Source organism: Eschrichtius robustus, chromosome 11, assembly GCF_028021215.1.
Source record: "Eschrichtius robustus isolate mEscRob2 chromosome 11, mEscRob2.pri, whole genome shotgun sequence".
NCBI lineage: Eukaryota > Metazoa > Chordata > Mammalia > Artiodactyla > Eschrichtiidae > Eschrichtius > Eschrichtius robustus.
The window spans coordinates 43,219,070-43,507,427 of record NC_090834.1 but is presented as its reverse complement, the minus strand read 5'-3'; the positions used below and the strand labels follow the sequence as shown (position 1 = coordinate 43,507,427).

Below are 288,358 nucleotides of genomic sequence, written 5' to 3'. Positions count from 1 at the left end.
GTGTGACTGAGCACTTAACATGTATTCTATTAATCCTCTGAGATTTTGCCATTTTTTATTACCATGGCATAATCTAACTTATCCTGGTTGATAAAATCATCAACTCATTTCTGGGAAAAAATATGGCAATTTACTGGGAATATAAACATGGTAATAATCAAAACCAAAAGCATGAACAAAAAAAACTTATCTGAAAAATATACATTTGAGAGTCCAAACATAATACAAAGAATCTAGTTTACTTTACAAGGGTGTTAAACCTCTCTTGAGTCTCCTTCTCAAAATCTAGAGAAATTTCTCTTGTACTCGGCACTGAAGCAGGGACCAAATCCCGTACTTACATCACAGGGAAATTATATGCAACTAAAATATTTTTTGAAACAAGGCATTTGCCATAAATTGTTTTAAATAAATAAGCTTAGATTCTTCCACCAACATGATCACTGTAACATGTTCTGCTCACTGTACCCCTTACCTAACTGTGAATGGTAATGAGGATTGCCTCATGATTTTCCATTCCATGAGTGCAAAAGAGGAAAACACTGTTTTTATGAAATTAGTTATGTTTCATTTTTTGTTTTACTGTGAAATATATACATACACATACTTACACACACACGAAGTACATTAAACATATATTTACAGTTTAACCAAAAAAAACTATGAAGTGAAACTGATATAGCCACAACTCAGGTCAAGAATATAACATTGCCAGAACTCTAGAAGTTCGCCCCCATATGTTCCTCTAGATGGAGGAAATCACTGGCCTGGCTTTTGGGATAATCATTTTCTTCCTTTTCCCTGTAGTTTTACCACTGTGCTTATTTTTAAATTTGTTATATCATATGAATTGTGGCATAATTTATGGATAACAATGTACACCATATAAAGAATACAGTTTACTGAGTTATGCAAATGTGTATACCTATATTACCACCACCTCGATCAAGATACAGAATTTCCACCTAGAAACAAATGACAATGAAAACACGATGACCCAACACCTATGGGATGAAGCAAAAGCAATTCTAAGAAGAAAGTTTATAGCAATACAATCCTACCACAAGAAACAAGAAAAATCTCAAAAAACAACCTAAACTTACATCTACAGCAACTAGAGAAAGAAGAACAAACAAAACCCAAAGTTAGTATCAATAGAAGGAAAGAAATCATAAAGATCAGAGCAGAAATAAACAAAATAGAAACAAAGAAAATAGCAAAGATCAATAAAACTAAAAACTTGTTCTTTGAGAAGATAAACAAAATTGATAAACCTTTAGCCAGACTCATCAAGAAAGAAAGGGAGAGGACTCAAATAAAAAAAAAATTAGAAATGGAAAAGGAGAAGTTACAAATGACACCACAGAAATACAAAGGATCATAAGAGACTACTGTGAGCAACTATATGCCAATAAAATGGACAACCTCGAAGAAATGGACAAATTCTTAGAAAAGTACAAACTTCCAAAACTGAACCAGGAAGAAATAGAATATATGAAAAGACCAATCACAAGTAATGAAATTGAAACTGTGATTAAAAATCGTACAGCAAACAAAAGTCCAAGACCAGATGGCTTCACAGGTGAATTCTATCAAACATTTAGAGAAGAGCTAACACCTATCCTTCTCAAACGCTTTCAAAAAATTGCAGAGGGTGGAACACTCCCAAACTCACTCTACGAGGCCACCATCACCCTGATACCAAAACCAGACAAAGATACTACGAAAAAAGAAAATTACAGACCAATATCACTGATGAATATAGATGCAAAAATCCTGATCAAAATACTAGCAAACAGAATCCAACAGCATGTTAAAAGGATCATACACCATGATCAAGTGGGATTTAGCCCAGCGATGCAAGGATTCTTCAATATATGAAAATCAATCAATGAGATCCACCATATTAACAAATTGAATAAATAAAAACTATATGATCATCTCAATAGATGCAGAAAAAGCTTTTGACAAAATTCAACACTCATTTATGATAAAACTCTCCAGAAAGTGGGCATAGAGGGAACTTACCTCAATATATAAAGGCCATATATGACAAACCCACAGCAAACATTATTCTCAATAGTGAAAAACTGAAAGCATTTCCTCTAAGATCAGGAACAAGACAACATAGTTTTGGAAGTCCTAGCCATGGCAATCAGAGAAGAAAAAGAAATGAATCCAAATTGGAAAAGAATAAGTAAAACTGTCACTGTTTGCAGATGACATGCTACTATACAGAGAAAACCCTAAAGATGCCACCAGAAAACTACTAGAGCTAATCAGTGAATTTAGTAAAGTCACAGGATACAAAATTAATGCACAGAAATCTCTTGCATTCCTATACACTAACAACGAAAGATGAGAAAGAGAAACTAAGGAAACAATCCCATTTACCATTTTAACAAAAAGAATAAAATACCTAGGAATAAACCTGCCTAGGGAGGTAAAAGACCTGTACTCAGAAAACTATAAGACACTGATGAAAGAAATCAAAGATGACACAAACAGATGGAGAGACATACCATGTTCTTGGATTGGAAGAATCAATATTGTGAAAATGACTATACTACCCAAAGCAGTCTACAGATTCAGTGCAATCCCTATCAAATTACCAATGGCATTTTTTACAGAACTAGAAAAAAAAGTCTTAAAATTTGTATGGAGACACAAAAGACCCCAAATAGCCAAAGCAATCTTGAGGGAAAAAAACAGAGCTGGAGGAATCAGACTCTCTGACTTCAAAATATACTACAAAGCTACAGTAACCAAGACAGGGTGGTACTGCCACCAAAACAGAAATATAGATCAATGGAACAGGATAGAAAGCCCAGAGGTAAACCCACACACCTATGGTCACCTAATCTATGACAAAGGAGGCAAGAATACACAATGGAGAAAAGACAGTCTCTTCAATAAGTGGTGCTGGGAAAACTGGACAGCTACATGTAAAAGAATGAAATTAGAACACTCCCTAACACCATACACAAAAATAAACTCAAAATGGATTAAAGACCTAAATGTAAGGCCAGACACTATAAAACTCTTAGAGGAAAACATAGGAAGAACGCTCTATGACATAAATCACAGCAAGATCCTTTTTGACCCACCTCCTAGAGAAATGGAAATAAAAACAAAAATAAACAAATGGACCTAATGAAACTCCTCAGGTAGGAGACATGGAATCTGATCCCCATTGGAATGCAAGACTATCAGAACTGAGGCTCATTTATAAAGTTTTGTTTCTTCTGGACCAATAAAAGTAATCAGGGCAAAAGTGACTTGAAGTTCTCCCTGAGTTTTAAGTTTCCTTAGATTTTGACTTACTGAATATTTGTTATGTGTGATTGCTCTTTTATGCCTAAGAAGGTTATTTTTAACCCAGCATTTAAAATTCAAAATGGAATGAGATACAGTAGTCTTCCCTTAGCCACAATGGATACATTCCAAGAGCCCCTGTGGATGCCTGAAACTGCAGATAGTACCAAACCCCATATATACTATGTCTTTCCCTATACTTACATACCTATGATATAGTTTAATTTATAAATTAGGCACAGTAAGAGATTACCAATAATTAATAATAAATAGAACAATTATAATAGTATATTATAATAAAACTTATGTGAATGTGGTCTCCCTCTCTCTCTCTCTCAGTATCTTATTGTACAAATTTAATGACTTTTCCATTTCCATCTTAACTAAGCACTTATCACACGCTCTGGCCATAACTCTTGCAGTCTGAGTTGCAATAGAAAAACTAACATGAATTTCTTTTTTCCTTCTTCACAATTTCACAAATAGAAGATTTGTCTTTGCCGTAGATCCTAGCAACCTCAGCACGTAATTGTTTTTCTTTCCTTATTAAGTCAAGAACATTCACCTTTTCACTTAAAGAAAGCACTTTACAGCTTCTCTTTGGCATATCTGAATTGCCAGCATCACTACTCCTGTACTTCAGGGCCACTATTAAGTAATGAAATACCTTGACCATCGATCTGAAAACCAAGACAACTATTAAGTGACTAAGGGCAGGATACACTGGACAAAGAGGTGATTCACATCCCAGGTGGGACTGAGAAGGACAGCACAAGATTTCATCATGCTGTTCAGGACAGCGTGCAATTTAAAACTTATGAATTGTTTATTTCTGGAATTTTCCATTTAACATTTTCAGACCATGGTTGTTCGCAGGTAACTGAAACCTCAGAGGGTGAAACTGCACATAATGGGGGGACTGCTGTACCATTTCATACCCATTAGGATGTCTACTATCAAAAAAAGAAAATAACAAGTTGGTAAGTATATGAAGAAATTGGAACCCTTGAATACTGTTTGTAGGAATGTAAAATTGTGCAGCTATTGTGGAAGACACTATGGTGGTTCATCAAACAATTAAAAATAGAATTATCATATGATCCAGAATTCTACTTCTGGGTATATATCCAAAAGAATTGAAAGCATGGTCTTGAGGAGATATTTGCATTTCTTCATGTCTAGCAGCATTATTCATAATAGCCAAAAGGTAGAAGCAACCCAAGTGCTCATTGACACATGAATAGCTAAACAAAATGTGGTTTATACATAGAATGGAATATTGTTCAGTTCTAAAGAGGAATAAATGCTGACATATGCTGCAACATGGATGAATCTTGAAGACTTTGTGCCAAGTGAACTAAATCAATCAAAAAAGGACAAATACTGTGTGATTCCACTTATATGAAGCACTTAGAGTATTCAAATTCATAGAGACAGAAAGTAGAATGGTGGTTGCCAGGAGCTGGGGTGAGGACAGAATGGGGAGTTGTTTTTCAATGTGCACAGAATTCTAGTTTTGGCAGATGAAAAGACGGAAAGCCAACACCCCATCATGTGAAAACTCTCAGTAAACCAGGAATAGAGGGGAACCTTCTCAACTTGGTTAAGGCTATCTACAAAAACCCTGCAACTAACATCATGCTTAATGGTGAGAGACTTGAAGCTTTCCTATTAAGATCAGGTATAAGGTAAGGATATTGCCACTCATCACTCCTTTTCAACATCATGCTAGAAGTCCTCGCTAACTCAATAAGGCAAGAAAAGGAAATAAAAGGTATACAGATTGGGAAGGAGGATATAAAACCGTCCTCATTTGCAGATGACATGATTGTCTATATAGAAAGCCCAAAAGAATTAACAAAAAAACACCGTGGAACTAAGTGATTATAGTAAGGTTGCAGGGTGCAAGGTTATCATACAAAAGTCAATTGCTTTTCTATATACCAACAATGAACAAGTGGAATTTGAAATAAAAAATACAATACCATTTACATTACTACTCCTAAAAACGAAATACTTTGGTAAAACCTAATAAAATATATGTAAGATCTATATGAGGAAAATTACAAAACCCTGATGAAAAAATCAAAGAAGAACTAAATAAATGGAGAAATATTCCATGTTCATGGATAGGAATACTTAATATTGTAAGGGTGTCAGATCTTCCCAACTTGATTTTTGGATTCAATGTGATCCCAATGAAAATCCCAGCAAATTATTTTATGGATATTGACAGACTAATTCTAAAGTTTATGTGGAGAGGCAAAAGACCATGAATAGCTAATACATAATAAAGGAGAATAAAGTTGGAGGACTTACACTGCCCTTACTATAAAGCTACAGTAATCAAGACAGAGTGATATTGGTGAAAGGATAGACAAATGGATCAAAAGAACAGAATAGAGGGCTCAGAAATAGACCCTCATAAATATAGTCAACTTATCTTTGACAAAGGAGGAAAGGCAATACAATGGAGCCAAGATAGTCTCTTCAACAAATGGTGCTAGAACAATTGGACATCCACATGAAAAAAAATGAATCTAGACACAGACCTTATACCCTTCACAAAAATTAACTCAGAATGAATCATAGATAGACCTAAATGTAAAATGCAAAAATACAAAGCTCCTAGAAAATAATATAGGAGAAAACCTAGATGATCTTGTGTATGGTGATATCCTTTTAGATACAACACCAAAGACATGATCCAATGGAAGAAATAATTGATAAGCTGAACTTAGTTAAAATTAAAAACTTCTGCTCTGTGAAAGAATATCAAAAATGGAAGACAAGCCACAGTAGGAAGAAAACATTTGCAAAAGACACATCTGATAAAGGACCGTTATCCAAAATATACAAAGAACTCTTAAAACTCAGCAATAAGAAAACAAACGACCCAATTAAAAAATGGGCCAAACACCTCAACAGACACTTCACTGAAGAAGATATATAGATAACAAATAAGCATATGAAAAGATACTCCACATAAGTCATCAGGAAAATGCAAATTAAAACTAGATACCACCACACACCTACTAGAATGGCAGAAATCCAGAACACTGACAACTCCAGATGCTGTCAAAGATGTGAAGCAAAAGGAACTCTCATTCATTGCTGGTGGTACAGCCACTTTGGCAGATTGTTTGGAGGTTTCTTACAAAACTAAACATACTCTTACCATACAGTCCAGCGTTCATGCTCCTTGGTATTTACCTAAAGGAGTTGAAAACTTATGTCCACACAAAACCCTGGACATTGATATTTATAGACGCTTTATTCATAATTGCCAAAGCTGGGAAGCAAACAAGATGTCCTTCAGTAGATGAATGGGTAAACTATGGTGCCTCCAGACATTGGAATATTACTCAGTGCTAAAAAGAAATGAGTTACCAAGCCATAAAAAGACATGGAGAAATATTAAATGCACATTACTAAGTGAAAGAAGCCAATGCGAGAAGACTACGTACTGTGTTATTCCAACTATATGACATTCTGCAAAAGTCAGAACTATGGAGACAGTAAAAAGATCAGTGGTTGTGGGGGAGTGAGGGGAGGTGGGGAAAGAGAAGAGATGACTGGGCAGAGCACAGGGGTAGTGACAATACTCTGTATGATATAATGATGCATGTATGTAATTATACGTTTGTCCACACTCTAGAGTATACAACACAAGAGTGAACCCTAAGGTAAATTATGGACTTTGGATGATTGTGATATGTTAATGTACGTTCACCCTTTGTAAGAAATGTACCATTCTGGCGAGTGATGTTGAGAATGGATGAGGCTATGCATGTGTGGGAGCAGAGTTTACAAGGCATCTCTGCACCTTCCTTTCAATTTGATTATAAACCTAAAACTTCTCTAAAAAAATAAAATTTTAAAGTAAAAAAAATGAGGTTATGCAAATGGATGGTGGTGATGATTGCACAACATTGTGAAAATACTTAATACCACTAAACTGTATGTACACTTAAAAATGGTTAAGATGGTAAATTTTATATTATATGTATTTTACTACATTGTAAAACATTCTAGGAGGAGGATTGGCCCAAAGAAACGTGCTGATTATGACTGGAAATGGAAGTTGTGAGCTCACATTTATACTTAATATCTACTCTGTGCCAAGGATGATGTCATGCGTTTTACATTATTACTTCACATAATTAGTAATAATTTAAGTAAGAGCTACTTGTCTATTTGGCAAGCAGTCACTGAGCACTTATTATGTAGGCGTTGAGCTAGGTTTTGGAGATTCAACGGCAAACAGTACTAGCGCAGCCCATGGCTGGAAGGGCTAAGAGTCTCAGGTTCTAGTGCAGGATGCAGACCCCTTACAGCACAAGATGGGAAGAACAGAAGAGGAGCATCTACCCCTGGCTCCTATGTTCCAGGTCCTGCTATACATCTACATACATTATCTCATCTAATGCCCCAGCAGGTCTAAGAGTTAGGAATTATTATCCCCATTTTAAAAGGATGACCTTGGGCTTTCCTGGTGGCGCAGCGGTTGAGAATCCGCCTGCCAATGCAGGGGACACGGGTTCGAGCCCTGGTCTGGGAAGATCCCACATGCCGCGGAGCAACTGGGCCCGTGAGCCACAACGACTGAGCCTGCGCGTCTGGAGCCTGTGCTCCGCAGCAAGAGAGGCCGCGATAGTGAGAGGCCCGCGCACCGCGATGAAGAGTGGCCCTCGCTCGCCGCAACCAGAGAAAGCCCTCGCACAGAAACGAAGACCCAACACAGCCAAAAAATAAAAAAATAAATAAAAAGGATGACCTTGAATTTCAGATCTAACTTACCTAAGATTATACAACTGCTTAAGTAAGTGGTAGAGCTGAAATGCCAAGACCAAGTTTGTTATCCAAGGCCCGTGTCCTCTATACACATGGGTTCCCAAAATTGTTCTGTCGATCAAGCTGCCTCAGGGCAGAGTTTCTCCATAAATAAAGAAAAGAAAACAGTAAGGACAATACAGTGAATTTTCTATTAAAAAAAACCACTTTATTCCATTAATAGGCTATTCTATATACTGTAATTTGTCACCTTTTACATTTTAGAACTAAATGTTTTTTTCTCTTATGAACTGATAGGGATAATAAATGGTAGTTGTTACTGTTTTTTAGGATCCTGATGTCCAAACCCTATTCCTATACTTGGAAAATTCTGCACTTTATAAATCTTATTGGGAAGGCCTGCCTACCTCCAGCCCTGGAAGCTCAGTTTCCTATCTTCCTTGCAGTGAGGACACAAGCCCCCGAGCTACACTCCAGTAATGGTAAGTTCACACCAGTCTTTGAACCGAAAACGGCACTGTGAAGCAAGGACTGCCCAGCAGCCATTCTGGGGAGGGACGATGGCAGCAGCAGTGGCTATATCTACTTCCAAGGGCCATGTGTCAGTTCTCAGAGCCATCCAGTGGCAGCGTTGGTGATCTTAGCGATTAACCTATGGCGTCGACTGCTTAATGGCACTGGCAGTGGCTGTGTGGTCTTCATCACATCAAAGATTTGGACAGTGTTCTTGATAGCTTGGCCCTAAGTCTCCAGCCCTCCTGGTGATTCTGTGAGCCACACAAAACTCTCATCATAAATTCTTTCCTACTTAAATCTGACAGAATTTAGTTTCTGTTGTTTGCAGCTAAGAACCCTCGCTATGAGAGTAGTTATTTGATTGTTTGTTCTAATACCCATTCTTGACAACCTAAAGGGGGTCACATTAAGCAGTTCCCCCAGTTTTTGAAAAGAAAAGAATATTGGTTTACGGAATAAAAAATATTTAGGAACCACTGTTATATACTATAAAATCCTAAGTTGTGCATTCAAAGCTCTATCTAATGAACAACGAAAATGACCTAGACAGAACTGGTATTATCTTGGACTAGTACAGTGACTAAACAGAACTCTGGATAACCACATGGTCTATATTATTCAGTTGTTAATATAGCCAAAGTAACCAGACTGACTTAGCAAACAAACCAGATTGACTATATGTCTACATAATTGCTTTCTCAGCTGCTGTGAGAAGTTTGATCTAGTTAACAATATAGATCAGCTCCTCTTTTTAAAAGGTTAAAACAGCATGTAATTAACTAATTACTGTATTGATTTATTATATTTACTTACTGAGTAGAGCTATAGGTTTTCACCAAGCCAGATGCCTGGCATGCACGAAAGACATGAAGCTTATGATCTCAATTATCAAGCATTCTTTCCATCTCCCCTGCAACCACCATTAGTGGCTAACCACTGTGACTTTTCATCTGGGCTTTTGTAATTGCTCCCTAGCTAATTTCCTTTTTTTCTACTCTTGCTCTTCAGCAATCCATTTTCCATTGAGGACCCTAGGGTATTCTTTTAAAACATTAATTGGGTCATATTACTGCTCTGCTATAAATCCTTCAAAAAATTTTCCAGTATCCTTAGCTTTAAGTCCACAGTGCCTAACACAACCAGGAAGGACCCACATAATCAGGTTATATTTCTAAACTTATCTCACTGCTGCCACCTGCCCCTTGCCACAATGTCCCAAATGTACTGTCCTCTCAATTCCTAAAACGCTTTCATCTCTTCCTGACTCAAGGCCTTTAATGATTCCTTCTGCCTGACATGTTTTTGCTCCCCCTGTTCACCTGGCTAGCCCCTACTTAGACCTCCTGTTTTAGATTCCACTTCCTAAGGGACACCTTCTTTGACCACTCAAGACAGCCCACTGATTGACTCTCTCAACACATCTGAAAGTTTTCTTTCATAGCTCTGATTGCAATCTGTAATTCTACATTTATATGTTGTTTACTTGTTTAATGTCTGTTTCCTCTATAATAGTCTGTAGGCTTTAAGAAGACAGGGACCATGCCTTTACCACCTGACATTCAACAAAGCACCTTGTATGGGCTCCTTAAACATTTGTCGAATGAATGAATTAGCAGACGAATCCAAGGCTTATATAATCCCATGTCAAAATGTTGTTCTGGACAGGAAGTGCTGGAAATCACAGAAAAAGAGGGAACTCAGAGGAGCCTGGAAAGCCAAGGAAAGGCTCTTGGGGCAGGGGACCCTTCAGGGAGACCCCAAAGGGTGGGTAAGATGTGAACAGGCTCTGAAGAGACCTGTGGGGAGAAGCTTCATTGCTCAAGGAAAGGGAAGAGCCAGGAGAAAGGTGGCCAGTTAGCAGGAGAGAGTGAGGGGTCACACCTGGATGTCACCTGGATCTGGAGCTTGCTCTCGGATGCCAGTGAGTAGATGGCTTCCAAGTGTACAGGAAGACCATGAAGTAATTTCTTATTAATCCTGTCTCTTGAGTAGACACATTCATGCAGTGAAACTACTCAGGATATAGACCACCAGGTGTGTGGTGTGGGCATTGTGGCAGATACTGCAGGCTGGCTCCCTCCATCCCATGCCAGCCCCTGACAGGGGTGTGCTTGCTTCATGCTGGAGACTGCAAAGCTAAGATTACATGCCCAGACTCCCTTCAGCTTGATCTAGAGTCTATCAGGCAGATAGACCCGTGCCAGATTTGGGAGGAAGTGACATCATGCATAAGAGGCCGCGCTTCTGCTGCTTTTTGCAAGCACAGTTGTCAAAGCACTTGCTTTTTTGCGGCAGCTGTAGCAGAGGTCCGAGAGTCAGTCACTAGCTTCCTGGATATTGAAGGCAAGGCACAGAGTATCCCTTTTGCTCATGCAGATCATGGCCAAGGTAAAGTGATTCCAGGGTGAAAACTCTTGGAGAGCATATGATTTAGGGATCTCTCTTAACTAATACAAGGTTCGAAAGTCACTTTAGAATACAAAGACAGTGTCAATTCAATAATTTAAAATGCTCTCTAAACTTGATTTAAATTTAAAATCAACAAAACCAGGTCCTGCTATAGACTGGCCACCTGCAGGGCATTCTAGGGTATGGTCCTTCTTTCTTTCCTCGTTCTTTATCCAGCTTGTTTTCCAGCATATGATCCCTTGGGGAATGGATATCAGAGAGGTTGGAAGGGAAAGGAGAGTTTCTCATTTGACTGGTACTTTGTAATATGGCTTCACACTTTCTGGGTCTGGCAGACGTTTAAAGTTTACTCACTTTTAGAGGTTCTTTAGAGACCTTGATATCATAGTGGTCTTTCACCTGCAGTTTCTCTGATCTGGGCGAACACATGCTATTCCTGAAATTCCTTCCTCTACAAGCTCTAGGGAATGGGTGATCCACCTCAGTATCATTTCTGTTGAGGTCTCTTTGTTCCTCCAATGATCCTAATGGAAAGGATCAAAGATGGTTCTCCCACTGGCTCTCAAGTTCACGCATATAGCCCACATCCCAGCCACAGGACACATTCACACATTCCTTGCCCCCAAAAATCTGTGAGTGCAGGTCCATCATAGCATAGCAACAACCCTCCATCACTCTGCCACCAAAACAGCTTGCCAGCCCATCTGCAGCCTGTAGATTTTGAGGAGAGGAGTCAAGCCACATCCATGCTGATTCTGTAACTGCAGGGGAAACAGCAAGCTACCCAAATGATTCCCTTTTGGACCCTCTTACTCAGTTTGTGTTAGGTGTTGACTGAAAAAAAACCCCACACAACCTAAAAGTTGCAAGTTATGTTTTATCCTGAGACCTTACTGAAGACTATAGCCCGGAAGATAAGCTCTCAGATAGCTCTGAGGAACTGTTCTGAGGAGGTAAGGGAGAAACCAGGAAATACAAGAGTTTTTGCTCAGAAACAAAAACAAAAATAAAAACAAACATGTAGTTGACCATCAAAAGACTACTGCTAATCACAAAAAACAGACATATCAAGTTAATGATTTTACTGCTTTTCTAAGTGTGAGATGATTCAAGAGTCTGGGCTCATTGGAATTATCCTTTTGATATGCATCTTAACTATCTATGGCCAAAATATGTTTTTCTCCATTGGAATTCCCCCCAGGGCACACCATGGGCAGGGTGGGGGGGGGGCACGGCTGCAATGGCTGATGGCTTGATGGTGGGCGACATTCTTTGTTAACTGAAGTGCAGGCGACATACTTTGCCCCCATAGGAGTAGACACCCTTCCCCCTTAGGATGGGGGCTTGAGACTCATAGCACACCAGCATCTCTTTCTTTAAAAAATTTTCACACCAAATCCTCTCTCTCTACCCTCTACTGTTTTAAGTCCTTGATAGGATTGACTCATCTAATCAGTTCCCTGCCATCTCTTACACCTACTTTGACATTTCTGCAGAGTAATCTGTTTTGCAACTCACTGATCATATTGTTGCTACATGTATACACGTATTCTTAACATCTTTTTACATCATCTCTCCCCACCTCTAATTTCTGCCTTTCTAAGAGAACATTGCTTTGGGGGGATACTCATCCCATCTCTAGCCCCTAGCACGGATCCTGACTAGTATAATCCAATCATAGTACTTTTACCCCCTCTTACCAATGATTGAATCAGGAATTAAGGTTTAAGCTAATCAGGAAAGTATTCTTCTGGTCTGTTATTATCTCAGGTTGAGCTTACGTCCTAAATTAGCCCAGTTATATCAAAAGGCAAGAGGTTCCTTCTCTATTTCACCTGCTTGGTATAAGAAAGGAAGTGTGTTGTGATAGTTGCTACTGGCAGCCTTCTTGTGATCATGAGGAAAACCATCCTGAGGACAATACCAAACTATGGAGGAGAAAAAGCTGAGACCTGGAAAGCTTATTATGGTGTGGCTGGGATTGTTCTACTTTTAGACTTCTTGTTGTAAGAGGAAATAAAAGTCTTTATTATTTTAGCCAATCTGAGTCAGAGTTTTTGTTATTAACAAGCAAAAGCCAGTGATCTTCCATAGATTCCCTGTCAGATCATGAGTCCTGAACCATTCCCTGTGGAAATGGAAACATTCAGTGATGGAAAACAATAAGTAGTATAGCATAGGTCACTTGTTTCTTCCAAGTGACTTTCAAGAACCAAAGGACCGCCCCACATTTTGGGGAAGAGGAAGAGGTAAAAGAAATGCCAGAGAGGCAAACACCCCACTGAGACTAATAGGCAAAAGCTTTTTAAAGTAACTTCTGAAATAATTCTCTATTATGGCTACAGTTTTAATGTCCCAGTTGCCTGGGCCCTGTTAGCAGCACCTGGGCAATTAATGTTATTTGAGATAATTACTTCACATGCATTGTAGAAGCCCACTATGCTTGATTATTTCCTTCCGAATGAAATCTTTAACCTAAATTTTATTAATTTATGAGGCTAGTAGGTATTTTGAAAAATGCAACTGTATTTTATAGAAAGATACCCCACCAACACATGAACTTATGAACTTCATTTTCAATTAAATAAATGTCTTTATGGGAAATTGCTGTTTCCAGCCAACAAGGCTCTTTAGTTAACCATTTTGTTTTTATTCTATTAAGAGTATTTAATTCTATCAGTTTGGTAAATTACCTATGTACTCTGTGTATTTCTGGGAAGCTCAAGATCTCTTTGTGAGTATGTTGATGTGTTTGATGTGAAGAAATATAATCATGCTACAAGCAATGCCAGTTTGTCTGGCTACCTATAGCATCAATGATAAAAATAGACAGAATGAGACACTTAGGATGGCATCATCTGTATTACGGTTGGAGGAATGATCAATAACCTCTGAATGTTATTTGTATCTTCCCCCTCCACCACTTTAGTTCAGACTCTCATTATCTTGCTGGATTACTACAAAGCCACTGAAGTGGTATCTTTTTAATCTCCTGTCTTCCCCCTCTCTGGTCCAGTCTTCACACAGTTTCCAGATACATCTTACAGGCACACAGCTCCCATCACATCACTGTCTCACTCAAGAGCCTTTAGGGACCCTCTACTGCCAGCCAAAATCAATGGCATTCAGGGCCCTGGTATTTAAGGGCTTTCTAATGTGACCCAAACACACTTTTCAAACTTTTCTCCCGATCATTCCCTGCATGCACTCTATGATTTAAACCACTGGACTGTTTGCTGTTCCCCAAATATCTTTCCTGCTTGCACTTCTCTGAGCCTTGACTGTGATCTTTCTCCTATGATGATTGTTGTCTTATTCTGTTTGGGCTGCTGTAACAAAAAAATCATAGACTGGGTGCCTTAAACAACAAACATTTATTTCTCACAGTTCTGAAATCTGAGAAGTCCAAGATCAAGGCACTGGCAGATTTGGTGTCTGGTGAGGGTCCGCTTCCTGTTATAGACAGCTGTCTCCTCACTGTGTCCTCACGTGGGTAGCACTTGGATGAAGTTGTGTGAGAAGGGTAGTCCATCACTGCTGGAGAAAGTCCAGAAGTTACAATGTGGGGGCAACCATCTAGGAGGAAAAGAGCAAGAGACCTCACAGGAGAGGAGGATAGGAGAGGGTGATAAGTCTCTGGGTCAGAGAGCTCCAAAGGGCCATAGCAGCTTGGGATCTCATAACCATAGGGCTCTACCTTATCATGACATGACAGGTATCATGACAGCCTTGGAAAAGGTTTCACAGGGTATACAAAGCAGTTGGGCTCTAAATGGCTAAAAATCTGCTTATTGGGGCTATTTTTAAAAGAATTGGATGTGTAAAATTTTGAGCATGATGCCAGTAGACTTTTGAACTAATAGATCTCAACATGCAGTGAAGTGATAAACAACCCACGGGTCAATAGACCAAGATCATCTATAACTCATTTATATAATGTATTGGGTGATAACTAGCAGTTAGTGCCACAGCAACCATTTAAAAATTATTAAATATTCACATTTTAGGAAGTATCCAGCAAATGACAATACATATTTTTTACTTATTTATTTATTTTTTTAATTTATTTTTATTTATTTATTTCTGGCTGCATTGTGTCTTCGTTGCTGTGCGCGGGCTTTCTCTAGTTGCAGCGAGCAGGGGCTACTCTTTTGTTGCAGTGCGCTTCTCTTGTTGCGGAGCACGGGCTCTAGGCATGTGGGCTTCAGTAGTTGTGGCACGCAGGCTCAGTAGTTGTGGCTCGCAGGCTCTACAGCGCAGGCTCAGTAGTTGTGGCGCACGGGCTTAGTTGCTCCGCGGCATGTGGGATCTTCCTGGACCAGGGCTCGAACCCGTGTCCCCTGCATTGGCAGGTGGATTCTTAACCACTCTGCCACCAGGGAAGCCCAATATATAGTTTTTAGAATGATAAACTAGGAAAGAATGAAACCGATTTGATTAGTGATGGCAGTACTTGGGAATGGAGAATCGGGAGAATAAAGTGAGCCTGGATGTCCTACTGTATTTTTATTTAGAGGGAACTCATCACTCACTCTCCCCCTTTTCTCCCAAATAAACCCATGGGAACTCTAATCAGAGTTCAACCCAAGACACCCACGTTAAGGTGTTGTTCAGTATGATGGGGAACAGAGGTTCCCCAATGCTACGATCACACTAATGATGCCCCCTGATGGCTGCTGTGTAAGATGTTTTCACGAAAGGACTTCCCTTCCCAATGAAAGAGATGAAAATGTTGGATAAAATGTATTATTCTTCCATGGGGTGATGTACTGTTAGAATTGTCTATGTAATCACAATTTAAAATGTCCCACAATTTATATTATTCCCCTAAAGAGTAAATCTTTTTTGGGAGGGTTGTTTTAATACAGAAAGCTCCTACAGTTTGGACTTGTTTTCTACAGTTACGAGTAGACAAATACCTCAATTATTTGTTAGCATATAAGTCCAGAAGCACAAACAACGATTCCTTACAAAATGAGAGGTTAGCATATTAGAAATTCACAAGTCCCTTAAGAAGTTTCTGGGACATAAATCATAATATAATATTTTAATTATTGCTTAAAACTCCCTGGGATGTTTCCTAAGTTAGTTTGAAGAGATAGTTTTAATCGTGTGACCCTGGAATCCATTTTTTGTTCAACAAATATTTATTGAGTACTTGCTATGTGCCGGGCACTGGGCCAGAAAATGGGGACATGGCAGTGAACAAGTTCAATGTGATTGCTGCTCTAATTGTGTGGGGAATGATGCGGTGGTCATAAAGCTGCCCAGAACATTTGCCCCTGAAATTGAAGATTCTGACAAGGTAAGACAAAAATCAGTATTTTTACTGTTTTATTTTCTTCTGGTCTGGGCTCCCCTGAGGCTGGAACTGATTGACTCCAGTCGTAAATCCTGTTGGAGAGAAAGTGGGTGTTACTACCAAACGTAAAATAGATAGCTAGTGGGAAGCAGCCGCATAGCACAGGGAGATCAGCTCTGTGCTTTGTGACCACCTAGAGGGGTGGGATAGGGAGGGTGGGAGGGAGGAAGACGCAAGAGGGAAGAGGTATGGGGACATATGTATATGTATAACTGATTCACTTTGTTATAAAGCAGAAACTAACACACCATTGTAAAGGAATTATACTCCAATAAAGATGTTTAAAAAAATAATAATACAAACGAATGTATATGTCAAAACAGAAACAGACTCACAGATATAGAAAACAAACTGATGGTTACCAAAGGGGAGAGGGAAGGGGGGAGGGACAGATTAGGGGCATGGGATTAAGAGATGCAAACTACAATGTATAAAATAGATAAGCAACGACGATATATTGTATAGCACAGGGAATTATAGCCATTATCTTGTAATAAGCTATAATGGATTATAATCTGTAAAAATACTGAATCATTGTGCTGTACACCTGAAACTAATATAATATTTTAAATCGACTATACTTCAATAAAAAAGTGCCTAAAGTATTAAAAAAAAGGGGGGGGGAATTGATAGCTATGTTAAGCATATCAGTGGTTTGGGGACTTGAGGTGAAGCTCCAATTTGCTTCATCAAGGTTCCTGATCTGCCTCAAGGAGCCCACTTCACAGAATCCCACACTCTGACTTATCAAAATATTCATTTGACCTTGAAAACATTCTTGTGGATGTCATGCAGCTAGCAAACAATAAAGTATTTGAGCAAAATGTTTGCATCAGTGACTCCAAATTGACACAAACTGTAGATTGCCTAGGATGAGAAACCTCTCAAAGGCTCATTTTATTTAGTGCCTGCAGGGTTTTGTTATTCTCTGTGCTTAAGATGACAAGCAGCATGTTAATTAAAGAACAGACATCCTTCACTTTACTCTTTTTTCACTAGTTGCAATATTCCTCTTTCTCCCCCAGCTCCCATCCTCACTCCTGCCATTCCCAAAAAAAGTGCAAATGAAAGGTTTCACAGTCCTCATGTGAATAATTTGGGGGCGGATACAGTTCTCCTCATCAACCACTTTAAAGCAAAGTCAAATCGTGTGCCCTGTTATGTTAAATTTTGATCTTTTTAACACAGGAAAAAATCATTTTGATAAAGGTCAGTGCCTCCTTAATATTTATACACTTGAATCATATTGAAAATGCATTTTGAAATTCTGAAATCTTGAATTAATATGACAACGTGCAAAGACTGTGTGACACCATTTGTAATTCATTAGCACATACTTTACAATATATTAGCATCAAATGTGGAAGGCTCTGTCATGGTCCTGGGAAGCCTGGGAGTTTCATCCTGGTTTAGTCTCTAGCGCTTTAAGGTTTTGACATGGATGTCCAGAGACAATTCCAAATGATTCTTGCAGATCAGGAATAAATTAATTTATCCAGAAACCTGCTAGGTATAATATACGAGCCTGAGAAACATGCAGCCATCTAGCATATGTTTGTCTAGTTTCAAGCAGATTTTGAATACCAGACTGCCATAATGGGAATGAATTGTGACATGAACCTGGTAAATTGGGGACTGCATCTGCTGTCCTGCACCTGGCATGTGGCTTCCTCACATAGTGACTCTGCAAATGATTAAAGGTCCCTACAGCTCACATCATTCTGAAATAGTGCCTGGGTAACCTCACATGTATCGTCAACAGCTCCTGGAACAGATGGAAATCTCACAGTGTCATAGATTTCATAAGTTGTTCTTTGCTGATGCTAAAGCCCGCTGGACTATTTATTTTAATGACTTACTGTCCTGGGAATCTGAAAACCAGTCTCTGATTTACAGATACACACAGTGTCTAAAACAGTGATTTAATGACTACGCTTAGTTTGACTATTACCTAAAATATTTAAATTTTAGCTCTTAAAAATTCCCAAATCCCCCCAAATCCTTTGGCATCATAGAGTATCCAGAATTCCCCTGAACTTGAAAACTTTTGTAAGGAATACAGCCTAGGAGTTTATGTTTAAAAATATTTATAAGGCTGTTTCTGGTTTTACCATTATTAAAAAGAACGCTGAATCATCTGGATTTTGGAATTGACAGGGCTCCTTCATGTTTATTATTAATCTCTGTGACCAACCTACTTGGAACTGTAGTGCAACATTTTTGATCTGTTGTATAGTGTCTGCGTGTAAGTGTATGTGCAAGGGCATATATGCACACACGTGTATAAGTGTGCAGATCTTTATGGAGCAAAACAAATGCACTAGTGCATGCGTGAGTGTGGGCTTGTCCTTGTGATCATTGTTGCCTGAACAAGTCAACTTGTTCCTTTTTGTTTCTTTGTTTTTTTGTTTTGTTTTTTTTTTATAAGTCAATTTTTATTTTTATTTTTATTTTATTTTATTTTATTTTTTAACATCTTTATTAGACTATAATTGCTTTGCAATGGCGTGTCAGATTCTGCTTTGTAACAAAATGAATCAGTTATACATATACATATGTCCCCATAGCTCTTCCCTCTTGCGTCTCCCTCCCTCCCACCCTCCCTATCCCACCCCTCTAGGTGGTCACAAAGCACCAAGCTGATCTCCCTGTGCTATGCAGCTGCTTCCCACTAGCTATCTATTTTACATTTGGGAGTGTATATATGTCCATGCCCCTCTCTCACTTTGTCCCAGCTTACCCTTCCCCCTCTCTATATCCTCAAATCCTTTCTCTACTAGGTCTGCATCTTTATTCCCATCTTGCCCCTAGGTTCTTCTGACCATTTTCTTCTCTTTTTTTTCTTTTTAGATTCCATATATATGTGTTAGCATACGGTATTTGTTTTTCTCTTTCTGACTTACTTCACTCTGTATGACAGTCTCTAGGTCCATCCACCTCACTACAAATAATTCAGTTTCATTCCTTTTTATGGCTGAGTAATATTCCATTGTATATATGTGCCACATCTTCTTTATCCATTCATCTGTCGATGAACATTTAGATTGCTTCCAGGTCTTGGCTATTGTACATAGTACTGCTATGAACATTGGGGTGTATGTATCTTTTTGATTTAGAGTTTTTATCTTTTCTGGATATATGCCCAGTAGTGGGATTGCTGGGTAATATGGTAATTCTATTTTTAGTTTTTTAAGGAACCTCCATACTCTTCTCCATAGTGACTGTATCAATTTACATTCCTACCAACAGTGCAGGAGGGTTCCCTTTTCTCCACACCCTTTCCAGCATTTACTGTTTGTAGATTTTTTGATGATGGCCATTCTGACAGGTGTGAGATGATATCTCATTGTAGTTTTCATTTGCATTTCGCTAATGATTAATGATGTTGAGCATTCTTTCATGTGTTTGTTGGCGATCTGTATATCTTCTTAGGAGAAATGTCTGTTTAGGTCTTCTGCCCATTTTTGGATTGGGTTGTTTGTTTCTCTGATATTGAGCTGCATGAGTTGCTTGTATGTTTTGGAGATTAATCCTTTGTCAGTTGCTTCGTTTGCAAATATTTTCTCCCATTCTGAGGGTTGTCTTTTCGGCTTGTTTATGGTTTCCTTTGCTGTGCAAAAGCTTTTAAGTTTCATTAGGTCCCATTTGTTTATTTTTGTTTTTATTTCCATTTCTCTAGGAGGTGGGTCACAAAGGATCTTGCTGTGATTTATGTCACAGAGTGTTCTGCCTATGTTTTCCTCTAAGAGTTTTATAGTGTCTGGCCTTACATTTAGGTCTTTAATCCATTTTGAGTTTATTTTTGTGTATGGTGTTAGGGAGTGTTCTAATTTCATTCTTTTACATGTAGCTGTCCAGTTTTCCCAGCACCACTTATTGAAGAGGCTGTCTTTTCTCCACTGTATATTCTTGCCTCCTTTATCAAAGATAAGGTGACCATATGTGCATGGGTTTATGTGCTTTCTATCCTGTTCCATTGATCTATATTTCTGTTTTTGTGCCAGTACCATACTGTCTTGATTACTGTAGCTTTGAAGTATAGTCTGAAGTCAGGGAGCCTGATTTCTCCAGCTCCGTTTTTCTTTCTCAAGATTGCTTTGGCTATTCGGGGTCTTTTGTGTTTCCATACAAATTGTGAAATGTTTTGTTCTAGTTCTGTGAAAAATGCCAGTGGTAGTTTGATAGGGATTGCATTGAAACTGTAGATTGCTTTGGGTAGTAGACTCATTTTCACAATGTTGATTCTTCCAATCCAAGAACATGGTATATCTCTCCATCTGTTTGTAACATCTTTAATTTCTTTCAACAGTGTCTTATAATTTTTTGCATACAGGTCTTTTGTCTCCTTCAGTAGGTTTATTCCTAGGTATTATATTCTTTTTGTTACAGTGGTAAATGGGACTGTTTCCTTAATTTCTCTTTCAGATTTTTCATCATTAGTGTATAGGAATGCAAGAGATTTCTGTGCATTAATTTTGTATGCTGCTCCTTTACCAAATTCACTGATTAACTCTAGCAGTTTTCTAGTAGCATCTTTAGGATTCTCTATGTTTAGTATCATGTCATCTGCAAACAGTGACAGCTTTACTTCTTCTTTTCCGATTTGGATTCCTTTTCTTTCTTTTTCTTCTCTGATTGCTGTGGCTAACACTTCCAAAACTATGTTGAATAATAGTGGTGAGAGTGGGCCACCTGGTCTTGTTCCTGATCTTATGGAATTGGTTTCAGTTTTTCACCATTGAGGACGATGTTGGCTGTGGGTTTGTCATATATGGCCTTTATTATATTGAGGAAAGTTCCCTCTATGCCTACTTTCTGGAGGGTTTTTATCATAAATGGGTGTTGAATTTTGTCAAAAGCTTTCTCTGCATCTATTGAGATGACCATATGGTTTTTCTCCTTCAATTTGTTAATATGATGTATCATGTTGATTGATATCCTTATATTGAAGAATCCTTGCATTCCTGGGATAAACCCCACTTGATCCTAGTGTATGATCTTTTAATGTGCTGTTGGATTCTGTTTGCTAGTATTTTGTTGAGGATTTTTGCATCTATGTTCATCAGTGATATTGACCTGAAGTTTTCTCTCTTTGTGACATCTTTGTCTGGTTTTGGTATCAGAGTGATGGTGGCCTTGTAGAATGAGTTTGGGAGTGTTCCTCCCTCTGCTATATTTTGGAAGAGTTTGAGAAGGATAGGTGTTAGCTCTCCTCTAAATATTTGATAGAATTCTCCTGTGAAGCCATCTGGTCCTGGGCTTTTGTTTGTTGGAAGATTTTTAATCACAGTTTCAATTTCAGTGCTTGTGATTGGTCTGTTCATATTTTCTATTTCTTCCTGGTTCAGTCTCAGAAGGTTGTGCATTTCTGAGAATTTTTCCATTTCTTCCAGGTTGTCCATTTTATTGGCATATACTTGCTTGTAGTAATCTCTCATGATCGTTTGTATTTCTGCAGTGTCAGTTGTTACTTCTGCTTTTTCATTTCTAATTCTATTGATTTGAGTCTTCTCCCTTTTTTTCTTGATAAGTCTGGCTAATGGTTTATCAATTTTGTTTATATTCTCAAAGAACCAACTTTTGGTTTTATTGATCTTTGCTATCGTTTCCTTCATTTCTTTTTCATTTATTTCTGATCTGATCTTTCTGATTTCTTTCCTTCTGCTAACTTTGGGGTTTTTTTGTTCTTCTTTCTCTAATTGCTTTAGGTGAAGGTTAGGTTGTTTATTTGAGATGTTTCTTGTTTCTTAAGGTAGGCTTGCATAGCTATAAACTTCCCTCTTAGAACTGCTTTTGCTGCATCCCATAGGTTTTGGGTCATTGTGTTTTCATTGTCATTTGTTTCTAGGTATTTTTTGATTTCCTCTTTGATTTCTTCAGTGATCTCTTCGTTATTAAGTAGTGTGTTGTTTAGCCTCCATGCGTTTGTATTTCTTACAGATTTTTTCCTGTACTGATATCTAGTCTCATAGCGCTGTGGTCAGAAAAGATACTTGATACAATTTCAATTTTCTTAAATTTACCAAGGCTTGATTTGTGACCCAAGATATGATCTATCCTGGAGAATGTTCCATGAGCACTTGAGAAGAATGTGTATTCTGTTGTTTTTGGATGGAATGTCCTATAAATATCAATTAAACCCATCTTGTTTAATGTGTCATTTAAAGCTTGTGTTTCCTTATTTATTTTCATTTTGGATGATCTGTCCATTGGTGAAAGTGGGGTGTTAAAGTCCCCTACTATGATTGTGTTGCTGTCGATTTCCCCTTTTGTGGCTGTTAGTATTTGCCTTATATATTGAGGTGCTCCTATGTTGGGTGCATAAATATTTACAATTGTTATATCTTCTTGTTGGATTGATCTCTTGATCATTATGTAGTGTCCTTCTTTGTCTCTTGTAATAGTCTTTATTTTAAAGTCTATTTTGTCTGATATGAGAATTGCTACTCCAGCTTTCTTTTGATTTCCATTTGCATGGAATATCTTTTTCCATCCCCTCACTTTCAGTCTGTATGTGTCCCTAGGTCTGAAGTGGGTCTCTTGTAGACAGCATATATATGGGTCTTGTGTTTGTATCCATTCAGCCAGTCTGTGTCTTTTGGTTGGAGCATTTAATCCATTTACATGTAAGGTAATTATCAATATGTATGTTCCTATTACCATTTTCTTAATTGTTTTGGGTTTATTATTGTAGGTCTTTTCCTTCTCTTGTGTTTCCTGCCTAGGGAAGTTCCTTTAGCATTCGTTGTAAAGCTGGTTTGGTGGTGCTGAATTCTCTTAGCTTTGGCTTGTCTGTAAAGGTTTTAATTTCTCCATCAAATCTGAATGAGATCCTTGCTGGGTAGGGTAATCTTGGTTGTAGGTTCTTGTCTTTCCTCACTTTAAATACGTCCTGCCATTCCCTTCTGGCTTGCAGAGTTTCTGCTGAAAGATCAGCTGTTATCCTTTTCGGGATTCCATTATGTGTTACTTGTTGTTTTTCCCTTGCTGCTTTTAATATTTGTTCTTTGTATTTAATTTTTGATAGTTTGATTAATATGTGTCTTGGCGTGTTTCTCCTTGGATTTATCCTGTATGGGACTCTGTGTGCTTCCTGGACTTGATTAACTATTTCCTTTCCCATATTAGGGAAGTTTTCAACTATAATCTCTTCAAATATTTTCTCAGTCCCTTTCTTTTTTTTAAAACTTTTTTTTTTTGAAGGAATTCCTTTATTTTTGTTATTTATTTTTGGCTGTGTTGGGTCTTCGTTTCTGTGCGAGGGCTTTCTCTAGTTGTGGCAAGCGGGGGCCACTCCTCATCGCGGTGCGCAGCCCTCTCACTATCGCGGCCTCTCTTTTTGCGGAGCACAAGCTCCAGATGTGCAGGCTCAGTAGTTGTGGCTCATGGGCCTAGTTGCTCCGCGGCATGTGGGATCTTCCCAGACCAGGGCTCGAACCCGTGTCCCCTGCATTGGCAGGCAGATTCTCAACCACTGTGCCACCAGGGAAGCCCCAGTCCCTTTCTTTTTCTCTTCTTCTTCAGGGACCCCTATAATTCGAATGTTGGTGCGTTTAATGTTGTCCCAGAGGTCTCTGAGACTGTCCTCAATTCTTTTCATTCTTTCTTCTTTATTCTGCTCTATTCTGCAGTAGTTATTTCCACTATTTTATCTTCCAGGTCACTTATCCGTTCTTCTGCCTCAGTTATTCTGCTATTGATCCCTTCTAGAGAATTTTTAATTTCATTTATTGTGTTGTTCATCACTGTTTGTTTACTCTTTAGTTCTTCTAGGTCCTTGTTAAGCTCTTCATATATTTTCTCCATTCTATTTCCAAGCTTTTGGATCATCTTTACTATCATTATTCTGAATTCTTTTTCAGGTAGACTGCCTATTTCCTCTTCATTCGTTAGGTCTGGTGGGTTTCTGCCTTGCTCCTTCATCTGCTGTGTGTTTCTCTGTCTTCTCATTTTGCTTAACTTACTGTGTTTGGGGTCTCCTTTTCCCAGGCTGCAGGTTCGTAGTTTCTGTTGTGTTTGGTGTGTCCCCAGTGGCTAAGGTTGGTTCAGTGGGTTGTGTAGGCTTCCTGGTGGAGGGGACTAGTGCCTGTGTTCTGGTGGATGAGGCTGGATCTTGTCTTTCTCTTGGGCAGGTCCACGTCTGGTGGTGTGTTTTGGGGTGTCTGTGACCTTATTATGATTTTATGCAGCCTCTCTGCTAATGGATGGGGTTGTGTTCCTGTCTTGGTAGTTGTTTGGCATAGGGTGTCCTGCCCTGTAGCTTTCTGGTCGTTGAGTGGAGCTGGGTCTTGGTGTTGAGATGGAGATCTCTGGGAGATTTTTGCCGTTTTTGTATTACGTGGAGCTGGGAGGTCTCTTGTGGACCAGTGTCCTGAACTTGGCTCTCCCACCTCAGTGGCACAGCCCTGACGCCTGGCTGGAGCACCAAGAGCCTGTCCTCCACACGGCTCAGAATAAAAGGGAGAAAAAAGAAAGAAAGAAAAAAAAAGATAAAATAAAATAAAGTAAAATAAAAAATAAGTATTAAGAAAAAAAATTTTTTTAAGTAATGATCAAAAAAGAGAAAACTGACAGACAGAACCCTAGGACAAATGGTAAAAGGAAAGCTATATAGACAAAATCACACACAGAAGCATACACATACACACTCACAAAAGAGAAAAAGGGGGGGAAATATATATATTGTTGCTCCCAAAGTCCACCTCCTCACTTTGGGATGATTCGTTGTCTATTCAGGTACTCCACAGATGCAGGGTTCATCAAGTTGATTGTGGAGCTTTAATCCGCTGCTCCTGAGGCTGCTGGGAGAAATTTCCCTTTCTCTTCTTTGTTCGCACAGCTCCTGAGGTTCAGCTTTGGATTTGACCCCACCTCTGCGTGTAGGTCACCTGAGGGCATCTGTTCTTCGCTCAGACAGGACGGGGTTAAAGAAGCAGCTGATTCGGGGGCTCTGGCTCACTCAGGCTGGGGGGAGGGAGGGGTACGGATGCGGGGCGAGCCTGCGGCGGCAGAGGCCGGCGTGACATTGCAGCAGCCTGAGGCGCACCGTGCGTTCTCCCGGGGAAGTTGTCCCCGGATCACGGGACCCTGGCAGTGGCGGCTGCACAGGCTCCCGGGAGAGGAGGTGTGGAGAGTGACCTGTGCTCGCACACAGGCTTCTTGGTGGCGACAGCAGCAGCCTTAGCGTCTCATGCCCGTCTCTGGGGTCCGCGCTGATAGCCGCGGCTCGTGCCCGTCTCTGGAGCTCCTTTAAGCAGCGCTCTGAATCCCCTCTCCTTACGCACCAGGAAACAGAAGCAAGAAAAAGTCTCTTGCCTCTTCGGCAGTTCCAGACCTTTTCCCGGACTCCCTCCCGGCTAGCTGTGGCGCACTAACCCCTTCAGGCTGTGTTCACGCCGCCACCCCCAGTCCTCTCCCTGCGATCCGACCGAAGCCCGAGCCTCAGCTCCCAGCCCCCAGTCGCCCTGGCGGGTGAGCAGACAAGCCTCTCGGGCTGGTGAGTGCTGCTCGGCGCGCCGAGCCTCCGTGCGGGAATCTCTCCGCTTTGCCCTCCGCACCCCTGTGGCTGCGCTCTCCTCCGTGGCTCCGAAGCTTCCCCCCTCTGCCACCCGCAGTCTCCGCCCGCGAAGGGGCTTCCTAGTGTGTGGAAACCTTTCCTCCTTCACGGCTCCCTCGCACTGGTGCAGGTCCCGTCCCTATTCTTTGTCTCTGTTTTTTCTTTTGCCCTACCCATACGTGGGGAGTTTCTTGCTTTTTGGGAGGTCTGAGGTCTTCTGCCAGCGTTCAGTAGGTGTTCTGTAGGGGTTGTTCCACATGTAGATGTATTTCTGATGTATGTGTGGGGAGGAAGGTGACCTCCGCGTCTTACTCTTCCGCCATCTTGAAGCTCCTCCTCAGTCAACTTGTTCTTGCTTCCTCCCTTTAGCAGTGACGGAAAACTTTGCATTCAGCCTCATCCGTGTCATGCTGCTTCACCCCTCCGGTACGGTGGCAGGCCTGCTAATTGCTTCCTAAAATCCCTTTTTCCCCCTCTATAGGAATATCATGCTGGGTTTTAGCTGGATACACTGCTGCCCACTCAAATGTACAATTTCCAGTCTTCCTTGCAGCTAGGTGTGGACAAATGACCTCATTTTAGACAACAAGATATAAATGGAATTGTGTGGAGTGCATACTCTACCCTTCTTCGACCCCTTCCATCAACCTGCTGCCTGGAACATAACTTGATGACTCAAGCTCCAGCAGCATCATGTGAAAATATTGAGTGAGTTCCACACAGCGAGCTGAAAGGAGCCTTGTTCTCTGACACCTGGGGAAACTCACCAGTCCTTGGCTGCCTATCTTCGGATTATTTTGTGAAAGAGAGAAATAAACCTCTAATTCAAGGCATTGTTTGTCTGCAGTTGTGTGTGCAGGCAAACAGAATCCTAACAGATACATGTGTCCTGGGCATTTCTTTCATACCTGCCCTTGATGCTGCCTCTCTCCTGCTCTGAACCCGGCCATCCACGTTATCCATTGTGCTCCCAGGAGCCAGTCCTGCCTGTCTAACATCCTTGACTGGTCACATGAGGCCTGCCAAGATCTGATGACAGCCTCCCTGCCCAGCCTCACATCTGCCGTTCCTCCTAACCCCAGCTCCAGGCTTCAGCAATACGGCCACACTTCCTCCCACTACAGGTTTGGGTTTGTTCTGTCTAGGACATCCTCCCTGTGCTCAACAACATGGAAATATCAAGTCTCAGCTCAAATGCTCACCCCCCTCTTTGAAACCTTCAAGTTCCCCCAGACAGAGCAAACCCTTGTGTCCTTTCTCTTATATGCACTGCACGGGGTCAAATAATTGTATCACAATCCTTCATGTTAAACTATAAGCTTCTCAAAAGCAAGGAATCAGTTATTTCTTCCTTGTACATCTTGTAACAAACACATATAATCACCCAATGTATATTAACTGAATAAAAATAAAAAAGAATGAATGGGTCAACTAGGGACTCATTCCACTAGGAAGCACTCCCCCCACTTTAAATAACTTAGCTCCAACTCCTTAGTTGTCTAAGTGACAGAACCTCAATTATTTTTTAAAAAACCACATCAGCATTTTATACTATACTGTTTTAAATTTTTTATATTTTACCTTCTTTGCCTTGAACCTTCTTAGGGTAAAAAATGGCATAAAAGTATAAATAAGTACACGTTAGCTTTAATTACTTATCATAATGGCCACTGTCTGTTTAGCATCTTACTGTGGCAACTTGGCCCTGCCAAGCCCTGTGGTATGTGCTTTCCATGCTTTGTTCTATTTAATTTTTGCCATAACTCCATGAGATAAGTATTATGTTCAGACTCTTTTAGTTGTAAATGATAGGAACACAAGTCAAACTAGTTTAAGCAAAACGAATTTACTGGCTCAATTAGCCTAAGGATCTGGGGGTAGTGGTTCAGCTGGATCCAGGGCTCAAACAGTACTATCCCTATCCCTACCTCTAACCCTACCCTCCTCCCCGTCCCTACATCTAGCCCCACCCTTGTCCCCGTCCCTACCTCTAGCTCCACCCTCGTCCCTATCCCTACTTCCAACTCTATCTCTATGCCTATCTCTAACTGTATTCCTATTCCTATCCCTAACTCTACTCCTCTCCCCAGCTCTATCTCTATCCTCTCCTCTGTCTCGAGCTCCATCTATATCCCTATCCCTATCCCCATCTCTATCTCGCCAAAATCTCTCTTCCTATAGCAATCACGGTGGGCGTCAACAGACTCAAACTTATATTCTACCCCCTTAGTAACCCAAAGAAAAGGGAAGCATCTTCTCTACAGTTCTGGGAGTAAAATCCCAGAGAATTGTCTGATTGGTTCCCTTGGGTGTTCTGCCTCTCCCTGAAGTTGAGATTGATTAGGGAGGTGGGAATGTGGTTGACCAGGCCCCGGTCATTTCCAACCATGCGAATAGAACAGAGCTCAACCCCTACTGAGCTAAGCACGTGGAGTGAGTGTCCCTACTGGAAGGTAGAAAAATGCCTGGCAGACAAAAATGGAAGATTTCTGTTGCAGAAGATTTCTGTTCTCTCCTTACAGATGAGAAAACTGAGCTCAGAGAGATTACTTCATTTTCCCAAGGACACATGAGAGGTAAGTCATGGAGCTGGGATTCAATTCCAGTTCTGTTTGACTCTACAGTCTTTGTCCCCTAACACTCTGCTGAATTACCTTCCTTTATACAGTACTAAAAAGTAAACAGTAAACCTTCAAAGTTTAAGGGATGATGAACCAGAAATAAAGAAAAATAATTAATTTGCCCAAATTTGTGAGATAGGGCTAAGGCTGTGATCTGAATTGCCCCCACCCCCCATATCCTACCCAACCAAGTTAAGTCTCCTTACCAAAAAAATTTACTATTCCCTTTTATACATTGTTCAAAAACAAACAACTAAAAAAAAAATATGTGAGTCACTTTATGCCTTTAGGGAGTTTACTTTTCATTTTTCTTGAAGCTTTGTTCTTTACATAGATAGTTCCTATAAAGATATTTTATACTCAGCTTCTTAATACCTTTTTCTCACTAGACATAATCATGGCAACCTTAAACTACTCAGTTGGATTCCTACGTGAACTCTGCTTGTCTTGGCACTGCTTTAACACTGGTCATGTCTTTTACTTTCCCTTAGAGAATACAGGCTACCCTTCCTACATACTTTCTATGTTTAACACTCATCCATAGGAATCCTAAAAGATTAAGACATGCCACATCAATATTAAGGGATTTGGGTGCAGGGAAGGATCTTAGAGATGATTAAACCCAATCATCTCATTTCACAGATGAGAGAAATGAGATTCAGAAGTTAAGTGGCTTACCCAAAGTCGCTCCACTGCTTTGGCAGAATTTGGGAGCCTAGTTTTTCTGATGCTTTGTCTAATACTGTGTCATTACCCATATTGCCCCATATCTCATTTACCTTGCCCTGCTGGGTCTTCCTCTCCAGGACCTGAGATGCAACCTCCTCTGAGACTTTGTGGGCCAGAAAATTCAAGCTATAAACATGTGCCCTTGCACATTAGCCATGTGATTAAAATAAAGACGAGACAGACATGATCAAATTCCAAGGAATAGGAAAGTGTGACTGAAAAATGGCAGGGTAAAGGTGTGGAGGTGGTTCAAGATGGCAGAGTAGGAAGATCCTGAGCTCACCTCCTCCCATGGACACACCAAATTTACAACTACATATGGGGTAACTATCTCTGAGAACAGCCTGAAGACTAGCAAAAAAGATGTTCTACAACTAAAGATAAAGGGTAGGGACTTCCCTGGCAGTCCAGTGGTTAAGACTCCACGCTTCCACTGCAGGGGGCACAAGTTCCATCCCCAGTAGGGGAACTAAGATCCCACATTCCACGTGTCGGCCAAAAAATAAATAAATAAAAAGATAAAGGGTAAAAGCCACATTGAGATGAATAGGAGGGGTGGAGACATGGTCTGGCTGGGATCCACATCCCACAGGCAGAAGGGAAATCACAGCCTCAGAGGTTCCCCCTGAGGAGCAAGGGCTCCGAATCCCACATTAGGCTCCCCAGCCCAGGGCACCCACACAGGGAAGATGAGCCCCCATGACATCCGGCTTTGAAAACAAGTGGGACTTATATCCAAGTGGGCCAGAGGGCTGTAGGAAACTGAGAATCCACACTTAAGGGGCACGCACAAAAACTCCAAGGCCCAGCACAGAAGCAGCTGTATGAAAGGCACCTGGAGATTCATTGACTAATTTTAGGGTATGTGCCTGAGGGGCAGGGAGCTGATATAACTTTTTCTTATAAAGGAGCTGGTGGATGCCAGTTTTGTTGTTTGGTTGGTTGTGTTTTTTTCTTTCTAGCTCACCCTCTACCTAGCTGGCCCAATGCTGGCAGGTGCCATTACTGACTCTCTCCATGCAACCAATTAACCCTGGGTTCACCCATGAACCCAACAGCACGGCGCTCTTCCAATGCGGCCCCCACACTTCACCAGGCCTGGCAGGTGCCCTTGGCTGGCATTGGAGCCAGGCAACCGAAACAAAAGGAAAAATAAACAAATGGGACTATATCAAACTAAAAAAGCTTTTACACAGAGAAGAAAAATATCAACTAAATGCAAAGGCAGCCTACCAAATGGGAAAAATATTTGAAAATATGTCTGATGAGAAGTTAATATCCAAAATATATGAATAACTCATACAACTCAATATTTTTTTTAAAAAAACCAGCAATCCACTTAAAAAATGGGTGGATGTCCTGAATAGACATTTTTCCAAAGAAGACATACAGATGGCCAACAGGTACATGAAAAGATGCTCAACATCACGAATCATCAGGGAAATGCAAATCAAAACCACAGTGAGATACCACCTCACACCTGTTAAAATGGCAATTATCAAGTACACAATAAATAACAAGTGTTGGCAAGTATGCGGAGAAAGGGAACCCTTGTGCACTGCTGGTGAGAATGTGAATTGGTGCAGCCACTATGGAAAACACTGTGGAGGTTCTGCAAAACATTAAAAACAGAACTACCATATGATCCAGCAATTCCACTTCTGGGTATTTACCTTAAGAAAACAAAACACTAATTTGAAAAGATATATGCACCCTTATATTCACTGCAGCATTATTTACAAAAGCCAAGATATGGAAGCAACCTAAATGTTCATGGATAGATGAGTAGACAAAGAAGATGTAATATACATACACACACACACACACACACACACACACACACTGGAATATTACTCAGCCATAAAAAAGAATAAAATTTTGCCATTTGTGACAGCATGGATGCACCTAGAGGTATTATGCTAAGTGAAATGAGTCAGATAAAGACAAATATTGTATAATTTCACTTACATGTGGAATCTAAACAAAACAAATGAACAAAACAAAACAGAAATGGATTCTTTGATACAAAGAACAAACAGGCGAATGCTGGGGAGGAGGAGGGAGAGTTTGGCAAAATAGGTGAACGGGATTAAGAGGTACAAACTTCCAGTTATAAAATAAATGAGTCACAAGATGTAATAGACAACATAAGGAATATAGTCAATAATACTGTAATAATTTTGTATGTAACAAATGGTTACTAGAATTATTGTGGTGATCATTTTGTCATGTATTTGATTGTCAAATCACTATGTTGAACACTTGAATCTAATATAATATTTTACATCAACTATACTTCAACTTGAGAAAAAAAGTGAAAGAGCAGGAAGAATCAAAGACAGTGCAGATGTGTCCTGCTTGAGGAAACTCTGAGGGAACCCACTAGCTCCTGTTCTACACATCTCACATAAGGCTTTCACCTCATAGCTAACTTCTTTCTGTACCTTTACAATGAAGACAGTAGATTCAGAGAAAAATGTATTCCTTCTATTCAATTTCATGTGTACCCTAAAGCTGTTTAGAAAGTGATTTTTTGATATACCTCTCTCTACATAAAGCAATGGTCCAACCTGTAGAAATAGTAGAGAGGGTTATTAGATCTCTAATTAGTTCTCAATTGTTCTACATTTCATAAAAAGGTTGGAAATAAATCCAGTTAAACATTTTCTTTAATGCCAGGAGATTTTAACAGATGCCGTGCTTGATGGATTTAAGTATGCTTCTTGAATCTTGTACAGAAACTCATTTTCATTATAGAACAAATAATCCTACCACTGTGTCATAGAAATGAAAAAAGAAAGAAAGAACACCAAGATAAAAGAGTGACAATAAGTCCTTGCAAATGACTGTTAAAAATTGTCCAGATAATTCTGATATTCTATTTTTCTATCACAAAGCATTTCTGTTCTCTTCCTTTTAATAATTCCTTTTCCAAAGGTGTTCAAACCACAATAAATTGTCATGTTGTCATAGTAGCCTCATCTCCAGATGTGAATTAACTATATGTTGACTTGAGGGAACATGATTTTCTTATAAAATGCTATGCCAATACTGCTAGTGAAGAGATTAAGCTACTTTGAAAACTCTGAGGTAATAAAATTCTATTAATCATAGTGCTGTAAAGCTTCAAAGTATATCTTCATGTTAATGTTCAGAAACCTAAATGACTTCTTTCAACTGTAGCAATTTCACTGGAATAACAGAGTTCTATAGCACTGACGTACATCCTTTAATAAAGGTATTTCTCAGAATTAGGATATATGATCTAATTCTGTATACCGTGAAACATATTCTGGGCTTGCTTTCACTTAAGTTCAGAAATGCAAGGCCAGGCCTACACAAGACTGAGCATTTCCTCTTAGGCCAAGAATGGCAAAGAGTTTTCAACTGAAGACCAAACTCCAATATACCTAAAAATAAGTGTTGGGAAGGATTGTGAGTGAGATTCCAGCCTCTATTGGGAATGAGAGCTTTATCGGTTAGTGATGTCTCCCACAGACAAAAAAAGGAGAGGTAGCACTCTGTGATGCATTTATACTCTCCAAAAGATAGTTCTTATTGTCTCTTTGTTTTCTTTTGTTTCAGTTTTAATTTTTATCAAACTTACATATGTACATAGCTAGAAAGTCAAATAGTCATGGTTAGAAAGCCCAAGAGAAAGACAAAAAAACGGTAGTTTCCTGATCAACCTCTTCCTACCCTTGATTTTCACTCCCAGAGGTAACCATTTCAAGTTCTTTAGCTATTCTTTTCGTATTTGCCTCTGTAATTCTGAGGGTTGTTAGGTACTTGGAAACAACAGACTGACTCTAGGCATGGGGTAGCTCATGGAGATGCTAAGCTTCCAAGAACAGTGCTTAAACCATACATCAGACTCCCCTGAAAAAAGACACATTCTACCACCACATGTCCCACGGATGTCAGTTCTGCTCTGGAACTCAACCTTGTGGCCGCCCTCCGAAGCTAAACTGTTCTGCCACAGCCCTCACCAGCCAAATGCTTTCCATATGGGACCACCTTCCTCAGGTCGCTCACTTCTAGATCAGAATCTCATGGGAGTGAGTCTGCTGGTGGATCCCAGGTCACATGTGTCTGTGCTAGCTGAAAAGGACACTGGAACAGAATTTGGGAGTTTATTTTGGGGATACAGGATTCATATGGCAGTAAGTTCCCCAAATATAACAGTATGTTGTTCAAAAGGAGCTAGACAGCCTGCAAAGAAATGACAAATATCTACCACAGCTTTCTAAGGAGCAAGTTTATTCTACTATTTATTAATTTTGTATTTTAGAGATTTTCTAGGCTCTCCCCACTGTTGAAGATACATCATAACTCCCCTGGACACCACACAGACTCCTTCTTCATCTACCCACACATTTATCTATATCATATTTTTAAATAGATCAGTATTTGAGTTTGCATTATTTTGTCTATGTGAACATTATTTTTATCTTAGCCAAGTACTGTATTATATTCTTTTCTTATATAATGTTATGTTTTCCCTGGAATTAATAGTTAACTTTTTTTCATTTGATAACTTTCTATATACCTATCATTAATGCATTCTAAACTTTATTCCAGAATTGTAATTTCTTGTATCATATTTTTAAATTTCTAAGGTCTATTTGGTTTTCTAAATGTTCTTTTTATAACTTTTGTGTTCATGTGTCATGGATGTAATGCAGAGATGTAATCATCCCTGAAGATGGTTATAGTTTTTTTGTTTTTGTTTTTTCTGCTTCCTATATTGTTTCATCTGTGCTACCTTTTTCTATTTGTTTTGGTCTCTCTGATGTTAAAAGTTTCCCCCAATCTCTTGTTATTTTTATTTTGCTCATATTTAAGAAAGAGGACTTAAAATTGTGAGAAGAGAGAAGAGGGCTTATTAAAGACTTGGCTTCACTGAAGGATAATTGAGTAGAAAACAGCCAGTTCATTAGGGGTCTCCCAAGTGCAAGTACTTTATTTTGTTTTTCTCATTTTCCTCTTTGGCTGATTACTTTCCTCAGAGAGGAATCCTCTAATCTCCTGTCTTTAAATATGACTGCCAGCACTCTAAGAGCTGAGCCATGGAAGAGGTTGTTTAGAATAGAGGCTTTCATTCAGTTCTCCTGTTTTTGGTATGGTACTCCATCCTCCTCTCTGCTGAATGCCCTAAGTCCGGAGACCTCTGGTTTGACATCTCCAGAGAGTAAACCTCTAGTTTTCTGCCAGATTCAAGAAGAGGCAGTTATCCAGCTGGGGAATGGTATAGAGGGAAAGATCTGGGTACACCCTATGTAGATGTTCAATCAACACTGTTTTCTTCCCTACCTGTTCTCCAATATTTTGAAGTACTTGGTGGATTCAATTCCTGAGCTTTCTTTTTTGGAAATCCCTGGCATGAGTTGACATACTTCTTAGCTTCAGCTGTTGTAGGCTTAGATTTCAGCTTCCCCTGATCTAAGGAGTCAGTCACCACTCATCCATCAGCTTTCCAGCTGCCAAAATTACACCACTGTCTTCCTTCCTGTTCCCTTCCCTTTCTCTCTCCTCCTTCTCTCTCTCATTCTCTCTCTCTCTTACAATCTCTCTCTCTCTCCCTCTCTCTTTCTCTATCAATATCTACCTCCCTCTCCCCTCTTCTTCTCTCTCACTATTTGTGTGTGTGTGTGTGTGTGTGTGTGTGTGTGTGTGTGTGTGTCTATCTCATCTTTTATTGACATTGTAGTGGAATTTCAGGAGAGGAGAGTAGGGAAGGCATGTTTCAATCTGCTGTATTAGTCAGAAATCATTTGTTATATATTCTTTCTTAAAATCTTGTCAACACCCTGTGGTCCAACAGATAGAATTGAAATTATGTTTTTCACAATTTACAGGGCTGATTTTGTCCACTTTCAACAAATCAGATCTTCAGTACTAACAAACTGGTGTTCCTCTTGGGCTTTTGATCATTATGTTGAGATTTGGGTAAGGTCTCAGCTCCATTCTCTTCCAATCTCAATCCAATGTTTATAGCTAAAAGTTAAATCTCTCCCTGTTATGCACACTTGCTACCTTCTAATTATATAAGCAATACATGTTTATTTTAGCAAGTTTGGAATCACAGAAAAACACAAAGAAGGAGTAAAAAATTACTTGTAATTATTCCTCTTTTTCAATGTAATGTGTAAAACTCACTCCTCTGCAGTCCACTAGGTTCATTTCCAACCACCTACCATACCTCTGTAAGCACTATCAACATTTTCATCTGTAAGCTTCTAGAATCTTTTATGCTTACACCTACATATGTAAGATTTGGTCGATTTCTCCCAAAATAAAAAGCACGCTATATATATCATTGCTATACATATCATAAAACTTGCTCTGTTCTTTTTAAATAATGATATATCAACAATGCTTTTCTAAGTTAGTATTTTTTAACATACCTCATTATTTTTAATGGGTATCGATATGGTTTTAAAATACATTCACAAAGTAAAAGAAGTCCACTAATTCTTGATATTCCTTTCCAAAAGGTAGAGCCTAATTCCCCTCCCCTGAGTGTGGACTGAACTTAGTGACTCACTTCTAATGAATAGAATATGGTGGAAGTGACATTATGTGACTTCTGAGACTAGATCACAAAAGGCATTGCAGCTTCCCCTTTCCTCTTTCTCTCTCAGATCACTCATTCTGAGAGAAGCCAGTTCTTTGTCATGAGAACAGTCAAGAAGCCCTGAAGAAAGACGTATATGACCAGGAACTAAGGTCCCATGCCAACAGCCAGTGAGGAGCAGTGGCCCTCTGACAGTACACATTCAAGTGAACCATCTTGGCAGTGGATCCTCCAGCCCCTCTGAAGCCTTTAAATGAATGCCATGGGAGGGAGAGGAGGAGATAAATTAGGAGTTCGGGATTAACATATATACACTACTGTATATAAAATAGATAAACAGGAAGGACCCACTGTATAGCACAGGGAACTATACTCAGTATCTTGTAATACCTATAATGGCACTATAATGGAAAATAATATGAGAAAGATTATATATATATATATATATATATATAACTGAGTCACTTTGCTGTACACTTGAAACTAACACAACATTGTAAATTAACTATACTTCAATTTAAAAAAGTGAAAACAGCCCCACTGACATCTTGACTATAATCTCATGAGAGACCCTGAGCCAAAGCCACCCAGTTAAGTTGCTTCCTGATTCTTGACCCACAGCAATTGTGATATAATAAATGGTTGTTATAAGCTGCTATGTTTTGGAGTAATTTGTTACACAGCAGTAGATAATGATACTGATTTTGATACCTGGAATTTGGGTGCTATCCTAATAAGTACCTAAAAATGTGGAAGTGGCTTTGGAACTGGGTAGTGGGCAAAGACTGTAAAGGCTTTGAGGAGAGTGTCAGAAAGTGTTAATAGAGGCCTGATTGCCATAGGGAGGCTCTGGTGAGAGCTTACAAGAAAGTGAGGAACAGCTTTAGGGAAACTGGAGAAAAAGGGGATCCTTGTTACATAGTGGCAGAAAGTTTAGTAAGACTGTCCCCTGTGGTAATGTGGAAAGTAAAAAATGTACCTGATGTGCCAGGTGATCTAGCTAAGGACATTTCCAGGTAAAATGCTGAAGATGCCACCTGGTTTCTTCTTGCTGATTGTAATAAAATATGAGAGGAAAGAGAGAAACTGAAAGAAGGATTGTTAAACACAAAGAAGCCAGAACTGGATGGTTTTTAAAAATTCTGTCTTTCCAGATGGCAAACAAAACTAAAATGAAGAAATGGGTTTGCAGCAAAGATCAATTCCAGGCCACTGCCAAGAAAGCCTAGTTTAGAGATGAGGCTAAGAGTAGAGCTTTAAAATACTTTGCTTATGACCTCAGAAAGATCTAAGATGGTGCCTCAGAGAACTGTTCAAACAACAGAGCTTTGAAGAAGCTAAAGGATACTGTCCTTCCATAGTTCAGCAGAAGCTCAAGGTAGAGAAGAATTTACCTTGAAGAGATTTGTGGGTGTGGCTTTTGTCTAATGAAGTGAACCCTGATAAGATTCATGGGAGGCCCACAGAGTTTCTAAAAATAATTATAATTACAGAAATAACACCAGCTTAGACTGAAGGAGATAGTACACAATGAAAACAGGCATTTGGAACTCTAAAATTTTACTGAGAAAACTACACAGCTCCAAAATAGGCTAACTTTCAAGGAAAAGGAGGAATGAATCAGGAAAGTAGAAAATGTACCTGATGTGCCAGGTGACCTTCGGACGTTCTTGAAGCCAAGAGCCATGAACAATCATTCCTGGTCAGGAGTAGGAATGAGTTTGAATCAAGAACATCTAACATGTAGCTGAGTGGATTTCAGAATTGCTGTAGAACAGTGACTGCTTTGGACATCCCATTTTTTCTCTTTTTGAACAAGAATGTCCAGAGTGGTTATCCTGTGCCTGTCCCATATATACATACACATATATATACATACATATATATATATATGTATGTATATAGGACGAGTTATCCCCTCATGTATGTATTTATGTGTGTATATGGATGTATATATATATATGGATAACTTGTCTCTTTAGTTCACAGGGCTTGAGATCTAAGGAACCATACTCTAGGAGTTGCACTTAAGGAATGACACCTGACAAGCCTAAGCCTCACCTGGATCTGATTAAGTTGACATGTTTCTGGACTTTAAACTGATGCAATAAATGGTTGAAACGGGGTTGGTTGGGGGGTGTTGGAAGGGGATGAGTATATTCTCTATGTGAGAATAATTTTAATCTGTGGCCAGAGGACAAGTTAAATAGTTTTAAAATACATCCATAAATCATTCAACACCCTTCCCTCCAAAAATGGAACCTAATTCCCTTTCGCTTGAGCTTAGACTGGATTTGGTGACTTGGTGCTAATGAATAGAATATTATAGAAATGATAATATGTGATCTCCAAGACTAGTTCATAAAACGCATCGCAGCTTCCTTCTTGCTGTCTTTTAGATCATTTTTCCTGAGAGAAGCCAGCTGCCATGTCATGAGGATGCTCAAGAAGCTCCATGGAAAAGTTCACACGGTCCATGTAGAGAGGGACTGAGGTCCTCTGCCAACAGACATGAGTGGGCCATCTTGGAAGCAGATCCTCCAGTCCCAGTCAAGTCTTCAAAGACTCCAGTCCTGGTCAACATCTTGACTGTAATCTCATGAGAGACTCTGAGCCAGAACCACCCAGCTAAGCCAAAACAAAATTCATGACCCTTAAAGAAATAAGGTAATAGGTATTTGTTGTTTTCAACTGATAATTTTGGGGATAATTTGTTACACAGCAATACGTAGCTAATACAGGTGTACACTATTCTGTTGCTCTCCCCCTTCCTTTCTTGCTATTATAAACAATGCTGCAACAAAACCTCTTTGTATGTATATCTTTATGTCCTCAAGATATTATTTCTATAGGATAAATTCTTAAAATTGGAATTTCAGGCTTGCACATTTTAAATTTAGGTAGATATTGTTAAATTGCCTCCCCAGAATAATTGTAACAATTTATACTCTCCCAAACAGTAGATGAGAATGTCTCTCTCTCTTTGCCAATTTTAAATGTTATTAGTCTTTCTAATTTTTCTCGATTCTATTTGATATTTTTATTAATTTGTATTCTTTATTGGTGAGGATGAGCATTTTTTTGTATATTTATGATTTGAAAAAAGCACCTTGCTTATCAGATGAATTTCTCTTTGCATGCTCCTACCCCTTGATCTTTCCTCTCCCACAATGCCTAGCATATAGTTCACATTACATAAATGTGCTGTTTTTGAATGGATGAATAATGGAATAGTAAATGAAATTTCGACACACAGAAAGTCTTTATTTAACCCCATGGGATTGACTTTTAATTGGGAAAAATACCTTAGCAACCAATTAATTACCTTTCCCTTTCCCTTTATCAATAGTTAATTATCATTCAAGTGTTCTCTGACTAAGCTCTTTATTTTAACTTGTCCAGGCTATTTGCTTCTAAAAGTTTTTCTCTCTGAATATTTAAAACACAGCAGAATAGTTATATAACAAATAATAATATTACGATAGAAACAACCATGTAATGATGCTAATTCCAACTATTCTTAGGTACCTACTGAGTGACAAGCACATTAAATACATCACTGACCTAATTTAATATTTACTACAGCCCTGTAACTACTGTTATTTCCCACTATAGAAAGGAGGAAACTAATATTCAGTGAAATTAAATAAATTAGCCAGTCATATAGCTGTTAAATAACAGAGTTGGGATTCAAACTCTCGTCTGTCTAAAGTCAAAGCCCATCTTCTTTCTATAATGCTCAGCTGAATTTCTCAGAAATAAATCACTTGTATAGTAGCATTTTAATATTGTATGTTCAAAGGAAAAGTAGGGTTCGAGATAAGAATTCCACAATTTTAAATGATGAACATTGAAATTATATATTTTTTCCTGCTCGGAGGGCACTGCCTACTGCTATTGATTCTTTTTTCAGAAGAATGAATTTCCTTTCCTTCACTGTTAACAAACCTAATTCAGCCATCGACGGGTAAGTGACTGAGACCCAGTTAAAGTGAGAAATGCAATCGAAATATTTAACAATGAAGAGAGAAAAAAAAAGAAAATGTGGTTTCTTCTCACAATGATCATCAGTCTCTACCATCTAAGGATTTACGTCAAGCTGAGAAAATTCTCCCAGTCAGTTCAGATATAGGACTGCATAATGAATTTCAGCACAACCCCGTGATAATGAGATTGATGCCTTCTTTACAAAGCAATTTACAAACTTTCAGAGATAATTTGGGTTTCTGGATGTTGAGGTTACCATGAACTGAAGGCCAGTATACTTTTCAGGTGACACTCCACAATGTTCCATCAGAATTATGTAAATTTATTTTTTAGAGGTGATCCATCCCTAAGTTGTCAAAAGTTGTTTTCTAACAAGTTTTCTGTAGAATCAAGCACTGCAGAATGCAAGCAGGTGGGGAGTAAGCGGCTCTGTATGTAAGGGCACTGGGAGCTAGATTTCATGGTACATATTTCTCTGCTTCCTTTTCTGAGACATGTCTAAGAGGTTTCATCATTTTTGTCCAGGAAAAGGAGAAGAGAAAAATGTTTCCGTTTTCTTTTTTCCTATTGAATGTGGCAAACTCATGTTCCCTCAACACTGAACTCAGATGCCTCCTGGAATAACGTTTTATTATAGGCATAAAAACTCATATGAGGTAGCAACAGGGACAGTGCTAACATGCTTTATACCAGGAACAAAAAGAGGTATAATGGTGGCAACATGATGAGTAGTCTTGCAACACAAACCTAAGAAACAAGGGTACTAGGAGTCATTTTTCTTCAACCTTCATGTTGTTTCACATGCTCATTCAAGGGTGACACTAAAATGGATAAAACACTGGTATCTCTCTAAAACAGGAGCTGCAGTCTCTCATGGTGATGATAGAATGTTTATCCATTGAAATTTGTTTCTTCATGTATCTCTAACTCAGTTTTACTCAGCCACCTGCACATTAACCACTGTTTATAGGATAACTAGGAAACATGACACTCAGAGATACACAGAAAGTAATTCTCAGTTCATAGAAGTCATTTCAATAAAATTAAATAACAATAAAATAATGATAGTTAGATTTCCTAATACAAAATTCTGCGTTCTAAATATATTTTAAAGCCATATTCTCTTACTATACACATTGCTATATTCTGTTCTTTAATTTCTCACTAACAACACTATCTATAGCAGATGGCGGCTGATCTTGAAGCATTTATTTATTTAAATCATTCATAATTGTAACTGTTCCTGTTTCTAAAAATAAAGAGCTGAGGAAACTTACAGAACATTTATATATAATATGATATGAAAAAAATTTAAATAATGTAGAAAAGACTTCCATTTCTGGCAGCATGTTTGATTAGGTATACTTAACAGCCCTCCTTATCAAAACAAATAAAATATAAAATATAAATATATTGCCGAGTTGGAAAGAAAGAATGGAACCGATAGATTTATAAACCCAAGTAAAAGCAAGACCTCTAACAAGGGAGTGAATGCTAAAAGCAGCTTTGCCCTGAGTGTTTCTTCTTACACTGTGATGACTATGGGCAGAAGGTCAATGGATATAAAGCCCAGGACCAGCCCAGGTGAGGATTCCAATAGAAGACCCCTGCAAAAACCTGGGCTCCCCAAAGGCTACTCTCACTATAAAAGTAAATGAGAGACAAAGAGTAAACTTTAATGCATACAAATTTTTAAAAAATGATTTAGGGGGTTGAAGGATCCCAGGATGGAATGCAGAATGTGACATTCTAACTGTACTGTAAATGTATGAAAGAGGTAAGGGGAAAAGGTACTGATCTAAGTAACTTTGGGTATGAATAGAATCTGTAAAAAAGGCAAAATTAACTGTACATAAGTACTGTACTCTCCCTGATAAAGTTGTTTTTCAGAGGGTACAGGTTTACGCTTCCAATACTGCTATACCTGTATACTTATGCAGTTGAATAATTAAGTAAATAGATGGTGGATGGTGGGAGCCAGTTTTTTCCTGTTGGAGTAGGAGTTTACACATAAGCAAGGAGAGGAGGTTAGAATGATCCACATAATTGGTTAGTTGGAGATTACAATGGGAACTCATGTTTAGCCTAATAAAGAAACAAATGGTTACGTATAGAAGCATTTATAGATACTTGTAGATATAGATATGTATAGCTATAGATGAGCCTGGAACATCTTATAATGCCAGAAAGTCATGAAGTGCTTCAAAAAAACCCAAAACTAAACTAAACTAAAACCCACAATGATGAGGGTATGTCAAAGGGACATAGAAGTTAACTGAAAGAATTTCCAATGGCCAAAGCTGGAACAATTTAAGAAACAAAATAAATAAAAAAGCTTTGAATTATAATTCATGGTATACAATAAATATCCATGAGTCCATACAGATATAAATAAATGAGAGAGATGAGACAAAACTTCCATGCAGAAGAATTTCAAATAATTTATATAGATACCGTACCCTTAAGGAGGTGATGGAGCAAAACTCCTTACTCCTTAAGTGTGGGCTGTACATAATAACTTCCATCCAAAGAGCACAGAATGGAAAGGGAGGGGAGAGTAACTTTACAGTGGGGAAAGCTGACAAACACTATCTCAATCAGGTGACCAAGATCAACACCCACAATCATAAACCACGTTGACAGTAGGTACCCTTGATACAATGTGATGAAAATGGCAGTTTACTTCTGTGATCTTCTTCCCCCAAACCCATAATCCCAGTCTAATCATGAGAAAAACACAAGACAAATTCCAATTGAAGGACATTCTACAAAATACCTGACCAGCACTTCTCAAAACTGTCAAGATCATCGAAAACAAGGAAATTCTTAGAAACTGTCACAGCCAAGAGATGCCTAAGAAGACGTGATAACTAAAGGTAATGTGTTATCCTGGGTGGGATCTTGCAACAGAAAAAAGGATGTTAGGTAAAAACTAAGGAAATCTGAGTAAAGTACAAACTGTAGTTAATAATAATACATCAGCATTTGTTTATTAGTTGTAACAAATGGACCATACTAATAAAAGATGTCAATAATAAGGGCTATTGGATGTGGGGTATATGGGAACTCTCTGTATTATCTTCACAATTTTTCTGTAAATCTAAAACTATTCTAAAATAAAAGACACTTATTTTTTGTCACAAAAATGGAACAGCAGAACACATACCTATCTTAACTTTGACCCTAAGTGAAGGAAAATTCTTTCTCTGGAAAGTTGTATCATAAGTTGTCCCTACACTTATTTTTCATTCATTCATATTACCTGTGTTGTCTTAAAAATCTCCTGTCAAAAATTTAATATAAAATAATTTGGGGTTGGTTATGCCGTAAGGCAACTCTCAAAAGCAAATGCAAATCCTCTGGAAGAATTTAACCTCAGTTCTAGCCTCAAAGATGTCCCAGAAATAAATCCCCCCACCCAAATTATCTTATAGTCAAAACTCATAAAACATACAAGAAAATAAGATAACATGATAAGAAATAGCAGTAATAGATCCCAAAATTTCAGAGATTGGAATTATAAGACACAGAATAGAAAATGAATATGATTAATATGTTTAAAAATTAAAAGAGAAGCTGAACATTTTGACAAAGAAATGGAAGTTATAAAAAGTGACAAAGATGATTTGTGAAATAACCAAATTTCAAATTCAACAAATACTTCTTAAGTACCCACTAAATGCAAGGGCATGTACTAGATACTTTCATATATAGTATCTATTTTTATTTTCATAACAACAAATAATTCTATTAATAAGTACTAAAGTTGTAAACCTTCATCTTAAAATATTATCCAATATTTTGTCTTTTCCCTACAATCTGGAAAATTTCTTCTGATCTATTTTCCAGCTCACAAATTCTCTCTGTACCTCTATCAGATCTACTATTACACACATCTGCTGTGTTCTTAATTTTTCTTATTAGTAATTTTTTTAGTTTTAGAATTTCTCTTTGGTTCCTTTTCAAATACGCTAAGTTGCTTTTTGTATTTAGCACTCCTTATAGATTTTTCAATCTTATTTTTATTTCTTTAAACATATTATCCATATTTTTATAATCTTTGTCTGATTCCAATATATAAATCTTCTGTGGTTCTGTTTCTGTGGTCTGTACTTTCTACCAGTTTTCCCTGATGATATCTTGTTTCCTGGTCCTAGATTACATTTGTGTCTGTTCTGCTATTTGAGAAATTATTCTTAGGAAGAATTTGAGGCCTAGAATGATTTTAATCTTCACCAGAGAAAATTTTTGCTAACTTTCTCCAGGTGTTTTAATCTACCAGTCCAACACTGCCTTATCCATGCTCAGAGACTGAGATTGTCCTGAATTACTTAGGTGATCCAAAGCTGGGCTGCAAGTTAGTGAGAGGACTGATTTATTTCCACTTCACCATTTTCCTGAGGGCAAAGCTCTTTGGGATTACAGCTTAAAGGCAGAGGGTAGTTATTGACTCCTTATCTGGGGTGAGCCCAGGCTTTGTCTTTTGGCCCCTTTGCTTCCCAAGACTACCAGAACTGCTGCTCAGTTTTGTGGTTCTTCCTTCCAGAGCATCTAATGCCTTCTAGGCAAAAGCAGCAGTGAGCTCTGGGCTCACTTCTCTAGGTTCTTGCCTTTCTTCGATTTTGACCCAATAATTTCTCACTATCATATTAGCTCGAGACCTGAAAGGTTTTAACAGAGATGAGCTTTTGGAAAGAGTTGACCCCTGGCTCCAAATTCGTCTTCCCCATTGGGAACCTTTCACTTCAGCATTAACCCTGCCATGCCTGATTCCAGGAAATAAGCTATTCCATCCATGAAACTTTAGCTCAAGACTGTAAAAAATCTTTGGTTCCCTTTAATATCCAAGAGAGGGTTACATTTTCAAAACCACAAAGCAAAACACTAAGGACCTCTAAGAAGGAAAACTCTAGGAAAAAATCATGGTAGCCATTTTCCAAAAAATTTAGTTTTGTTTTCTGAACCTAAAATGAGATCCGGTGTTCCTAATTCCCATCAGGAGGACGTGCTTCTGTGGCACCTGGGCCCCTGGCCAGCCGACACAAAGAGGTAAGGCCCTCCCATCAAATCTGAATTGTCTGAATTCTCTTTGGAGAAGCAGCCCTGATGAGGAGAATTGACAGGACTGTGAGTCAAGATGCAGTGAAAGGCCTCACCCTGCCTGGCTAAGAGGCCTAGTTATGCTTTTCTCCAATCCCTCTCCCAATGCAGAGAAGGTTAATGAGGATTTTGAGGGAGGAGACTTTCATAGTCCCTCTCAAATCACACCCAAATTACTTAGAAACTCTCTCATTGTTTGACCCTTCACACTTAACAAAGGGCTTTAGTACACTGACCAGGCACCCATATTCCAGGGCTATGCTGTCCAGTATGGTAGCCACCAGTCATGTGTAGCTATTGAGCACTTGAATATGGCTCTAGGAGCTGATTGTGCTGGAAGTATAAACTACACACCAGATTTTGAAGACTAAGTATAGAAAAAAAGAATGTAAAATATCTCAATTTTTTATACTGACTATATGTTGAAAACATATTTTGGATATGTTGGGTTAAATAAATATACTATTCAAATTAACTTCACCTGTTTCTTTTTACTTTTTAAATTTGGCTACTAGAATATTTTAAATTACATGGGTGGATAGGTGGTATGCATTATATTTCTATGGGACAGTGCTGTCTCTAGGGTGGCCTTGGTTCTAAAGACCGAATCTCCTTTTCCTGAATGGCTATTTTCTCAACTAGAATATGCATTGAAGCATCTCCAGAAAACTCCCTCAACCTGCTTCCACTTACAGAAGTGGCAAGATACAATAAGAAAAAAACCTGGATTCTAATCTCTATTTTTGTCATTAACTAGAAATAAAACTAGTCAAATCATTTTAATTCTTTGGGTCTGAGTTTCTTTATATAAAATGAAGGGTTGGACTAGGTGCCCTTAATTAATTCTTCCAATTCTATGGTTATTTCATAATTATTATTATTAAAACTTTTTTCTAAAATATTTTCCATGCATAAGGTAGTCATAACTTTTTATTGTAATATATATAATTTTTTAGCCTTCTTTTGAAAATGATATAAAAATAAATATTCCCGTGTTGATAAAAAGACAGACATAAAGATAATTTATAGAACCTTCCATATATTAAAGTTGTATGTTTGTTTTCTGTACTACTGTTATAAATTTTGGCATGAAAACTGTTTTGTTAATGAAGGTTTTTCAATTCTTAAGGTTCAGTCTATAATGATTATCATTTATTCTACATAATTCATCCCTTAGCTTTTCTTCCAAAGACCATCCTCGATCCTCTCCTCATCCCTTTCAAAACAATTTCACCTGAAAAGATCTAATAATAGGTACATTTCAGGGTAAATTCAAGGCTTTGCAGTTCTTACTTGATGGCGGGGAGTCAAGGAGCAGTGAGGAGGGGGGGACGGTAGGTCTTTGCATTTTAAGTCTTAAGTCTCACCCTGAAATGAAACCTTTATTCCTATTAAATTGAATGGGGTATTTCTATTCTATATTGAAATTTTCTTTAAATCTGTCATAGTATGTGAACTCTCACATACCTATGCTTTGCAAGCCCTGCTCACATTCATTCTTTCTTGTGAAAATGTGGCTTTAAATACATCTACGGTTACCTGTGCAAGATTCTGACTGCTAAAGAAACCTACTCAACCTTAATTTTTGGACAGCGTTTGAAGAGCACTGGATTTGAAGTAAGATGATCTTGGTTCATATCTTAGCTGCACTTGAACTAGATGTATCCTCTTGGACAAATTTTTTTATTCTCTCTAAACCTTAGGTTCTTAATATGCTAAAAGGAGCTATAATAACACCTGTTACACTTGTGTTGCATGGTACATTTTGAGCATATAAGGACCTAATGAACATAAAAGTACTTACCAATGGTAAAGAGTTACACAGTGTGAGTGATATTGGGCATCCTGAAACTTCATTAAATTTCATTCCTAGTTCCATTTTCCCTTCCTGGGGTCAGAATAAATACATTGATCCATTCAGTTTAGACAAGAATAGAGAATATGACAAAGGTTTACAGAATAATGGAAGGTCTCAAGTTAAGATAAAACGATCACTTTCTTCATTCAATCATAATGAGAACTATGAAACATTTATTAGCACTAATGACCTGAGTTACTTTACACAATTCATCTATGAAACTCAATTTGTCAAGAAAACAGCAAATGGTTTTTTGAAATTCAGGTGGAATTTGGATGGAGGGATTGAGGTCAGTATTAAATTGATAGCCATATTAAAGTAGCAAATTAATGTTAATATTATGAAAGTGGAGTGCAAATAAAAGATTTTAAGAATTAGGAATTAATCGACTGAATGTATTGGCAAGGAATTCTGTCCCTAAAATAGATGCTAGAATATTTTCCAAACACAAAATCTAAGTGCTTAAAATATCACTCGTGGTATCAGTAGAAAAAAAAATGGGTATATATATATATATGTGTGTGTGTGTGTGTGTGTGTGTGTGTACGTACAAGTATTCATGCATATATTCTTTCCTATCATTTCTTTGAAATGAGAACCATGAGACAGAGCTTCTGTCATCAATTATTCTTGGAATTTGGTGAAAAAAAGAATTTGGAATCAATCACTCTGCGTTCCGTCCGTGTTCCCCCACTTAGGAGCTATTTCCTTCTCCCTAAGAGGGAAGCAACACTGCCCCGTCAGAGTTGTTCTAAGGACCCAATGCGCTGGACGGGAAAGACAGGTACAGTTGCTGCTGAAAGCTCTTCCTAGCTGGGGGACACTCTGGTGACTCGAAAGGCAGCTCTCTTTGCCGTAAGTCTATTTCTTTTTCGTATCATTTCAAATGTGGGTAAGAGGCGGGGAAGCCAGGGGGATTTAAGGAACCTGGATGCAGAACCCTCCCTCCCCACAGCTGTTTACACTTTGTTCCCTCGTTATTTCGTTCATTCATCCGACAAATATTTCTCGGATCCCCGTCGAGTGCCGGACACTCTGCTGAGCAGTGGGAGCCACAGAGTGGACAGCACCCAGAATGCGGTCTCGGGGAGCCCTCCGTCTGCTGAGCAGACACGAGACGCAGAACTGCAGGGCGGCGCGGTGCCGGGGAGCCCGGCAAGGCGAGCCAGCCGCGGCCTCCCGCGGGTCAGCCCGCCGCGCCGCCGAGCCCATCCCCCACCTCACCCCCGGCGGCAGCGAGTTCGGCCGCGTCCCCATGGCAGCCAGCGGCGGCTCTGCGGCGGCGGCGGCAGGCCGGGAGCCAGAGGCCGTAACGGCCTCGGAGGCCGCGCGGCGGGCGGGCCCGGGCGGCGGGGCCCCCTCGGGGCGGGCCGGGCTGGCGGTGGCCCCGGCGTTCCTACCCCCGGGGCTTCGGACCTCTCGGGAGAGCGCGGCGCAGCGCAGGTAACCCGCCTCGGACCCTCGACCTTCAGCCCAGCTTGCCCAAGCCGAGCGGGGGACCCCCAACAGACAGGCTGTTCCGCGGAGGCTGGCCTTGAACCCTCCCGGGGGTCGCGGGCTGCGGGGCGGGTGGAGAGAGGCTCGGGCTGACCCTGTAGAATTCAGAACAGAGATTCTCCCTAAACGGGAAGGTCTGTGTTCTAGTTGTGTGGCTTTGGGCAAGTCACTTGGCTCGTCTGTGCCTCAGTTTCCCTGATGTTAAAGTGAGGGATTTGAGAACCTACAAAATGAAATTATTCATCTGAACGTACTGGTCAGGTTTTCATTCCCCGTTCCTGCTCCTCGCCCCTCTGCTCCACTCGCAATTCCAGGGTCTCTCTTTAATCCCGTTGATTTGAGAGGGACATGAGCCCACCTCTCTTCCTCCTCTTTCTACCATCTTGAAAGCTGTTTAACTTTTATTCGGAGGAGTCAAAGTCCTTTTCAATATTTGTCCATTTATCCTCATAGACTTTTTCTTTTTAATTAAAACTACGTTGCTGGGAAAGACATTTTTTTTTACTTCAGGAAGTACTAACATCCCTATTTTGTCCAAAGGGTGAGCGGGTGCCCGCAGAGCCACTGAGGAATTGTAAGATTTCTATTTTTAGGCAATTTTAGGCTTTTTGTCCTAAATCTCATGGTATATTCATTCTAACTAAATCCAGACAGGACCAAAGAAAGAATCTACTCAAATAAAGGCAGACCTTTAGGGGAGCCACCAGGAAGGAAATCTTGAGTACCTTCAGCTGGGACCCGTCTGGAGTAGGAATTCTCTTTTACTTATCTCATGTGCTGGCACTTTGCAAAGTAGCTGGCACCAAGCTGTTGTTCAGTAGATAGTGAATGAATGTTCATTTCAGTCAGTAGCATCTATTTCAACTCATCACTAAGCCAATGTCATAAATGCACGGGGCACACACACGCATGCAAGTTTCTACATTTTGTGGAACCGAGAGCTACTACACTCAGAAAAACTCATATAACAACATGGTTTGCCAGTAGCAAAATTTTCTTGTTTTATAGGTTAATAAATGTAAGCATTTTAGGAATCTAGATCATTTTTTCCCCCTCACAGATTAAAAATCAAGAAATACAAACCAGATGCAGCAGTTTCTTGACATGGAGAACCAACCCCATAATACAATGGAGTAAGTGCTGAGACATTTCTTTTTAATTACGTTGGTACTTAATTATGCCAAAATCTCCCTGATGATATGTGAATTTTGAAATTTAGTATTAATAGAGGATGTACCAATTATTTTTGGTGAGGAGGTTGGGAGAAATTCAAGTGACTTTAATTAAGAATCTATAGTTTGAGTCTTTCCAGTTTTGACTATGGATCTGTAGTCAAAAATCACCATTTTCCAACTTTTAGTGAAATTTTCCAGTGTTCTAGGATGATGGATGCCCACATAGGCCTCATGTGCTCTTGGGTTTCCACAGTGCAGCAGCTCCTGGCCAGCTTGCTCCTTTTCTGCTGCATTGAGTGTCCAAGCATCCCTCCAGGCTTGCCCTTAAGGCTGAACTCAAAACATAAACATAGCCTCAAAACAGATTTAGCGCCTCAAAACTGCAACAAGAACTGGATATTTTACCAAACGTTTCAGGAAGAGATAAGGAATAGAGTTAGTATGGCATTTGCCATTGTAAAAAGTTAAATTCTTTTTGACAAATGTCTGTCCTTCCCTGCCACCAGCACCATAAAGGTTTCTCTTCCTACTGTTTCATTAGCCAACTGGCCACTGGCTGACCCTAGAGCTTAGGGAGTTGAGAGGGAGTAGAGAAAGTGGGAGAGGGATGGGGGGTAGGGGTGATACTATAGTTCCTGATCTTGACTGTGACTGACTTTGTCACTAGTCAAACACTCCAGATATATTACTTTCAGTTATTCTGCTCAGACTGGGACTTTGACATCAGGCTAAAGGAAAGCTGCACGAGTCTTAAACTTCTACTGCATACTCCTCCTTAGAACAGCCCTGCCAGGTATCATTCTCATTTTACAACTAACAAAATTGAGCATATTAGTTAGAGTATAGTCTAAGCTCTTGTGACAAAGAGACCCCCAAATACAGAGGTTTAAAAAAGATTGAAGTGTATTTCTCTTTCATCCACAAGACCAGAGATGAGCAGACCAGGGCTGGTAGGGCAGCTCCGCCATTCTCACTACATGATTTCCAGCTCTGGGCCTGAAGTGATTGCTTCATCTCCCACCATCATGACTGTGCTCCTGCCAGAGGGAAGGGGGAAGGGCAAGAGGAGAGAATAAGACCGTTCCTCTTAGGAGTATGACCTGGAAGTGACAAGCCTCGCTTCTGTTCACTCCGAATTGGCCAGAGCTTAGCCCCAGGGCAAGAGCTAGCTGCAAGGAAGGCTGAGAAATGCAGTCTCTAACTGGGCAGCCGTATGGCCAGTTAAAGCTTAGAGGTACTATAATAAAAGGAAAAAGAATGGATATTGGTGGACCACTAGCAGCCTGTGTCACATTGAGTTCAGAAAGGTAGAAAGAAAGAGAAATAAAGCAGGAACTTGGCCCAGAATACACAGCTGGTTTCTGGAGGAGGTAGGATTTGAATTCAGCAGATATGTCTGGCTCCAATCCCAGCACTTTGCTACACTAGAAATGGATGGCAAAAAGATGTGGGGAGTATCCTGCCTGGAATCCATAGCAGAGCCAGGATAGGGTTCTGGATTGAGCAGGTGGTAGGTCCCTGGTGTGAAGATGGCACTGAGGGCTAAGATGCAGATTGAAGGTCTTGAACCTAAGGTTGGGTACCAGATATCACTTCACTCCTGCAAATCTGCAGCCATGGAGACTGCTGTTTCTCTTCATTCATTCTTTTGGAAAAAAGTATGGAGGACTGAATGTATGCCAGGCACAACACTAAGCTCTCTGACTCATACAAAGACCATTAAGAAACAAACCTTAAAGAACTTAGTATTTAGTAGGGAGCCATAGAGCTCATTTGGGTACAATGTAATTACAAACCAGAAGTGAATGAGAATTACTGGAGGTTTCCATGAGAAAGCCACCACTTACCACAACAGGCATGGGACCAGACCTTGTTGACCTTGGTCTCCAAAGAATGGAGAGCCAGGTTGGCTTTGCCTCTGTCCCATGCACTATTGAGAAATATGTAAAAATTTAGATTATGAAGATAATAAAACCTCACTCATCAGGGATTTGTTATATGCTTATCAAACCATGTCACCTATATACACAGGAATGATTTGTGGAGCAGCCTTCATTTGACAAAGATTTCATTTATCTAAAGTCTACAATGAGCCATTCATTGGTCTAAGCACCAGGAAGACAGCAGTGAACACACTAGAGACAGCTCCTCCAAGGGATTTTTACATTAGTGGGAGAGACAGTGGGCGATATCAACATGTTTCATATGTGATATGAAGAAGAATAAAGCAGGCTGAGGATGAGAATGGGGTGGTCAAACAAAGATTCCTGGTAAGGCAGCATTTGAGCAGAGCTTATGTCTGAGAGAAGAAGGTTCCAGATACGAAGAACAGAAAACACAAAGGCCTGAGGTGGGAGCTTTTACACAGAACATTTATGATGTGGGTGAGTCATGATTCTCTGACATCTAGGTTATAACAGGGTTTGATTTTTATTTATCCAAGGTTTCTCCCAATTATAGGTGTTTGTGCCATAATTATCAACCTAAACTCCTTCTAAATGAACCATTTATTTATTTATTTTTGTCATGTTTGGTGGGTTTTTTTTGTTGTTGTTTTTTATACATCTTTATTGGAGTATAACTGCTTCACAATGCTGTGCTAGTTTCTGTTGTACAACAAAGTGAATCAGCCAAGTTTGTCCTTTTTGTTTTCAGAGTGTATGCCCAGAACATAAATAACTATAGAATGAATAAATAATCTACTTTTATTGGACTTTTTAAGAGAACCATGTCTACATTTTACTTTGTTTTTGTTTTATTCATGAATTTCTACTCTTTGTCCTTTTATGTTTTATTTTACTTATCCTGTTCTGATTTTTGAGTTGAAAAATATGATTCAGTTATTTTCATGATTTCTGAATTTCATGATTTCTTTAAATAATACAAACATTTAAAGCTAAAGTTCCTCTTGGGCTCAACTTTGCTGCAGGCTGTAGAATTAGTGTTCCCACTCTCATTTTCTAAATTGTCTATTATTTCAGCTTTGATTTCCTCTTTGACTCAAGAGATATTTGGGAGATGTAACTTCTGGGGATGGGGTTTATTTATCTTTTTATTATTACTTTCTAATCCCCCTATATCCATGGTCATAGAATATGACCTATATGATAGTTCAGTTTCATTAAGATTATTCTTATGATTTGTTACATGATCAACTTTTATAAATGTCCTTTAGGCATTGAAAACAAATGTATATTCTCTTTTGCTTAAGAAAAAAGGTTAAAAACGTTATACATATACAGCCAAACTGTTTAATTGTCATTATTATTATGTTTAAATTATGCTTTTCAAATCCATTATTATCTTTTTGTCTATTTGTCACATTTTAAGAAAGGTCTTTACTATAATTGTAATTTTTGTCCAATTCTTCTTTTATTTCAGGCAGTTTTTATTTTATATATCCAGTGTTCTGTTGCTCAATATATTGAGGTTCATGGATGTTATATCTTCGTGGTATATTATATGGTTTAGCTTTATAGAATATCTCACAAGTATAAGTGAGTGATTTTTATTTGAATTCTACTTTGCCTGATATTGATATTGCCATCTCTGCTTTCTTTTTAATTTGCATTAGTCTGTAATAGCCTTCTTCATCCCTTTAATAAAGGAAAAAATTCAGTCTTTTCCTTCCTTTGTAGGGAAAAACCCAGTTCTTCCCTACTATGTCTTTCTTCCCTGTGTGTCTCCTTTACCTTCACAGAGAACACTTCACTTCTGGTCACCAAATGTGTGGAGGTTTTTCCCCCCGCCAAGCAATTCTCTGGGACACCAGCTGGGTGTCCTGCAATTCAACTCAGTTCTGACACTGTCTACCCAGAGACAGCATCAGATCCCACAGGTTGAGGGCTTAGTCCCACAAGACTGCTCACGACCCTCTTCAGCTCCAGTTGCAAGCCCAGGTTGTCACCTGTGCTTCTGACCAACCAGTTACAGATCAGAGGTTCCAATAGCCCCTCCTTGGATCTGATTAATTTGCTAGAGTAGCTCACAGACTAGGGGAAACACTTACCTTTAAACTCTTACTTTCATCCAGCTTGTTAAAGGATACAGATGAGCATCCAGATGGAAAGGATGCATAGCGCAAGGTATATAGGAAGCAGCATGCCACTCTCCCAGCACCTCCACCTGGTCACCAACCCAGAAGCTCTCCAAACCCCGTACTTTGGGGATTTTTATGGAGGCTTCATAACGTAGGCATGATTGATCATTAACTCCATTTTCAGACCATCTCCCTACACAAGAGAATGGAGGGGGGAGAGGCAGGGCTGAAAATTCCAAGTTTCTAATCATGACTTGGTCTTTCCGGTGACCAGCCCTCATCCAGGAGTCATCTAGGAACCTGCCCAAAGTTGCCTCATTAGAACAAAAGACACTCCTATCACCCAGGAAATTACTAAGGTTTCAGGAACCAAGGTCTAAGACCAATATTAGAGCAAGAGATGCCCCTAGAGTTCTTATCACTTAGGAAATTACAAGGGTTTTAGGAACTTTGTGCCGGAAACCAGGGGCAGAGACCAATATATATTTTCTATTCTCTCATACCCTTGTTTTCAATATTTTTTAATATCATATTGTGTCTCTTATAAGTGGCATATGGTTAGATTAATGTATATATATACCTCAATTGGAATGTCTTTGCCACTAAAAAGAGGATTTTATGATCATTAATATATTAACATTTGACCCTTTTTGCTTTGCCAACATTTGCTAGTCTTATCTAGTTTTCTTTTTCTTCTTTTTTTCTTAGAAGTTCTACATCCTATTTTATAAGTTTTTAATTTACATTTTTTACAAACATTTTAAATTTGGATTTCTAGTTTGGCTTCCTGAATTTTTAGTGTAACTTTGACCTCCCTCAACCCTACGTAAGACTTCACCTTTAGTACTGTTTTTGCTTCCGCATTCCCTTACTTCACCTGCAAGAAATAATCTGGATTTCTAGTCCTGATTTCTGTTAATTTATATATAAATGATTATATATAGGATAATGTTAACTATTTTATTCCTCTTTTAAGAATCCTCTTTAACAGCTGTAAATTTGATTGCATCGCTTATTACTGTTATATAAAATTTTCCCTGTTCTTAATTTAAATTATTTAAAATTCATTTTTACTTTGACTGAAGTACTGCCTTAGTAATCTTTTCATAAAAATGAACATAGGTAGTATACTTCTTAACTTTTTTCATGTCCAAATGTCTTATTTTTACCCTTACACGGGAACTCTGTAACAGTCATTACTCCCATGGTCTTGAAGCGTGGACTGTTGCAGATGGAAAGTCCAATGTCAGTCTCATTCTCTCCTTCAGGTTTTGTTATCCCTTTCTTTTTTTTTTTTCATATCTGGAGGCTTATGGGATTTCTTTTTATCCTTGGAATTTACAAATTTACCAAGATAACTTTCTAGGTATAGATCCTTTCTCAATAATCCTTCACAGCATTTGGTGAACACTTTTATTACTGAAGATTCAAATCTCTTCAGCTCAGTGAAATTTTCTTCTATTCCTTTGATTAATAATTCTCCACCATCTTGTTTCAATCTACTAGGATGCCTACATCTTTTTCTTTTTTCTCATAATTTCCATCATTGTCTTTTTTGCTCTATGTTCTGGAGGAATTCCTTGCGTTTTCTAATTTTTATTTCAGCAATGATTACATTCTGGTTTTTCATTGCTTCTCTTGAGATCTTTAGTATTGACAACCATGTTTTTATTTCCAATACTTCTTTTTTGTATGTTTATTTCATTTGTTCCTTTTACATAGTAAATTGCTTTTCTTTATCAATGCAATACACCCTTTGACTCATTAAAAATATGAATAAGAAGTGTTTGAAATTATCTCTTGCTTCTTATATTAACTCCTTTACAGTGAGTCATTCTGTGGGTGTGGCTCTGGTATATTTCTCCGCATCCTTCAATTTGTGCCTCTTTCCAAACCCCAACAATTACTCCACGGCGCTGCCTTTTCCCAGCCTCTGCTACTCTAGAAGAGAAATCAATTAGGTTTTCCAGAGAAATCATTCCACCAACTACAGTGTAGCTACAGCTCCCTGAGGGCTCAGTATAACCACCATCCAATGTGCTATGCAGTCTAATATATTTAAGATTATTAAAGCTTATGTTTAATAAACTTACCTCTTCTAAAAAGGAATTCCACAAATGCATTGAGCAATGCTAAGGTCAATAAAACACAGAGAGTCCCAAAATTTCTGAATTCTAGGGTGATGTTTTGAAAAATGTCATTTTCCTTGTACAATATAAGTGGATGCACATATGATGGATTTTTTTTCTTTAAAATATCTTTTCTAACTGAAAAACAACATTTATCCAGATTTTCCTTTACTTAGTTACTCATGTATGTAATTTAAAAAGTCATTTGGTTCTTTGTCACTGTTACCAAAAAACAGCAATCTCCTATTCCTGCTCCAGTTTTCCACTCCCAAAAGGCAACCACTTTCATTTCTTTTGGCTGATCCTTTTGATATTTATCTCCATATCTCTAAAGAACATGCTTACATTGCTACTTCTTGATTTTTCAGTTTTGGTCACCTCATCATTCCTGCTATACACACACACACACACACACACGCGCGCACACACACACACACACACACACACCCCATTCCTCCATTCTCTCAATACACCATAATTTGGATCAATACTCTGTTTGCCTTGTTATGACTTTATAAATACCTCTACCTTTATAAATACTCTTCACCTCTGAGCCATATAGTATACTGTGATTACTTTTCCTTTCCTGCACGTTTTGTTTTTCCTGGAGCTAATACCTCTAGTATTTTAATTATAAATTTTTTGAAGTTTTCTTCTTTCTGCATAATTTTCTTCAAACAATGTCTTTCTGTTTGTATTTGACTTCGTTGTGTGAACTGCTTTACTCAGATGTCTGTGATCTCTGACTGCTTGCTCCTATTTAAGAGTAATGGCATCGGAAACTGATGGGAAGCTCCAGTGTACATGGGCAGGGCTTGTTGATAGCAGTCTTCACTGTCTGATTATCAGGGTAGTCTCTTTCCTTTGTCTCAGGCTGATCAGTTTCCAGAGAACGTGATTCAAAATTCTGCTTAGAGGGTATAAGTTGGGCAGCCAGCGTTCACCTCCTACTTCCAGAAATATCTAGTGGGTTGCTTCTTGGCTTTTTCCAATATCAGCTCCCATTTTTTTGTTCTGTAGGTTTAACCTTAGGTTAAAAATATTCCTTTGCCTTATTTTAGTAGGATTTGGGAAGGGAGCAAAATTTGTATGTTCATCCATCTTCAACCAAAAGTCTCATTTTCTCTACTGAATCATTTACTCTTTATTCTGTGACTTATATCTTAATTGTTGATCTCGTGCATAGAATCTTCCTAAAAATCTAGGTACTGCTACATGATCTACCAAAATTTTTTTATCTGCTGTGAAAATCATATTTTCAAAGACCAAGGCAGATGAATATTAAAGCACATTCTCACATCTGAATTCAGAAAAATCCTTCAAAGGAGTACTCTTCTATGTATACAACTTTTTTTTTTTTAACGTTTTTATTGGTGTATAATTGCTTTACAATGGTGTGTTAGTTTCTGCTTTATAACGAAGTGAATCAGTTATACATATACATATATCCCCACATCTCTTCCCTCTTGCATCTCCCTCCCTCCCACCCTCCCTATCCCACCTTTCTAGCTGGTCACAAAGCACCAAGCTGATCTCCCTATGCTATACGACTGCTTCCCACTAGCTATCTATTTTACATTTGATAGTGTATATATGTCCATATATACACTACCACTCTCTCACTTTGTCCCAGCTTACCCTTCCCCCTCCCCGTGTCCTCAAGTCCATTCTATAGTAGGTCTGCGTCTTTATTCCCATCTTGCCGCTAGGTTCTTCATGACCTTTTTTTTTTTTTTTTTTAGATTCCATATATATATATATGTTAGCATACGGTATTTGTTTTCCTCTTTCTGACTTACTTCACTCTATATGACAGACTCTAGGTCCATCCACCTCACTACAAATAACTCAATTTCGTTCCTTTTTATGGCTGAGTAATATTCCATTGTATATATTGCCACATCTTCTTTATCCATTCATCTGTTGATGGACACTTAGGTTGCTTCCATGTCATGGCTATTGTAAATAGAGCTGCAATGAACAATGTGGTACATGACACGTTTTGAATTATGGTTTTCTCTGGGTATATGCCAAGTAGTGGGATTGCTGGGTCATATGGTAGTTCTATTTTTAGTTTTTTAAGGAACCTCCATACTGTTCTCCATAGTGGCTGTATCAGTTTACATTCCCACCAACAGTGTATGAGGGTTCCCTTTTCTCCACACCCTCTCCAGCATTTACTGTTTGTAGATTTTTGATGATGGCTATTCTGAGTGGTGTGAGATGATATCTCATTGTAGTTTTCATTTGCATTTCTCTAATGATTAATGATGTTGAGCATCCTTTCATGTGTCTGTTGGCAATCTGTATATCTTCTTTGGAGAAATATCTATTTAGGTCTTCTGCCCATTTTTGGATTGGGTTATTTATTTTTTTGTTATTGAGCTGCATGAGCTGTTTGTAAATTTTGGAGATTAATCCTTTGTCAGTTGTTTCATTTGCAAATATTTTCTCCCATTCTGAGGGTTGTCTTTTCGTCTTGTTTATGGTTTCCTTTGCTGTGCAAAAGCTCTTAAGATTCATTAGGTCCCATTTGTTTATTTTTGTTTTTATTTCCATTTCTCTAGGAGGTGGGTCACAAAGGATCTTGCTGTGATTTATGTCATAGAGTGTTTGGCCTAAGTTTTCCTCTAAGAGTTTTATAGTGTCTGGCCTTACATTTAGGTCTTTAATCCATCTTGAGTTTATTTTTGTGCATGGTGTTAGGGAGTGTTCTAATTTCATTCTTTTACATGTAGCTGTCCAGTTTTCCCAGCACCACTTATTGAAGAGGCTGTCTTTTCTCCATTGTATATTCTTGCCTCCTTTATCAAAGATAAGGTGACCATATGTGTGTGGGTTTATCTCTGGGCTTTCTATCCTGTTCCATTGATCTATATTTCTGTTTTTGTGCCAGTACCATACTGTCTTGATTACTGTAGCTTTGTAGTATAGTCTGAAGTCCAGGAGCCTGATTCCTCCAGAATCCAACAGCACATTAAAAGGATCATACACCATGATCAAGTGGGGTTTATCCCAGGAATGCAAGGATTCTTCAATATACGCAAATCAATCAATGTGATACACCATATTAACAAATTGAAGAAGAAAAACCATATGATCATATCAATAGATGCAGACAAAGCTTTCAACAAAATTCAACACGCATTTACAACAAAAACCCTCCAGAAAGTAAGCGTAGAGGGAACTTACCTCAACATAATAAAGGCCATATATGACAAACCCACAGCCAACATCTTCCTCAGTGGTGAAAAACTGAAACCATTTCCACTAAGATCAGGAACAAGACAAGGTTGCCCACTCTCACCACTATTATTCAACATAGTTTTGGAAGTTTTAGTCACAGCAATCAGAGAAGAAAAAGAAATAAAAGGAATCCAAATTGGAAAAGAAGAAGTAAAGCTGTCACTGTTTGCAGATGACATGATACTATACATAGAGAATCCTAAAGATGCTACCTGAAAACTAGTAGAGCTATCAGTGAATTTGGTAAAGTAGCAGGATACAAAAGTAACGCACAGAAATCTCTGGCATTCCTCTACACTAATGATGAAAAATCTGAAAGAGAAATTAAGGAAACACTCCCATTTACCATTGCAACAAAAAGAATACAATACCTAGGAATAAACCTACCTAAGGAGATGAAAGACCTGTATGCAGAAAATTATAAGACACTGATGAAAGAAATTAAAGATGATACAAATAGATGGAGAGATATACCATGTTCTTGGATTGGAAGAATCAACACTGTGAAAATGACTATACTACCCGAAGCAATCTGCATATACAATGCAATCCCTATCAAACTACCACTGACATTTTTCACAGAACTAGAACAAAAAATCTCACAATTTGTATGGAAATACAAAAGACCCCGAATATACAGCTTTCTTAACCTTTAGAGTGTCCTTTCCCTCTGAGACATATTCATAATCACAACTTTATTTACCTGTTTCTTATGAGTTAAATACAGTTTTAATTATCGTTTGTAAAAAATTCTAATATAAGTCAATATATATTTGTAGTTTAATAAATTGTCATGTATTATTTTTGCACATTGAAAATTCTTTTTAATTTGATTGATTCTCGTGGTATCTGAGTGGCCCAGACTATACCCCATTATTCTCTCTCCATCATAATTTATCCCCCACAAAATACACATATTCCTCTCCAGAGTAATCAAATTTAACAAGTTCTAGTTTCTTGTTTCTCTGAAGAAGCAACGTGAAGTGGACCTAGGGTAGAATTCTGATATCTCAGACTTTGAAGTTAGACCCTGAAGTGTTAGCACAATGCTAAGTGATTGTAGGAATTCACTGAGTGACTTTGAAAGGAGGGAAAGACACTTAGGAAGAAAGGGGAGGGAGGGAGATAGAGGGCAGGAGGGCGTGAGCGAAGAAAGAAGGGAAGAGAAAGATTCCTTTGAAAGACTTGTTAAGCTGCTATTAAGTTAAGGCAAAGATTAAAAATTACCTCTGTGTAGGATAAATTTGCACGTAATTTTTACAGGACAATGTTTACAAAAGGTTGGTTGTATTAGTTACAAGTTACATTTTTTTAAAAATGAAAAAGAGGTAAGCCATGATATGTGTAAACCTAGGCATGTATATCAGGACCCAGGTACACTCACCCTGACCTGACATTCCAGGTGCTCAGTGGTCTGGCACCTTGGAACCGCTTGGAGCAGTTGCGAGCCTCTTGTCAGAGCATTGGTGAAACAGAGAGGTGCTAAAACATGAAAATGATAGAAACAGGAGGAGCTCGTTAGTTCTCTCCCCTGGGGGGCAAAAAGCAGTCTCACTGGACCGCAGTTCATGTAAAAGCTATGTACAAAAAGAGCATAACAGAGCCAGGTGCACTATAGAATCATGTGGTGAAATGGCTTCCAAATTTTCTCTAAAAAAGAGAAAAGCAGAAATGCAAATATCTTGTGCTAATCTTATTTTCAAGTTATGAAAATACTTTTAAAAAGTTCAAGAATAGGAAAAAATGGGTGGATCAGCAAAACAGCTGACTCATAAAGGACAGCTGGTCAGAGTACGGATGAAGTCTGTACCCATTCATATAAGAAACTGAAGTGGGATATGAGGCACATTTGGTGCTATGGCCCAGGGACCCCGGAATACCCAAATCTTGCCTCAGATCACAGACAATCTCAGGGAGAAACATACATACTTACAATGGCAAAGAAAAACAGACACTTTGAGTGGTGAATGATAACGAGGCCACCCACTTCCCACAGTGTCCATGGGGGCCATGAGGACACCCCTGCCCCTCTCAGCCGTGGTGGTATTGGCAAAGGACTAGTGGGGAGCCTGAACCCCTCCCCCTGCCACCCAGCAGTAATGAGGAGTCCCTTCTCCCAAGTACCAACAGATGCTTAGTCAAGAACGTGGATTCCACCATGGCCTGGCAGGAGTGAGATAGCACCCCATCTCTCTGATGGTGCATTCTCAGAAAAGACCTGTTGAACACAAATTTTAAAAAGGGTCCAGAGTCTCATAACACGATACCCAAACAGATTAGGGTTTTTATTTTTCTGGAGGTTGGCAGTTCAGAGCTGACACTGGCTCTACCGTACCATCAGGGATTCATGGAGCTTACGGTGCAGTGGGGGGACAGATTTTAACAGATAAATGAGGGTATATTCTGTCAGGGGGATGGTAGTGACTGCTTTGAAGAAAAATTACGCAGGTTATGGTAGTAGAGAGTTACAAAGTAAATCTGATAAGGTGATATCTGAAGAAAGACCTACAGAAAGTGAGGGTTCTCTTCATATGTATTCATATATATGAATATATATATGAAATAAATATATGAATATATATGAAAATATATAATTCATATATATATATTAATTATATATATATATGTATTCAATATGGCCTGGGGAATGGCATTCCAGGCAGAGGAGACAGCAAAAGCAAAGGTTCTGAGGCAGGAACATGCTTAGTATTTTCAAGGAAAAAAAAAAGGCCAGTGTGTTTAGAGAGGAGCAAGCCAGGAGGAAGGTGGTAGGTGGTGACCTCAGAGAGGCAAATAGAACCAAGTCCTGTAGGGCCTTGCAGACCTTGGTAAAGACTTTAGGTTTCACTGTGTAAAATGGGAAGTCACTGGAAGGCTTTGAGCAAAGCAGTGACATTTTCTGACCTAATGTTTTGAAAGGCTCATTCTGGTTGCTATGTGAAGACTAGACCATAGCAAAGCAAGGGTAGAAAAGACAGACAAGCCGAACTGTAATTCAGTGGGAGATGGCAGTGGTTTGGATCAGGTTGGTAGAAATAGTGACAAATGGGGATGTTGTGACAGAAAAGCTGATAATATTTAGAAATCATAGATTGAATGTGGAGTGTGCAGGAAGGAGATGGGATGGTGGGCTTTTGTCCCACCAATTGGAAAGATAAGATTGTCATTTATTAAAATAAAGAAGACTGGAGAAAATGCAAGCTTGGTTTGAGATGCCTGTTACCCATCCAAGTAAAGATCAAATAATTAGCTGTATATCCAAGTCTAGATGTATCTTTCTGCTTTATCACCCTCAGTGTGTGGCTTTATTGTTTGGCCCCAACAAATGATTGCAAGATGGCGGACCCACCTCCAGCATCACATCTGCCTTCCAGGAAGGGAGCAGAGGAAGGGCAACGGGTAAAAACAAAAGAGAGCATGCCAGCATTTTATTTGGGGTTCCTACAGAAGCCAAAGCCCTGAAAGAAGGCGAGTTTATTTGGGAGATCAAAGTATGGTGTATTAGTTTCCTGTGACTGCTGTATAACAAACTCAGTGGCTTAAAACAACTAAAATGCATTTACTCACAGTTCTGTGTTCCGGTAGCCCAAAATCAAGGTGTCAGCAGGGCTGCATTCCCTCCAGATGCTCTAGGGGAGAATCTGTTCCTTGCTTCTTCAGGCTTCTGGTGACTGCCAGCATTCCTTGGCTTGTGGCTACAGCACTCTGATCCTTAAGTCCAGCATCTTCTCATCTGTCTCTGATTCATCTTCATAGCCCCTTTTCTTGTGTGTGTCAAATTTCCCTCTGCCTCTTTCCTAGGGCCCACCCAGATAATGTAGGATAATCTCCCCATCTCAAGACACTTAATTTATACAAAGAACTTTCTTCCAAATGAAATAACATTTACAGGTTCTGGGGATTCAGACCTTATATCTTTGGTGGCCATTTTTCAGCCTATCACCTGTAGGGTTGGGGAAGTAAAACAAGGAAAGACAGGTTATCAAACCAAGTACCACTGAAGGTGACTGGAGCAAAATCCTGATGGGGAAACTCTGGAACCCAGTGTAAATCACACTCCTCAGAGTTCTTCCATCCAAGGAGCAAATGAATGTTTATACACCAGTAACCGACAGTTATTGGTTGAAGGTTGCTCCTGGGAGGGCTTCAATTCCCCGTCGCTGCTGGCCTATCACACAGGAGGCAAAGAGGACTCCAGTAGCAAGAGAAGACACTCAGGCAAGGAAATGCAGGTTCTGTCCACTGGAAATCAGACTGAGTGCCCTGAAGTGGTAAGTGTGAGAGATGTGTGGGACACCAACAGCAACTGCTGTGGCCTTCTTTTCAACAGCTTCACGGCAACTTCCGCTTACATTTCATAAGCCAGATTTTGTTACATGGCCATGCCTAGCTCCAGGGGAGACTGGGAAATGTAGTTGTTTTTCTCGCTGGACACATTTCCACACTGAATAACATCAGAGCTCTGTTGGTATGGAAGAAAGGAAAGCTGGATGTTGAGTAGGCAACTAGCCACATAGGAGATAAGGATGGAAGCAGACAAGCGATAAGGATGACTCAGACTAGGGTTTTATCACTGGATATGGTGAGAAGTAGTCAGAATTTAGTATACTGGAGGCAGTGCCAATAGGACTATGGTTCTGGGGTTTGAGGAAAACACAAATCTAGAATCATGAAGAGTTTTTTATCTTGAGTAACTGTAACTATGGTGCCAATTAAAGAAATGGAGTGGACTGGAGTGGGAGCAGGTTTGTGGCACAGGGAGTCTAGCACTCTGCTTTGAACTTGTGAAGATTGAGATGCCTATAGACGCCTATGGGAATGTCAATGTTGAATAGGTAGTTGGTTAGAGAAGTCAGGAGCTCAGCAGCTCAGGCTGCAGATACAGATTTGGAAGTTATTAGAACAAGCTGGCATTAGAAGTTTCATTAGAAATTTCTAACATTTAGGGAACAGTATATTTCTTAGTTTTCTAGCATTGGAAAAACAGATTTTATCAGTGTTTGCCTAATTCTTCACTGCTAACATCCAGTGAAATAGACGGCTGTAGTTTTAAATAGAAAAAGGGTAAAGTGACTGTCCTCACATGTACTAACACTGCAGTGTCTCATCAGATATAGCTTTTGGCAGGAGGGAATTTTAATTGTATTAAGAGATTGACTTATAGAATCCATGCTTATGGTTATTAGTGGAAGTCAATCATTAAATATTTAAATGTTTAAATAGTCAAAAAAAGTACAAAGGGTAATTTTAGATGTTGAAAATGGGATAGCAATATACGTCAGATACAAATTTGATTTTGGGTTCATACTTTTTCAGTGGCTTTATAATATGTCCAGATTTGCTTTAGTTTCAACCTTTCCCATAGGCTTAAAAAAAGAAATATGAAAAAACAAACAAAAAAATCTAAGCTAATGCATGTGTAAATATTTATTTACTATTAATTGTATCCTATGTTTGTATGTATTAATATGGAATAATTTTTCAGATAATTATTTATGCTTCTAGATGATTGTAGAAATCACCCTGAAGAAAGAGAGTTAGTGCTTGCTAACATTTCACTGTCTCCTTACCTCATTTGATCTGTGAACCAAGGTGTTACTCAGAATGTGAATAATTATCATAGAAAAGTTTCAAGAAAAAGTTGATCTGTAATGTAGATTTTTAAACAGAATTTCCATTCCCTTTAGAACATAAAAAAAAATGAGATTTTAAATTTGTATGTAACCTAGAATTCTTATAAAACACCGATAGAGACTTGAAAGCTATGACATTGCATTTTCTTTCTATAAACATCTTTTTTTGATGATTATAATGAAGGCTTTAGAATAAGGCCTTTATAAGTACAGTTAAGCATGCTTTATTGGAATAGTGGGAGTTACACCTCCTCCACATCCTAACATTAAGCTTATCACAAATGAGAGCAGAGAATGGACTGAATATGAGCCACCATCTCAAATATGCAGTAAAAATAGGCATTGCAATGCTAGTATGTCAGCAAACACTCACGGTGACAGTAAATAACATTTTTTGGACAACAAAAAAAAGTGCTTGAGAAAAAGCTACTTTTAACTATAATTCAATAATTAATTTTGAACAAGGGCAACCATGAAACTATGACCTAAAAATCATAAAGTGATAAATCTTTCATTTACTGTTTTAGGAGAGACAATTGACTAAAGAGCAGGCTGACACCACAGACATGTCTACAGAAGTGAGTTCTAGGAGTTCTGCTGGAGTCTCTCTCATTTGGTTCTAATTATGTTTCAGGTGTAGTACAGAATGTGACGTGCAAAAGGATTTGTGAGCCACCACAGAAATGTTAAATTCTATTTATTTATTATTATTTTTGAAACTGAAAAAAAAACAGTTTACCCATTTATCCTACCTCCACCTCTTGCCTCTGGCCACCACCAATCTGTTACCTGTATCTATGAGTTTGGTTTATATATATATATCTTAGACTCCACATATAAGAGAGTACATACGGTATTTGTCTTTCAGTGTCTGACTTATTTCACTTAGCATAATACCCTCAGGGTTCATCCATGTTGTTGCAAATGGCAAGATATCACTCTTTTATGTGGCTGAATAATATTCCATTGTATGTGTGTGTGTCTATACACACACACATATACATACATGTACCACATCTTCATCCATTTATCCATCAATGGACATTTACTTTGTTTCCATAACTTGGCTATTGTTAAATAATGCTGTAATGAACATGGGGATGCATATATCTTTTCAAGTTAGTGTTTTCATTTTCTTCAGATAAATGCCCAGAGGTGTAATTGCTAGATCATATGGTAGTTCTATTTTTAATTTTTTGAGGAACCTTCATACTGTTTTCCATAAAAACTGTACCAATTTACATTCCCACCAACAGTGTACAAGTGTCCTCTCTTCTCCACATCCTTGCCAACACTTTTTATTTCTAGTCATTTTGATAATAGCCATTCTGACAGGTGTGAGGTGATATCTCATTGTGGTTTTTTTTGCATTATGTTTAATGATTAGTGATGTAGATTAATGATAAAGAGCATTTTTCATGTGTCCTTTGGACATCTGTATGTCTTTTTTTGAAAAACATTTATTCAGATCTGCTCATTTTTTAATCATATTTTTTTGTATTGAGTTGTATTAGTTGTTTATATATTCTGGATATTTGCAAATATTTTCTCTATTTTCATTTTGTCAATGATTTCCTTTGCTATGCAGAAACTTTTTAGTTTGATGTAGTCCCACTTGTTTATTTTTGCTTTTGTTCCTTGTACTTTCGGTGTGAGAATCAAAAAATCATCGTCAAGGCATAATGTCAAAGAGCTTTACCGCCTGTTTTCTTCTAGGAATTTTATGATTTCGGGTGTTACACTCAAGTCTTTAATCCATTTTGAGTTAATATTTGTGTATGGTGTAAAAGTATTTGTCCAGTTTCAGTCTTCTGCATGTGGCTGTCTAATTTTCCCAAAACCATTTATAGGAAAGACTGTCCTTTCCCCATTGTGTATTCTTGGCTTCTTTGTCATCAATTATTTAACCATATATACTTGGGTTTATTTCTGGGCTCTTTATTTTGTTCCTTTGATCTGTGTGTCTGCTTTTCTGTGAATATCATACTGTTTAAATTACTATAGTTTGTAATGTAGTTTGAAATTAGAGAGTGTGATGCCTTCAGCTTTGTTCTTCTTTCTCAAGATTGCTTTGGCTATTTGGGGTCTTTTATGGTTTCATACAAATTTTAGGATTATTTGTTCTATTTCTGTGAAAAATTCCATTGGGATAGGGATTTTGTTAGGGATTGCATTGAATCTGTAGATTGATTTGGGTGGTATGGACATTTTAACAATATTAATTCTTCCAATCCATGAGTATGGAATATCTGTCTATTTATTTGTGTTGTTTTCAATTTCTTTAATGTTTTGTAGTTTTCAATATACAGGTCTTCCACCTCCTTGGTTAAATTTATTGCTAGGTATTTTATTCTTTTTTGATGCAATTGTAAATGGGATTGTTTGCTTAATTTCTCTTTCTGATAGTTCATTATTAGTTTATTTAAATACAACAGATTTTTCTATATTGATGTTGTATCCTGCAACTTTACTGAATTTGTTTATTAGTTTTTAAGTTTTTTGATGGAGTCTTTACGCCATATATATATATACGCCATATATATATATATATATATATATATATATATGGTGTCATCTTAATATAGTGACAGTTTTACTTCTTCCTTTCCAATTTGGATGCCTTTTATTTCTTTTTCTTGCCTAATTACTCTGGCTAGGACTTCCAATACTATATTTAATAAAAGTGGTAAGAGTAGGTATCCTTGTCTTGTTCCTGATCTTAGAGGAAAAACTTTCAGCTTTTCACCATTGAGTATGATGTAGGCTTGTCACGTATGGCCTTTATTATGTTGAAGTACTTTTGTATGTCCCCTCTGTACCCACTTTATTGAGGGGTTTTGTCATAATGGATGTTGAATTTTGTCAAATGCTTTTTCTGCATCTATTGAGATGATCATATGATTTTTATCCTTTATTTTGTCTATGTGACATATCACAGTGACTGATTTGTAGTTGTTGAACCATCCTTTCATCCCTAGAATAAATCCCACTTGATCGTAGTGTATGCCTGTTGAAGTTGGTTTGCTAATATTTTGTTGAGGATTTTGCATTTGTGTTCACCAGGTAATTTTCTTTTCTTGTGGCATTCTCATCTGGTTTCAGTATCAGGGTAATGCTGACCTCATAAAATGAGTTTGGAAGAGTTCCCTCCTCCTTTTTATTGGAAGAGTTTGAGAAGGATTGGTATTAATTCTTTGAATGTTTGGTAAAATTCACCAGTGAAGCCATCTGGTCCTGGACTTTTGTTTGTTGAGAGGTTTTTGATTACTGATTCAATCTCTTTACTAACAGTCAGTCTGTTTAGATTTTTTATTTCATTATGGTTCAGTCTTGGTAGATTGTATATTTCTAGGAATTTATCCATTTCTTCCAGGTTGTCCAATTTGTTAGTATATAATTTTTCATAGTAGTCTCTTATGATCTGTTTATTCCTGTGGTATCAGTTGTAATATCTCCTCTTTCATTTCTGATTTTGAGTCCTCTCTTTTTTTCTTGGTGAGTCTAGCTAGAGGTTTGTCAATTTTATTTATCTTTTTCAAAGAACCAGCTTAGTTTCACTGATCTTTTTTTATTGTCTTTTTAATCTCTGTTTCACTTAACTTCTGCTCTAATCTTTTTATTTCCTTCCTTCTACTAACTTTGGGTTCTGTTTGTTCTTCTTTTTCTAGTTCCTTGAGGTGTAAAGTTAGATTGTTTATTTGAGAATTTTTTTTTCTTGAGGTAGGTATTTATAGCTAAAACTTCCCTCTTAGGACTACTTTTGCTGCATTCCATAAATTTTGTATGTTACATACCCATTTTCATTTGTCTCAAGGTATTTTTTACTTTCTCTTTTTATTTTTTCTTTGAACCTTTGGTTATTCAGTAGCATGTTGTTTAATATCCACACATTTGTGAATTTTCCTGTTTTCTTGTGTAATAAATTTCTAGTTTCATAACATTGTGGTCAGAAAAGTTGCTTGATATGACTTCAGTCCTTTTAAATTTAGTAAGACTTGTTTTGTGACCTAACGTATGATCCAGCTTTGAAAATATTCCATGTGCACTTGAGAAGACTGTGTTTTTGTTACTTTTGGATAGAGTATTTTATAAATATCTATTAAGTCCATCTGGTCTAATGTGTTGTTTAAGGCTGATGTTTTTTAATTGATTATCTGTCTGGATGATCTATCCATTAATGTAAGTGGAGTATTATAGTGTCCTACTATTAGTGTTTTGCTGTCTATTTCTCCCTTTAGGTCTGTTAATATTTGCTTTATATATTTAGGTGCTCCTACGTTGGGTGTGTAAATATTTACAAATGTTATATCTTCTTGTTGGATTGACTTCTTTATCATTATACAATGCCCTTTTTTGTCTCTGTTACAGTCTTGTTTTAAAGTCTATTTTGTCTGATAAAAGTATAGCTACTCCAACTTTTTTTTCAGTTTCCATTTGTATGAGATATCTTTTTCCATCCCTTCACTTTCAGTCTATGTGTGTCCTTACATCCTAAATGAGTCTCTTGTAGGCAGCATATAGATGGGTCTTATTTTCTTATCTGTTCAGCCACTCTGTGTCTTTTGAATGGAGAATTTAGTCCATTTACATTTAAAGTAATTATTTTTTTTTAATTTTAAAAATTATTTTTATTTATTGTTTATTTATTCATTTTGCCTTTGCCAGGTCTCAGTTGTGGCATGTGGACTTCTTAGCTGTGGCATGCAGACTCTTAGTTGCAGCATGTGAACTCTTAGTTGTGGCGTGCATGCAGGATCTCGTTCCCTGGCCAGGGATGGAATCCAGGCCCCTGTGTTGGGAGTGTGGAGTCTTGCCCACTGGACCACCAGGAAAGTCCCTAAAGTAATTATTGATAGCTGTGCACTTAGTGCCATTTTGTTAATTATTTTCTAGCTGTTCTTATAGTTCCTCTCTGTTCCTTTCTTCTTCTCTTGCTCTCTTCCTTTGTGATTTGATGACTTTCTTTAGTGGTATGCTTACATTCCTTTATCTTTTGGGTATTTACTATAGGTTTTTGCTTTGTGGTTACCATGAGGTTTACATGTAACAATTGCTATCTATAACAGTTGATATAAAGTTGATAATAACTTAAGTTTGATACCATTGTAAAGCTCAACATTCTTACTCTTCCCCTTGCTGCATTTAATGTTTTTGATGTCACATTTTACATCTTTTCATCTTGTATATCCCTTAATTGTTGTAATCATAGTTATTTTTACTACCTGTTTTTGAATCTTCTTACTAGCTTTATAAGTGATTAACTCACTACCTTTACTATATATTTACCTTTCCAGTGAGATTTATTCTTTCATATGTGTTCTTGTTATTAATCAGTGCCCTTTCTTTTCAGCTTCAAGAAGTTCCTTTAACATTTCTTGTCAGGCCAATTTAGTGGTGATGAACTCCTTTAGCTTTTGCTTTTCTGGAAAACTCTTTATATCTTTTCTGAATGATAACTTTGCTGGTTAGAGTAGTCTTGGTTGAAAATTTTTTTCTTTCACCGCTTTGAATATATTGTGCCACTATACATTTAGTAGAACTAAATAATAGTAATATAACTAAGACGGATAGTATGTTAATACATTTTTAAAATGAGTTTTATTAGAATATTTTGAAAAAGGTAAGACCTGATAAGATTGCTCATCAGCCTTTTGGAAACTCATTTTCTTAGGCTTGTCCATGTTGCATGAAATAGTGTCCTTTTTATTTTTTCTCCCTGCTTCCCTTCCTCTCTCCCTGCCCTTTCTCCGTGATGACTTCTACATTTGTTTTTTAAGGCAAAGCCCCTCTTCTCTCTCCCAAGGTGAAGATCCATTTCTGTCAGACATCTCTCATGTCCTGAACTGAACTCACTCTTTTTTTTTTTTTGAATAGACCTGTTACCCACTTCTGTTTTCCAGACTGGTGATGGATAGACTGGCCCTACATTTCAGTTTGCCGAGAACAGCCACTGTTTATACCTGTTGTCCTGGAATAATTATTATTAGTGCCCCTTTCACTTTTAAAATTGTCCTGGGTTGGATAACAAATCATATGGTCACCATAGTTATCTGTCTGATGAAGATCTGCCTTTTAAGAATCAGCACCTAAGCCCATTGTTAAAGGACTTTGGAGTGACATGTATTCCATGTATCTTACCCTAGCCCCTTTTACTCTGAATGACTCTCTCCACATTCCATTCCACTGCCCTTTCCCAACACACTTGCCACTACTGCCTCCATTTACATCACCAGCTTTCTAGTTTGCTCTCTCTTCATCTCCAAATAATGATGTCCTGATATTTTAACTCTAGGATCCCCAGACTGGTATGTTACCCTGCAAGTCTCAGTGTGCCCCCTCCTTTCTTGCTTAATGCATTCAGACTGCTGTCCTGACCTCAGGATCTTTCTCTTGTGAATTGCTCCCAAGGATAAACCCAATAGTTAGGGCAGGGGTTTACATGTCTTAAGTGGTGTTATCAGGCATAATCCAACCAGTCTCCAATGCTGAAAGATTCAGAGAATTTTTTTTTTCTTTTTTAGCTCCTCAGTCAACTTTTCTAAACTTGGAATAATAAGGTCTACTTTATGGGATGTTATGAAGATTCATGACAGGAAGTACAGGAAAGTAATTAACATAGTGTTAGTCAGCATTTGACTAAAGGAAGAAATAAAAATATAAATAATGTACTGTCCAATTATGGAGGAGGCTAAACTAAGCCTTTTGTATTTTACTTTAAAGTTCACTAGATTTAGGAACAGATATTGATACTGAGACAGCTGAACTGCTATTAATTATCTCTGAGAAACTGAAGTAGGGAAAATATACTACAAGATTAGACAATTGACTTTCAAAAGGGAGTATTAAATATGACAAAAAGCTGAATTTGATGTAAAAGTGTGTTTGACTAAATCTTAGGTAAGACTCTGGAAAAGATTATCAGTGGTTTGTGAGCATCCAGAAGAGGAAGCAGTGGCCACCAGGACTCAGCATGGATGCATCCGGACCACTGCATGCTAGACCAGCCTTGCTTCAAAGTGCAAGTATGCTGGTGCATCAGAGAACATATAGACAGAGATGTACTTGGGCTTTGGCATATTTTATAGGGCTTTTCACCACATTTTTTGTGGGAAAAAAAAATAAGGTTAATTAAGTGGATTAACATCTGATTATAATAAAAGAAATAATCAACAGATCACTGTGACCCTGAAGGGCTTGATAATGGAAGGCCAGAGGGCTCTGTCCTCTCTCCTGTCCTTTATGACATTTAACAATCACTTGTATGAAAAAAAAATATATATGTAAAACAAGTAATGCTTATCAAATCTGCTGCTGACACAAAATTGGGAGGTATAGCGAATATATTCTCTGACAGTACCAGGGTCCCAAAATATAAGCTCAGATGTTACCTCTTTCAGGAAGGTTTCTGTGATAGTCCATGCTATCCAATACCCAAGGGGTATTCGGACCCCTCCTTTCTGTTCCCAAAAGAACTGTATGTATTCATCAATCTGTTACTGTACCTGCCTGCCTTGTAAGTCTTCCTATACACAGGCAGTTGGTCTTGTGTGTCTGTCTTCCTAGTTCATCTCACAGTGGGGAGAAGTCACCTGTGAATGTTTGCTTCCTTAAAGAATCAGTGATGACAATCTACATCGAGGCTGAAACTGTAACACTGAAATGTAATGAAAATAAATATAAATCCCTGCCCTTGGAGCATCCCTCAAAATGAAACAATCACAAGATAGTGAGTAGGTGGCTTTACTCGTAGCATGCATGAAAAGGAAAAAGCGTGTTTATCAAGAAAAAACTCGCCTTAAAAGTCATATGATATCACTGGCTTTACCCTTCCCCCTCCCAAATTCAAAGCTAAGGTGATCTTCATCTGCTTGAATGAAAGTATGTATCACCTAAAACAAAGGATGTGAGAGTCCCTCTCTGAGCTTATTAGACCATACCTTGGGTACCATGTTAAAGTTCTGAACAATACATTTCAAGGAGGAAATCGACAAACAGGAAGGAACTTGTTCAGAGGAGAGCCGCCAGGATTATGAAGGTTCTGAAAATCTTAAAATAGTCATTCATTTCTTCAACTAATACACAGTTCAACAACTGTATATTAAGCATGTAGTATTTTCTAGGCAGTATACTAGGTAGTGAATGGTAGAAAAAAAAAATCTCTGCAAGCAATTGAAGGAAATAAAGATAACTTGTGAAAATAAACAAAGACCACCCAATAAGAACAAATGAAGGCTATTTATTCAAAGATTTCTATAAAAAGGGAGTCAACTATCACTTGCATTTGGCAGACTCAAAGACAGGCAGGAGAGTGGGAAGGCTCAACAGTGAAAAACCAGAGGCTTCAGGTATGCCTCAGCCCTAGGCTGTCGACATGGGGAAGCTAGAGGCAGGATCGTTAGAAGCAGGGCCTCCTATGTGATTGGTTTGGGGAACATATTTGCCTTTCTCTGGCTGGTCCTGAGTTGGAAGTGGAGGCAAAATTGGGGAAGCTGTCAGTCATTGACCAAGTCTTGACCATTCTAGGACTGTTGCTGCAAAGGTTTTGGGTCAGAATCCATTACCGCATATTCTGGCATTGTCTGTTAGTATGTTCAGTCTCAAATATTGAACATTGAGAAGACTCGGGAAGAATCTGGAGGTACACTGATAACTGTGTTCAGCGTATTGATAACTGTATTCAAGTATTTTATAGTCCACAGTGTTGAAAAGGCATTTGTTCTCAGTGGTTACAATGGATCAAATTAGGACCAGTGGATGAAAAAGTTCTTCAGTATAAGAAAGAACTTTTAAAAACCCACTTCTGTCTAGATGCAATCTCAGACAGTGGTTACCTGCTAAAGGAAAGGTTCAGACCTAGGCTGGGTGACCTCTTGGCGGTGATATTACAAAATAGATCACAAACTTTGGCATGCACCAAGTGGCATGTACTTGATACCTTTGTTACCAATGCAGAATCTGGGCTCTGTCCTAGATTTGCTGAATCTGATCAGTGGGGTATGATAGATGATTCTCTCCAGAAACATTTGTGGAAGGTATGCAAACACTGAATGGTTAGTTGGACTAGATGACTTGTAAAAGTCCTTCCACCTTGAAGTCTAATATTCTGACTTTTGCATATCATAGTCATAACCAGGAAATAAACACTTTATTCACTTATTTAACAATACTGATTGAGTAGCTCATATTATGCCACACTCTACTTTAGGCCTATATTTTAATTCCATTAGCACGGTACATTCCTATATGCCAAGGAGATAGTAATGGAAAAAATTCGTTCATTGACTCTTCAGAGATTTATTGAGCATCTGCTATGTGCTGGAGCACTGTGCTAAGCCTTGGGGAGATGGTGATGAACAAGACTGATGTAGTCCTTTTTCTTTCAGAGTTTACACCAGCAGAAAAAAATAGACAAAATGTATTTACAGTAAAGGGTGATAACATGTTGTTATGAAATAAAAAAATGGTGTGAAAACCCTTCTTTTCGTTCTGTTGTTTTTCCCCACATCAGAACTCCAATCAAAATCCAATCAAGTTTTTTTATAGAGGAATTAGTACTTCCTTTCCTCAGACTTGTTTTAGGTTTTAAGTAAAAACTGAGAGCCTTTGGGCCTTAGCCCAGGAATGTTAGAAGACTTAAGAATGGCATTTTGTACTTACAACCTCTCTGGTGTCAAAACTGGTGAATCTGCTGTTGAATAAGCCAATCAAGGGGACATCCCTTGTTCAGGTTGACTCTGGGTATTTGAGAAAGGGATTCTGGAAATTCTGAGTTCTTTGAGTTCAAATACCTATTTCTAAACCTATTGCAACAGAGCTAATTTGTACTACATTTTCCAAGCAAGTTTGTATGCAAAACACCATGTCTTTTGCTGTGTGGTATACAGGAAGGAGCTTAATTAAGATGGGAAGCAGCCGTCTAGGATCTAGTTCTGGCTCTTCCATTAATTAATGTGTGACCTTGATGTCGCTGGGCTTCAGTTTTTTTAAAATGCTAAATGATCTTTAATTAGCCCTAAAATTCTGATTTGATGAAACTAAATGGAGGAAATGATGTCATTTTACACCTGCCTCTCCTGCCTTCCTCCCAGCTATGCAAATATATTGGAAGCCTTATCAGCACCATTGAATGGATACTGAAGTAACTTGCTTTTCTAATCTGGACATTTGTGTGTTCTTTAAGCTGAAGTCTGAGGCCTCAACATCTACCTGCTTATCCAGGCTGAATGACTGGATTTATACCAGGTCCTTGGGGAATGCTTCAGGTTCTGTGAAGGAGAACCCTGCCCTGGGAGCACTTAGCAATCTCTCCAACTCTCGGTCTCTATAATTCTAGTTATCACCAAGGGTCTTGTTTCAAACACAGTAGACCTTCCTAGACCCAAAATATTACCACTTTTTTGACTGATAGTATCCCCATTGTCTAAAATCTTACATTACTCTGCCCACACCTGCCCACTTAGATTCCTTCCAAAGAGACACCACCAGCCAGATCACACCAAGTTTCTCTCCCGAAGGAGCAGCAGTGTAGCCCAGATAGTACATTTGAATCTGGTCTTACCTAGCCTAGGCTTGTTCCTCTCTCCCTGGCAGGCACAAATGAAGCCCTAGCTGACCTGCCATCAAACCTCCTCAACTTATGATAAGCACATAGGTATATGTATATTTACATGTAAGAGCATGGAATCATTTTTCATAATTAGAATCTTCCTTCGAATTAGCCCACTCTAAAATTAATTAATTAATTAATTAATTTATTTATTATTTTTAAACTAACTTTCTTTATTGTGAGCTTACTTCTGACGTAATCCACACAATATTTTTTCATTTTAGGACTCCCTTGTCTAAGTCAAAACTTTTGGGCCAGGGAGATCCATGCGTTACCACCAGTATATAAGAGAAATGCAGGCAGTGACTTTATCAGTATATTGCATTATATTATGGCAGCAACTGTACTTTTTAAAATGCCTTTGAAAAGTATGTACACTGTTAGCTCTGAAATTAGCTTTTAGTTTTAATTTAAAATGTTAACCTCTGGTTTTTGGAATTCTTCCTATTTAAATAATTGAACAATTTGAGGAAATAATGATCAAGCTATTCAAAGCAAGATCATAATTTTTCTTGTTCTCACATTTCACTCCTTTTAAATGTATTTTACTTTTCTGCAATTTCCAGAGCTTCTCCTTGTGAGGCTGAGCTTCAGGAATTAATGGAACAAATTGACATCATGGTAAACAACAAAAAATTGGATTGGGAAAGGAAGATGCGGGCTCTGGAGACACGATTAGATCTTCGGGATCAAGAGTTGGCAAATGCACAAACTTGTTTAGAACAGAAAGGTCAAGAGGTACTGCATAGATGTGTTAATAAATTGTTAATTCCTCAGGCTGTTATAAATAGTATTTGTTCTGTCAGAATATATTTTTCATTACACATACTTTTTATCAGGCATCAGCAATAGCATTTATAGCTTGAAATTCTGTCACAGTGTGCTAAATGTGTTCTATCAAATAAGCGGCAAGCAGAGCTTAAACCGGTAGTAATTTGCCAATGCAGACAGAAATAGAGTCTAGTCAATGTTGTCTAGGAAAGTAAACAAACATTCAATATGTATGTGAAATAAATACTGTTTGCAAGCAAAGATGTCAGTGATTTTGCTGCTGTAGAAACAAAGTAGTCAACAAAGCTGTGCCTTTGGATGAGGCAGAGTTCAGGAGCATTTGCCTTTTCTCATCTGCTAGAAAAATCTTTCCTAAAAGAAGTAAAAGGTAAAGCCTTGATTGTAGAACAAGAGAGAAAACAGTTTGGTGAAAGGAGTGTGTGTATACCTGGGCGCCCACTTGGGAGGAATGCCCTGGGCCCCGGTGAAGGTGCTTGTGGCCAAGCTGGTGATGGTAGAAGGAGGTCTGAGTGCTCTTGGGCCTGCAGAGGAGTTCAGGAAAGGCATACGCTTCACCTGATGTGGACTTTCGTGTCTGTGAATTTTTCTTTGGGGTGAGGCATAAGAAATGTTTACTGATGACATGCTAATAACTAAAACATCAAGTCAACTTGTTCAGCGGCCATTTTTCTACCTCTAATGGCCTCTCGATGGAACTTAGTTTTTTGTCATGGTTACCTAAGTTATTGTTTGGCCTAGTTAGTTATCAATAGAGGCAGGTCATCAGACCTGGCGTATGGAGGGGACTATTTTCTCACTTTTGTACCTGTCACAATACAGATGTGCGAACAGGGGCCTTGCCTACTTTTTAAGCAAATTCTGTAAGCCAAATCCCTAAGAACTCCTCTCAGACATTTTTCTTTTTCTTTTTAATTTGTTAGTTCTTATAAAAATGTAACAATTATTCCACAACACCACTAAAACAGAGCTCCCATTAAAGGTAGTAGCACCTAAACTAAAGGCTGAAGTGTGTCTGCAGGGGTTCTGTCCCAGGAACGATGACATAAGCCTCCCAAAAAGATAATGCGAAGTAAATTTTAAATCCTGCTTTAAAATGTGCCGGTGAGAAGGATCTTTTGTCAAACATCCATACCATACTGTCTTAATGTGTACCCAGTGGAATAGTGCTAGCTACATTTGGTTTTTGTGAATTTAATTATTAACAACTATTCTAAGAACCACAGTACAAATATTTATTCTTGGTTTGGTACAGCAGTTTTATTTGAACTGTACTCCTCTTTTGTACATTTTCTGATTTTGTCAGGCAAAATTTAGAAAAATCAAAATTAAATTTTATTCTTAATTCAGGTGGGGTTACTTAGACAGAAGTTGGACAGTTTGGAAAAATGTAACTTAGCAATGACTCAGAATTACGAAGGACAACTACAAACCCTAAAAGCTCAAGTAAGGAAACTTATTACAATTTAATATCATATGTTTTGGTATATGTTTTGACCTATAAAATTGTGTTAATTTTGTTAAAATGAATTATTTTTAGTACAAACAAAAGTTCTAGTATTTCAACTACAGGTTATATGTTTGGCCCTGTCTTTCATTGTTTTATGTGTATTGATTTTGTCTCTTTTATTAGATTGTCAGCTCTGTATCCCTTTAACTCTTAGCACAGTGATAGACTAATGGCTTTCTATTTATCAAGTGAGTAGTAGATTAATTATATCATGATAATTAGCTTTGTGAACAACAACAACAAAGTATTATCTTTTGTAGTCACTACTTCCTAACAGGGGTGTCCTTTCTTCTATGGCAATTTAAAATATGGAGGTTTGCTATTACAAAATAGATACTTGAAAGAACAAAACTGGTCTTTATTGCTTTGTTACTGGTAGGGCTGTTTCATAAATGAGAGGGCTTCTGCATATATGATGAGAGGGATACTGATTTCTTTCTGATTTATCCCTATATTATACTCCCCACTGTGCTAGGAAGCAAAAAGTCTTCTCTTTCTTCCCACAGATGACACATAGGGCAATAAGCATCTGAGCATCTCAGGTCTCGTAGGTACTGTATCCTTGCTTCACTTAGTAAATTAATCAACGGGAAATATGGTTTGATTATGAATTTTACTTTACAACCAGCTTTTTTTGGAGTGCAGAGATTTCACAGATGATAATATAGTTAAAGGAGCCCAAAGAAGTTAAAGTTCCTCCTTATGTACCTTTTTAAGGAGGTGATCAGCCATTACAATAGGAATATGAAGCATTTGATTCCACTTAATGGGTATGATCTTACAAGGCTAGCTCTTAAGTCTACCTAGATATTTTGCCTGCAATTTAAATAGCTGCTGCTAGATGGTAGCTTGAATTATGAAACTTTATATGGGTTTTCCTAGTTAAGACTCTAAGCATTTAACACTTAAGTCAATCAACCTTGCTTTTTCTATAAAGATGAAGCTCTAACATAGCAACATAAATATTGAATCACTATAATTTTTCAGTATAAACAAAGAGATCACAACCTGGAATAAGTTTGAAAAAATACAGAAATCTAGATACAGGTTAAGTACCATCTCTCAGTTATATTTAACGAGTTCAGTCACAGCTTACCAGATCTTTAATTTCTGGATTTTTTTTTCTTGTCTGTTGTTAAAAAGTTTGGGGCTTGTTTACAGGCACTGAGCAGTCATTTAATATATGAATCCTTGCCATTTGATGCTTTGCAGCTCTATTTTATTACTCAGCTGCCAGCTAGCCAACAAATGTCTTTATGGCAATTTTCACAAAAATTTGTTCTGTGTACTAACACTGAGAGCTTAGGAAATGCTATTTACTCTTCCTCTTCTCCTGGACATTCACAGTGCATAGTAGCGTATTACAGGCTGTGAGAAGTCTTGCTTTAAAAACATCCATTTAGCCTTTTTAATCCATCATTTTTCAAACATATGTGACCATGAAACCCTTCTGTTTTTTAAACTAAAACCAACTAACACCATAGCACAGCTACAGTGTAAACACCATAAACAGGTGTTTCACAGAATACACTTTGGAAACACTACATTGTTGTTGAGAGAACAGCCATCTGCTTCCGCTGCAGTTTTCTGCCTCTCTTTTCTTCTCTGGTTAAAAGAAAGGAAGGGAGAGAGTTAGGGAGGGAAGGCAGAAGAGAAGGAAAAGGAAAGGAGGGAAAAAGAGAGAAAAAGAAAAGTACTATGTATTTGACTTGGTTTGCATAATAACTAGTAATATGTCATTTTTCTAACCAGAAAATGATATCCTGTGGCAAACATGCTTTTGTTGCTGCTGGCTCACTCTACTGCTTCTTTCTTTGAAATTCCTCATTTGTTTACAAACTTATTTTCCTAAAATATCTTAAGGGTACATTTTACCACACTCTGCCTTAAAAAACTCAACTCTGTCAAAACTTTCTTGTAGAAATTGCTTCCTTTTATAAAATGGGGTGTTTTCTTTTCCTTCTAACCATTATAAAACTATAATTGTATATATATTTGAGATTTCTACTTCTGGAAAGGTGGAGTCAATGTACTTTCCCCTATTCTTCCTGCTAAATGGAACTAGAAATCCTAGGCATTATTTATAAAACAATAAGAAGACTCCGAGAAGTGGAGAGGAAAGACAGACCAACTAGGGCCTTGGGACCCAAGGAACAACATGGTGGTGAGTTCCTGGAATTTCTTTTTACCTCTTATATCCCAGACTGGATAACAGAGAAGCCAGCAACCCAGACACTCCAGTGGGCACAATCAAACAAAAAGAGCCCCAAAGAAAGCCTGCTCCCTTCAACTGAAAAACCAGAAGAAAAGACAACCTACCAAGATTAAACACTTTTAGATAATAACTGCTTGACTCTAGCCAAAGGCCACAGAATAAGACTATGGCTGCAAACCCACTTCACCAGCAGAGATTGAGTGGACAGCCTTGGTTGCACCCTTACCATCTATAATGAGGTAGCCCAGGCCCCAACCTGGATGGAGTCAGAGAAGACTGAGTGGAAATCCAGGAGTTTCATCACCACTGGGTGTCAACAAGCCCCTCCCCAGCCCATGATGTCAGTGGAGACCATGTGGAGAGCCTGGACTTCTCTGCCCATCTGGTGGTGATGAGGCAGCCCTCCTCCTCTTCTCTGGAATGGTATCCGAGGAAGCCTAATGAGGAGTCAGGACATTCACCACCTCTCCGTGGTAACAGGGCTACTCCCCTCACTACAGCATCATTGAAGGCCGTGTGAGAAGCAGTAACAAGGCACCTATGCCCCTCCAATCAAAGTGGTGTCAATGAAAAATGTGGGGAGCCTGAACTCTCACTCCCACTCAGCAGTAATGAGGAACACCTCCTCCCAGTTACCAGCTGAGGCCAAGTTAAGACCTGGACTTTCCCTGCCACCTGACAGCAATGAGGCAGCATTCTATTTTTGCCTACTGGGATGTTGTCAGAAAAGGACTGCTAAAACACAATATTTAAATAAAATCCAGAGTCATGTAACACAATACCCAAAAATGGCCTCAGTTAAAAAATCGCTCATCACACCGAAGACAAGGAAGATCTCAACTTGAATGAGAATAGGCAATCAAGAGACACCAACACTGAGTTGATATAGATGTTAGAATTATCTGACAAGGAGTTTAAAGCAGCTGTTATAAAAATGCTTCAATGAGCAATTACAAACATCCCTGAAACAAATTAAATTAGAACGTTTTAGCAAAGAGATGAAACTAAAGAGCAAGCAGTTAGAAATTTTATAACTGAAAAATACAATAACCAAACTAAAAAAATTCAATGGATAGGCTCAAAAGCAGAATGGAGAGGACAGAGGACATAATCAGTGAACTTGAACACAGCAAAATAGAAATTACCCAATCTGAACAACAGAGAGAAAACAGACTAAAAGAAAATGAACCTCAAGGACCTGTAGTATTATTACAAAAGGTTGAAAAATTGTATCATCAGAGTCCCAGAAAAGAGGAGAAAAAGGGTAGGACTGAAAAAGTATTCAAAGAAGTAATGACTGAAAAGTTTCAAAACCTGGCAAAAGATGTAAATCTACAGATTCAAGAGGCTGTGTGACACTCAAATATGATAAATCCAAACAAATCTACACCAAGACACATCATGGTCAAAGTTCTGAAAACTAAGACAAAGTCTTGGAAACAGGAAGAGAGAAATAACACTTTGCCTATATAGAAAAACCAATTCAGATAACGGATTTCTTATCAGAGACCATGGAGGCCAGAAGGAAGTGGAATGTTTTTCAATTGCTGAAAGAAAAAATGTCAACCCAGAATTCCATGTTTGAGAAAATATCCTTACGAACCAAGAGGAAATTGAGAAATTCTCAAATGAAGGAAAACTAAGAGATTTTGTCAGTAATAGATCTGCCCTAAAAGAATAGCTAAAGGATGTTCTCTTGGTAGAAAGGAAATGATAAAGACTTTTGAGACATCAGGAAGGAAGAAAAAAATTGGAAAAAGTGAAAACATGGGTAAATGCAATAGACTTTACTTCTCTTGAGTTTTCTATTGATAAATTGTTTGACAGCTGAAGCAAAAATTATAACAGTGTCTAAAGTGATTCTTAATGTATATTGAGAAATTTCTTAAGACAGTAATGTTAGAAATGGGTCATGGCAAAGGGACATAAAGAGAACTAAGATGCTGCACTTCACTTGAACTGGTAAAATGTTGACACCAGTAGATTGTAATAAGCTATGTATCTATAATATTACACCTAGAGCAATAACTAAAAATGCTATACAAAGAAATACATTCAAAAATACTATAGATAAATCAAAATGGAATTCTAAAGAATGTTCAAAGAACCCAGAGGAAGTCAGGAAAGCTAAAACAGAGAAACCAAAAACTGGATAACAAACAGAAAACAAAAAATGTCAGGCTTAAACCCTAACATAATAATAATTACACTAAATGAAAATGGTCTAAATACACGCATTAAAAGATAGAGATTTACAGAGTAAATTTTTTAAATGACCAAACTATATGCTGTGTTCCAGAAACTCACTTCAAAAATAACTACATATGTAAATTGAAAGTAAAAAATAGAAAACACAAAAAAAGACAGAAAAATATATACCCTACAAATATTAATCAAAAGAAAGCAGAAGTGGTGCCAAAATAATTCAATGAAGAAAGAATAGTCTTTTCAACAGTGACAGGACAACTGGATATCCACATGAAAAAGAATTAAGTTCAACCCTTACCATAGACAAAAATTAACTCAAAATGGATCAAAGACCTAAATATAAAAACTAAATCTGTAAAACTCTTAGAAGAAAACATAGGAGTAAATCCTCATGATTTCGGATTAGGCAATAGTTTCTTAGATTTGGCACCAAAAGCACAAGAAAAATTAGGTAAACTTGATTTCATGAAAACTTTAGAAACCTTTGTGCTTCAAAGCACACCAAAAGAAAGTGAAAAGACAACCGACAAAATGGGAGAAAACATTTGCAAGTCATATATTTGATAAGGGACTAGCGTCCAGAATTAAAAAAAAAAAACTCATACTAGTCAACAATAAAAAGACAGAAGGCCAAATTTTAAAATGGGCATAGATATAAATAGGCATTTCTCCAAAGGAGATATATAAATGACCAATAAGCACATGAAAAAGTGCTGAACATCATTAGTCATTAGGGAAATGCAAATCAAAACCATAATGAGATACCCCTTCACACCTGCTAATGGCTATAACCAAATGATAGATAACAGCAAATGTTGGTGAGGATATGGAGAAATTGGAACCCTATACATTACCATTGGAAATGAAAAATGGTACAGCCACTTTGGAAAACTGTTTGGCAGTTCCTTATAAAGTTAAACTTAGAGTTTCCATATGACCCAGCTATTCTACTCCTAGGTATATACCCAAGAGAAATAAAAACATATATCCACACAAAAACTTGTACACAAATGTTCATAGCAGCATTTTTCCATAATATCCAAAAAGTGGAAACAATCCAAATGTCCATCAATTGATGAATGGATAAACAAAATGTGGTATATCCATGCAATGAAATATTATTCAGCCATTAAAAGGAATGAAATATTGATACATGCTACAACATGGATGAACCTTGAAAACATTATGCTAAGTGAAAGAAACCAGACACAAAAGACTACATGTTGTATGACTCCATTAATATGAAATGATCAGAATAGGCAAATCTATAGAAAAAGAAAGTAGATTAGTTGTTGCCAGGCCTTGGGGAAGGAGGAAATGTGTAGTCACTGTTAATAGATATAGCGTTTCTAATGGAGGTGATGAAAATATTCTGAAATTAGATAGTGTGATGGTTATACAACTATGAATATACTAGAAACCAATGAAGTGTATACTCTAAAGGGTGAATTTTATAGTAGGTGAATTATATATCAATTTTAAAAACAATGTGAGAAGGAAAAAGGAAGCAGAAATGACTACATTACTGTCAGATAAAGTAGACACAATTGTTCACAGCTTTACTTATAATAGTCAAAAACTGGGAGCAACCAAAAATGTCTCAATATGTGAATGGTCAAACAAACTGTGGTTACATCCATACCGTGGAATAATACTGAGCAATAAAAAGGAATGAACTATTGATACACTCATGCATATATTGTACTGACATCAATTTCCTGGGTTTGATACTGTACTATATAGTTCAATAAGATGTAAATATTTGGGGAAACTGGGTGAAGAGGACCCAGAACCTCTCTGTAATATCTTTGCAACTTCCTCTGAATCTATACTTATTTCAAGGTAAAAAATAAAAACAAAAAAATTGGTTATTTAGAAATTTCCTCACAGATGTTGATAGACCATGCCACTTATAATCAATTACTTGAAGGTAGAAGCAAGAAAAAAAAATAATAGAGTCTAAGTTATAACAAGAATTACTGGTAAGAAAAAGATTATATCAAGCTTGATATTTAAGTTTATTTAAACTTATATCAACATGAATAAGTGTATGTTGTTTGTATCTTTTAAATTAAGTCCTCAGTTTTCTTAAATGGAGTATAAGTTGGTTATTTTATAGATTGAGTTACTGAAATTAAAATCGTCAACACAAGATGGCACTAAATAAAAGTAAGAGAAAGAACTTGGTTGTTTTAAATTTTGAGCCTTGCTACATATGGTTAAGACAAAACTGAACAAAACATTTTATCAAGTGAATCGCTGTTTAACTGTGCAGTTAATGAAGTTCCAAATTTACATGAAAGCTGAATTGCATTCAGCTTCAATAATTTAGTTTTAATAACTGGTTCTATCTTCACTAATTGGAACATTTAAGCTTTACTGCATTTCCTAATCGTGACTTAAATTTTGAAAGAGGTACACAAGAAAAGGACTATCATGAAATCGAGTTAGAAATAACCAATAGTAAAATGTTAGCATTCTGTATTATTTACAGTTCTCCAAACTAACTAATAGCTTTGAAAAACTGAGATTACACCAGATGAAGCAAAATAAATTTCGACAAAAAGAAGTACCACACGTCAAAGAAGAAATACCCTTTGAACTGAGCAATTTGAACCAGAAATTAGAGGTGAGTTATATTTTCTTAGTTTCTCCCTGTGTATATTGAGATTGGTTTTTGTTGTTGCTGTTGAGGGCTATTTGTCTCTAGTGTACACAATGACATGTACCGCTGTGGTAACAAACTCCATTAGAAATCAACTTCTCATTGAATATATTTTCTTAGTGCACCTTCCCTTCAGGCACTTAGTGAATTAAAACATCACTTCGATTTATACATCTTTTATGTATATCAGCATTTTTGGAGAGCAAAAAAAAAGTTCAAAGGAACTGCAGATGTTGAGTGAAATTGAAAGACATCCCTGGGGTCACTTAAAAGCGAGTGTCTAGTAAATCTTTTAATGGCTGTTTAACTATTAGGTACTTAAATCCCAGTGAAGCCTCATAGCAGTTTTCAGAACAGAGCTTGAAGTTTCAGGATCTTTTCTTTGAAGAGGTAGTGCCACTCCAATACAGCTACCCCATGTTACCCGGAACTTCTAAAATCTCAGTCCCTATAAAGGTTTACTATGACATAGATACACTTATTTTAATCCCCTTAACTTTCCCACCTTGGAAAAAATAAACCAGCTATTTTTCTTCCCTGTGCCCTTGAGCATTCCTGCTACTGGCCACATAACAGCAAATAGATTCTAGTATGAATTCCTGTTCTCTAACCTTACTAAATTCCCAGTGCTGCTCAAACATTGTTTTTTAATTGACCTCAAGTTGACCCCTATCATGTTATCCCAGTCATTTTTTTTTCCCACTGTTCTCAAGCCCTAAACCCCAGCTTCTCCCACTGTCAGCCAATGATTTCAGTTTCTTCTACTTTGTTCATAGGTAATGGTACTGTACTTCCCAATCACCCAGGTAGAAACCTCTTAGGAATCTTTGATCTGTTCCTTTCTCTTACTCTCATATTCCAGCCCAGATTTGCCCCTTTCCTTTGTCTAATGCCTCTTATCTCTGTCTTTCTCCTATCTAATTGTCCTTGCCCTGTTTCATACTTCTTCATCTTTATCATCTGACTCTTCAATTAAGTCCTTCTCAAACTTTTCCTCCAAAATATTTTTAAGAGCAGAAAAAAAAAAACAATCTGGAATCACAGTCCTAAAACCAACCTATTGCAAGAACTTTGTTGGAAGTCTTTGGTTTTAGTTTTTAAATTCCTGCAAATTTTATATTGTACTGAATAATAAATGTACATTTTTTTAAATACAAAATTACTACCACTAAGTAAGGTTGACCCTCTAGGAAAATGCACTGTGTATAACTCCCTGGCTCTTGCAATGGTGTAACTCGACTGGCTTCTGAAATATTCTGGTCTCACAGAAGATGCCTAAAGATTACGACTTAATATACACGAGCTTTCACGGAAAATGCAGTTAAGTCACTGATGTTCCATTTGATTGACTTCTCATGGGAATTAGTGGGAGAATTACATTCATATAAATTGTTTGGACAAAGAAAAAGCCTTAAATTAAGTACTTTGTGTGTATGCATTTTACATTTAGGGAGCTAAATATTTATATAAAATGTATCTCATGAAATTATAGTGGAAATTAGCAAAGTATGACTTGATATGTTTGTACTTATACAAAAAATTTGAAGCACACTATGTAGATACAGTTTAATCTATTTTATTACAGAAATGCTTCATGTACCTGTTTTTGCTTAGAGGCATGTGAAAAATTAATGTGTAGGAGATGGGCTATTCCAGTTTTAGTCTACATCTAAGCATGTTTCTCCTTGGGGACAAACATTTATACACTGGTACAGTGATCGAGCAATGGGAAGCAGCTTGCTATAGTGGAAGAACCTGACAGTTTACAACATAAAATAGGACCTGACTGACTCGTTTATTTGCCCTGTGACCTTTAGACAAGCTGTTAACTTCACAGAGATTACAGTTTTCACCAATAAATGGGGGCTAAAAATATAAGTGACGTGGTTATGGAAGAAAAAAATATATGTGTGTGTATGTGTGTTTAGATGCATTTGGGGGTAAAAATACATGAAGTCTGGAAGTTGCCTTAAAATACTCCAACAAGAAAGGGTGGAGCGATAGATGAAATATAGATGGACTGAGTTGACAGTAGTTAAGCTGGGTGAAGGGTACATGGGAGTTTGTTTGACTCTCTACTATTATGTAAGTATGAAAATTTTCGTACTAAAAAGTTAAAACTATCTTGCAAGTGGAGGTTTGTAGAGTCCCTGACATACAGTAATCACTAAAGAAATGGTCATTCTACCTCTCAAGATTTAGTAGAGGGATTAAAAAATATATATAATAGTATAGCTTCTGCTAGAAACTTTGATTTTAATGCCTCTGATCCACTCTCAAACTTAAAGACCCAGAAAAGGTTTCTAGCTGTGGAGAACTTACTCTGGAGGTTTAGGCAAGTGTACAGAGCCTCTGGAACTGGAGCCTGGGCCGACACCTCCAGTCTCTACAAAATCCTTACAAAGCTCGCTCTGTCTTTGCACGGCCCCATGACTGTTGGAGATATTGTGCTTGCTTGCTTGCTGATCTTGAAACCAATACATCTGTAAGACCAAGGAAGCCAGGACTGTTATAAGGACCAGCCGATATGTTTGTGACACACATTTTTAGCCTTGTTTGGCCTCATTCTTGGCCTCATGTCTACCTGTTGTAGAATTTGTAAGGAAGTGAGGCTGATGTTCCTGCCTCCTCCTAAAGCATGCTGGGAAATATTTATTGTCAAGATTGAGATTGTTGGGTGTTAAGTATTAATATCATTGAAAGATATGAACTGTGCAAGTCAACCTTGCCCACATTTTGACTTCTGACTCCAAAAACTCCTTTCTAAATTAAACAGCAATTTTTTAATCCACCTTGTACTCATTTGAAGTGTACCTAGTTTTGTAAATTTGTCACTATTTCTGAAGACCCTGTTTTCATGTACCTAATTTTAAATTGTCAAATGTCAGAATCAAAGTCAATAACTTTAAATGAACTGTCTCCATTTATCTTAATAAATATGGTCTATTCATCAGGGTATTATTATATATTTAAAACAGGGTCTATCTATATTTCTCCATCTTTATTACCACCACTCAATTTCAGGTCACCTTTAATTACTATAAAAGCCTCCCAATTTATAACCTTCTTTCACTGATTATTTTGGGACTTTTGGATTTATAAAATGAAGATTTCCCTGAATATTCTTTAAAATCATTTCTCTATAGAAAATATGAAATGCCATATCCTCACTTTAAGCAGGATGTAGCTTTCATTCTCTAAATTAGTATATTTATTTTCCAGCTAGCCAATCCAGTCATTTCAGCCATCTTCAAAACATCACCAATCACTCTGGCCAAATGAACTCTTTTCCAATTGACATATTATCGGGGATGGCTAAGATAATCATGGCATCATCTGCATGGCTTTTATGTGGCACTATTATTTGTACTAATACTGTAAAATTATTTACATGTATATTTCCCTACTTTATTTTATATATAAATTGATTTTTTCTTTTAAAAATTTATTTCTTTTAATCATGAAATATATTTCCAAATTCGCCTCTCTCCACAGTACCTGCTGTACACTAGATACTTAATACTACTGAGTTGATAATTGGAAACATCAATGCATTCATGCCATGTATCTACATTCAGTAATATATCACTATGGACTTAGTAGCTATAGAGTTTGTTTCCAACCACATTGTTTTCTTTGCAAAATTTAGTGAGAAATGTTTACATTTTTGGAAATATTAATACCATGCTTTTGTACATTCATGTAAGTGGTGCCTGGCACTTTGTCATGCACCGTGAGCAATACAAAAGTAATGAAATACATAGTCCTTACCCTTAAGTTGCTTACAGCCTGGACAGAAAGATAAGATATGATGGCCAGCCCTAGGCAAAATTGAGAAGCAGTGAAGTTTTCCTTGGGATTCCCAAAGCCACATTCTTTCCTTTTATAAATTTGTGAACAGATAACCAGGCTCCTTGAAGACACTACTTGAGCAAAACGGTGAAGAACTGAGAGCATGCTGTATCAAGTAGTTCTACCACTTCTTCCCCAGCTTAGCCCAGCTGGTACTGCCTAAAGGAGGCCTGAGATGGTTGTTCTGTCTGTTCTCAAGAATGGGTCAATCTTGGCTTCACCTGGGATAACAGCTTTGAAAGCCACAGGGGACAAAGTCACTAAATCAGTCCAAGCCCCACCCCTCAAAAACAAGGGAGCAGGTTTGGTGACTGAGTGTAAAGAATGAAAGAAGGGAAAAAAACTTCTGGTGTCAGCTCAGGAAATAGAAAGGAAGTACTGGTTGATGCAAAAAATTGTTTGAAACTCCGCTATTTGTTATCAGTATTTGTTATAAAATTTTTTTTACATTTTTAACAAACAAAATCCTTATTTTTAAAAAGTTGCAGTAAAGGAACTATACTCCAATAAAAATTAAAAATAAAAATAAAATAGTGGATTCAATTCCATACTTTCCTAGCAAAAATTAGAAGATATATCTATTAGTAAATCCAAGATGAGTGATTTGATACTTTTTTGTTTTCTAATGGGGAAAGAATGGATTTACTTTTTTTCTCAGAAGAAAGATGTACAAATGAAAGAAGCCCTGTTCATTGTGCTTTAAAATGAATAATTTTTTCAATTTATATTTCTCTCTCCACTTTTTAAAGGAATTTAGAGCAAAGTCAAGAGAATGGGACAAGCAGGAGATACTATATCAGACTCATCTGGTTTCTTTAGATGCTCAACAAAAAGTATTATCTGAGAAGTGTAGTCAATTTCAGGTACATTATCTAATACTATCCTCTAAATCAGAATAAATTAGAGGTTAAATACTATTACTCTCTTTACCATTCAGCATGTAATCCTTCTACAGATACAAATGCCAACTAAGGGAAAATAACCAAAGTAGGTCCAACACTGGGTAGAGTTACAAGTGCATGAAATATCTGTAATGACGACTTTAGTCTGTATGTCTCAGAGGGTGGTGCCATTAAAAGTCTCCATTGTTATATGTCATTAAATAACATGTTTTTGCATGCCTATGAGCAAGTCATTTAGAAAGTCTTAAGATTGCTTGGTCCTGGCCCTCTAGAACCTTACAGCCTAGACACAGATAATACATGTACAGGTTTACAGATAATTAATGACAAGTGAATGAAAAGGATACAAATCCTTTTAGAGGTCGAAGGAGTAAGAGAAAAATTTGGACTGAGATAGTCAGGAAACATCCTCCAGCAGGGGTGGGACTAGGCCTGGGCCTAGAAGAAGAATGGTTATATTTTGAGACAAGAGAGAATGTATTCCAGGTTGTGGAAATAACATGAGCAAAGTCACTGAGGCAAGAGAGCAAAAGGCAAATTCAGGGAATGGAAAGTGGGCCAGTTGGCTGGAAGTCCATGCGGGAGGTGAAAGGGCAGTAGGCAGGAGGGAAGGCTGGTGAGTTGGATATTAGATTGTAATAAGCCTTAAAGGCTTACCTAAGGAATTTGGAATTTTTATTAAAGCTGGTAAGAAACATTTTTGTTTGATATATACTTATTTTTCATTCTTTCTTTAAGTTACTTGAATTGTATGTTATACGTGTTCCCTGAATTCAGCAATACAAAGCAATGTGATATAAAACTGATAACCTCATCCTCTACTCCATTCTTATCCATTTAATATAAACACTGTTAACAATTAGGTGTTTATCTTCACATACATTTTCTTTTGTTTGTACAAATATGTAAATATATGCTTGTGTGGAAATTGTATATTTTTCTTTTTTAAATTTTGCTTTTTTACTTAATAAGCCATGAATAGCCTTTTGAGTCACTACTTAATTAAAATATTTCAAAGTATATAGTGTATATATATCATATATACCGTAATATATCGTAGATGTACCATAATTCTTTCAATCATTTCCTTATTAACGAACACTCAGGTTGTTTCCAGTTTTCTGCTATTACAGTAGTGCAACAAATACCCTTGTATGTACATCTTTAAGTACAAATACTTTCCTTTTGTTAAGTAAAAATCCTAGAAATGATCGCTGAGCCAAGGGGTATGTTCATTCAAATTTTTAATAAATATTAGCAGATTACTTTCTTAAAAATGATAGTAGTTTATAATTCACGAACAGGCAACAAGACTACCCCTACTCTCACCAGCATGGACTATCCGTCTTTTGATTTTTACTAACTTGATGGACTAATAGTAACCTTGACTTCATTTGCTTTACGTTTCTCTGACTACTTGTAAGGTTGAGCATCTCTTCTTGTGTTTCTCAGCCTTTTTCATTTCCTCTTCTGTGAATTGCCTGTGCATAAACTTTGCCCACTTTTCTTTTGTGTTGTTTGTCTTTTTCTTATTGATGTGTAGTTTTTGTACATCAGAAATTACCCTTGTTACACATGTTGACAACTTTTGTGTACAATCCAGATTTTTTGTTTTATTTTGTTTATTTTTTGTCATAGAGACATTTTCAACTATTATGTAATTGAATCCATGCTTTTTTTCATATCTTCTATATTTTCTTTTTTGCTGAATAAGAATTCCCTAGCAAAAGCCATCTACTCTACTCTGCATCTTTGCTCTGAGGTTATACAGATATATTTTCTCTTTATGCCACGTGAAATTGAGGTTTTAGAATAAACACAAGACTGAATTATGAAGGACAAAGCTTCATTATCTAATAATATATTTAAAGATGTTTTTCCTAATTCTTTTCTATCATTCTTGAACTTTATGTAAGCTTAAATACGATATTCTTCATTTAACTGACACAATTTTCATATTTCTCAGAAACAGGCGCAAAGTTACCAAACTCCACTAAATAGTAAAAAACAGGGCATAGAAGACAGCAGCTCTGAAATTCCTTGGATATGTGAACCAGATACTAGTTGTGAAACCAATGGAAGAGATGAGTTCATTATTGAAAAATTAAAATCAGCTGTGAGTGAAATAGCGTTAAGCAGGAATAAGTTACAAGATGAAAATCAGAAGCTCTTACAAGAACTGAAAATGTACCAAAGACAGTGCCAGGTAAAGATTTATTTGTTTTTCAACTGATACAGCCCATGAGTTGTACAAATGATGACTCAACAGGTATATGGATTAGAAAGCTAATTTTTTATTACATATGTAAATTCAGCTCATACTTCCTCTTAATAAGTAATTCTTACTTGATGAGTAAATTCAGTAATCCCATGGGTACTTTTCCCCACTAGGTGCACTCGGGTTCTGCAGCGATGTAATAATATATATTACCAGTGCAGTAGAAGAGTGGTCTCTCACAGACCTCTCTTCCTAAAATCCATGGCCCTTTAGCCACATCACACCCTCTGTCCCCAGTGTTCATTCTCTCTGACGCTGTGCCTCTTTGCCTCTCAGGAATCCTGGGCTGGAGACCCAGGAAATTATTAAGGGTTTGACAATCTAATCACCTCCCTGAGAGGCATGAGGGTCACTCCCTGTGGTTTATCACCATTAACGTTATCATAAGCGTTTACCAAATAGGAGGTAACTCCACCTTGGTAGATGTGATGGATGGTTTTTCCAAGGATTAATTTTTTTCTTAACTCAAAAATCATTTTTTATCTCTCTCTTGGAACCACTAAGAAAGTTATGCAGCATTCATCAAAATTGGTCATTACCAATTTCTCGACTAAATATGTATTTCTTATTCATGGCTCTCCAGTTACTTGAGACATTCTGTGGTTTTCTCTCCCAGTCTAGGTCTTATCTCCCACCAGCAAACATTCAGCCTCTTTCTACTGATTCCTCTGTGTCAGTTGGCCCATTTCGTAGTCCCACTCCATTCCCTCCTCAGGCTGAGGTCACCTTTCCAGGTCACTGCCTGAGCAGACTTCCACTTCTCTAAGATATGCCACCTCAGGCTCTTCTTCCCAGGGTCATTTCTTAGTGTTGGGCCGACTTCTCCTTCCCTCCTTCTGCCACATTGTATGTGGCATTCATCCTTTCACTTCTTTCTCTTCCAGCATCTGTCTTCTGTGTTCCCCTGTCCCCACGTTGGCAAGGGGACAGAGCACAGGCTCCCAGCTTCTCCTATCCTGTGGCATTTCTAAGAGAAGTACAGCTTCCCACCCCAGACTCCAGCTTTGTTTGGGGAGGGGGTGTTACTCCAGTACAAATGAGAAAGCAGATGTACACAAACCAAGCTAAACCACAAATGCTAAACACTGACAAAGTCATACATCTTCTAGAAACAGAAAAGTTATTGATGATGTTTTCTCTGGATTCACTTGAATGTAAATGAGACGAGCCCCTCCTCTTCTGCTGTAGAGCTTGTCCAGGTGCTTTCTAGTGTTTAGCTCGCTGTCCCCCCACCAGTCCTGGTGGAGCTGGGTTTGCGTGACTGCTGGTTCTGACAGGCTCCCCTTCCTCCCAGGGGCTGCTTCCCCTTCATCCCCCTGGACAAGGGTCACTGGTCACACCTCTGGCCCTGATTTAAAGACGTCTTAAATTTACATTTTGCAGCTGTCTTTATACTGCTAGAGGCTGTCTTTATACTGCTAGAGGCTGCACCAGGATCACAAGGATTCACTTACAGAAAAAAAAGTCAAATTATTCTGGAGTATGTTTCATACACACACAAAAAAATATAGTTCTAATGAAAAGATTTTTGAGAAGTAATTTGCTTCAAAAACTTCAAGGTGTCTAAAAGCGAAGATTTCTACTTCCAGGAAAACACTAATTAATCTTGATGCATCTAGAAAAAAATGCTGAAAATGATGCTTTTGTTTGGCCTTTTCCCTGTTTTATTTCCAAATTTTACTTACGTTTCATTCTTTTACTTTAGAATAAGTATCAATTATTTACTGCTGGATAGCTGATTTGAGGGTTCAAAATCACTGCTTCTCTCAAACCATTAAGCAAATTTCTAACTAAACAGATGGGCCTCAAACTTGTTTTACAAAATTTATATTTTACCAAATGGGAATAATTAGAAGTGAATAATCACTGTAACCAGTGCATGTATTTAGAAAGAAGTTTCTCTTCTCTTTTTGCAAAACTGTCATATGATGGTGTTCCACGTCTTGCACATGAATTTAAAAAGACAACCATTTCAGTCTGAATTACTGTCACTTATTGTATATAAAATTCTCTTTAGTTTACAACACACTTTAATGCCAGCTGCATCTGAATTTTCACATGAATCACATCTTCTCACTTGTCTTTCCACAACCTTGAAATGTGTCAGCATAGCTATTAATTCCATTGCATATGTTTATTTACTGTGCTGCATTACTCACATTCTGAAAGTATACAATATTTCCCATTGGCAGTTACTGACAGAAATAAATTGTTCTGCATTTTTTCTAATATCTATGCCAAAAAAATGGACCTTTTTTGTTTGCTTGATAACGTGTCATTAAGGTACTAGAGCAGCACTGTCCAATAGAAATATAATGCAAACCACAAATGTAATTTAAACTTTTCTAGTAGCCACATTAAAAGAAGTAATACAAAATGGGTGAAATTAATATATAATGGTAATAAACTTTATTCAACACAACATATATCCAAAGAGTTATCATTTCAACATATAATCAATGTAAAAAATTATTAATGAGATATTTTACATTTCTTTTCATACTAAGTCTTCAAAATCTGGTGTGTATGTTACACTTACACATCTCAATTTGGATGTTTAGTATTCACCGGAAGTTCCCGATCTGTATTAAGATTTCATAAAATTTACAGTTAAAAAAGTAGAGATTTACATACCCAAGTTGTTCCAAACAAACTTGAAAGTGTTCCAATAACTGAATCAAGCACCAAAGAATCATTTTCCTGAATATTTGCATCCACACTGACAAATAATTGACTTGACTTTTATACAAAAGCATGCTAATTTTAAATCACCTAATCTAAGTTAAATCACCAATTCTTGTGTCAACTCAGTATTATCAACATTGAATTCAAAGGGATATTACACAAGTCAAAAAACAACTCAATTTATCAATACTAACAAAGCTTCTTTTTTTGCACTTTCTAGTCAATTTTACATAATGTTGTCAATTATAATTAAAAACTTTCACATATTCCTTCATGTTAGAAAAACCTGTCAAATCATTGTTATTGTAAAAGTTTCAATTCTAACATAAATTCTTCTACCTGTGCAGCTAGATCACAAATAAGCTTTTTTTTCCCTTAATGATATCTCCAAATGTCACTCTTTTAGGTATTATTTTCTAATGACAGTACACAAATAGACTCCATTATTATCACATTTTACAGAATTCCATGGTGACACTACATTTCATCGTCCTGGAGTTAGAGCTCTTTTGTGCCCCCGCCCCTTCCCCAAGTGAAGGCTGGCCCACTCTTCTACATGCAGGTTCATGTTAGATTGCTCCCTGGTAGTAAATCTGCAATGCAGGGAGCCCAGAGAGTGCCTTCCTCAACTGGGTAAAGTAATGGATGACCTTCACATCAAGTTAATTTGTCTTTCTATTTGCTAATCTATTGTTTCACATTTCTTTTGTTTATTTTGGAATTTTAACCTCATCTGAAAAATCCCCACTGTTTGAGACAAGGACTTTATCCAAACAAGTCTGTTAAATCACCTATTTGAATATATTTTCATTCTTATTTCCAAATCAGCCAGGAATTTCTGGGGCTAAAGTATTGCAGCTAAGTCTTTTACTGAACCCAGGTCTCTAGGTCTCCTAGAAAATAATATATTTAAGACTTTGGTAAAAAAAAAAGAAAGTTTATCTGGGAACCCATATGTCCTATACTGTCTACATGATTATAATTCTAAGCTGTGAACTTTTAGATAAGAATTAATGCATAAGAAAACATATGTCCACATAAAAGCTTATACCTGAATTTCATAGCAACATTATTCATAATAGCTTAAAAAAAGGAAATACCCAAACGTTCATCAATTGATGAATAAATAAAGTGGTATATCTATACAATTAAATATTATTAATAAAAAGGAATGAAGTACTGATACGTGCTACAACATGGATGAACCTTGGAAGCATTATGCCAAGAGAAAGAAACCAGTCACAAAAGACCACATGTCGTATGACTCCATTTGTATGAATTGTGCAGAATAGGTAATTCCATAGAGACACAATATACAGTAGTGGTTGCCAGGGGTTGGAAGGAAGGGAAAATGAGGAGTGGTTGCTAATGAGTATGTGGTTTATTTTAGGAGTGATGAAAATGTTCTGGGATTAGATAGTGGTGATGCTTGCACAACTTTGTGAATATACTCAAATCCACCGAACTGTACACTTTAAGTGGGTGAATTTTATGGTATATGGATTATATTTGAATGAAACTATTATTCATATATAAAGATTATTGAACAAATGATTTTTTGAAAATATCAACAGTGGTTTTTTTACAGCCTTTATTAGCAGTGCCCTCAGCACAACACCCACCCCCCATCTTTACCAACAAGCTACAGGTCTGCTTTACTTATTTTGCATGAAACAATTATTTTTTGCGTCTTGAATGTTCTAACTGGACTAGTAGACAAAAGATCTGGATTTTTCCATTCCAGAATCTGCCACTTATGAGCTATGTAACTTTGGACCAAGTCTGGCCCTCAATTTCCTCATCTATAAAAATGGTGATGGATTTGATGACTTGGGTCATCAAATATGTTAATATTTATTTAATATTAATTACATTAATACATATTCATTTCTCTGTGTAATTGAGTGGAGGAGACCTGTTGATATGAAAGGACTCTTCCATTCCTCTCTCCCAGAGAACAGCCAAGTTCTGCTGGAGAAAATCACTCAACAGGTCGTGGGCACAAACCTCAAATGAGTATCAACACTGCCAGGAGTCCTACTGTGTTGCTCCAAACAACTAACTCTCCCATTCCCGTTGAAGGCCACCTCAAACCTTCTCCACTCTCAAAAATCCCTCCCCTACACCCACCTCCACCTCTCCTTCCACTGACCTGACATTGCCTTTTTCCTTCACAAGGAAAATAGAAGCCAACAGGTAGCCCCTCTCCTAGCTCCCCATTTCCAGATGCATATACGTGTCTCCATTCCATCTTCCTTCCTTCTTTCCTACTGCAGGAGCAGAGGGGCTCCTTTGCTTTAGGCAATTCTTTCACTTGTGCTTTGGGACCCACCCCACCTATCTTCTCAGGAACCTGACACTGTTAGTATTACCCCTTCTCTCTCCCAGCTGGATCCTTCCCAACAGCTTCTTAACTTGCTCAAGTCCCTGCTATTAGCCAAATAAAACATTGGGCTCACAGGATTGCTGGTATTTCTAGGTACCAGCTAAAGCAGGGCTACTATTGGGCAATAGTGGAACCATAAACCATGGTTTATAATTCACTTTGTTGGCCAGCTTTGAAATTAGATTTTTCTTGACTATTATCTTATTTAAATTAGGAATTATTTGCATTAATTCAAATTTCATGCACTGATATTTTATTCATACTTTTATGTTTCCCTCTTTCATACAGTATGGCCATATTTGGATGCTTCTTTGTCTTTATCACTAGACTGTAAGCTCATGAGGACAGATCCTGTGTCTGTATCCTCAGTGCTGAGCATAGAGTAAGAGCTCAGTAAATATTTGTTGAATAAATGAATGGAATTCTGTAAGACAGAGCCAGCAAAGGATTATATATCAGTTCATTTGAAATTAGGCTGCTTCATAGATGTTAAATATTTTTAAAAGTATTATACGTCATGATATCCAAATGTGAGGATTGAAATTTTTTGATGTTTTTATTTAGGCCATGGAAGCAGGACTCTCAGAGGTGAAAAGTGAGTTACAATCACGTGATGATCTCTTGAGAATTATAGAAATGGAACGATTGCAGTTGCACAGAGAATTATTAAAACTAGGAGAGTGCCAAAGTGCTCCAGAAAATAAAAAAAGGTATATTTTTATATTCAGCAGCCTGAGAAAAACTATTCAAAACATCATGTTTGAATATTTTTAAGAGTTTTATATTTGAAACTAGAATTAAAAGTCAGTTTTGTATTAATATGCTGTTAATTGTTAGGTAATATTAGATATTAAAAATAAAGCTAGTGATTATTTTATCTTCAAAATCAGTATCTTTACTCACCTAGAAAATTATATCATGTTCTGATATGTGGATATTTATGTGTCATAATGAAGTCAGAGACTTTCTTAGAACTTTATTCTTCAGAATATCGTAAAAACAGTAGTATAGAGCTGGTATTTAATTATCAATGTTGATAAATAAGATTTATTCCATATTTTTCAAATGTTTTTATTTTGTTGGCCTTAAACCTGTTACTAACTTTTCACTCATAAATGTTGTATTTATTTTGGCCTCCACACCCACCACCGTGTCAGTTCTATTAAGGGTTTTGTTAGAACAGACTTTTTTTTCCTTTTTTAAAATCAGACAGATATTGTGTACTACATAACCACAAAGGAAATGGGACTGCAGAGGATTATTAAATGTTTATGTTTGTGAATAGACAGTTTGACTGTTCTAACTATTCACTGATGTTCTAATTCTCATTAGAACTTGAATCCTTCTTACATCTGAAGGCTAATGCCAGACCAATGATAGGATTTTAGAAACTGAATAGCCAAATGGTAAGGGATATTTTATTGAAGGATAATTACATTGTTTTAAAGGCAATAATTATTTCTTCAAAGTTGTGGGACCTACTAGCATTTCTCTGAGGTCTACACTTAACAACAAATGGCAAATTAAGATCCATAAAAATGACCTACTGTGCATCTAACCAAGGATGGTAGAATGCCTGTTAGCCAGTTAGCATTATAGAGTGCTCAGATATATAAGCTATATGTCATCACCACTGATCATTAATAAATCCATTGGAAATATATTATGTGCAAGGCACTATCCCAGTGTGGTAGGTTGGTGAGAAATGTCTTCGCGCAAGGAATGTATATGCCTAAAAACGTAAGAAATTTCCTACAAGAGCAAACCATTCAACCCATGTCTAGCTCTGGTTTGTGAAGAGCATTGTAGGTATTTTCTCTGGAGCTTTCTCACAAGGCCAATGCTGAATTCCAGACATTGTTAACTGTCCTTCAATACATGATTTAATCTAAAGTCTTGCAATTATTCACATATTTGGCTAATACAACTCTTCTGGTATGCCTGCTTGCCATCTTCTATTTAAGTTGGTATATATTTTGGTCCCCAAACTACATCTTTCTAATTTGGAAGATATTCTTCAGTTCTAGTATTCTGAGATTTGATGAAAAGATAGATATTTAACTTTTCACAGCTTCCATTGTATTTTAGACTTTCGGCAGAGTTTTCTCAGCCTTCATCTTTCCACTGAAAGCTTCTAATTCTTTGAGTTCTCATATGAACATGATTCTATCCTCTTTATTGTTTTGGGTTTTTTTTTTATTTAGACTCTGTTTTATCTTTACAGCTGTATTAAGGTGAAGCAGCCAAGGCTACTGAGTGTAGACACACAATAGCTTTATAATAGTAGCATTATAATGTCTTCATTCATTTTCAGAACCTTTCTCCATAATGCTAAGATTTTGTTAGCTTTTTCTTTTCTTACATATAGAAATATCTTGGGCTGATATGTTCTGAGAGTTATTAAAAATAATTTCTACATTCCCTTCTTACAAGATAAATGATAGTTCCTTTATATCTTTATATTAGCATGATCATTTTCTTCTTTGAACTTGTGCACATTAAAGCTTGATGTTTGTTCCATTCACTCACTGAAATTTATAAGATCATTATGAGGTTTTACCATTCAGTTCAACATTCCACTCCCTGAATTGCTTAGGAAGAATTAAAAAAATAGGAAATTTCATTTTTCACCTTTTTAAAATCATAGCAAATAAGAGAAATTTAAGATTGATCCTGAAATAATGTTTTAGGAGAATATTGGATAAAATACTCACAATATATTACTGAGTGGGAAACAAAAGGGGACTGAAAAATAATGTGTTCAGTACATTCTAATTGTACGGGGAACATGTATGTTTTTATACACATATGCACAGGCAAAAAAGACAATTAATATACACAAAAATGCTGACAACAGTTTTTCCTAGATGATGATTTATTGCAGTATATACTCTGATAAACTCTGTTTTCTACAGTTAACATGTATATTTGATAATCAGAAAAAAGCAATCCAGTCCAGACATATGTACCTCAGGGATATCACTCTTAATTTATACCTTTTAAAAGAGCCCTTTATTTTCCATCTTTACATTAGTTATTTATCTATCATTAGTCAGATTTTGTTGTGTTTGAATGTGTGGCTTAAGTTTTTGATTTGTGGAACTTTTTAAAAAGCTCTTTGGAAATCTAAAATTATGCTCACTTATAGGTGGGTACCTTCCTCAAAACCCCAGACTCTACCAGGTTAGTCCAGCAATAGTGGAAAGCATGTTTCTTTTCTTGCCTGGTTATCTTTATTTTGCTGTTTTAATGGTTTTTTAATTTTACCAACCTCCCTGATGTGGAAGTGAACATTACCTGTTTCTAGTTCTCCAAACTTCCTATGGAAATGGTACTTTTTATACTAGTTTCTGCCTTTCCTCTCTAGTGTCCATATGTGGTTGCTATTCCATTTTATAAATTGAGCAGCCAAAAAATAGACATATTTGCACTCTCTCTGGGTAGACTGTCAGATTTAATCATTTTGGATCACTTTTACAGAGTAGTGGCTCCCCTCGGACATCTCCTGACATAGTTCCTTTCCACGATGTAGAAGCAGGTCAGGTGTATTTTCTTTTTTTAAACTGGCTCCCAAGCTATTTTATTATACCAAACAGTCTTTTCTTCTTATCCAAAAATCTTATCTACATATGCAAATCCAGTATTCAGCCAATTTTTAATGTATAATTGAAATTCCATATTAATAACTAGGTTTTATTTTTTTCACTAAGACTATTTGCACTCAGTTAAATATGCAAATACTTATGGGACCTGAATGTATTAGAACTTGCCATTTCTGTAACTAGAAATGTTTCCAACAGACCAATAATCTATCTCTGCCTCCTGTGATGGCCTAAATTAACAATATAATCATAACAATTTATCAAGTTAAGCTTAATTTTTACTCATTATAATTTGTAGACTTGAATCATCTTATTCACCATCTATTAAAGAATCAGAAAAACAACGGAAAGAGCTGTTCGCAGTGACCCCAGATCAACCAAATCATGAAAAAGAATTGAACAAGGTATGGCAAATAATGAGCTTCATTCTTCCAGGCATATCTGAAGTCTCTGAATACAAAGGGGGAAAAAAAATCTTCCCTCTCACTCCCTTCTTTTTCCTTCTGTGTTTTCTCCTAAGATAATAACCTACCAAGCTGCTAATTCTGACACTCTCCTGTGTGATGCTATAAGAAACACAAACCTTAGGGCATCACTCTGCTGCTGGGAGACCGCCCAGGAAGCACAGAGGGCCTGTGGCTCCGTGCAAGGTAGCTGACCGCAAGAAGTGTGAGAGCAGGGGCCTGCACTCAACCGTACCCTAGGTGCATAAGCTTGGGGAAGTTGCCTATGCGAGCTGCTCATGGTCCTTATTTCTAGGATGGGGGTGAGATAATTAGCCCTACCTCATAAGGTTGTGATGAGGATTAAACAAGCTTAAACAACTCTTGCCATGTGCCAGAAGCTGTTCTAAGGGCTTAACAAATCCTAATTCATGTATTCCTCACAACCATCTTATAAGGTAGGTACTAATACTATCCTCTTTTACATTTAAGGAAACTAAGGCACAGAGAAGGTCAGTAATTTCCACCAATATTATATAACTAGTAAGTGGCAGGGGCCAGATTTGAATCCAGGCAATCTGGCTCCAGAATTCATACTCTTCCTTTAAGTTAAAATCCATAAAATAATGCAAGTAAAGTGCTTAGAACAGGGCCTACCTAGCTCAGAGGAAGCACCTAATAGATGTTGGCTGCTATTGTTATTGGTTACACCCACATTTTGTCATTGAGCACCTAACATGTGCCAAGTACTCTGCCAGGAGCTAAGCAGCTACAAAAACTGTCTTCTCTTCTTCCTCTAGTAATATTCAGTAGTGGCTTTCCCATGAGTTTCTCACGGCTGCTACCCACTTCTTCGGTCTTTCAGGTTAAGGATTACACAGTATATTCAATGCTGTATAGTCTAAACAATTGTTAAAAGTAGGAAAATCCTGGATGTGGCTTTGAATTATCATCCAGTGCCCAGCAAAGTGCCTGACACACAATGAGTGAAAATAAATATTTAGAGAACAAATTTATTAATATTAAGGCTGAAGTCTCCCATAATTGTATAGGGTCATAAATTCAGTTGTTTGTATAAATTAAACAAACATTTATTGAGTATCTAGTACGACTATTGCTATACTGCTTATTTCTGTAGGAAATATAATAATGTAAAAGGCAAATCCCATCTCCTGAAGAATTGACCGTCAGGCAGCTATTAAATGTAGAAAAGGTGTTATGAATTAATGATCATTTTCCTTATATTTTTCACATAATCCCATGAAACTGATTTTACTGATATTTTAAAATATAACTTTAAAAACTGTTCTTGACTGGAGTCCCCAGTGAATACATTATGATAAAAGGTTGATTAAATCCTCCTAAAATATAGTTACACTGTTCTTAACCTCATAGATTTAGGTAGAGTAATAAAACTTAGAAGGAATCTACTGATTTTGCACAGTTTTGATGTGGAGGGAGAGACTGCAAGACACAAATCTCTTTACAGACTCTGGGAGACCTCTAGATAATGCATTGCTGTGCAGAAAAGGTAACAAATGAATTGTGTATAAATAGATATAGTTTCTGGGAAGTGTTTGTAGAGAGCATTTTCATTCTCTTGTAATAAAACCAACAAGAGCCACCATGTATTATGAATCTTGCAAGTGTTTTATTTCTTTCTCTTTTTTCAATATAGAACGATTTTTAGTCACTTATTTTGTGATAAAATTGACATTTTTAATAAAAGCCAAAAGTCATTTAGAGCTAGGTAAATTAATCTCATTTAAAAAGAAATTTTGCAGTATAGCATGTTTTAATATCTAAATGTTATGAAAATAGTTTACTCCTTCTTCGTGATAATATATTCATTTTTTCCCACATTTTAAAAATACCATTTTAAGAGAACATGTTAAACTACACCATGGGGATGCAATCAGCAAAATCCAAATTGGAGCAAATGATAGAACAACCCCATTGTTCACCAAATAAATTGTAAGAGAAAAAAGTGGAGAGAGGAGATGGGAGACGAAAGGAGATGTGTAATATTGTCCTGGGGTGAGGGTATTTGTACTTCAGTCTCCTAGTCTACTCTTCTGCTCTTAGGAGCTGGATAACTTAGACCCAGTCAGTTCCTTTCCCTGTGTCTTTTTTTCCATTTTTTTAATGATGGAGTTAGACCATGTGATTTCTAAGGTTATGTCCAACTCTGAAATTCTAAAAATTTTAGTAAAAAGAATAGACTCAGATGAGAGATTGATGGTATAAAGCCTGAGGCTGGACCATGGTTGCCTTACTGACCTGAGTACTTTCCATGTTAGGTCATCCCACTCTGGCTTTTTTCCAATGTGGGAACCACGTTCTAGGGCTATGCTCACAGAGGTTACATAGCACAATGGGTAAGGACCTGGAATCAGACTGCCTGTCACCAAGAATGTGACTGTGAACAGTTATGTATCTTAATTTTCTGATCTGGAATATAGAGATTGTGGTGATTAAATAAGACGATGTATGCAGAGTACTCAGAACACACACACACACACACATGCATGCACAAAGAGAGGCTTTAAAAAGATAGGAGCCAGTCTCAATGTGTGGACCATATTTAGATCTCAGTTCAAACAAGCAAACCTGAAAACCATTCATTACACTTCTGATACAATTTTAAATTTGATAGTGCCTGGATATTGTATGATATTGAGGAATTGTTGTTAATATTGTTAAGACATTATAATGGTATTCTGGTTATGTTAGAAAAGAGAGAGAGCACACCCCTATTCTTTTAGAGATATATCCTGAAATGTTTAAAGATGAAATGAAAAAAAGTTTTTGAAGTAAGTTCCGAGGGGTAAATTCATATAAATCTCTTTGTGAATGGCCCCTACTTAACTCTCCAGCCTTACTTCTCACAATGCGCCAAGTCCCAGCCACTCCAAACTCCTTTTGGTTCACTGAGTGTGCCTTCTCCCTCTGACCCCGCTCCTTCACTGCATTCGTTGCCTGGGAGCCCACCTCCATCTCTCTCTTCCATCTGGCTTCCATTCATCCTTCAGTATTCAGTGCGATGTCCCTTCCTCTGGGAATCCTATCCTGGCATCCCCAGGCTGGAGTAAGCACTACTCCACTACATTCTGCTGATATCAGTTGCTACACTGTGTTCTAACTGTTTATTTTCCTGTTTCCCCCAATAGACTGTGATTTTTTTTTTGAGACCGGTAATTACATACTTTATCTCTGAGCCTCAAGAATTAGAGAGAGTGAAAGATTTCTAGGAAGACGGGAGGAGGCTGGACTAAGACAGTGGTAGTAGGAATGGAAAGCAGAGGTGAGATTTAAGAGAGGTTGAAATAGAAGGGACAGAATTTGCTACCTGACTTGATTGGGGAGGATGAGGGAGGGAGGAGTCCAGGGTGATCCAGAGGTTTCTACCGCGGAAGGTTTAGCTAAAGTTAAGAATATGAGACTCCACCGGCTTAAGAAAAGTAGGTGATGCTTTTTGATGGACACCTTAAGTTTGAAATTTATTGTAACATGATTCTAAAAAACATAGTGTTCAGTCACAAATAGTACAGCATGATTTGGTCCAAAAGAGCACTGAATTTAGATGCAACAGTCCTAAGTTCTAGACCTAGCTCTGCCAGTTAATACCTTTATGACTTTGAGCAAGTCACTTAACGTCTCTAAGCCAATTTTTTTCTCCCTAAAAAATGGTTCATCAGCCTCTGGGTTGTGGGTCCAGTGCTCTTCCATGGCACCAAATCCGGAGTGGTGGTTTAATGGGTATGAAGTAAGTTACACGAGATCAGTGAGTTCCACAGTCTGCCGCACAACACAGTGCAACAGTAAACAGTAAGGTATTGTGCACTTAAAACTGTGTTAAGAGGGTAGAGCTTGAGTTAAGTATTCTTACCACACATACACAAAATTAAAACAACAAAGGGACACAAAGAAACTTTTAGAGGTAATTGTAATGTTTATTGTCTTGATTATGGTGATAGTAACACAAGTGTATGTCCAAACTCACCAAATTTTATCCATGAACTACGTGCAGTTTTTTGTATAGCAATTATACCTCAATGAAGCTGGGGGGAAAGTGCTTGATAATACTTTCCCCACCTTCCTGTCGAAGTCGTCATTAAAGTGGTATCAGTAGTTGGTGATGACTTACATACAATAGAAAATAGAAGCAAAAAACAAATTTGAAATTGGAAGGAAAAAGTAAATGAATCATTACTGTAAGTATCTTTTTCATTTAGCATTGATCAGAAAAGGAGGGTAAAGTGAGGCCTGGCAAAGTTTTAAGATAGGATGGGAAGACCGAACATGGCCAATAAAACCTTTCAGCTGCTGTATAAAGGATTTGTTACTATTTTCTGGAAAATATCCCCTGCAGATAAGAAGCCAACTCTATCAGGAGGAAGAGTACCATAGTTCTGAGCAGGAAAGAATGAGGAATGAAATCTCTGACCTAACAGAGGCGCTTCATCAGAAGGAGATCACTATAGCAACTATCATGAAGAAAGCTGCCCTTCTGGAAAGACAGTTAAAAATGGAGTTAGAAATAAAAGAGAAAATGTTAGCAAAACAACAGGTACGCAAGCGGCAGGAAGCGCCTGTCCAGGTCACTCTTGCTCAGTGCAAATAGTCGCCTTCCTTATTGATTAATAAAAGCGTTGTATTTCTCGTATTGTTTCTGAGACTAACAGCACAGAAATGCTTTGTGGAGTCACGTAAAACCTTGGTGAGATAATGCAAAGTGTCATCAAACAAGAACCAGGGAAACAAGTGACAGCAAAAGAAAATTTCTATAAATCTCATGCTAACATTTTCTAGTGACCCATATTCTGATCACCTCCCACAGCATGCTCTGGTCAAAGATTTCTTCCTGAATTTGTTTTCCATAGTTCTCTTCTATTAACATTTGTATCTTTAAAAAAGCTCCTACTCCAGCTTTTCTTGGACACTTCCCACTCCCATTTCATACCTTTATTTTAGAGTTTTAAAAAATGGATATGAAACACGAAGATTAGTTCATATTTACTGAACATTCACTCAGTGCATAGCGTAGTTCATGGGGAAAAACAGCCATTATAACATTCTACTGTTAGAATACTGCAAGTGACTTCTAAGTCTTCCCTCCCTCCCTCCCCTCCTATTCATTTTGCAATTCCCTCAGTCCCATACTCATCATCAAATTGGTGGCCTGCTACTTGAAAGTATAGGGTTTCTCAATGTTTTTACCCCAAATATAGAGGGGTTTTTAAATTTTATTTTATTTATTTTTATACAGCAAGTTCTTATTAGTTAGCTATTTTATACATATCAGTGTATATATGTCAATCCCAATCTCCCAATTCATCTCACCACCAAATACAGAGTTTTTGAGAGCACCATTCAATAATTTTCTAGGCATATGAGGGTTACTTCACAAATAACAGGGCTATTTCAATCCTGAGTATTATAAAAACAAGAAAAGATTCTGCCTTTGCCCAATTATAAGCTTTAAACTGTGATTAATTTGTATAAAATACAGGAAAACAGCATAGATGGGACAATAGCATTGGTTGCACCTGTAAAGGAAATGGTATTTTTACAGGTGTTAACAGTGATCTGGGTAGTTGGATCATGAATGATTTTTATTTTCACCTTTATATTCTTCTATATTTTTAGACTTTTGTCAAGGAGAATATATTTTGTAATTTACAAAAGTAAACCTTTTTAACGGAAGTGTTTTATATGGAAATGAGCCCTAGATAAATAAAAGGGCAAATGCTATGTCTAAGTGCTCTTAAGTAGAAGAAATTAGGGAAAAAAATAAATTAGGAGACAAAATGAAGTTGTCACAAAAAAGAAGGAAATTTGGCAGAAGTATCAAGAACAAAATTAAACATGAAATCATATTTGCATATTGTAAAAATTAATCAGGTCATGAACAAATTTAATGGACACTATTATTCAAGCAAGTTTTTAAAACTGTGATTTTTCTGATGGTAATTTGCATACCATAGAAAAATAGAAGTGAGAAATGGAATTTTGGAATAGAAAAGAAAAATATAATGAATCATTATTGTATGTATCTATTTTTAATTTAGCACCAGTCAGAAAAGGAGGGTAAAGTGGGGCCTGCTAAAGATCCAAGAACTGAATGAGAATACCTGATTTATGATGATCCTGCCTAAGAAGTGTTTCCCTTCACTACACTTCAAAACTATTTACATTAACAAAATAAAATTAATTTTCATAGAATTGTGAAATTTTATTATGAATTTTACATTCACTTTTAACTACTAATCTCCTTTCAGGTCTCAGATACGAGATATAAAGCTGTCAGAACTGAAAACACACACCTGAAAGGCATGATGGGAGATTTAGACCCTGGACAGTACATGGTAATATGCTGAAATCATTCAGTAACTTGAACAGAGAGATTACTTAGTTGGTCAGGATTTACCCAGACATTCTTTACTGAACGCTTCCCACATGTCAGGCATGCAGGAGATGGGGTGGCAAATTATCTTGCACTTAGATTGAATTTACTTTTATCCTCAGGCTAGAACATGTGAATTTCTAGTTTTCTCCCTTGTTCTTTTCTTGCATTGGGCTCAATTCTGATCATTTCCTCAAACATACTACTTCCTTGCTTTTGCTCTTGCTGTTGCCTCTGGAATCCTACCTGCTACATGGCCTGACTCATGTGTCAACTTTCCCCTTGATAAAGCTGCTCCTGAAACTCCAGTCAGAATAAATCATTCCATCTACACTTGGTTTGTATTTTGGTCCGACTTGTTTCATAGCTTATCACTTCCCCACTGGATGGTGAACAAAGACTGTGCCTCTCTAATGTGTGTATCACCAGTACCTCCCAGTGTCAGGAGTATAGACAGTGTTCAGTGAACGCTGGTTGAATAAAAAAAAGGATGGATCTGTGAATGACTGAGGACTGAACATGTGGTTTCAACCAGTGTCTTTACAGGTTTACACAAGGCAACTTAAACAGGTTCTGTGCCTTTCATTTCAAATGTTTAATATAACAGTTGAGGGTTGGTTTTTTACGTGTAAAATAGGAGAACTTTTATTTATTGAACTAATGAAATACCATTGTTACTTGTCTACCATTTATTTGCTCTGAGTGAAAATTCTGAGATAAAATAATTTTCTGCCATGCAGGGAATGGAGGGAATCGAATATGGCAGTTGCTTAACTTGGCCTCACATTCCTCAGCTGTAAAGTGAGGAAGTTGGATCAGGCATTTTCCATGGTCCTTTCTTAAGCCAGGATACTGAATTTCCTTTTTTGTCAGTATTTTATTTTTGCTTTTTTAATTGAAGTATAGTTGATTTACAATATTATATAAATTACAGGTATACTACATAGTGACTCACAATTTTAAAGGTTATACACTATTTATAGTTATTATAAAATATTGGCTATATTCCCTGTGTTGTATAATATATCCTCATAGTTTATTTTATACAAAATAGTTTGTACCTCTTAATCCCCTACCCCTATCTCTGTATCTGTATCTCTTTCTTTTCTGTTATGTTCACTAGTTTGTTGTATTTTTTAGATTATACATATGTGATATCATACAGTATTTGTCTTTCTCTGACTTATTTCACTTAGCATAATACCCTCCAAGTCCATCCATGGCAAAATTTCATTCTTTTTTATGGCTGAGTAGTATTCCATTGTGTGTGTGTGTGTGTGTGTGTGTGTCTGTGTGTGTCTGTGTGTGTGTCTGTGTGTGTGTACCACATCTCTTTATCCATTCATCTGTTGGTGGACACTTAGGTTGCTTCTGTATCTTGACAATTGTAAATAATGCTGCTGTGAACATTGGGGTGCATATATCTTTTTGAATCAAGTGTTTTTTGTTTTTCTCAGATACATACCCGTGAATGAAATTGCTGGGTCATATGGTATTTCTATTTTTAGTTTTCTGGAAAACCTCCATACTGTTTTCCACGGTGGCTGCACCAATTTACATTCCCATCAACAGTGTATGACAGTTCCCTTTCCTCCACATTCTCACCAACATTTGTTATTTGTGTTCTTTTTGATGATAGCCATTCCGACAGGTGTGAGGTGATATCTCATTGTTGTTTAATTTGCATTTCTCTGATGATTAAGAATGTTGAGCATTTTTTCATGTGCCTGTTGGCCATCTGAATGTCCTCGTTGGAAAAATGTCTATTCAGTTCTTCTGCCTATTTTTTAATCGGGTTGTTTGTTTTTTTGATGTTGAATGTATGAGCTGTTTTTGATATTAACCCTTATTGGTCATATCATTTGCAAATATTTTCTCCCATTCAGTAGGTTGTCTTCTCATTTTGTTGATGGTTTCCTTTGTTATGCAAAAGCTTTTAAGTTTAATTAGATCTCATTTGTTTATTTTTGCTTTTATTTCCTTTGCTTTAGGAGACAGATCCAAAAAAATATTGCTACAGTTTATGTCAAAGAGTGTTCTGCCTATGATGATACTATATTTCTGTGATAGTGTGTCCTTGTTCTCCTAATAGTCTGTATTCTAGCATCAAAGGATAGAAGCATTCTGCATTCTTCTTTGGGCCTTGTTATGGATCCTGTGATTGGAGTATAGATGGATAAAGGGTAAAGTATGTGTGATTTCCCTGTCTGTTAAGAAAATCTGTGTAACACAAAGACTATTTTTTCTAAACTGGACACACAAAAACATTATTTAGGATCCTGCCCTCATCTGTGTCTTTTTTTCTCTCAAAAAATGGTTTTTGTTATTTTTTTACATTTCAATCTGGATGTTTTTGCTTGTGCAGTCTGCTTCGTCACAGCCCCCACGAAGCCTGCTTCACTCTGGCTCCTGTAGGCATTTGGCTTTGTTCATTTATTGGTTTTCATTTTTTCAAGAAATAAAACACGTGAAGATGGGTAAAGAAGAAGCTAATTATCTCGGCTCCTATCCCCAATCCCAGTTTGGACTCCAGAGATATTCAGTGCTAACCAGCGAGTGTGTAGCATGCTATAACTTTTTCCTTGCTTGTGTACGCACTTAGGAGGGATGAGCTGAGTGCTCTTTTACAGAAATACATGTGTAATATATACATTATTCTAAACTGCCTTTTGACTACGTATCACGGACATCTCTACAAGTCAGTAGAGAAACATCTTTTTATTTTTCTTAATTTCTTAGAAAAAATAAATATATATATACTCATGTAAGGTACATACAAATTTTAATGAATTGACGCATAACTTACATACTAGTGATTTTAGTGCAGTCTCTCTTTTTCTCTTGCTTCTCCCCTTCCCTTTCCTCCATTTCTCTAGCCACCTCATAACCCATCCACCAGATAACACGTTAACTATTCAGTATGTATCATTTTGTGTTTTTTCATATATGTTTGTGTGTGTGTGTAGTCATATACCTATTTAGGGGTTTTAATTTTTTTTAAAAAATGGAATATATTTTGCACACTTCTCTGCATCTTGTAACCTTTGCAGATCCTATGTCAACAAGTTTAGGTCTTATTTGATTGTATAGAGTAGCTTAATAATATCCCATGATGTGAATGTATCAAAAGTTATTCAGCTATTTTTTCAGAATTATGGTTGACCCTTGAACAACACAGGGGTCAGGGGTGCTGACTCCATGCAGTCAAAAGTCTGTACATAATTTTACAGTCAGCCCTCCTCCATATCTGAGGATTCAACCAACTGCGGGTCGTGTAGTACTATGGTACGTATTTAGTGAAAAAAATCCATGTGTAAGTGGGCCCACACAGTTCAAACCCCTGTTGTTCAAGGGTCAACTGTAATTCATTCATAATTAATAACTCTGTTTCTAGATTTTTACACAGATACACAATACTGTCAAAAACATCCTTGTACATACATCTTGGAATAGCTTTCTGAGAATGGAATTGCCAATTCAAAGAATATGTTTTAATTTTAAAATATTTGTCGAATCATATTCCTTCTGTCTCTGTATGAGAGTACCCTTTTCTTTCATCCTTACTGGCAATAATAGGTGTTATTGCTCTTTTATATTTTTGTTGGTCTGATGGGTATAAAGTGATTTCTCAATAGTAGTATAATTTGCATTTCCCTGACTACACTGAGCATATTTTTGCATATTTATTGACAATGTACTATAAATTAGTTATATTCTTTGCTCCTTTTTCTCGAGCAAAGCTCAAACTCATTTTCTTTGGGCAATCTTTTTCTTGTCAATTTATAACAGCATTTTTCTAAATTAGTTGTTTCTAATTTTATTTATGATATCTTTTTATCATACAAAAAATTTTAAACTTTTATTTGTCAAACATGTACATCCTTTTGTTTATAGCATCTGAATTTCCTTCCTTGTGTAACATGGTTCTTCCAACTTCTAGACAATACGTATAGTTTATTCAAAGATTTTTATATTTTTCATCTGTCTTTAATCCATTTGAGTTACACTTTTGCGTGTGATATAAAACAGGAATCCAATTTAAACTTTTATATAAATATTAAGCTCAATTAATCCAGTTTCTCCTGATAATTTCCTGTTGGATTCTATTTGGAATTGAATTAAGTTTATATATTATCTTTGAAAGAATTGGCATTTTTATAATAGTAAAATTTACCATCCAAGAATATGGCATGGCTTTCCATTTTTTCATCTCTTATTTTATGCTCTTCAATAAGACCTTACAATTATCTTTGTATAAATTCTGTGCCTTTCTTTTTAAATTTATTCTCAAGCATTTTATAATTCTTGTCACTATTGTAAGTGGAATATTTTCCTTTTTCCATATCTAAAAACTTACGGCTAATATAGAAAAAAAAGCCAAATTATCTTTTAATTCTAGTAGGCATTTTTCTAGAGGTTCTTAAGTTTTTTGAGATATGCACTTGTCTCAACAAAAATAGTTGTATCTCTTCTTTTCTCCTGTTCATATCAGTAATTTTTGTCATATTGAACTTGCTAGCACTTCCAAGAGAATATTAAATAATAATAGTGATTGTTGACAAATTTGTCTAATTTATGATTTTAGATGAAATTGTTTTAGAGTTTTACTGTTTAGGATAATATTTGTTCTTGACTTATGGTCTTTATTTTGTCTTTCTATTCCTAATTAGAGTTTTTAAGATTTGCTGCCGGTTTTATCAAATGCCTTTTCAGCATATGTGACATCATGTAATTTTTGTCCATTAATTTGTTGATGTGTAATAGACTATGATTGACAGATTTGCTGATATTGATCCACCTTTGAATTCCTGGAATAAACCTTCTTGGTCATTGTATTCATTTTCTACTGCTGTCATAACAAAGTACCACAAACTGGATGGCTTAAAACAATAGAAACTGTTGTATAGTTCTGGAAGCTAGAAGTCTAAAATCAAGGAGTCAACAGGGCCATGCTCCCTCTGAAACCTGTGTGGGAGGATTCGTCCTTGCCTGTTTATAGCCTCTAGTGATTTGCCAACAATCTTTGGCAATCCTTGGATTGTAGATGCATCACTCCAACGCTTTGTCTTCACATGACCATCTTCTTTCTGTTTCTTCATATCATCTTCCCTCTATGCATGTCTGTCCCGGTGTCCACATTTCCCTTTTTTATAGAATACCTGTCATATTGGATTAGGGTCCACCCTAATGACCTCATTTTTTATTTGATTACCTCAGTAAAGATCCTGTTTACAAGTAAAATCCCATTCTAAGGCATTAATAATGGTTAGGACTTCAACATATAACAGTCATACTCTAACAGTTTTGATATATTTCTGGATTCTATGTGGTAATATTTTATTTAGAAATTAAGATTTGTGTGTATAAATGAGATTTGTATATAGTTCTCTTTTTCCTTGCTTGTTATACAGTTATGCTGGCTTTATAACATAAATTGGGAGCTTTCCATATTTATGAGCAGTCTAGCATGGTTTAAATAATATTGGAATTACAGTTCTTTAAAGGTTAGAAGGAGCTTAGCTATGAAACCATCTGGATGTTGAACCAGTGAAGATAAACCATAATGGAAAAGAATATAAAAAAGAATGTATATATATGTAACTGAAGTTTCAGTGAAGTAGATTTTCAATTACCTTTCTGTTCTCTTTCAGGGTACCTGGTATATTCAAATTTCACTTCTTCTTAGGGTGTTTGTGGTCATTTTAATTTTTCTAGGAAATCTTTACCCATTCCAGTATGTTTCCTTGTTACCAAAGGGAGTAATATCCTAAAGTTCTTTGCATCTCTTCTATATTCTGTATTTGTTTCCTTTCTTAATTCTAAGTTTGTATAGTTTAGCTCTCTCTCTTTTTTAAGTCTGGCACACAAAGTCATTGCTTATTTTATTAATATTAAAAGTATTGACTTTGGATTTGTTATTATTTATTCTTCCTAATTTCATTATTACTGTCTTTTATTAATTTCCTCTTCCTGATTTGTTTTGTTGTACTTTGTCTAATATCTTAAGATAAATACTGAATTTCTTAATTTTATTTCTTTTTTCTTTAATTGTAAAGGTTTTTAAAGCTATATGTGTTCCTCTGGATATAGCTATTGCTGCATCCCATCAATTTTGCTGTGAAATGTTTTCCTATATGTTTCTCTTCAAATGCACTCTGCCAGTCATAGAGTGGGCTTGGTCTCTGAGAACAGGATGACCAGGCACACACAAGAGGGCTAATATAACCCAGCCAAGCCCCTCCTAGGTTACGTGGCCCTGCTTGCTCTGAGGGAGGGAAGGAGTCTTCACCAGCTTTCCCTGACAGGAGCCTCACTCACTTGGCTCAGGAGCAAAAGGTTAGAAATAAACATGGTACAGGGGAGATGCAGCAAGATGCCAACTTCCAAGTCTCCCTTACTCCTCAAAACAAGAATATTAGAAAATGTATATCCCACAGAGAAGTTAGCACTCAAGTTTTAATGAAGTTAGTCAGTTTCACATTGGTTTCTTAAAGCTTTCTTTTTTTCCCACCTAGCTTTATTAAGGTATAATTGACAAGTAAAATTGTATATATTTAAAGTATACAATGTGATGATTTGATGTATATATACATTGTGAAGTGATTATCACAAATTATTTAACACATCCATCACTCACATAGTTACCATTTGTGTGAGTGCATGGTAAGAACACTTAAGATCTACTCTCTTTGCTAATTCTCAGTGTACAATACAGTATTATTAACTATAGTCATTATGCTGTACATTAGATCCCCTGAACTTTTTCATCTTATAAATGAAAGTTTGTATTCTTTGAGTCAACATCTGCTCATTCCACCTCCCCAACCCCCCATCCAGATAGCCCGTGGCAACCACCATTCTACTCTCTGCTTCTATCAGTTTGACTTTTTAAAGAAATTCCACATATAAGTGCAGTCATACAGCATTTGTTTTTCTGTCTGGATTATGCCACTTAGCATAATGTCCTCCAGGTTCACCCATGTTGTCACAAATGGCAGGATTTCCTTCTTTTTATGGCTGAATAATATTCCATTATGTGGAATTTTCTGTATCCATTCATCCACTGATAGACACTTAGGTTGTTTCCATATTTTAGCTATTGTGAACAATGCTGCAATGAACATGGGAGTGCAGATATCTCTTCAAAATACTGATTTCATTTCCTTTAGATATATACCCAGATGTGGGATTGCTGGGTCATATGGTAGTTCTATTTTTAATTTTTTCAGGAACCTCCGTACAGTTTTCCATAGTGGCTTCTCCAGTTTATATTCCCATCAGCAGTGTACAAGAGTTCTCTTTGCTCCACATTCTCACCAACACTTGTTATCTTTTGCCGTTTTGATACTAGCCATCCTAACAGGTGTGAGGTGATATCTCATTGCGGTTTCGATTTGCATTCCTTGATGATTAGTGATGTTAATAACTTTTTCATGTGTCTGTTGCCATTTGTATGTCTTCTTTAGAAAAATGTCTATTCAGGACCTTTGCCCAATTTTTAATTTTATTGTTCGTATTTTTGCTGTTAAGTTGGATGAGTTTGTTATATATTGTGGAAATTAACCCCTTTTCAGATATATGGTTGGCAAATATTTTCTCCCATTCCATAGGAATTGCCTCTTCACTCTGTCGATTGTTTCCTTTGCTGTGCAAGAAGCTTTTTAGTTTGGTGTAGTCCCACTTGTCTATTTTTGCTTTTGTTGCCTGTGCTTTTGGTGTTATATCCAAAATATCATTGCCAGGGCCCATGTTAAATAGCTATTTCCCTTGTGTTTTCTTCTAGGAGTTTTACAGTTTCAGGTCTTACATTTAAGTCTTTAATCTATTTTGAGTTAGTTTTTATAAGTAGTCTACGATAGAGGTCTAGTTTCATTTGTTTGCTTGTGAATGTCTAGTTTTCCCAACAACACTTATTGAAAAGACCATCCTTTCCCCATTGTGTGTTCTTGGTGCCCTTGTCAAAGATTAGTTGACTGTACATGTATGGGTTTATTTCTGGGTTCTCTGTTCTGTATTTATCGCATGCCGCAATCACCACAGAATGTTTTCATTCGTTCTATAAATACTTATTGAATGTCTGCTATGTGTCAGGCAGTATGTTAGGATTGTAAGTCAGACTAAATCCTTGAATTCTTGGAGCTTAATATTAGTGGAAGGAGACATACATTAGTGGATACAGACAATTAACTAGATAGTTATGCTAAAGAGTCATAGGAGATTGCAGAGTGCAGGGGGCTGTATAGGGGTTACCTAACCCAGTACTGGGAGTCAGAAAAGGCATCTGAGGAATAATTAGCCAGACAGAGTGGTGGGAATGAGTCATGGTAAGGTAATATAATGTACAGAGACTAGAGATAAAAAGTCAGGGAGACTGGTAGAACTGTATAACAACAAAGAGCTGCTGTTCATTGGGTGTTTACTACATGCCTTGCACTCTGCCGAATACTTTACATACATTAGTGTCTACATCCTTATACCGTGTGTGTGGGGTAGGTATTATTATCCCCATTTCACAGAAAAAGAAATGAAATCTTTAAGTTTTTAAGTAATTTGCCCAAGATCACATAGCTCGTAAGTAATTTGCCCAAGATCACATAGCTTGATAACTCCAAATGCATGATGTTAACTGTTATTATATCCCGTGGTTCTGTTTCTTCTGTTTTCTTCACTGGCTCCTCACCCTTCTTCCTCTACTCATCCTCCAAATTTGACCTTGGCCCTCTGCTTCTCTGGCTGTGTACTTACCCTTAAAGGATAGAGATAACATCAAGTTATCTCTTCTGGATCATGGAATGGCTTCCAAGTTGGGCACTTCTCAGACCAGATATGCTTTCTTTACATAAGCTTTCCTTGTAGAACATGTGCTCAATTTCCCATAGGAAGTCAGAACTCTTCACATTCCATGGCTTCCTTACTCTGGCTCACCCACTTTGTTTCCCTGTAGTGACTTACACAAAGCCTCCATTATAGCTAGAGTAGCTTATTCTCGTCTGTGTGTGTGATGCTCATTTCTCATGTTCTTTCTTATTTCCGGGCCTTTGCACATGCTTTTCCTTCTGCCTAAAAATCCCCTTTCCCTACTTCACATGGCCATGCCCTATTAATGTTTCAAGTCTCTCCACATAAATTTTACATGTTATACGAAATCTTCCCTGATTTTCCTCTGTTAATAGTCCCTCCTCGAAGCCATCATAGCATCCTTTACTTAGCACCTATCATACCACAATATTAAAATTACCTGTTTCTTGTCAGCTACCCATCCCCTTACCAGTAGGCTCCCTGAGGGCAGTTATGGTCCTAGTTTACCATTGTACCTCAGCACTTCCTATAGTGCCTGAATATAGGAGGCACTGAAAAAATCTTCTGTTGGATGAGTGAATGAACAAATGAATGAGTGAATGATGAATGAATCAACCTATTATATGTCCTCCACCTTTCCTTTACTTTACTAGAGTAAAGACATACCCTTTTCTTTATTAAATCCTACCAGTCCCTTAAGGGACTAGATTAAATTTTATTTCCTCCATGAATTCATCTCCCATTACTCTAGGGCCCATTTAGTTCTCCTTTCTTTGACTTTCTTTAGCACTTAGTTATAACAATTTAGCACTAAGTTTAGAATTGTCTTCTTTTATTTTTTAAATTGTTTAGTATGGGTATGTTTTGTCTCATCAGTCATAGACTTCTTGAGGGAAGAAGTGGACTATGTTTTATACTTTTTCTTCATATAGAGTTTGGTATAGGGTAGGGCTTAATGAATACTTGTGGATTTTTGGGACTCACCTGTAGTCTAAGAAGCATGAATAAGTTATCATGAAAATCCTTTCTAATATCATTAAAAAGATCACCGAAGCCTTGTCTTATCTCACTTTCTGGATGATCTCAATCCCAATAATTGTTGACATTCATTGATTCAGAAAACATTTGAGTTCCTATCAGAAAACATTTGAGTTCCTACTTGGTGCAATATAATTTAACACATAATTATACCATATCTATATTATTTACTATTTTTTCGTACATGTTAATTTAGCCTACTCAATTTTATTGTATTTTCCATAAAAGCAGAGTCACTTTTTGATATTTGATTACCTCTGGAGCACTTAGCACATATATACATATATAATACATATGTCTAAAGATTTGTTAATGGGCTAGCATAAAATGGAATGCCATTGATGTATAGCCTTCAATGTGATCTTATTAAAAGAGCATTTATTCATATATATTTTATGTAAGATTTTACTTCATATAGGAAGGTTATTTTAATTGAAATGTACTTGACATAAAATATGTTGGTTTCAGGTGTGCCTCATAGTGATTTAACATTTGCATATATTATGAAATGATCACAATAGTCTAGTAACCATCTGTCCCGTATAAAGTTATTTCAGTATTATTGACCATATTCCGTATGCTGTTTAGTACATTCCACTGCTTATTTATTTTATACCTGGGGGTTTGTACCTCTTAATCCCCTTCACTTATTTCACCCATCCACCCTTACGCCCTCCCCTCTGGCAACCATCAGTTTGTTCTGTGTATCCTTGAGTCTGTTTTGTTTTGTTTTTTAGATTCCACGCATAAATGAGATTATATGGTATTTGTCCTTCTCAGTCTGACTTATTTCACTTAGCATAATAGCCTCTAGATCCATCCACTAGATCCACTTGTTGTCCCAAATAGCAAGATTTCATTTTTTTAAAATTATGGCTGAGTAATATTCCATTGTATATATACACCACATCTTCTTTATCCATTTGTCTATTGATGGACACTTAGGTTGTTTCTGTATCTTGGCTATTGAGTTAGTGTTTGTGTTTTCTTTAGGTAAATACCCAGATGTGAAATTGCTGGATCATATGACAGTTCTGTTTTTAATTTTTTGAGGAACCTCCATATTTTTTTCCTTAGAGGCTGTACCAATTTATATTCCCACCAGTAGTGCACGAACATTGCTTTTCTCCACATCCTCACCAACACCTGTTATTTTCTATCTTTTTTATGATAGCCTTTCTAACAGGTGTTAACAGATGATCACATTGTGGTTTTGATTTGCATTTCCTTGATGATTAGTGATGTTGAGCATCTTTTCATGTCTTTTAGTCATCTGTATGTCTATTGACATCCACATATTTTAATCAGTGTTTTTTTTTTGATGTTGAGTTGTATCAGTTCTTTATATATTTTGGATAACCCCTTATCAGATGTATCATTTGCAAATATCTTCTCCCATTTGTTAAGCTGCCTTTTCATTTTGTTTATAGTTTCCTTCCCTGTGCAAAAGCTTCTTAGTTTGATGTAAGCACACTTGTTTATTTTTGCTTTTGTTTCCCTTGCCTGAGGAGACAGATCCAAAAAATATATTACTAAGACCAGTGTCAACGAGTATACTGCCTATGTTTCCTTCTAGGAGTTCTTTGGTTTCAGGTCTTACATTTAAATCTTTAATCCATTCTGTGTTTATTTTGTGCATGGTGTGAGAGTAGTCCAGTTTGATTCTTTTGCATGTAGCTGTCCAGTTTTCCCAACACAATTTATTGAAGAGGCTGTCTTTTTCCCATTGTATATTCTTGCCTCCTTTGTTGTAGATTAATGACCATATAAGTGTGGATTTATTTCTGGGCTCTCTAGTCTGTTCCATTGATCAATGTACTATTTTTTTTGCCAGTGCCATACTATTTTGATTACATAGCTTTGTAGTATAGTCTAAAGTCAGGGAGCATGATATATCCAGCTTTGTTCTCAATTCTCAAGATTTTTTTTGGTTATTCAAGGTCTTTTGCATTTCTGAACAAATTTTAGAATTATTTCTGCTACTGCTGGGAAAAATACGGTTGGTATTTTGAAAGGGATTGCATTGAATCTGTAGATTGCCTTGGGGAATAGGGTCATTTTAACAATATTAATTCTTCCAACTTATGAGCATAGTATATCTTTCCATTTGTTTCAGTCATCTTCAATTTCTTTCATCAATGTCTTATAGCTTTCCAGGTATAGGTCTTTCACCTCCTTAGGTCGATTTATTCCTAGGTATTTTATTTTTTTAATGTGATTGTAAATGAGAATGTTTTCTTAATTTCTCTTTCTGATAGTTCATTATTAGTATATAGGAATGCAAAGGATTTCTGTATATTAATTTTGTATCCTGAAACTTATTGAATTCATTTATTACATCTAATAGTTTTTTGGTGGCATCTTGAGGGTTTTCTATATATCATTTCGTGTCATCTACAAACAGTGACAGTTTTACTTCTTCCTTTCCAATTTGAAATCCTTTTATTTCTTTTTCTTGTCTCATTACTGTGGCTAGGACTTCCAGTACTATGTTAAATAAGTGGCAAGAGTGGGTATCCTTGTCTTGGTCCTGATCTTAAAAGAATTGCTTTCAGCTTTTCACTGTTGCGTATGATGTTAACTGTGGGTTTGTCATATGGGGCCTCTATTATGTTGAGGTACGTTCCCTCTATGCCCACTTTCTGGAGAGCTTTTATCATAAATGGATGTTGAATTTTGTCAAAGCTTTATCTGTATCTATTGTGATGATCACATGACTTTTATTCTTCAATTTGTTACTGTGGTGTATCAAATTGATTGATTTGCAGATATTGACCATCCATGCATCCCTGGGATAAATCCCACTTCATCATGGTGTATGATCTTTTTAAAGTGTTGTTTTGCTAGATTTGCTGGTATTTTGTTGAGGACTTTTGCATCTGTGTTCAACAGTGATATTGGCCTGTGGGGTGTGTGTGTGTGTATGTATGTGTGGTGTCTTTGTCTGGTTTCAGCATCAATCTGATGCTGGCCTCACAGAATGACTTCAGAAGCATTCCTTCCCCCTCAATATTTTGGAATAGTTTGAAAAGGATCAGCATTAACTCTTCTTTAAATGTTTGGTAGAATTCACCTGTGAAGTCATCTGATCCTTAACTTTTATTTGTTGGGAGTTTTTTGGTTACTGATTCAATTTCATGACTGGTAATAAGTCTGTTCATATTTTCTACTTCTTGATTCAGTTTTGGAAGATTGTACATTTCTAAAAATTTATCCATTTCCTCAGTTGTCCATTTTATTGGTGTATAATTGCTCATAATAATCTCTTATGATCCTTGGTATTTCTGTGGTGTCAGTTGTAATTTCTCCATTTTCATTTCTGATTCTATTTATTTGGGCTGTATTTCTTTTTTTTCTTTATGAGTCTCGCTAAAGGTTTATCAATTTTTTATCTTTTAAAAGGAGCAGCTCTTAGTGTCATTAATTTTTTCTATTTTTTTTAGCTTCTAATTCATCTATTTATGCTCTGATCTTATGATTTCTTTCCTTCTGCTAAGTGTGGGTTTTGTTTATTCTTCTTTTTCTAGTTTCTTTAGGTGCAAGGTTAGATTGTTTGAGATTTGTATTGTTTCCTGAGGTAGGCTGGTATCACTATAAACTTCTCTCTTGGAACTGCTTTTGCTTCGTTCCCATAGATTTCAAATTGTTGTGTTTCCATTTTCATTTGTCTCCAGATATTTGTATTTTCTCTTTATTTCTTCAGTGACCAATTTGTTGTTTAATAGCATGGTTTTTTTTTTTTTTTTTTTTTTTTACAATTTTCCATTTAGTTATTTCCAGTCTTATAGTATTGTAGTCAAAAAAGATGCTTGATATAATTTCAATTTTCTTAAATGTATTGAGACTTATTTCTGGCCTAGCATGTGATCTATTCTAGAGAATTTTCCATGTGCACTTGAAAAGAATGTGTATTCTGCTGGTTTTGGATGAAATGTTTTGTATGTATCTATTAATTCTAACTGCTCTAGTGTGTCATTTACGGGCAGTATTTCCTTATTGATTTTCTGTCTGGATGATGAGTCCATTGATGTAAGTAGGTTGTTATAGTCCCCTACTATTATTGTATTACTTTCACTTTCTCCTTTTATGTTAATATTTGCTTATGTATTTAGGTGCTCCCATGTTGGGTACATATATATTTACAATTGTTATATCTTTTTCTTGAATTGATCACTTTATCATTATGCTATGTCCTTCTTTGTCTCGTTATAGTCTTCGTTTTAAAGTCTATTTCGTCTGATAGGAGTATTGCTACCCCAACTTTCTTTTCATTTCCATTTGCATAGAATACCTTTTTCCATCCCCTCACTTTCAGTCTGCGTGTGTCTTTAGATCTAAGTGTGTCTCTTGTAGGCAGCATATATATGGGTCTTGTTTTTTAATCTGTTCAGCCACTCTGTGTCTTTTGATTGGAGTGTTTGGGCCACTTATATTTAAAGTAATTATTAATAAGTATGTGCTTACTGCCATCTTGTTCATTGTTTTCATGGGGCCTGTGGGGCCTGAGGCTGTTTCCAGACCTCTGATAGGTGGGGCCATGTCCTGGCACAGCTGGATGTGCAGCCCATGAAGTCCTGGGACTGGTGCCAACCAGCTGGTGGGCAGGTAACCCCTGGCACTAAGAGGCTAGAGGGAGGTCTCCAAAATGGTGCTTGCCAGTGCTGGTGTCCATGTGGTAGAATGAGCTCCCAAGAATGGCTGCCACCTGTATCACCATCGCCAGGGGAGTCCTAGTTGCCTCCTGCCTCTCCAGGAGGCTCTCCAAGATTAGCAAGTTTATCTGACCCCGGATCCTTTCAAACTCTGCCTCTGTGCTGAGACTTGGAGCATGAGAAATTCTGTGTGTTTTCTTGAAGAGCAGAGTCTCTGTTCCCTACAGCCCTCTGGCTTAACGTAAGTCCTGCTGGTGTTCAAAGCCAAACATCTTAGGGGCTCATTTTCCTCGTACAGGACCCCCAGTCTGGGGGGCCTGATGTGGGGCTCAGACCCCTTGCTCCCTGGGGAGGACCTCTGCAATTATGATATTCTTCCAGTTTGAAAGTTGCTGATCCAAGAATGTGGGTCCTGACTATACCGTGTCTCCACCCCTTCTACCCGTCTCGTTGTGGTTCTTTCTTTATAACTTTAGTCATGGAAAATCTTCTCTGCTAGTCTTCAGGTTGTTCTCATAGGTAGTTGCTCTATAAGTAGTTGTAATTTTGGTGTGCCCCTGGGACAAGTTGAGTTCAGGGTCTTCCTACTATGCCATCTTGAACACATTCCCCTCATAGGAAGTTGACTTTATAATTGCTCTCCATTTTTTATATATGAAGATTTGGAATTGACTTTGATAATTGAAATAGTCAAGCCACTGCCCAAAGAGAAAAATCTTGTGTCTATTGAATAATAAAAAAGAGTTCAATATGACTCTTGGCTCTTTAAGCCTTTATAATCTATTGTCACTTATTTAGCACTTATCTGTTTAAAGATTTAATAAAGAAAACTCATATCTGTTATATGTTAAAATCCCATAATTAGATAGTTAATTCTCTCTGAAATAACTAAAATTAAAAAGTAAACATACAATTAAATAATTTGTGCTGAAACTTTACCTCAGGCAATAAGAAACATAATATTTACATCATTATTTTTAGATCTTCTAAAATATGTAGTATTTGTATAATATTAAAATAACAATTATTTTTTCCTTCCTAGACAAGTGGAATTACTGATATAAAAGTTGGTCATTTCTGAATAACTAGATCTTTGAGAACTTTTCTGCTTAATTAATTGTGAAACTCCCTGATTATTTACACTTAGGGGAAAAAAAGGTTGAAAAATAACACCCACCCAGTGGTGGGACCTACCCAGGTAGGAACAGCAGCCCTGCACTCAGTTCTTACCTATTGCATACCTGGGGCTGTGGCCACCCCCATTTTCCTCTGGAGAATTTACTGTTGGGACTATCCACCTGTTATGTAAGTTTTCCTCCGGTTTCAGTGAGATACTTAGAATAGGAACAGTATTAGCAAGAGGTTTTTTGTGCAAAAACTTGACTGTATGGAGAAAAGTGAGGGGTTTATCTTTATTCTGCTCCTGGGTAAATAATGAAGAATCAATTTTATCATGATAGTTTTTTTGTGATTCCATATTTATTTAGACCTATATTTGTATTTGTTAAATTTTCTTCTATTTAATGAAGGTGTCATCAAGTTAGATTTAATCAGAACTCAGAATTTATGGTAATTTTTAAGACTAATTTGCCTTTCACGATCCATAAAGTTTGCTAAATAAAATAACAGCATAAAAAATTTGTACCCTCATAAGCATCTAAAACATCCATTTACATACTAAAAATTAATATAGTAACCTTAAATTAACATGATTAAAGCCAGTCCTTTTGTAGAAGTACTTTGTTAGCCTCATTACTATTGTAGAATACACATGAATTTAAGAGAAAAAGTGCACATACAAAGTACTATCATTCAGACAGTTCAGCAACTCAACTGGCCTCGAGCCAGTGAGTTCAAGTAAACAGGCACCAGCAGGTTTTTCCATTTCAAGAAAAAAAGTCGATTAAAACTATGAAACCTTAAAATGTGGGGGGAAAAAACCAAGAAATTGAGATAATGGGCCTGTAAAAGAACCCACCAGCAGTACAGAGGTAAAGTTTAATCAATGCATGATAACCATGTAGTGGAGGATATATTTCTGAAATCCCTAGAAAAGTATTTAGGAAAAAAATAAAATGAGAGAGCCCCAAAATGTTGTCCAGGAAACTGGAAAACGCTTTTAAATACAAATCGTGTAAATACATTACCTGTGTAATTCTTTCAGGTCATGCTCACAACATATTTAATTTTGGTACATTTAGAAAATTCTGGGTTTTTAAAAAAATCATTACTATCATTCTTAATTACTTTAAACCAACACTGGGCCAAAGAGTCACAGATGAAATCTAATTTAATAGAAAAATTTTGAATAAACTTGTAACAGAGCAGCAGACCATCAAGAATTATATATTTTGACTAGTACATGTCTTTTTAGGAGTAAAATTTTGAGTCTTTTCCAAGATCTTTTTCAAACAGATCTGTGCATATGAGTATTCTCCTTATGAGGGCAAATTTTATAAGATCTGCCTCCTTTATGTTTATCACAAATCTGCTCTAATTTAAGAATAAACAATCCTTTCTCTTTTAAAGCAGATGATAGATTACTCTTTTATATGCACCAGTGTATCTCAAATGAGCAAAGTTGAGATATACTAAAGGCAAGGGCCTAACAAGCAGAGAAATACCTTGAATGGCCCTTCTTTCCCAAAGGGCATCTTGGTCAATAGACATATAAGTATATAACCCTTGCTGTATTGTTTTGAGGACGCTTGATCTCCTGGAGCACTTTTTTTTTTCATTCAAAAGTAAGATCTTTCTAAAATTCATAAACTTCTATAACACATTAGGCAGTAAACAAAAATTTTAATAAACAGACTTTGCCTGTGAAGCAAAAAATAAAACAAATAGGTAAACATTTTAAATGCCTAATATATATTTCTATACTTATCAATGTTGATACTAATATAGTATATGAGTAATTTTAAATGTGCAATTAGTCAAAAATTTTTGAATGACTTTATGGCATGGCAGCCCATATGAAATGGCACTCAAAGCCTTAAATTTAGAAACTTAAAGATGAAAGTTCTAAGCCATAATCAACTATAGTCTTATGAGCTTTTAAACATAGACATTTGTAGCTCCAAAAGATATTTTACTCATGTTATGCTTTTTGTGCTAAAATATTATCCTTCTGAAAGCAGAGAGCTATTGTTTAATGAGCAACTACATAATTCATGGGTATTCGAATCATAACACTATAAAGGACTACATGGGGTCATTTAAAGCATTTTCATGAGTTTTCATGTGAGTATATATCCTGATTTTTAAAATTTTGTGAGAAGAAAAGTTTAGACTCTCCCTAAGAAACTTCTTACAGCATTTAATTAAAACAGCATCAGGAATCTTTCTTCTTGCTCTAAACCTCTCATTTTGTGATTTAAATATGTTGCTTATTCTTTTATGAAGACATTAAAATTGGGTTGCCCATACCAGAGAGTAAAACTTTATCATGAAGCTACATTGCTCAAGACTGTGTGGTATTGGCACGGTCTCAACCAGGATCTAATGATCTTGGTATAGAATGGTCCAGAATCATATCCCAGTCTACAAGGATTTAGTATATAATTTGTTGCATCACCCAACAGTGGGGAATTGATGTGTGATTTTCTGTAATAACACGTATTGTTTTAATCAGAAAAAAATCTTTTAAAATTGAAAGCTATGTTAATTCTGGTTCCATTATTAATCAGCACTAGAAGGCATACCCTATAAACACAAAAACTCCTTTATCTAGCCAATTTGTTCTAGCTGCAGAGAACAGTAATGCATGGAGCGAGCCTTTTCTGTACTGGAGCGTGGGTAGTAGTGTGTGTACCCCTTTTACTGTGATGTGTTCAGCGGCAGCTGTCCCTGAGGACCTGTGTTGTGAGAAGGCGGGGGTGAGAAGAGGCATTTAGGAGGCACACAGGAGTAGAGCTACATCACTTGACTCAAATTAAAGGGTCTTTCCAACATGTGTCCAAATGCACAGAAAACATATGTCACTTGTAAGTAACAATTTTTTCAATGATAGTTTATTTTATTCTCTAGAGTATGAACTTCACTAACAGGGAAAACGCAAGGCATACATCTATTAACAAACTGGAATATGAGAATGAAAGGCTCCGAAATGACCTTGCAAAACTTCATGCCAGTGGAAAATCAGCATGGGCTAACCAAAATACCTACGAAGAAACAGGAAGGTATGCCTATCAGAGCCAAAAAAATAAGGGAAAAAATGAAGATTGGTATGCTGACACCATTACATAAGGACATAAATGTACAAACATTTAAGTGACATTTATTTTTAAACAATTCAAATTATAGTTTTATATACTTTCTCTTCAGTTGTTTAAAATTTATTTTATGGTGATAATTCAATAGTCTAGATATACTGTTTTATATGAAATTCTGTGTTGCCAATAGCTTTCAAAGTATAACAGTGAAATGGGTAGAGTGTTAAAATGAATTTTCGTCACTTCAGACCCTTCTTTGAACCTGATGTGGCATACAAAATATACCAATAAGTAATCTTATTTTTTACGTCAAAATATAGGAAGATATCACGTCTGACTTAACTTCAAATATATATACACTTTATATTGACACTCCAGCAGTGGTGAAAAACTGTGGTCATTTCATAGGAAAGAATCTATGGATGTGTAAGAGAGGTCTTTTCTGTATGAAAAGAAGAGCGTGGAAAATCGATATCTGCTGCCCTCATTATCCCCAGGCTCTTTAAAATGTCTTAGTTCAAAATTTAAGTAAGTACATCAGCCATAAAATTGGCTAATTTCTTCAACTTTAGTAAAATATTTATGGAGTCAGAACTGTCTCTGGAGTTCTTTCACCATTTTCCCATACTTGGAAAATGCTCAGCAAGACAAACAAGTTTCTTTTCTACAGGATTTCTCAAAGCCATTAATATTGCTAATTACATTGTGAGTTTCCAGGAACAGGTATGATGTGCAACATTTCCCAAACTTATTTGATTTATTAACATTCCATGGTGCTGAGAAACGGTAAATTAATAAGTCCAGACCCAACTTCAATACAACTTTTGCTTTGAAGCTCATAATACTTAGCATGAAAACTTTACATATTGTTTTCATAAAATATAATTAATATTTGCAACTTTGGGCAATTCACTTAACCTTTGTTTTCCCGTCTGACAAATACAGATAATAGTTATAGGGGTTTTCTGAGGATTATAGGAGAAAACATAGTTCCATGTAAAATATATAGTCCCCTAAATGTTAGCCATTATTATTGATGTTATTATTACTAACAAAATTGTTAGTATTTATAATAATGCTCCAACAACTCACAGTACCTAAAAAGTATATTTTGGTGGATAAACAAATGGCTGACTCTGACATTTCCTCAAAAGGTAGTCCTGTTGGGGAGGAGTGATGCCAGGCTTGTCTTTGTAACTGAGGGGTCCAGTTCTACAGGTAGATAAATCCATAAATCCAGGGGCTGTACTAAAAATGTCTGCTCAGCATTCTTGCGGATGTAGTACAATTCTCTCCCACTTCCACCGCCCCAGCCCTGTATGTATTAGAGGGATATATTCTAACCTGATGTAAGAAACAGAAAGCATTCAGAAGTGCTAAAGTAGTAACTCCTCTTCAGGTGGTTAGGGAAGGGAATGAGGGAAGACTGGCCGCTACCCACAAAAAGCACTGTGCGTGGGGTGCTGTGATGGGGTGGGAGCAGCAGCACAAAAGCGGTGTGGGGGGGATGAAAGTGGGCGCTGCGCCACACCAGGGGCCAGCTCTCTGGTGAGCGTGCCCGCATTGACCGGCCAGTATAACTGAAAATCTGTCCAAAGGGGCCTAATCTGTTTGTTTGTTTGTTTGTTTGTTTGTTTGTTTGTTTGTTTATGGCTGTGTTGGGTCTTCGTTTCTGCGCGAGGGCTTTCTCCAGTTGCGGCGAGCGGGGGCCACTCTTCATCGCGGTGCGCGGGCCTCTCACTATCGCGGCCTCTCTTGTCGCGGAGCGCAGGCTCCGGACGCGCAGGCTCAGTAGTTGCGGCTCACGGGCCCAGCTGCTCCGCGGCATGTGGGATCTTCCCGGACCAGGGCTCGAACCCGTGTCCCCTGCATTGGCGGGCAGATTCTCAACCACTGCGCCACCAGGGAAGCCCCAAAGGGGCCTAATCTTGATGTGAGGGTAAGAATGTATTTTCTAATATAAAATGAACTCTTTACAAAGTGCTTCCCCTACTCTATGGATTCATTTCTCCATGGGTCAACTCACCACCCCATGTGTATAGTTTCTCATTGTAGGAGGAAAGCAGGCCCCCTATGTTACAAAGGGTCTTCCAGTGTATCTTCGTCACTGGTCTGTGTTGAGCGCCCATTAGATGCACAACATTGTTTCCTATTCTTGCTTGTTGGGAATAACTTTGAAAGCCTTGGATGAAGGTACTAGGTGTTGTTATTTAAACAAAAAGACAGCTACTCTGCTTTTTTACTGTTTTTAAAGAGTGTTTTTATTGTTTGGACTGCTCCCTTTTCTCTTTGCCAGGCAGTAGGGAATGTGTTAAACATGCCTAACGAAAACAAGACAGTAGGGGACACAGAGAGCAGCGTAAGAGGTAAAATGCCCAGCAGGAGACTATCTTAATAAGCAGTTTGGGCGACTATTCCTGCTGCAAAGCCTTGTGTCCTGCCAGTCTGATTTGTTGAAAGTTTCATTAAATTTGTTTTAATGGCTTGTCTGATTTCAGTGTTCTCCAGTGACCTGATTTTTAAAAAAGAAACAGCATTTCAAATGTTCTGAATAAATTATTACCATGTAAAACCCACTATGGGGAAAGAGTTGTTGAGAGGCAAGGACACTGTGAACTCACCAGTGGAGAACTGTAAAGCACATATCTATTAATTTTAGCAAGCGAAAAAGGCAATGTGCTTTCCTTCCCTCACAGCAGGGCTCAGTGAAGTCAAATAGTAAAAGCTGTATGTATTGATTAGGCAGAAAATAATAAAAAAATACATAGTCATATTTACATATCAATGGCTAATGCAATAAGGTCATATTAAGCTATTTTAGAAAGGAAAAAGCTTTTAGGCAAAGGTATATAAAGATAACGTTCCACAAAATTTTTAAGTCTGTAGTCTAATTTTTAGCCACTTCTTGCTTTTACCTGAGGAAGATTTGTATACTGTATTATTAAAATAATCTTCTATCCACTTGGAGGTAACTCAGTTTTTGTTGTTGTTTTTCACTCCTGTTAGAAGTGATAAGAAAATTTTCATGCTCATCCACTTAAAATGTGAAGCATTTTAGGATATTCCAGAGGATTTACTTTCCAATAAGAAAGTTATTCAGCACTTTAAAAAAATTAATGAATGAGATGAAATTGAATTTGGTGAGGATGTATTAAATGTTTTAAAAGTTTTTAAAAGTTAGAGTTTTGAGGTTTAAGGATCATTTACATTCCCACTTAGAGTAGTGGTATCCAGAGCTATTAATATACAACTAATTTTAATGGCAAATCAGTTTTATAATAAATGGAGTTTTATCTCTATATACAATTCATACTTAAAACTGAATATACGGCTTTAAAAATTATATCATGTACCGGAAAGATTTTGGTAATCACAAGCAAATCTAGTCAATAAATTAAAATTTTCTAATACTGAAAAACCACAAAGTCAGGTTTGTCTTAATCACTCTACAGGATCCCTTGTCAAGGAATGAATAGCTGGTTAGAAGCAAAAAAGTAAGTTGAGTAAATTTTGGCACCATGGTGTTGCTTAATCAGGAGAAAAACACAGCAGGCGAAAGAGTTCTAGGCCAGGAAATAATGAGTAGTTCATAGAATAAGGGAGCGTTACGTGGAGTGTTAGAAGGCGAGGCTGGAAGCAGGTAAGTTAGCATAGTTTTTGCAGGGATCCTATTCCATGCTGAGGACATTATGCGACAATCCAGGGAGGGTTATAAAATTAATGGAGGGCCAGGATTGGATGTACAGTCGGACAACTCTGTAAGCTGTGCAGAGGTGACTGAGGTCTCAAGCCGACTCAAGTTGGGTAGAGTTCTGCTTCCCAACAAAGCAGCCAGGTCCTGCACTCCTGGCAAAGTAGGCAGAGGCCTTAGAATGAGGCCTGCGGAAAAGCTAATTGAACAGACCGGCTTGTGGGAGTGTATTAAAAGCCTTCTGAAATAATTTTTAAGATAGCTTTTAAATTGATATTCTTAGCATGTTTTGCAAGGTGGTTTTATGAAGTATTTGAATAGCTGTATTCTAGAAGAACAACTTAGATATAAAGATGATTTAAAGCAAAAGTACTTTACTTCATAATGCAGTCTTTCCTTTCAATTTCTACATTTTATTGATCTTACAATAAAGAGAATGTTCATATATAAATTTTAGTAGTTAAGACCATAAAATTGTATCTATACATCCAAAGCCAAATGGATAATTGAGATAATTATTTAGATAATTTAAGACAAATAGTACTTTCCCTGAATTCTCTGTATAATTGAGATTATAGAGAGATGTATATTTCTTGAACCACTTCTATAATTATCTTATTTTTTCCCCACTGTGCTTTGAAGTATAGATGGTAGCCTCGCTCAAATTAAAAGGTTCAGCTGAAGATTCTATGCAGATGTACTAGGCAATTGTTGTAATTCTATTTGAATCGTGGGATGTTTCATTTTATTGTGCACATCATAAACCATGTTATTTCTGTTTAATTTGCTGTTCTGTTTCCATGGTAATTATGGTTTGGAAGAATGGATTTTTTAAAAAAAGATCTATTTCAAGATAAGTAAAAATGTAAAGCATGTTGTGTTTGTTTTTATGTACTAATTTACAGATGCCTCACTTACCTTTTATTGCTATTTGTATGCATAGCTTTGAAAATGTTTGCATAATAAAAAACAAGTTTATATAGATAGTCTTTGGATAAGAACAGAGGAAAAGAACGTAACTTTTTTGAACTGTGTGAAGTTAAAATATGAAGACTTTGAAAATGGTTAATCAATACCTGTGGAGAATTTGAATTATTAGTAAAAATAAATAAATAATTTTAAATTCAAGGGGTTTTTATGTTTTCATGGTCTTTGATGATTCTGATTAAATTTAAACCCCATTTTCATGAATTAAGGTTCAGAAAAAATATTTATTTAGCTCCAAACAGCCCCTACTGTTAGGACCTTTTTGTGTAAAATTTTAGGGTAAGTTGGTTTGTTTCTTTGTTTTATTATTCATTTGTTTAGTCAGCATACCAAAATTTAAAATCTCACTGGTATTTTATTCAGTCTCATCTTCTACCCCATATCTTAGCACAAACAGCAAATTCTATACCGCGCCTTTCATCAAATTGTGGAGTTCAATTCTCGTAACAAACTTTTTTTATAAATGAAAAAATTAAAGTCACAGAAAGATATAGTCATCTGCTCAAGGTCATACAACTAAGGGTGGAGGAGTTCAGGAGGTGATGTAAATTGAAAACATACTATAAATTATTAAGCTCCTTAGAAATTATAATTATTATTATACAGAGACTTATTTTAGCATCAAAAAAAAAAAAAAAGAATAATTCTGCTAAGAAAGCCAGTGAGGTTAAGTGAAATAGAGAATTAAAAAAAAAAGAGTGTCTATATAGAACTGTCAAGGGCAGCCGTGTTAACTGTTTTGAAATTTTTCTCAAACTGGTTTAATATTATTTAATTAAATGGCCAAGAGATAAAACAGTAAAACACAGAAAGGGAAGCAACGTAGGCAATAAGAATGGCAGAATGTTTTTTAACAATTACAAGAGTTTTCTGCTTCATTATTAATTATTCTAAGTCTTTTAAGTGGAATAGAAATTATCAGCAAAATTATTTTCCAAGAAATACCCAGATAATAAGCCTAAACGTTTTGTTGTGTTTTCCTTGCAGTTAGGTATCAGAGAAATTTAAATCCTTAGCCCCATAAATAAGCAGGTGTCCTTGGTAGCAATAACGACAACCAGTCCTTCTCTTTCAGATTTAGCCACGATCGTGAGCCAAACAAAAGTGCAACACCTTCGTTGCCACCTTCGCCATTTGAAACCAAAGAAATGACAAGTCCTTTGGTTAGTGATGATGAAGTATTCCCAATGGTGAGTTGCTGATTATTGGTTATTGCTTTTTCCTTTATAGGGTGATTACTCTTACACCGATACTGGTATACTGATGTGTACATAGTGGTTAAAAAAAAAACATTGCTCCTTGAATAGGACTCCAAGATGGGTCTTGTGAGTCATTTGGCCATGACTACCTATAGAAGGAAAGGATACATAATGTTTCATGAAGTATTTCACCTCTAGAACAGGCCAGAATTACTGGTGACTCTTTTTTTAAAAAACTGCAAGTCACCTCTGCACATTCTAAGACCCCTCAAAGATCTGTATATTTGAAAGAGCTACAAGTGATTTTTTTGTGCCTGTTTTTTTGAAAAAAAAAAAACTCTTTTATTGACTCTGACATACATACAGAAACATGTGCAAATCAGAATTGGACAGCTTGATGAATTATTGAAAAGGGAACACAGCAGTGTAACTACCCCCCAAGTAATAAAAAGAGCATTTCATCATCCATATTGTTGGCTGTAGTTTATCCATTTTTGTTTCTCTATAGTATTACATTGTATATAAATACTATATATAATGATACTGTTATATAATGATACTGATACAATTTATCCATTCTACTCTTGACAGATATTTGAATTATTGCTGTTTTGGGCAATTACAAATACTGTTGCTAAAAACATTCTTGCAAGTGTCCTTTGGTGCACATGTGTACATATTTCCATTGGATCTATATCTAAGAGTGGAATTGCTAGGTTATAGAATATGCATAAGGTCAGCTTTAGCAGGTACTGTCAAGCTGTTTTCCTAACTAACTGTTTGAGTCAGTTCATATCCCTACAAGTAGTGTGTGAGTATTCTCCTTTTCTATATTCTTTCTAACAGTTGGTGTTATTGGTCTTAATTTTAGCTTTTATGGTCACTGTGTAGCAACATCTTATTGTGATTTTCATTCTTGTTTCCTGGTGGCTAATGAGGTGAGCACCTTTTCATAAATTTATTGGCTATTTTGATAACCTCCTTTGTAAAGTGTCTGTTTGATTTTCTTGCCTAATTTTCTATTGGATTCTCTTTATTCTTCTTGATTCATAGGAGTTCTTGGTCTATTCTAGATATAAGCCCTTTATTGATTATATGTATTGCAAGTATCTTCTCCCACTCCTGCTTGCCTCTTCCCTTAATGGAATGTTTTGATGACCAGAAGTTCCTAATTTTAATACATTCATATTTATGAATCTTTTCCTTTATGCTTAATATTTTTGGTGTCCTATTTAAAGCTTTTGCCTGTCCCAAAGTTATAAAAAATATTATCCTATGTTATCTTCCGGAAGCTTTGACTCTTTATTTTTTACTTAAGTATACACCTGGAATTAATTTTTGCATATAGTGCAAGGTATGACCTCAGTCCCTTTTCCCATGGAAATATTCTATTGAATTTATACATGTTTTCCAGTTCTGTAGATTCTTTGGATTTTCTATATTCAGAATCAAAATAATGATAGTTAGACTTCCTACTTTCAAATCTTTATACCTTTTTTTTCTTCTTCTTGCCTTATTGTACACTAGGACCTCTAGTGAATGTTCAGTAGTAAAAGTGGTATTGCCAGCATCTTTCTCGTATTTTCAGTTGCAAAGGGAAAGCATTCAATATGTCATCATTGTACGTAATATTTGCTATATATATTTTGTAGGTTCCTTTTAAAAGATTGAGATAGTTCCTTTTATTCCTAGGTTGCTAAATTTGTTTTCACGAGTTGATATTGAATTTATCAAATGCTTTTTCCACTGCTATTGAAATGACCATATAATTTCTCCTTTGCTCTGTTAATGTGGCGTTTTTTTCTTGACGTTAGATTGTTAACCCAACTTTGAATTCTTAGAATAAACCACACTTGATTGCTGGTTTTGGTCTGTTCATATTGGTTTAGAATTTTTGCTTTATGTTCATGAGAGGAATTAGTCTGTAATGTTTCTTTGTTGTCTTTGTCAAGCATTGGTATCAGATTATGCCGACTTCATAAAACAGGTGAGAAGGGTTTTAAATTTCATATTCCTCTGTTCTTCGTTTTCCTTGACTCTCTGTGTTGGTTTCTCTGCATAAAAGAGCCACCTCTCCCAGCCTTGAGGAAGTGGCCTCATGTAGGTTAATTTCAGTTTTATTATTATTCTGTTCTTGGATTTTCATTTGACTTTTCTCTTTAGTTTCCAGTTCTTTGCTGAAATTTTCTACCTTGTGATTTGATTTACTGAACATAATAATCACAGATTTTTAAAAGATATGTAGGTTTTTCACCTCAGAAACTAGTAGTACTCTTAGCAGTTACCTTTGCTTATATTCAAAGTGTATTATGTAATTTTTCAGTGCCTCTCCATGATATACTACTATTGGATACAAATTATAAAAATAAACAATAACAAAAAACCCCCAGAAAATGTTTAAACTGGTTAGGCATCCCATGAGTACTTTTCTGCTTTTCTGGAATGTACCACCTTCTTTGGGAGAGACTGGTAGTAAGATTTAAGCTATTGTGGAAGAAGAAGACTTAAATCCATTAACTTTGGATGTTTTAGAGATCTCTAAAGCCCTGAAATGCTCTTTCGTTTCATCTCGACATAAAATGCCAAAATTATTTGAACAGAATAAAATTCCATAACAGTAAAGTAAAGTAAATAAACTTCCTCATTTAAGCTAAGAGAACATCTAAGAGGACTTAGCAAATTTTGATCAACAAAAGTTTGATCTTTAAGGACTCCAAAGTAAGCACATACTCCAGTCCAGGAAGAGAAAAAAAAAGGGATAAATTGCTAAATGCTTCATTGTTCTAATATCAGATGATTTTAGGATTTTAGGATGATTTGTCTCTGCTCAAATATCACCTCATCAGAAACACCTGCGCAGCTACCCTACAGTAGCACCTCCCTTGTAGACTCCCTGTCCCGTCCTCCTATTTTTTGTTTTTCCATAGCACTTTACCATATTTGGTTTGTTTGCCTCCCTCTTCTAGAACTTAAGCTCCATTAAAGTAGGATTTTTTTTTTTCAATTTTTGTTTACTGTTTTAACCCCAACACCTAAAACAGTGCCTGGCACTAGCAGGCACAAAAAGCATTCAAGAGTATCTATTGTATAACTTAACACTGGGTTTCTTTCCACCTCTAAAATTCTACATTATTCCTTTGAGGAGTTCATAACTACAGAGTCAACCAGGAAAGAAAATTCTCTACTGTTGTAGGTCTGGGCACAGGGAACTTAAGATGTGATGGTGGCCCTAGAGTTTCCTGAAAGACGTAGCCCAACCCACCGTTCTGGGTCCAGTGATTTCCATCCACTGCTGAATTTTTACTTCTACATCAATAGTGTTCCTACTCAGACCACCAGTGACATCCTAGTTGTTAATTAAATACACAGTTTAAAGAACTCATCTTCCTTCATCCTTTTCTCTTGATACTCTTATGTTCTCTGACTTCGAAGATGCTATTCTCCACTGATTCCCCTACTGCCTTTCTGGTTACTCTTTCCCAGTCTGCTTCCAAGGTTCTCCCTCCTATACCTGTCCCTTAAATACTAGTGTTCATCATTCACTCAGTCACTGATAAAATAAACATGTATTAAGCACTCACTGTATGGCAGGTTCTGTTCTAAACACATCTTTGATGAGACAGACAAGTCTATAGACTGGTGAAAAAAAGAGGAGAGCTCCATCAATGGGTGAATGGATAAACAAAGAGTGATATGTATACACGGTGCGATACTATTCAGTCATAAAAAGGAGTAAAGTACTGATATATGCTATAATGTGGATGAACCCAGATAATATTATGCTACTTGAAGGAAGCCAGACACAAATGGTCATATATTATATGATTCCATTTATACAAAATGCCCAGAATAGGTAAATACATAGAAACAGAATGAAGGTTGGTGGTTACCAGGAGTAAAGGGGGAGGGAGGATTAGGGAGCAGTGGCTTAATGGGTATAGAGTTTCCTTGTGGGATGATGAAAATATTTTGGAAGTAGATAGAGGTGTGGTTTTAGTACATTGTGAATGTGCTAAATCCACTGAATTGTTCATTTTGAAATGGTTAATCTTATTTTATGTGCATTTTGTCTCAAAAAAGAGGGAACAGTTAATGACTAGAAACAAATGAACAAATAAGAAAATATCAAAAAGTTATAAATGCTATAAAAAATGATGAAAAGAAAGCAGACGATGTGATAGGAAGTGATGAGAGTGTGGGGGATGACTTTAGGTTGAGTGGCCAGGAAAATGATTACTGAGGAGGGGACATTTAGGATGAGACCTAAGTAACAAAAAAAGATCCAGCCTTGCAAAGATCTGGAAGTAGAGAGCTTCGGGCAGAGGGAACCACTGGTACAAATCTGTATGGCAGGAAGAAGTTTGGTAAGTTTGAGAAGCAGAAAAGCGGAATGGGGTGGTCTGGAGCTTAGAAGGACAGAGAGAGAATGTAATGAAATGGGGACAGAGAAGTAGGCAGGGGAAGTCCAGGTATGTAGAGACTGTAGGCCATGGGAAGGAATTTGGATTTTATTTTAAAGCAATGGGAAGCCATGGGAAAGTTGCAAGTGGGGGAGTATATGATCTGTTTAAAAATTTTTAAGAGATCCATTTGACTGCCAAATAAAGAATAAATTATAAATTATAGATGGGCAAAGGTAGAAGTGGGGAGAACAATTGTCAGGCTATTTCAGTAGTCGAAGCAAGGGATGATGATGCTGGCTTGGGAATGGTGGAGGTGGAACCACATGTTAGATCCAAGAAACGTTTTGGAGAGATCAGACTTGACAGTGGATTGGCTATGGGAGCGAGGGAAAGAGAGGACTCAAAGATGACTCCTAGGATCTCAGCCTGAGCCTCAGGTAGATGCTCGTACCACTCTCTGACATGGAAGACTAGGAAGGAGCCAGGGTTAGAGGAGAAAATCATGATTTCTAGGTTAGACATTTAAATTTAAAGTGTTTATTAAACATTCAAATGGAGATATTAAATAGGCAATAGATATGTGAACCTGGTAATCAAGGAAGAGATCAGAGCTGGAAATAAAATATGGGAGTAATCAGCATAAGGCTGATACTTAAATCTACCAGACTGATTGATAATACTTAAAAGAGTATAAATGGCAAAGTTGTCCCAAGACAAAGCCTTAGACCATAACATTTAGTGGTCCAATGGGAATCTTCAAGGAGAGGAGGAATGTTTGATGGTGAAAGAGGTGGGGTGGGACCCAGGGAGGGATGAGGTTCATTTGTACAAGCAAAGTCATTAAGCAGGTAAGAAGGAATAGAATCCACAGTGTAGGTAGAAGGAAGACTCTGAAACAGAGTATGGCCTAAAATATGGCTCCAGGTGCAAGTGGTGTGGAGAGATGAAGGAGTTCCCACCTGAGAAAGAGGCAAGGCCACAATGCCATGAGTGAGAAAGTGAACATACTAGGGAAGTGCAGTAGAATGGCCAGGCAGTGCTAACTAACCATTTGAATTTGCGGTCATGAATTTCAAGTGAAACCAGTCTGTACAGTAATGTAATTTCTCCTCCATCCACCTGCCCAGCATTCAGTTTCTCAGGTACAGGCATGGTGCAGGCAGTTTAATTAGGCCTGGGTTTTACCAAATACCTAGGATAGAGCCAGGATATAGGGAGGGACAAGTTGCTGAATGGTTTTCATAATGGATATGGAATATGAGCAGAGTTAGAAAAGAATGGATGATATGAGAAAGTGGGAATACTAGACTAAGTCAGATGGAAGGATAATAGGTGGGTTGCATAAAATCTTTATTAGTAAGTAATGCAGTTATCACTGATGATAACGTCAAGAATATGACCATGGGAGTGGGTGCCTGAAATGAAGTGTTCCCCTACGTTTTCCTCTAGGAGTTTTATAGTATCTGGTCCTACATTTAGGTCTTTAAACCATTTTGAGTTTATTTTTGTATATGGTGTTAGAGAATCTTCTAATTTCATTCTTTTACCTGTAGCTGTCCACTTTTCCCAGCACCACTTATTGAAGAGATGGTCTTTTCTCCATCGTATATGATTGCCTCCTTTGTCATAGATTAATTGACCATAAGTGCATGGGTTTATTTCTGGGCTTTCTGTCCTGTTCCATTGATTTTTGTGTCTGTTTTTGTGCTAGTACCATACTGTTTTAATTACAGTAGCTTTGTAGTACAGTTTGAAGTCAGGGATTCTGACTCCTCCAGCTCCGTTCTTCTTTCTCAAGATTGTTTTGGCTATTTGGGGACAGATTTAAAAATCCTTTGTTCTAGTTCTGTGAAAAATGCCACTAGTAATTTGATAGGGATTGCATTGAATCTGTAGATTGCCATGGGTAGTACGGTCATTTTTAACAATATTGATTCTTCCAATCCAAGAACATGGTATATCTTTCCATCTGTTTGTGTGGTCTTCAATTTCTTTCATTAGTGTCTTACAGCTTTTGGAGTACAGGTCTTTTGCACCCTTAGGTAGGTTTATTCCTAGGTATTTTATTCTTTTTGATGCGATGGTAAATGGAATTGTTTCCTTAATTTTCTTTCTGATATTTTCTTGTTAGTGTATAGAAACGCAACAGATTTCTGTATATTAATTTTGTATCCTACAACTTTACCGAATTCATTGATGAGCTCCAGTAGTTTTCTGGTAGCGTCTTTAGGACTTTCTATGTATAGCATCATGTCATCTGCAAACAGTGACAGTTTTACTTCTTTCCAATTTGGATTCCTTTTATTTCTTTTTCTTCTCTGATTGGTGGCTAGAACTTCTAAAAGTATGTCGAATAAAAGTGGCAAGAGTGAACATCCTTGTCTTTTTCCTGATCTTAGAGGGAATGATTTCAGCTTTTCACCATTGAGTATGATGTTAGCTGGGGGTTTGTCTATATGGCCTTTATTTATATTGAGGTATGTTCCCTCTATGCCCACTTTCTGGAGAGTTTTTATCATAAATGAATGTTGAATTTTATTAAAAGCTTTTTCTGCATCTATTGAGATGATCATATGGTTTTTCTCCTTCAATTTCTTAATATAGTGTATCACGTTGATTGATTTGCATATATTAAAGAATCCTTGCATCCCTGGGGTAAATCCTACTTGATCATGGTGTATGATCCTTTTAATGTGTTGTTGGATTCTGTTTCCTAGTATTTTGTTGAGAATTTTTGCTTCTATGTTCATCAGTGATATTGGTCTTTAATTTTCTTTTTTTTGTGATATCTTTGTCTGGTTTTGGTATCAGGGTGATGGCCTCACAGAATGAGTTCAGAAGTGTTCCTTCCTCTGCAGTTGTTTGGAATAGTTTCAGAAGGATAGGTCTTAACTCTTCTCTAAACGTTTGATAGAATTCACCTGTGAAGCCATTTGGTCCTGGATTTTGTTTGTTGGAAGTTTAAAAATTACTGATTTAATTTCAGTACTGGTAATTGGTCTGTTCATATTTTCTATTTCTCAGTGTTGGGAGACTGTATCAATACCTTTCTAAGAATTTGTCCATTTCTAGTTTGTCCATTTTATTGGTACATAGTTGCTCATAGTAGTCTCTTATGATCCTTTGTATTTCTGTGGTGTTGGTTGCATTGTAACTTCTGCTTTTTCATTTCTAAGATTTGGGTCCTCTCTTTTTTCTTGATGAGTCTGGCTAAAAAAATGTATCAATTTTATTTATCTTTTCAAAGAACCAGCTTGTAATTTCATTGATCTTTTCTATTTTTTTTAGTCTCTATTTCATTTATTTCTGCTTTGATCTTTATGATTTCTTTCCTTCAACTAACTTTTTGCTTTGTTTGTTCTTCTTTCTCTAGTTGCTTTAGGTGTAAGGTTAGGTTGTTTATTTGAGATCTTTGTTTCCTGAGGTAGGATTGTATTGCTATAAACGTCCCTCTTAGAACTGCTTTTGCTGCATCCCAGAGGTGTTGGACCACTGTGCTTTCATTTTCATTTGTCTCTAGGTATTTTTTTATTTCCTCTTTGATTTCTTTGGTGATCCATTGGTTGTTCAGTAGCATATTGTTTAGCCTCCACATGTTTGTGTTTTTTGCAATTTTTTTTCTTGTAGTTGATTTCTAGTCTTATAATGTTGTGATCAGAAAAGATGTGTGATATGATTTCAATTTTCTAAAATTTACCAAGGCTTGTTTTGTGGCCTAGCATGTGATCTATCCTGGAGAATGTTCCATGTGCACTTGAAGAGAATGTGTATTCTGCTCCTTTGGGTGGAATGCTCTATAAATATCAATTAAGTCCATTTGGTCTAATGTGGTATTTAAGACCTGTGTTTCCTTATTGATTTTGTCTGGATGATCTGTCCACTGATGTAAGCGGGGTGTTAAAGTCCCCCACTATTAGTGTATTACTGTCGATTTCTTTTATGTTTGTTAACATCTGCCTTATATATTGAGGTGCTCCTACGTTGGGTGCATATATATTGACAATTGTTACATCTTCTTCTTGGATTGATCCTTTGATCATTATGTAGTGTCCATCTTTGTCTCTTTAACAGCCTTTATTTTAAAGTCTATTTTGTCTGATATAAGTACTGCAACTCTGGCTTTCTTTTGATTTCCATTTGCATAGAATATCTTTTTCCATCCCCCCACTTTTAGTCTGTATGTGTCTCTAGAACTGAAGTGGGTAATTTGTAGGCAGCAAATATACAGGTCTTGTTTTGGTATCCATTCAGCCAGTGTGTGTCTTTTGGTGGAGCATTGAGTCCGTTTACATTTAAGGTAATTATTGATATGTATGTGCTTATTGCCATTTTGTTAATTGTTTTGGATTTGTTTTTGTAGGTCTTTTTTTTTTCCTTTTCTTCATTTGTTCTCTTCTTTTGTGATTTGATTACTATCTGTAGTGTTATGTTTGGATTCCTTTTTCTTTTTTGTGTGTATATCTATTATAGATTTTTCATTTGTAGTTACAATGAGGTTTTGGTATAGCAGTCTACATATATACATGATTGTTTTAAGTTGCTAATCTCTTAATTTCAAACGCATTTTAAATGCCTTGCATTTGTACTCTCCTTCCCTCACGATTACTGTTTTTGATATCATATTTTACATCTAATTGTTTTGTGTATTCCTTAACTGCTTATTGTGGATATAGACAATTTTACTACTTTTGTCTTTTAACCTCCCTACTAGCTTTGTGTATGGATGATTTCCTATGTTTTCCTTTACTGATGAGGTTTTTCCTTCCATAATTTTCTTGTTTCTAGTTGTGGCCTTTCTTTTTTGCCTAGAGAAGTTCCTTTAATATTTGTTGTAAAGCTGGTTTGGTGGTACTGAATTCTTTTAGCTTTTGTTTGTCTATAAAGCTTTTGATCTCACCATTGAATCTGAATGAGAGCCTTGCTGGGTAGAGTATCCTTGATTGTAGGTTTTTCCCTTTCATTATTTTAAATATATTGTGCCACTTCCTTCTGAACTGCAGAGTTTCTGCTGAAAAATCAGCTGATAGCCTTATGGGGATGCCCTTGTATGTTATTTGTTGCTTTTCCCTTGCTGCTTTTAGTATTCTCTATCTTTTTTTTTTTTCATTTTGATTACTATGTGTCTTACTGTACTCCTCTGTGGCTTAATCCTGTATGGGAGTCTCTGCATTTCCTGGACTTAGGTAACTATTTCCTTTCCCAGGTTAGGGAGGTTTTCAGCTATTACCTCTTCAGATATTTTCTTGGGCACTTTCTCTCTCTTCTCCTTCTGAGACCCCTATAATGTGAATATTAGTGCACCTGATGTTGTCCCAGAGGTCTCTTAAACTGTCCTCATTTCTTCTCATTCTTTTTTCTGTTTGGCGACAGTGATGTCCACTACTCTGTCTTCCAGCTCACTGATCCATTCTTCTGAATCATTTATTCTATTATTGATTCCTACTAGTGTATTTTTCATTTGAGTTATTGTATTCTTCATCTCTGTTTGGTTGTTCTTTATGTTTTCTAACTCTTAGTTAAAAAATTCTAACTTCTTGCTCTGTGCATCCATTCTTCTCCTGAGTTCTTTGATCATCTTTATGATCATTACTCTGAACTCTTTCTCGGGTAGATTGACTATCTCCATATCACTTAGTTCTTCTTCTAAAGATTTATCTTGTCTGGAACATACTCCTCTACCACCTCATTTTGTCTAAGCTGCTATTTGTATTTTTATGTATGTGGTTGGTAAGTTAACATTTCTCGACCTTGGAGAAGGCATCCTATGCATCCGAGCAGTGCACTCCCCTCTTGTCACCCATGGTATATGCTCTAGGGGTTCCCCCTAAGAGGGATGGGTGGGTCCTTCTCTTATGACAGGCTATGTGGGTGGTCTGGTAGGCTTGGTTGGCCCCTAGTCTGGTTGGTTGCCAGGCCCTGCCTTGTGCAGTTGCTGCTAGCTGCTCTTTAGTGGTGCCTGGTCACAAGGTGGCTGGTTGTGGAATCCTAGGGGGCCCTGGGGCTAGTGCTGGCTCACTGGTGGGTGGAATCAGAGTCCCAAAGACTGAGGCTGTCGCCAACTCACTGGCAGGTAAAGCCAGATCCTGGGGTTAGTGCTGGACTACTGGCAGGGAGAGCTGGTTCCTAGAGTCTGGCTGCAGGGCCCTGGGATCCCAGAGCTCATTTCAGATCACTGGTAGGGGGAGGCAGTTGACTATGGCGTCCGAGCTGTCTGGAAGGTTGCGTTGGCCTGCTACTGGGCAGGGCCAGGGCCCAGCTAGTCCCAGGAGGCCTGCATTGCGGGATTGTAGTTTTCTTGCTTCTGGTGTCTGCTCTGTGGTGGGTGAGGCTGATCTAGAGGTTTATGCAGGCTTCCTGGCAAGAGGGGCCAGTGCCTGCCCACTGGTAGGTAGAGTTGGGTCTTGGCCCTCTTGTGGGCTGGGCCCTGTCTAGGGGTGTGTCCACAGGCGGCTGTGGGTTCTTTAGTGTGTAGGCAGCCTGTCTGCTGATGGGTAGGGTTGTGTTCCTGCGCACTTAGTTGTTTGGCCTGAAGCATCCCAGCACTGGAGCCTGCAGGCTGTTGGGTGGGGCCAGGTCTTGGCGCTAATGATCCAAGATGTCAGTTGCCAGGAGTGTTCATGCAGTTGAATGTTCCCCGGTATGTCTGACACCAGTGTCTTTGTCCCCAGGGTTAGCCACAGCCACTCCCTACCTCTCCAGGAGACTCTCCGAGGTCAGCAGGTAGATCTGGCCCAGGCTCTTATCAAATTACTGCTTTTGCCCTGGGTCCTGGTGCACGTGAGATTTTGTGTGAGCCCTTTAAGAGTGAAGTCTTTATTTCCCCTAGTCTTGTGGGGCTCCTGCAGTTAAGCCCTGCTGGCCTTCAAAGCCAAATGCTCTGGGGGCTCCTCTTCCCAGTGCTGGAACCCCGGGCTGGGGAGCCTGACGTGGGGCTCAGGACTCTCACACCTGTGGGAGAACCTCTGCAATATAATTATTCTCCCATTTGTGAGTCGCCCACCTGGGCGGGTATGGGATTTGATTATATCACAAGTCCGCTCCTCCTACCCGTCTTGTTGTGGTTCCTTCTTTATGCCTTTCATTGTAGAAGATCTTTCCTGGAAGGTTCCAGTCTTTTTCATCGATGGTTGTTCTGCAGACAGTTGTGATTTTGATGTGCCTGTGAGAGGAGGTGAGCTCAGGGCCTTTCTACTCTGCCATCTTCTTGGCTGGTGTTTTGGGCCCTGTGTCAATCAGTCACTGCCTCTGAGAAGAGGGGGCGATAGTAACTTCCCAGGTGAGGCGGGAGGCTCCAGTTTAGCCACAGGCAGATCTCCAGAGAAGTGGCCAGCTGTGAGCTGTTAGCAGCCAAAACCCACAGCAGCTGGAGGATAGACGCACCAGCCTGGTGAAGGGATCCAGGTAGAGCACCAGCGGCATCCACTATGGTCCACTTCTTGACCCACTCAGATCCATGTTCTTTTCATGTTGTTCATTCCATTCAGGCTTAGCTTCTCCAAGATTCTGGCTGGTCGTAATTTCCGGGAAAATTTACAGAGGAGGGTTGGTAGAGCAAACTATAGCCCTTGATGCTGTCTCAAGGACTTAACTGATACTCATCTCCTCACCCACTCTAGGTTCCCGCCCCCCTCAACTGGCACTTCTGTTGGTCCAGGTGGCTTGCCTTGTGGGGTGAGCCCCTGGTTCCCATGCCCTTATCAGGATGTGGTTTGTCATCTACGGTTAAAACTGGGCATGAGAGCACCAAAAGACCACCTCAGTGGATTACCTGAGTTCCAAACATATTCCTCACTGCTTCCATTATGTAGTAGTAGTCTTACCTCTTCATGATGATTAGGGTCAGTTACCTCAGCCAGTATAGTACCTCTTTTCTGTGCCTCTGATCTGTCAGCATGCGGAGCCCAAAGTGACAAGGTACAGCCAAAGCTTTAAGTTTAGGGAGACTCTTACAGTCTCACTTGGTGAGAGGCATTCCTTCTCTGAGACCAAAGACCTGTAGACCAACAGAGGCTAAAGAAAGACAGAGACAGAAGGAACAAATTCTCCAAGAGGGCCGACAGACAGTGAAGACATTCCTACATCCTCCCTTCTGTTCCCAGATCACTGTTACAAACACAGTAGCGTATAACAGCCATTGGTTTAAAGTCTATACCATATGCTGAAGAATGGCACCCCATCCTTGCGGGATATGATTTCCAAGCTAATTCCTCAGCTGTGCCTTCAAGAAGCCTATCAGACTAGCATCATCTGGAGACACTTCATGCTGTATGTGGTAGAACCAGTAGATACCCGGTCATGCCCTCACTGCCATACTCCTCTGCTGTAAAGTAGGTTCGTTTATTATTAATCAGGATCTCATGTCAGTAAACCAGTTACTCTGTGAGCCCTCGGATAGTGGTGCTGACCGAGGCCCTGCAGGCAGGAAAGGCAAATTATAGGATACACGTCAGTTCTGGTAAGGATAACACATTGCCCTTTCCAAAGTATAAGGGACCCGATGTAATCTAATTGCCACTGAGAGGCTGGTTGATGTCCTTGAGGGACGGTGCCATATCAGAAGCTCAGCTTTGGCCTCTATTGCAAGCAGATCAGCCATTCAACAGGAACAGTAGCTAGATGAACCTGGGTAAAAGGGAGATGGTGCTGTTCGGCCCATGCATAATTTCCACTGGAGTGGCCAAGGACAGAAGCTAGATCAAGTCATCCTGTCTACGTCTTAGATGCTCTGTCTCAACCGGGGCACACCAGCATGACAGGAACTGTTCTGCAAATAGTATACAGTTTTCTGCAGCAGATGGCGTGGCCTTGCTGCAGAATCTCAAGGGTTTGTAACACAGCTCCCCCCGGAACCTTGCCAAAGGCGCCACAGAGCACTTTTCTCTATGAGAAATTCTTCTCGTATGAGAGCTGCTAAGTCATTTCACCCAACTAGCAGGATTGCTTTTCCCCCCACTCCCAACTTACTGCAAAGCCCTTTCTTGCTCTGGGCCCTGCTCAAAAACAACAAACAAACAAACAAACAAAACTGCCTCTGTGTCCACGTAATAAATGAGTCAGATTATTCCTCCCAAGAGTGGAACATGCTGCCTTCAAAACCTGAAGAGACCTACCAAGCTTTATGCTTCTTTCATAGTGATAAGAAATGCAAGGTGCATTAATTTATGCGTAAAAGGAGATGTCCTGACATGTTCCATATCACCAGACACCTACAAACAAAGTGTCAAGCCTTGAATTGCTTCTGCGGTTTGCCTTTCACTCTGTGGAGTACCTGTGTCTTTCCAAGCCTTCAACGTGCTTGCCAATTCTTGCTCATCAGGTCTTAGCATGATGCTCATGTTACTGTATCATGTCCTATAGTCTGCAGTCCGTGGAACGTCCAGGTGGTCCAGGCTCCTTGAGGGTGTATTATGACGGCATCATTAACGTAAAACATAATGTTGGGGCGAGAACACGGATGTGTACTGTTTTCTATCCCATGAGAATGCTAACTGCTTCTGATCTTCCTCCTTACTGAGTATTAAAAAGAATGCATTTGCCAGATCAACAGCAGCATACCATGCCCCCAAGACTGTGACATTCTACTTCAGTAAAGATGTGATACCTGGCACGGCAGCTACAGTTGGGGCTACTACTTGGATAAGCTGGCAGTACTCAACTGTCATCTGCCACAATCCCTACACTTCTGGCAGAGGCCAGACTTGTGAACTACATCCCCCTATAACAGAGTTCGCCTGCATACAGATCGCTGACTCTCCATACGCTTTATAAAAATCCCATTCTTCCCATAAAACAAAAGTTGAAGAAGAGTCTGGGGGTGCCGCAGAACTAAAAAATTAAAGTACAGATTTCCCCAACTTATTTTTTTTAATCAACTGAACAAATTATTTTGAATGAAACACTGTAAAATTATGGTATCATTGCCCTTTATTCCTCAGCCCCACACTGTGTGTGTGTGCATGTGTGCGTGTAAATAAGCACTACACAGGTCACAGTTAACTGAGCACTTCCATACCACATGAAGGGTGGAAGCAGGCACTCATCACTGAAGTGTTCTCAACTGCAGTTGGACGAACAAGATAGCCCCAGCATTACGCACCCACCTCCACTATACATCATGATTTTATCCCTCCTCACCTGGCCACCTCCATGCAGCAGCGAGCCCCCTTGAAGCCTAGCCTTAAGTTTCTTTCCTCCATAAGCTTTCTTTGCCCGACTCGACTATACTCTTCACTTGCTGTTTTCGTTCCTTAAGAGTTTCATTAGCAGCAACTGCATTACACTGGTGTAGAGTTCAGCTTAAGATACATTATTTCATTAAGAGTTGCAGTGTTTTGTCAGGGGTGAAGCATACCAAGAAATATGAAGACTTTTTGTAAAAGGCCTTGTGTTCCTCATCTAACTAACTTTTCTTTTTCTTTTTTTAGTCGCCCCCAGATATAGCCTTCCCAGCTTCTTTGGCTGCACAGCATTTCCTTCTGGAGGAGGAGAAGCGAGCAAAAGAACTTGAAAAACTTCTGAATACACATATTGATGAACTGCAAAGACACACAGAATTTACTCTGAATAAATACACCAAGCTAAAACAAAACAGACACAAATGAGCTTTTAAACTTTTTCATTTGCTTCGCCCACCCCAAGGAAAAAAGCTCTGGCAAAATATTTACAAAGCTGATTAATGAAACTGAGAAATTTTGTTCTGTTTTCCTGAGTAAATCATTTCTGTAAGGCAGCTAGAAAATAGTATTTTTTTCAATAAAGCTGTTTGTATTTCTGCATTAACAAACAAATTGTTCAGCTACAGAGTTACTCTAAATTAAACATGACTTCTCCAAAAGAGATTTTTTTCTCCAGTCTAAGGAATAGTTTGGAATTAAATATGCAGTTTTTTCCCACCTGAATCAATCATGTATACTGAAACCCATTTCCTCTGTAACAACACATGATGAGGGAAAGGGACTCACTATATTCTAAATACAAACAGATCAAGTGCAGGTCTCGTACTACGTTTGAAAACTCAACGATTTTTTAAAATGAATAGCTATGTAAACATCCTAAAATTTCTTTTAGGAAAAAAAGATACAGCTTACTGTTTCTGCATTCATCTTTGTAATGTCTCTCTGTTTTAACACAAAAGACCTGGAATGTGCTGTTTGCACACTTAAAACATATGTGCCAAATATTAATGCTTTCCTGTTAGTACTAATTATTCATGGACATAAGATAAAGAAACTATAAAGCATTGCTGTTGTTACCTTCTCCTTTGTCATACCTCTGCTTTAAGTACAATTAAAGAATGAGAAATTCTTTGGACTTAAAACATAAATGCCAAGTCTGTAAAGAATAGTAATAGCATGGTGGTGAACAATAAAACTCAAGTTCCAGATATACAAGCATGATAATCCATTTTTCTTTCTTTAAAAATGACATTTATATAAAGATTACGAAAAATCCCCATGTCATTACTCCAGGTTAAGTCCTACAGTTTTTATAGTTTTTTCTCTTTGATGAAACTAAATCTCCACATACAGAAAGGTAAGTCACGATGTCCTTAGACAAGTGTCATTGCCATGGGAAATGCAGAGCCCTGTTCACTTCAGGTGAAACAACCACGTGGGTTTGTAGAGCTCTTGATATTTGCAAAAAGCCTTCAGAGAGCATTATTCATTTCAGCCCAAAACAAGCCTGTGCAGTCAGCAAGGCTAGTATCCTTGTTCCTGGGAATCAAGCTGTTAAGAACTTGCTAGAATCACGGTGAGCAAGAGTCAGAAACGCCAGCTTCTGATTCCCAGCTCTGGCTCTTACCACGTCCCAGCATTATGTCTTGTAAGCAAGCAGGTGGTGAGCAGTGCTCTAGCCACAGAAGCCATGTTTTATGGCAAAACATCAGAGGGTACAAAGACCCACATGAAGAAAATAACCCAAGTTACCATAACTTTAATTAGAAATTTAGTAATTTCTAGCCTGGACACAAAGAAAATAGAATACTTTTCAGTGTTATCTTTAGAAGATGGGAAGAAAAAGTATGTTTAGGTAAAGGACAGTCCATAAACAAATTCTAAAACCTTTATATCCCTAATGCAAATGCAAACAATGCAAAAATTTAAAGGTACGTATCTTTAAAATACGCTACGTCTGCATGCATATATATGCATGCTGAATCGAAGACTCTAGACTACAGTGATCTTAAAACTTAACAAAGAGAGCATGAACCTGGAATATGTCCAGGACTCACAGTGCATTTGCCCCACCAGATTATTATGTCAAGTCCACAAGCAAACTTCTTTTAAATCACTAGTTCGGCATTCCTCTTCATACCCACTTTCTTAAAACAGTGGTTTTCAATAGTTTTTGCTTAACAGCAGGATTCAATGTTTGAAAGGAATCATATGCTGAAGCCCAACATATATACAGTCAAGATAAAAAGCAAGCAGCTCTGGTTGAACGTTGAAAGGAGAGGAGTGAGGCCTACCTGCTGCTCCTCCCTTCCCCGCCCCTCCCCTCCCCCTTCCCCCTCCCCTCCCCCCCCCCTCCCCTCCCCTCCCACCTCCCCTCCCCTCCCCTCCCCTCCACCTCTCCTCCCCGCTCCTCCCACCTCCCCTCCCCCTCCTCGCCTCCCCTCCCCAGCCACAGGGAATCGACAGAGCGGTTGCCCATGTGCTGCTGTGGGAGGGATAGAAGGAGAGGCAGCTGTGCTGTTACTACCTCAGGACAAAATACAGTTTCCTACAGAAACCATGCCATGAAGAGTGGTTATAACCCCCTTCATACTACAAAAGTCAGTTTAGCCCATGATTGAGCTAAAACACAATGAAAGGAGTAGAAGCAGAGCCGCAGGAGAAAGACCAATCAATCAGGTCACCTAACGCTGGGAGTCAACACAAAGAGGAGGTGGGACTTGAGTTAACTTTTGCCTTGTAATGGCCTAAATATATACTTTTACTTCTTAATTATCCAGGAGCAAACTGGTTTGAGAATCAACCAAATTTGAGGGAGGGAGGGCTGCTGGAAAAACACAGATAACCCCCAAATAGTTAAAACAAAATGCTGGACAGCTCTGGATTATCTGTCAACAGCGCCGCTCCGGCTAAGTGGGACGCGGTCTCCCCAGCACCGTGATCCTGAGACAGTGCCCTCCCCTCTGGGAGAGCAATCAGCTCAGCAGCTTGGGCTGCCTAAACAGAGGCCTGCCCTGCGGTGGGTTTGTCTAGATCCCTGCCATGCCTCAACCATGGTTAACCTGACCCAAGCAATCCGTAATCGTGGTTTTAACAGTGCTGTGTGGTTATCCCCTCCCCATCCCGTTATCTCACTTAATGTACATTTCCTCTTTATACATGCGCCTCCAGTCTCTCCAACTGGCCTGAAAGCTCCTAGAAAAGAGGAGTATTAGGCTTCTTTGCCTCCCCTGTGCACCTAGCACAGGTCCTGCTCATGGGAGGTACTGGATAAGTAGTGGTCAATGGGTGGATTGAATCCAGACATGGGGAATGCCTTTAGCAAACGCAAAAAGTAGAGGAAGTTTGAGGCAGTTTAGATACAAGACAAACTACTAGCCATATCAAATTGTCAGCTGCAGAAAGGAGCACAGAACTGTGAATTTGTCTGAATGCTGGTGGGTGTGGGGGGAGATTTTCACTTCATACTCGAGCTGACGTAGGACCATCTGAGCATCTACACACTCCTTTTATATGTTTTAACGAATGTCTAATAGGAATCTAATATAGAACAGCAGCCATGGTGCTTAATAGTTAGAGCAAATGAAACCATTAGAATCCCAGGAATGCAGAAGTTAGTGTGAGAGGGATTTGGGCCCAAGGACTTATGCCCAACTAGCAACTGAAACTCTGTCCTACCCTCCCAACCCCATAGCCTAGAGCATCACCAAGAGCTAAACCCTAAGGGATAAAGCATTCCAAACTGATGAAAGGCTCTTTCCTGCTACAGAGAGGATGCACTCACTGTGCCCAAAGATGATAATGAATGGGCAATGGGCCTGTGAGTCCTGGCTGAGGGAAAATCCTGGGGAAAAGTTTTCATGACCTCAAGGGACTCCCAAGGCAGGCATGAGGCAAAAACATTGGCACGAGTCACAGAAGCCGACTGGGCAGTGTTCAGAGGCTACCTGCCACACAGCACCATCCTCCAACATGGGTCAAGAGGGGTCACAGTAGCTCATGCAACTCAATAACAAACGAACAACCCAATCAAACAATGGGCAGAAGACCTAAATAGACATTTCTCCAAAGAAGACATAAAGATGGCCAACAGGCACATGAAAAGATGGTCAGTATCGCTAATTATTAGAGAAATGCAAATCAAAACCTCAATGAGGTATCACCTCACACTGGTCAGAATGGCCACCATTAAAAAGTCTACAAATAATAAATGCCGGAGAAGGTGTGGCAAAAAGGGAATCCTCCTACACTGTTGGTGGGAATGTAAAGTGGTGAAGCCACTATGGAGAACAGTATGGAGGTTCCTTAAAAATCTAAAAATAGAGTTACCATATGATCCAGCAATCCCACTTCTGGGCATATATCCAGAAAAGACAAAAACTCTAATTCAAAAAGATACATGCACCCCAATGTGCATAGCAGCACTATGTACAATAGCCAAGACCTGGAAGCAACCTAAATGTTCATCAACAGATGAATGGATAAAGAAGATGTGAGATATATACAATAGAATATTACTCAGCCATAAAAACGAATGAAATAATGCCATTTGCAGCAACATGGATGGATCTAGAGATTATCATGCTAAGTGAAGTAAGTCAGAGAAAGACAAATATATGATATCACTTCTATGTGGAATCTAAAAAAAAATGATAAAAATGAACTTATTTACAAAACAGAAAGACTCACAGACATGGAAAACAAACTTATGGTTACCGCAGGGGAGGGATAAATTAGGAGTTTGAGATTAACGGATACCCACCACTATATATAAAATAGATAAACAAGGACCTACTGTATAGCACAGGGAACTATACTCAAAATCTTGTAATAACCTATAATAGAAAAGAATCTGAAAAACACAAATATATGTTTATATGTGTGTGTGTGTGTACATATATATATAAAACTGAATCACTATGCTATACACCTGAAACATTGTAAATCAACTATACTTCATTAAAAAAAATTTTTGACACCTCAAAGGAGAGCGGTCACAGTCTTGTGACAAGGAGAAACATGAGTCAGAGTCAGCCAGGTAATTACTGTTATGGTGACCAGCAATTTCATTGCACAGCAGAACTGCCAGGTAATCTAGAACAGCAAGGCTTCAAACAGCAAAGGCTTCAGGAGGGCCAAGCATAGCACAAAGGAGATGCTCAGAGCCACCTAGCCAGACCCATGACCAGACTAGAAATTCTTAGGTCTTAAAGGTTCCCGACACATTTGGACAGGTTAGATCTGTTGGAGGCCAGGTATTCTCCATGCCTCGACCCCAGGACCATAACAAAGCTTCCGTTTCCTTTTCTGTAGAACAGGCACAATACTACTACCTATGTCAGAGAGTTGTTGTGAGATTAAGGAAGGCAATGCACATAAAGCTGTTAGCATAGAGTCTGGAACAGTGAGTACTCAGTAAATGCTAGCTGTGAGCACGTGCCATCCTTGCCCTCCTGAGGCATTAGGTCTGAGCTCAGAAGATAAAATACACCTTCAAAGAATAAGACTATCATTTATTGAGAACCATGTGCCAGCCACTATAATATACTCATTTAATCGTTAACAGTTCTACTAATAATTTACAAACCATAAAATTCAGCCATTTCAAGGGTATAATTCAACGATTTTTACTAAATTTACAAAGTTTTGCAACCATTGCCACAACCCAATTTTACAACATTTCCATCATTCCCCAAAGATCCCTAGTGCCCATTGGCCGTCACTCCCCCTTCCCATGCCCAACCCCAGGAAGCTGCTAAACTACTTTGTCTTTATGATTTACCTGGACATTTCATATAAATGGATTCATATACTGTGTGGGTTTTTGCATCTGGCTTCATTCATTTGGTATGTTTTTGTGGTTCATACTGTAGCATGTATTGATATTTTGTTGTTTTTATTGTTGTTGCTGAATAGTGTTCTGTTGTATCAATAAACCACATTTTCTTCATCCATTTCACTAGTTCACTGACATTTGAGTTGTTTCCACTGAAGCTATTATGAATAAAGCTATTATGAACATTTACATACAAGTCTGTGTGTGGACATGTTTTTGTTTCTATTTAGTACATTCCTATGAGTAGAATTTGAGTCACATAGTAAATTTATGTTTACCTTTTAAAAGAAACTGCCAAACTATTTTCCTAAAAGTAGCTACACCATTTTACATTCCTACCAGCAAGGCCTAAGAGTTCCGATTTCTCCATATCCACTCCCATACTTGGTACTATCTTTTTGGCGAGTCATTTCAGTGTGTGAGTGGTATTTCATGCTAGTTTTAACTTGCATTTCCCTAATGACTAATCATGTGAGCATCTTTTGTGTGCTTATTGAGCATTCATATATCTTTTTTGGTGAAATGTCTATTCAAATCTTTTGCCCATTTTATAATTATTTCTTCCTTTATTGAGCTATAAGAATTCTTTATATATTTTGGATATAAATGCTTTATCAGATATATGATTTGCATATATTCTCTTCCAGTCTGTGGCTTCTCTTTTCATTTTCTTAATGGTGTCTTTTGAAGTACATAAAGTTTTTAATTTTGATGTAGTACAATTCATCAATTTTCTCTTTTACAGACTGTGCTTTTGGCATCATAACTAAGAATTTTGCTTGACTCAATGTCACAAATATTTTCTCCTACATTTTCTTCTAAAAGTTTTACAGTTTCAGGTTTTACATCAGGTTTATGACCCACCCTTAGTTAACATTTTTGTATAGTGTAAGGGTCTAGATTCATCCTTTAACATGCAGATGGATACCCCATTGTCCCAGAACCATTTGTTGAAGACTATTCTTTACCCCATTGAATTATCTTGGTACTTTTTGTTGAAAAATCAACTGACCATAAATATAAGGCTTTATTTCTAGACTCTTACTTCTTTTCCATTGATCTATAAGTTTATCCTTATGCCACTACGACATAGTCTTTTTTTTTTGAATACCTGAATTTTATTTTTTTATACAGCAGGTTCTTAATAGTTATATATTTTATACATATTACTGTATATATGTCAATCTCAATCTCCCAATTCATCACAACACCACCCTCCCGCCGCCACTTTCCCCCTTGGTATCCATATGTTTGTTCTCTACAGCTGTATCTCTATTTCTGCCCTGCAAACTGGTTCATCTGTACCATTTTTCTAGGTTCCACATATATGTGTCAATATACGATATTTGTTTTCCTCTTTCTGACTTACTTCACTCTGTATGACAGTCTCTAGATCCATTAACGTCTCTACAAATGACCCAATTTCATTCCTTTTTATGGCTGAGTAATATTCCATTGTATATATGTAGCACAGCTTCTTTATCCATTTGTCTGTCGATGGGGATTTAGGTTGCTTCCATGACCTGGCTATTGTAAATAGTGCTGCAATGAATACTGGGGTGCATGTGTTTTGTGAACTATGGTTTTCTCTGGGTATATGCCCAGTAGTGGGATTGCTGGGTCATATGGTAATTCTATTTTTAGTTTTTTAAGGAACCTCCATAATGTTCTCCATACTGGCTGTATCAATTTACATTCTCACCAACAGTGCAAGAGGGTTCCCTTTTCTCCACACCCTCTCCAGCATTTGTTGTTTGTAGATTTTCTGATGATGCTCATTCTAACTGGTGTGAGGTGATACCTCATTGTAGCTTTCATTTGCATTTCTCTAATAATTAGTGATGTTGAGCAGCTTTTCATGTGCTTCTTGGCCATTTGTATGTCTTCTTTGGAGAAATGTCTATTTAGGTCTTCTGCCCATTTTTGGATTGGGTTGTTTGTTTCTTTAATATTGAGCTGCATGAGCTGTTTATATATTTTGGAGATTAATCCTTTGTCCATTGATTCATTTGCAAATATTTTCTCCCATTCTGAGGGTTGTCTTTTCATCTTCTTTATGTTTCCTTTGCTTTCCAAAAGTTTTTAAGTTTCATTAGGTCCCATTTCTTTATTTTTGTTTTTATTTCCATTACTCTAGGAGGTGGATCAAAAAAGATCTTGCTGTGATTTATGTCAAAGAGTGTTCTTCCTATGTTTTCCTCTAAGAGTTTTATAGTGTCCAGTCTTACATTTAGGTCTCTCATCCATTTTGAGTTTATTTTTGTGTATGGTGTTAGGGAGTGTTCTAATTTCATTCTTTTACATGTAGCTGTCCAGTTTTCCCAGCACCACTTATTGAAGAGACTGTGTTTTCTCCATTGTATATCCTTGCCTCCTTTGTCATAGATTAGTTGACCATAGGTGCGTGGGTTTATCTCTGGACCTTCTATCCTGTTCCATTGATCTATATTCCTGTTTTTGTGCCAGTACCATATTGTCTTGGTTGCTGTAGCTTTATAGTATAGTCTGAAGTCAGGGAGCCTGATTCCTCCAGCTCCGTTTTTTCCCCTCAAGACTGCTTGAGGCTATTCGGGGTCTTTTGTGTCTCCATACACATTTTAAGATTTTTTGTTTTAGTTCTGTAAAAAATGCCATTGGTAATCTGATAGGGATTGCACTGAATCTGTAGATTGCTTTGGGTAGTATAGTCATTTTCAGAATATTGATTCTTCCAAACCAAGAACATGGTATATCTTTCCATCTGTTTGTATCATCTTTAATTTCTTTCATCAGTGTCTTATAGTTTTCTGCATGCAGGTCTTTTGTCTCCCTAGGTAGGTTTATTCCTAGGTATTTTATTCTTTTTGTTGCAATGGTAAATGGGAGTGTTTCCTTAATTACTCTTTCAGATTTTTCATCATTAGTGTATAGGAATGCAAGAGATTTCTGTGCATTAATTTTGTATCCTGCAACTTTACCAAATTCATTGATTAGCTCTAGTAGTTTTCTGGTGGCATCTTTAGGATTCTCTATGTATAGTATCATGTCATCTGCAAACAGTGACAGTTTTGCTTCTTCTTTTCCAATTTGGATTCCTTTTATTTCATTTTCTTCTCTGATTGCTGTGGCTAGGATTTCCTAAACTATGTTGAATAATAGTGGCGAGAGAGGACATCCTTCTCTTGTTCCTGATCTTAGAGGAAATGCTTTCAGTTTTTCACCATTGAGAATGATGTTTGCTGTGGGTTTGTCGTAAATGGCCTCTATTATGTTGAGGTAGGTTCCCTCTATGCCCACTTTGTGGAGAGTTTTCATCATAAACGGGTATTGAATTTTGTCAAAAGCTTTTTCTGCATCTATTGAGATGATCATATGATTTTTCTTCTTCATTTTGTTAATATGGTGAATCACATTGATTGATTTGCGTATATTGAAGAATCATTGCATCCCTGGGATAAATCCCACTTGGTCATGGTGTATGATCCTTTTAATGTGCTGTTGGATTCTGTTTGCTGGTATTTTGTTGAGGATTTTTGCATCTATAGTCATTAGTGATATTCTGTAATTTTCTTTTTTTGTTGTGTCTTTGTCTGGTTTTGGTATCAGGGTGATGGCGGCCTCATAGAATGAGTTTGGGAGTGTTCCTTCCTCTGCAAGTTTCTGGAAGAGTTTGAGAAGGAGAGGTGTTAGCTCTTCTCTAAATGTTTGATAGAATTCACCTGTGAAGCCATGTGGTCCTGGACTTTTGTTTGTTGGAAGATTTTTAATCACAGTTTCAATTTCATTACTTCTGATTGGTCTGTTCATATTTTCTATTTCTTCCTGGTTCAGTCTTGAAAGCTTACACCTTTCTAAGAATTTGTCCATTTCTTCCAGGTTGTCCATTTTATTGGCATACATTTGCTTGTAGTAGTCTCCTAGGATGCTTTGTATTTCTGTGGTGTCCGTTGTAACTTCTCCTTTTTCATTTCTAATTTTATTGATTTGAGTCCTCTCCCTCTTTTTCTTGATGAGTCTGGCTAAAGGTTTATCAATTTTGTTTATCTTCTCAAAGAACCAGCTTTTAGCTTTATTGATCTTTCCTATTGTTTTCTTTGTTTCTGTTTCATTTATTTCTGCTCTGAGCTTTATGATTTCTTTCCTTCTACTAACTTCAGGTTTTGTTTGTTCTTCTTTCTCTAGTTCCTTTAAGTCTAAGGTTAGATTGTTTATTTGAGATTTTTCCTATTTCTTGAGGTAGGCTTGTATTGCTATAAACTTCCCTCTTAGAACTGCTTTTGCTGCATCCCATAGGTTTTGGATAGTCGTGTTTTGTCACTTGTCTCTAGGTATTTTTTGATTTCCTCTTTGATTTCTTCAGTGATCTCTTGCTTATTTAGTAACGTATTGTTTAGCCTCCATGTGTTTGTGTTTTGTTAAGTTTTTTTCCCTGTAATTGATTTCTAACCTCGTAGCATTGCATTGTGGTCAGAAAAGATGCTTGATATGATTTCAATTTTCTTAAATTTACTGAGGCCTGATTTGTGACCCAATATGTGATCTATCCTGGAGAATGTTCCATGTGCACTTGAGAAGGAAGTGTAATCTGCTGTTTTTGGATGGAATGTCCTATAAATATCAATTAAATCTATCTGGTCTACTGTGTCATTTAAAGCTTGTGTTTCCTTATTAATTTTCTGTTTGGTTGATCTGTCCATTGGTGTGAGGTGTTAAACTCCCCCACTATTATTGTGTTACTGTCAATTTCCTCTTTTATAGCTGTTAGCAGTTACCTTATGTATTGAGGTGCTCCTGTGTTGGGTGCATGTATATTGTAATTGTTATATCTTCTTCTTGGATTGATCCCTTGATCATTATGTAGTGTTCTTCCTTATCTCTTTACATTCGTTATTTTAAAGTCTATTTTATCTTACATGAGTATTGGTACTCCAGCTTTCTTTTGGTCTCCATTTGCATGGAATATGTTTTTCCATCCCCTCAGTTTCAGTCTCTATGTGTCCCTAGGACTGAAATGGGTCTCTTGTAGACAGCATATGTACGAGTCTTGTTTATGTATCCATTCAGCGAGCCTGTGTCTTTTGGTTGGAGCATTTAATCCATTCACGTTTAAGGTAATTATCGATATGTATGGTCCTATTACCATTTTCTTAATTTTTGGTGGTTTGTTTTTGTAGGTCCTTTTCTTCTCTTGTGTTTCCCACTTAGAGAAGTTCCTTTACCATTTGCTGTAAAGCTGGTTTGGTGGTGCTGAATTCTCTTAGCTTTTGCTTGTCTGTAAAGCTTTTGATTTCTCCAGTGAATCTGAATGAGATCCTTGCCGGGTAGTGTAATCTTCGTTGTAGGTTCTTCCCTTTCATCACTTTAAATATATCATGCCACTCCCTTCTGGCTTGCAGAGTTTCTGCTGAGAAACCAGCTGTTAACCTTATGGGAGTTCCCTTTTATGTTATTTGTCGTTTTTCCCTTGTTGCTTTCAATAAGTTTTCTTTGTCTTTAATTTTTGTCAATTTGATTACTATGTGTCTCGGCACGTTTTTCCTTGGGCTTATCCTGCCTGGGGCTCTCTGCGCTTCCTGGACTTGGGTGGCTATTTCCTGTCCCATGTTAGGGAAGTTTTCAACTATAATCTCTTCAAATATTTTATCGGGTCCTTTCTCTCTCTCTTCTCCTTCTGGGACCCCTATACTGCAAATGTTGTTGTGTTTAATGTTGTCCCTGAAAAATGGCAGAAGGCAGTGGAACAAAAGTATGAATACGTTGTTCAACAAAGTTCTCGGTGAAAATGAAAAATGTGTCTTTTATTTTTACTTAAAAACTGAAGGCACTTTTGGCCAGCCCAAATATAACCGATTTCTGTACATTGGTCTTGTCATCTGTGACTTTGCTGAGCTCATTTATTCTGGGGGGTGGGGGTGGGGGGGTGTGATGAATTGGCGGATTGGGATTGACATATATACACTAATATGTATAAAATAGATAACTAATAAGAACCTGCTGTATAAAAAAATAAAATAAAATTCCAATATTCAAAAAAAAAAGACTATGTGGTAGCGGCATAAGGATAAACATATAGATCAATGGAAAAGAATTAATTAAGAGTCTAGAAATAAAGCCTTATATTTATGGTCAGTTGATTTTTCAGCAAAAAGTACCAAGATAATTCAACGGGGTAAAGAACAGTCTTCAACAAATGGTTCTGGGACAATGGGGTATCCATCTGCATGTAAAAGGATGAATCTAGACCCTTACACTATAAAAAATGTTAACTAAGGGTGGATCATAAACCTTATGTAAAACCTCAAACTGTAAAACTTTTCGAAGAAAATGTAGGAGAAAATATTTGTGACACTGAGTCAAGCAAATATTTCTTAGCTATGATGCCAAAAGCACAATCCATAAAAGAGAAAATTTTCTACATAAGGATCATGTTGTCTTTAAATAAAGACAGCTTTTACTTCTTCCTTTCCATTCTGGGTGCACTGTCTTTTTTTTTTTTCTTTCTTACCTGATTGCACTAGCTGGAAACTCCAATACAATGTTAACTTGAAGTAGTGAAAGCAACCATGTTTTCCTTGTGCCTGATCTTATGGAAAATGTTTCAGTCTTTCACCATTAAGCATGATGTTAGCTGTAGGTTTTTTTGTATATGCTTTTTATCAGGTTAAGGAAGTTCCCATCTATTCCTAATTTGTTGAAAGCTTTTATGATTGGCTGTTAGATTTTGTCAAATGCTTTTTTTGCATCTATTGAGGTGATCATGTGGTTTTTGTTCTTTATTAATACAGTATTATTATATAAACTTATTTTTAGGATGAACCAATCTTGCATTCTTGGGACAAATCCTGCTTAATCATAATGTATAATCCTTTCTTACATGCTGTTGGATTTGGTTTACTAACATTTTGTCGAGGATTTTGTGTCTATATTCATAAGCAACAATGGTTTGTAGTTTTCTTGTCATGTCTTATCTGGCTTTGGTATCAGGGCAATTTTTATTTTATTTTATCTTTTAAATTTTTAAAAAATTTTACTCATTTATTTATTTATTTATTTATTTTTGGCTGTGTTGGGTCTTCGTTGCTGCATGCGGGCTTTCTTTAGTTGCATCGAGCGGGGGCTACTCTTCATTGCAGCGCGCGGGCTTCTCATTGCGGTGGCTTCTTTTGTTGTGGAGCACGGGCTCTAGGCGCACAGGCTTCAGTGGTTGTGGCACACGGGCTCAGTAGTTGTGGCATACGGGCTCTAGAGTGCAGGCTCAGGAGTTGTGGCACACGGGCTTAGTTGCTCTGCAGCATGTGGGATCTTCCTGGACCAGGGCTTGTACCCATGTCCTCTGCATTAGCAGGCGGATTCTTAACCACTGCGCCACCAGAGGAGCCCCAATTTTTACATCATAGAACAAACTGGGAAGTTTCCCTTACTCCTCTCTTTTCTGGAAGAGTTTGTAAAGGACTAGCATTATTTCTTCAAATATCTGATGGAGTTCGCTAGTGAAGCTATCTGGGCCTGGGTTTTTCTTTGTGGGAAAATTTTAGTTATTAATTCAATTTTTCTCCTTGTTATAGATCCATTCAGGTTTTCTATTTCTTCTTGAGTCAATTTTGATGATTGGTGACTCTTACATTAAATGTAATCTTTATAATAAGCCCTGAAAATAAGAATTAGGCCCATTTTATTTTGAGACTTAAAAGACTGAGTGATTTGTCTTAAGGTCAGATATCTGGAAAATGTCCAGTCAGTGGGACTGCAAAGTCCATGCTGCTTCTACCAGGTCACACTGCCTCTAAACAGACATAGGGCTTTTTAAGGTGACCCCCAACCCCCAGAGTCACCACTAAAAACAACCCTTTTTTGTGGATGCCTTAATCTATCCACATTTGGGGTTTTTTTTAAATCAAAGACTTGTGACTCCCTGAAGTACGAGTTGCTGGCAGCAGGGATGCTACCCACAGCCCAGGGTTCTCCCTTCTTTAAAGCCCCATCGAGAACCACTGCCTTAGGAATCCCACCCAGCATGATAGAGGTAAACCCTCTTGGGAAGGCACCCAATGGCAGAGGCTGCACTTAACAGTTTAAACGGACACACCTTCCTCCCCTGCCTGCCAAGGAGGGGAAAAACAAAATATGCCCAAGGACATAAGTGGTTAGACTGAACCACACTTGTTTTAACAATGACAGTTGACAACTGATAATCAAGACCTCTTCTAGATTAAGAGAAGCCTGATGTGTGACTTCCTAAATTTTGTTTACTCACACAGAAATGATATGGTTGCTCCCTTAACAGGAAGAACCATCAGCAATAAAATTTATTTGGCTCTGTGTGCGTCACATAAAATAAAGAACTAAGCTTCTCACTTATCGGGTCAACATGTCTTTTATCAGGTATGGTGAACCGCCTAAAAGATTATTATATAAGATGAGGCCAAAGGGCCCATACTAAGTAGATGCTATGCTGTACTTGAGGTGTGCATAACAGATCTATATCAGAAAATTTTATACATTAAAGTGACAAAATAGAAAAGAACTGAGCTAACGTTCTTCCCATTTTGGTATGATTTCTTTTTTGTTTGTTTGTTTCTGAAAACAAGAACAGCTTTGAAATTCCTCATTTTCATCAGCTTGAGGAAAATCTTCCAAAAGTCAGTACTGTTTCAGTTCAAACCATTTCCAATCCCAAACATATCTCTCAGCTGAGATAAATTGTTTCATGAGTCACTCCCAAATGACTTTGATGGATAAAATTATGAGTAACCAAATTAAAACAGCTCTTTGGCTTCACTTGCTGCATAAAAAGTTTAGCTTTTAACCAAAGGTTTTTATATTAACAAGAGTTGCACCCAAGAATTTTGGGAGAATAAATATATACATATATATGTAAATGTATATATATGTATACACACATGTGTGTATATGTACATATACATGTATGTATATGTAAGCAACGTATACACATACTTACATATACACACACAATGCTCTGAAAATAATCATCAATAAAATAATAAATAAAGAGAGGGAGGAAACTTTTGAAGTTGATAGATAAGTTAATGGCATAGATGATTTCACAGATGTATATTTATCTCTAAACTCATCAAGTTGTATACATTAAATATGTACAGCTTTTTAATATGTCAATTATATCTCAATACAGTAGTTTACAAAAACAAGCATGAATCAAGAACAGTCTAAGTGGGACTTCCCTGGTGGCACAGTGGTTAAGAATCTGCCTGCCAATGCAGGGGACAGGGGTTTGAGCCCTTGTCTGGGAAGATCGCGCATGCCACTGAGCAATTAAGCCCGTGTGCCACAACTACTGGGCCTGCGCTCTAGTGCCTGCAGGCCCCAAGTACTGAGCCCGCGTGCCACAATTACTGAAGCCCGCGTGCCTAGGGCCCGTGCTCCACAACAAGAGAAGCCACCCCAATGAGAAGCCCACGCACCACAACAACGAGTAGCCCCTGCTCGCCACAACTAGAGAAAGCCCGCATGTAGCAACGAAGACCCAATGCAGCCAAAATGAATAAATAAATTAATTAATTAATAAATTAAAAAAACAGTCTCAGGGCTTCCCTGGTGGCGCAGTGGTTAAGAATCCGCCTGCCAATGCAGGGGACATGGGTTCAAGCCCTGGTCCGTGAAGATCCCACGTGCCGCGGAGCAACTAAGCCCGTGCGCCACAACTACTGAGCCTGCGCTCTAGAGCCTGCGAGCCACAACTACTGAAGCCCACGCGCCTACAGCCCATGCTCCGCAACAAGAGAAGCCACTGCAATGAGAAGCCTGCGCACCACAATGAAGAGTAGCCCCCACTCACTGCAACTGGAGAAAGCCCGCGCACTGCAACAAAGACCCAACGCAGCCAAAAATAAATAAAAATAAAATAAATTAATTAAAAAAAAAGTCTCAGAGCTTAGAAAACAAAAACTTAGACACTACTTGAATATTAAAAATATGAGTACTTAAGGAAATAAAGGATTTAATGGCCAAACATAATAGCTTCATTTTGGAGAAAATGCATTTATTTAATTGAAGACACTATGCTAGATGTATAAGGCACTCCAAATTTTGCGTCTATTATTTAAGCCACCCAGTTTGTAGTACTTTGTTACAGGAGCCCAGGCAAACTAATCCACTTACATATCCCAGACTTGGAGCTGAAAAAGCTGACAATCTTGAAAGAGCAATGGGCCCAAACAAAAAGGCCCCCGCAGAGCCTGCTCTCTCTAGACAAAAGACAAGGAAAGGGGCAGCAGAGCAAGGCAGAAAACGTCTAGACAACAACCACTCTAATTCAGCCAAACACCACAGAGCAAACTGGAGACCCTCTCCCACCACACCAGCAAAGGTAGGCGGAGCGCCTAGATTTCCACCCTCAACCCAAATCCCCCACCAAAGTGATGTCAAGAAGGCTAAGTAGGGCAGCAGAACAGTCACTCTTTCATCCCCGCCAGCAGGTAAGGAGCCATCACCTCAGCAGTACCAGTGGAGACTAATGTGGGGAGCTCCCAGGAGGCAGTAACAAAGCCTCCCTACCCTTCTCCACTAGGGGGCATCCGTGAGGTCTAGTGGAGAGTCAGGATATTAACCACAGCTGGGTGGTAATGAGGCCACCCTCCTACGCCCCACAGTGAGACTGGAGTCCATGTCAGAAGCAGTAATGAGGAACCCCTGCCCCTCTCAGCCAGGGTGGTATCAGTAACAGACTACCGGGGGGCCAGAACTCCCACCCATCCAGCAGTAATGAGGAGCCCCTCTCCCCAGGTGTCAACAGAAGCTGAGTCAAGAACTGGGGTTTCTACTACCATCTGACAGGAATGATGCTGCACTCCATCTGTGCTCTAACATTGTCAGAATAGACCCACTAAAACACAAGATTTAATTAAGATCCAGAATCTCATTATATAATGCCCCAAACATCCAGGTTTCAGTCAACCGTCATACCAAGAACCAGAAAGATCTCAACTTGAATGAGAAAAGACAGTCAGTGAGGGACAACACCGAGATGACACAGATGTTAGAACGAGCCAACAAAGATTTCAAGCAGCCAACATAAAATGATTCAGCAAGCAATCAGAAACATAACAGGAAAAAATGAAAATAAGGAGTTTCAGCAGAGAAATAGAAGATGTAAAGTAAAACCAAATGGAAATCTTAGAACTGAAAAATACGATATCAAATAAAAACTCAGCGGAGGGGCTCAAGCAGAATGGAGGAGATGGAAGAAACAATCAGTGAACAATAGAAATTACCCAACCTGAACAACGTGGAGAAAACAGAATGAAAATTAAAATCAACAGACTCTCAGGAACATGTGAAACTATAACAAGGGACCCAACAATTGTGTCATTGGAGTCTTGGAAGGAGAGGAGAGATAGGGCAGGGCTAAAATGTACTCAAAGAAATCATCCCTGAAAACTTCCCAAGAGGCTGAGCAAACCCCAAACAGGATAAACCCAAGGAAATCCACATTGTGACATACAGGTGTCTCCTGCTTTTCGAAAGTTTGCTTTAAACCACTTTGTTTCTACAAAAGACCTATGCTAGTACCTCATTTCACTCACTAAAAGAAATCTGAAGAAAATTTTTGCTTTTATGAAAAAAAGAATTGTTTCTTTGCTTTACACCATTTCGGCTTACAAAAGGCTTCATAGGAATGCTCTACTTTCAGGTAACAGGGGAAGCCTATATTATAGTCAAACTTCTGAAAACAAAACAAAACAAAACAATCTTGGAAGCAGCAAGAGAGAAACAACACCTCAGCTATAAAGAGAAAACAATTTTAATTAAAGCAAATTTCTAATCAGAAACCATGGAGACCAGAAGTAACTGGCACAATATTTTTGAGGGCTGAAAGAAAAGAACTATTAACCCAGTATCTTACACACAGTGAAAAAGTCCTTCAGGAATGAAGGCGAAGTCAAGACACTCTCAGCTGAAGGAAAACCAAGAGAATTTGTCATGCTTTATACAATAATTAACTTTTTTGGTAATTAAAAAATTATAAAATTAATTATACAAAACTGGATCATGGACTTAAATGTAAAACTATAAAAGTTTTAGAACAAAACATACAAGAAAAGCTATGAGACCTAGGGCTAGGCAAAGAGTTCTTAGATATAAAGGAAAAGCACATTCCAAAAAAGGGAAAATTGATAAATTGGAAGTCATCAAAATTTAAAACTTTTGCTCTGCTAAAGGCCCTATTAAAAGAATGAAAAAAGCTACCACCAGGAGAAAATATTTGCAAACCACATATCCGAAAAAGAGCTAGCATCTGAATGTATACAAATCTCTCAAAGCCCAACAGCAAAAAAACAAATAAATAATCCAATTAGAATATGGGTAAAAGATATGAAGACACATTTCACTGAAGAGAATATACAGGTTACAAATAAGCACATAAAAAGATGTTCAACATGATTAGTCGTTAGGGAAATGCAAATTAAAACCACAGTAAGATATCACTACAGATCTATCAGAATAGCTAAAATTTTAAAATAGTGACAACACGAAATGCTGGCAAGAACACAGAGAAATTGGACTGTATTGCTGGTAGGAATGTAAAGTGGTACCGCCGCAACTCTAAAAAACCGTTTGGCAGCTACCATATGACCCAGCAATTGCACTCCTTGCCATTTATCCCAGAGAAGTAAAGACTTATGTTCACACACAAAAAGCTATACATGAATGTTCATAGTAGCCTTATTCATAACAGCCCCAAACTGGAAACAACACAGATGTCCTTCAACAGGTGAATAGTTTAACGGGGGGGTGGTACAGGGTACATCCTTATCATGAAATAACCACACAGCAATTAAATAAAAAAAAAAAAAACTGATTTATATAAAACCTAGAGGACTCTCCAGAGAATTATGCTGGGCAAAAAAGTCAATCCTAAATGGCTACATTTTGTTATATAACAAATATATACATAACAAAGCCATAGAAATGGAGACCAGGTTAGTGGTTACCATGGGACGATGGAGGGAGTGGGGCAAGAGGGAAGTCGGTGTAGCTATAAAAGGGGAACAGGGCATCCCTGTGGCCTCTGTTGACTGTGCCGGTGTCAATATCCTGGTTGTACTAGGTCATTGTACTACAGGTTTGAAGAAGTTAATATTGGGAAGAACTAGGTAGAGGGAACATAGGATCGCTCTGTATTACTTTTTACAACTGCATTTGAATCTACAATTATCTCAAAATAAAAGGCTTAATTTTTTTTAAAGTAACTATTCTTAGCTCTCCATCTGTTCAAAAACAGGTGGTAGGCTGAATTTGGCCCACAGGCTGTAGTAGTTTATAGAGCTTAATGCAAACAACAAGAAACACTACATGTTCATTCAATGCTGTCTTAGATGCTAAAACTTTAGAGAAATCTAGACACAATCAGAGGTCTTAAAATGTGTTTACAGTAGTTAGTTCTTATATTTATTGCAGTGGTTTCCTAGGTGGCAAGTGTCCATTCCCTAAGCTAACTTGGAAGGGGATAAGAGCGGTGGGTATGTAACCCCCTCTGGATTTGGAATCTTCAAAATCCTCTTTCTCTTATTGTTGCTCTCATATCAGCATTGTGAGCCCATCTTCTCCGGTTATACGCTACCCCTATTTTCCTACATTCTGGATTTTCACTGCATCATGGACGCTATTTGTTTGTTTTATTCAACTCTGTGGTGGTCCATGTAAATATGATTGCTCTTTGAAGAGGAGTTCTGTTTGAATTGCATGGACTGGTATTAACTTTCTCAGTCTTTCCGTTAACAATCTCAGTTGTGTCCACTGTGCAGCACACACAAAAAATTTAACACCATATTTAAAGCATCCGTATTCACATTCAGGTTAGGAAATCTTTGATCCAATACAGCAGTCATCACCCAGCCATTCGGTGTGGTCTCTGTTTCCGCTGCATTGCTTTGTAATTGTTTATTTTGGCCTCTTAAAAATTGTATTGTGATCCTTAGCTGTCTGATTGTATTTAAGGGTGGGGCACTAAAAAGCTCTGTGTCCATGGGTGAGGCTTGGTGGAGCTTACTGAAGCCCAGGGCTCTACTGAAAGCTAATCCAAATAGATCGCTTCTTTGGGGAGCCCACAACATTAGTCCTTAGGTCTTTTCTCCTGGGTCTATTAAATTACCTGGAGAAGATACTTTTCTGTCTGAAGGTTATGATCCTCCATTCTGGGGGCTAGATGTGGAAAAAAAGGCTTCTTACTTTCTCTTCATCCTGGGAATTTAGTTCCTTTTCCTTCACTGTTGTTTCATCATCAGGAGCGCGCATGGGTTTGACTCGCCTTCATTAACCAGAGGTCTTTATTTAAATAATCATAGTCTGAGCCAACACATGAGGAATTAAAGTGGTTGTAAGGGTTTAACATGACATCTGGGTTTGTCATCATTCTTGTTCCCCAGCCCCATGGTTACTTCAAGCACATGGACTCAAATTACCACTCTGGATGTAGCTGAGATTAGTTCTTATCATAACTGGAGGTGGTTAGACAAGAAGGCAGGAGGTCAAATCCCAAGCCTAACTTGAAGGAGGAAGTATTTGGATGTGGAATCTTCTTCAAAATCCTTTCTCCTGCTTTTTATTTTGTTTTGTTAATACAAGCATTTGGGGCCCATCCTCTCCAGTTGTAGGCTCTCCTAATCCTAGATACCTAATCAGAATCTATCAGGGTGATACAGGAAGAAGTAGGAGATTAAACCAGTCATTTCTATAGAGCTTTCAGCTCTAAGGTTCTAAAATTCAAACAGTTTTTTGTGGGGCAGTCTGGAAACCTAACCATGAAATATGCACCTTTATTGCTATGTGGAAATGCACTGTGAGTTTCATGTAGCAAATTTACACATCAGCAATAGGCTAAATGTCAGCCTGGGGTAGATACTCCCTTGGGGGAGAGCACCAGAGGCAGGTAGACTCACAGTGATGGGCAAGAACAGCTAAGCAGAGAGTTCCTGGGCGCTGTTCAGAAATGGGTCGACCTCAGCTGTGGGCCTATCAGGATGGGCCTATCACGCCACCCACTGAAATAAAGGGAAAGTTAGAATGTGACCTAACACAAGTAGTACATTTCCTCAAGGTCATGGCTCACCTTGGACGTTTGCATGAGAGGATCAGGAACTGGGAAGAACCGTGTGTGTTATCTGTTCTGCTTGACATTTTGCTGAGTTGACACAGTATCTAGGTATGCATTTATATATATAAAGCAAGGATTTACAGCATGTTATTTTTTTTTTTAAGTTTTGCCAACTTGATAGGTAAAATGATACTCTTGATATCTGAACAGAAATAACTTTGGTTATAAAGTTGTGCTTTATTTCCCCCATGAGCTTTTTGACCATTTACATTTTTCTTTTGTACACTGTTCTTTCAGTTACTCAAAAATATTTATCGGTCACCTCTGTTAGTTCCTGGGATAAAGGGTTAACAAGACAGACAATTTCCCTTTTCATCTCACAGAGCTCATCATTTAGAGGAAGTAGACAAACATAAGTAACATAATTTTTGTAAATATTTCTGGAACTTGAAAAGACATAGCCTCTATCTTTAGGACAGAATTTGATATATATGAGTCAGGTCTATTTTATTATGTCGTTTAGGTCTTATAAACCCTTATCTTTTACTTACTTGCTCTGTCATGGGCTGAAAATGGGGAACTAAAGTCTCCATTTACTAATATGTTTCTATTGCTCTTTGTAGTTCCTGTATTTTTGTTGAGAAAAATGTGATTTTTATACATATCCATAATTTTTAGATCTTCATCGTGAATTATATACTTTATCATCATGTGTCCTTTCTCCCTCTTGTATTTTGTTCCCATTCAACTTTAACAGTGAGGCTGTGAACACTGCTTCCTTCTTCTCTGACAGTGTCATTTTTTCATGTTTACAGATATAAGTATTTAAAGCTGTGAATGTTCCTCTCAGCACTCCTTTAATGGTATTGTTATTTTCCACATGTATCACTGACATACATTTTGCCCATCCTTTTACTTTCAACTGTTCTGAATCACTTCAAGGTGTATCTTTTTTTATATAGCATATACTTGGGTTTTCCTTATAATCCAATTTGAGCCTTTTTCTTTAAGTATATCTGGACCATTTACATTTACAGATAGGATGGCTGTTTGGTCTTGTTTCTGTCATCATGTTTTACATTACACAAACGATTTCCACCGATGTTTTAAAATAACTTCCAATATATGGCTTGTTTCCTTTGCTCACGTATGTGTTCTGATCATTCAAAAAATTTTTATGTTGTCTTACTTTTCAGTGGCTACCTTATTTATGAACCCTCTATTTCTTAGCTTCTATCTACTGACACCATATATAAAAAATAAAATAATAGTATGCTTTTACTTCCTCATACTCTCTCCTCCACTAAATTAGCTGATTATTTCTATTTATTCTTTCAGTACTTACCTTTATACTTTAAAGTATATTACTGGATTTCCCTGGTGGCGCAGTGGTTAAGAATCCGCCTGCCAATGCTGGGGACACAGGTTCGAGCCCTGGGCCGGGAAGATCCCACATGCCGTGGAGCAACTAAGCCCGTGCGCCACAACTACTGAGCCTGCACTCTAGAGCCTGTGCGCCACAACTACTGAGCCTGCACTCTAGAGCCTGTAAGCCACAACTACTGAGCCTGCGTGCCACAACTACTGAAGCCCGCACGCCTAGAGCCCGTGCTCCGCAACGAGAGAAGCCACCGCAATGAGAAGCCTGCTCACCCCCACTCGCTGCAACTAGAGAAAGCCCACGTGCAGCAACAAAGAAACAATGCAGACAAAAATAAATAAATAAATAAATTTATAAAGTATATTATGAACTTTTTTACTCCTAATAATAAAAGAGTAAGAAATCAGAATACTTATGCCACCTCTTACCTTCTCCTCTTACTTCCAACTTTTGTAACTGTAACTTCCACCGTGGATCCTGTCTTCATCCTATAGCAAATTATTTTGCTGTGATTTCTCATTTACCACTTGATTGGAGTTTATCCTCTTGCAGTTTTTTCATAAAATGCTCATAAGAAACACAGTCTTTAATTTTCCCATGTTTATAAACGTCGATGTATTACACTCAAACATAAGTGGCAGTTTGATATATTCCCTCACTGGAGTATACACTACACAGGCAGGAACGTGTGTCTGTTTTGCTCACTGGTGTATCTCCAACACCAAGAACAGTAGCTGGCACATAGTTGCACTATAAATATTTGTTAAATGAACAATATACAAAGGAAAATTACAAAAAAGGTTTTGGGTTGGGCTTTTTCCTTCTGAGAATTTTGTCAGCATGGCTTTTCTAGTGCCAAATGCTAAAAGAGAGAAGTTTGAGGCCTCTCTGATTTCTACCCCGGTACAATTTATTTTTGGTTTTCAGCAATTTGACCTTGAGGTGCCTAAGTGTCATTTTCTTTGTGTTTAATCTTACTTGAAATTGTTATACATCTTGAATCTATGGGTTTATATTTTTCATCAAATTCGAAAATGTTTAAGCTAGTTTTTATTTCTGTACCATGTGTGCTCTTAAAAAAATCTTTATTCTCTCTTGAGTGAAAAGATCTATATTTATCTACTAGATCAAGTTCATTAATTTTATAATTCAAATCTATATCTTTGCTCTTTTCAGCTTTTGATCTATCCATTTCTGCAAGGTATATCTTAAAATCTTCAACTAGAACTGTTAATGTCTTTCTAGTCTGTTGATAGTCACTTGCTTTATATATTTTGAGGCTATATTGTTAGCAACATACATATCCATGATAAAATATCATTTGTTACTACTAATATATGACATCCCTTGCCCCTTATGACATATTCATCTTATAACTGTTCTGCTAATGTTAAAATTGCTGCCATGGTTTTTGTTCAATCTGCCTGACATATATTTTTTCCATCTTTTTAATTTTCAATCTTTAGTATACTTTTGCTTTAAATATATCTTTTGTAGATATTGCTACATCTTTTAAAACCCCATCTGGGAGGATTGTGTGAGGCAGGGAATTTCAGTGTCTCTGGGGAATGTGGGTGGATGAACTAAATGGAAGACTTTCAATGAACCAGTAATGCAGTAAGAGGCAGAAGTAACTCCAGGTGGAGGGGCTTGCAGGAGGAGTTCATCGTGGGCTTTCTTAATTTATTCCAATCCAAACAAGTTGATGCCTTGGGAGTTGGGCCTTATCCCAAAAAAGTTCACTGTGCTTTCTGAAAGAGTGGCTGTGACCTGTGTGGCCAGCTGTGCTTTGTTTCAATTGGAAAAGGAACAGTCACAGGTTGGAGAAGTTTCCTTCCCGGGAGGGTTCAAAGAGACAACCTTCATGCAACGATGAGGAAGTGAACAAAGGAAGGAGAGAGACCCTTAACCGTGGCATCACTGAGCACCCAAAGCTCACTCTGGTCTACCTTCCTGAAGTTATTACTCAACAGCTCAAGAGATTAAAAGCTTTTTGAAAAGACTGGCTCCCTTCCACAGAACTGGCAGGCGGGGAGATAATACAGATGACCCAACTGACATACTCTGAAGTCAGAAACATTTGCCTTGTAGAGTAAGGAGAAAATACTCAGAACAGAAGAGGACAGCCTGGCTACTGCACGACACAGACTCATAAGGAAAAATTAAGCCTGACACAGCAGGTGAGGCAGAACATATGTGCACAACTGCTCTTCCCTGATCTCTGAAGCACGGGGGCAGGTGGGACAGGCCTCCGAGGATGTGCAAGCCCCTACCCAATCCTAGTACAGATGTTCTGGAAGGGCTGAGGAAGGTACTCATATATTTCCTTGATCCAAAGATTCTGTATCTGATTTTTAATGCTTAAGCAAGTCCGTGGCAAATGTTGTCGAGCAGGGGTCCCCAAGCCCCGGGCCTCAGACCGCTACCGGTCCGCGGCCTGTTAGGAACCGGGCCGCACAGCAGGAGGTGAGCGGCAGGTGCGCGAGCAAAGCTTCACCTGCCGCTCCCCATCGCTCGCATTACCCCCTGAACCATCCCCGCCATCCCCCCTCCACGGAAAAATTGTCTTCCACGAAACCAGTCCCTGGTGCCAAAAAGGTTGGGGACCGCTGTTGTAGAGAACACAGAATTAAAGGTGGTTCCCGAAAAAAACATTGCATTCAAAGTAAGGCAGACATCTTCAGGTGACAGAGCATGTGGGGCATTTTCAACACGGAGCTATAAAAGATAAATATATTCATGTATATGCACACACACAAATACATACACACACATATATGTGATGGCAGACTTCCAAAACGAAATCCAAGAGCCATAATTGATTTCCTTCTTTTTCTACCTCTAGCAAGTAAATAATGATGTAAGATCCTTTTGGGGAAAAGGGAAGGACAATCATCTCTTTAATCTTCCTAAACAAACCTGAGGCAGGTGTTAAAAACCATCTCCAATTTACAGATGAGTCTGGCTACAGGTTTCCTTCCTGTTACCTCATGAAGGATGCAGGAAGGAAAGACGGGCGTGTGCTGCTCTGCCTTTGAACCGACTGAGAAGGAGTTAAAGCTGGTGGCTTTAGAACCAGCAGATACACAAATACATCTTGGTATGATTCTCTTAAAACACAACAAGTGACGCCTTTCAAACCAATGACAATGGTTTCTATTCCTGTTTCTAATCTGATTCCTCTTTTGGAATTTGCTCTTCGAGAAATGTTAGGCTTTGAAATGAGGACTCCGAAAGCCAAGAGCCCCAGATCCTGCTGCAGAACCCCAGCATGACTTTCTGTGAAACTCCTAATAAATCACTCGGTTTTGCCTTGAAGCCACTGAATAACTGAGCATAATTTGGAAGCTGGTGTCTCAAATCATTACCCGGTGCCTCCACATGAGAGTACCATTTACCCTGAGAATTGTTCAATTCCACCCAGCAAGTCCACAGTAAATTGGCACCTCGTTCCTGCCAGGAGGGGGCTCACATCAAAGTTGTGTTAACTTTCAGAAGTCCATTTTCAGCCTGCTTTCACCAAGCCTGCCTGGTAATTGCCTTCACCTGAAAATCCAGTGCAACTCCTCCAGGCCTTCCCTATGGACAACAAAAAGAAAAACAGTGGGTGAAAATAAGGGCCAGAAGCACCTCAAGGATCTATCATCCAGTGTGAGGTCTTGTGTCAGTCTGGCAAGTGACGCCCTGGGAGGCTGGCCTTCATGCCTGTCCTGTGAGGTTTGAACGCACTGACAAACAGGGAATGGCTATTTATTGAGCATCTACAATGTCCTAGGAACAAGGTCACGCCCCTTTTTAATTTCCATTTATCCTCCCAACATCCTCTACATAGTGAAAGTGAACCTTACCTGACAGATGTGGGGCAACTACAGCTCAGGTCACGGGACCTGACTGAGGTCATCTGGTTAGAAAGTGGCAGGGTGAAGATTCACACACGTCTCTGCTTCCCAAACCCCATGCTCTTTTCACATCACACCCGAAACGTCCTAAGCACGAATACTGAGATGCTTTTATAAGGAGCCCACGAAACAGGTATTTCTCCTTGATTGCTACAGGGTGAGAGATTGAGCAGGGTGTCAGACACTCAGCGGGTAAAGCTAAATCACGGCCTGTTGGTCCAAAGATGGCGTCTAAGGTTGTTCACGGCAGCTGTGGGCAAGTGAGGGCTGTTCACACACCTGGGCAGGAAAGCTTACTTTAGGCTGGGAGAGTGGAGAGGGGGAAATCAGTGTTTATTAAGAGGTAACAGGTCTTCATAATGAAGAGCACGGACTCTGGAGCCAGACTGCCTGGGTTTAAATCCCATCTCCTGTTCTGCTGCAGAATAATCCGGTGTGCGTGTGCACAGGAAGGTGTCTGGGTGTGAGGCGCAGTGGAGATGGGTGAGCAAGAGTGGCCATGTGCTGCGGTTTGCCGAAGCTGGTCGAGGTGTACGTGAGGTATATCGAATTACTGTTCTATTTTTGTGTATGTGCTAAACTTCCCATAACAAAAGCATTAAGATAAACAAACCTGGGTTCCTCCGCTGACTAGTGGTATGCCATCAACAAGTCCTTTGGCCCACCTCAGTTTCCTCAGCGGTAAAACTGAGCACTAACAGTACCTACTCCTAGGGCTATATGAGAAATAAATGAGTTAATACATGGAAAATATGTGCATGTATACATTACCTGTATTACAGGTATACATGTCAAACGCTAGAAATTACTATAGAGTAACTACTACGTCCCAGGTGCTAGACTTGGCATCACAAATGTATTATTTCAATTGATTTCTCCCAACAATCCTATGAGGCAAGATAGCCTCCATTTTCACAGGAGGAAGTGGACTCAGAGGGGTTCTGGCAGCAAATCCTGCATAAAAAGTCAGGTTGGCTCTAAAAGCCTTGTTTCCCCTAGAGGCCCACTTCCCTAAAAGTGCCTGGACCGCCTATTACAGATGGGGAAACTGAGCTCCGGGGGTTTGGGAAATCCACAGCTCTGAGGGGTAGGCTGGGAACTGAACACAGATGAGGCCAGGACCCAGCACAGCCTGGGCTCTTGCTTCTGGAGCGGACAGGCTGTCCTCACACAGGCTGTCCTTGGGGAGGGAGGGGGCAGAACTCTGCATTTCGTGGCTAAGTGGCCATCGTGAAGAGCAGGGATGGCGCAGAAGCCCCGCCCCCTCCTCCACCCCAATGAGCCGTCCTGGGGGCAGCAGGCTCCAGGCTTTCTCAGACCAACAAGCACTAAAGCTCCTCAGAGAACCAAATGAGGGGGAGGAAAACGGAAACCTAAGAGGAACTTGATGCTAGCAGCCTCTGCATTTGATAAATGTTTTAGCCAATCTCCTTCCAGGGCCACAGGCACTGGAGTGAGCTTGAGGCAGCACGGGGTCTCCCTCGCAGGCCCGCAGAGCTCCGTCGGCCCTGCCCAGCCCAGCATCCGAGCTTCCGCTGGAGCCCTTCCTTCCAGCAGCTGCTTCGTCTTCTTAGAGACTCACTCCAACACGCTCCACGCCCCCAGAACACGCCTGTGCAATCAGTGAGCGAGTCATGCAGCCACCGAGATTAGACAAGCACTTGTCTCCCTACAAATCTCCCCCTAATCAGCAGTGACAGAGGAACAGACACCCTCAGAGCAGTTACCATGAATCTGACTTCCAAAAAGGGTCCACTCCACCAGCCACCAGGACGGCTAACGATGCCCTAAAATACAACGAAGCAACCCTTCCAGCACAGCCAATTTGCATCCAAAACTCAGCTGGACTGTTGACAATGTGTACCCTTTCTGCAGGAACAGAACCAAGCCTGACCTTTACCTCCAGGACCACGTCTGTGTTGCTGTTTGCTAACTGGTGTCAAAAGCAGTTGTGGTCTCATTCCAATTAGAACTCTTATTTTTGCTGAAACAGACCAATTTATGCATCCTTTCTGGCCCTCTCAAGAGTCTCTCAATCTTAAAATGAGCCAGTCAAAAACCACAATTTTACCGGAAGTGATTCACAGCAGGGAGTGAAGGGGGAGATGGAGAAAGCCCAGAGGACTGGAGGCGAGGGGGACATACTTCCCAGCCAGGGGGCCCGCATAGACAGCACCCTCCTGGGCTCTCGGGAGAGCAAGGCCACCTCCTGGCAAAACAAGATAAACATCCAGTTTAAGGCTATTATCTCCTTTATTCAAAAAATAAATATTTCACTTTTGAGTCGACATATTTCAAATCACATGAAGCACAGAGAAGAAATACAGTCCCTTTGGAAATCATGAACATGTGTAGGAAAGAGTCATGTTCAAAGCAAAGGGGATGGGGTGAGCACTGATTCCAACTGATCCACGACCCAGAGATGCCTCCTCTCACCAGGTGGAGCTACATATCGATTGTAGGCGAGAAAAACACACACACACACACACACACACACACACACACAGGCTTTGAAGTCTGAAAGGCACATGAAGTGGACCATAAGGTGTATGGCACGTTCACTGATAAAGCGTTCCCTATTCCCTCCCAAAAAAAGTGGAGAAACTTTAATCAAGTCACAGACCAGAGAAGACAGGGTACTCTGGCTCAGAGCTCAGCATCAGGAAGATCTCTGCGGATGAAAGCCATTCTTCTTCTGCTCTCCCCTCCCGCGCCTCCTCTCGGGGTGGGGGGGAGGTCCCTCACTCGGTGATGGCGGGGCGCGTGGCCACGTACACAAACACCACGATCAGCAGCACGACCACAGCCAGCGTGGGCAGCACCACCGTGGTGATCTGCTGCCGGGCCTCCTGCATGGCCTGCTTCCGCTCCTTCTTATCCTTGGACGTCTCCTTCTTGGGCTTCCCCTTGAGCTGCCGCATCTTTCCTAGGGAATGCTAGGAGGGTGCGTCCGGAGAGGGATTTGAAGGAAGGAAGGGTCACGCTCCTCTGGTCAAGGTGCAGAATCTCCTGTAGAGAGAACCATGATCAAGAATGAACGGAGTGGAGCTTCCCTGGTGGCACAGTGGTTGAGAATCTGCCTGCTTAATGCAGGGGACACGGGTTCGAGCCCTGGTCTGGGAAGATCCCACATGCCGCAGAGCAACTGGGCCTGTGAGCCACAATTACTGAGCCTGCGCGTCTGGAGCCTGTGCTCCGCAACAAGAGAGGCCGCGACAGTGAGAGGCCTGCGCACTGCGATGAAGAGTGGCCCTCGCTTGCCACAACTAGAGAAAGCCCTCGCACGAAACAAAGACCCAACACAGCTAAAAATAAATAAATAAATAAAGTAGCTATTAAAAAAAAAAAGAATGAACAGAGTGAAAGGAAAAGGACTTGCAAAGTCAAAGGCAAACGCTAAACCAGGAAGAGTATCTGCAACTTAGCAGCCCAAGGATTAAGGACAGAAGAGGTCTTGTGGCCCCTCTGAGTGCTGGGTGGTGGGGATAAGCAGGATGTTCCTGGGGCTCTGTCACCGTCAGCGCTTCTGCAGGTGTGCTGTGCACTGGTAACCGGCACACTGAGACAGGGCCTCTCAGCTCCAGGGGCAGCTGGCCAGGCGCCGGGCACCAGATGAACAAGACTGCTTTCATGACACGAAGGGACTGGGAAGCACTAACTATGCCGCCTCCACTCAGCGGAAAGGGGGGCACCCTTCTCCCTTCCAAGGCCCCACCTATTTACTTCATTGTTCTAAATCCCACCATCTCCCCGGCTAACCTCCAGCGCTGAACCGCCGGCAGCCTGCAGATCCCAGGACCGTGGCTCCCTTCCTGCCGGAGCCCAGGGCCTGATTGCAGGCCGCGGCAGCCTCACTGGGGCTGAAGAGAGCCCGGAGGCACCGACTTCTCTGATCTCCATTTGATCCTCTACGCATCCACCCAAACCTTCCTGAGCACCTCCTATGTGCCAGGCTCTGCTCGAGGAGCTGAGGAAGAGGTGGAACACTCGGGGCTGTGCTCGCAGAGCCCACGGTCTAGGGGTGCACCCTGGGTTGCAAGCGGAGTGGAGAGCTGGGTCAGACAGACGATAAAGAGAGACCAGCTGAGCCTTCGGTCCAGCCTAGGATCTTGTAAATTCTGTGCCCCGTGGAGGTGCTCAGGTGGTGAAGCGGTGCTGTCAGGGGCCTGGGGAATGAATCAAAGGCCGTGGGTAACTACAGAGCAACAGCTCCATACGAGTCCGATTCTGAGCTTTACACAACAGTAACAGACTTTGGCTGATTCAAGTTGAGATGGAGTTAACGCAGAGGCCTTTGGCACCTCACAGGATCCCCAAAAAAGAGGACAAGGAGCTGTGCAGCCATCACCTGAGCCCCACTCACACCACGAGCCTGGAGGAGGCCTCAGGCTGTATCATCACCTGGACACTGCCGCTGGTGCAGGGGGCACTGAGGCCACCACTACTGCCCCTGGAAACCAGACGGAGCTGCTGTCACTGCCTTCAGGATGAATTCTCCAGGGCCCTGGCTTCTCTGTGTCACCAAGTGCATGTGACCAGCCAAGCTGAGACCCAACATACCCGCAGCCTACCCTTCCAACCTCTATAAGCAGGGGGAGTGTTTCTAAACACAGTGAAGGAGTGGGGGGCTGGATACTGGGCAGGGAAATAAAAAAGACAAATGCCCTTCATAACATCCTGGAGGACTGGTAGAGAGGCACTCTCTGAGGCAGAGGAGCAGTGTACCCCAATATTCCTCTAACAAAGAGACTTTTGTATCATGATCCTGTGTACCCAGTTTTGCCCCAGGACAGTGGGTGGCCTGTCACCACCCTGATGAGGAAGATGACATTTACACCTAAGTGAACGTGTCAAGTGGCAGGCAGGACGTGGAATGTGGGTTCCGAGGCGGGAAAAGCCTTGTGTGAATCTCCCTGTTGGTAGAGGGATCCTAACCTCACCACTCCTCTCATCCCCGATTGGACCCCGGAATTTTTTTCCTATTATCCATAATCAGGCGGAGTTTCTCCTGGTACAAGAGGGCTGAAATTATTGCACTGGAATGACATGATGCCAGCCAAAAGCAAATATTAAAGTTCTGGAGAGCCCCATTTAGGCAAATTTACGCCTTCCATCAGGCTTTTGAAAATAGCCACTCTTAACTTCCTTAAGACCTGACAGGTGTAGGAACCCCCGGCTTTAAAAATTCTCCTTTCATGGGCTTCCCTGGTGGCGCAGTGGTTTAGAGTCTGCCTGCCGATGCAGGGGACATGGGTTCGAGCCCTGGTCTGGGAGGATCCCACATGCCGCGGAGCAACTGGGCCCATGAGCCACAACTACTGAGCCTGCGCGTCTGGAGCCTGTGCTCCGCAACAAGAGAGGCCGCGACAGTGAGAGGCCCGCACACCGCGATGAAGAGTGGCCCCCCCCTCGCCACAACTAGAGAAAGCCCTCGCACAGAAATGAAGACCCAACACAGCCATAAATAAATAAATAAATAAGTAAATTTAAAAAAAAAATTCTCCTTTTCAAATCTTTCAGAGAACTTGCAGGCAGACCTGGGTTCAAACTAAGGACATGCAACTTACTGGCTGAACGGCTTTGGGCTTCAGGAGGCCTCAGTGTCATCATCTGAACAATGAGGACAACTTCTCTCAGAAGGAGTGACTGAGGATTTGAAAAGAAAACACTCCTCGCGGTGCTCGGCCCGCCCACACCTGGCAGCACAGGCCGGCCGGCCAGACGCAGCCGCTTCCTCCCTCCCCACCGCTTGCCCGCTTCGGGCCCTGGTCAGAGCTCATGGAGCTCACCAGCCTCAGCCGTCCCCGGGGAGGTGGTCTAATGGCAGTGCCCCGCCCGCAGGACCGCGGTGAGGATGAGACAAGAATCCGGGTAACACGGCACCTGGCACGGAGGAGGCACCGGATCCACGTTAGCTGACGCTCCTGAAGCCCACCCAACAAACAGCCTGCGGGGAGACGGGCAGGCTTGTGACCCCCAGTCAGAGATGAGGAGACCAAGGGGCAAGAGGAAGAACGTCTTGTGCACGGTCAGCTGGTCTGTAAATAGTAGCTAACAGAGCAGTGGATGGCATGCCTTGTCCAAAGCTATGAGCCATGGTCTGTTCTCTCCCTGACACAGCTTCACGAAATTGTCTAAAAAGAGACAGGCCATTGGCAGCACTCTGATTTGTAGCCATTTCCCTGTGGACCTAATGGCCTGTGAAAAGAGGAGGATCCCACTGTGGCCCGTCACCCAGCCCCCCACAGGACCCCTCACAGGGCCCATCACAAGATTCTCCCACAGGACACCTCGCAGGGCACCTCACAGGATTCTCCCACAGGACCCCTCACAGGGCCCCCCCAGAGGACTGGCCGCAGGCAGGCAGCACCAGAGGCCCAGAGTTAACAAGGGCCCCAGCCCCGCTCCTTCGGCTGCTGCCTGCATCCTCCCACAGAGGTGTGGTGGACATTCATAGGCACCAGCCCCCGTGACGACCAGCTCTTGACATTTGTGAGATGCATTCAGAAGCTCTCCAAGGCTTAAAAAAAGGCCTCGTCACTGGGGACAGTGCAGGTCTGGTCAGGATTTAAAGGACGAACACGCCAGCCTGAAGTCTGGGGTCTCGGTGGGTGGCCTCCCTGATCCCACTCACCTGTGCTGTGGGCCGCAAACCACAGCCCGGCACTCTCCCTGGGGCTGAAGAGAGAGTGGTGAGGAGGGAGGGAAAACACCGCTGAGACGACAACTGAGGGGAGGGAAAAGGGCCCAGCAGGACAAAGCCTGGGGAAGAGCCGCAGGCAGAGGGAGCGGAAGGAACCAGAAGGGTGGCAGGAGGGGAACTGCAGAGGGCACAGAGGCCAGGCCATCCACAGGCTGGCGGGCCATGGTGAGGAGCCGGGATTCACTCCGAAAGCAGCACGAGGCACTGAAGGGCTTCACACGGGGAGGTGCAAGTTTAAAAAAGCTCCTCTGGCCAGTCTGTGGAGACTGGGGTCCAGGGAGATGAAAAGGGAGGCCCTTAGAGCAGGGCAGGGAGGGCCAGGGGTGGCTCAGACTTGGTGGGGAGGGCCAGTGGTGATGGAGAGGAGGATGGAGTGGGCTTTTATTTGGGGGGTACCTAATGACAGATTAGACATGGCGCATGAGGGAAAGAGAATAACGGGTGGACCTAAGGTTTGGAGCTTGAGCATCTGGCTGGATGGTGATCTGGCCTTATGAGGTGAGAGAGAATGGCAGGAAGGGGGGATGGATTTGAGAAAGGACATTAAGGGCTCTGTTCACATCTATCCATGTGTGAGGATGCCTATTAGACATCACCATGGAAATATCAAGGAGGCGGTTGAGGACATGAGTCAAGAGCTTGGTCTGAGCTGAAGATCTATATTTGGACGTCATCAGCCACCGATGAGGTGAGCTCACCAAGGACAAGGTAGGTGGAGAAGAAGGCCAGGCCCGAGCCCTGAACATCTGACAGTCAGAGAACAGGAGGGGAAGGGCAAGCAAAGGAGCCTGTGAAGAAGAGGCAAGTGAAGAAGAGAAGTGTGGAGTCCCAGGGACCAAGAGTCAAGAAGAGCGCTGCTTCAGAACGCCACCGAGACAAAGTGAAGATAAAGCAGCAGCCATTGGATCTGGCAACTTGGAGAACTGACAGGAGGAACTTCAGTGGAGTGCGCCAATCAGCCTCTATTTCAGAAATCTAAACTAAGAAACATGAAGGCACACAAGCTGGAAAATCCTGCAGATGGGGGCACCGGGGAAGCCATCTGATGCCATGTGCGGAAGACAACAGAGGAAGAAGCCAAGCTGGGGAGAGGAGACAGGAGCCGAGGGCAGCATTCTGAGAGCTGGAGACTGGGGACTCTGCTCTTATGTTTCCAGCACAGCCCCTGCGAGGCCCAGCTCTATACAGCCTCCTGAGCTGAGTTATGCTGACCTGTTTCTGAATCTTAGGATAGACATCTCTTTGAACTTGAGCTGGCTGCAGTGGGTCTCTGTACCTTCCAACGAAGGAGCCCTGGCTAAAATGATTACTCCAGTTCTACAAATGAGGAGTCCAAAGCCTTGCCACTGTCACAAAATTAGGGGTGGCAGAGTCAAAAGTCAAACCCACATCAGCCTGACCCCGAAGCCTGAATAGTCTAACCATCCTCCGGTGCCTTCCCCACGTACCTTCCTGGCCCTTTACCCACTTTGGGGCCACGTCATTGCTCACCAGCCCCTTGCAGAGAGGAAATCAGAGATGAAGCTCGTAAGGTGCAGTCTGGCTCTTTCCCAGCAAGCAGCCCAGGCAGGATAGAGGAGCCACTAGCCGAGTTCCAGCTTTACAACCCGACCATGACTGCCACCTGGCCACCCCCCTGCCTCTAGCTCCCCTAACCAAGGGAACGGAAACTTCACAAACACTTGAGTTCCACCAATGCCCCTCCCCCACCAACAAGCCCATGGCAACTGGTCAGCACTGGAATGTTCCAACCGGTCCCCGGTGTGCGTGGGCAGACGGGAGGGGGGCAGAGAGGAAGGGGAAACACATCCTTTCAGATAGAATCATTTTATGATTTTTTGGCTGAGCTTTCCAGTCTTTTATATATATATATATATATATATATATACATACATACATACACATATATTGTGCACACACACGCTTATTAAAATCCTTATGTATATTTCTTCCTACTTAGAAATCATACATGACAGCCTTAGAACCTATTAGGGAAACAGCCAGGAGCAGAGGTAAGAACGTGGGTTTGAAACCAGGTTTGAGCCTCAGCTCTGCCATGTCTAGTTATACAACCCTGGGCAATGTACTTAATCTCTCATGCCCTGACTTTCCTCCTCTGTAAAACGGGATAAGAAAACCTGCTTTGTAGAGTCATTGGAGGAGAAAGACTGAAGTATTATCTGAAGTATTGATTAACAGGCCAAACCAGATGCTCAGTAAATGGTACAGAGTAACTCCCTTTCCAGGGAGCTTTTTCCAGTGCAGATGCACGTACGGAGGGAGGTACCAGGGAATGCTGCCCTTTTTTTGGTTTTGAACCATATAACCCCTGGATGATGGAACCCCCCAGTTTCTTTCTCTTCCCTGCTGAAAACCACCAGTTACCAGTCTGCTGCTGGGCAGGTCTTCCCAGAGGCTTGATGGGAGAAGAAGGTTGGCTTGGGCAATTGAGGGAAGGTTCAGAATCACAGAGACCACCCCCAGCTCCCGTATCCCAGACAGGCTAATGCTGCACTGCCCAGTATGGCAGCCACTCATCACATATGGCTACTAGCACTGGAAATGTGGCTGTGGTCCAAACTGAGCTGTAGTGTGAAATACACACCAGAGTTTGAAGGCTCCGTACCAAAAGAAAGAATATAAACTGTCTCATTAAAATCTTCCATACTAATTACAAGAAATGATAACATTTTGGATATACTGGGTTCGACAAAATGTATTATTAAATTAATTTCACCTTTTTTTTTTTTTTTTTTTTACTGTCTTAATGTGGGCTACTCAAAAACTTTAAATTCCGTGAGTGGCTCACACGGCACTTTAACTGGGCAGTGCTGTGCCTGCCCCATGCAATAAGCACCAGGTTCAGCCCCCTGATAAGCTTCCCACATCACGGCCTCAACTCACAATGGTGAGGACTCCGGGGCCCTCACAGCCCCGCCCTAATGGATCTCTCCAGCCTCATCATACCTCACATGACCCATGGCTACCAACACGCCTGAGTGCCCACCCCACATGCTCACATCCCATGCCCGTGCCCGTGCAGGAGCTCTGCTGCATGCCCTCCCCCATGCACCAGCGTCCTCCTGGTACAGACACTCATCCTTGGTCACCCCTGTGCCTGGCCTTCAGCACTCCCTCCTCAGTGCCGTCTCGGCACTCGGTTTATGCCTTTATTGCAGCACTGACCAGTGGCCGCCGCCTAACTGGCTGGGCCCCTGATGTCCCCACTGGACTAAGCACGCCTCTGGGAGCAAATGTGTCTTGCTAGTAATAATATTGCCCTGGGCTGGCAGGATGCCTCTCACATAAGCAAGCAAGCAGGATGCCTCTCTCATCAGCAAGCATCTCTGGGTCGAACACCAAAGCTGGAGGACAAGCAGTCATCTTACTTACTAAGCACAGAGTTACAGCAGAAAATTCTACAGGAGAGGAGAAAAAGTTATAGCAGAAAATAATAAACCAGTTAGCTACCACTTAGAAATGCTCCTTTCATTCTCAACACAAGATTGGTATTCTCACTCCCATTTTACTTGAAAAAGATGAGATTCAGAAAAGTATGGGGACCTCCCTGGTGGCATAGTGGTTAAGAATCCGCCTGCCAATGCAAGCAACACAGGTTTGATCCCTGCTCCGGAAAGATCCCACATGCCGCGGAGCAATGAAGCTCGTGCACCACAACTACTGAGCCTGTGCTCTAGAGCCCGCGTGCCACAACTACTGAAGCCCGCGCGCCACAGCTAAGAGTGGCCCCCGCTCGCCGCAACTAGAGAAAGCCCGCACGCAGCAACAAAGACCCAACGCAGCCAAAAATAAATAAATAAAATAAATAAATTTATGAAAAAAAAAGAAAAGTATGGTGACTTGCCCAAGATCAAAGACCATTAGGAAACCAGCACAGTCTCAACCCTAGTATAAAATCCATAACAATCACTCATTAAATATTGAGTGAATGAATGGACTGAGGATCTGAACTCAGACCTAATTCCAAAGCTCACCCATCCTCTCTGCATGACCCCACAGTGACAGTGCCTCCAGGTCAGCCCACAATTAAGAACAGCAGCTATCACATCCCGAAGGCTCACTACCTGTCAGGCTACCGCACTAAAGCCCTCTACAAACACGTAAACCGCACTGCGGCTTTTATTCCATTTTTCAGACAAGGGAACTGAGGCTCAGAGAAGGGCCCAGGTAGTAAGTCAGAGTGCATCTGGGATTCAGACCCAGCTCTGTCTACCTCCCAGCCAACCCAGCTGCCTCCAGGTAGCTGGGCCATCCCATGCGGTGACGGGACACAGGGTCAAGAGTCCATGGCGGGTTCCTGCCCGTCAGCTCTGGAGGCTGAGGACACAAGGAGGGAGGGTGTGTGGGCAGGAGCCTGTCTCACGTGGCAGCGGATAAAGCCTGTTCCTTACTTGCTCCGACTCCCAGGTGTCCTGGGCTTAAAGACGCACTGCAGGTTGCTTGAACTCTCCTGGTGGGCCAGGCTGCTCAGAAAGAAGGCCCCCAGGATGTCCCAGGCTGCTGCAGGGGCGCCCGCTGAGAACAGCACGTCCAGGCAACAACGTTAAGTGGCTGCAGACTGTGTCGGCTGCACCTGCTCCTCCCCACACAGGCAATGCGAGGACAGACACCAGGCCCAGGTGGCGGCCCGCCTGGAGGGCCACTCCCAGGGATGGAGGCCAGAGACTGCCCGCCCATCCTCCACGCTGTCCACCTTTCCACAGCCCTGCAGCTCTCCTGTCTCCAGAAAAGGCGGTGTAACATGCTCGCTGAGAAAATGGCTGCATTTTTCTCCTACTGCAAAATCAGGAACGCAAACGAATAAATGACACGTAAGAAGGGTGTCTGTGGGGCAGATCTCCACCAGCTCTTCTCTTGGCTGCGTCATTATCAACATGAAGCATCAGGAGGGCTGCACCACTCCATGCTCTACGCCGTGAGCCCAGGGAAGCTGCCCTGAGTTCAGGGAAACCTAAAAATTGCGTGCCAAGAGCAGCAGCTCTGTGGCTCATGGAGTGTGCTCACGTCACTGTACGTCCCTGGGGTTTAGCCATAACGGGCCGTGATCACCTCACTTCTGTCTGCCGCAGAGACGGGGACAGGGGGTGGGCAGGCTGCCAGGAGAACTGAGCGGGATGGGGCTCCCGACACCCGCTAGGCACCAGCTGATCACACAAGCGCCTTCCCGGGAACACAGACGTGAGCAGTGGCAGCACGCGGGCTCCAGCGCCCCGCTGCCGACCGGCCTCAGAGGTCGGGGCGCTCTCGACCGGCCGGCCCGTCGGGAGGATCAGAGCCACAGGCGGAAGCTAACAGGCACAAACACGTGCACATACTTCTCTCACCGAGGGTGAAGGAAGAAGAAACTATGCCATTTGGCGGTGGCAGTGTCAGCTACTCCTAAATAAAAACCCGAGAACACAAAAGAACTTTGGGGTGGGTTGCTGAATAACACAGACATAAAAAGCTAGGGTTCTCAATAAATTGGATAAGTGACATTCCTGCAAAGTGCTTTCCTGTGCAGTATTCATTTCCTCCTCATGGTAACTCTTCGTCTTACCTATTATTGTCCTTTTTCACAAGAAAAAGAGCAGACAGAGCAATTAAGCTCACGTCTGGGTTTTAATCCCCATCCTGGCACTTCTGGGGTCTGTGGCCCTGGGCAAGGAACTTAACCTCTTAGACCTTCAATCACTCTGTCTGTAAAACAGGGATAAAACTACCTAGCATTTAAATATTTTTTGAGCATCAACTATATGTCGGGAGACATGCTGGGTAGTTTACAGGGAATGTGGGAGACAGGCAACCAACAAATGAACAGAATATGTGTCAGATGATGCTATGTGTTTTAGAGAAAATAAAGGTGGGGGGAACAGAGGCTGCAAATTTAGAGAAATCAATCAAGGAAGGCTTCATGAGAAAGTGACACCGGACCAGAGACTCAAAGGAGGTGAGGAAGTGACCTGTGCAAGATGGGGGCCACCGGAGGGCTCTGCTTGTGCTAAGGAAAAGCACTGCTGGACGACTGACTGCAGGGGGCAAGGGCTGAGGCCAGGAGCTCGGTGAGGACATGAGTGAATTATTCAGGAGGTACATGGTGGCTTGGTCCCAGGGAGGGGCAGATGTGGGGAAAAGTGGTCGGGTACGTTGAGGGGACAGCCAACATGATTCACCAGCAGATTGGAACTGGAGTGTGAAAAGATAAAACAATGAAAGGCTCTATGGCTCAAGGAAGTGCAGGAATGGAGGTGCCACGTAGGGGTGTGGGGACAATGGGATGGGTCAAGTTTGAGACGCGATTAGCTGTCCCCAGTGGAGACACTGAGCAGGCAGCTGGATGCGTGAGGCTGTGCGTGGGGAGAGAGCTGGGCTGGAGACAGGAGCGTGGCAGCTGTCAGCAATGCAAGCCGCCAGGCTGGGGAGCGAGCGCAGACAGAGAGGGGCCAGTGCGCTCTGAGGTTTAGGACTTGCAGAGTTGAAGAGCAACCAGTAAGAGACTAAAAAGGTATGAAAGGAAGAAAACTGGAAGTGTAAGATGTCTTGGAAGGCAAGTGCAGAAAGTGTTGCAGGAAGAAGGAGCCGCTCATCAGGCTTGGTCACGTGTAGGTCATCGGTGACCTGAGGGGAGAGTTTTGGTGGGGTGGCGAGGTGGGGAGGGGGCCCAGATCTGAGGGGGTCCCAGGGAGGCAGGGAGCAGGCTAGAGAACGGAGACCACGAGTCGGCAGCGCTTCTCAGGGCAGGACTCGGGGGCTGAGTGTCTGCACTGCAATCCCACTCCTGCCATTTATCAGCCCGGTGACCTCGGGCAAGTTCCTTAATCTTTCCGTGCCTCACATTTCTCACCTGGAAAATGGGGATAATAATCCCTTAAGGAACTGATATATGAGAATAATGCCTGGTCCGTAGTATTTACTATGTAACTATCATCATCCATCATCAACATCATCATCTTCATCACTATGAAAATAGGGTCAGAATCAGAAGGGGATATGAGGACAAGAGTTTTGTTCTACTTGTTTGTTTTTTAAGGCACTTATAGAATGTTTGTGTTACAGGGGAAAATGGATCAGGAGAAGGAAGGAAAAAGAAGTGCTGGCGAGCCACCCAGGGGAGCTGGAGCACCAGCTGGGCTGGCCCTGGATGGGCCCAATGTGACGGTGGGAGTCTGTGCAAGTTCTCACCGGGCTATTGCTGGTTCTCAGTGAAATGGGAAGAAGGTCATCAGCTTGGGAGGCAGGAAGAGGGAGGAGGTGCTGGAGTCTGAAGAGAGAGAAGCTGTGAAACAGCAGTCAAGCGGGATGGATGCATTAGAGCACGACGGGTGACCACCAGCCTGCAGTCAGAGGCCTCAGATCTTAGAGCAAGGCGGTTGGGGGGTGGCACCAACGCGCAGGTGCAGGTACAGGGGATGGAGTCGGGGGATGTTAGACTTAACCAGGACAGGATTTTGTCAGGCCACTATGACACAGTGAGAAGAATACAATGTGAGGGTTACATGAGATTGCAAAAGAAAAGCGCCTGGCCCGGGACCTCGCATCTGAAACGCTGCCGCTGTTCAGGCTTAAGTGGCCTGTCCAAGGAGCCCCACTCCCTCCACGTGCGCCTCCCTGACCCCCAACACACACAGAGCTCAGGAGCGGAAAACTCTGCAGGAGCCTCAATTCTGCTCATTCCACTAAGCCACGTCCCTCCCTTTTCTGTCAAGTTACTGTCACGTTTCCCAGGCCTCTCCTGCTGGTCTCAGAGAACAAAGAAGGCCATGTGAGGGAGGGCAGAATAGTCCCCGCACGCTTCTTCCAAGAACCAGCGGTGAAGAGGCTCTCCCAGCCTTGAGGAAATACTGGCTTTCAGGGACCTGCCTTGCAATTCCACCAAGCTCTGCAGGTGCGGCTCAACCATCAGCTCCTCCCACTGAAGAGGGGTGGGCAAAAAGCCTTTGATGGATCTCGTTATGTAACCCGGACAAGTTAGAGTTAAATTCACAGCGATCAGCAACTTCAAGCACAGTAATTTGTTTTAACTAGTTGACCTGAAGCAAACTCAACCACGGACAGGACAAAGGAGATGACTGAACAGAAACGAAGTTAAGTGAAATTCCCGTAAGAGGGTACAAAACAACGGCTTTGAAACGGTTAAGATGCACAGAAAGAAATACAATTAACAGCAGCGCACAGGGCACAAACGAAAACCAAAGTTTTATGCCATGATATGTAAGCTTATTATGTGCGACACACTCGGAAATTTTCTTTGTTTCATTTCATTAGAAAAACATGTCAGTTTAATCCCATGGAAAGTGACTTGCATCTGAAAAACACTGGATGGAGAAGACCTCAAGGCAGGAAGGGCTGATAAGTGTTTCAATCCCATTCCCAGGAGAAGTCACAGAAACACCCTGACAGTCTTTCTACCTTGATGAATAACAGGCTCTTATGAGAATAAAAGGAAGTAATGAACGTGAAAAGTTACAAGCTCTTCTAGGTGTTGTCATTCCTTAAATGGCAATTCTTTATCCAAACCTGCAGGTTCTCTCGATTTCATCTGCTATTCAATTAGGTACTTTAAGACAGCAGGTACTAAAAGCAAGAGTCACTAATTTATCCCTTTGTTATGGACAGCTCAACTCTGGCAGCTCAAGACTAAGGCAAGGCTGGGGGGAAATTCATGAAGACATGCACACCAGCCAACTGTATGCACTGTTTTGGATTTTTTTTTAAGGCAGTGCTTCTCTAACTCTTCCATCTCAAGTATGGAGAGTGGACATTCAGTCCTGGAGGCCAAGTCTGGGGCAAAGCCACTGCAAGAATAAAATTTTAATTGTGTCTTATTTTAAATGTCAAGCAATCATATATAACATTATCCCTTGCTGTTTACTCGTAACGGGCATGGCACTGTGGTAAGAGCCTGCCGTGGCTCTCACTGCGTCCCAGGCTCCCATCTTAGAGGCGAGAAATGGGGTTTTGAGAGGTTATGTAACTCGCCCAGGACCACGAAGCAAATAAGTGGTGGGACAGATTCAAACGCACCCAGTCTGGTTCCAGAACCCTGCTTGTGACCACTAAGCTATGTTGCATTCTCCTCCAACAACCAACCATATTTGTTTTAATACTCTTTAAGTGTTATTTCCCCCAAACCTTTGGGTAAACAGGACCCACACGCACCCCAGGGCTCTGCCTACACGCTGGGGAACGCTTCGGGCATGCAGAGCCACGAGTCCGCCAGAACCCCTCTGCCTTCCTCACGCTCCTGTGGCCGGGACTGGGCTCACAGCCCTTCTCTCCTAGACGCAGAGCACCGTCCTCATGTTCTCTTAGGCATGAACTTCATTAACAAGCAACATATCACGAGCACCCGTTGGTTATGGCATTTTTAAAATGAAAAATTCATCCCTAAGCTAAATCACAGCAAGGTAATTACAGCGCCTGGCTGATGGCAGACATACTGAGAGAGAGTGAGGGATTGACGGAAGCATCAAATGCAAACAGCAGCCGCAACTACATGCGCCCACGACTGCACGCCTGGGCCTTCCTCAGATACAGAGACTGGGGCTCACCCCACCCAGAGGGCCAGCTTCAGAAAGAGACGGGCAAGCTCTCACATCCATTCATTTATTCCACAGACACTTGCTGGGCACCTAAGTGTTGGGGACGAGCCAATCACACACAGAGTCACTCACTCGCCAATTCATTCCATCAAACACTTAGCGGGCACCTACCACATGCCAGGCACTGCTCAACTGCGTGCATATACAGAGGGATGAACTGACTGGTCCATCTCATTAGTTACTGATTCACCTCGATGCGCTAGGCACTGTCCGGGCAGTGGGGACGGAATAATGCACAACACAAAGTTCTGGCTCTGACGGAACGTACATTCCAGGAAAAGGAGGCAGACGAGAGACAAATAAATATGTAGTGTGTCAAGGAGTGAAGTGCTATGAAGAAAGACAAAGCAGCATAAGGTGACAGAGAGCGGGGGACGTGATGTAATACAGACAGCATTACAAGGGGCTGCATGTCTGATTAGAGAGCAGAGGCCACAGAAGAAGGTGGGAGCAAGCCTCGAGCAGGACTAGGGCAGGAGGGTGCCTGAAACGAGTGTGCCTTTGCAGCACCGCGATGCAGGGTCACGGGGGCCTGTGGCTGTCAGCCGGTGAGCGAGAAGATCACTCCAAAGAGGGCGTTACAGACCCACTGGCGAAGGCTCAAAGCCCACCATTTGTGCTTCACTGCAGGCCCTGACTGCTGCCAAAATCCAAATACTCTGCAAAAGGCAGGCAGTAAACTGGGCTGCTCTCCAATATTTACCCAGTGGCATGCCAGGTGTTCTCTGGAGTCTCCGAAGGGTCAGCTTGGGGTCGGGGGAGGAGAAGGACCCCATCAGACAATGAGCTCGGGCTGCTGAAGCGGGGTTTGCCACTAACGAAGTGATACATATTTGATCTTTAATTTGAAGGCCGTCTTGTTTGCTGAACCTTAAGCCGGTTTTACGAACCTGAACAGTGGATGAGGACGGTTTGGGCAAAGGGCACAGAACAAGAGGCTTTGGAGCGCTGAAGACAAAATCAGGCTTGCTGATTCTGCCTGTGGCCCATCTGCAGGCGCCACAGAGACCCCACTGACCACGGTGAGGCTGCTTCCTCAGGCAGCCCTGGTCTCAGTCACCTCCGCTTCCCCCCGCCGCCCTCACCAGGGCCTGATTATTCTCCTCCTGCCCTGACTCCAGATCCCACCCACCCCCCACCTTCAAATGAAATCAATGCTGCACCCATACCCAGAGCCCGTCTATCCTCCCCACCCTCACCGTCTCACCCCGCACATCTTCCTGCTTCCAGCCTCCCCGTTCCTCAGTCTCCAGACAGAACGAGTTCACTTAAACCGAGGTCTCATCTTAGTCCTCCAACTAACAAGCCTTCGGTGGCCTCAGGGCCAACGACACACAGTGTGAACTTGGCCGGGCCTCCGAGGCCCCGTGTGCAGAGTGCAGCCCCGTCCCCTACGTGGCATCAAGCAGCCGTTACTCCTGTCCCGCTGCTCGAGGTACAGAACAAGCCAATGCGCACTTATGCCTGGGTCTTCTCGTCTTGGCCTGCATTACACACTCTCTCTGCTGAGAAAACCTGTCTGATCCCCTTAGTCAAAATTAGGTGCCCTTTCGCCTACTTCTACACCTTTAAAATAACCTTTCTTTCGTTCCACCTTTTCTTTTTAGAGTTCATCATTTCTGTCCACCTCCCCGACCAGGGGTTCAGTAAGTATTTGGTGAACGATCTAAGCCTGTTCCGCTTGCTAATGTTGCCCAAGCCAGAGGTTTGGGGGTTTTCCTCGATGTCTCCCCTACCCCCCCCAATTCCCTGTATCAAATTGTCCCCCAAGACCTACCAGTCCCTCTTCCTAAACATCTCTCAACACATCGTCCTGCTCCATCCCCACTACCAGTAGGCCCTCGTCTGGTTCATGCGGATTTCTGCAACAGCCTAACCTGTGTTTCCCTGCCTTACCTCGCCGCTTTCTCAAGCCCTAAATAGTACAGACACTTCTAAATCCCTCTACACTGCCCATGGATGGGTGTGGACCCGCCCCACACACTTTCCCCTTCCCAGCAAAACATATGCAGTGGTTAGCTGTGAAGAATCACTGTAGAAGCAAATGCAGGAGAGGTGCATGTCTGCTTCAGGAAAGGGGTATGGATGACTCGTTTACATCTCACACATGTTTTAAAGTCCAGTTGTTGGAAACTTGTTAGCCAGAAAACATCCCTGGTGTAAATATGCACCACTTCACTCTTCAAGGTAAACAACCAACCAAATGGTGCTGAACTAATAATGAGAAAGCCAAGCTAACAGTGACTGATAATTAAACATCTAGATTCCTGGCAATTAACAACTGTCACGAATTCAAGATGGTGGTGACAGTGCACTCTTAGAGTACTGTTTCCAAATTCTACGGGAAACCCAAGGGCCTGTGTAAGTCCACGCTCCACGGGAGCCTGGAACACACCACTGCGTGCGTGGCGAGGCAGCCAGACTCCTAGTGGAGGACGAGGCACTCATCCAGAAACTCCAGCCTGCGGTAAAGTCGTCCCTCGGGATCCGCAGGGGGTGGGTTCCAGGACCCCGCCTCCCCCATGTACCCAAGTCCCTTATATAAAATGGCATAGTATTTGCATATAAGCTATGGCACATCCTCCCATATACTTTAAATCATCTCTAAATTACTTGTAATACCTAATACAATGTAAATGCTATGTGAATAGGCTGGTATGTGGCAAATTCAACTTTTGCTTTTCGGAACTTTCTGGCTTTTTTTTTTCCAAATATTTTCGATCCGTGGTTGGTTGAATCCCCCAGTGCAGAACCCGCATGGAGGATGGACTGTAATTTAACATCAATCACATTTCATTTTTTTTTTTGTGGTTTTATCTAGATGAAATTTATTCAAGATAACCTTAATCTTGAGATTTATTCTTAAAATTATGTACAACTTCATGAATTATTGAAAGTTCATGAAAATAGAAAAGTTCAGCATTAGCAAACAATACATAGTATTATGTATTAAATTCTCATTAAATTTAAGTAAGTTGCACTTTGCCATTTATTTTGTATTGGAAGTAGTTTTGGAGATGACCCACTGAACCATATTTAGGAGGTTGAGAACCCTGTGACTGACCTTGGTGGGCTTCCACCTTAGATGCAGGTGGGTTTTGCCTCTTCTGAGGGAGGAAGGCACCTTGTAAGTTAGAGACAGTGGCCATCGCATCACCTTCAATCCTTGAAATCACACCATTACCCTGGTTTTTTTTTTTTTTTTCCCAGTAACTTGTAATGACATCCCTGTGATTACTGGTAGATAGCCTGCAGTCAGGCCTTAAACTTGAGAGTCTGTGGAATTTTGAGTCCCACACCCGTGGGAATTGATGAAAGGACTTGCATGTCTGAATCAGATCACTGCCATCCAGGAGGGAGCCTCAGAAGTCGAGACCCAGCCTACAGAATCCCTACTGTAAAATCAAACGTCCAGGATCTCCCCAGTGTAAAGTCCCCCGGGAGCATTCCACTGCATGGAACGGGACTTGGAAAATCAGTCACTGCGATCTGCCGAGGAAGTCAAAAGTGAAAGGGCAAAGCATCTCACAAGTTACTTCAACATGATGGCATCAATGCTGTGGGATCTCCAGCCAGGCCCGGGGCCCAGATCGCACAGTCCCCTCTGTGGGCCATGCTGGGCACGTGGGATCCGTCCCAGTGCGGGAGGAGGTCACTGACAGCTTTGAGCAAGGGAGTGAAATGATATGACAAGCATTGTTAAAGATCCCCTGGGTCCAACATGGTGAGCAGAATGGAGTGAGAGTGGAAGCAGGGCAACCGTTCAAAGGCCTTTGCAGTGACTCAGGCAAATGACAGTGTCACTGGACTTGGGAGAAGGATGTGGAAGGGCAGCAGAAGAATTCAGGATCTGCTTTAGAAGTACCACTAGGACTTGGTGATTTGGAGGAAGAGAAAGGTGAGGATAACAGATGACTCCCCAGTTAATGGCCTGAGAAAGTGAATTAACAGCTGTGCACCTTAACGAAATGGGGGGAAGGGAGGTCTGGAAAGGGGCTGTGATAGAAGGAGAGCAAGAGTTGAAATTGAGGTGCCCATGACCTATCCAAGTTCACTAACTGCTATCAAACGTATAAAAGGAGGTACAAAGCACAGAGGAGCCGTGTGGAGTGATGGACGCCTGGGGCCGTTCTCACAGGTGACCCTTCCCACCTTCCTCTCGGGGTGCTCGTGTGTCCACCACTGTGCCAGCTCAAGGTGGGGTGCACCACACAGAGAGCTCATGGGGCCAAACTCGGCCAGGACATGTGCAAGCTGCTTCTAAGATGATCTTCAGTAGTAAAGCAGATACCAGCTTTGGGGCTAAGAAAACAGTCCTGTTAACAGTAAAATGGGATTTGCATCACACCACAATGGGAAGTAAAGTATGTAGCCTAATAATTTCTTCAATTACAAGCAACATAACAGGTTTGCTGATTTCTTGACACTGATGTTTCAGGTAGAAGGGTCTCGGTATCTAGCCCTGTGCCCTGACAGTTACACTGCTGGTGTACCACCCTGTTCGGGGGATTCCAAGTAGAATCTCCCCCAGGAAAATGTTAATCTAAGGCGGTACAGATGTACAGGAAGGTCTCTCTCTCAAATAAAGACCAGAGAAGACGGCCTATTTTAGGAAAACAATGACTCACTGAAATCACATCCTGCTCTTAAGTTAACATGCTTCCTTCTGGACCAGAACCTGGTTTCCTATCATGATGGGTCTATTTTCCAATCTATTTGACAATCTGCTTTCTAATTAAAAGTTGAGCCATTTTTTAAAAAATCACATTTAACTAAACAATTCTACATGGCAATAAAGCAGTGTGCTCTGCCACCTTGATTGATGGCACCATTTGCAATTATTTAAAGGAGAAGGCAAGGAAAGAAAATCATTAGATACAGCTAGATTAAGCTGCTCTAGCCCCTGTTAGTGTCTTCCTATGTATTGCTAGAGTAAGACAGCACAGCATTCATGTAAACTAATTAAATTTCCTGCATTTAAATAAGCCCCAACCAAAATAAAACTTATAAGACTGATTGGAAGGTCTCGGGAGGAAGAGACCTACTTTTTCAAGAAAGCGGCCTGGCTGGGGGTAGGGGAAACACCAGGGTCAGACGGCATCTCTCCACAGCAGGCCAAAGCTCCCCCCACTGAGAGGAACACTGGAGTGGGTGAGACAGAGCCCCTGGGTTCTGTGACAGCAGCGGCTGCTTCCAAGGGGAATGCGCAAGATGGTGCAGGGGAGAGAAAAACCAGATGCCATTCGCATTGGTGACGTGGCCTCACGCAGGACGCCTAGCTGCTCTGAGCCTGTTTACTGAAACGGGAAGTTACCGTTTGCCCCTGCCTGTTTCCTAGAATTGGTGGGAGAAGAAACTCTGGTGCTGTGTGTAGAAGCACCCTCTAAAAGGAGAAGAACTCCTCAAATGGAAGAGACAACTGCTGGTTACTGTCAGGTAGGAAAGGCTGGGACAAGTCCTCTTAAGAGGATGGTGACCAACAAAACAGATAACATTACATGACATTCCTACATTAGTGAGGAACGTCTTCGGGATATTCAGCAGGTGCAGTAAAAGCAGGTGAGAAAAGGAATCTGCTGACTCAATGATTTAAAGCAAAAAAGGTTTGGAGCAGGGAGGTGGGTTCAGATGCAACTGTCCGTTGATTGAGGTAGCTCGGAAGATCATACGGATGGATGGATGGATGGATGGATGGATGGATGGATGGATGGATGGATGGATAGATGGATGGATAGATGGATGGATGGATAGATGGATGGATGGATGGATAGATGGATGGATGGATGGGGGAGGGGGTCTGCCATCCAGCAGACAAGAGGGGCATGACCAAACCCCACCTCGAGTAATCCCATTCAACACCAACCACAGGGAGGCAGAGGCAGGGTGGGGAGCCATGCTCCCACCGTCACTGGTTCCCTGACCTGCCTGTCACCTCCCTTCCCCTCCCGCTTCTGGGTTACTGCTCTTAACATGGACCCAAATTGCCCATGAAAAATAAAAACTAGATATAAAAGCTTTGCTTCATTTCACCAACAGCCAAAACACAAAGGACAACTAGAGAAGATTAACAATTTCTGATGAACGCTCAAAGAATAGAATCGATTTGAGAAGGATATATAGTACAGGCCCTACAAGGGTGGAGTGGTGGAGGTACAAAGTGAATCCACATGGGAGCTGACCGTCTAGAATGGAGACCAATTCACTGTCAATTCAATAAACGTTTATGGAGCATCTACTATATCCAAGGCACAATTCAGATATGTCTCGAGGAAGTAACTGGGGAAAACACGCAAACAGGCAACTATAATCAAGTGTGGAAGTGCTATGACGGGGTGGGGGTCACAGAGAAGGAGCGCCTACATTCCATACAGCCACAGGAGAACGGTCAGAGGAGGGGCACGAATGGTAACGTACAGCCCGTTGGGATACGTGTCAGTAAGAAGGAGAGAGTATTGTGGGGTTCAAAAACAGGCAGCACTTGATAAAGGCCTTGAGGGATGACTAGGAACTTGGCCAGGCAGAGGAAGGTAAAATAATACATACAGAACTGGGTGTGTTTAAGGAACGACAGGGATGGTCAACCCTCCAAACACGGGTTTCCCTCTTAAGAGAATTTTAGTAGACACAAATTCATTTCTATTTACCTTTTCTTCAAGAACTGCTGTTTCAATAGTTTCAGCAAACTGATTTCCAGGAAAGGTGACTTGGGTTATGCCTGTTGAGAAATCAGAAAAAGAGGTATAATAGGTTTGGTGGGACTACCCTCCACAGACCTCTTTTTTGTGACACCCCCGCCAAGTCCGTTCGCGTCAGTCACCCCCCTCCCCCGAGTGACTGGTGTGTTTCCAGCAGCCACATTGCCTCCCTCCCTTCCTTCTTTCCTCATTTGAGAATGAAGACATGCAAACTTAGGCAGGCAGCGGTGAGCCCTGATCCAGAGAAACACACACACAAACACACACACACACACACGCGCGCGCGCGAGATGAACAGGACTGCACAGCCCTTGAACTAGAGGAGCCTTCCTGCTCCAGCCTGCTCCCTGCATTCCTGAAATTCCTGCAACAGACCCTCTGCTAACTACAGCTGGCTTGAGAGCATTTCTGTTCCTTGCAAACAAAAATTACTTATTTAAAAATAAGAGATCCAGGGTTGGGACTAAGAAAACAAACACAAGCAGAGAGTAAAGAAATAAAGGCTTCTGAAACAAAGCCTTGGGAAAAATAAAAGATGAGAGGGAGTGACCTGGGCCTCTGAACTACTGTCCCATAATACCTGAGAGGAAAGGAAGAGAGAGATGTGGGAAACCCAGAGAGTAGATCCAACAAATAATTCATAAAATCCCAGCAGTATTAAATATTAAGATGGAGACCCAGATACTGGGGAAAAGGGGCTCTTAATACGGGTACTATCCATAACAAAACAAAACAAGACTTTCAATGAAATACAAAGGTGGGAGACTCTGAAAGTGTCTATAGCAAGTAAGGAATAATTGAGTAACTGTATGATGCCTATCATTACTAAAAAGAGAAATGTAATAACTCAAGGATAAGTCTTGATTTACTGTGCTGTGCTTTTTTTTGTCTTAAACAATAAACATTTTATTTACTCATGGTTTGTGGGTCAGCAATTAGTGCTGGGCTCAGCGGGGTGGTTTTTCTTCTGGTTTACTCATGTGGCTACAGTCATCTGGTGGCTCAACTGAGCCGGATGGTAGACCAGATGACTTAGCTCATATGCTAGTGACTGGTACTAGCTGTTTGTGCTGCCTTTAGAGTCTACTTCAGTAAATGTGAACATTTTTTTCCCCTGAGATCTTGAAAGATTTATGCCCTCTATCCCCCTGACCTATTTTTCAATTGGTTCTTGAGTTGGTCAACCATGAACTCACCTACTGTAGGGCTTCAAGACTCTAACACCTTCTAGTCCCCTCTACTAGGGAGCATGGTTTTCGTGAAGTTCAAAGATGAGGGTGTGTGAAACAGAGGGCTGGGAGGCAGGGCTGGAGAGTAGAAGGTTCTTCAGGGGGTCTGAATGCCAGGTTAAGCTGGATGGACTTTATTCAAGCAGCATTAAGAGTCAAGATGACTGTAGTCTAATCCCATATTCTCTAAGAGATAATTACCTCTCTGAAAATGTAGAATGTTAAAATTGGGCTACAGAGAGAAAATATGACCCAAACCACAAAGACTAAAGCAGTCAGCTAGAAATTAAGTCGACATCAAGCTGTGACTTTTACCCTTGACAGGGTGCTTTGCCTGCTACTCTTGGCTCATTAGCTGCAGCAAAGGCTTCACAAGTATCTCCTGGCTTCCGGGCCTTTTAGGCAGCTCAGTGCTCCAGGGGCTCATTGGAGCATCAACTTTCACTCCGCAGGGTGCAGAACAGCCACAGGGACACCAGCGGGCCTGCAGGACAGGCTGAAGGGCAGCAATCCTGTCCGCTCACCCCAGACCTGGCCCCCGGGCCCCCTGCCACATCCTATCTGTCCATTCCAAGCAGCAGAGGCACCTGTGCTCTAAACTCAGCCCCACTTTCTCCTCTCCAGGCCTCAGTTTCCTTGTCCACAAAACCAGGGAGGGAGACAGGACCTGTGGCACTCAGAGGGTAGTCTGCAAACCAGTGCCATCCACCACCCCTTTGCTGTTGGCTCACAATAAGTACAGAAATTAAGAGCAGCTTTGCAGCTTTTACTGCTTACGACATTGCTACACAGCCAAGCACACGATCAGTGGAACTGTCTTGTTGAACAGAGCACAGACTGGTGTACAAGTTTCCTGCAGCTGCCATAATAAATTACCACAAACTGGGTGGCATAACACAACAGAAATTTATTCTGTCACAGTTCTGGGGGCCAGAAGCCTGAAATCAAGGCGTCGGCAGGGCCACACTCCCTCCAGAGACTCTAGGGAAGAAACTGCTCCCTGTCTTTTCCAGCTTCTCGTGTCTGCTGGCTTTCCTTGGCTTGGGGCCACACCACTCCTCCACTTCACTGCCTTCTCTGTGTGTGTGTGTGTGCGTGTGTGCATGTGTGTGTGTGTGTGTGTGTGTGTGTAAAATCTCTTTCTTCTTATTTGTTATAAGGACACTTGTCATCGCATTTAGGGCCCACTAGAGAATCCAAGATGACTTCATCTCAAAAATCCTTATCTTGAGACTTCCCTGGCATTCCAGTGCTTAAGACTCCGAGTTTCCCCTGCAGGGGGCACGGGTTCCATCCCTGGTCAGGGAACTAAGATCCCACATGCCACATGGCGGTGCCAAAAAAAAAAGAAAGAACAACAAGATCTTTAAGCAATGCTAATTAAATCACGTCACTTCTTGCGTAGAAATCTTGGTGGACTCTCATTAGAATAAAACCTTAATTTCTTTTTTAAAAGAAAATCCTTATCTTAATTACATCTACAAAGACCGTTTTTCCAAATAAGGTCACATTACTTGGACCTTATTTGGAAAAGGTTACACAACTTTTTCTGAAAAGAAAAGCATAACAAATAGCAGTTGCCAAGGCAACATAATGATGCGGTTTAAGGGAGATCACCCTGGAGGGAGGGAGCAACAGGATATACTACATTTCCTAACACAGGTATACAAAATACATAAGCTGCTTCTCAATTTCTGCCTTCCAGGGCCCTGATATGAGTAGGGACACACATAAAAGAGTAAATGAAGCCAATGTAAAATCTCCTCATTCTCAAGAGTTCTTTCTAATCAAATACTCGACAAACTACTAGCAAACCGAATCCAATAGCATATTAGAACCAAACTTAAATATACAACAATAATATAAGAAAATGTAAAGAGCAAAACCCATCTTTGGGGCCACCATACCGCCGACTACAACTGGTTTGGATACTGTGGAATTCATGTGTGACCAGCTGTACCTGTTGTGCACTGTACACTCATATCAGTTCACTGCTGGAGAAAAAAACCACTGCCCTGCCTCTCACTCAGTTGAGACCCCAGCTCTTCCTCTGCAGCCCAGGAGCCTGGGCAAGACCAGATGGCAACGGACACCCCTGGTAAAGGAAAGGATACAGGCACCCCAATGTTCACTGCAGCACTGTTTACAATAGCCAAGACATGGAAGCAACCTAAATGTCCATCAGCAGAGGAATGGATAAAGGAGATGTGGTACATATATACAATGGAATATTACTCAGCCATTAAAAAGAGTGAAGGTGCAGGTGCAGACTGTTCCCTCAGCCCTTCCCAAGGCTGGTCTCCCATCTGACCTTGCAGGCAGTGCAGGAGCTGCTCCCTCCCTCCCCCATCCTCCTGTCCCTCAAATGGCTTCAGTTGTAAAGGGATTAAATTCATCAGGGTTTTTTGTTCAAGTGTGCCTCCCTCATCCCATCAAGTGCTCAGAGTTTTCAATGTCCAAGTTTGAGAACGGAAACAAAACTGTTTTATGAAAATCCTTGTGTACCTAGCACTGTCCTGCTGCTGACATAACCTCTCCCCCAACATCCCGCCCTGTAACCTCGAAAACACTCAGGAAGTTTCCAGGCTTCATAACAGGATGGAGGCGGCACTTGGAAATTGGACAAAGCAAGGATTTCATTTCTCATTAGAAGCTTTCTTGCCTTGCAAGAACACTCCTTATCAAAGGAACTACTATGTTGACTCCTTTTGCTATGTTACACTTCAGCCTTAAGGGGCAGACCATGTCAAAATACCGGAGAGTGTTTAAAATGATAACACTTGATGCAGGTCTGGCCACAGCAAAGCGGGCATTCTCATCATTCAACCACTGGTAGGAGTATAACAGGCACAATCTTTCTGGAAGCAATTTGACAAATTCTTATTAAATGGCTTAAAATTGTACACACCCTTTAATGTTGTAATTCCATTTTCAGACCTCTACACTAGGGAATGAATCTGAAATGGGGACAAAACTTAATGCTCAAAGATATCCATGGCAGGGTTATATATGAGATTTAAAAATTTTGAAATAAAGTTAATAGCCAAGAAAAGGAAATGATTAGACAAATTATGGTAGATTCATGAATAAAGTTTTACACAGCCATAAAAATGACATTTTACAAAGAATTTCTAATAAAAGTAACAACTACAATAATAACAGTTAATCCTTACATGGGCCAGGAACTGTCCTAAGCTTATCAGGTGCTTTACATATATGAACCTTCTTAATCTACTTAGGTAGATACTGTTATTTTTATTTTTATTTTTAGGCTGCGCTGCACGGCATGCAGGATCTTAGTTCCCTGACCAGAGATGGAACCCATGCCCCCTTCAGTGGAAGCACACATCCCTAACCACTGGACCACCAGGGAATTTCCAGTAGGTACTGTTATTATTCCCACTTTACAGATCAGAAAATGGAGCACCAAGTGTTAAGACACTTGCTCAAGATCATCCTGCTAGTAAGAGACCACACAGGGATTTGAGCCCACACAGTCTGACTCAAAAGTCCATGCTCTTACATACAGATGGTCAAGAAGCACATGAAAAGATGTTCAACATTGCTAAGTATTAGAGAAATGCAAATCAAAAATACAATGAAATATCACCTCATACCAGTCAGAATGGCTATCATCAAAAAATCCACAAACAGCAAATGCTGGAGGGTGTGGAGAGAAGGGAACCCTCCCTCCCACACTGTTGGTGGGAATGTAAATTGGTACAGCCAATATGGAAAACAGTGTGGAGGTTCCTATAAAAAACTAAAAATAGAGCTACCATATGATCCTGCAATCCCACTCCTGGGCTTATATCTGGAGAAAAACATGGTCCGAAAGGACACATGCACCCCAATGTTCACTGCAGCACTGTTTACAATAGCCAAGACATAGAAGCAACCTAAATGTCCATCAGCAGAGGAATGGATAAAGGAGATGTGGTACATATATACAATGGAATATTACTCAGCCATTAAAAAGAATGAAATAATGCCATTTGCAGCAATATGGATGGACCCACAGATTATCATACTGAGTGAAGTAAGTCAGACAGAGAAAGAGAAATATTGTATGGCATCACTTATATGTGGAATCTAAAAAGAAATGATACAAATGAACTTATTTACAAAACAGAAACAGACTCACAGAATTAGAGAATGAACTTATGGTTACCAGGGGGGAACGGTGGGGGGAAGAGATAGTTAGGGAGTGTGGGATTGACATGTGCACAATGCTATATTTAAAATGGATAACCAACAAGGACTTACTGTAGAACACAGGGAACTCTGCTCAATATTATGTAACAACCTAAATGGGAAAAGAATTTGAAAAAGAAAAAAATATATATCCATTGAAGAAAACATACATTAACATGATATTAAATAAAGCAGACCATCAGAAGCTAAAAAGAAAAAAAAAAAAAAGTCCATACTCTCAAATCCTGTGATAGTCTGAATACAGTGATGGCCCCAAAGATAACAGGTCCTAACCCTAGAACCTGTATGTGCTACCTTAGATAAAAAAGGCATCTCTGCAGATGAAGAATCTTAAGATGGAGAGATATCCTCGATCATTGGGTGGGCCCTAGATGCCATCACAAATGCTCTCAAAGAGAGACAGAGGGAGACCACACACACACACACACACACACACACACACACACACACACAAGAAAGGCATGTGAAACCAGAGGCAGGTATTGGAGAGATAGGGCCACAAGCCAAGGAATGCCAGCAGCCACCAGAAACTGAGAGGGTCAAGGAATGGATTCTCCCCTAGAGCCTCCACAGGGAGTACAATCCTTATACCTTGGTTCAGACTTCTGGCCTCCAGAACTGAGTGAATATATTTCTGTGGTTTTAAGCCACCCAGTTTGTGGAAATTTGCAGTCACAGGAAACTAACACAATCTCCCATGCTGTACTGCTCTCAATGCAAGATAAAATATTCATATGTTAAATGGGAAAAGTAGAAATCAAAATTTATACACAATGATCTTAATTATGCATATAAAAATGCATGCAAATACAACAAAACGTTTTGTAGTGATTATCTCTGAATACTAGAATTATGGGTAATTTTCAGCATTATGTCTTTTGATATTTTTCCAAATTTCTACAATTAACGTGAATTCCTTTTACAAAGGAACAAAAAAAAAATTTTTTTAAATTAGCAACTCATCATACTTCTGCAACTCTAACTGAATCATAAAAATTAGAAATCAAGAAAACTCCCCGAGAATTTTCTTAATTCAGTTTCAGAACAACACCTGAAAAATCAGCCACCCAGGTGCATTCCATTCCCTAAGTGACTCCACTCAACCCTCCGCCTCTCTAAAGCCTATTAGTTTTCAGACTCTGGCAGGAACATGAAGTGGCTGAAGAAGTTTCAGGCTTTGAAACAAGAGGATAATCTGAGCTGCTACATGTTTTCCTGTCTCTCTATCCACACGTGGCAGTGGGGAGGAGGGACCAGAGGGAGGTCTTTATGCATTCCCAGAGCGCATCCAGCCCAAAGTGGTGTGGGCCACACACCAAAAACCAGGAGCTCTGGTTAATAAGCATGGAAATGTTTGATTTCTCTGTAGGTGACTTCACAGAATGAATCATCACATTAAACAGCGGCTTAATCTTCTTACCGAAGTCCAGAGTCCAAGCCTATTGCGTTGCAAAACCCTCCTGCTATCGTCCGTCCAGGCAGTCAGAGGACCAAAGGCCAATTTTACTGTATCAACATCACATCCTTTGATTAAATATTTTCGTATAAAGAGTGTATTAACATTTTCCCGCAACATATGGGCAGAACTGGATCAAAACAGAAAAAGGAGGATGTGCTTCGTGTGTTGTTTTTTGGGGCAGAGAAGAGTCACTGATTCCCTCCAACATGGGCCAGGTCAGAGCCAAGGGGCATGAAAAGCATATATACAGCTTTATTCAGCCCACCCTGTACGACGCAGCAAGCTCGGGCACTGGAGTAATGGGACCACAGCGTGGGGTTTATCCTTTAGTCTCTGAGCACATTTTATTCACTCTTCGTCCAGCCAATCAACATATAAAAGCACCTACTATGTGCCAGGCACTAAGAAGAGGTTGGCTCACATTTTAAAAGACCCTATCTCCAACACGCTATACTCTCAGATGATACGGCTGGGCAAATGGCCCCCATCATTACTGAGCTTCTTCATCAGTCTTTTGGATCACAGGGATGCCAGCAGTAGCAAAATGCTGGGAGGGATACCTAAACAGGTCCAGCAGAGCTTTGAGAATGAAAAAAACAAAAAGCAAACGGTTTAGCACTGTGTACAGTCCACCCTCTGTCTCTGCAGGTTCCACATCCACCGATTTGACAACCACAGACCAAAAATATTCGAAAAAAGAAAAAAAATTTCCAGAATGTTCCAAAAAGCAAAACATATTTGCCACACACTGGCAACTATTTACAAAGCATTTACATTGTATTTACGACTACTTACATAGCATTTACATTGTATTGGGTATTATAAGTAATCTAGAGATGATTTAAAGTATACAGGAGGATATGTAGAGGTTATATGCAAATATTATGCCATTTTATACAAGGAACTTGAGCATCTGGGGATTTTGGTATCTGCGGGAGTCCTGTAACCACTCTCCTGGATACCAACAGATAGCTGTACCTTCCAACATACCATCAACACAACACTTGTCATTTCGGGTGATCAGTTGATGATACTTGAATCTCCCACTTAACCATCTACTTCACACAAATAGTGTATTACTATTTTCTCAAAGTCTGTTTTTTTCTTTTTGCTTGCCATTGTATGCCTAAATCTACCAGCGTCTAACCTTAAGGAGTACTCATTAAATATCTGAGGTATAAATTAATGCATGAATAAACATGGGTAATCAATTTAATAATCTGTAAAAACGGAAAAGCCAGTCTACACAATTATTTCCCAAAGAAAATTCCAAGGAAACTAATCCTATGAGATATACCAAGAAAAGAAGGTTCACGTGCTATTCAACTGGAGAAATATTACATTCTGTAGCCTCCCATCTCCCTTAAAAATTCACAATGCATATTATATAATAAAGAATATGGGAAAGCTTTCAATTAAATACCTATTTGAACTTCCCAAATCAACTTAACCACAGATGCCCTTTCATGATTAACACTTACTGATATCAGAGAACGAATGTTCTAAGGAAACCCTGGGAAAATACTAACACAAATTCTTCATTTGTTCAAAAAACATTTATCAAACCCTTGAAATGATAATAATACGATGATGATGAAGACAGGCAACATTAAACAAGTTAACATTTAATAGGCACGGTACTTGGTGCTACTGCCACCCAAGATAACTATGAAACCTGGCTCACAGTCTACCGTCTACTGGAAGAGACCCACAAGCACATGATGAGTACAACCAGTATTAACTGAAGTGACAGACACATGCACATATATGCATGTATACATACATACATACATATGTGAGTATCTGCACACTTAAAGACACAAGAAGGGAGAGAGTGTTCCAGGCAGACGGGAAGCAAGAGCGTCCAATGTGTGCAGACGAATGAAGACAGTTTGTTCTTATCCAGTGGTTTTCAAAGCATGGTCCAAGACCCTCTCGGAGGGTGCTGCCAGGTCAAAACTATCTTCAACAGTGTGATATTTTCACTGATGGTGCAAAAACAATGGTGGGGAAAACTGCTGGTGCCTTAGCAAGAGTCAAGGCAGTGGCATCTGACTGTACTAGTAGTCATTGTGTTCTCTACTGCCATACTTTCATGGTTTAAAAAAAAAAAAAAAGGTCAATTTCATCTAAGAATACCCTAATGAAGCAGTAAAAATGATTAATTTCATTAAATATTAACCTCGAGTACACAACTTTTTAAAATCCCTTGTGACAAAATGAGAAGCACTCATAAAGCACTTCGGCTACAAGCCAAAGTATGGTGGTTGGTTTTGGGGAAGAAAAAGCACTCGTACAACTGAGCTGCAAGCAGAATTAGCCACTCCTTTCCACCGAACACCATTTTAAACTGAAAGAATGACTGACAGAAAAACTACAGTGACTCAGATTTGGGTATTTTTAGAAGGAATAAAGTGAGCTTGTTATTTCAAGGAAAACTGACAGTATCTGTTGCTAAAGAAAAATTTGAGCTTTCAAGCAAACATTAAAATTTGGAAAAACTTGTATTGGCCACTGTGAGGTTTAGAGCATCTCAGTACTTGGCTTTTCAGAGGACAGCAGCAGTGACATTAACAAACGTGATAGTATCCAAATAAGTCATGCATGATGTTACAAAATGCATAAAAGATCCTTTCAAAGTGCAAGACAGACCAAAAGATTTTAATGTAACAGAATATGAGAAGTTCACTGATATATGGTTTCAGATTCTATGCTGCAACAAACCTTTAAGAAACTATCACTTGTCAAGCTCTGATGTAGTTTCAAAGACTATCCACAATTAACTGAAAAGGTTATTAAACATTCCTCCCTTTTCCAACTACATTCCGTGCAAGGCTGTATTTGCTTCATACAGTTCAACCAACACAACATACTGCAACAGAATGAAGGCAAAAGCAATGAGAATCCAGCTGTCTTCCATTAAGGCAGACATTAAAGATACCTGGAAAAAAGTAAAACAATGGCACCCTTCTCATTAAATGTTTTTTGCTTTAGAAACAGTTATTTTTCATTAAAAGTGTTATTTGTGTTATGTCATGGGTTTATTATTGCTATATTTGAACTAATTTCATGAATACTTTAAAATCTTTTCAATTTCGATTGCTAATATTGTAAATATTGCTAAATATAATCCACATAATTGAAAACTCTTTGAGGATCTCACTAGTTTTTAAGAATTTTTAAAGGGGTCCTGAAACGAGAAGTTGGAGAGCTGCCGGTCGTGGGTGGTGAGAAGAGAAGGGTGAAGAGGCAGCAGGAGAGGGCTAGCCACTGTGATGAGGGGTTCAGAACTGATCCGACAAGAGCCAGAGAAGGGGTGTAGAGCACCAAAGTGACACGGGCAGATCTGCCTTCTAAAGAAAGAGCCAGGACAACAGAAAGCTGTCCTCTGCTCCATGAACTTATGATTCTAAAAGCAAGTCAGTCCGATGGGAAGTCAAACTGTAGGACACTGAAGGTCCATTACTACAATCTAAAAAATGAAATACAAATTTCTATAAAAGAGTAGGAACCGAAAAGTATTAAAATTTAACGATGGAAGCGAAAGAAGCAGGGTCTTGCAAAATAGACTTGCAACCAACTAGAATACTGCAAAATGAGGGAAATCATCAGTAACAGAGTACAGGGCTTTAAAAATCTAAAGATACCAAAATCAAGATGCATTTTGGGCAAGTCTGAAAAATAAAAATAAAGGAGCCAGTAGAGAGCAATAAACTGCAGCAGTAAAGAGGGAAAATGAATGCAGCCCAGAGAAGACGAACAGAAACCTTTAGAAATAAAAAGAAGTAGGGAGGAGAGAAAATCAGCTCCCATTTCCAGGGCGTGCAATCTATCCACTCCGCCACAGCGGAGGGGGGCAGAGGGTGCAGGAAGCACCTGGAGAGGAAGGCGGCCCGCGAGGAGTCCACCACTGGAACGGAAACGCTCGCCTGGACAACCAGAGTCTCACCCAGGAAAAGGTGGATTACGCCAATCAAGAACACAGACCACAGAGAACAGACAAAAGACAGCTATTAAAATTTGCTCTCAAGGAGCTTAGAGTCATTATTTTCTAAGTCAAAAACACAAAAACAAAACAAAAAATCAATAGGATAGTTATAACTAAAATGAGAATGGTGTGCTCTAAAGAACTCAACTAGAAGAGCTTGGCAAGTTGCTCGAACTGGGCCTCAGTTTCCTCTTCAGCAAGATTGGGAGTCCACCACTGACTTCCCAAAGTTGGTGAGAGAAAAGGGAACTGAGCATGCAGCTGGCATGTGACAGATGCTCAATAAACACAAGCTGTAATTATTCTCACTGTAGTTATGATTTCAGGGCCTATGTAGAATACAGAGTTGACACTACACTACTGTAAGCCAGAAAGCTCCCAAGGTCAAGGATGATGGTTTGAAAAATCACCAATATGTGAGCTTAAAGAAGGAATTTGAATGGCTTTGGCCCAGGGCTGCACTCACTCAACAGATGAGAGAACTGCCCTTGACCTTGTGGGCCTGTTACCACCGGGCCCCGAGGGCCTCTCCAATCACAAAGGGACATGCCAAGCACTAGAAGTCCCAAGTAAGGAGGGAGAAAAAGTCAAACCACCACCTTCCGAAACAGCCAACACCACTGCCATGTAACTTTCACGCACAATTCATCTCCCCTGATTGTCATAATCAGCCAGGATATGGATGGGTACACTGTCACCACCCCCATTTTACATCTCAGGGCTGAAATGCAAAGAAGTGGTGTAGCCAGGACCCCTATCTCTTGATGTGAGGCCCAGGACTCTTTCACTCGACCACACTGCCCACACCCACGGGGATTTGAGAGCCCACGCAACAGACGTGGACCGACAGCTCTTCAAGCCAAACACGAGGCTCCACCTTTCTTCACCGCCCATAGTTAACGGAACACCCAGTGAGCATTCACTGACTGACATGCCAGACACTGTCCTCGGGGCTGGGACTGCATGCCAGTCTCTGCACCCCTGGACCCCAGACAGACATCAAGTGAGCAAGGAACTATTTCTTTATAGATGTAGTAGGTGCTAGGAACTTGGCAGTCCAGGGTACCGTGGGGGCAGGTCATGCAGGGCCTGAGTCTGAGAGGTCATGGGAGCACAGGCAGGGGCCCCAGGGCTTCTCAAAGCCTTCGAGCCAGGAGGAGCTGCGAGCTCAGGAGGCCAGCAGGACCAGGCTGCGCAGGCAGGCCTTGTGACCACAGAGATTGCACACCCTCCTAAAAGCACGGGGCCTTGCTACAGAGAAGCAGCAGCACCCAATTTGCAATGTAAAAGAGTACTGGGGCTGCAGCTTGGAGAGGGGGAGAGGATAAGAGTAAAGGTACAGATGTCTGTCAAACAGAAACTTTCCAACTTTTGTTTTTACCACAACTTGCAGAGTGAGAAAGACACTTTACTTTGTAACCCAGTATGTGTACACACACACAGTGTCTGAGAGGCAGGCTACCAGCCTGACCCTGGCTAGCTTCTCAACTTCCCCGAGCCTCAGTTCCTCTCCTGTGAGGCAGAGATAACAACAACGATACCACTGCATCAGCTGTTGTGGGGAGAAGTAAGTCAGTGTGTGAAAAGCCCTTCGCAACGTTAACCTTTTTCTGTAAAACTCTTATTATACACAAACACAACTTTCACAAAATAAAACTCAACCTTACTATGTGTACTCCACTCTCACGCTTTCCATTCTACTTCTTCTTTTTTTTTTTTTAACGCTGGTAAAGACCCTCTAAATTAATTTCAGAACCCAGTCACCCGGGTCATGACCTCCAGTTGGAGATGATGGTTGGACCTGGGTGATGACAATGGAGGAGAGAGAACTGATAGGATTGGGGAATGATTAGTCAGTTACAGGGGAGAGAGAGGGAGGTGTCAGGTGACTCTCAGGCCTCTGGATTGATGATGGTACCATTTGAGACGGGAACCCGGCGGTGGCGGGGGGTGACCAGCTGTACGTTTGTGGGAGGAGATGGAAAGATCAGACTCTACGTTCTAAACTTCCTGCCAGGAGGATTTGGGTGAGGTGACAAAGGGAGCCTTCACTTAAACGCTTTCCACCAAGCAGGGAACCACGTAGAGAGATCTCACACCAGAACCATAGCTACTGATACAGAATGCGTTTTTCCAGACTGTGCTGGGGAGGTGGACAGCCTTTGTGAACCGTGCCCAGAAGTGAGTGAGTGACTGATGGAGGACCCGGGGACTTGGGGCTCCTGCCAAACGTCTTTCCTTATCTGACCAACATCCAGCACTAATCACATTTGAGTCCGTCTGCCCATCTGTTTCCTCTACTAAGCGAGCTGCCTTAGGGCAGGGACCACCCTGGCTCACCATCTTTCTACTCGCCAGGCCTCCCCAGCACGCTGCCCTACCCACTGCCTCTGGTAGGTGCTCAATTCAACGATGCAACAGGATAAAACTCCCGAAAAGGCCACTTACAGTTCAGGAAACTAAGACAAGGCACAGCAGATGGGAGTGGGGAGGCAGAATCTGCCAGGAGAATTCTGGTCACTTAAGGGTGTGAGCCAACAAAAGGCCAACTGTTTACAGAGAAAACGACTCTTCAAAAAATGTTAAAACTCGGGAATGCACGATGGGTGTGGATCTTCATCATAATGGTCAGAAACACTAAGCGGGTCTGGGAGAGAATCAGGAAGACCAAATATAAAACAGGAAAAGTCAGGCGTAATAATAAAACAGGAAAAGTCAGGCCTCTTCCAAAGGTCATGCTGGACGTTTAATTCTTTACATCACTTCGCTTGCTACATTCTTCCATCAGCTCAAGGCTTTCTATGGCATGCCTCTCTGTTTCCAATCCTCTGCCATCTCCAAAGCCCAGTTCCTTGTATGCTACCCGTTTTTCCTACGTGTACATGACCTGTACCCCCAACAGACAGGAACAGTATTACACACCTTCTTACTCATCCACCCCCCATCCCTTGCACAGACAAGGCACCCAATAGTAGTTGATTGATTTTTATACTGATTAATTTATTTTGGCATTAAATTCCAAATACAGATTCATATTTTCTAGTCTTACCCCCCTTTAGTTGCAACTGTTACTAAAGCTGTCATTTTTAATAGTAACAGTTGTATTTGTTAAGTACCTACCACATACAGTGCACAACTAAGGACCTTAAATACATCTCCTACAATCCTCAATCTGCAGGGCTGGGATTATTATTTCCATTTTACAGATGACAAGATTGAGGCTCAAAAAGACAACATAGTTTAGTAAGTGGCAACACGGGGATTCAAACCCAAGGCTGCTTAACTCCAAAGTCAAATAAGTATGCAATCACTCCAAAATTTTAGCACTATTTTCCCTGGCACAGAGACCGGAAAACAGCCCATCTGATATGTCCACACTCAATACTCACCAAAGACATAAACAGGGCTCAACTCGGAGAAAGCTTTTTTAGGCTTGAGAAAGCCACAATTTAACAAGACCCATTCATTCACTTCCTACAAATACATAGGTCAACTCAAGATTATTTTAACTCCATGACTTAAAAAAATGGAACGTGCTAAAGGCATCACTTGTTTCTGAAAGAATGTTTAGGGAATGCCCTGGCAGTCCAGTGGTTAGAACTCCGCACTTCCACTGCAGCGGCCCCCGGGACTAGGATCCCACAAGCGGGGCCAAAAAAATAAAAATAAAAAATACAATAAACTTTTCAAAAAAAAGAATGTTTAACTTAAACTAAGAAACAAACAACGCTCAGAATAATCAAATCATTAGTGTCAAATAGTTAATAAAATAATCACAAAACTCGTAACGGCCTATCTCCTATGTATCACTCGGCCCAACTCTCTCACATATATTACTTTATTTGAACATCTCAGTAACTGAGGCAGTTATGGTTACCTGCTGCACCCGTGAGAGAAAACCAGACTGAGAGAAGTTCAGTGAGTCGCTGAGGGTCACCATGCCTATTATTCAGAACTTTGTTATAAGCAACAAAAGAAAGCACCTCCGAGTAGTGCAGGCACAAGAGAAAACTAGCTGTAGGGACGGGCCTTTGGGCAACCAGGGACTCCCAGCGACCCCGTCCCTCTCCCGGCCTCTCTCTGCCTGCAGCTTCCTCCCACCCCACCCCCCCGCCCCGGGCAGCCCAGCTTTCTCCTCCAGACAGGAAACCAGGGCCACCGGAGTGCCAGACCCCCATGTCCCTGGCCTCACCACCTCAGACGAAAAGGCTAATGGGCCTCGAGTTTAAAACTCCAGGGAGATGCGTTTGAAATGATGTCCGCTCCGCCTTCCTACTCCCCAGCCCTATGCTGGGTGGTGGGATGGTGGGATGGATTCCCTAAGACATCCCTCCATCAAATCCTCTCCCCTCTCCACAGTCTGCACCGCCTCCCCTTAATTTCTTTGATCTGGCTGAGGGGTCCAAAAGTGGTAAAACCGGTTTTACGCTGCTCCTTTGTAATCTCCACATAGGAGGCTGCCTCACATTCCCTTTCGTACGGGATGGCCCGGCAGTGGCAGCTCCGTAGAAACAGGCGGGGTCAAGCCCCATTTTAACCTCCTTATCACAGGGCTGAAATTACTGCCTTGGAGTCTCTGAGATACCTGGGGCCTCATAATAAATTCTTCCCTTTCACAAAGAAAAAAAATAAGATTCCAGGAAGGCCCTGACTGGCCCAGTCGGGTCAGTGGTCCACCGATGGCACAGGGGACCAATCAGGAACCACACCTGGCAGGTCCCAAGAGTAGGCAGAAGAGAAGCACTTCTCCAGAAGGGGGAAGGAGTATCAGTTCCAAACGAAGGAAGAAGGCTTATTTAAGGCAGATTAAATAATAAAAATAAGTAGAAATCCTGCACACACAACTGCTAAGCCACTGCTCTTCAGACCCCAAGTCCAGTGACCTCACTCGTTCTACACCACAGCTGATATTACTTGGCACTAAAATGTGAAGCAACAACAGTAAAGAACAGCCAGTGCATAATAAGGTGCTAATTGTGCAGTGAAGACGCTTAGTATAAACAGAATTATAAAAGAGAGAGATCAACGTATCCATTTACATCTGAGTAATATCCTAAAGCTAGAGATCTCCACGCCAGAATTTTGCGCTAGGAAGAAATACACATTGTGTTTCATCAATGAAAGTCAGACTTTCCTCCCCTCCTCCCTTCTGCGTTCTTACAGCTGAGTGAAGGGGGTCTCTCCTTAGGTCCACGTCTTCTTAGTACTCTACTCTGCACAGAGGACTGCTAAAGTCCCTTCTGAGGAAGGAAGCAGGAATCAGAAACACAAACCCGAGTCGACCGAGCTGAAGGCGGGAGCGCAATTCTCTGCAGAGACTGACGGGCTAACGCACTCAGTGTGTACGCAGCGCCCAGAGGGGCCCCGTGTAAGGGAAAGGAGTGGGCAGGAGGCACGGACCCCGCCGCTGCCTCGTTAGCACAGCTACAACCCACCCAGGGTTTTCTTCCTTCTCCTTTTTCTTTTTTTAAGAGATCTACGTGTCTCTCTTTTTATTTATTTATTTATTATTATTATTTTTGGCTGCATTGGGTCTTCGTTGCTGAGCACGGGCTCTAGTTGCGGCGAGCGAGGGCTACTCTTCGTTGCGCTGCGCAGGCTGCTCACTGTAGCGGCTTCTCTTGTAGCGGAGCACGGGCTCTAGGCGCTCCGGCTTCAGTAGTTGTGGAGCACGGGCTCAGTAGTTGTGGCTCGCGGGCTCTAGAGCGCAGGCTCAGTAGTTGTGGTGCACGGGCTTAGTTGCTTCGCAGCATGTGGGATCTTCCCGGACCAGGGCTTGAACCCGTGTGCCCTGTATTGGCAGGCAGATTCTTAACCACTGTGCCACCAGGGTAGTCCTCTTTTTATTTATTTATTTATTTGGTTGTGCGGGTCTCTTAGTTGCGACAGGCAGGCTCCTAGTTGCAGCTCGCAGGCTCCTCAGTTGTGGCTGCCTAGTTGCGGCACACGGGCTCCTTAGTTGTGTCATGCAACTCTTAGTTGTGGCATGCATATGGGATATAGTTCCCTGACCAGGGATGGAACCCGGGCCCCCTGCATTCGGAGCGCAGAGTCTTAACCACTGCACCACCGGGGAAGTCACTCTTCTCCTTTAACTTAATCAAACGCTTCTCTCGCCCTCGCTACCTGCCAGGCACAGTTCTTCGTGCTCTACAAATATTCTTTGTTGTCGCTGGCTCCCCTGGCTGCACATGGTTATGGTGGCTTCTAAAAGGAATCTAAGAAGTGGGAGTTTTTGATACTTTTCTCAAAGGTCTAATCTAAACCTAGATGACTGAAATCACCCCCATTTCTCTAGTTCCAACATTTTGCTTCTCTCCCTGAGCTGAGTCCACTTCATTGTCTCCTTCCACAGACCAGAGACAAAGGCTGGTATTTACTGACCACTTACAGGGCGCCAAGCTCTTCCTCCCTTGTCTCACCTGATGCTCATGGCAAGCCCTCTTTACAGAAGAGGGAACAGGCTGGGGGGAGGGGGGGAGGGCCGGCAGCTCTCTGGACTAACTCCCCGCTGGTGATCAGCTGAGCCTAGTAGCAAGGCCCAGCCCAGCCCCAGAAGGGGGGCTGCACGCTCCCTGCTGCACCCGCATTGAAGAGCCTCACTGGAGAGCGACTCTTGTGTGTTGGCACTGGAAAAGCCACCCTTGGCAAGGACACCTATGGGCTGGCCCTCCAAAAATTTGTTTAACTGTGGTGAAGTTCACATAACATAAATTAACCATGGGAAAGTGTTCAATTCGGTGGCATTTAGGACATTCACAATGCCATGCAACTACCACCTCTATCTAGTTCCAAAACATTCTCAACACCCCAAAAGAAAACTTGTACCATTAAATGGTCAATCCCCCTGCTCCCCTCACCCCAGCCCCTAGCAACCACCTACTTCCTCTTTGTCTGTGGATTTACCTACTCAGGATAGTTCATATAAATGGGATCATACAACATGTGGCCTTTTGTGGCTTCTTTCACCTACAGCATAATGTTTTCCAGGTTTATCCGTGTTGTAGTATCTTCCTGTACTCCATTCCTTTTCATGGCTGAGTAATAGTCCATTGTATGGATATACCGTAGTTTGTTTACCCATCTATCCACTGATGGACATCTGGGTTGTATCCATTTGGGTATTGTCAACAGTGCTGCCATGGACATTTGTATAAAGATTTGAATCTCTGTTTTCAATTCTTTCACACATATACCAAGGGTGGAATTGTTGGATCCTATGGTAATTCTACATTTAACTTTTTGAGGAACCCTTTAAAATATTTTGAAAATATGAAATACTACTAAAAGCCAAAAGGACACTGAAAGCAAAATGCAAAACCTCAGTGAGATCAAAGAAGTTTTTTTTAAAAGTGTTTTTCTAGTCTCACCCCTTCTTTCCATAAGTTCAAATCTGGGCAGAAGGAACCCAGTACACTTCTTTTTAAAAGGCCAAGAACACTAAGAAGAGAAAGTTAAGAAATGCAATTCTAGCAAATAATTAACAAGGGTTGCAGTGTCTCCACAATATTTTTAACAACAAAATCACACCTAAGCCAAGGGTCCACTCAAAACCACGAGGTGGGCTCCGAGACTTCTGAACCAAAGAAAACAGCTGAGAGGACCCAGCACAGGCCCTAAACCGGGAAGGCTTTCTGTTATCAGGGAAGACTGGATTCTCTGCTCTGGCTCTCATTTTTAGTAAAACCATTTTTCTTTTGGGAAAGACAAACCCTTGGTGCCAAAAAAAACCCAAAAAAAACACCCCAGCACCCTTTAAAAAACCATCTTGCCACATCATTTGTCATCAGAAAAATGCAAACAAGATTCCACTACACACCTACACACCTATTAAAACGGCCAAAATCCAGAACACTGATAATAACACCAAATGCTAGCGAGGATGTGGGACCCTACGAACTCTCATTCACTGCTGGTGGAAATGTAAAACAGTTTGGATTGGAAGACAGCTTGGCAGTTTCTTACAAAACTACACACATTCTACCGTCAATCCAGCAATCACATTGCTTGGCATTCACCCAAAAGATGTGAAAACTTATGTCCATACAAAACCTGCACTTGGATGATTATGACAGCTCTATTCATGACTGCCAAAACTTGGGAGCCACCAAGACGTCCTTCAGTAGGTGAATGGATAAACTGTGATACATCCAGACAATGGAGTATTATTCAGCTCTAAAAAGATATCAGCTATCAAGCCACGGACAGACATGAAGGAACTTTAAGTGCATATTACTAAGTGAAAGAAGCCAATCTGAGACGGCTACATACTGTATATTCCAACCATACGACATTGTGGGAAAGGCAAAACTATGGAGATGGTAAAAAGATCAGTGGTTGCCAGGGGTTAGTGGGGAAGGAAGGATGAACACAGAGGCAGAGCACAGAGGATTTTCAGGGCAATGAAAACATTCTGTATGATACCGTAATGATGGATACATGTCATTATTCATTTGTCCAAACCCAGTGAATGTACAGCACCAAGAGTGGATCCTAAGGGAAACTATGAACTCTGGGCAACTATGATGTGTCAATATAGGGTCGTCAATTGTAACCACCATGCCACTCTGGTGGGGGAGGCTGATAATGGGGGGATTATGTATGTGGTGGGGACAGGCAGGTAGAAAGTGGGAAATCTCTATGCCTTCTGTTCAAGATTGCTGTGAACCAGAAACTGCGCTAAAAAGGTAAAGTCTTAATAAAAAAAATTGTACGTCCTATCCCTTAAAGTAATATTTCGAATCAGCTCTAAACCAGGAGCACCACTTTAAGAATGACTCGCTTGAAACTTAGTCTGGGACCAAGGGAGAGTGAAGCGAGACTGAGAAGCAGCCCAGGGTGCACATATACCCTCTCTCTACATCTGCTTCCAGCAGCTTTTAGGAGGCTGATAATCACCAATGATTTTAGCTGGGAGGACAGTAGCAAGATGGGAACGCAGAGGGACTGTACCAAAAGAGAACACGTCGACACCTTTAAATTAAGTGAAGAAGAAAATAGCTCTCTGAAGGCACAGTAAGCTAACCACAAATGACAAAACTGACTCTTCTGATACAAGCAAGACACCGACACAACCGGGACGGCTGGCAAGTCAGGAAACAGGCAGGCGTGCTGGCGGCATTCGCTGGGCAGGTGTTCGATTAGGAAGTGGGCTGACAACAACTCAATTAATTCACTGTGCATGCCTGTCCCAGAGAACACAAAAATACACCTGAAATACAAGCGGCAGGCCAGAGATTAACTCCACAGCTCCACTTTTGGCAAAAGCAGAGTCTAGCAAAGATGCAGGTGCAAAAGATAAAATCACACCCAGATTAGTTCTAGTAAGCCCTTTGAAGTTCAAACTAAACCCAAGGCCAGGAAGGAAACAAAGCAAGAAGGTAGCTTATTATGAATCAAACAAGTCATGCGTTTCTTGTGAGTGGCTCTCCCTGGTTGCTTCAGATACAGGCAGCCCTGGTGCTTGGACTGGGGAACGTGATAAAGACAAACACAGACATGATTTAAAAACCAACAGCAAAGTGATGGGATCGCCCTTATCTGTAACATCCCTTACATGCAAGGCTCTGTCAAGCTGAGACTTAACTCCAGCCCACCAGGCATACGTATGGTCTGAATACACTGGAAGGAATATAGAAAGGGACAAGGAGTCATTTGACAGAAGCTAGGGGAAGAGATATTCGCTGAGAATATAAAATCTAGGAAAGAAAAACAAAGGTTATCAGGACCAACATCTGGCAGAGAGCTACAGTTCCTTCACAGAAAGTGGTATCCTCCTGGCAACCAGCATCACATCACTCGGGCCCAAGAAAAAACGGAATGCTCGGAATGCAAAGCCAAGTATTAGAGCTAGAAGGAGTGTGAGGCATCTGTGCCACTCCTTTGTTTTAGAGAAAACAGAGAGGTTCAGCAACATATCCAGGACCAACTGTTAACAATGGCAAAGCCAGGTCTATAATCCTGGTCTCCTGGAAGGCCTTCCTCTAAACAATATTCATGACGATGATGATGATGATGATGATGACGACGACGACGGTAGCACCCATGTGCTGAAGAGTTTACGAGCAGACATTACAATGAGGGCTTTACATATATTATCCCATTCAGTCCTCAACAAACTGTAAGGCAGTAGTACTATCATTAGCCCATTTCACAGATGAGGTACAGAGAGGTTAAGCTACTTGCCCAAAGTCACACAGCTTGTTAGAAGCACAGGCAGATTTGCAACAGCATAGATGAACCTGGAAAGCATTATGTTAAGTGAAATAAGCCTGACACAGAAAAACAAATACTGTATGATCTCACTTATATGTGGAATCTAAAAAAGTCAAAACTCATAGAGAAGCAGAGAACAGAATGGTGCTTGCTGGGGAAGCGGGGAGACAAGGAGATGATGGTCAAAGAGTACAAACTTTCAGTTATAAGATGAATAAATTCTAGGGGTGTAATGTACAACATGGAGACTATAGTTAATAATACTGTGTTGTATGTTTAAAATTTGCTACGTAGATCTTAAACGTTCTCACCACACACACAAAAAAGTGGTAACTATGTGAGGAGATGGATGTGTCAATTTACTTAATTGTGACAATCATTTCACAATGTATATGTATATCAAATCATCTCACTGTATTCCTTAAAAATATACACTTTTTATTTGTTAATTATGCCTCAATAAAGCAGGAAAAAATAAATAAGAGGGAAAAAAGGCTGCACAGGCAGGATAGAAATCTAGGTCTAGCTGAAATCCGTGCTCTTAACATTTATACTTGACTGCTTCCAAGCAAGGGAGGAAGTCACATTTTCAACTAAAGTATACACCAGAAACTTTCTTTCACCGGATAATTTTTAGTGTCTATTACCTTTCCCTCCAAGACATAAAAAAAAACAATTAGCACTAAGGGATATAAAGACCAAAAATAGTTTAACTATGGGGAGAAAGAAGGCTCAAGACTCTCCAGCCTAGACAACAGAACCGATCAGACTCAGATCTGAAAAATTAGAAGCTGAAGCCAAACTCGAGTCCCTTTGGGATTTTGTCCAGTGTCTTACACCTTCAACAAGTCACATATTTATTTTCACATAGTTAATTCTGACTGGACGGTGGTGCTGTCAGGCCCAGGTGGCGATTTCAGAAATCAGTATTTACCAGATCTTGGAGCTTCGAATAAAAACATTACAAAATCACCAGTTTAATCATATCCATGGCTATGTTCAGTTTCAGAAAACAGTTACTTTTTAAAAACAGTTACTGCTTTAAAAAAATAACATTAAGTTGAAACTGACGCTTTTTGATTAAATAAAAAGCACCTGACTTTTCTAAGAAATGCCATTATATTCTCAGATTCCACAACACTAGTGCCATCTCACTGTATACGAAGATGCTTTGTTCTCTCGAAACTATGAAACCAGAACATCTCCCTGCACAGACACCTGCTCCACTGCAACATCCACATCCTTTTACTACACAACCAAACCACAGGGTTGGGCTTCTAGTTCCGTTCAAGATCCACAACCATCACAGAACTGGAGCCCTAAAAAGGGGCCGCCTGCAGTAGGTCCAGCATGAGTCACTTAATCTCTCTTAATATGAATCGTAAAAACAAGAGCAGCAGATAAGGCTTCCTGCCACTTAACGGATGCCAAGCACTGTACTAAAGGCCCTTAGCTCAAGTTCTCTCTTCTCATCCTCACCATACTCTGCGGTAGGTGCCCTTGTTACTACGCCCAGCTTAAAGACGGAGAAAGTGAAGCTTAGTAAGAGAAGCTAAGAGAGTGACCCAGGGCCACACTCCTGGGCGCTGCACACACAACATGAACCCAGGTTCCTCAGACTTCAGAGCCGAGCTCTTAACTATCACACACTGGGTGGCTCTCTGCTCTCCTCACACACAAAGCCCGGGAAGAACCACCACTGTCATCTCTTCCTGCGGAGAGTGCAGGGCGGGTTCTGACTTCTTCCAGTCTGAAGGGAAAACTCTGAGTTCTCGCAGACAGACCAACTGACCAACTATGTACCCAGCACTGGGTTAAGGATGGTGGGAGCATGAAAAGGAAGAGAAAGCAGATCCCTACCCCCAAGGACTTTACCATCTAACCTATACTGATCTAAACGAATCCCTATCTCTCTAGGGCATTTTTGGCCATGAAATGTATTTCCAGTCAGAAATGTATTTCCATCACAATCTGGGACACACTCACATAGACTAAGCCTTACCATATGTGATGCACTGATATTTTTAATTCTTTCCTTTTTTTTTTTATTGAAGTACAGTTGATTTACAATATGACAGTTTCAGGTGTAGAACATAATGATTCAATATTTTTATAGATTACACTCCATTGAAAATTATTATAAAATATTGGCTATATTCCCTGCATTGTACAGAATATCCTTGTTGCTCATTAATTTTATACATAGTAGCTCGTATCTCTTAATCTCCTACCCCTATGTCCCTTTCCTTTTTTTTTTAATGTGTCAACCCACTAAATTGATTCTGTGACTATGGATTCTGGATGACAGCTTGAAAAGTCCTCCTCTAGAATGCCCCATTTAGCTCTAAGTTTTTTATTTAAAAAAGGCAAAAAATATCAGAAAGTTCTCCCTTACATCTAATTTAAGTTTCTTGGGCTATCAGGTTAATTAAATGTGTATGGCTGGATATGTCTCCAGGGCAGAGGCAGCAGTGTGTCAGGTTAGTTAAGGGCCTGGGATCTGGAATCTGCAGACCTGCATTCAAACGGTGACTGACCTGCCTGCATATTAGCTGGGTGACTCCTCCAGATCTCGGCCTATAAAATAGGAGATAATACTACTCACCCCTTGGGCTTGTTATAAGACACCTGCCTGGTACCTGGTTCCACGTTCCTCAACAGAGGTGCTATGGGCATGGGGTGGGGAAGGGAGACAAGCTTGTTCTGAAGGACTGGCCTGAACATCAGAGGACTGTCAGCCTCCCTGGGCCCACACAGCTCCCAACGCCCCCTGGTGGTTGACAGCCAATTCTGCAAAATAAACGGCTGCAGTTGACGACTCCCCGGACAGCCTCTCCACCATGTCAAGTGATCCCAATGCCTTCAAATCTTTTATGTAGGTAACAGTTGTGTCCCACATGAAAGCATGACATGTAAGCTGTAACAGGGCCTAGGCCAAGTGCCTGCCTCTGCAGAGCTTGCCATCAAGCTGGGCAGATGGAAAGGTAAACAGGTGACTGTAACCCACTGTGCCAGACGGTGTAACTGAAGCCCAGGAGCCCAAGGAGAGAGCAGCTCATGCTGAAAAGTCTACTCCGTAATCCTATTTGTAATTCTTTTAGTAGGAAAAACCAAAGCTAACAAATTGCTCATGTATTGAGAATTAGAAACCACCACCACCAAGCCAAGACTCAAGCCTGGAAGAAAAGCATCCTTGTCTGCACCCACAGCAATATCAGGACTGTCACAACTCCAGGGCTGCCTCCCTGATGAGACGATAAGTTCCTTGAGGCTGGACGTAAGGTGAATTGCTCAAGAGCACATGACAAGTATTCACAAAATTGGAATCCCCGAAGATCGAAAATTGCTGATCACTTTTCCAGTTCCTTAGGAACTTGCTCTTTACTTGTCTAGAATCAAACTTACAAGATGTAGGGCGGATGAGTAGGATGAAAGGCTTCCCATTAGGTGGTCAAAAATGTGAGACTGAATCTGCTAGATGCTTGAGTAGGCCTTCTGAGAGGCAAGTCCAGAGGCCTCAAATTTAGACTTTAAAAATCATCTCGAGGAGCTTCAAGATGGCGGAAGAGTAAGACGCGGAGATCACCTTCCTCCCCACAGATACATCAGAAATACATCTACACGTGGAACTGCTCCTATAGAACACCCACTGAATGCTGGCAGAAGACGTCAGACCTCCCAAAAGGCAAGAAACTTCCCACGTACCTGGGTAGGGCAAAAGAAAAAAGAAAAAACAGAGACAAAAGAACAGGGATGGGACCTGCACCAGTGGGAGGCAGCTGTGAAGGAGGAAAGGTTTCCACACACTAGGAAGCCCCTTCGTGGGCAGAGACTGCGGGTGGCAGAGGGGGGAAGCTTCAGAGCCACGGAGGAGAGCGCAGCCACAGGGGTGCAGAGGGCAAAGCGGAGAGATTCCCGCACGGAGGATCGGTGCTGAGTAGCACTCACCGGCCCGAGAGGCTTGTCTGCTCACCCGCCAGGATGGGCCGGGGTTGGGAGCTGAGGCTCGGGCTTCGGTCAGATCCCAGTGAAAGGACTGGGGTTGGCTGTGTGAACACAGCCAGAAGGGCGCTAGTGCGCCTCAGCTAGCCGGGAGGGAGTCTGGGAAAAAGTCCGGAACTGCCGAAGAGGCAAGAGACTTTTTCTTGCCTCTGTTTCCTGGTGCGCAAGGAGAGGGAATTAAGAGCGCCACTTAAAGGAGCTCCAGAGATGGGCGCGAGCCGTGGCTATCAGCGCGGACCCCAGAGACAGGCGTGGGACGCTAAGGCTGCTGCTGCTGCCACCACCAAGAAGCCTGTGTGCAAGCACAGGTCACTATCCACACCTCCCCTCCCGGGAGCCTGTGCAGCCCACCACTGCCAGGGTCCTGTGATTCAGGGACAACTTCCCCGGGAGAACGCATGGCGCGCATCAGGCTGCTGCAACTTCATGCTGGCCTCTGCCGCCGCAGGCTTGCCCTGCATCTGTACCCCTCCCTCCCCACGCCTGAATAAGCCAGAGCCCCCGAATCAGCTGCTCATTTAACCCCGTCCTGTCTGAGAGAAGAACAGACGCCCTCAGGTGACCGACACGCAGAAGCGGGTCCAAATCCAAAGCTGAACCCCAGGAGCTGTGCAAACAAAGAAGAGAAAGGGAAATCTCTCCCAGCGGCCTCAGGAGCAGCAGATTAAATCTCCACAATCAACTTGATGTACCTGCATCTGTGGAATACCTGAATAGACAACGAATCATCCCAAATTGAGGAGGTGGACTTTGGGAGCAACAATATATATGTTTTTTTCCCTTTTTCTCTTTTTGAGAGTGTGTATGTGTATGCTTCTGTATGTGATTTTGTCTGTATAGCTTTGCTTTTACCATTTGTCCTAGGGTTCTGTCGGTCCATTTTTTGTTTTTGTTTTTTTTTACTTATAATTTTTTTTTCTTAATAATTATTTTTTATATTTTATTTTAATAACTTTATTTAATTTTATTTTACTTTATATTATTTTATTTTATCTTCTTCTTTCTTTCTTTCTTTTCTTTCTCCCGTTTATTCTGAGCCGTGTGGATGAAAGATTCTTGGTGCTCCAGCCAGGGGTCAGGGCTGTGCCACTGAGGTGGGAGAGCCAAGTTCAGGACACTGGTCCACAAAAGACCTCCCAGCTCCACGTAATACAAAACGGCAAAAATCTCCCAGAGATCTCCATCTCAACACCAAGACCCAGCTCCACTCAACGACCAGCAAGCTACAGGGCAGGACACCCTATGCCAAACAACTACCAAGACAGGAACACAACCCCATCCATTAGCAGAGAGGCTGCATAAAATCATAATAAGGTCACAGACACCCCAAAACACACCACCAGATGTGGACCTGCCCACGAGAAAGACAAGATCCAGCCTCATCCACCAGAACACAGGCAATAGTCCCCTGCACCAGGAAGCCTACACAACCCACTGACCCAACCTTAGCCACTGGGGACAGACACCAAACACAACGGAAACTACAAACCTGCAGCCTGGGAAAAGGAGACCCCAAACACAGTAAGTTAAGCAAAATGAGAAGACAGAGAAACACACAGCAGATGAAGGAGCAAGGCAAAAACCCACCAGACCTAACAAATGAAGAGGAAATAGGCAGTCTACCTGAAAAAGAATTCAGAATAATGATAGTAAAGATGATCCAAAATCATGGAAATAGAATGGAGAAAATACAAGAAACGTTTAACAAGGACCTAGAAGAACTAAAGAGTAAACAAACAGTGACAAACAACACAATAAATGAAATTAAAAATTCTCTAGAAGGGTTCAATAGCAGAATAACTGAGGCAGAAGAATGGATAAGTGACCTGGAAGATAAAATAGTGGAAATAACTACTGCAGAGCAGAATAAAGAAAAAAGAATGAAAAGAATCGAAAACAGTCTCAGACACTTCTGGGACAACATTAAATGCATCAACATTCAAATTACAGGGGTCCCAGAAGAAAAAGAGAAAAAGAAAGGGACTGAGAAAATATTTGAAGAGATTATAGTTGAAAACTTCCCTAATATGGGAAAGGAAATAGTTAATCAAGTCCAGGAAGCAAGGAGAGTCCCATACAGGATAAATCGAAGAAGAAACATGCCAAGACACATATTAATCAAACTATCAAAAATTAAATACAAAGAACAAATATTAAAAGCAGCAAGGGAAAAACAACAAATAACACATAAGGGAATCCCCATAAGATTAACAGCTGATCTTTCAGCAGAAACTCTGCAAGCCAGAAGGGAGTGGCAGGACATATTTAAAGTGATGAAAGAGAAAAACCTACAACCAAGATTACTCTACCCAGCTAGGATCTCATTCAGATTTGATGGAGAAATTAAAAGCTTTACAGACAAGCAAAAGCTAAGAGAATTCAGCACGACCAAACCAGCTTTACAACAAATGCTAAAGGAACTTATCTAGGCAGGAAACACAAGAGAAGGAAAAGACCTACAATAATAAATCCAAAACAATTAAGAAAATGGTAATAGGAACATACATTTCGATAATTACCTTAAATGTAAATGGATTAAATGCTCCCACCAAAAGACACAGACTGGCTGAATGGATACAAACACAAGACCCGTATATATGCTGTCCACAAGAGACCCACTTCAGACCTAGGGACACATACAGACTGAAAGTGAGGGGATGGAAAAAGATATTCCATGCAAATGGAAATCAAAAGAAAGCTGGAGTAGCAATTCTCATATCAGACAAAATAGACTTTAAATCAAAGGCTATTACAAGAGACAAAGAAGGACACGACCTAGTGATCAAGGGATCAATCCAACAAGAAGATATAACAATTGTAAATATTTATGCACCCAAAATAGGAGCACCTCAATACATAAGGCAAATACTAACAGCCATAAAAAGGGAAATCGACAGTAACACAAACATAGTCGGTGACTTTAACACCCCACTTTCACCAATGGACAGATCATCCAAAATGAAAATAAATAAGGAAACACAAGCTTTAAATGCTACATTAAACAAGATTGACTTAATTGATATTTATAGGAGATTCCATCTAAAAACAACAGAATACACATTCTTCTCAAGTGCTCATGGAACATTCTCCAGGATAGATCATATCTTGGGCCACAAATCAAGCCTTGGTAAATTTAAGAAAATTGAAATCGTATCAAGTACCTTCTCCGACTACAATGCTATGAGACTAGATATCAATTACAGGAAAAAAATCTGTAAGAAATACAAACACATGGAGGCTAAACAACACACCACTTAATAACCAAGAGATCAATGAAGAAATCAAAAAGGAAGTCAGAAAATACCTAGAAACAAATGACAATGAAAACACAACGACCCAAAACCTATGAGATGCAGCAAAAGCAGTTCTAAGAGGGAAGTTTATAGCTATGCAAGCCTACCTTAAGAAACAAGAAACATCTCAAATAAACAACCTAACCTTACACCTAAAGCAATTAGATAAAGAAGAACAAAAAAAACCCAAAGTTAGCAGAAGGAAAGAAATCATAAAGATCAGATCAGAAATAAATGAAAAAGAAATGAAGGAAACGATAGCAAAGATCAATAAAACTAAAAGCTGGTTCTTTGAGAAGATAAACAAAATTGATAAACCATTAGCCAGACTCATCAAGAGAAAAAGGGAGAAGACTCAAATCAATAGAATTAGAAATGAAAAAGCAGAAGTAACAACTGACACTGCAGAAATACAAAGGATCATGAGAGATTACTACAAGCAACTCTATGCCAATAAAATGGACAACCTGGAAGAAATGGACAAATTCTTAGACATGCACAACCTTCCGAGACTGAACCAGGAAGAAACAGAAAATATGAACAGACCAATCACAAGCAGTGAAATTGAAACTGTGATTAAAAATCTTCCAACAAAAAAAAGCCCAGGACCAGATGGCTTCACAGGTGAATTCTATCAAACATTTAAAGAAGAGCTAACACCTATCCCTCTCAAACTCTTCCAGAATATAGCAGAGAGAGGAACACTCCCAAACTCATTCTATGAGGCCACCATCACTCTGATACCAAAACCAGACAAAGATGTCACAAAGAGAGAAAACTACAGGCCAATATCACTGATGAACATAGATGCAAAACTCCTCAACAAAATACTAGCAAACAGAATCCAACAGCACACTAAAAGGTTCATACACTAGGATCAAGTGGGGTTAATCCCAGGAATGCAAGGATTCTTCAGTATATGCAAATCAATTAACGTGATGCACCATATTAACAAATTGAAGGAGAAAAACCATATGATCATCTCAATAGATGCAGAGAAAGCTTTCAACAAAATTCAACACCTATTTATGATAAAAACCCTCCAAAAAGTAGGCATAGAGGGAACGTTCCTCAACATAATAAAGGCCATATATGACAAACCCACAGCCAACATCGTCCTCAATGGTGAAAAACTGAAATGATTTGCACTAATATCAGGAACAACACAAGGTTGCCCACTCTCACCACCATTATTCAACATAGTTTTGGAAGTTTTAGCCACAGCAATCAGAGAAGAAAAAGAAAGAAAAGGAATCCAAATCGGAAAAGAAGAAGTAAAGCTGTCACTGTTTGCAGATGACATGACACTATACATAGAGAATCCTAAAGATGCTACCAGAAAACTCCTAGAGCTAATCAATGAATTTGGTAAAGTAGCAGCATACAAAATTAATGCACAGAAATCTCTTGCATTCCTATACACTAATGATGAAAAATCTGAAAGAGAAATTAAGAAAACACTCCCATTTACCACTGCAACAAAAAGAATAAAATATCTAGGAATAAACCTACCTAAGGAGACAAAAGACCTGTATGCAGAAAATTATAAGACACTGATGAAAGAAAGTAAAGATGATACAAATAGATGGAGAGATATACCATGTTCTTGGATTTGAAGAATCAACATTGTGAAAATGACTCTACTACCCAAAGCTATCTACAGATTCAATGCAATCCCTATCAAACTACCAATGGCATTTTTCACAGAACTAGAACAAAAAATTTCACAATTTGTATGGAAACACAAAAGACCCCAAATAGCCAAAGCAATCTTGAGAAAGAAAAACGGAGCTGGAGGAATCAGGCTCCCTGACTTCAGACTATACGAAAAAGCTACAGTAATCAAGACAGTATGGTACTGGCACAAAAACAGAAATAGAGATCAATGGAACAGGATAGAAAGCCCAGAGATAAACCCACGCACATATGGTCACCTTATCTTTGATAAAGGAGGCAAGAATATACAGTGGAGAAAAGACAGCCTCTTCAATAAGTGGTTCTGGGAAATCTGGACAGCTACATGTAAAAGAATGAAATTAGAACACTCCCTAACACCATACAGAAAAATAAACTCAAAATGGATTAAAGACCTAAATGTAAGGCCAGACACCATCAAACTCTTAGAGGAAAATATAGGCCAAACACTCTATGACATAAATCACAGCAAGATCCTTTTTGACCCACCTCTTAGAGAAATGGAAATAAAAAAAAAATAAACAAATGGGAACTAATGAAACTTAAAAGCTTTTGCACAGCAAAGGAAACCATAAACAAGACGAAAAGACAACCCTCAGAATGGGAGAAAATATTTGCAAATGAAGCAACTGACAAAGGATTAATCTCCAAAACATACAAGCAACTCATGCAGCTCAATATCAAAAAAACAAACAACCCAATCCAAAAATGGGCAGAAGACCTAAAAATAGACATTTCTCCAAAGAAGATATACAGATTGCCAACAAACACATGAAAGAATGCTCAACATCATTAATCATCAGAGAAATGCAAATCAAAAGTACAATGAGATATCATCTCACACCGGTCAGAATGGCCATCATCAAAAAATCTACAAATAATAAATGCTGGAGAGGGTGTGGAGAAAAGGGAACCCTCTTGCACTGTTGGTGGGAATGTAAATTGATACAGCCACTATGGAGAACAGTATGGAGGTTCCTTAAAAAACTAAAAATAGAACTACCATACAACCCAGCAATCCCACTACTGGGCGTATACCCTGAGAAAACCATAATTCGAAAAGAGTCATGTACTGGGCTTCCCTGGTGGCACAGTGATTAAGAACCTGCATGCCAATGCAAGGGACACGGGTTCGAGCCCTGATCTGGGAAGATCCCACATGCCGTGGAGCAACTAAGCCCGTGAGCCACAACTACTGAGCCTGTGCGTCTGGAGCCTGAGCTCCGCAACAGGAGAGGCCGCGACAGTGAGAGGCCCGCGCACCACAATGAAGAGTGGCCCCCGCTCGCCACAGCTGGAGAAAGCCCTCGCACAGAAACGAAGACCCAACACAGCCAAAAATAGATAAATAAATAAAATTTAAAAAAAAAAAAGTGTCATGTACCAAAATGTTCATTGCAGCTCTATTTACAATAGCCAGGACATGGAAGCAACCTAAGTGTCCATCAACAGATGAATGGATAAAGAAGATGTGGCACATATATACAATGGAATATTACTCAGCCATGAAAAGGAACGAAACTGAGTTATTTGTAGTGAGGTGGATGGACCTAGAGTCTGTCATACAGAGTGAAGTAAGTCAGAAAGAGAAAAACAAATACTATATGCTAACACATATATATGGAATCTAAAAAAAGAAAAAAAAAAGGTCAGAAGAACCTAGGGGCAAGACAGGAATAAAGATGCAGACCTACTAGAGAATGGACTTGAGGATACAGGGAGGAGGAAGGGTAAGCTGGGACAAAGTGAGAGAGTGGCATGGACATATATACACTACCAAACGTAAAATAGATAGCTAGTGGGAAGCAGCGGTATAGCACAGGGAGATCAGCTCCGTGCTTTGTGACCACCTAGAGGGTGGGATAGGGAGGGTGGGAGGGAGGGAGATGCAAGAGGGAAGAGATATGGGGACATATGTGTATGTGTAACTGATTGACTTTGTTGTAAAGCAGAAACTAACACACCATTGTAAAGCAATTATACTCTAATAAAGATGTTAAAAAACAAACAAACAAACAAAATCATCTCAAGATAATTATACAGTCATTGCATGTGTGTGGGCTAAAAGTATTAATGTGTCCAGTCTGTAAATTTAAAATACCTGTTTCTAAAATCCTGTTTCAGCATTTCTTCATTTTTTAAAACATTGGACCTGGGCACTTGAGAGTGGCCATGTGGTTAATAAGGACTCCTCAGAGCTCTGGTCCCAGCAAATGAAGCAAACATCAGCTACCCGACTCCAAAACCAAAAAGAATAGGAAAATCTTGGAAAAATTCTAGCTAAAATTAGGGTTCTTTAGGGTCCTTATGCTTCATCCTCTCCCTCTTGCTTTGGAGGAGGGAGTTTACAGGAGAGGTCAGTTACTAAGGCTCTTAGGGAGAGGACAGTTTCTCAGGCCTCTATGCTCCTATAGCTGAGGACTGTGATTTCCCCCAAGCCATGCTGGTTTAAAATAAAGACAGAACATGTGTTTAATATTATAATAGATTGCTTATGGTGTCACAGAGTTTATACATCTGCTCAGAATTCGGTAAGAATGAGATCCAATAATTGTCTTACTGGTTGCTTCTGAATTGAATATCAGGTCTAGAGAGCCATTTTCTTTTCTCTCTCTCTTTTTTTAAGAGTGTCATTTTCTACATAATGAAGGTAAATTAAAACCCAAATTATAAAATAAAGACAGAAAATAATAACCTGTTCATTGAGCTCTGGGTGATTTCATGTACACTGTCTCATTTACATCTCACCCAGCTATTTGATATTATTATTATTATCCTATTTATAGGATACAGACTCAGAGGTTAAGTAAAAAGCCAGGAAATGGCTGGGAGGGAAACTAGGTTGGGTCCAGCATCCAACTAGGACGCTGCCCCCAAGCCCCACCGCGTACCTGCCAGCGGGGACAGCACTTGAAGGGGGCATGCTTTCACTTTCAGAAGACAACCGATTTTATTTTTATTTACTATTATTTTTTAATTTAGTTATTTATTTATTTTGGCTGTGTTGGGTCTTCGTTGCTGCCCTAGCTGCTGCGAGCAGGGGGCTACTCTTTGTGGCGGTGCGTGGGCTTCTCGTTGCGGTGGCTTCTCTTTGTTGCGGCGCACGGGCTCTAGTTGCGCAGGCTTCAGTAGTTGTGGCGCGTGGGCTCAGTAGTTGTGGCTCACGGGCTCTAGAGCGCAGGCTCAGTAGTTGTGGCACACGGGCTTGGTTGCTCCGCGGCATGTGGGATCTTCCCGGACCAGGGCTCGAACCCGTGTCCCCTGCATTGGCAGGCGGATTCTTAACCACTGCGCCACCAGGGAAGTCCCCAGACAAATGATTTTAAATAAACTCCTCCTCTGATGTGTCCAAAACTTTCAGAGGAGGGTAGGGAGTATGCTACCTCAAAGTCTCAGGTCTGTGATGTCCCTTAAGAATCCCTGTCTGTGGGCTTCCCTGGTGGTACAGTGGTTGAGAATCCGCCTGCCAATGCAGGGGACACGGGTTCGAGCCCTGGTCTGAGAAGATCCCACATGCCGCGGAGCAACTGGGCCCGTGAGCCACAACTACTGAGCCTGCGCATCTGGAGTCTGTACTCCGCAACAAGAGAGGCCACGATAGTGAGAGGCCCGCGCACGGTGATGAAGAGTGGCCCCCGCTCGCTGCAACTAGAGAGAGCCCTCGCACAGAAATGAAGACCCAACATAGCCAAAAATAAATAAATAAATTAAAAAAAAAAAAAAAAAGAATCCCTGTCTGTGAACTGGGGGTGATGAAGGCTCGCCGGGAACACCAGGTGAGGCAACATCTGTGCAAAGCACCCAGAACTCCAACACATCTACAAATATAAACAACCTCGAGCAGCGGCTTTACTGCCGGGACTCTGTAAGTAGCTTGGGGGAAGAAACTGCAGAGCAAGACAAAGCAGACACATACCCAAAAGCTTGTGTTTACTTCTCAAAAATGTAGGGAAAGAACAGAGGACTGAAGATAGAGGGATATTCAGGTGGACAGCCCGTGCACGCAGGGGAGGAGGTCTAAATGACTCCATCACCACCGACATTTTCTCATGGACCTCACCACCGCACTGCACTCACCCAAGGTCTTAGGCAAGAACACCTGGAGCAAAAGAGTGAAACGGGAGACAAATCCAACAAAGAGTAAAAATTCTGAGGATTCTGTGGTCCAGTTATATCAGAGTGATAGCCTAAAACATAACTCCATTTGCACACAGAAGCCCCCTTGAGTTGGGGGGTCTGCATCCTCAACACCCACGGCTGGCCTCTCCTGGGAGGAAGGTCACACCTTGCCTCACAACAGGCCCAGGAGCTGCTACCACACTCCCCACTCCCAGCTGGGCACGTCTTCCATTCCCAGGGCTCTCAAGACCAGTGTGGCATGGTACAAAAGGCCAGACTCTGGTCAGAAGGACCTGGGTTCAAATCTCTGGCCCTGCTACTTACACACTGGGTCTGTTGGCAAATTACTGCATCACCCTGGTTCTGTTTCTTGGCCTACAAAACGGGGACAGTAATCCCCATTTTCCAAAGTTGTTGTGAGGATTAAAAAAAATAATGTACCTAAAAGGTTCAATCAGCAACTAGCAGCTCTTACTAATATAAACAGAAGCCAACTGGCTCTGGGTACTAACTAAATTGCATTCTTTAAAAGAAAAAGGTTTCATGAAGTTAGTGAGGACTGACCATTTTCAGAAAATTCAAGGAAGCAGCGTGGGAAAACTACACTCCCCTGGCTTCTGGAAGGTTTCTGAAACCTCTCCACCACCGGCGCCCCTACAGGAACGGAGAAGTGGCTGGCACGTCTCCTTACCTCCAGACTCTTCACACTTTATAAATATACAACACGACTGACCAGAGAGTGCCCGCTGCCAACCTCCTGGGCAAACAAGTCCAACAGGATTTGATCCGGAAATTAAATGTCCAGGCAGCCCAGCCACACTCAGTTCAAAATAGATCTCCGTGACCTACTTAGTCTTCTAGTACCATTCCCAAAGCCAAAACCAAGCAGGTGGTGAGATGGGACCACTGACTTCCGCAGGGCCCTACACAGAATCCTCGGCTTTCCTGTCATTTGAAATGTGCACTGAAACAGTGATGGCTCAAAAAATCATCTTGGGGGTAGCCAGACAGAAGCCCTAGCTTTAGAACAGCTGATTCAAATGGTTGTTAAAAAGCAAAGAGTCCCAAAGTCATGCTGACAATTCACCCCTCTGACCAGCCCCTATGATGCATTTTCATTCATTTAGACAAAGGGATACCACCTCTCTTGACAGTTGCTTTTCAAGCTACCTATATCCCTCACCCTCCTAGTTGTTTCTGGAGTACCTGTGTCTTCTCCAGGACACAGTGGGCTCCTTGAGAGCTGAGACTCTGTCTTCTTTATTGTGATATTCCACAGTGTCTTGCATAGCACAGTGTATTGGTGCAGCAAGAAGCAAGCACTGCATCCACCATAAGATGGTGAGAGCCTTCCCTCACCAGCAACAATCCTCCAGGCCCCACCCCTCCTGTGTTTGGCTCCTCAAGATTAGGGGATAGAAACAGACAGACCGGTACTTGCTGTAAAGACGAGGAAGACAGACAAAACCAGGGAAAGTTGCTGCAGAGTTTCAACCACCATGTGGCTACAAAATGAGCTCCTCCATTACAATTCATTTCACTAGGAGAATGTGAGTCTTGGGGAGGTTGGGGGGGCGTGGACCAAGGACCTTGGCAGAGTCACATGCCAGTAAAATCCCAGAGCATTCCAACATACAGTACTAGGCAGGCAATGGGACCCTATATATCACCGACTATGCAATGGTGGAGGAAGCAAGCTGATGGCCCCAACCGAAGAAAACAAGCCAAAGCAAACCTGCCACTCTTCACATCCAAATCCTCCCTTCTCAAGTCTCCGGGGTCAGCCACAGACACTCCTCCCCCCACCACTGAGCACTCAAAATTCCCATCCTAGACATTTCCTTGGTAGGCCTTTAGTTTACTTAGCGCTTTTCCCCCATCATGACATTTAATCCTCTGCAATCACGGGAGGCAAGCAGAACAAGCATTTTTATCACCCACTTAGAAATATGGAAAGTGAGGCCAAAGCATGTCAACCACGTGGTAAAATCAGGACTACAGCACAGAACTTCTAACTCCGAGTGCAATGCCCTTTCTCTAAAATCACCCCGCACCGTGCGCCCAGACCTGAGGAAGCCAGGTATCTAAGCTCTAGGCCACTACTCTTTCCACTGTCCCCTACGGCTGAGCACCTTCTGGAGACAGAACTCTAACACACAGGCCTCGCCACCCCATGTACACACACGCTTCCACGCGTTGAACAAAGACAAACAGGAGCACAGAAATCATCAGCCCTGGTGTCACTTATGTCAGCCACTCGTGCCCCGAGCCAGGCTCACCACCCTCCTCCCTGTAAAAACACAAAACCCAACCCTAGAGCTGTCAAAGGAGACACACACACGAGACACACACTGGCTTTCTGCGATCAAGCGGTGATCATGGGGCAGGGTAAGTAATCACAGACTCCAACAGCCACAAACCAGAGATCCCAGACGCCCAAGTATCATCACCCTGCAACCACATCCTGCCTCTGGAACTCCTTACTCTCTGTGACCTTAAGCAGCTGTGTTTCTCCAAATCTCAGCTTCCTCATTTATAAAATAAGGAGTTTAAAGAAAGGATCTCACGGTGAATGTACTTCATGCCACAGAGCTTAAAAATGGTTAAAAAGGTAAGTTTTGTAGATTTCACCACAACAAAATAAAATGTTAGCATTTGTGTTTTTTTTTAAAAGAGAACCTTACAGGTTCATAGTGAGGATCACATAAGAGCGTAATGGCAAGTTCTTACAGTGTATAGCACATACTAGATCCTAATAAGTAGCTATTTATTATTTATAGTAATTTTTATAGCTTTTATTATCTAGACGATACATGCTCAACATGGAAAATGCCGAAAAACAGAAAGATAAAAAACCTCCTGTAATACCAAAATCCAGAGACAACCACTGAAATTAAATTCTTTGTAGTATTTTTCTAATGCATAGACATTTCTTAAATTTGGAATATGTAGACAACTTTGTCGTCATGATCCATTCTTTTCTGCCTTACCGATAATTGCAAAAACAACTCTCATGACAACATCCAGAAATAAAGGCACTTTGTTTAGGGCAAGGATCAAAAGTTGCATGAAACTTGAGACAGGAACAAGGAGCTCACGCTGAACAGCTGGGGACGCCTGCCCCCGGAGCCAGGAGGGGGGTTCACATCAAACCCCCCCCACCTGTTCCTCCTTCTGCCTTAACGCTCACCCAGAAAGCAAGACCCTGGGGGTCTGGCCAAGCAGGACAAGGGCCGCAGGGAAGCTCCTGGAAGCTCTGCATGTGCCAGGCTCCCACTGCCCTCAGGGAGCTCCCACCGTAGGTGCAGGCCAATCACCCCAGGACCTGTGCAAAGGGCTGCGAGGAGCACAAGGAAGGAGACACGCATGACAACCATTTCATCCAACCCCCAGGTTAAAGATGCCCCAAGGCTGCAGGGATGAGACCAGTCTCGCTCCGGGGCCAGAAGACTGAGCTCTCAGGGTCCCGAGCTAACTGTCAGATGCCCAGTTTAAAAAACGAAAACAAAAACCAAACAAACAAACAAACAAAAATCAGGGCCCATATCCAGTACTTATGTACAAGCACTTCTTTACCAAGTGCTTGAGACCCATCAGCACAGAGACAAAGGCCACCTGGACACAGGACAAGTAGCCTCTTCTACGAGAACCCTTGGGGCCCTGCCTGGCTCCCACTCTTGGGCATGGCCTCTCTGCCTCTAATGCAGAAACGAGGCCAGACTCCACAAACTCCTGGGGACGCTACCTGATTCAAAGCTTCCTGTAGCGTCTGGCAAACAAGGAAGCTCTTCTGCTGTGCTGGGACAGCACCCTCAGAAAAGACTCTGGAGAGGAACTACAGTCCCACAAAGCACACTCTAACGCTCCGTCTCTAGCCAGGCACAGTCGGCCTCGCTTTCATTTTGCGTGGGTGTGTGTTTTGCTGGGAGGCAGGGGTTAGCGAGTGTGACTGGTGCCCAAAGGCTGCTCCTGAAATCCTACAGAGGAGCAGCTGCTCCCAGCGCTGGGGAATTCTCTTTCCATCTCCGCTTACACGTAATTATCTTCTAAAGCGGTGCTCCCCGGAGGGGCGGCGGCGCCAGGGGCCTCCCGGATCACCTCCCTGGACGGGCTGCTCCTGGCACCACCCTCGCAGGCGGAGGCCGGGAAGAGCGCCTGAAATCAAGGCACCCGTGGCCCGCTTCTCCGGAGCCCCAATCACAAACATGCCAGGCCCTTTCCTTTGGAGGTCTAGGGAGGAAATTAAATGTGAGCCAGATAAGGAGATTCCCTTCAGCTCTGACGCCAGGGAATCCAAAGTTATGATTCCCCCCCACCCCCAGGACCACGCAAACCAAACTGGCACGGGCCCCGGACCATGGGGCCAGCCACGCCTGGAGTGCCTCCTTCTCTGTAATGACGGCACTCGGATCGCGGGCCTGAGTGTTTTTATAGCAAATGTGAATGAGAATGTAAAACTCTGCAGGCCAGTGACAAAGTGGGTGGCAGAGAGGGCCCGACAGGTTCCTGGCCTCTCCACAGGTGCTTCTGCAAGTCCCTCCCTGCCCTGTATTTTCCAGGCCAAGTGAGGCCGCTGCCCGAGGCGGCTGACTCAACTTTTTTCACGGAATAGTGACTTGATCCGCAGAAGGATGCGGGGAGCCGAGCGCACTGAGCTCGCACTGACCTCAGCAGTTTCTAAATCTGCCGGGGCGAGGAACACCTTCACCGTGGGCACAGCGTTCGCCAGACGGCCCGGGGCTGGCGGGAAGGCGCACCTCCCACCAGGGCTGCCGCGCGTGCCGGGCTTCCCAGCAGCCCTGGCCACCCCCAGCCTTGTCTACTTTCTCTTCTTCATGCTTGTGGTTTCAGTGTGGGGAAGCGGGTGGGCGGAAAGGCATCCAGAAGGAGAGAGAACAGACAGGAAAGGGCGGTGGATCAAGGGTCAACAGAGCACTGATGTTTCAAAAAAAACTGCCGAGTAACCATCACTGCAAAACATCTAGGCGCACGGACGAGGCGCCGCAATGGCCGTCACACGCCAACGCTGCTGTCGGCGTGCTCGCAGGCTCAACAGTGGCTCCCATCTCGCGGGGGCAAAAGGCCAAAGCCTCACGAACACACACGCGCGTGCACGTGCATGCACACACACACACGACTTCCACGCCACTGTCCCCACACCAGCCTGGCAGGCGCACATGCCCACCTCAAGGCCTCCGTGCTTGCTGTTCCCTCGGCCTGGACCGCATCCCCTCCATACCTCAGCTCCCCCTCCCCTCACCCCTTCTCCACGTGGAAGCTCAAACGCTACCTGCTCAGCAAGGCCTGCCTGGACCACCTTTCAGCACCTCACCGACCCCCTGCCCCAGGCACTGCCCGGGCTTTTCAGCAGCCATTACGACCTCACATACCGTTCTGGGTCGGACAGCGTCCCCTTAAATCCACGTCCACCTGGAACCTCAGAAGGTGACCTCATTTGGAGAGAGGGTCTTCCCAGAAGTACGCAGTTAGGATGAGGACACACTGGAGGGGGGTGGGCCCTCATAAGAAAAGAGGGGCCACAGACACGGGAAAGAGGCCGTGTGGTGAGGGAGGCAAGAGAGCAGAGCCGTGCAGCCACAAGATCCGGGCACCAAGCACGCCGGCACCACCAGAGGCTGGGGCACAAGCAGGCGACGGGGCCTCCCTCAGAGACCCAGGGCGCAAGGGAGTAAGGTCCTGAGGTTTGAGTCCTCCGGTTTGCGGTCCTCTGTCACAGCGCCCTAGGAAACTAGGACACGTACCATGAACGGTAACCAGCTACTGTCTGCTGCCCCTCAGGAGAAAATAAGCCCCAGGAGAACAAGATTTTGACATCCTTTGCTTGGTGCAAAATGCCCGACACATAGAATAGCATCCAGCTGAATAAAAAAATGTATTTGCTGAACAGCTCTTGAGCGAACAGAGACAAGCCTAGAAGGGAGACAGGGGTGCTATACCCACCCTACAAGAGGGCAAAACTGAGGGGCTAACGTCCCAGCTCTGCCCAGAGACAGCAGAGCCAGGACCGGAAGTGAACTGGGACCCAGCCTGCTCGTTTGAGAAGTAACCCTGAGCAACTCCAGGTGCCAAGCAAACAGCTGCTATAGGCAGCACTCCGTGAGCACACGTGTGGAGTGCAGGGCAGGCAGGGCAGGCTCCAGGCTCGCCTCTCCTTGGCAGGGCCGTGACCCCGAACCAGGGAGCTCACCGGGTCTCAGTGTCCGCATCTGCAAACTGAGGGTGGATCACAAGCCAGGTCGACCTGCTCTCCAAGGAGCAAGCAAGGCTTGTTTTAATCTGCGCCGCTTCTGCGAGGCCCTCTCAGACCCCGGGAGCCAAGGTGACGTCTCCGTGCCACTGATGCACTCTTAGGGCAGCACCTCTGGCACGCACCACGCGCTACTCTCAAACCTCTCTCACACCACAGGCCGCTTGATCTTGCTTTCGTAGTTCACTTCCACACACACTACTGGACTCACATCATGGGCCTCTGCACCTGGCGCTCTGGAAGCCCTGCAGTCTGCCCAGGCCCCGCCTGTGTCCTCGCCAGCCAGCTCTGGTCCTCCCAGGCCTGCAGACACCAGGCTCCTCCTCCACCAAGCTCCACTCCCAGGAGTGAGGTTTCCTTTTGCCCACCTGGACCTGGGCGGCCTGGGCTGCTCTGGAGCCCTGAGTACAGTCCTCCCCACACTCAACCTGCAGATCTCTCCAGTTTGGATAAACCATCAGCAAACAAATCAGGGACTTCAACCGAACCTGCCATCGTACATGCACATGCACACGCGCATGGTCGGGGATATGGAACAAGCACAGACAGCATCCCAGGGCCAGCACTGTTAGGGCTGTGACTAGGCAGAAGGTAAAGTGTGAGCCAGGCAGACCCAGGCGTGAGCCCCAGCCCTGCCCCGCTGTGGGTTACACTTCTGTTACCTTCCCTGCACTTGAGCGACCTCAGCTCACAGCAAACTCAGTAGCGGCGGACAGCAGGCTCTGCAAAGCGCCCAACACTGTGTGCTTCTCTTTTCCTGCATCTTGAAACGGGGAGCACGTGGCCCATTTACCCTGCGTGGAGAGCAGGGTAAAGAGCCTCAGCCCCCCAGGGCTTGGAGACCTGGTCCCACCTCTGCTCTGAACGACCAGGCCCGTAGCTGCACCTCACCTCTCAGGGCCTGGCTCGGCCTCCTCAAAAACAAAAGGGAGAGGGCTGCACGAAGGATCCCCAGCACCCAATCTACTTAAGAAAAGGGAAGGCCTCTGCTCTGGGGCCTCGGTGTCTCACAGCAGGACTGGTGTCGGAAGAGGACATCAAATGTGCTCTCCTGCCCAACCTGCCACCTTCGCCGGCTACCCTCCCACAACCCCAGCTGATCCGGGTCTGCCTCTGCCCTCCTTGACATTCGTTACTAGAGGATGCGCATTTTTACATTTAGCAAATGTAACGCTCACTCATGCATTTAAAAACACTTATTAAGGACAGGAGAACACAAATAAGAGTAGTAGTTGCTTACAACTGCTGAGTACTTACTAGGTAATATGCTCAGAGCTTTGCAAACATTACTCTCTGAATCCCCAGAACAACCCTGTGAGGTGGGTACTGATATTATTCCTGGTTTACAGGTGGCGAAATCGAGGCCCAGGGAGAAAGGATAACCGTGTTTAAGTCACACAGCCATAAACGACGGAGTGGGAGCTGGAAATGATCCTAGAGTCTCTTCACCACCCCGGGCTGCCCCTCCATCACTCCTTCTCCCTGGCCCTCTTTGAACTGCAGGTAAAGGACACTGTCATTCAGTAAGTCAGAGCCTCCCAAAACCCACTGGGCTGCTCAGCCTGCAGGGACGGCCCAGGTGAGGGCCTCCAGATGTGTCCTCCACCAGATCGGGCCCCTGGAACACCTCCTAAGGAACCCTGCTCAGAGACAAACCATCACAATATTCCCATAACAAACCAGGGAAGTGGGGCACAGATCACCACACTGCTGGAAGGAAAGCCCCGCCACACGCAGAATCGCGCTTCACTACATGCATGGAGGCTATTTCAGAAGCAAGAGCGTCTGATTTTCCATCATGTGATCCTTATATGGTCCCCCAGTTCAGCTCACCAGCCTGGAATCCCTGCCTTGGCTGTGTAGAACAGAACTGGTATCAACGTGCTGCTCATAAGCACTTGCTTCCTCGGGGAGAGGCTCGCAGAAAGACTCTGGCAGGTTACACCAAAGTTACAGTGCTCTATTACAGTGCCCAGCCTCTGGGAAAAGCACAGAGCACGTGAAACCAGGAGTGCTGGCTTCCAGGGCCATGTTGCCACCCCTGGCGGCAGGACACCCTGAGCAGAGCCTTGGTCCTCGGGGGCTCAGCTCCCTCATCCTCCATGGTTATGATAGACACCTCCCCCCCCAATTAAGATCCGGAAGCCAAATGAGTCTCATAGCCATACCAGTGATGGATGAAATGCCTACTAAACACTGTCCATTTCTATCACTTAGCAGAATGGCAGCCTGTGGGAAAATGGGCAGCCTCATACACTATTGGTAGTTTAAACCAGTACAGCCCTCGCGAGCACAGTGTGGGGATTTGCTGTAACAGTTTAAATGAGTAGAACCTGTGGCATACTGATTCCACTCCTAGAGAAACACATGCATGTGTGCATAACAGCATGTATGTATGAAGATATAATAGCAAAATTAATGAGTCACTTTACATGTCTATCAATGGGGGACTGACTCATAAATTATGATATATCTATACTATAAAATATTTTGTAGACAAATTAAAAGAGAGAAGGACTACATGCAAGAAAAGATCTACAAGATCCATCACGTGAAAAGACAAAATAATGAAACAATATATATGATGCAATCAGATTTATGCTTACAAAAGAAACAAAACTGTATGTATTTGCGTCTGTATAGGCTGATGGAAATTACAATTGGTTAGTGCTGAGGACCCAGCAGGGAGGCGGCACATGGGGGAAGGGTGCCAGAGGAAGGAGGACTCTACATCTGCTGCTGTTCACTTCTCCACTATTTGGATGGGAGGGTGCGGTGCAAAAGCATAATATATTCATGTTTCACCTACATCATTTAGAAAAAAGCCATCGAACTGATTTAAAAATAGCACCACCGCCACCGAAACAGGGTTCGTGTTCTGGTGTGAAACTAACACAGCAATTTGAAGAAGTTTTTGGTGCCACACTCCAGGGTCTTCCCAAGAGTGACTGATAAAGTTCAAGGGCAGTCTCTAAGCCACAGATGACAAGACTGGATCGGGATCAACAGGGAAGAAGGGAAATGCGGGATGCAAGGAAAACTTTGGGGTAAGCTCTGTGGAAGCTGCAAACCTGTCCTGCCCTGAACCCGCCTGGCTCCAGGATGCACTTTTCTGAGACCCTCCTCCCTCTCACCTCCATAGGATGAGAAGAATGTAAAAACCAGATGAAGAGAGAATCCCCTTTCCCGCAGCAGAGAGGCGGCCACCTGCAGTCACCAGCAGACCTGCTCCCAGGCGAAGCCAAAGAAAAAGCCTGGCCAAACTCCACCTTCCCGACAAAGGCTCTGCGTGCCAGGCTCCTGGGGCTGCAGGGACAGCCAAGGCTGGCAGCCTGAAGCCCACCCATTCGAGTCCCTCCACTTCAGCAAACAACCAGGCCAGCTTCTTTTCACATTCAACACTAAAATCCAAACTGAACCAGTATACAAATCAGCGGGTTCTGCCAACAAAACAGCAACAAGGTGGAATAAGGAGAGAGAAATCAGTGGTACCCTGGATTAACATATAGTTACTTTTTCTGCTTGTCCATAGTAACACTTCTGTAGATTCAAACATTTGATATATACCTTTTCTGGCTTCCTAGTAATAATTAAAACAAACACGCAGCCCACACACACACGCAGCTAAACATGGAGCAAAAAGGAGAACAGAGGGGCTTTGCTTAGGACATGATGTTCAGGAGGTAGTCCGACAGTTGACATCCCCACACAGAATGCTCTCCTCCCATCAAATAGGTACCCTGTTAGTGCGCCACGCTCACTGGGCACTTCAACAGTCCACGGCTGGGGGCTACCCACAGGACAAGGAAAAGAAGTCACATCTCGGAGGGAAAGGGGTGACCATCAAACAGTAGGGGAGCGGAGTCCTTGTGCGGTGACTCACCGCAGAGATGGCCGTGACTGCGGACGCCAGGAAGCAGGCAGACCCATAAAGTAACTCTCAGCCTCCTCTCAATGAGGACGCAGCCCAAGCAAAGCCAGAACCCGACCAACTGGCCAGAGCCCAGCAAGAACAAACTATCTGAAGGGCACGGGTATTATGCAATCTGGAAAACGGAAGCCTGGGCAAGTTTCTTACAGACTCTGGCACTGACTAGGGGAGAGGGCATGGGACCAGCATATTTCTGATGCGGCAGTGGTGCATCCTATGATGGGGACATGCGGACACTGGCAACCAGGACCAACCACGTCCCCTCGCTCTGACTCCGGTTCTCCCGAGTATGGCTCGGCTCCCCACCGAGGCTGCACCCTTCAGGGGAGGGTGTTCTCCCCTCCTTGCTGGGCTGGCCACCCCTGAGAGCTCGCCCACCTCCACTCCCCGTTCCCGACCAGCCCCTGCATGCCTGGTGGCCACAAGTCACCCCAGCCTAGAGGCAGATCAGCCCTTGGGGAACAGCCAGAACTGATGACCACAGCCACTGTGGTCCACTGGGTCCACCAGGGAACTGTGGGGTGCCGACTACACCCCAGGGAGACTTCCTCCTTTGGGGGCTTTTCCCCTTCAACAGTTTCACTCTAAGTTTGAATGTTCAAACCAGCACTTCTCTAAATGGGGTCTGAGAACCTGACTTCCATCCTGAGATGCTCCAGGAAAGGTAGAAACTACGGCCAGGGTGGGTGGGCAAAGACAGGGGAAGGCGCTTTGGGGCTTTCCTCAGGCACCTTTCTCTGGCTGCCATGAGAGACCAAAGGAGGCAATTTTAGTTTCTACAGAGATGCTTGCAGTCTACACACAGTACCTCCACTACCCAGCCTGTGAGGATGAGAAGGGCAACAGGGAGGGGGTGAGGAGAGAAAAGAGGATTTGACTCCCCCCCTCTCTCAACCCCAATCCAGAGGACTGAGCATCATTTATGCTGACCCATTCCCTCTGCTCCATCACCCCTGCCACCATCTTAACGTCTTGAGTTCAAGCCCTCATCCTCTCTCATGCCCATCACCCTGATGGCCTTGTTCCTCGTCAGCGCATTTCATACTCCACACAGCCTACGGAGCCACCCTTCTAAACCACAGCCCTTCATCAAGCCCCAGTCTCCGGACGGAGACCAACCCTGGCAGGGTGGGCGTGACTTCTGCCTGCCCAGGCTGTGCCGTCACAGAGATCACAGCTGCCGCTCGGACTGTGACACATGCCAGCCCGCCCCCAACTATGAAGATGCACAGGTTGCGGTTTCCTCATCTGTGCAACGGGAATAAAAGGATGACCCTCCCGAGCTTCTATGGGGGTTAATCCAAGCTGAGGAGAGCCCGGCTCTCCAAGAATGACCACGACTCTCCCTGTCCCCAACCTGGCTGCAGACCCTCTGCCCTTCACCACCTCGCTGTGCTACCTCCTCATAACGAATGAATACGAGTCAACACAGGAGAAAAGAAGGCACATCCGAGATCTAAAAATGAAGGGTCATAAACATTAGGCTACCAAGATGTGGAGGACACCAAAATTAACTCATTATCAAAATAATGTGAGAGGAGGGAAGGGATGGGAAGAGAAGGAAAACATTAATTTGGAGGAACTGCTTTTAAAATAGACAGCTCTGTGATTGTTTTTTTTTTAAAGACTTCATTTTTTCCAAAGATTTAGGAAGATTACATTTCAAAAGCTCACAAAGGAGACCCTTCTGGTTTTTTTTTTTTAAACTATTTCTTAATTAATACCTTCAGAGAACTAAGAAGTACTTTTATAGACTGACTGAATCTTAATAAAATTCTCAGAGAAATTCTGGCATCAGTCACAACAAACACCCTCCTGGAAATTAATTTCCTTTTCCGCATACAATTTACTATGGCAACTCATTTATGATGCCACCACAACCAGTCAAAATCTGCCTGGAGCATAAAAACTTCCAAGCCCCACAAGACAGCCTATAGCACTTGATAGAAATTGGCCCCATATTTAGTCAAATCCTACATCTAACAGAGACTTCCCCCACACCAAACTGTCCAGATTTTACTGGCAAAGCCAACTCTTCCATCTCCTTCCCGGCCCTTATCTGCACTGCCCTCCCATCTTATACTACAGCTCTAACAATGCCTCCTACCAGCTCGAAGTCCCCAAACTCAGTATCTTTTCCCTGTCCCACAAAACGAATAAAAGAGGAGAGAAGGGCACAAAATGGGCAAAGGGAAACTAGCTACATCCATCTTCAGCCTCCTACCGAAGACGTGTCCCTTCTGGCTTCTGGTTTGGTTCAAGTCCCTCCTTTCCTTTTTTTTTTTTTTTTTTTTTTTAATTTTTATTGAAGTATAGTTGATTCACAATGCTGTGCCAGTCCCAGCAATTCCCTCCTTTTAGATGATGGTAGGTCCTAGAATATTCACTGCGTGTGTTGAGGATGGAGTGGGCAGCCAAAAGCTAAAACAATTATTTGTAAGTACAAAAATGTACTTTAAAAGCCTTTCTCCCTTGAGGACAATTCCTACTGGAAGACTTAATCCCATTATCCCAAGTGCCCATGGGCGAGGGGAGAGAAAGGGCTGGATGCCAAGCGTCACTGAGCACCCACTGCAACTCACAAGTGCACCTCATTTAATGCAAGGCAGATACTATCATCCTGATTTTACATACAGGGAAATCGGGCTCAGAGGGATCAAGCGATGCGCTCAGCATGTACACCAGGCCCATCAGACATTAAGACTCATGGACTCATAAGCTTTACCCTAAGCACCTGGGGACACCCAGGTGCTTAGGGTAAAACACTGTCCTAGGTTGGAGGGCACTTTACAAGTTTACACATTGCTTTTCATATACGAGATCTCATTCAATATCACAGCCCTGTAGGATAGTTAAGAATTACTTTTCCACTATTGTAAAACACTGTTTGGTTTCAAAGATCATCAATAACTTGTGAAAGCCAGTGGTAGCACTTAGAGTTGTACCCTGTCTAAGCTTTGCTTCCTCACCTCACAGTGCCTGATAAATGGTAGGGGCTCAAATGACAACTATTATTAGCAACATGATTTTTATTAATTTAATAGCCCTCAGCTAAAGTAAAATTTATACACACACACACACATATAAACTGCAGATATTTTAAAGATTCAACTTAATTACCTGCTAGAGAGGATATAATTTTACCACTACCTCAAACTTAGAGATAACCACTAATTGCAGCTGCCAAGAAACTGGCAGAAAAGGATTACTGAAAATGATGCGGTCAAACCCAATATGGATTTTGACGGCTACTAATGGAAGAGAACAGAAGGACAGGAGCATTCAGTTATGATAAAATACAAAAAAAAAATCCTCCTCTCCCTCCAGCATCATGGCTTGATCATGAATGTGCTGTTTGACCCAACCATGTCATTTCAGCTGTGTGATGACCCTCAGCATCCAAAACGAGATGGCCAGCAAGTGACACAGACGTTCTAGTGAGAGGTCGCCCAGGAGGTCTAGGGAATAGGGGTGGGGCAGATACATTATTACCTTGAGCTATTTTTAATGTGCTGCATCTAATGCACTGTTTGCCTCACTTAATTTCACTCACTTGAAAAGAAACCTGGGAAGTTCAGAAATGCCAGATGCAACAGGGATCAGCTCCCCACTTCTCATGCTAGAACGGAAAAGATGACAGAAGTGTGTTGGTACAAGGATGGCAGCATCAGTCAGACAGAAGGAAATCTATGCTACTATGGCAATGAGAGATCCTGGGGAGGTTCTTCGAGAAAGGCTGAGCCAAGACCCATCCAACTGAGCATCTACTCCAGGCTTGAAGGTTCAAACAAAAGAATAAAATTCAGGTCCACAGATGAAACATATGTAAAATTTTTAAGCACAGTTAACAGCTTTATGGTAATGACAGCTGGACAGCCATGTACACTAATTGCCTGCATGAGAACAATATCCATACTGTAAATCTAATATCAATTATTATTAGTTTTTGGTTTTGTTTTACTTTATGCAGCCTTTCTTGCTTCTTAGCTGTGTTAAGTCCACCCTAATTTCTTTGTAATAGGCTGAGTTTGATTTTGCGTGGCCGATCTCGACTTACAAGGAAAAAGATGTCAGTCTCCCTCAGTCACCTTCTCCTGCGCCATCAGACTGTCTAGCTCTTTATTTATATCCTATTTTGCAGATAAGAAAACTGAGTTCCAGAGAGAGGACGTGATTCATCCAAGGCCATAATCCTTGCTAATATATCTAGGACTAGCACAAGGGCTCAAGGCCTACAATGTAGATCTCCAGCTCTATCACTGTTGCAAATGACCTGGCATACTTGTGTCTTGAATACGAAGTTTATTTGGAGGGGAAAGAAAAAAAAAAAAAAAAAAGCTAACATGAGTCATCTCCTTTGTCAAGGGGCACCACACAGATTGTTCTAATAAAGCATCCAGCATCTCCAGAACCACTTGTTTCTGAAATAGCCAACCTCAGTCCCAGAGAATAAAAGGCCATGTCTTATGCCCCTTCTGGATACCCAGGACCCTGTGAGCAGATGCGCTGCAGGGCTTTGGGGATCTGCTAGCCCAGCCCAGGGAATCCAGACGTTGCCGGTACTGGAGAGGGAATGGGATGGGTGGGTGGGTGGCTGGGGGAGGGTCAGAGTTGCGATTTCTCCTGGCAACAGTTATGATTTCATGCAGCCCAATCTTACTCCCCTTGGAACATCTAAATATCCCATCCACTCAGGGGTCCCTCCTCAACTTCCCCAGGACAAAAGCACTGCAGTCTGGGAGGTGAATCTGGCAGACCGGGAGGGACGGTATTTGACCCAAGCCGTAGAGGAAGCACCGCTCCGCTCCCTCCTCCACCAGTTACTGGAACTCCCCACCGGATCTTCAGACGCCAAGAGGCGTCCCCCACTCTGAGCCCGACCCCTCTTTCAGCGTCTGCCCCAACAGAGGCGCGAGGAGGCAAAGCCCACTCCCCATCGCTCTACCCCGCCACCCACTCGCCTCCGGTCCCCCCAGTGGCCGCCCCCCGTGGGCCTCCCTCCCTCCTCACTCGCGGGGTCCCCGCCGGACACTTGCCCGCTCCAGCCCGAGAACCTGAGCGCACCCCTTTCTCTCCGCCCGCAGAGGACCCGCGTCTCCCGCCTCCGGCCCAGGCCCCCCTCTGCCCGCGTCCCTCCGCGCCCCGGGAGTCAGCCGCGCACCCGCACTTCCCGCCCGGCCCGTGCGGGCTCTGTCCGCCCCAACTTTTCCCGGCCGCGGCCGCGGCGCCAGCCCCGCAGCGGCGGGGATCCCGCGTCCCGCGCCGCGAATGGCGGGCGGGCTCGCGTCCCCTCGGCCCCGGCCCGCCCCGCCGGCACGAGTTGCGCTCGGGACTCGCTCGGCGCCCGGGCCTCGGCTGTCCGCCCGGCGCAGAGGAGGAGCCGGCGTGGCGGGAACCGCGCTGTCCCGGCGCCGGCACCCCCGCCCGGTGCCCAGTGCCCGCCCGCGCCGCTCCCTGCCCACCTGCCCGCCCGCGCCGCCGCCGCTCACCTCCTCCCGCGCCGCCGCCGCCACTGCCGGGAAGACGTGGCAGTGGCCACCGCTCGAGCTCCCCGCCTCGCCTCTTCTCTCGGCGTCCGCGCGGGCGGCTCCGGCTCGCCGGACCGCGGCGCCAGGCGCCCTCTGCCGCCGGGAAGGCGAATCCTCTCGCCCTAACCCTAACTCGCCGGCCGCCCCCGCCCCAAGGCTCGCTCCCAGCCCGGTTCCGCTCTGCCGGAGACCCTCCCTTGTGGCGGCCCCGGCCCCGCCGCTGCCTCCGGGGAGCCTGCCCTGACCAGCCAGCCGCTCGGCGCCCTTCCTCCGTGCCCCACCTGGGTCGATACATTTCCTGCTTCTCTGAATCTGAATGCCTCGCCCACGAGAAAGTAAAATAGGGCTGGGGAACAAACACCACGTCTCTCGTGTTCGTCATTCTCTCTCCTAGGGCTAGGTTAGCGCCCTGCCTTGAATACCCAAGGGCGCAACAAATACTTCTTGAAGCAGCGAAAGAGTGAATGAATGAGTAGAGATTTTGGCCGCTCTCCACCCATGTAGGCTTCTAAACCTCCAGAGGACAGATATCCCCACCTGGATTTTTTTTGTTGTTGTTGTAAATTACACACACACACACACACACACACACACACACACACACACTTGCGCAGCGTTGCATGAATAAATAGGATTCACAATTCCGCACTTCAGACTAGCACCAAAGTTGCACAAGGCCCGCAGCTCAATGTTATTCAGGGCCTTTAGTCAAACAGACTTAGGTTTTACATAGATCTACCACTTAAAAGCTGGGAACTCTCGGGAAAGCTCATCTCCCTGGGCAGTTACCTCATCTATAAATTAAGAGTAATAAAATCTATTTCATAGAGTTGTTGTGAGGATTAATTGAGATCCTGCACTGTGTGTAAAGCGCTTTGCTCAGCCCCTCCACCCCCACCTGTACTGTATCTAAGTGGTAGCTACTGTTACTATTATTACTAATCTAGTAGGTAATAAAAACTATAGGCAAAAAGTAAAATAATGGCTACCTTTTCATCTGGGGACACCTTAATACCCTTGTATGTGGGGTATTGTCACCTACCCAAGAGAGCCAGCCCCGGGAGCAAGGCCTTTCCAGTCCCTCTTCTTCCCCACCCCGAAGAATTAACTGGTCTTAGGTTTTAAGACCAGTTATGAGCTGGTCTTAAGAGCTGTAGAACTGGCTCTCCTGTAGGTTTTCCCCCCGGGTTTCGGTGGCCAATCTCTTAATGAACAAGTGTTTATTTTATTGCGAAGGCAGTCAATGTTTAAGGGCCCCTGTGGTCTACAGACTCTTCCTGTTTTCTCCTTGCCCCTCTCTCAACACCTTGAGGCCGTCTTTTCATTTTTAACAGTCTCCTTCCTGCTCTGCACATAAAACAGCAGTGAGTGCAATGAAGTGGCATCAGACAGGACTGGGCTGGAATCCCAGCCCATCCGCCTTGGGCTTTCTGCACCTCAGTCCCCTCAGTTGTAAACTGTGGAGAATGATGCTTATCTATGACATTGAGAGAATTGGTGATCCAGTCTGTGAGTGAAGTCCCTGGAACATATAGGTGTTTAATGAAAGGCAACTATCGATTCATTTATTTAACAAGCATTTAGGGAGCATCCACTGAGTGTTGTAGGTGCTGGAAGAGTGAGGGAAACAAACATTGGTGAGGTATGATTCTTACCCTCAAAGGAGTCTGAGGTCTAGTGGATGAGACAGGCACCCATATGCTAGGGCAGAGGGGTTGGGAGGATATAGATGCCGCTAATATGAAATTAGCAAGCCTCAGTTCCAAATTGGGGCAGTGTTTCTGCAATATAGATTGTTTTAATTCATTATAATTGTAAATGCCATTTCCCTCTAAATATGTACATAACTTTCCAAGACCACTGCAAAAAATTAATGAATAATTTTGTGAGGCAAACAGAACCATTTGAGGTAGGGTTCAGTCCCTTAATAAGGTGACTCCAAATGCTTCCTTATACTAGAAATAACATGTACATTGTGTCTTTGTGAAAGTACCATAATTTATAAGTTAAAGTTGCATATCTTGCAATGCATATCTAAGAGGGAAAGTCCACATACTGTGGACCTCTAATGTATCACGCCGCCTATCCATGCCCATGATGTAGCCCCCTCCCGTATTAACCCTGGGCTTGGCCACACGATGTGTTTTGGCCACTGGGACATCAACAAACATGGCAAACGCAGGGATGTTTGATGAGCACTTGTGCCTCGCTCCTTGCTTTCTTGAAACGCTGTGAAGAAACTGAAGAAATCTGGTCCAGCCTCCTTAAAAATGAAAGACTCAGACAGAGAGAGGCTCACCATCCCAGCTGTAGCAACCCCCAGCCAACCCACCAGCTGAATGTAGCCACATGAGTGAGCCTAGACGCGACTAGCCAAAATGACCCAGGCAACCCAAGAGTTGTGAGAAATAAAATGGTGGTTGCTTTAATCCACTAAGTGTTGGCAGCGATGGATAACTGATAGACACATCACACACAGGTGTTTCGACAGTTGCAAGGTCTCGGTGAAATTCAGCCAAGAGTCAATACTCTCACTAGTGTTTTCTGTCATGAAGCGTTCAATTGAAGTTAATATGTCTCTGCTTAGCAGAGTATCACACTTTAAGTCATTCCTTCTTTCAAAGTTCTTCACTGAATGGCTACTGAGCCTAGAACTGGTTAAAATCCTTTTGCAGCCAACAGGACAATAAGCTGGCAAAATCAGCTTAAAAACCACTTTAAACATTATAACTCCTTGGAACACAGCAGGTGTTATAGAGGTTGGGTGTTTATCTCTCTGTTTATTTATTTATTTATTTATTTTTTTGGCTGCATCGGGTCTTAGTTGCAGCACGTGGGATCTTTTGTTGCGGTGCGCGGGCTCTTCATTGCAGGCGCGGGCTTCTCTCTAGTTGTGGCGCGCGGGCTCCAGAGCACGTGGGCTCTGTAGTTTGTGGCACGTGGGCTCTCTCGTTGAGGCATGTGAGCTCAGTAGTTGTGGCGCACAGGCTCAGTTTCCCCATGGCACGTGGCATCTCAGCTCCCCTACCAGGGATGGAACCCGCATCCCCTGCATTGGAAGGTGGATTCTTTACCACTGGACCACCAGGGACGTCCTTATCTCTCTATTTTATTATAAACTTCTTGATGATGGACACCTGGTCCAATTTGACAAGGTTTGACTATAGATCATGAACATCAGAGAAGGAAGGGAAGTTAGATCCGCTAATCTACCACCTCATTTTATAGATGAAGACACTGGGGCTAAGTGAGATTAGAAGAGCCTTACAAATTCCTAGGGTCCTGGAGCTGGCTCAGAGCAAAACTGAGATGACCAATTCAAAGATCTTTACACCATTTCTTGGATTGGATTGTTCGGTGGATTGTTTTTTCTTTGTGACATTGGTTGCTACTAAAAATATACTCCCCATGCTCAAAAGAGCTTTACAACTTTCCTTTGCATTTAGGATAAAATCCAAAGTCTTCATCTTGCCCCACAGGGTCTGGTGCAGCCAGCCCTGCAGAGGCATTCGTTTGGCTCTACACATCCCTCAGAACACTCTGCCCACTCCAATTTTTTTCTGTCCTCGCATCACTCCACACAAGATTCCAAGCCCTGAATGAAAGCCAGCTTGACCTGGCTTGGTCACATGACCTAGCTTGATCACAACCCCAACCCAAGAAGAATGGGACTCCCCGGATGAAATCCCCCAAAGATAATCATCAGGTGTTGTTACCAAAAGAAGAGAAAGTGGATGGAAGGTGACCAAAGCCAATGAATGTCCACTACGTTATCTCTCAGGCCTCAGCTTAAATGTCACTTTCTCAGGGAAGCTTTTCTTAACTGCTCCATCTGTGACACTCTTTCATGACACTCCTGATTTTTCACTATTCTCATCACATTTTATAAATACGTATTTATTTGTTTGTTTGTTTCTGTCATGGTCTCCCTCCATGAGAGAAGGGACTGTGCTTGTTTACCCACTACTATATCCCCATCACCTGGTGTGGAGCCTAGGGCATAATCGGCTCTCAATATTTATTAAATGAATGAATGAATGAATGAATAATATGGGCCTTATGATTCTTCTGACTCAGTCCATATGACATTAGCTTTGTAAGAATGGGGAAAAAAACAAAGAGAACATGAGGGTATAGGTTTGTGGAAGACACACCTTGTTGTGACACTGTGAAGAGGATACAAACTCACACTCTGGATGAAGGAGGAAACACTACCTTGTGCATTAGATGTGCCATGTTGTGCTGGGCTGTGCCAGTCTTGAGAAATAAATTATAGAAGCAGTGAAGTAAGAAAGGGGAGGTCTGGAATGGTGAAGGCAGCGTGCCTCAGAGTGTGTTTGCAGGAGTAGGAAGCCTCAAAGCTGAAACTGGGTTCGTGGCCTGGCTGCAGCTGCCAGGAGCACAGGTCAGCCGTGTATGTTCATAAAATTGCTCCATCGGCCCCTTCCGTACCCGGCTGTGTAGCCTCTACAGCAGGGTTCCAGGCTCATCTGCTGACGGCCGCAGGTCCTTGGAGATGTTTTTGTTACTCAGGGGCAAAACAAGATCTTATTAGAGCAATGTAAAGCTAAATGCATTCCATTTTTGTATCAATGAATATGAGACTTGTGATAGCTTAGGGTTTTGTTTTCAGCCATTTTTCAGCAAAATAAAAAGTTGGCAATCTCAGTACCCCTCTAAACGTTTTTGTAATGTTACAGGGCCATGCAATCTGAAAGCCTTGGACGTTACTGCCTTACAATCTCAGAGACCTGGGTGACCCCTGCAAAGGCTCAGCAGACTCAATAGACCATCACTCATTCAACTGTTGTTGTTTGAATCACGCCTCTGTTTCCTTTCCTGCCTGTCGCCTACATGGCAGGCACATTAGCTGGTCAGAATGTACGGCCTAAAGAGGCTTCACTCCCAGGACCACGCCTGTGGCCGTGGGTCAGGGGGAGATTGGTGGTGGCTCCAGAGATGTCCAGTCAGGAATGAGGCTCTGGGCTTGGGGTCTGGTCAATGACAGAGTACGTGTGTATGTGCGTGTGCACGTGTGTATGCATGCACGCATGTAGGTGTGTGCTTGTGACAAAGGGAGTCCTTCTTAGGTCACCAACACTGTTCCAACAGAGGGGGGCTACTTACTCCTAAGAGGAGATATTGTTTTTAATCCCTGTCTTACCAAGGGGAAAACTGAGACCTAGCACACTTAAGTAATTCACCTAAAGCCCAACTGAATACAGACGTCAGTTAACACCTTTGGCAATGCTTCCCTCCGCAGGTACAGAATTGGTGTTCAAGTTAAATCCAATAAGAATTCCCAGAAGCTGACATTCTGGAAAGACTCTTCTAGAACTAGAAAAGGGGTGAAATTTATCTTCCCTAAACTGAGGAAAATACCCAATTTCTTGTATTTGACAAGTGGTGTAGCATTACGTCCCATACATTTACATTTCCACCAGAAGCTAGCTTACCCATTTCATACACTTAGCTGGAATTTGAATTCCTCAGAGAAGACTACCGCATAAGTATCAAGTATTATAATAAAAATGTCTTTTTCTCACTGGTAGTAATATCATACATATATACTTTTTTAAAAAATAAAGACTTGAAACCAAATTTTATACCTACTCAATTCTACAGTAAAGGGAGACTTGCCCATTTCCATAAAGCTATAAAATCCCATATAAGGAAAGTTTTAGGATCTCTGCTTTCATTTGTACAAAGACATTGGAGCAGTAATGAAAAGTTCAACCAAGGTCTTCACGCTCACTGCTTCTGGGTTTCTGAAATTTAAGCCTTCAGCTAAAGCATGGATAGGAATCCCAACTCCACCGTACCGCTAGCAACCAAAGCAAACTCTCAAGCCAGCAACACCAGTGGATTCTTTCATCTTGATTTCTTCACAACTTTCTCCCTGCTGACAAATGTTAAGTTTCTATTTCAAGAGAAATATGAGCTTCATTAACTTGCCTGTCTTCGAGGTCGTCTATTTCCTTTCAGGGTTTCATGGCATTTTTTTGTGACTTGGGAAAGTAAGACCACAGTAACACACAACTCCCCAGAGCCCCATTAAAGGCAGAACGGTTGGAATGGTTGGCGTGGGTGGAACAGAGCAGGAGACCCCACCTTTATTGCATAGGTTGTAAATATTTCACCACAGGTTTTCAATTCCAAACCAAAAAGCAATGTTTCTTAAGTACCTTAACTCTCAGATTCATAACCCTTAAGATGTCCATCAATGACTCATATACCAGCTGCCCCTTTGGTCTGGCACATTTTTTAACATCAAACGGTATTTCCTATCAACTGTGCCCTTGTCCTCAAAGGAACTTCATCATCATCAGAAAGCACTGACGTGGTTTCTAGCCTATACTTAACTCTCCCATCACTCCACGCGTATTTCCTGAGCACCTCGTATGCACAGGCACTGCGTTGAGTTTTGTGAATGCAGAGGCAAGCAAAAAAGACGCAGTCCTTTCCCTCCCTAGAAAAGCTCACAGACCAGTGGAGAGAAAAATAAACATGTAATTACAAATGATTTTAAGTGTTTTGAAGAAAAAGAACAAGGCACCTTGAGAAAGTTTAATGACAGGACCTAATTCTAAATTGAGAGGTCTGGGAGGAACTTTCTGGAAGTGACCTTAAAGCAGAGACCTGCGAGATGAATGGGGCTTGGCTCCATGGGGAGCCCATCTTGGGGTATGTGGTCCTCCTCACCCAAGGATTCTGTATTTCTTGGATGATGACCAGGACAAGGAGTGCAACTCCACAGTACCTCATTGCTTTCAGAGAGGGGTCCTGGGAGACCTGTGGCCCCACAGGTACAGACACAGGACAGGGATGGTCTTCCTTCACTACTCAACCCACACTCTGCTCTCTCAACTCCTGATTCCCAGTGGCAGCACTTGGGTGAGCACATCAAGTGAGGATCACTTAGGTTACCCGTCCAGGTGAGTGTTTTACCTGGTTCCTGTGTGTGTGCAGCCTCTACACCTAAGCTGTAAGCTCTTGGAGAGCAGGTGACTCTGTTTTATTCTCCTCACGTGACGCTCACAGTGCCTAGAAAAGAGCTTGACTCGTAGCTGCTGTTCAGTGAACACCTGCTTAATTGAATTGGATTTCATCTCAGCGTTTAGTTGTGTGGTAAACATCTGATATGAAAGAAGAGCCACACTAGGCAAAGTAAGTATGCTTTAGAAGAGCAGAGATTAAAAGAAAATGGCATGAAGAGTATAGGAATGGAAGCACTTTCTGAAGCTTCAGGAAATCTGGCCTGTATGGCCTTGATTGACCCTGAGAAACCACAGTTCCTCGGTTCTAAGACTCAGCTGTAAGATGCAATGCTGATTTGATTGAACAACAGTTTACTTTTCTGGGCATGGGGAGGAGGAGAGGGCTGCTTTCAGTGTATACACATATTGAGAGCGATATCCTGATTTCAGAAACATCAACATGTTCCCAGAAAGTATGTCTTATAATAATAATTAAAAAAAAATCAGTACCCATCACTAGTTTTCATGGGACTTAAAATTTATCTTCTCTTTTGCCTGCCTTATATCCACAGTAATTTTTTCTTTTCTGTTTTCTTCCTTTCTTTTTTGATAATAGTGCCTCAAATTCCTTGGAGAAGTTATTCTTCCTCACTAGATACAGTCTGCTGAGGTATTTGATCAAGGTGCCCAGCTCTCCTCTAGTGCAGAGATGGGCACCTGACCTGAGCTAGGCCCACTCAGACATTGGAACAATGATCAAGGGTTGAAAACCTGGCCCCAGATGGAACTTACTTATTCTAGATATAGGATACAGAGAAGACTGTCCAGAAGCTTCTGCTACAGAGGTCCTCTAAAACTGCCTGGCTCCAGGGTTAGTTTCTGTTATTTACAGCCAAGAAATGCTAAATCATACACTGCCCTTGACTGCTGGTACAGGTAGAATTGGAGTTCTTAACCGGGGGTCCATGGGCTTGGAAATGGTCCATGGATGGCCATTAGGAGTTCCACAAATATGATATAATTTTTGTACGTGTAGATAATGCATTTTGGGGGTGAGATGGCCTACAGATAGCTTTCATTAGATTCTCAAACAAATCCGTGGCTGAAAATAGATTAGAAACCGCTGATTCCAGAACAAGGATTCTTAAGCAAAGTCTGTGGATAAATCTGGTTGGGGGAAAATGATATCTTTGTTTTCACTAGCTTCCAAGCATGTTCCTTTCCATTATGAATATAAGCAACAAACCGCAGTATTATTAGCAATATCTGTGACTTTGGCACCAATAGAAGTCAGATATTTTCATATCACATTATAGTGTTGCAGATATCTCAAAATATAATTTACACCTCTCACTACTTTAAAATTACAGTGTTATTAGATCCACAGCTAGGTTTCATTAGTCAATGTATTAACGAAGTATACATAACACTTGATCACCAAATACTTTAATATTTTATAACTGCATCTCAATATAATTGGCTTCCTTTGTAATCCTGTATGCTTTATTTCATCTAAATCATTATCTTAAGAAAAGGTCCAAGAGCTTCATCAGACTGCCAAGGGGCTGATAATACAAAAAGGTTACTGGCCCCCTTGGGAAAAACTTGGTAGGACTGTCTCCTAGCCTTACGGGTATTGGTTCTACAGCCTTACCTGTATAACTTCTATCTTGTAGTTCCTCTCCTTTCAACAACCTGACATATTGGCTTCCAGCATTGCTACCTCTGAATTTCTCCAAAACAGCAGGCGTTATTGCCTGTGATCCAGAGAAACACACACACTTCTATGAATCATAAGACAGAAAAAAGCAAAAAATTAATAATAAATTTTAAAATTAAAGAGAGAGATCTGGAATAGTTAAATCCATGGAGACAGAAAGCAGATGAGTGATTGCCATGGGCCAGAGGGAGGAGGAAAGGAGAGGTAACTGCTTTAATGGATGCAGGGTTTCCTTTTGGGGTGATGGAAATGTTATGGAACTAGAAAGAGATGGTGGATGCAGAGCATAGCCCTGTGAATGTACTAAACGCCATTGAATTACCCACTGTAAAAGGGCTAATTTTATATTATGTGAATTCTATCTCAGTAAAACATAAGGTAAAATAATCAATCAGGGTTCCCCTGGTGGCACAGTGGTTAAGAATCCGCCTGCCAATTCAGGGAAAGCGGGTTTGAGCCCTGGTCTGGGAAGATCCCACATGCCGCAGAGCAACTAAGCCCGTGTGCCTCAACTACTGAGCCTGAGCGCTAGAGCCCAAAGCCACTACTACTGAGCCCATGTGCCACAACTACTGAAACCCAGGTGCCTAGAGCCCGTGATCCGCAGCAAGAGAAGACACTGCAATGAGAAGCCCGTGCATCGCAACGAAGAGTAGCCCCCGCTCGCTGCAACTAGAGAAAGCCCGCGTGAAGCAACGAAGACTCAATGCAGCCAAAAATAAATAAATTAAATAAATACATTTTTTAAAAAATCAATAAGTAAGAGGAAAACTCCATTATAAAGTCACCTGAGAATTCAAGGGCCTACTTAGAGGAATAAAGAAAAAAGATCCCTATCACCTCACACCAGTTAGAATGGGCATCATCAGAAAATTCACAAACAACAAATGCTAGAGAGGGTGTGGAGGAAAGGGAACCCTCTTGCACTGTTGGTGGGAATGTAAATTGATACAGCCACTATGGAGAACAGTATGGAGGTTCCTTAAAAAACTAAAAATAGAATTACCATATGACCCAGCAATCCCACTACTGGGCATATACCCAGAGAAAACCATAATTCAAAAAGAGTCATGTACCCCAATGTGCATTGCAGCACTATTTACAATAGCCAGGACATGGAAGCAACCTAAATGGCCATCAACAGACGAATGGATAAAGAAGATGTGGTACATATATACAATGGAATATTACTCAGCCATAAAAAAGAATGAAATTGGGTCATTTGTAGAGATGTGGATGGACCTAGAGACTATCATACAGAGTGAAGTAAGTAAGAAAGAGAAAAACAAATATCATATATTAACGCATGTATGTGGAACCTAGAAAAATGGTACAGATGAACCAATTTGCAAGGCAGAAATTGAGACACAGATGTAGAGAACAAACGTATGGACACCAAGGGGGAAAAGCAGGGGGTGGTGGTGGTGGGATGAATTGGGAGATTGGGATTGACATGTATACACTAATGTGTATAAAATAGATAACTAATAAGAACCTGCTGTATAAAAAATAAATAAATAAAATTAAATTTAAAAAAATAAAATAAATAATAAATTGGGATTGACATATATACACTAATGTGTATAAAATAGATAACTAATAAGAACCTGCTGTATAAAAAATAAAATTAAATTTTAAAAAATAAAATAAAATAAATAATAAAGAGAAAAGATCCCAAAGTTTTATGCTATTTTGTTTCCTCTCTCCCCTTCCCCCCACCCGCCCCCCGAGTTGCTCATGTACACCACAATTTTACCTCACTTACAAAATTGCTAATGTGTACTTTAGCCTACACATTAAATTCTGGTTTGCACTTACGCATATTAAAACACACCACTAAATACTCACCTGACAAGCTATATTTTAGACCTCAAACAAGGTTTTATTGTGCCTGGATGCATTTTAATATACCTGCTAAATTTTTGCTGGAGTGAAAAATGGCTTGCAGTGATGACTGATAAGGGAGGAGGGTCTCTCCTGTCCTATCCCTCACATGCTGCTTCTGCTTGGGGGAACTAGGGGTTGGCGGTCCCTACCGCCTGAGAGCTCTAGAGACCTTTTGGGAAAAGATTTCCAACATGATCTGATGGCCTCAAGCAGGGTCTGAGAGATCACTGAAAGGCTTCCCATTCCGGTAACTCCAGGACCTCAGTGTCTCCCATCAGAGTTCTCGGTCTCTGCCAGCCTCCGTCAGAGCAGAGGGGGATTAACCTTTCACAAGCCCCTCTCACATCCTTCATAATTCCCTCTCTGCCTGGGTTTTGAAATCCTTCTCCTGCTCACCAACCCTTATGGCTCCACACAGCCTGCGGGATAATGCCCAAGCATCTCAGCCCAGCACTGCCGTTTTTTGAGGGCCCGGACAGCGGTGAGTGCTGGGTTAGGGATTCCCATCACGTGTCTTAAATGATGCTTATGAACATCATGGTCTTTTCACGGCCATTTGGAGATGAGGAAATTAGGCTCGGGGTCATTCAAAGTCACACACTTGTCGAGCCCTCCCCACGTTTCCCTGCCACCTTCCTTTCCATCCTTCCTCGGCCATTTCTGTACTCAGCTTCAGCCAGGCTTCTCCTCACCGTCCCCTGACTGTGTCACAAGGGGCCTCCACCCAGAATGCCTCTCCCTTCTAGGTCCCGAATCCCCCCATTCCTCAGGGTATGGCTCCCCCTTCTCTAAGAAGCTTTCTCAGCCCCCAGTGCTCCCACCTCCTCTGAATCCCCGTTTATTACACCACCCACTGCTCACTGACCGTGTGCAGGGATCGCCTGGCAGAGAGGCTGTATCTTGCCTCCCTGCCGCCCCCAACCCCCATTCCCTTCAGCAAAAATCCTCTCTAAGGGCAGGGACTGTGTCCTTTTCCTCTTTGTATTTACTGCAGTACCTGATAGGATTGAGAGATGGAAAGTGCTTGATTCTCTCAATCAACAGGAGATCGATTTTTTTCAGACCAAAGCATTGAGCCTATTTCCCAACTTCTGTACCTCTCCTTCCTCCCGGGGAAGCCTGACAGGGTTCCAAGTCATTCTACGCAGCCTGCCCCGCACAGGTGAGCCCGGCCTCGCTTAGGGCTTTTTTCCTGCTCTACCATCTCTTCCAGATGCAGCCTGTTTCCTTTGTAGCTGGAAGATGAAAAGCGTTCTTTTTTCCCTTTACATGTCTAATGACATCATCCTTCTCAGGCGGGGACATTGGGAAATTCATGGCAAGTGAAGTATGGCTGCTTATTCAGAGAATCAGCAGGTTGTGCCCTGTCTCCCGGTGACCGAAGGCTGCTGAGGAGGTGGTGTGTGGATCGTGTTGGCAGGAAGAAAGGGTTCAGTAGCATTAAGCACCCACAGGAGAGGACAGGGGCCTTGGGATGGGGGAATTGGATGAAAGCCATAGCTGCCTGTATCATGTGATTTCAGTGATGCTGTAAGACCCCAAGGGTCCCCTACCATGTTCCTTTGAGCTTGTGATGGTTTCTTCGTTCCTTCTGTGTTCAAAATTCCTATCATTTCAGTTCTTCTCTGTTTTAGATCATGTGGCTTCTTCCCTTCTACACTGTCTTGCCTTAGATGCACATATTGGGAAGATTAATTAGGGGTGGGGTGGGTATGGGTGACACTGGTTTTCTGGGAAGATGGGCCCAGCTGGTGAAGGGCAAGAAACACCAGAATGAGTAGGCTTCACCCAATTTCTGCAGAGGACTAGTTGTCACTTTGGGGACACTTTGGCAGGTACAGGCAGTCAGAAGAGCAGAACAGGTGAGTCAGGAGTAGGGTAGGAGAGTAAGGAAGTGTCTACGAGGGAAAGGGCATAAGGTGAGTGAGAGGAGGACACGTAAAGCATTTGACTCAGGTCAGCCTGACCAGCTCCCTGAGATGGGGCCAGGCCAAGCTGGCCCAGCAACAGACTGTGGAAATCCAGCCCTCAAAATGACAGGCCGAAGATGAGAGTTTAGACGGGCAGCAGGTATCAGGTGGAACCAGAGAGATGTAGGAGCACCCAGCCAAAAGCTACAAGCAGGCAGGAAGTCAGAATGAGTGACGTCATAGGTCCCCCGCCCCCAGGACAAAGCTCCAACCCGGCTGTGGCAGGAAGAGGAGAGACGTGGAGGGGTGGCCTTAAAAAGCAAGCAGCCCCCGCAGCAGGGGAATTGGAAGACTAAGCAGTTTCTCCAGAGAGAAATCACTGTGGATCAGGGACGCAGCCGAAGCACATCCTGTTGTATGAGAATAACAAGGTCTTCAAAGATAGATATGCTGGTTTCTTTATTGTGGCAGGACACACAGAACATAAAATGTATCCTTTTAACTGATTTAAAGTGTACAATTCAGTAGCATTAATTACATTAACAGTGCTGTGCCACCATCACTACTGTCTAGTTCCAGAACATTTTCATCACCCTCAACAGAAACCCCATACCCATTAAGCAGTCACTTGCATTCCACCGCCCCACCAGTTCCTGGCTGCCACTAATCTGCTTTCTGTTTCTCTGCATTTGTCTATTCTGGACATTTTATATAAATGGAATCATACAACAGGTAACCTTTTGTGTCTAGCTTCTTTCACTTGGCATAATGGTTTCAAGGTTCATCCATGGAGTAACCTGTGATGGTTAATTTCATGTGTCAACTTGACTGGGCCATGGAGTGCCCAGATATTTGGTTAAACATTAATTCTGGGTGTGTCTGTGAAGGTGTTTCGGGATGAGATGAACATCTGAATTGGTAGACTGAGTAAAGCTGATTGCCCTCCCCAGTGAGGGTGGGTCTCATCCAATCCATTGAGGGACTGAGTAGAACAAAAATGCTGAGCAAGGGAAAATTTGTTCTCTATCTCTCTCTGCCTGTTTTCAAGCTGGGACATTGGTCTTTGAACTTGGACTTAGACTGGAGCTTACACCATTGGCTCTCCTAGTTCTCAGGCCTTTGGACTTGGACTATACCATTGGCTCTCCTGAGTACTGGCTTGCAGGCTGAAGATCTTGGGACTCATTAGCCTCCATAACCATGTGAGCTAATTCCTTATTATGTATGCATAATATATTAATATATTTTATATGTCTCCTATTGGTAGGAGATATATAGGTATACTAATATTAATATATTTAATATATATTATAATATAGGTGTTATATATTATATATATATATACACACATACATACATATATACATATCTCCTATTGGTTCTGTTTCTTTGGAGAATCCTAATACATAACATGTATCAGTACTTCACTTTTTTAATGACTGCATACTATTCCATTGTACGGATATACCACATTTTGTTAATCCATTCACCAGTTGATGGGCATTTGGGTTGCTTCCACCATGCACCAGATTTTGAATCCTGGTTAAGTCAAGTCACTTAACCTCTCTAGGCACCTGTTTCATCACATGTGACTTTCTTATGAAGAGTAAGTGAGATAAAGCATGTAGGAGCCTGACATAGATAAGACAATCAATAAGTTGTTTCCCTTACCTGACATCAGGACCCAGATCAGTGGGCCCAACAGCAGAGCTAACCTGCAATGGATCTGGGTTCCTTAAATTCCCCCTCAAACCAGAACTGGACCCAGAGTCAGGGCAGAGTGGACACCTGCAGGTAGAGGACAAGAGGTCTTCGTTGTGAGGGAATGAAATTGGACCCTTTCTTGCCCTCCTGCCTCTCCCTAGCACACACACTTAGGGAATGGAGGTTCTGAATCAGGGCCCCAAAACATGAGTATGCCTCTGTTTCACAGCGTCTTAGGCCAATAAATATTGTGAGGAAATATCTCACACTTAAACTGTTATAAATGCCACACATTTTGCAAATGTTTGAAAGATAAGGCACACACTGCTGTCATATCCTATCGTAGAAATAAGTACTCTTCAGGCTTATTTGCAACTGTTGTTCAGATTATTCTATAGCATGCACTCACAGTACATAAAACTTGTGAAAAAATAACACCTATCATTCCCTAAATCACAGTAATTTCAGAAGGTTACATTTACTTTCACTTTTTTTTAATGTTCTGTAACTGTAAATGTCGCTCTCCTAGATGTCATAAAAGGCAACTTGAAAAGTGAGTTTAAATGCACTGAGTCTTCTGTGCTAAAGGCACACAGACAGAATAGCTTACTCCACATTCATACATGACCAATTCAATGGCCAACCTAAGAGCACTGACCTGGGTCTCAGGAGGCCCTGCGTGCATGCTCCCGTGGGGCTGTGGACACGCCCCTTAACTGCTCAGAGCCCCAGTTTCCTCACCTGTGCCATCCATTCACTCAGCAGCCCTCTCTGAGGACCACAGTGAGTCACCCACTGGGCCAGGCTCTGGGGTCACAGAAAAGAGTAAGACCTACACCACTTATTCTCAGAAACCCACAGTCAAGCAGGGAAGTAGCTAACACACTCAATGCCTTACTATGTGCCAAGGGTTGTTCTTGCATTTCATACGTATTAGCTCATCAGATCCTTCCAACAACCCTACAAGTGCATAGTGTTATTCATACTATTATTACCTTCATTTCACAAATGAGGAAACTAAAGCACAGGGTGTTTCAGTCATTTACCTGGCTAGTCAAGAGCAAACATAGGTAGTCTGGTTTAAGAGGCCACCCTGCAGCCACTATAGAAAACAGTACGGAGGTTCCTTAAAAAATGAAAAATGGAACTACCGTATGATCCAGCAATTCCACTCTTGGGTATAGATCCAGAAAAAATAAATACACTAATTTGAAAAGATTGATGCAGCGCTATTTACAATAGCCAAGACATGGAAACAACCCAAGTGCCCATCAACACACAACTGGATTAAGAAGATGTGGTACATATATACAATGGAATATTACTCAGCCATGAAAAAGAATGATATACGGCCATTTGCAGCAAATTGGATGGACCTAGAGAATATTATCCTTGGTGAAATAAGTCTGACAAAGAAAGACAAATATCAGTACTATATGATATCACTTATATGTGGAATCTAAAAAATAATGCAAATCAATGTATAGGCAAAACAGAAAGAGATTCACAGATATAGAAAACAAACTTGTGGTTACCAAAGGGGAAAGGGAAGGGGGGGAGGGGCAAATTAGGGCCATGAGATCAACAGATATTATTATATATAGAAAATAGGTAAGCAACAAGGATTTACTGTACAGGACAGGAAATTATACCCATTATCTTATAATAACCTATAATGAAATATAAGCTGCAAAAATACTGAATCACTATGTTGTACATCTGAAAGTCACACAATATTGTAAATCAACTAAACTTCAATTTAAAAAAGAGTCTACCCTGTTACTCACCACAGATTGTGCCCAGTGCATATTCACATAATAGACCTCAATGCGAATGACACAGGAGCGTAGAGCAGAGCAATGGATTTCATCTGAATGAAAGTAAGGAAGGCATCAGACATGACTATGTATCTTGGCCAAGAAAAATGAGTAGGATCTCAGCCAGCAGGGATAGGGGAAAGAAACCATCAGGGGCAAAAATCTGGAGGTGGCAAGCATGTGACATAGTCAGGGAATGTGAAGAAAGCCCTGGTGAAAAGAGCAAGGCTACACAGGTGAGAATGAGAATAGGGCACAGGTCCACTCTGAAGGCCCTTCTAGTTCTTAATCCTGTGCCTTACCTACAAATTGTATCTACAGTCCTTCATTCAAGGACACACAACGCTTGTCTATACATTAACAGTCGCACTGGGGTTAAAGAAGCATATGCCTCTCTATCGCACCACCCAGATTTCCTTTAACCAGTTCACATACATCATGCGTATTTTGAACATCTGCTATTTACTGAGCAAACACTTTGAACATTAACTCAATGCCCAGCATCCTCTTCATTCTTACTGCACCACAGGCCTCATGTCTTGCCTGCAGGCTCTGCTTTCTCCAATCCAGGTGCCCTCACCTGTGTGGCATTAATCTAATCACTCTGATTTCCTAAGCTCTCTCCCACTTCCACGGCCAACCACGCTTCCAGCGCAGAGTTCGTCCTCTTTAGCATGGTATTCAGCACCCTTCTCCATCGTTTGTGGTCTAACCTTCCACCTCATCTCCTGCCTCTCCTCACCCCTGCATCCTTACCCCCTCTATCCCAAGGCTCAGCCCACACCAAACCACTCCCCAACAAAAGTGCACGTACCTGCTGACTTTCTGACAGCCCCAGACAGCTCTCACTCCTTCCTTTCACAGTTCTCCACTCTTAACTGCGTGGCAGTACTCACCTGATCATCCAGTTACATCTGAAACCCTTAGGTATGTTTCCCCAAGGTTCACCTGACCTGCTTTTTGTATGGCTACTCAGGCAACAAACGCATGCCCATCTAGTGACCATACTAAAACCAGGCATGTTAAGTTACATATATTGACATGGTTAGGTGGTCACTACTTACAAAGAAATGTATAGGATTATTTTAGAATTTATTACTTAATATTCTTAAGATATCATTCACCAAATACATATTGAGCTTACCAGGGGGAAGGTGGGGAGGGATAAATGGGAGATTGGGATTGACATATACAGACTACTATATATAAAATAGATGACTAATAAGGACCTACTGTACAGCAAAGGGAACTCTACTCAATAGTCTGTAATGACCTATATGAGAAAAGAATCTAAAAAAGAGTGGATATATGTATATGTATAACTGATTCACTGTGCTGTACAGCAGAAAGTAACACAACATTGTAAATCAACTATACTCCAATAAAATTGTTTAAAAATACATATTGAGCACTTCCTCTGTTCCTTGCACACACTAGGTACTGGTGATAGAGTAGCGGGCAAGACTGGTGAGGAAACTGCCATGAAGACCTTACAAAATATTCTAGGTGGAGAGACCAATCACAAAGTAATGAAATTGAAACTGTGATTAAAAATCTCCCAACAAACAAAAGTCCAAGACCCGATGGCTTCACAGGTGAATTTTATCAAACATTTAGAGAAGAGCTAATACCTACCCTTCTCAAACTCTTCCAAAAAACTGCAGGGGAAGGAACACTCCCAAACTCATTCTACAAGGCCACCATCACCCTGATACCAAAACCAGACAAAGATACAACAAAAAAAGAAAATTACAGAACAATATCACTAATGATTATAGATGCAAAAATCCTCAACAAAATACCAGCAAACAGAATCCAACAACACATTAAAAGGATCACACACCATGACCAAGTGGGATTTATCCCAGTGATGCAAGGATTCTTCAATATACGCAAATCAATCAGTGTGATTCAGCATATTAACAAAATGAAGAAGAAAAACCATATGATCATCTCAATAGATGCAGAAAAAGCTTTTGACAAAATTCAACACCCATTTATGAAAAAAAACTCTCCAGAAAGTGGGCATAGAGGGACCCTACCTCAACATAATAAAGGCCATATACAACAAACCCAAAGCAAACATCATTCTCAATGGTGAAAAACTGAAAGCATTTCCTCTAAGATCAGGAACAAGACAAGGATGTCCACTCTCACCACTATTATTCAACATAGTTTTGGAAGTCCTAGCCATGGCAATCAGAGAAGAAAAAGAAATAAAAGGAATACAAATTGGAAAAGAAGAAGTAAAACTGTCACTGTTTGCAGGTGAAATGATACTATACATAGATAATCCTAAAGATGCCACCAGAAAATTACTAGAGCTAGTCGATGAATTTGGTAAAGTTGAAGGATACAAAATTAATGCACAGAAATCTCTTGCATACCTATACGCTAAAAATGAAAGATCAGAAAGAGAAATTAAGGAAACAATCCCATTCACCATTGCAACATAAAGAATAAAATACCTGGGAATAAATCTACCTAAGGAGGTAAAGGACCTGTACTCAGAAAACTATAAGACACTGATGAAAGAAATCAAAGGCAACACAAACAGATGGAGAGATATACCATGTTCTTGGATTGGAAGAATCAATATTGTGAAATGACTAAACTACTCAAAGCAATCTACAGATTCGATGCAATCCCTATCAAATTACCAACGGCATTTTTTACAGAACTAGAACAAAAAATATTAAAATTTGTATGGAGACACAAAAGACCCCGAATAGCCAAAGCAACCTTGAGGGAAAAAAACGGAGCTGGAGGAATCAGGCTCCTGGACTTCAGACTATACTACAAAGCTACAGTAACCAAGAGAGTATGGTACTGGCACAAAAACAGAAATATAGATCAATGGAACAGGATAGAAAGCCCAGAGATAAACCCACACACCTACGGTCACCTAATCTATGACAAAGGAGGCAAGGATATACAATGGAGAAAAGACAGTCTCTTCAATAAGTGGTGCTGGGAAAACTGGACAGCTACATGTAAAAGAATGAAATTAGAACACTCCCTAACACCATACACAAAAATAAACTCAAAATGGACGAGAGACCTAAATGTAAGACCGGACACTATAAAACTCTTAGAGGAAAACATAGGAAGAACACTCTTTGACATAAATCACAGCAAGATCTTTTTTGACCCACCTCCTAGAGTAATGGAAATAAAAACAAAAATAAACAAATGGGACCTAATGAAACTTAAAAGCTTTTGCACAGCAAAGGAAACTATAAACAAGATGAAAAGACAACCCTCAGAATGGGAGAAAATATTTGCAAACGAAGCAACAGACAAAGGATTAATCTCCAAAATATAAACAGCTCATGCAGCTCAGTATCAAAAAAACAAACAACCCAATCAAAAAGTGGGCAGAAGACCTAAATAGACATTTTTCCGAAGAAGACATACAGATGGCCAAGAGGCATATGAAAAGCTGCTCAACATCACTGATTATTAGAGAAATGCAAATCAAAACTACAATGAGTTATTACCTCACACTGGTCAGAATGACCATCATCAGAAAATCTACAAACAACAAATGCTGGAGAGGGTGAGGAGAAAAGGGAACCCTCTTGCACTGTTGGTGGGAGTGTAAATTGATACAGCCACTATGGAGAACAGTATGGAGGTTCCTTAAAAAACTAAAAATAGAATTACCATATGATCCAGCAATCCCACTACTGGGGATATACCCAGAGAAAACCATACTTCAAAAAGACACCTGCACCCCAATGTTCATTGCAGCACTATTTACAATAGCCAGGTCATGGAAGCAACCTAAATGCCCATCGACAGACGAATGGATAAAGAAGATGTGCAACATATATACAACGGAATATTGCTCAGCCATAAAAAGGAATGAAATTGGGTCATTTGTGGAGACGTGGATGGACCTAGAGACTGTCATACAGAGTGAAATAAGTCAGAAAGAGAAAAACAAATATTGTATATTAATGCATACATGTGGAATCTAGAAAAATGGTACAAATGAACCAGTTTGCAGGGCAGAAATAGAGATACAGATGTAGAGAACAAACATATGGACACCAAGAGGGCAAAACGGAGGGGGGTGGTGGTGTGATGAATTGGGAGATTGGGATTGACATGTATACACTAATGTGTATAAAATAGGTAACTAATAAGAACCTGCTGGATTAAAAAAAATGAAATTCAAAAAAAAAAATGTTAGCCTGCGGTCCGGGCGCGCGGCGCAGGCAGACGCGGGGGGCGGGGCGGAGGATGGAGGCAGTAGCGCCCTCTGCAAAGGTCCGGGCTGCGCGTGAGAAGGTGGCGGTGTAGGGACGCGGGCCACGTGGAGGTCGGCGGTGGCGGCAGGGCCATGGCAGGAGACCGCCTTCATCGGGCTCCCTGAGGTGCGTTCTCTGAAGTCTCTGTGAGCCGTGACCCATGGGCTTGCTGAGCAGCCGGGTGCTGCGCCCCCAGGGGCGAGCCCGAGCCCAGCAGGAGCCGGGTTCTGGGGCTGGGGGCTCGGCCCGGAGGCCGGAGACTGGTGGCGACGCGGCCGCCCACGGCTTCTGTTACTGTCCGGGCAGCCGCAAGCGCAAGCGGAGCAGCGGGGCCTTCTGCTACTGTCACCCGGATTCCGAGACAGACGGGGATGAGGAGGAAGGGGACGAGCAGCAGCGACCCCTCAACACCCCTCGGAGGAAAACATTGAAGAGTGCATCCAAATGTATTTATCAAACATTATTTTTAAATGGCGAAAACAGTGACATTAAGATTTGTGCTCTCGGAGAAGAGTGGAGCTTACACAAAATGTATTTATGTCAATCTGGCTACTCTTCTAGTATGTTCAGTGGTTCATGGAAGGAGTCCAGCATGAATATTATTGAACTGGAGATTCCAGAGCAGAATATTGATATAGAAGCACTGCAGGTGGCATTTGGGTCATTGTATCGAGATGATGTCTTAATAAAGCCCAGTCGAGTTATTGCCATTTTGGCAGCAGCTTGTATGCCGCAGTTGGATGGTTTAATACAGCAGTGTGGTGAGACAATGAAGGGAACAATTAATGTGAAAACCCGTATGTGGCTATTACACATCGGCAGGGACCTATGGACTGGATTCTGTAAAGAAAAAGTGCCTTGAATGGCTTCTAAACAATTTGATGACTCACCAGAATGTTGAACTTTTTAAAGAACTCAGTATAAATGTCATGAAACAACTCATTGGTTCATCTAACTTATTTGTGATGCAAGTGGAGATGGATATATACACAGCCCTTAAAAAGTGGATATTCCTTCAACTTGTGCCTTCTTGGAATGGATCTTTAAAACAGCTTTTGACTGAAACAGATGTCTGGTTTTCTAAGAGGAGAAAAGATTTTGAAGGTATGACCTTCCTTGAAACTGAGCAAGGAAAACCATTTGTGTCAGTATTCAGACATTTAAGGTTACGGTATATTATCAGTGATTTGGCCTCCGTGAGAATTATTGAACAAGATTCTCTGGTACCTTCAGAATGGCTATCTTCTGTGTATAAACAGCAGTGGCTTGCTATGCTCCGGGCAGAACAAGACAGTGAGGTGGGGTAAGTATGGTACATCATAGCATTGTTCATTAAAAAAATATATATATTTTTTTACTGAAATATAGTTAATTTACAATATTGTGTTAGTTTCAGGAGTACAGCAAAGAGATTCAGTTATATATATATATTTTTTTTTTCAGATTATTTTCTGTTATAGTTTATTATAATATACTGAATATAGTTCCCTGTGCTATACAGTAAATCCTTGTTGCTTATCTGTTTTATGTATAGTAGTTAGTATCTGTTAACCTCATACTCCTAATTTATCCCGCCACCCCTCCCTTTCCCCTTTGGTAACCATAAGTTTGTTTTCTTTGTGAGTTCTTCTGTTCTTTTTATAGATCCATTTGTATTATTTTTTTGGATTCCGCATATAAGTGAAATCTTAATTGTCTTTTTCTGTTTGACTTATTCCACTTAGTGTGATATTCTCTGGGTCCATCCATGTTGCTGCAAATGGCAATATTTCGTTCTTTTTTGTGACTGAGTAATACATATGCCATTGTATATAAATATGCCACATCTTCCTAAACCAGTCATCTGTTGATGGGCCCTTGGGCTGCTTCGGTGTCTTGGCTCTTGTGGATGGTGCCGCTATGAACATTGGGGTGCATGTATCTTTTTGAATTAGAGTTTTCATCTTTTGGGGTGTATGCCAAGGGGTGGAATTGCTGGGTGTGGTGGCTCTAATTTTGGTTTTTTGTGGGATCTCCACGCAGTTTTCCATGAGGGCTGCACCAGTTTACATCCCCACCAGCAGTGTGGGAGGGTTCCCTTTTCCCCACACCCTCTCCAGGTTTATTGTTTGTGGACTTTTTGATGGTGGCCATTTTGACTGGTGTGGGGTGATATCTCGTGGTGGTTTTGATTTGCATTTCTCTACTGGTTATTGATGTTGAGCATCTTTCCAGGTGCCTGTTGGCCATCTGTGTGTCATCTTTGGAGGGGTGTCTGTTTGGGTCTTCTGCCCATTTTTTGATTGGGTTGTTTGTTTTATTGAGTTGTATGATCTGTTTGTATATTTTGGATATTAGCCCCTTGTGGGCACATCATTTGCGGATATTTTCTCCCAATCCCTAGGTTGTCTTTTTGTTTTGTTTGTGGTTTCCTTTGCAGTGCAAAAGCTTTTAAGTTTTTTTAGTTCAGGTCCCATTTGTTCATTTCTGCTTATATATCTCTTTTGCCTTGGGACACTAATCTAAGAAAATATTGCTACAGTTTATGTCTGAGAGTGTTTTGCCTTTGTTCTTTACTGGGAGTTTTGTGGTGTCATGTCTTATACTTGGGTATTTAAGCTATTTTGAAGTTTTTTTGGGTATAGTGTGAGGGAGTGTTCATATTGATTTGCATGTGGCTCTCCAGCTTTCCCACCACCACTTGTTGAGGAGACTTTTTCTCCATTGTATTAATATATTATTGCCTCCATTGTTGTCAATTAATTGACCACAGGTGTATGGATTTTGCTATGAATTTTTAAATGTATTCATTATGTTGAAAAACCAGTAACAGTATTAAAATCAAGAGCTGTTAGAGAAAAAAAAATGTTCTAGGTGGAAAAACAAACGAACACAAGAAAAGAAATAAACATAGCCTTGGCAGGCTCCGATAAGTCCTCATCAGCAAGAAGTCATCACAGGAAAGGATTTCACAATGGGAGGGAGCTGCTTAGATTAAGTCAAGGACGGTCTCTCTGAAGAGGTGACGTTTGCACAGACTCCTGATTGGATGCACATGAGCCAGCCATGAGAGCTGGAACAAGAGCCTCTGGGACCAAGAGCAAATGCTGAGGCCCAGAGGTGGGACAGGGCTCTGTGGGTATTTGGAATAGAAAGCAGCAGAGTGTAGCTGCTTTGTAAATTTCAGAGCAGGGGAGCTAGGGCTGTGGAAACGATTCAGTGAGACAAAGGGTGTAGAGTACATAGTGGATACTCAGTAAGTGCTATCTGTCTATCAATCATCATCATCAAATGAGTTTGTAGAGTTAGGAGGTAGATCATGCAGGTCACTGCAGCCCATGGTAGGAAATCTGGGTTTTAATCTAAAAAGAACTGCAAGTCATTGATGAGGAGTTTGCACATTAAGTGACATGGTCTGATTTATTGTTTTAAAAATATCCCCGGGCTGCTCAGTGAAGAGAGATTAGAGCAGGACAAGAGTGGAAGCAGGGAGATGAGTTAGGAGGCCATTATAAGACTCTGGACACGAGGTTACACAAGGTAAAATGTTTGAACACCCATCTCTTATTTTGATCTAAATACAATTCATAAAAAATGAAATTGTGGGACTTCCCTGGTGGCGCAGTGGTTGAGAGTCCGCCTGCCAATGCAGGGGACCTGGGTTTGATCCCTGGTCCAGGAAGATCCCACATGCCACAGAGCAACTAAGCCCGTGCGCCACAACTACTGAGCCTGAGCTCTAGAGCCTGAAAGCCACAACTATTGAGCCCGTGTGCCACAACTACTGAAGCCTGCACGCCTAGAGCCTGTGCTCCGCAACAAAGAGAAGCCACTGCAGTGAGAAGTCCGCGCACCACAACGAAGAGTAGCCCCTGCTCGCCGCGACTAGAGAAAGCCCACGCGCAGCAACGAAGACCCAACGCAGCCAAAAATAAATAAATAAATACATTTATTTTTTAACAAAATGAAATTGTATGTGCTTTCGAGTTGGCTACCCACTTTTGACAGAAAAGTTTGTGTCATCTGATGTTCATCGCGTTTAACGATGAACAAATTTACGTCGTTCTCTCAAGAATGCCACTGAGGTGCTTTCCAACACCAACGACCAATTCTGATTCTCCAGGCACCACCTGGGTGTCCTACAGGTAAATTAAATTCTGACACTACCAACCTGGGGTTAGCATCAGATCCCACAAGTTAAAGGGTTCAGTTGCACAAGACTGCCCTCACTTCAGACGCCAGTCACAAGTCCTGAGGCTTCTGTACTTCTGACAGACCGGCTAGAAGTTGGGAGTTCCCACCACCACCCCCTCAGGTTTGATAATTTGCTAAAACGGCTCACAGAACTCAGGAAGACAGTTCATTTGCTATATTATCAACTTATTATAAAGGCTAGAACTCAGGAACAGCCAAAGGGACGAGATGAAGAGGGCCAGAAAGTGAAGGGCAGTGCATGTAGCTTTCATGTCCTCTCTGGGGATGCCATCCTCCCAGTACCTCGATCTGTTCCCTGAACCAGAAGCTCTCCAAACCCTGTTATTTAGGGGTTTTTTTTTTTTCCTGGATGATTCTTCATGTAGGCATGATGGGTTATTAACTCAATCTCTAGCCCCTCTCCCCTCCCCGGAGTCTGGGGAATGAGGCTGAAATTTCCAGGCTTCTAATCAAGATTTGGTCTTTCTGGCAACATGCCCCCATCCCGAAGCTATCTGGGGGCCCCACCAAGAGTACCTCATTAAAACAAAAAACATCCTAGCATCCTTATCACTCAGAATGTTCCAAAAGGATTTAGGAGCTCTGTGTCAGGAACTGGAAATAAAGACCAAATATATATTTCTGATTATGCTACACCCACCATTGGATTAATTTAAGTATTTTATCTGGTAATAACACTCTTGTTTATTGCATCTAAGGTAAAATATGTTAATAGTCTATAAAAAACTGCTCAGATCTGCTAGCATGGCATATGTCATGCCAGGTAGACTTGGTTATTTTGTAATAACTCATCGACTTCCCTGGGTATTACCCTCATAGGACTGTTAGCTTCCGAAGAACAGACCTGATGATTTTTTTGTCTTTGCTTTGGCAAATGCTTAGCACAATCCCTAGTACATAATAGGTCCTCGATAAATGTTTCCCAAATGCACCAATGAATACTATGTATTATGGACTGAATGCCTGCGTCCCCTTCCCAATTTGTATGTAGAAATCCTAACCCCCAACATGATGGTATTAGGAGGTAGGGCCCTTGGGAGATGATTATGTCATGATTAGGTCTCATCCCTCATGGATGGGATCTGTGCCCTTATAAGAGGGGGAAACGGTCTCTCTCTCTGCATACACTCCCCAAGAAAGGCCATGTGAGGACATGACCAGGAAGAGGGCCCTCAACAAGGACCTGACCAGGCTGGCACCCTGATCTCCAACCTCCAGCCTGAGAAATAAATGCCTGTTATTTAAAACACCCAGCCTGTGGCATTTTTTACAGCAATACAAGATGACGGAGACATTGTGGAAGCACCTTGGTAAGAAATGGTCCCTTCCCTCAAGGAGCCTGTAATCCATTCAGGAAGAAAACAGAGACTTGAACACTTAAATAATCATTCTTTTTGCAACCCTCACGGGAGAGAGATGCTGATGTGTGGTTAAAGCTCTTAGATTTTGGAGTTAACCTGGTCTCTAAGCACACTCGCTGTGTGCCTCTTGGTGAGTTACTACACCTCTCTGTGCTTTCCCGTCACTTTCTGCGAAGGGTGGCTGGGAGAAGTAGATAATCCACATAAAGTGCTTGGTTCAGTGCCTGGAACACAGAAAATGCTATCAATTTAAACCTCAAAGAGGGGATAATTTTTTTGTGCTGACTAACACAGATGTCAAGGCTAAAGCGTTTGTTTGGGTTAATAAGAAACAAGATTGATAATGAGACGGCAGAAAGCATGTGTGATTTGGCATCCAGTGAACCCCAGAGCCTTGATCTCAACCCACACAGAGGTATCCGGTCTTCAAAAGAGCAACTGGCGTTGGCAGCCGCCTCCAAGACACTGGGACCTTGGCTGGGTCCTCCACGGGTCCCTGCTGTGGAACATCAGCTTGGGAACGATCCAGGGCATGGCTGTGACTGAACCATCTCCAAGAAGCCAGTCACTCTGCTTTGGGCTGGAGGGAGGTTTGGGCGGCCACGGCTGCCAATTTTAGCTAGGCGCTGGCCACGTGTTGGCAGTGAGGCTCTGGGAAAATGTGACCTCTTGTTTCATTCTATTCTGCACGGGCCCGTCTCCGGAGCGGGCTTTTGGCCCCCGCCACGGAGCTGGTGGAGAGCGATGAAGCAGTGGCTATTTCTCAGGCAGTTTGATTCACCAGCCTGGGTTCTACGCAGGTGACCAGTGCCAAGGAGGCTACCCGTGCCCACCTGGCCTCTCACCCCTACCCCAGCTGGAACATGGTGCCCTCCCAGCACTTCCCCCTAGCGGACTTGGCAATACCGAGGATTGAAAACACTTCAACGAGACTCAGAGCCAAACGGGCATGCTTCCCCCTCACTCTCACCCCTAACCCCTTCCAAGCATCGCTACCAAAGCTATGACACACTTCAGAAAACCCAGATGGAGAAGCGCAGCAGAAAATAAAGATGATGTGTCAAGCCCTTGAAGCATGAACTTCTTCAAAACTACACTGAAAATGGTATCTGACACGTTTCCGGAGCATGACATTTTTACATAAAACTAGGTATGATTGTGGGGCAACGTGACCATCTTCTGATGCTTTTCTTTGCTGCCCAACATCTAGTTCAATGACACAGTCTGCTGCTCTCCCTCTCAATCGCGTTTTACTTCTTTTCTCTATTTTTTTCAACATATCACTTAAATTGGAATTTATCCTATATCTTATGTTTATTAGAGGGAGGCAGAAGATCATGGTGATGGAGTCTGTCTGGGTTGGAATCTCACCCTCACCACTTCCTAACGGTTAACCTGGACCAAGTTCTGTAACCTCTCTGTTGCCTCATCTGTAAAAGTGGGGCTTTTATGAAGCACAAATGAGATCATACGTGTAAATTACTTGAGGAGTACCTGAAACGTAGGAAGCCCTCAGTGAATGTTTACCGATACTACTCTTCTTCCCAAAGCCTCTGACCAGTCATTCGTATCATTACATCTTTTCCTTCTTTAGCTCCACTGATTACAAACATAACAGGCATTTTGTTCATTCAGTTATCAGTCTTTTTAATGGAAGAGTTATGTATTTTAATTTATGATGATGATAAAATAATATTAAATAGCAGCAGTTAAACTTATTTAGTGTTTCCTGTGTGCTGGGCTCTATGCTCAGCTATTTATACACATCATCTCATTTAGTCCTCATAGTGAATGGTTTCCAAAGGCTGGATGTGGACTCATGCTGGCACAAGACTAAAGTTGTCATCAGTCTAAAATAAAGCCATTGGAAAACATTTTTCTTTAAAGATATCTTCATTTAAAGAAATTAATTCTTCCTATTCTTTTGGGGTTAAAATACTGTTTCTTTTATGGTGAGGGTAGATGATCGTTTATTTTTTGGAACATTCCTACATGAAAAAATAAATGATTGACAACCATGTATTAGTCACTAGACTGTTTGTTTTTGGTCCATTGAATCCAATAGTCTAAAATCTGTTCCTCACTGCAATTCTGATGGGTAGGTATTATTATTCCCATTTTGCGATGGAGAAGCCAAGGCTCAGAGAGGTTATGGGACTGCCCAAGGTCACAGAGCTAGCAAAAGGCAGAGCCCAGAATCCTAGTTCTTAAGTCCTTAATAATAACATTTATTGAGTACCTACTGCATGCAGGACACACATCTCATTTCATTCTCATAGCTGCTCTGTGAGGAAGTGTGATTCCCCATTTGACAGAATAATGGAACTTGGGGAGTTTAGGAATTTGCCAAGGTCATAGAGTCTGAAAATATGAGAGCAGGATTGGAGCGCAGAATTCTCTGAATCTGATTCCTGTTCTCTTTGCACCTACCATGTGCCAGACACCCTGAAGCTAGGCCCATCACAAATAGCTAAAAAATGTGCTCCAGCCTCAGGGGGCTCCCAGTCTCAACAAGGAGACACTCAAACAACTTATCACAGTGCCGTGAGAGGCACTATATGAAGATGTGTCCAAGACACTTTGAGAGCACTAATGAAGGAGAACTTTATTTTGAGGCCTTTGCAAACATTTCTGACAGTATTGTAGTATCTTGCTATATTGTATTTTAAAGAAGCCCATATGAATGTAAGGTTTCATGTGACTACTTTTTATGAACAGTTGACAGGATATCTGTTTTATTACAAGCATATTTCTTGTATCATAATATGCTGCCCTGATTAGTCCTTTGGCGAGGGTTTTCTGGGATCCCATTTTATTTTGAAGGTCGAAGGTGATTTTTTTTTTTAATAATAAAAAAGGCATGGAACACTTAAAATCCTGCAGCCTCTATCGTACCCTAAAGTGACAAAACATTTCTCCTTGTACCTTTAACTGTGCCAATTTGGAATTTTGGCAAAAGACCAAAAAGAACTTGCTTCTGCTCCCCTCCCCCAGCCCCAGCTCCACGTTTAGATTTTTATTTACTAGTCTGTAAATAATGAAATAGGAAATACAAAGAGCAACTGAAGGTTAAATTACACCAGGGCAAAAAAAAAGTATAGAAGCTAAATTTCACTTTAAGCCCCAAAGAGGTAGCAGGTGAAATGTCTTCAGGCCAAATCCTTCTCTCCAAATTGCACTGCAGAGGCTGAGTCAGGTGCTCTGAGCCCAAGGAACTCCCGCTGACGTCAATGCATACTTGGAAAACAGGCTATTAAAGCTACAGGCAGGCAGACAGACGGCCCTGACAGCACAGTCGTGTCCTTGGACTTTGGGAGTTGCCAAATACTAACATTTGGAGAGGAATATATTTTCTGGCGTAACAGGGCACATGCCTCCACAACTTATAGTGTCCTTGAATCTTGTTTGTTCAAAGTTAAAGATTCTCTGACCCAAGACCTAGAAGCTAGGCTTGCATCATCCTATTTTATTTTGTTTTATCCACTTCCCAGGGGTATATTCACTCTTTAACAATTATTTATTGAAGGACTTGCTATGAGCAAGGTCTAGACACATGGAAAAGCAAACAGAGACATGCATGGTCTAAACCTGCATGGAGCCGAGTCTAGTTGAAAGCCAGACATTAAATCAATCAAATCAATCACACTAGTGAATGTGTCATACTGAATCCATAGACTCAGGAGTGAAATCACATTCTTTAAGAGGGAGTAATCAGGGAACCTGACCTAGATTGAGGAGTCAGGAGTGGGAGGGTGAGGAAGAGATTTCCAGGCAAAGGCTAGGATGCAGGAGGGCCTGAGAGACTGGAGAGCAGAGGCAGGTTGGTGGGAGGGGAGCTGAGAGCTGGGCAGGACTAGACCAGGCAGGGCCTTCGGGGCCTAGTTAAAGATTTGATCTTTATCTTAAGAGTAATAGATGCGTTCAAAGCATTCTAAGATCAGGTTCATATCTGATCAGAAAGGCCTTTTGGAAAGATACCCCAGCAGCTGTGTAGAGGAGAGAAGGGGTGGGAGAGGATGTCAGATAGTAATGTAGGAAGACCAGTCAGGAGACCATTGTGGTGGTCCAGCCAAGACCTGATGGTGTCTTGGCTGGGAAGGTGGTAATGAAGATGGAGAGGAGAAAAGAGATAAAGTTAAATGTGACTGGATATAAGCTGAGGGAGAAGGAGGTGTTAAGGATGGTGCCTGGGCATCTAGCTTTCAGAGCTGGGTAGATGCTGGTGCCATTTCGTGAGATGGGGACCCTATAAAAGGACCAGCTGGTGAGGGAGAAGGCCACCTTTCAGTCTCAGCCACAGGAAGTGTGCAGTGTCTGTGAGATAGCTTAGTCAGGATGACTAAGTCTGAGCATGAGACTGGAGACAGAAAGGCCAGAGCTGGAGACATAATCTTGGGGGTCACCAGGTAGTCATGGACATTTAAGATATGAATGAATTCCTCCAAACCAGGAGAGTGTACAGCATTGGAAGAGAAAAGGGCTTGGGTGTGTCTTCAGGAATTTTACCATGTGGCTTGAAAGAAGAAGATTAGTGTAAAAAGGCCTGAGATGGATTTGCTGGAAAATAATTCTCTCCCTTTTATGGGCCCCATTCAAGGCCTTTTATTAATAATTTGGTACTCTTTTAAAGAAAGCCCCCTAAATTGAAACTCTTTCTGGCTCCACAAAATCATGTTGCACCTCTTGCATTCTTAGAGGTAGGAGGAAATTTAGGAACACAGGCGACCCACAAAACCAACAGAAGATAGTGTTTCATGCAGGAAGACTGGCTCCAATATCCAAAGCTGCTGAATGATTAGGTAAAATGATGGTCAGAAAGGTAGGAAGGCAGGATGTGAGGGAGAGCTGAGGACCCTTCCCAGGTTTCCAGCTTCTGAGATAGGGCAGGTGGTGGTGTCGAGGTAGGAATTCAGGAAGAGGAGCAGGACTGGCCCAGCCCTCTCTCAGGGCCACACGGAACTCCCTTTCCATCATGGAAATCAAACATCAAGATCCCCATGGGGCTCAACCTCTTTTCTTGAAAACATTACCTTTTCCTTCCGCCATTCTCGTTAGTTTCTTCTGCACAAGCTCCACATTCAGAAACTGAAGCCTGCCTTCCAGTAAGGTCCAAGCAGCCCTGAATAGTGTACTCCATCACCAAACTTCCTCATTTCAGACTCCATCTCAGTGGTTCCCCACTGGAGCTGCCTTTCACAGCCTTGCTTACTTGTCAATTAAAAAAAAACCCATTTTCTGTTCATGTTCTGTTTCTAAGCCACATCTCCCCATCTTATATTTATGTCATTTTTTTACCCAAATGCAGCACCTTACACTTGTCCTTGATAAATTTCAAACCTGTAGATTTAGTCCATCTCTATAGTTTATGAAAGATGCTGTCCAGTCCTGATTCTTAATGTAATGTGTCTTCAGAGATACCTGTACTATACTGTGACATGGTCTCCAGTACAGCAGTCAGCAGAAGGCAGGCTAATGATTGGTAAGTCACATATTGTAGCTGGCAAATTATGAGAATCGTGACTGCACAATATAACATGTTCTCTGCTTACACAAAGTTAGATTACACCTCGTTGAACATTTATGCTAGCATATATATTTTTTTAAATGTGTAAATTTGTTTATTTATTTATTGTCCATGCCATGCAGCATGTGGGATCTTAGTTCCCCGACCAGGGATGGAACCCGGACCCCCTGCAGTGGAAGTGCAGAGTCTTAACCGCTGGACAGCCAGGGAATTCCCTGCCATATATTTTTTATCTCACTCATTTAAATTAGAGTTACAGGTGTCAACATGGACAAATCATAATATAATGTTGAGACAAAACAACTTGCAGAATAATATGTGCAGTATTATATTTATTTATATAAAGTTTTAAAATATGTAAAAACACCATGCATTGTTTGTGAATTTGTACGTGCATGGTACAAAAATATGCAAATAAATGATAAACATCAAATTTAAGAGAGTGATTGCCTTTGAGGGGGAGGAAAGGGAAAGACATTGGGAAAGGGTCTAGGAACCTTCAACTATATCTATAAAAGTTATTTTTAAGTTTTTAAAACATCTGAAGCAAATAGAGCAAAAATGCTAAGATTTGACAAGAATCGGTACCTGGGAGCTTATTTTATTATTCACTCTACACTTTTTGAGGTGCTTAAAATATTTCTAAACTTTTTTAAAGTTCACAATCAAGGGAGGAAATAATAAGTGATACATGAGAGGTATTGACAAAAGATTATGGGAGGACGGGAGAAGGAAACATTAATTTTAACAGGAGAATTTATGTTGCTAACTTCATCATCAATAGAAATATAGCCAATGTATGTACCTGGTTCTTCTAATTCAATAAACATTTATTAAGCACCATGATGTTAGTTGTTAGAGGCACAGGGATGAATACAGCAGTCTGTAACATCAAATCATACTGTCTGAAAAGGGAACAATGGACCTAGAGACTGTCACACAGAGTGAAGTCAGAAAGAGAAAAATGAAAATCACACATTAATGCATATATGTGGAATCTAGAAAAATGGTATAGATGATCTTATTTACAAAGCAGAAATAGAGACACAGACGTACGGACGCCAAGGGGGAAAGAGGGGAATGGGATGAATTGGGAGATTGGGATTGACATATATGTGCTCTTGATACTATGTATAAAATAGGTAACTAATGAGAACCTACTGTATAGCTCAGGGAACTCTACTCAATGCTCTGTGGTGAACTAAATGGGAAGGAAATCCAAAAAAAAAAAGGGGGATATATGTATACATATACCTGATTCACTTTGCTGTACAGTAGAAACTAACACAATATTGTAAAGCAACTATACTCCAATAAAAATTAATTTTAAAAAATTTAAAAGAAAATAAAAAGGGAACAGACTTCATAGACAATGAAATGATAACCAGGCAATGTTATGTTAGGGTTAAGTAAAAGGTTTTGAGACACCTATATTTGCCTGGGTAGGTGGGGGAAAGCTTCACAGAAGGGGAATCTCTAAGAAATAGAAAAACATAAGAAGAGCGAGAGGGAAGAGCAAAAAACAGGTGACAGGTACAGAATGTATTAAGATATGGAGTTGTGAAAGTTCCAGGTGACTAAAGATGAGCCTGAAGAGAGTCTAGTTTGTGAATGGCTCTGCATGGTGTGCTGAACGCCTGTCTCTTGCCAATAAATATTTGTGGGACGAAGAGAGGGAGAGAGGAAAGTATGAAAGTGTATCTCAACCTGTAGACAAAGTGTAGCCAATGGAAGCTTTTCATAAAGGGAGTGACAGGATATGATTAGGATGGATGAGAAGGAAAACGTTGGCTGGAGTTGAGGGGAGAGAAAGTGGGGAAAAATGGAATGCTTTCACCTCGGTGCAGGAGAGAGATATTGAGGACCCGAACTAAGACCAGGCAATAGAGAGTGAGAGGAGAGACTCATTTGAGAGAAATGTTTGAAGTCGAGGCAGGAGAATTGAATAACTGATTAGTTGTAGGAGGTGACAAAAAGGAAGAGAAGGAAGAGGTTGAACACTTTAAAAATTTCCAGTCAACTGGTTAAATTAACTTTATAAAAGTATGCTTTACATAAAATTAAACTGTGTCAATTTTAAGTATACAGTTTTGATGTTTTGACAAATATATACACCCATATACACATATATAATATATAATATATACATATATAATATATACATAATATATAATATAATACATATATAATATACACACAACCAAGACATGAAATATTTTCATCATCTCAAAAGTTCTCTTATGCCCTCGACAGTCAGTAAACAATTCCCCTATGCCGCCCAACCCAGATAAACACTGATATGCTTTCTGTCCCTATAAATTAGTTTTTTCTTTTCTAGAGTTCCATATAGGTAGAATCTTACAATATGCACTCTTTTTTGTGTGTGGTTTCTTTCACTCAGCATAGTATTTTTGAAATTCATATAGAATGCTGTCTGTGTCAGTAGTTTGTGCCTTTGTTTTGCTGAATAGTATTCTGTTGAGTGGATGTACCAAATTTTATTTGCTTATATGTACCAATGGTCACCTGTTGATGGATGTTTTTGTTGGTTTCCATTTGGGGCTACTACAAATGAAGCTGTTATGTACATTTCTGTACAAGTCTCTGTGTGAAATACGTTTTTATTTCTCATCAGGGAAATAACTAGGAGTGAATTGCTAGAGCACATGGTAAATGTAAACTTAACTTTACAAGAAACTGCCAAACAATTCTCCAAAGTGTTTGCACCATTTTGTATTCCCACCAGCAATATACGTTGCTCCATGTCCTTGTCAACACTTGCATTGTTGGTCTTTTTAATTTTAGACATTCTTCTGGATATATAGTGGTATTTTATGGTGGTTTTAATTTTCATTTATTTGATGGCTAATGATGTTGAGCATTTTTTTCATGTGCTTGTTCATTTGTATATATTCTTTTTTGAAGCATCTGTTCTATCTTTTGGTTGTAAGAGTTCTTTATATACCTTGAGAGATTGGAAAGGTAGAGAAGGCATTAACTGAGATTAGGAGCTGTAGGGAAAGAGCTGGACATAGTGTTCTCAAGCCCAAGAGACAGTGATCCAAAAACAGGTTGAATTTCAAGAAGTAGAGGTCCATCTAACAGTGTCAAATGTCACCACAAGTTCAAGTGAAAAAAGACTGAAAAAATGGTTGGTCGAGTTTTCAGCCATGGTTTTTAAACTGTGGGTGACTGTCTGTTAGAAATCAATTTAGTGGAGCTTCACGAGTATTTTTTTTAATGAAATAGAATGGAAAAGTGCATTGCAGTTACTAAGGTTAAGTGCAGTTTCATGAAACTTATTTTGTTATATATGTGCATTAGGTACTGGGTCACAGTGTAAAATACATATATTACTTTGGATTATGGTAGAAGAAAATCTTGGAAGAAGAAGGGAGACCACAGAAGTCCTTTCCAACGTTATCCTGGTACAGGGTGGTGGCAGAGGATATGGACTCAGTTGCCTCTGGGTTTAAGCCCTGGTGTCTTCCTCTTTGTTAGATCTTTGTATAATCTTGAATATTATGGAAACTCTCTAATTCTCACTTTCCTTAAGTATAGGTTGTGAATAATGATAATATTTACCCAAAGTGCTGTTGACAGAGTTGCTTTTGTGCACACTGGGGAGCCCGGTGCCTCTCCCACAGGATGGACACAGCCAGTGGAGTCTGGGCTGGATTTCAGTCCCCAGCCCCTCTGCTAGGCTGCCTGGTATAAGACTAACCTGCACAAGCTTTTGCCCTATGAGGATTAAGTGGGGTTATACTCGTAAACCACTGTGCACAATGCTTGGAACAGAGCAAGCTCTCCATAACCATCGGCTGTTGTCGATACTGGCTGTTATTCTTGTTAGGGCAGAAGCCAGATCCCACTAGATTAAGGAGGTGGAGATAATGCATAGGGGCTTTTCTTAAAAAGTTTGGTTGATGAACAGGGAATAGAGCCAATATATTGTAATACCTGTAAATGGAAAGTAATCTTTAAAAATTGTATAAAAAATTTTTAATTTTTAAAAAGAAAAAATTTTGGTTGATGGAAACAACCCAATGTTCATCAACTAAAGAACAAAATGTGACACAATGGAATACTATTCAGTCATAAAAAAGGAATGAAGTACTAATACATGCCACAAAGTGGATGAACCTAGCTAAGTGAAGGCAGCTAGTCACAAAAGGCCACAGATTGAATATGAAATATTCAGAATAGGCAAACCCATAGAGAGAACAAGCAGACTAGTGGTTGCCAGGTGTGGGGGAAGAGGGAATGGGGTGTGACTACTTAATGGTGATGGAGTTTCCTTTTGGGGTGATGAAAATCTTCAGGACTTGGGTAGTGGTGATGCTTGCCCAGCATCGTGAATGAACTAAATGCTATTAAACTGTACACTTTGAAATGGTTAAAATTATACATTTTATATGTATTTTACCATAATTTTTTTAAAAAGCCTTGTTCAACTTAAGGATGATTCATGGCTCTTTTATAACCTCCCCCCCTCAAAAAAAAAACAGTTTGTTTGGGAGCACAGTGAGAAAGATTAGCTCAAGAAGGAAATTTCTTGAACATAGAATGGTACACGTAGGTTGCAGCAGCCGTTCAGAATGCAATACAGGGCTACCGTGTCGTCTATGACGAGAAAAAAAGAGCTATTACCCAGACATCACTGGATCGTTTTTTTTTTTTCAGGAGGGTAGATAGAATCGAATCCAGCAAGGAACCAGAACCTGTGCCATCAACGTCAGGCATGAGTGAAATTGCAGCCTGGCCTCCATCTCCTATTGCTGACGATCCTTCAGCTCTACCATCTCCCACCTCCTCTCCCTCCTCCAGTCAGTAACTCTTCTTGCCTGTTCACTCAATGCCAGCCCCTGTATGCCACCTGTTGTACTGTACTACTGTACTTTTCAAGGTACTGTACTGTAAGATTTAAGATGTTTTCTTAAAAAAAAAAAAGGGAATTTCTGTGCAGCTCTAAAGGCTTCTTAAGGAGCTGTGTTACCTGCTGAGTGGTCCTAGGTGCCAACGCAGGACAATCTCCCTGATAGAAGGACCCTGAAATAGCGAGGTGGGCACGGATGGATCCTTCATGCCCTCATTAGATGTGGAGCGTATGCTCTTTCTCAGGGAAAGAGGAATAATAGGACAGATAATTAATAGTGATTCCCCCATGACTGCCTCTCTGGCAGGTAGGTGCTTGGCTATGGCCCCGGGAGGTTGGAAACTAAATAACTCTTTATTATAAACTGATTTCTCAGTGAATGGGACTATTGGTATTAATAATTAGAGTTAATTTACTATTATGTACACTATTGAGTGGCATGACACTGTGTAGAATTTGGAGCACAAGATGATTTTTTAAAATGCTTTGCATTGTGGTACAGGTATTTGACTTCGCTCCAATACATTTACTTTTTTGATTATGTCTGACTCGGGATAATTTGAAAATCATTTTGCAATCCCAGAGGTGGGCCATGCAGGCATCCTTCTTCTGGCTTCTTTCCTCCCCCAAACATGCATGGCATTTCCCATTCTAAGAAATTTTAGCCTTAAACTAAAACCAGTTTTTTTTTTTTAATTCTGTAAATAAAATTATTGAGAGTGGACTATGTTAGAATGATCATGGCAGTAATTAATGTGTCTCAGTCTAATCTGCCATAAAACATTTTGGCAATATCTACTAGTCAATAATATTTAAATCTCCTTGTTAGTCATTCATTCAATTTTTGAGGCCATGTAGTAGGTGCAGGAGATGCAGAAATAAATAAGATGTGATTATTTCTCTCTAGGAACCACTGGTATAGTAGAGGAAACAGGCATGGAAACAAATATTTGCTCTCAGATTTAATAAATGTAAGGAAAAAGCAATCAACTCAATGTGGGGTTGAGGCCTTCGGTGAAGATACATGTGAGCGCTATCTAAATATATTGCTTCCTTGTAGCCCGAAGACATGATCCCACTTTCATTTATGCAGATCCAACCCAATCCGAGATTAAAATTCACCTATCTTCAGTGTGCCGCAGACTGTCTCTGTTTTAAACTATTGTTGATATTTTTGTTTTTTAATTTATTTTTAGTCTTATTGCATTAATAGTATTGCTTTTGTTGACACAGTCCAGCATCTCTCCGTCAAGCTAAAAGAATGACAGGCAATAAAAAGCTTAATTGTTTTCCTAGCAAATGTCTCAGGCCCAAAGTTTATAAAAAAGAGCTTTCGGCCATCTGCAAGAAAACGGATGATCACATCTAGATTCCAGTTGTGGACCCATGTGTTACCACCCCAGGCTCTTGAACTCTTTAATCAGTAGAAATTAATAAGGCCAGATGAGAATTTCAGGCAAGGCTTTATAAGGGCTCATGCTACAGCGCAAGGGAGCAAAAGCAAGAAGCAGGTGTTCTTGCTCACTCCCCAACCAGGGGCAGGGGTGAGCTGGTTCCTTAAACGGGGAGAGGAAAGGGGTGGATGGGTGGGTTGGGGAGGAGGTGTAGCTTAGGTGGTCTGCCCACCCCCTTGGCGGTGCCGTGTTCAGGGATCACGCGCAATACCCTGCTTTTGCTCCCAGCACCTCAGAAATGGCAGTTGCTTTGTGGCCTTTAGGTATCCTATTGTTCATAATTGCCCCAACCATGCCTGCGTGCAGTTATTTTTAAGCCTTTATAGTTTCTTTGTATTCTGTTCCTTGAGGAGACTTTGTCCAGGTGCAAGCACTCTGGTGGAGTGTCCCAGGTCCCAGCCTGTCTCACATGCAGACTCATCCATGCAGGACTTTAGACATCACAGGTGGTGTGTGATGTTTGTTCTTGGCTGATAAGCTGCCTCCCTCGGTCCCTGACCTGTCTCAGGGTAGTACAGTCCGGGTACGTTAGATCCAGGGCACTATGAAGACTTTGGCGACGAAGACATTAGTAGGATGATAAGTGAGCATAATTTTCACCTCTCCCAGGCCTCTACATAGATATTGTGGATAGTATTCCAAAGATTTTCTTCCCTCTGGCTGGGGAGAAGTCTCTTAAACATTGTCCCTGTGAAAGAATAAAGAGGAAAAGGTAAATCTGTGCTTGACTGGACCTTAAGGTCATCGCAACTCAGATCAGTTGTTCAGTCATTGATTCATGCATCAATATTTAGTGGCTGCCTGCCCTATGCTAGGCACTGTGTGTGGTGCTAGGGACAAAACACACTCTACAGATAGGCTGATCTGTGGAATTTACAGTCTAGCAGGGGAGAAAGATAGGAAATAAGGAAACAAATAAATAAAGCAATAATAGACCTCAAATCAGCGCAGGAGTTGGGGGGCGGGGTGGCAGGCACCTTAGATTGGGTGGTAATAGCAATTAGGAGATTAAGGCCAGATGTCACCAAAGTAATGCTGGGAACTCTGGCTGGACAAGTGGAGAGACTATAAAAATAGGAGTTTCGCTATTCCACGAGAGTTCTATAAGAAGACTCGTAAAGGAAGCTGAGCCTGGAAATAGGTATGATCTAGCTGTCATCAGTCATAGAATTTTAGAGCTTATCTAGCTGTTAGGGGCTGAATTGTGTCCCCCGACTCCCAAATTCATTTGTTGAACCCCTAACCCTCAGTACCTCAGAATGTGACTATATTTGGAGATAGGGCCCTTAAAGAGGTGATTAAGTTAAAATGAGGTCACAAGAGTGGGCCGTCATCCCATCTGACTGTCCCTCTAAGAAGAGTCTAGGACACACACAGAGACACCAGAGAAAAAGACCATGTGAACACACAGCAAGAAGGTGCCACCTGCAAGCCAAGGGCAGAGGTCTCGGGAGAGACCACACCTGCCAACAGCTTGATCTTGGACTTCTACCCTGCAGAACTGTGAGAAAATATATTTCTGTTGTTTAAGTCACCCAGTCTGTGGTATTTCGTTATGGCAACCCAAGCAAACTAATACACTAGCCCAGGATCACTCATATCAGATGCTTATTAATAAACAGGATCTGGGGTCCTGTGCCCCACTCCAGATTAACTAAATAAATATGTATGTGGGGAAACAGGTAGAATTCTAAATTTTAAACAAGCACTGTCTCCAAAAAGAAAAAATCCATAATTGTAAAGATTTTACTACACCGAAGTTTGAGAACTACTAGCATTAAGACCAACTTGCTTATTATATAGATGAGAAAACTGGGGTCCAAAGAAGGAAAACAAGTTGGGGAGCAGGACCTGCCAGCCGGGTCCCCTAATGCTGCGCTTGCTGCCCTGTCCCCTGCCCCAGCTGGAGCCTGGGAGGTGTGATGTTGGGAGTCAAATCAGACACAGCAGAGGCCGCCCAGCAATGCCGATTAGGCAGTTGGCAGTAGCAGCTCCAACAATCTGTCCCACTGGAACTGAGATTGAGGGTGTGTGGGTGTAGTGAGTAATGAGACCAACAGAAAGTAGAGAGAGAAGGTCCTTATCTCATAGCCATGCGCTGTGCTAACACAGCCCAGTCACACAGGCTCTTAATAATTCTATAATGAGATTCCATTATAGCCTCTCAACTCTTCTTGCTGTAGCTGAAACCTATTTCTTCTTATTTTTTCCACCTGGCAAAGAAAAATAATTCACCACTATTGTTTATAATAACCTCTCCTATAATTAAAGGCACTGACTGGTAAATTTCCATATTTTTCCTTGAATGAAAAACCATTGTTAACCTTTTAGCAAAGCCCATTTTTTTACCCTTTTATCAATTTGTGTCCTTTTATAGTTTTCCAAATACTTCCCATACTAGGGGACCCCAAACTAGCCAAAATAAAAACTTAATCCATGACTATTGAATAATTATATCAATAATGAAGGAATAATTCTCCTTTTATTCCTCCCTCCTGCTAGGCTATGTTTGTGGCTAAAAAAATAATCTATAAGAACAATAACAACAAAAAAACGACCCATGCATTTACTCACAGAAAATCCATCATGCAAAATGTTAGCTTGTGAGTAATGCTTCAGTCTTAACACATAATTACCAGCTTGTACTGACCTGGTCTCTCACGGCCTTATGCAGTACTTTAGATGCCATATTCATTTTCTACCTTCTGATCGCCTTGTCTTTTACCTCAATCTTGTTTTGATCACCTTTCATTATAAAGCACTTTTTCTTTCTTTTAAATAATGAGAAAGTTGTTGTCAGGGGAAACCTGAGTTTTGCTATTTACTTAGCTGGAGCAGGGGCTCCCAGACAGGGAGGAAGGGATCTTCGGGGACAGGAATAGATCCCAGGCGCATAAAGCAGCTACGTAAAAAAGCAAGGGCCTGAATGAAATCAGACTGGACCATATTTAAGAATTTACCAAAACACAACTGTTTCACATCACTCAAAAATGTGTGTATGTATGTATATATGTATGTGTATAGATATGCACATACATGTGTATAGTTTAACATGGATCTTGGCATACATAAGTATTAAGTACATGGTAGCAATTAATTATAAGAAGCAAAAGAAGGCAGAGAGGGGAGAGAAGGGGGAAAAGAAGAACATTTTTCCAGGCAGGCAGAGTATGCTTTCAAAGACACTGGAACATTTTGTTAATGGACTTGACTGTAAGGGAGCACATGCTTGATTGGGAGGTATTATCATGGGCCCTGAGCTGTATGAGAGTCGAGGAGTGCATCCATCTAAATGCCTGACCATTAGGATCAGGAAAGCTAGTAGCTAATATAATCAAACAGTCCTTTGAGAATCAGTTCTGTTCACCAAGAGCTGCCCGGCTGGATCTGTTATTAGCATCACCATGACAGGATCCTGGTCATAGACTCTCAGAGTTGGAAAGGACTTTAGAAATCACTGCATCCAATATTCCACCCAGATATAATAAAGAGTACTACCTCATAAGATTATCATGAGAATCAGTAAGTTAATATTTGCAAGGCAATTGGAATAATGTCTGGCTCATAATAAGGCCTCTACGAGTGTCAGTTAAATAAATAAACACCATCTGTTGAGTGCCCTCTAAGTGTGGCACCAATCAAGGTGTGGGTCTTATGTCCTATCATTCAACCCTCTCCCCAGCCCTTACTCCGTTTCATACACAAGGAAACTCAGCAAGATTAAGTGACTCATTCAATGCACAAGAAAGTGGTGTTGCTGGGATTCCAACTCAGCATGATTTCAAAGTCCACGTTGCTCTTACTGGGAACCATGACATTCCAGTGCCTTGGGCTAGGAGTCCTCCTTGGGCCTGAACACTTCCACAGACAGAGAGCCCATCCTTCTGAGAGCCCGTTCTATAGATCAAAACAAGCTCAATTGTTGAAGAAAAAAAAAAAAAGTCTCCTCTGCATGGAGCTGAAATTGACCTCTGGTAGTTTCTTCTCATTGGGCTCCACAAAGCAAGTTTCTTAATTCTTCCACTCCACAGGCCTTCAGCTACGTGAGAACAGCCATCAGGAGAGAGAACAAACCAAAGCCTGGAAATCACTCATCAAACCAGTTTCGCTGCACTACGTCTAAGTGACTGTTCTGGGGAGTTGGGTCAAAACTGGAAGAGAAGGATCTGAACGCCAGACCCTGTGAACTTTCGTGTTTGCTTTCCAGAGACTCAGGGTTTCTGCAGCTGGTTAGACCTATGGGCAGAGACTGGCGATTGCTGGTGTGATGCAATAGGGCAGGGAGAGGGGGATCCCTGAGGAGACGGTTCCTGCCAGGTTTCATTTGCCACAAGCTTTAATGAAAGGGAGCCCTCAGTGGCCCAAGGGACTACTGGTGCTGTTGTGTTGGTGTCCAGTAGGGGTCCACAGAGAGGACCAGGAGGCCGGTAGGCAAGCATTGGAAACACTCAAAGAAATGAGAGAAAATTAGCCTGTGCTGGCTGCCAATAAGATAGGGGTTACAAACAGAGCTCTGGAGACCTACAGATTGGATCCCAAACCCAGCTCTAGCACCTAAATAACCATATGACCTCAGGTGTCTCTGCCTCCCCTCTGCCCCCATTTTCCTCCTCTAAAAAAGGAGATTGAAAAGAATGATTTCTACTTATACAATTTTTGTTAATGATTTACTGAGATAAATACACTTCAGGTATTTAGAAAAGTGCCTGGCATTCCATAGTATGCAATAAACACTAGCTATTAATAGTCGAGAGTTTCTCATACATATAATTCTCACAGAGACATTGGGCAGAAGTTATTGCCATCCCCTTTTGCAGCTGAAGCAACTAGGTTTAGAAAATTAGGTAACTTGCCCAAGGTCACTGAGTTATAGACTGAGGAGTGCAGATTTGCTGTCTCCAAGGCCCTCTTTTCACCTACATTCATAACCAATAGGAAAGCTCACAGACCAAGGAAATCAGCTCCACCAGGTCAGGGGGGTGGAGTGTGGGGAAGACAGGGGAGATGGAAAAGGAAGAGCGTAGCACTGGGGTGGAACCAGGGAGTTCAGTGAATAGAAGCCCAAATTAAAGCCTGATTAAAAGAAGAAGGCAAGTTCAACAGCTTAGAAGAAACCATCGCAAAAGGTTTACTGGAGAGTATGCTGTGCAGATAACCAGCAACTTGTTCCAGAAAGAAAGCCTCCACCTTCCTAATGCTTTCATCCAGATGGGGATGTGGTCCCCATCCATTCAGTCTCCAGGCCCCAATACTCCACCCCTTTAATATAACGAGTCCTTTAATAAGGTACTGAAGGGGGTGAGAATATGCCACTCCAAAA

General features: G+C 40.9%; 2 protein-coding genes and 1 pseudogene across 2 annotated transcripts; 2 read left to right on the top strand and 1 right to left on the bottom strand.

Annotated features, from left to right (window-relative positions):
- The first annotated feature begins 47,899 nt into the window (after positions 1-47,899).
- On the top strand, positions 47,900-146,674 carry DEUP1 (deuterosome assembly protein 1). Its single transcript, XM_068556071.1, has 18 exons — positions 47,900-48,267; positions 53,540-53,686; positions 62,956-63,181; positions 65,071-65,121; positions 74,724-74,860; positions 75,716-75,887; positions 77,289-77,384; positions 84,366-84,500; positions 89,138-89,251; positions 91,257-91,496; positions 97,204-97,349; positions 100,540-100,645; positions 105,057-105,254; positions 106,966-107,052; positions 122,622-122,645; positions 125,609-125,760; positions 131,547-131,661; positions 146,498-146,674. The coding sequence occupies exons 1-18, from the start codon at positions 47,900-47,902 to the stop codon at positions 146,672-146,674; spliced, it is 2,691 nt and encodes an 896-aa protein (XP_068412172.1).
- Positions 146,675-174,650: 27,976 nt separating this feature from the next.
- Positions 174,651-245,436, bottom strand: SMCO4 (single-pass membrane protein with coiled-coil domains 4). Its single transcript, XM_068555199.1, has 3 exons — positions 245,320-245,436; positions 195,366-195,436; positions 174,651-175,425 (listed from the first exon to the last, which is right to left on the bottom strand). The coding sequence occupies exon 3, from the start codon at positions 175,335-175,337 to the stop codon at positions 175,158-175,160; it is 180 nt and encodes a 59-aa protein (XP_068411300.1). The 5' UTR covers positions 175,338-175,425; positions 195,366-195,436; positions 245,320-245,436; the 3' UTR covers positions 174,651-175,157.
- Positions 245,437-265,789: 20,353 nt separating this feature from the next.
- On the top strand, positions 265,790-266,936 carry LOC137772185 (germ cell-less protein-like 1 pseudogene; annotated as a pseudogene).
- Positions 266,937-288,358: the final 21,422 nt, after the last annotated feature.

Coding starts and splice junctions, on each gene's coding strand:
- SMCO4 (XM_068555199.1), bottom strand. CDS start 175,337: ATGCGGCAGCTCAAGGGGAAGCCCAAGAAGGAGACGTCCAAGGATAAG.
- DEUP1 (XM_068556071.1), top strand. CDS start 47,900: ATGCGGTCTCGGGGAGCCCTCCGTCTGCTGAGCAGACACGAGACGCAG. Junction 48,268..53,539: donor GAGAGCGCGGCGCAGCGCAG/GTAACCCGCCTC, acceptor AGCTTGTTAAAG/GATACAGATGAGCATCCAGA. Junction 131,662..146,497: donor ATGATGAAGTATTCCCAATG/GTGAGTTGCTGA, acceptor TTCTTTTTTTAG/TCGCCCCCAGATATAGCCTT.